Source organism: Chelonia mydas, chromosome 13 (genome assembly GCF_015237465.2).
Source record: "Chelonia mydas isolate rCheMyd1 chromosome 13, rCheMyd1.pri.v2, whole genome shotgun sequence".
Classification (NCBI taxonomy): domain Eukaryota; kingdom Metazoa; phylum Chordata; order Testudines; family Cheloniidae; genus Chelonia; species Chelonia mydas.
In genome coordinates this window covers 31,615,102-31,901,270 of record NC_051253.2, presented here as the reverse complement: position 1 = coordinate 31,901,270, position 286,169 = coordinate 31,615,102, and the positions used below count along the sequence as shown (strand labels likewise).

General features: G+C 49.1%; 4 protein-coding genes and 1 long non-coding RNA gene across 9 annotated transcripts; 3 read left to right on the top strand and 2 right to left on the bottom strand.

The window, feature by feature from the left end:
- The first annotated feature begins 14,211 nt into the window (after positions 1–14,211).
- On the top strand, positions 14,212–70,401 carry ERGIC3 (ERGIC and golgi 3). 2 transcript variants are annotated; one of them, XM_037915225.2, is made up of 14 exons: positions 14,235–14,389; positions 21,950–22,020; positions 23,684–23,771; positions 25,353–25,472; positions 26,822–26,915; positions 28,337–28,502; positions 29,764–29,821; positions 45,177–45,191; positions 55,554–55,585; positions 56,063–56,159; positions 58,412–58,476; positions 67,002–67,138; positions 68,434–68,489; positions 69,357–70,401. In XM_037915225.2, exons 1-14 carry the CDS (start codon positions 14,302–14,304, stop codon positions 69,434–69,436), a joined length of 1,167 nt encoding a protein of 388 aa, XP_037771153.1. In that variant the 5' UTR covers positions 14,235–14,301; the 3' UTR covers positions 69,437–70,401. The 2 variants fall into 2 exon arrangements, with proteins under 2 accessions (XP_037771154.1, XP_037771153.1); XM_037915226.2 differs by lacking the exon at positions 45,177–45,191 and having other exon boundaries at positions 14,212–14,389.
- A 13,089-nt stretch (positions 70,402–83,490) lies between these two features.
- On the bottom strand, positions 83,491–101,115 carry LOC102932185 (CMP-N-acetylneuraminate-beta-galactosamide-alpha-2,3-sialyltransferase 2). Its single transcript, XM_007053944.4, has 7 exons — positions 100,903–101,115; positions 95,276–95,868; positions 92,712–92,902; positions 90,443–90,622; positions 89,487–89,532; positions 88,397–88,516; positions 83,491–86,668 (listed from the first exon to the last, which is right to left on the bottom strand). Exons 2-7 carry the CDS (start codon positions 95,558–95,560, stop codon positions 86,501–86,503), a joined length of 990 nt encoding a protein of 329 aa, XP_007054006.2. The 5' UTR covers positions 95,561–95,868; positions 100,903–101,115; the 3' UTR covers positions 83,491–86,500.
- A 3,356-nt stretch (positions 101,116–104,471) lies between these two features.
- On the bottom strand, positions 104,472–205,493 carry LOC102931959 (arf-GAP with SH3 domain, ANK repeat and PH domain-containing protein 1). 3 transcript variants are annotated; one of them, XM_037915629.2, is made up of 28 exons: positions 205,246–205,489; positions 185,000–185,072; positions 183,311–183,456; positions 173,419–173,493; positions 168,108–168,157; positions 167,871–168,000; positions 161,490–161,575; positions 160,937–161,012; positions 159,338–159,424; positions 157,787–157,887; positions 152,344–152,413; positions 151,413–151,500; positions 150,505–150,553; positions 149,363–149,526; positions 143,507–143,640; positions 142,925–143,016; positions 138,832–139,018; positions 131,409–131,494; positions 129,424–129,539; positions 122,434–122,501; positions 121,162–121,269; positions 120,331–120,562; positions 119,529–119,693; positions 118,748–118,811; positions 117,573–117,628; positions 116,918–117,063; positions 115,180–115,302; positions 104,472–111,497 (listed from the first exon to the last, which is right to left on the bottom strand). In XM_037915629.2, the coding sequence occupies exons 1-28, from the start codon at positions 205,381–205,383 to the stop codon at positions 111,423–111,425; spliced, it is 2,985 nt and encodes a 994-aa protein (XP_037771557.1). In that variant the 5' UTR covers positions 205,384–205,489; the 3' UTR covers positions 104,472–111,422. The 3 variants fall into 3 exon arrangements, with proteins under 3 accessions (XP_037771557.1, XP_037771559.1, XP_037771558.1); XM_037915630.2 differs by lacking the exons at positions 104,472–111,497; positions 116,918–117,063 and having other exon boundaries at positions 205,246–205,493; XM_037915631.2 differs by lacking the exons at positions 168,108–168,157; positions 173,419–173,493; positions 183,311–183,456; positions 185,000–185,072; positions 205,246–205,489 and adding an exon at positions 163,307–163,412.
- Positions 205,494–223,148: 17,655 nt separating this feature from the next.
- Positions 223,149–227,578, top strand: GDF5 (growth differentiation factor 5). The gene is made up of 2 exons (XM_007053922.3): positions 223,149–224,087; positions 225,789–227,578. The coding sequence occupies exons 1-2, from the start codon at positions 223,454–223,456 to the stop codon at positions 226,655–226,657; spliced, it is 1,503 nt and encodes a 500-aa protein (XP_007053984.1). The 5' UTR covers positions 223,149–223,453; the 3' UTR covers positions 226,658–227,578.
- A 4,887-nt stretch (positions 227,579–232,465) lies between these two features.
- On the top strand, positions 232,466–275,899 carry LOC119567940. 2 transcript variants are annotated; one of them, XR_006285497.1, is made up of 4 exons: positions 232,521–233,104; positions 241,501–241,570; positions 255,225–255,368; positions 275,605–275,899. It is a non-coding gene; the product is annotated as an uncharacterized LOC119567940 (long non-coding RNA). The 2 variants fall into 2 exon arrangements; XR_005227881.2 differs by lacking the exon at positions 275,605–275,899 and having other exon boundaries at positions 232,466–233,104; positions 255,225–257,553.
- Positions 275,900–286,169: the final 10,270 nt, after the last annotated feature.

Genomic DNA, 286,169 nt, shown 5'->3' with positions numbered 1-286,169 from the left:
TTGGCTATGAAGTGGTGTCATATGTACACATAATATTATACATATGTACCCATATACAATACAAATACCATATCCATATGATCCATATCCATTCGTTATCTGGGATTGCCCCCAAGGCTCAATCACAAAACTACATTCCTCAGTCAAAGTCCCAGGCCTAACATCCCAGGCCCACCATAAGGGACTAGACCAGATGTCCCGATTTTATAGGGACAGTCCCGATTTTGGGGTCTTTTTCTTATATAGGCTCCTATTACCCTCCACCCCCCATCCTGATTTTTCACACTTGCTGTCTGGTCACCTTAGACTAGACATGCGATTGGAAAATAAAATCTGTCCATTGGTCGTGCGAGGGAATGTGCAGACTAAGGGACAGATGGGGCATGAATGTGTAAATGGCAAAGTAAGGTGACCACATAACAGTGTTTAACCCACTGGGTCATATTCAGTCCATGCATTAGCCTCTTCCAGGGTGACGGGTAAACATCCTCCCTATAAAAAGACATAAAGTGGGGTAATGTAGTAAGAAGAGGGCCTGAAACATAAGCCTATGTATCAGAGGCTTGGTCTGAGGTCTGCGCTAAAGTAGTCAAAACTTTGTAGATATAAAGCAAAGTTAAGTTGTGAGCAAGAGGCAAGTCCTGCTCACAGAATATGGCAAGAACAGGGCTGATATTTCAGACACACACATTTCTAAGTAGTGGTAGGCACAAGAATACACACGTAAACACATTCCAGAAAGGTGGTACCAGAACACCTTGATACCAAACTGTCACTGTGCCTCAGTGGGTCACAACTGAGAATACCAAATTCAGGACAAACTGCTGAGAAACGAAGCAGACACACCCCAGAACTGGTGGTTATTCTCCCACAAGATATACCAAATCAGCAACAAAATAAACTTCTGTTTCACCGCACTGGCTAACAAGAAGTCAGAAAAGCAGTTTCCTTAGGAATTCCTGTCCGTGTATCACCACCAAAAACACTAGACTTAAAGACGAGTAGTTCTTTAAAACCAATTTTATCAAATAAAAGGTTCTTCTGATCCTAAAGGGCCAGCCACACAAGTTAATATACAACTCAGATCTTACCCAATAAGCACACTGTTGCCAATCCTTTAGTATCTAACATCTAAAGGTTTATTTATAAAAAGAAAAGAAGAGGAAAGAAAGAGAAAGAAAGAAAGAAAAAGAATTGGTTAAAGGAATCAAATACATTCAATAAACGCAAAGTTCTTGGCTCAGGCTTGTAGCAGTGATGGAACAAACTGTTGGCTTGTTAAGGCTCTGGTTGCTCCCAAATCATTGGCAGATCCTCAGTCCTTTGGTTAGAATGCTCCCATTAGTATAAGTTCGTAGTCCAGAAGTTTGAGCAGGAAAGAGGCAAAATGGAAATGTATCCAGCGCCTTTTATAGCTTCTCTCAAGTGAAGGGAAAACCATTGTTCTCACTGAGGAAAATTACAGTAACAAGATGGTGTTTGGAGTCACATGGGCAAGTCACATGTCCATGCATAATTTCACTTAGCCATAGTATGAAAGTCCATTAAGTGTAGATAGGCATGTCCCATGGTCCATTATGAGTTAAGTGGTCCCTGATGAGCCACTTAATTTGAATAGTCTCTTCGAGATGTGCAGGCTAAATACCTTGTGGGCGTTATCACAGGAGCAAACATATTTGAAATGCAAGTACAGAGCCAATACTCATAACTTCAATACAAAAATGATACATGCATACAAATAGCATAATCACAGCAAATCATAACCTTTCCAAGGACACCTTACTTGACATACTTTGTACAAGATTTGTTGCAATTATATAATAGTGGTAGCAACTATGATCTACATGGTCATATTTTAAGCAGAAACACACATTCCTAAGTAGTGCTAGGCACAAGAATATATACGTAAACACATTCCAGAAAGGTGGTACCAGAACACCTCAATACCAAACACATCCCCCAAAGATAACAGGAACACGCTGACCCATCTTAAGGATAATGGGATGATTGCATGATGGGTAGAGATGTTTTGATCAAACCCACATGTACAAGGTAATGGGTGGCACCCTAATAGGTCAGGGGCAATACATAATTTGTTTGTATCGGTGTATAAAAATGTATCTTAGAGGGTGTGTCTTTGGCCACCCTGGGGGCATTGGAAAGTCCTGTCAGTGACTGAGCTGTGTCCATTGTCATGGGCATACATGTCTTAGTATCCTCGTAGAGTCTGCCAGGTGCTGTTACCGTGCTTCGCTGACAATAAACCTGACCGGGTGCCTTCACTGAAAACCGAGTCTGTGAATTTATTGGGCAGTTTAATTGAGGTCTGCTATCTCCGCTACCTGCGCAGAGCTGGGACAGCACACTGAATAAACACACACGCTGCCAACATCTGACCACAGATGCCTCCATTTTATTATTGGCCAGGTTCACTTCCAATATCAAGTGCTCCCCTTCGGCTTATCATCCGCCCTGAGGGTCTTTTAGAAGGTCATATTGGTGTTGGCAGCCCAACTCCACAAAAAAGGTATTTTAGTATTTCCTTAACTGGACAATTGGTTGCTAAAAGGTCACTCCCTGGAGCTGTAGGCCTCTTCCTCCAATTGGGCCTACAACTGAAAATACAAAAATCCACTTTGACTCTGGTACAGAGCCTAAAGTTCACATGGCCAGAGCTCAATTCAGTGACAGAAGAACCTACCTTCCTGGGCACAGGTTTGTGGTACTCTCCAACACAGCAAACACGATTCATCTCAGTCCACAAACCATGGTCAGGAACTTCACTCAATTACTGAGTCACATGACAGCCACCACCTTTGTGACAGAACATGCCAGACTTCAAAGTCGCTGCCTCCAAGGGTGACTCAGAACCATTTGTTCACCCACCAGACACAGTCTAGATATGCTTCTTTCCATACCTACCTTCATGAAACAATCCCTAGAATGGTGGAAGAACCATCACAATGTGTGCACAGGAGTTCTGTTCACATGTCCTTCCCCAAAGGTCATTATAACAATGGATACATCTCTGCTGGGGTGGGGCGCACATCTAGACACACAATCCAAGGTAAGTGGATATTATTTTCTTTGAACTGCAGGGGGGCATTGCCCAACCTCTTGGTCTGTGCTGTATCCGACTGGTGTGTCTAGCAAGAGGGGAGTGGAGGGAAGCCTTCTCTGGTAGGGGGGTTTGTTCTCAGTGGTATCTCAGCACATCTAGTGACAGTCTTGAGGGAGTTTCTGTGAGCTAACCTGTCACAGAGGCAAATGTGGTATAAAACTCAAACTCAAGTCACGTAGAGCCTGAATCCACAGGGAATGGGAGTTAGCCCTGAGCCCATGGAGGGGTAAAGTTCGGTCTCTTACGCCCTATGTACCCATGAGGACAGGTAGAGGGTAGTAGCCCTAAGTACTCACGAGGAAGGGTAGGGGTAGTAGCCTTAAACTGTGTAGGTAACTGTGGCATTATGCCCCATATTTATCGTAGTAATATTATGATATGATTATGGCATAACTATGATGTATTTTATGCAAGATAGGTCATGTAAGAGATCATTGAAAAGGTTATGAGTCACTGAATATGATTCTCCTATTTGTATGCATGTATCATTTTGGTATCTGCAGTTAGGAATATTGTCTATTGCATCTATTACAAATGTGTTTACACCTGGGGAACGCTATCTAGGCAGAATGCAATCAGTCTAGATGGCTGGCTGGGAAGAGCCATTAGGCAGAACAATAGGTCTTAGAAGATGCTAGTCTCCCACCAAGGAGCCTTGCTAAGGATGCTACAAACAACCTCTGAGTCATGCCTGCTGTGTCCCTACAGGGGCATGCGACCAAGTCACCTGGTACTGGACTCCATCTTGGAATACAAGTGTTTTTTCACTGACAGGGCATGGGACCCAAGAGGGGAGACAAAGGGTTCCCACTATATGCAAAAGCTATTTAAGGCAGGGGAGTGACATCATCGTGGTTCTTCACTGACGCCCTGTCCAAAGGAGACTCTTGGAAACACCTGAGAAACAAGGACTGAACTGGGGAGAAGGGCTGGACCCAGGCGATAGGGATTTCTAGCCTATGAAAGGAATACTTGGGGTTTTAAACTGCAAGCAAGTGCAGCTTTCCTTTAAGAGCCTGCAGCCAGCTTAAACATCATCTAGGGTGAGAATCTGCTACTCATATCCAATTTCTTTAGTATATTAAGCTTAGATTGCATTTTTGTTTTATTTGCTAGGTTATCTGCTTTGATCTGTTTGCTATCCCTTATAATCACTTAAAATCTGTCTTTTATAGTTAATAAATTTATTTTTGCTTTGTCTAAAGTCAGCGTGTGTGGAAGTCATTACTTGGGTCAGAGAGCTGTGTATATTCCTCTCCACATTGAGGGAAGAGGGCGAATTTCATGAACTTATGCTGTACAGTTCCCTGTGCAGCGCAAGATGGTATAATTTTGGGTTTACACTCCAGAGCGGGGTGTGAGCCTTAAGAACTGGGAGGTGCCTTAGCTTAGCCTTCCCATGCGGAGCTGATCTCAGCATCTGTGTGTAGCTGCAGCTGGATGTGTCCCTACCTGTATATTGGAGGGGGCTTGAGGGCCTGTCATAAAAGTACAGTTTAAAGGGAGCCCAGGCTGGTGGGTCAGGCGGGCTCAGTCGTACCCCAGTTCCAGGTGGCACCCCGGGGGGAACCCATCACAGTAACAACCCCTAAGTTTTGGGGAACTTAAAATGTGCAAGGGGGAATTCTGACCATAATGACACCTACCAACCACAGGAACATGAGTCAACACCCGCAGATGACTAACCACAAGAGTTCGGACAGAGACATCCCTTACGGGAGGATCTATTAATGGAGATTCTCTATGTCCTAGTAAGGAGGAGAGGATGGAAGATGCTAAAATACAGGTAGGATCTGATAAGAAAGAGTCAAATGAAAAAAAGTCCCATCCAATTACATCATGTAATGGCAAACAGCTAAAAAGTGACAAGTTTTTAAAGGGCTTATATACCAATGCTAGAAGTCTAAATAATAAGATGGGTGAACTAGAGTTGTAAGGATAAGGCCTTTTCCTGTAGCCATATTGTAAGGCCTAAAGCCTAAGGCCTTTGTCTGCAGCCATATTAAGAGAGCAGCAGCCATTAGCTAAGAAGCAGAAAGTCCCATCCTCACATTCCATCTAAATTACATTAAAGCAATGTAATATCAGGCTGTTAAGAAGGAGATCTGGTCCTAATGGCCTATCGCCAGAGGAAAAAACAGATCTTAAGATGGTTAAAGAAAACTTAGTTTGATAACATTCTGTCTGTCAAGAAATCACTTCTTAACAGTGGTGGTTGTGAAATCCTCACTTCTTTATTGTTTTGTCTTTATGGTCCCCACTTCCCTATTGTTTGTATGGTCTCTGGTTCTTTAATTGTTTCTATCTGTAACATAATTAATTTTGCTAGGTGTAAATTAATTAAGGTGGTGGTGTAGGACTGGTTAGATAATTTTGTTAAGTATGTTGGGATTGGTTAGTAAAATGTTAGTATAATGATTGGTTAAGGTACAGCTAAGCAGGACTCAAGTTTCACTATACGAACTGGAGTCCAAAAGGAAGTTCTTTGGGAACCAACTCCAGGACACAGCCCCATCAGAACTGCCAGACCTCAACACTCTGCCAATGACACTGTGTAGAACTGGAGTCCCGAGATGACCTGATCCTGACTGGTCATCAAGAAAAGTTCCTCTGTCTTATTGGGAGTGGTGAGCATCACATGTGACTTGCATTCTGTTTTGGTGATTGTTAATAAATAGAGGTTAAGTAGGATATTACTGTGTCAGGCTCTTTCACTGGTAAAAAACCCCACAAACCCATAGAGTATAAGGTTACGCCAGAGCCTTTTTAAAGACACCATAATAGAGGCTCAACTTAAATGTATACCCCAAATTAAAAAACATAGTAAGAGAACCAGAAAAGTGCCACCGTGGCTAAACAGCAAAGTAAAAGAAGCAGTGAGAGGCAAAAAGGCATCCTTTAAAAAGTGGAAGATAAATCCTAATGAGGAAAATAGAAAGGAGCATAAACTCTGGCAAGTGAAGTGTAAAAATATAATTAGAAAGGCCAAAAAAGAATTTGAACAGCTAGCCAAAGACTCAAAAAGTAATAGCAAAAGTTTTTTTAAGTACATCAGAAGCAGGAAGCCTGCTAAACAACCTGTGGGGCCACTGGACGATTGAGATGCTAAAGGAGCATTCAAGGATGATAAGGCCATGGCAGAGAAACTGAATGAATTCTTTGCATTGGTCTTCATGGCTGAGGATGTGAGGGAGATTCTCAAACCATTCTTTTTAGGTGACAAATCTGAGGAACTGTCCCAGATTGAGGTTTCTTTAGAGAAGGTTTTGGAACAAGTTGATAAATTAAACAGTAATAAGTCACCAGGACAAGATGGTATTCGCCCGAGAGTTCTGAAGGAACTCAAATGTGAAACTGCAGAACTACTAACTAGTCTGTAACCTATCATTTAAATCAGCTTCTGTACCAAATGACTGGAGAACAGCTAATGTGACCCAATTTTTAAAAAGGGCTCCAGAGGTGACCCCAGCAATTACAGGCTGATAAGCCTGACTTCAGTATCAGGCAAACTGGTTGAAACTATGGTAAAGAACAAAATTGTCAGATACATAGATGAACATAATTTGTTGGGGAAGAGTCAACATGGTTTTTGTAAAGGGAAATCATACCTCACCAATCTACTACAATTCTTTGAGGGGTCAACAGGCATGTGGACAAGGGGGATTCAGTGGATATAGTGTACTAAGATTTCCAGAAAGCCTTTGACAAGGTCCCTCACCAAAGGTTCTTAAGCAAAGTAAGCTGCCACGGGATAAGAGGGAAGGTCCTCTCATGGATTGGTAACTGGTTAAAAGATAGGAAACAAAAGTTAGGAATAAATGGTCAGCTTTCAGAATGGAGAGAGGTAAATAGTGGTGTCCCCCAGGGGTCTGTACTGGGACCAATCCTATTCAACATATTCATAAATGATCTGGAAAAAGGGGTAAACAGTGAAATCTTTGAATCAACTATGAAAGCCTGTTACCGGTCTTTCTGTACACACAGCTTTGTTGAAGTTTCCCCTCCATGTAGAAGTTTGGCACAGTAGCTGTTTCAGTCAGGATTACAGATCATAAAAAAACTCCTTCTGGAGAGGAAGGCAGCACCAAATTTTGCACAATTCTACGCAGAAATGTATAAAGAAACTTCTCTTCTGTGCAAAATGGGATCTTATCATTCAAATCCTTAGGAATGCTTAAATCTAGGTGTCACCAGTAATCACCTCGAACAGCAGCAGCAACAATTGCTCAATTAATTACAATATTTTATGATAATAAATAGCAAATTTACTTGTTTTACAGTTTCATAGTCAAAGTGAACAAATGCAAAGGATTACATCAATTGCATACCCATCATTGCATTAATGGTGAACCAGGCATCTTATTAATTTCACTTGCACTTAAGTCTGATCACAGAAAGATTAAAAAATGTGACCCTCAACTATCTACATTGCTGTTTACAGTTACAGTGTGTATGGTAACACCCATTGTTTCATGTTCTCTGTGTATATAAAATCTCCCCACTGTATTTTCCACTGAATGCATCCGATGAAGTGAGCTGTAGCTCATGAAAGCTTATGCTCAAGTAAATTTGTTAGTCTCTAAGATGCCACAAGTCCTCCTTTTCTTATTGCTGTTTACGAGGTTCTCAGCAACACTAAAGACACTAGCTGACTCAACTAATTGTAGCATACAGAAAAGGGTAATATTCATTTAAGCCGTTTGTGAGCATGTAGTAATGTTCACTATTTTCTATGTTTTAGAAGCCATCAGAAATCACTCAGAGCAGCAGTACACATTAAGCTAGGCCTGGTATGTTTGCATAGAGTTAATAAACATGATTATTTGGGAGACAACTGTGCCTAAGCAATGTATTATTACTTTTGTGATGTAATGAGCAAAAGACACAGCACTAATCATAAACCAATGCTTTACATCTGTACTAAATTAAACAAGTTTTCATAAATTTTGCCATTTGTCCTGTTCTTAATTCATCTAAAAACAAACCAAAATTCCACTAAACTTCTTAATTTGTAGCAATCATATAATGTCTGTTAAAACATTACAGATGGATTTGCAACAAATTGGTCAATTTTGGGGGGAGGGGGGTCAATTTTTGCATGCATATTGTATGTTTACTAAAACAGAAAATACAAAATAAAAATTGGGGTAATATATTTGTCAGACCAGAAATAAAGGTTTACCTCTGGGAGTGGCAGATCCTCATCTCTTCAAACTAGAATAAAGCCTGCAGGGGTGACCCAATATATATTTTGTCACTTACAACCAGTCAACCCCCAGCTCCTTATTCAAACTCCATGTACAAAATGGATGTGGGGTGAGGATGTGACATGTGGCAGCATAATGCCCAAGAACAAAGCTTTGGGTCAACAAGTGGCATGTCACAGCTCCTTCAGACCAGTCCGAGAGTTGTGGGGAATGTGTCATTTGTGGTGACTCAAAAAATATTTTCTCATGTACAACCAAGCAATCAACACCCAGCTCCATATTTAATTATTTAATTAGTAATTAAGGAATTCGTAATTTAAATGTTATCACATTACTGTTAATTTGATGACATTTCTAAAATTTAATCTTACAGCAATCTATTTTTAAATAATTTTGGCCTTTGAATAAGGAACTGAGAACCAGGAATAAGGAGCTGGTATCATGAATAAGGAACCAACTGACGCTTTCTAGTGATTGAAACCAATAACCTCCAGGGCTAAACATCTGAATCTTTACAGCTTATGCTAAAGAGCCAGGCTCTCGAGCTGAGAGTTGTCACAGACTCACATCCTCTGTGAACTGGGCACAGAGAAGGGACACAACACACTTGGACTGCTGGGTTACACAAGCGAAATCCATGACAAATGCCTGAAATGTGGACCATGTATTTTGGTGCTTCACACCGTAATTTATATATCATAGCTCATGGTAAAGCATGGGCCATGTAGTCCAAACAATGAGCTCGTGCCATAGAGGAGAATGGGAGCATTGAGGCACTGTGGTGGCCTTTCAGAATACAAGTATTTTGGTTTTCAGTTAAATTGTCAGTTTTTGGTCTAAGTATTTTGGAGTTTGATTTTTTTGCTGACAATATTCTGTAAAAAAATTTCAATGAAAAGTATTTTTTCTTTGTTTTCACGAGGATTTTCAGTGGACAAAAAAACCAAATACAAACCATTTTCTGACCAGCTCTACTGGAGACACACTTTCCCAGGGGGTTACACAACTGTTTACTAGCCACCAATAGAATATTGGTGATCAGTAATCCTGGATTCTAGCCCTGTCTCTGTAGAGAAGTGTGTTCTTTATAGTGCTTAGAGATATTGCCTAAATCAGGTTTGGTTTTTCTTTCTGAAAGGAAGTGTGGTGCAGTCGGTAAGTTTGGGGTTCATCATGTGAAAGACTGGCATTCTAGGCGTAAACTCTTGGCTAAGTTATTTAAACAATGTGGGGAGAGTATTCAGAGGCTCTTCACTGTCTGCTGGTGGGGTTCATGGCCTTAGCAAAAACAAGGGTAGTTAACTGCATAGAAATTTAAACGGCACTTAGCATAAGAGAAGAGTGAGGGGGGATTTGATAGCATCCTTCAACTACCTGAATGGGGGGTTCCAAAGAGGATGGAGCTAGGCTATTCTCAGTGGTGGCAGATATTAGAACAAGGAGTAATGGTCTCAAGTTGCAGTGGGGGAGGTTTAGGTTGGATATTAGGAAAAAAAATTTCACTAGGAGGGTGGTGAAGCACTGGAATGGGTTACCTAGGGAGGTGGTGGAATCTCCTTCCTTAGAGGTTTTTAAGGCCCAGCTTGACAAAGCCCTGGCTGGGATGATTTAATTGGGGTTGGTCCTGCTTTGAGCAGGGGGTTGGACTAGATGACCTCCTGAGGTCTCTTCCAACCCTAATCTTCTATGATAAAGGCAATTTGAACTCCTGGCCTCCAAGAGAGGGTGCTTTCCTGTACCAAAGGAGCATATAGCAAGGCTGTCCTTTTTAGCCCTGCAAAGTAACTGGTGACAATGTCAGCACCACATACTCTTTGTCATCAAATTCCAATTTGACAGCTTCAGCCTGGCACAATCAAGCCACCTGTTAGCACTTTAATATACTTTTCCAGAAAATATGCCATGCACGTACTCAAAAAGGGTCTTTGAGGAATCCGGGTTACAGGAAAATGAACTAGGAAAATCTGAATAAAAGTGGTAAAGGTGTAAAGTGAGACACTCCCCAGAAAAAAGCACCACATACTGATTAACAACAGCTTATTGTGAACTTCCCATTCATCAACCAATGACACCCCACAACATCCCAATGCCCACAATGTCACCCTCTGACACCCCAATGTCACCCTATGACACACCAGCACTGTCACTCCAGGACTTCCCCAATCTCACCCCAACACCTCCACATCCCTCTGTCACCCCATGTCACCCCCACCGACAATGTCACCAAACACTCCACGTCACCCCAACACCTCCACATCCCTCTGTCACCCCATGTCACCCCCACCGACAGTGTCACCAAACACCCCATGTCACCCCAACACCTCCACATCCCCGTCACCCCATGTCACCCCCACCGACAGTGTCACCAAACACCCAATGTCACACCAACACCTCCACATCCCCGTCACCACCACCGAGAGTGTCACCAAACACCCCATGTCACCCCAACACCTCCACAACCCTCTGTCACCCCATGTCACCCCCACCGAGAATGTCACCAAACACCCAATGTCATCCCAATACCTCCACATCCCCCTGTCACCCCATGTCACCCCCACCGACAGTGTCACCAAACACCCCATGTCACCCCAACACCTCCACATCCCCCTGTCACCCCATGTCACCCCCACCAACAGTGTCACCAAACACCCCACGTCACCCCAACACCTCCACATCCCCCTGTCACCCCATGTCACCCCCACCGACAGTGTCACCAAACACCCCATGTCACCCCAACACCTCCACATCCCCCTGTCACCCAATGTCACCCCCACCGACAGTGTCACCAAACACCCCACGTCACCCCAACACCTCCACATCCCTCTGTCACCCCATGTCACCCCCACCGACAGTGTCACCAAACACCCCATGTCACCCCAACACCTCCACATCCCCGTCACCCCATGTCACCCCCACCGACAGTGTCACCAAACACCCCATGTCACCCCAACACCTCCACATCCCCGTCACCCCATGTCACCCCCACCGACAGTGTCATCAAACACCCCATGTCACCCCAACACCTCCACATCCCCCTGTCACCCCATGTCACCCCCACCGACAGTGTCACCAAACACCCTATGTCACCCCAACACCTCCACATCCCCGTCACCCCATGTCACCCCCACCGACAGTGTCACCAAACACCCCACGTCACCCCAACACCTCCACATCCCTCTGTCACCCCATGTCACCCCCACCGAGAGTGTCACCGAACACCCCACGTCACCCCAACACCTCCACATCCCTCTGTCACCCCAGTCACCCCCACCGAGAGTGTCACCGAACACCCCATGTCACCCCAACACCTCCACATCCCTCTGTCACCCCATGTCACCCCCACCGACAGTGTCACCAAACACCCCATGTCACCCCAACACCTCCACATCCCCCTGTCACCCCATGTCACCCCCACCGACAGTGTCACCAAACACCCCACGTCACCCCAACACCTCCACATCCCCCTGTCACCCCGTGTCACCCCCACCGACAGTGTCACCAAACACCCCATGTCACCCCAACACCTCCACATCCCCGTCACCCCATGTCACCCCCACCAACAGTGTCACCAAACACCCCACATCACCCCAACACCTCCACATCCCCCTGTCACCCCATGTCACCCCTACCGACAGTGTCACCAAACACCCCATGTCACCCCAACACCTCCACATCCCCGTCACCCCATGTCACCCCCACCGACAGTGTCACCAAACACCCCATGTCACCCCAACACCTCCACATCCCCCTGTCACCCCATGTCACCCCCACCGACAGTGTCACCAAACACCCCATGTCACCCCAACACCTCCACATCCCCCTATCATCCCATGTCACCCCCACCGACAGTGTCACCAAACACCCCATGTCACCCCAGCACCTCCACATCCCTCTGTCACCCCAAGTCACCCCCACCGACAGTGTCACCAAACACCCCATGTCACCCCCACCGACAGTGTCACCAAACACCCCATGTCACCCCAGCACCTCCACATCCCCCTGTCACCCCCTGTCACCCCCACCGACAGTGTCACCAAACACCCCATGTCACCCCAGCACCTCCACATCCACCTGTCACCCCATGTCACCCCCACCGACAGTGTCACCAAACACCCCATGTCACCCCAACACCTCCACATCCCCGTCACCCCATGTCACCCCCACCAACAGTGTCACCAAACACCCCACGTCACCCCAACACCTCCACATCCCTCTGTCACCCCATGTCACCCCCACCGACAGTGTCACCAAACACCCCATGTCACCCCAACACCTCCACATCCCTCTGTCACCCCATGTCACCCCCACCGACAGTGTCACCGAACACCCCACGTCACCCCAACACCTCCACATCCCCCTGTCACCCCATGTCACCCCCACCGACAGTGTCACCAAACACCCCACGTCACCCCAACACCTCCACATCCCTCTGTCACCCCATGTCACCCCCACCGACAGTGTCACCAAACACCCCACGTCACCCCAACACCTCCACATCCCTCTGTCACCCCATGTCACCCCCACCGACAGTGTCACCAAACACCCCACGTCACCCCAACACCTCCACATCCCTCTGTCACCCCATGTCACCCCCACCGACAGTGTCACCAAACACCCCACGTCACCCCAACACCTCCACATCCCCGTCACCCCATGTCACCCCCACCGACAGTGTCACCAAACACCCCACGTCACCCCAACACCTCCACATCCCCCTGTCATCCCATGTCACCCCCACCGACAGTGTCACCAAACACCCCACGTCACCCCAACACCTCCACATCCCCCTGTCATCCCATGTCACCCCCACCGACAGTGTCACCAAACACCCCACGTCACCCCAACACCTCCACATCCCCCTGTCACCCCATGTCACCCCCACCGACAGTGTCACCAAACACCCCACGTCACCCCAACACCTCCACATCCCCCTGTCACCCCATGTCACCCCCACCGACAGTGTCACCAAACACCCCACGTCACCCCAGCACCTCCACATCCCCCTGTCACCCCATGTCACCCCCACCGACAGTGTCACCAAACACCCCACGTCACCCCAACACCTCCACATCCCCCTGTCACCCCATGTCACCCCCACCGACAGTGTCACCAAACACCCCACGTCACCCCAACACCTCCACATCCCCCTGTCACCCCATGTCACCCCCACCGACAGTGTCACCAAACACCCCATGTCACCCCAACACCTCCACATCCCTCTGTCACCCCATGTCACCCCCACCGACAGTGTCACCGAACACCCCATGTCACCCCAACACCTCCACATCCCTCTGTCACCCCATGTCACCCCCACCGACAGTGTCACCGAACACCCCACGTCACCCCAACACCTCCACATCCCTCTGTCACCCCATGTCACCCCCACCGACAGTGTCACCAAACACCCCACGTCACCCCAACACCTCCACATCCCCCTGTCATCCCATGTCACCCCCACCGACAGTGTCACCAAACACCCCACGTCACCCCAACACCTCCACATCCCCCTGTCACCCCATGTCACCCCCACCGACAGTGTCACCAAACACCCCACGTCACCCCAACACCTCCACATCCCCCTGTCACCCCATGTCACCCCCACCGACAGTGTCACCAAACACCCCATGTCACCCCAGCACCTCCACATCCCCCTGTCACCCCATGTCACCCCCACCGACAGTGTCACCAAACACCCCACGTCACCCCAACACCTCCACATCCCCCTGTCACCCCATGTCACCCCCACCGACAGTGTCACCAAACACCCCACGTCACTCCACGACCCCCCGACACCCGCATGCGCCCAACACCCTCAGGTCACCGCGCGCACGCGCGGCCCCGGCTCGCCACGTCACTCCGCCCCGCCCCAGCCCCGCGCGGGCTCCCAGGCCGCCCTGCGGCGGGGGCGGGGCACAGAGCCGAGTGCTCCGCCCCGCAGGCGGGGCCGGCGCCGGACGCGGGGTCGCCGCCGCCATGGACTCGCTGTGGAGGCTGAAGCGGTTCGATGCGTTTCCCAAGACACTGGAGGATTTTCGGGTCAAGACCTGCGGGGGCGCGCTCGGTGAGGGGCGGGGGCGCGCGCGGGGAGGGGCGGGGGCGGCCGCGACGCGTCGCCGTGCGGGGCTGGCGAGTGCCGGGGCGGCGGGGCCGGCGCCGAGACCAGCCCTCGCCGGGCGGCCGCCAGCTGCTGCCCGCCGCCGCCGCGCTCCCCGCCGCCTCTGCATCGATCCGCCTCCTCAGCGGGCTCTGCGGGGCTCTCACCTCCGCCGGCAGCCGGTGGGCTGGCTGCAAAAGCCGCCTGATTTCCCCCATTTCCCCCGCCGAGAGGCGCCCCCTTCCCTTCCCCCCACCCCGCGGCGGCCCAAGCTGAAAGCCCCTGGCAGCCCGATCGCTGCGGGAGAAAACACCCCCCCGCGAGGTTCTTGCCCTCCGCCGGGGGGCTGACAGCCCCAGCCTCTTCCTCTCCCGCTGAGGCTGAGGAATAGGTCGGTTCGAGTCCAGCTGCTTCCTTCTCTCTTCCTCCCTGAGAGTCCTTCACCTCCATAGTCACTAAGGTGAGCCTCCCCCTGCGCAGGGGAAGCTGTCACCCAACCCACTGCAGCCCCTCGCTGCCAGAGCTGGAATAAAGGGCCTGTGCTCCTGTAAAAAGAAGAGAAGAGCCACCTCCCTGCCTGCATGGTGACCATCAACACCACTCCAAACAAACGGTCCGAAGGCGCTGCTCCTCCTCTGTCCTAGAGCAGGACCCAGCCCTCCACCCAGAAACACAACAGTCCCAGCCTCCCCTCCTCCTCCTCCTCCATCCTAGAGCAGGACCCAGCCCTCCACCCAGAAACACAACAGTCCCAGCCTCCCCATCCTCCTCCTCCTCTGTCCTAGAGCAGGACCCAGCCCTCCACCCAGAAACACAACAGTCCCAGCCTCCCCATCCTCCTCCTCCTCCGTCCTAGAGCAGGACCCAGCCCTCCACCCAGAAACACAACAGTCCCAGCCTCCCCATCCTCCTCCTCCTCCGTCCTAGAGCAGGACCCAGCCCTCCACCCAGAAACACAACAGTCCCAGCCTCCCCTCCTCCTCCTCCTCCTCCGTCCTAGAGCAGGACCCAGCCCTCCACCCAGAAACACAACAGTCCCAGCCTCCCCTCCTCCTCCTCCTCCTCCGTCCTAGAACAGGACCCAGCCCTCCACCCAGAAACACAACAGTCCCAGCCTCCCCATCCTCCTCCTCCTCCGTCCTAGAACAGGACCCAGCCCTCCACCCAGAAACACAACAGTCCCAGCCTCCCCATCCTCCTCCTCCTCCGTCCTAGAGCAGGACCCAGCTCTCCACCCAGAAACACAACAGTCCCAGCCTCCCCATCCTCCTCCTCCGTCCTAGAGCAGGACCCAGCTCTCCACCCAGAAACACAACAGTCCCAGCCTCCCCGTCCCTGTCATCACTTACAAAGCAGAACATCCCTCCCTGACATAGGGCAGATAGTGTCTGATCATCCCAAAGCCAGACTGGTGTTTCCAGCTGGAGTTTGTGGGCCAGAGGTGGTAACAAATGGGCCAGGAGTGGCATATATTCCCTCACTCTATTGTTCACACACACCTTCCTTCTGATTGTCTCCCTGCTTCCTTTTCCCATTTTCTTCTATTCCTCTTGTTCTCTCTGTTCCTTCCTCCATCCCTGCTTTGAGGAGTAACCTGACCAGTACCAGCACAGCCAGCAACAGCAGTGAGGGATGGGGTAGGGTGGAGGCTGTACAGTCTCCATTCAGGCCCCAGAACCTGGCCTGGATCCTGTTTTAACTCTGAAGGTGGCCAGTGGGCATGTTGTTTGACTCCTCACCTCAGATTTAAAACTTCAAATAAAGCATTTGTCTCCCTTCTGTCTGTATCATCCTTCCAGGCAAGGCTCAGTAAGCTCTTGTTCTTTTGTTTGTTGTGTTATTTTGGGAGTTTTAGGCATAGTGAGATGCTGGGAGTCCCACAGGCCTGCTTAAACATCTTATCTATTTGAACTAAGTAAGTCATAAGAGACTGCATTTTGCTGTAAGAAAGACCTGTATAGGAGAGCCAAGTATTCATATGTAAGGTTTCTGTAGTGCAGAATTTTGGAGCAAACTAGTGATCCAGCCAATTGAGTAGCCTGTTCCTGCAGAGGCCGGTACAAACTAGTTCAGAGAAAAGAACAGGAAACCTCCCAATGGGCCATTATGGAATAACCGGCATATAGGGAAGCTACTGCCTACTTCTGCCAGTTGTTGGCTGGTGCGCTAAAGCAGGAGGGTTTGCTTATGCAAATATATATGTTTATATAATAGAGGTAAAACCGCCCCATTAAAAGAATATTAAAGTGGCAAAGTCAAGCCCTACAAAATTAGGAAATATCAGAATTAAGGTTACCCTGGAACCTTAATCCTCCTCCCTCTGCCAATGGTGTGTGTCGTGATACAGTCTTTAATTACATGATCCCATACTATTTTTTCCACAGGACCCTTGCCTCATTCAGGGAATAGATAGTGTCATGGAGCCACAAGATCAGTGCTACACCCCCAGGTTTGGAACAGTCTCTTGGAGGAACCCCTTTGATGTGCCAGACCCCCCAGGGGTCTCACTCTTCCCTCAGGGTAGGACACCTGGCCTCACTGCCTCCTAAGATTGAATCTATGTGAGCTCTGTTCAGCGAGTCCAACGGAGACGGACTCCTGGGAGAGACTTGTCCACTCTGCAGGGATTAATGCACCTCACCGAGTATTTAGAGGGACACTCAAACAGTGTTTCAAACCAGCTGGATTTATTAGTCCCCTGGCACATAGCATGGATTAGCACACAGAAGTGAAGATTAGCACAGTCCAGTCTGCTCAGCCCAGAGCCCCAGCCATGCTGTGGTGAACCCTATTTTCAGGCTCTGTCTCTCTCTCAGTTTGACCCTCTGTGTCAGTTCCCAGGTGAGAGAACTCCCAGCTTCCTCTAGAAGCCCCACTGCGCACCTTCCAGTCCTTTGTTCTTAAGTTGGGCTCTCTGCCCGACTTCCCTGCTGAGAGGCCTTACCTCCTGCTTCTCTTGCTTTCCTCAAGCAGGTCTTGCAGGAGGGTGCTCCTGACTCGCCTCTGGAACTCATCATTTTGCTCCTGCCCTGTGAACCTCCCTGGCTGCCCCTGACAAGCCAGCTGAGTTGCCTGAACAACATCCAGCCAATCCACCTCTGAACTGCACCCAGGGAACATGTGAAGCACAAGCATGTACACCATCCACTTCCTTGCCCTTATGTCCCACCCTAACACTAAATGGTGGGACCTGTTGCCACCTAAGGAGGGTGGGCCAGTCTGTACTCTACTCTGCTTCCTCAATCCACCAGCAATATTAGTTGGCAGCTCCTCCGTGGAGCTGTGAGCATGGGCGTGTACCTGTCCATTCTGTGGTGAAAGGGAGAACCTGGTCCACATCTGTGTAGAGTGCATCAGGTTGCAGCCCCTCTTCTAGCTTCCCCCAGAAACTTATTGAGGTTCTAGGTGCACTTTTCCCCATACTTCCTAATTCTTGCACACCCCATCCATGATCCTACAAAGTTTCAGGACCTCCTTGTCAACCTCCTCCTGGCACTGCGCAACATAGCCATCCATCACTCCAGGAGGAGGAAGCTGGATGGGGGTACTCTGTGACTGTGGGGCCTATTTCTGGTCCCTTGTCTGATCATGTCTCAAGGTAGAGTTCCTCCAGGCAATATCCACAGACTCTTTAGATGTCTTTGAGGAGGGTTCTCTGCTCAGTGTCCCCTTCCGGTTCCTTGATTATTAATCTTTGACCTCGCTCCCATTTTCTCCTTTGTTGTCCCCTATACTCGTGGCTTGGGCGTAGCGGTTCCTCCCCCTTTGCTGAGGAGGCTGACCTTTAGTTTTGTGTGGGCCTAGATCTGCCTGTCCCGATACCCGCAAACAGAACATGCCTTCCAGCAGGGGTCCTGTAGGCAACAGCATCCTTTGCTACACAACCCTGATTTGTCCCCAGAGCACCATCTCTCAGTTCTAGAATTAACTGCATCTCTGCCCCCTCTGTGGTCTCCTCAAGGGGTACCCCTTTAGGTCTCAGGCCTCCAGTCCTCACCTTTCTCTGGGCAGGGACCTGAATCCCTGTCCCTTTAGATCAAGGATTGCAGTCCTCCTTCAATTCGCTGTGATTATCACAGCGGATCTGACCTTTGTCCAACACCCCTCTGCCAGGGACTATGCCAGAGTTGTCAGTGACCAGACAGTTTCCACAAACCACAATACACTTATTTAGGACAAAAGCATTACAGAGAAAACATAATAAAGCAATAAACCGTCTCCATTGCATGCTAGTTTACTGGGCCTTCTTCTGACACAGAGACACTGGCAGGTTCCAGTCCTTCACACCCTTCCAGCTGGATTTTGTCCTCTTGGTTATAGTTTCATGTCAATTCTTGGATCAGAGGAACCTCAGCCAGTTCAGGCTGATCCTTCTTGCCGCAAGCTCTTTCTTTGTCTCATGGATCTCTTAAATCAGGGTTGAACCAGTCTGTGTACCTTCCAAAGGGTAGTACTTCTCTGGAGTTGTTTACCTGTCCCAGGATTTGCAGTAATTACCCTCATTGATTTAAGATGTTGGGGTAAACTAAGTAACCTTCTGCCATGGGTTGGAATAATGTCTGTAGCTCACAAAGTTACATATCACATTTGTAGATAGTTAAATCCACAGCTGACTGCAAAGAATTACAAAGGGATCTCACAAAACTGGGTGACTAGGCAACAAAATGGCAAATGAAATTCAATGTTGATAAATGCAAAGTTATGCACATTGGAAAACATAATTCCCAACTATACATACAAAATGGTGGGATCTAAATTAGCTGTTACCACTCAAGAAAGAGATCTTGGAGTCATTGTGGATAGTTCTCTGAAAATATGTGCTCAGTGTGCATTGACAGTCAAAAAAGCTAACAATGTTAGGAACCGTTAGGAAAGGGACAGAAAATATCATAATGGCACTATATAAATCCATGGTACGCCCACATCTTGAATACTGTGTGCAGTTCTGGTCACCCCATCTCAAAAAAGATACATTTGAATTTTAAGAATTATAGTGAAGGGCAACAAAATGACTAGGGGTATGGAACAGCTTCCATGTGAGGAGAGATTAAAAAGACTGGGACTGCTCATGTTAGAAAAGAGACATTTAAGGGGAATATGATAAATGTCTATAAAATCATGAATGGTGTGGAGAAAGTTAATAAGCAAATGTTATTTGCTCCCTTCACATAACGCAAGAACAAGGGGTCACCCTTTGAAATTAACAGGCAGCAGGTTTAAAACAAACAAAAAGAAGTATTTCTTCACATAAAGCACAAGTCAACCTGTGGAACTCGTTACCAGAGGATGTTGTGATGGCCAAGACTATAACAGGGTTAAAAAAAGAACTAGATAAATTCATGGAGGATAGGTCCATCAGTGGCTATTAGGGGACTGATTAGGGATGTAATCCCATGCTGTGGGTATCTCTAAACCTCTAACTGCCAGAAGCTGGGACTGGATGACACTGAATAATTGTCCTGTTCTGTTCTTTCCCTCTGAAGTACGTGGCCCTGGTCACTGTTGGAAGACAGGATGCTGGGCTATATGGATCATTAGTCAGATCCTGTACGGCCATTTTTATGTTAAAAGTTTGACTAATCCCATGGCATAGGATATCCATGATTCCAAAGTCTTGCATCTGTCACACCAACCATCTTGTGCAATGAATGAGGCAGGGTTTCTTTGGAAAGAATAGTATGTGATCATGTAACTAAAGACTGCATCATAATGCAGACACACTGGTGATGGGGGTGAATTAAGGTTGCTGCCCCCTTTTCGCTAGCTGGATTCGGTTCCAGGTTCTTGGATGGGAATGTGCTCTGCTGGTTATAGACTTCTCTGCCCCTGTGTGCCCAGCCTGTCCTCGTCCCCCTCTTCTTCTGACCTCCTCCCCTTTGGCACTTATCCATCCCCCCCCATCTTCCTGATCCTATCCAATCCCCTCAGAGGTTTCTGTCCCCTCCCCAGCTGCTGTCCAACCTCTCTCTACACACACGCACGTCCTGCACTATATATTCTCTCATATCCCTGTCCGTCTCTCCCCTGTGCTTCTACTCTGCTCCCTATCCTTCCAGTTTCTCAATCCTCAACATCCAAGGAGGCAGCTTCCTCTTTCTTCAGGCTGACTGGGCTTCAGGTGGGAGAGCATCAATTTGAGAGCACAGAAGAGGGTCTGTACTTGCTCTCACTTCTAGTGCCCTGTGCCACCGTGACCCCTGGCAGCCAGGAGTAAAAATTGCAGGGAAATCCCACTCCGCTGCTGTAGCATGGGACTGGAGCATGCTCAGTTGCTCTGTGGGAATGGCACATTCAGTGTGGTCAGCACATCAGAGCTGTGAGGGGATAGAGCACGCTCAGTGCAGATGGAATCTTTGGATAGTTTAGTTGTCAAACTCTAACAAGTCTCTACTGAGGATGCACAGACAGATTTTTCAGAGGCTTATAGCTTGGCCAAATTTGGCTGAATTTTCATGGGGATGTCAGAAGGCACCTCTCTGACCCAAGGGAGACCCCAAATTCCAAGTCTCTTTTCCAAAGCATAGAGACTCTACTGTGTCTCAACAAAATGGTTGTAAGATTTTTTTAGCTTGGGCGGAATAATATATTTTCCCTAATTTCATTCCAGAAAGGGCTGAACTCTTTTAGCTGAAACTTTCCAAAACAAATTCAGCCTAAGGCAGACACCAAGCATGGAAATTTTTTATCCTGAATGGTTAAAGTTATAAGCAACTGAAAACAGAGTCTTATAATGGGAAGTGTCAGTCAGCCTGAAATATAGGCAGTGCTACCAGCTCCACCTATATAATATTTATAATTTATTTTTAATATATTTTGAAGGCGAAGACCATAACAGGGTTCAAAAAAGAACTTGATACATTCATAGAGGATATGTCCATCAATGGCTATTAGCCAGGATGGGCAGGGATCATGTCCCGAGCCTCTGTTTGCCAGAAGTTGCTAATGGGTGACAGGAGATGGATCACTTGCTGATTACCTGTTTTGTTCATTCCCTCTGAGGCACCTGGCATTGGCCACTGTCAGAAGACAGGATACTGATGGACCTTTGGTCTGACCTAGTATGACTGTTCTTATGTTCTTTTTTAATCATAACTATGGTGACTGTGGATGCTCTCATTATCCAAATAAAGGTCTAATCGTGGTCTGGCTGGGGCTGCAGTCACACTAGAAAGCATCTCTTCTATGTGAAATGTTTCCTTTGGTGGCTGGGAGAGGAGGACTGTGCCCAAATGGATGAAAACAGCTCCTGTCTTGGTACTCAGTACTGGTTCACTCTCCTCTTTAATAACTTTGAAATGCAGGGATTTGCTTTGTGGCCTAGCCTTCCTGGTCTACTGTCTAACTGGCATTTGTGTTGGGCTATTAGCATGTGTTTTTTACAGAGCACGTGGGGGGAGGATAGCGATTTTCGTGAGGAGCCTGGTTTCTTCTCACCTACTGTAATGCCAGCTGCTTTCTTCACTGGAGTCGGGCAGCGAATTAGTGAGTCCACAGCCCATGGTCATGCTTGTCATTCTTCATTTGCAGTGACAGTAATCAGTGGACTTATCATGCTCCTGCTTTTCTTCTCGGAGCTGCAGTACTACCTCACAAAGGAAGTAAGTAGAGCTTTGCATTGCTGTCTTTTTTGGGTTTATGTTTTCCCTGTGCAGTCCTACTGGAGCCCTGGGAAGCAGATAGGGCCACATATTCAACCAAGGTCCACCGTTTGTCAACAGCTGAGCCAGGCTCCCGAGTTTTGCAAGGCACAGGACTATTCTGTAGCTACACATTATCTCGCCTTTTCCATGGTGTGACGGGGTGTTCATACTCCGCATTAGGCAGGAAAGGGTTAATCCCACACACTGAGCAGAGGAAGTCCTGCCCCTCAGACCATGCTCATCATACTCCAGCTGCTGTGCTAGTACAAAGGAGAGCAGCCCAGCTCAGTAAGGAGGAAGGACACTTGGTGGAGGCTCCAGCCCAGGAGCCGTTACAGCCCTTGTCTGTGGGAGCAGAGATCCTGCGGCCCAGACCGGAGGCTTGTGGCCTACAGCTGACTGGCTGGAGTTGAAATCCAAGGGAGTTACCTGTGACGAGGAGCCCAGAGACCCTGATGTCATATAGACCTCAGCTTCAGGAAGCCCAGTAGGAAGTGACCCAGGGAGGTGGGGTAAGTGGTATCTTCCACCCATGGAAAGTCAGCATGTTGCAGCTGGATTTCCCCGCTGACCCAGTGATGGACCACTCTGCCTGTTAGGGCTCTGAGTCAGGACCCAGTGGAGTCGGGTGAGCCTGGGTCCCCCCACCCTGGCTGCCCCTCCTTTGGTGATGGCCCCTGGATTTGGCCACTAGGCCACACTGCCCTGCACTCAAGGGCCGCTGTACTGACTCTGGCCACTAGGCCACGCCTCCCTGTGTTCATGGGTGGCCTTATTGTCTCAGGTCATTAGGCTGCGCAGCCCAGGTGGCTCAGAGGACCTGCCTTGTTGCTATGATGGTGGCTAGAATTTAATATTCATTCCTGCCCCATAGAGGCAGCGGTTTGCAGTGCTTGGTCTAGTTCTGTTGTGAAACAGGGAAGGAAGTAGGATCAGTGACTTGCACTAAGACTTTGCTTTCCTGAGTTTTGAGCTGGCACCGGCCCTGCTGGCAGCCCGTCTGGTGAGATGAGAGTGAATTGCTGTTCCTGCTCTCTTCCTCTTTCCTCCTGCGTATCTCAAAGAAGATGGGCACTGGCCCTGCAGGGAGCCTCTTTCCCCTCCTGGTCACCCTAGCATTGGCTTCCTGTGCCTCCGATTGGGCTTTCTGTACCTGTCAACTCCACTAAGGCCTGGATCCCCTTTCTGGAGAAGGCATCAGAAGTCATACTGGGCTGCTGGTTCCTCCAGCGTCTGCAGTGAACGGAGCACTCTCCTGTGTCACCAGTAGGAGATAGTCACCAGTTTCCCGCTTGCAGACTCAATAGTGGGGAAGAAATTGCAAAAAGAAAATATTTTAAATTGTTTTTATTTAATTTAAATCCCCAGATTATCACTTTGCTGGCTAGGAGCATCACACATCGTAAAAGCAGAGCCAGGTTTGGAAGCCGCTTCAACTGCTCTGTCACAGCATTCTGGAAGGTGCCAGCTTGTGTCACAGCATTCTTGAAGGTGCCAGGAGGCCTTTGGAAGCATGGTGGCATAGCACCTGTGGGGAGGCTACTGTGCTGGGGAGAAGGCAAGGGAAAAGGCCTTGCAATGTGCTTCCAGGTGGAATGAGACTTTTGTTTTTTGTTCCTAGGTTCATCCTGAACTGTACGTTGACAAATCGAGAGGAGACAAATTGAAGATTAATATAGATGTTGTCTTTCCGCATATGCCTTGTGCTTGTAAGTAAGTCTTCTAAAGAGTTGGGAAGAAGGCAGCTTTCACGCTCCGCTGGAGGTTGGGCACACTGGCCAGTCAGTGCACGCATTATTTCGATTTGCTATCAGCTGGTTGTCTTGTCAGCAGTAAGGAATTACATTCCCCTGTAGTTAGAACAGGGAATTCAGTCAGGACTCCTGGGTTCTGTTCCCAGCATTGTCATTTGACACAGTAGGACTCTGGTCCAGTTGCTTCATTTCTCTGAGTGTGTTTCCTAATTTGTGCAATGAGGATAAAGCTCTTTATCCACTTCTGTAAAGTACTTTGAGACCTGCGTGTGAAGAAGAAGAGCCTGTATGAAAGGAGTATAATACCAACCTGCTCCCATGGGCTTGTCCCAATTGCCGTTCATTTTTGTAATGTGCAGAGCCTATTATGGAAGACACTGTAGAGTAGCTCTTGGGACCAGCTACTGTTTTCTGACTCTTATGTTTAAATTCTGAACATGTACATTAATGTCATGTGGAACTAAATCAGTTATGTTACTGATGTCATGTGACACATTTTTCACTCTGTAATAACTTCTTCCAAAATATTTCTATTGATCTGAATACTTCTTAGCTGAATTGTGAGGTTTGTTGCAACTAAATCCATTCAGCTATTTGTGCTGTTTTTGAGGGGAGAATATTTTTATATTTAAAATTTTTCAGACTCTGGGTCACAGGTAGCTAAGGTATGAACACTGGAGCTTCACATTTCCTCTGAGGAATAGGGATTTGGTAATTTAACTGCAAAGTGAAAGTGATTAAAAATCCCACTACCCAAGTGTACACTGCAGTTTCTATTTTGTTTTTAGTCAGATGGGCAGTTCTGTGTGCTCTGTCTCAGATCACCCCATTGAAATGTAGTTGCGGAAGATACCATCACCCTAGGGAGGATTCTTCCCCTACTCCAATCTCAGACTCCCCCCCCCCCCCCCCACTATGTTTAAGATGGAGTGGAGAGTCCAGCAGGTCTGGCAGCTTCTTTCCCCTTTTCCTGGGAAGACATTGACATTGTGTCCCCAAGTAACAGGCAAGCCCCCCAAGTGACACACTAGGGCCCAGCAAAGACTATCTGAAACCCTTTGGTGAAAGGTAATGGGAAAGGGGCCACAGGAGAGAGTGGCTGGGATTGGAGTGGTGGGGGAGTTCTCCAAATGGATTCAAGCTTGACCAGCAGGTTGAGGTATCTGCAAAGGGTTGGGCAGGTTATTTAGCCTGAGTTTCTGCCCAGATGAAAATATGATTTATATTAGAGCTAGCTGAAGAGGATCCCTCTTGAACAGCAGCCCAAGAGCCTTGTTTGCAGGAGAGATTGAAATGCAGGGGTGCAGTTTTGAGTCAACTTGAGGTTCTCAGCCACCACAATGCAGCCTCTTATTCCAGTCCCCTTCCACTTCTTGATTTTTTCCTAATCTGCAGATTAACTCTTCCTCCTAGATTCCTGCCTTGGTGATCTCTCCCTTGTTAATAGGCTCATGGTTTCTCACTGGCTTGCTGCTTCCATAAGCCATCTCAGACCACAAAGAACCTTCCTTAATTCACCTTGTTTCCTGGTCTTAGATTTGAGCATTGATGCCATGGATGTGGCAGGAGAGCAGCAGCTAGATGTGGAGCACAATCTCTTTAAACAACGTTTGGATAAAGATGGCAATCCTGTGACCCCCGAGGCCGAGAGACACGGTAGTACAATGTCCTGCTGCCTTCCTCTGTTGGATGCTCTAATGGATGCCAATGGTCTTCCTCTGTTGCCTTTCATAGGGAATCCCTGGGACTGAAGTGGCAGCCGAAGGGTGTTTGAATTCTGAGCAGAGAGTTCACAGCAGTGTAATGCTGCTGTCTCAAGCGCAGTGGTGTCGGATGTGCATGAGGGTTCGCAGAGATGGGTGCTCTTCAAGGGTCTGCCTTGCCCTGAGGCTATGACTGAGCCTGGTTTAAGGGTGTCTGTCGCCCTATGCCATTTATTTTCTCCTTTTTTTGGTCTTTGGGATTTCATGGGGCCTGGTCCTTGCATTGCTGGAATACATTAGAGGCTGCCCTCAGCTCTGGAGCTGACACATCTGCACAGAAGCTGTGAGCTACTTAGACTGCCTACATTAGTCTCTTTCCTCAAAAATGTATTCCCTTTGCTAACATTAGTACAGGGAGCACTAGTGTGGACAGGATGCTGGTGGGCTTCGACCATCATGCCCCTACTCTGCTCAGAGCAAATCTAGATGACATGGTGGCATTCTGTCTGTACGGGAATTCACACTTTTGATACTGTCAGTGGAGCTGCACTGAAGTTAGCAGTGGTGGGGAATCTTAGGGATGAAAAGGCTAAAGTGGGTGTGGGCCCAGTGCTTTAAGGTAAATGCAGTGGGGAGGAGTGATGTCTGCATCTCTTGACCAGCACTAGAAGGGCACAGAGCTCATCCATGTTCATGATCCACACTGACTGTCACACTCCTGAGGGTTGGTATAACTTGTTACAACCTACTAGATGGTCACCAGTCTGCTGCATTGGATCCAACTTCTGGATCCCACATGCTTCCAAGACAACTTGATCCGAGCAGTGTCCACATCATGTTTCTAGTTCTGGTCTCCTGGGGACTCCCACAGTACAGACTTCCTGTCTGGTGCCCCTGTTTGGCATGACGGGACTCTGCAGTCCAACTGCCTTTGGCCCCGAGAGCTGTGCCAAACCTCACTCCCCAGCCTCCCCAGCAGCTTGTGTATACCAGAACTCCAACTCACTGTGGACTTCTCTAGTTTATTGTTTGACTCTTCAGGGGCACATAACAATTAAAGTAAGGGATATGCAGGAACTTCTTATCCGCCTCCAGAGTTTACTGTTACAAAGCACAAGAGAGTCAGATTAAAAGGTCTGGAGGGCCGGATGCAGCCCCCAGGCCGTAGTTTGCCCACCCCTGTTCTAATCCACAATGCAGAGTGTGATCATGAGTGATATAAACCACAGTTAAATTCATAAAATGACACAGAGACATATTCATAAAACTGTCACACTATTTGGAAATCTTATTTTGTTTCAGAGCTGGGCAAAGAGGAGGAGAAAGTGTTTGATCCAGATTCCTTAGATGCTGATCGCTGTGAGAGCTGTTATGGAGCAGAGTCGGAGGACATCCGGTAAATCAAGGCTTCCCTGATCTCCTTACTTAGGGACGGGGCTGTATGCTAATCCTGATCTGACGGGAATGGGGTGTGTGCACATTCATAATCTCCAAAATTGGAGGAGAGGGGTAGAATGATACATCTGTGGTGTTCTGATCTGGGTGGGGAAGTGGGGTGGGAGTGTGTGTTTCCCTAATACCCTGAGAGGTCGGGTAGGTGAGCCCACACTTCCATAACCTCCTGGTTTGTGACAGACCCCACATACTTCTCTATTCTCCTGATGGGAGGGTGGGGAAAAATGTGTGTGTCTGTGTATGCGTATGCGAGTGCACGATTCTCTGGTCTCCTGATCTCAGAGAGTGAAGTGGGGGACCTGTTCCATAACTTCTCAGCAGCATTTGCCCCAGATGTTGAATGAATCCATATTGTGTGTGAGTTTTCCTTCAAGAATTCCCATATGGATCTACAGTTTTGGGCTAAGCACTTCTGGGCATGTGAGCTTGGAGCATACTGGAAAGAAGTGTTCCTTGGGGCCTCTCCCCTTGGGTGGGGCTCTCAGGGTATAAAAGGAAGAGGGTCCCCCACTAGCTGTGAGCACACTCAGGGCTAGTTCATCATGTTTGCCTGCAGCTCTGTGTGTGGGGCAAACTGGTGCTACATTTCTCTCCCCATCTCCTTGCATGCTCCTGCAAGAACAGATCAGAATCTGGCCCACAGGGTCTTGGATTCTTTCTTTCTCCTCCCCTGCTTTTTCTTTTCTGGGTTTAGAATTATCCATCTGGTTGCAGCCCCTGCCTGGAGATGCTCTCTCCTGGGGGATGGGGAATTCAGCCCTCCAGACTCCCCTTCTCAGCTAACAAAAATGTCAAAAGAATAAAGAAACCACAGTCCTCTGTCCAGGGTCCACTCTGGTCTCCCGCCTTGATGCAGAGGAGTGAAGGGGGTTTCCTCCCCCCACCTTTGGAAGCCTTGGCCTGAGACCTGTGGACTAGTGTGGGTGCAGCTCAGGAGTGAATTGTTTCTTCATTGAGGGGAGACTCCAAGCCAGTAAGGTGAGAGGTGCATTAACAGACCTGTTTATGGGACTTCTCTGGCTGGTTAAAAAGTGATATAACCATGTTCTAAAGGGAGTCTGGTCCATTGGGAAGATCCTCAGAGATCTTTTGTGAATGCAGAGGTCCTCTGATGTCTGTCAGCTTCAGGAAGGTAGTGACTCAAAGCTGCGCAGCTAGGTGGATAGACAGCTTCAGTTCTGGGAATTTAGTCTTTCCTTGACCCAGAGATCATCCGCTGAGCAAGGCTAGTAGCCCCAGTATGAAGGAGAATTTGCTTCTGTGTCCTCTGCAGAGAGATTGGCCCACATTTTGTGGTCTCTCTTCTTGATTTATGTTTGTCCTCCATTCGGGGTGAGTGAGATGGTGCCTGTGCTTTTGCAGGTGCTGTAATTCCTGTGATGATGTGAGAGAAGCATACAGGCGGCGTGGCTGGGCCTTCAAGAACCCTGACACTATAGAACAATGCAAGAGAGAAGGGTTCAGCCAGAAAATGCAGGAGCAGAAGAATGAGGGCTGCCAAGTGTATGGATTCTTAGAGGTCAACAAGGTGAGAGAGAACTTCCCTTGAACTCTAAGCTGTGCCAGGCACCTGAAATCCCACCACTGTCAGTGACCAGGAAAGGGCAGAGGATAGGAATTCCCATCCTTCCCCAACTTTGCACGATGTCTCCACAGTTCTATGGTACTGGGACTTAGGCTCTTTGTGCATTGTTAGGTGCTCAGTGCTGAGTGCAGCATAAGAGCCTAAATAATACAGCAGTTAGTTTTGCAAATCGGAGAAAGACATGCACTAAAAAGGAATGGCCTAGTGTGTTTTGTTGGCTGGACCTTTCAGAAAGTCTGGGGAGAGAGAGGTGGATTTTTAACCCATGGCAACTAGCTCTATATGCTGTCTAAGCAATCGCGGAAAGGCCCGGTGCAGAACACACATGTCAGGGACTGGATGACTCTCCTTTTAGCTAGCCTTTGTCTACAAAGGAAGGTTAGGATGTTCAAAGGGCCCCAAGGGAATTAGGTGTCCAGTTGCTATAGAAAGTGTGTGGAACTGGTGCCTAACCCCCTGAAGCCCCTTTTTAACATCCCAGGCTGAACTTTTAGTTATCTTTATTGTTTGTTCAGTATTCCCAGAGCATCACTCTGGGAATATATGTTTCCCTTTAGGACCAACAGTGTTACTCCACTTTATTTTCCTTCCTCATCTTCCTTTTCTGTTTTTCTTCCCCCTTCCTAGGGGTCTCCTCTCATCTTCCCTGCAGCAACATTCAGTTCTACTCCTGTGGACTTCACTCTTACGCCCTCCCCATTACTGTATCTGCTAAAAATGATCAGCAATGAAATAGTTAATGTTGACATTAACATATGGTCTTTCCTGATTGCACCCCAGTGAGATTAAGGTGGATGGTGAAATTCACATCTCTGAGACATTGTTTCAGGCTGGCTGCATGTGGATTGGTTATATTTTGTTCCCATTTAAAAGATTATCTTCACAAGCAGGAAAAGTCTAAATATATATATTTTAAATGAGAACTTAGATTCTGCACAATCTGTGTAGGCCCCACACACACATCAGATCTGGTCTGTGAGCCAGGTGTCTGACATCTCTGCTCTACAAATTCCTGAAGAGTACTGATTGTTTTATTTGGAAAAAGGAGGTTCTTTGGGGAGTAGCTGGTTCACTTGTGACTGTGTCAACAGGTAAGTAACATAGGAGGGGAAAATCCACCTTTGAAAAGGGGGCAGCTAGTGTTAATGCTTCACTTTGTTATGTAGAATGGAGCCTTTTAATGAAAGATGACTGTTTCCTACAGGTAGCTGGAAACTTTCACTTTGCACCTGGAAAAAGCTTTCAGCAGTCTCATGTTCATGGTAAAGTATTTTGGTTTTTTTTTTCCTGTGGCCTTCTGACTTCCTGGCATGTCTGTGCTTTTCTCTTTGAACATTTCCCTCTGATTTCCATGTCATGAACCATGATGGATAAAGTTGTCTGAAGTAGCACTGCCAGAGTGGGAAGGAATTGGCAGAAGTGCCATGGTAGGAGAAGAGAACTATCAGGAGCAAGTGGAGAAATGTTGGGTTGAGGAAGAACTGGGAAGAAGTGGGGCCAAGGAGGAGCCATGACTATATATACAACCAGCCTGTCCCATCTCATTAAGCAACCCTGTTCTGCTATAAACAGCTCTCAGTCGACATGTTGAGTCCAAAAATGTTACATGGAGAATTTTAAAGCAATTCAAGTGATTTTTATACAGAAGTGAGGCAAGTTAGTATTTCTGGGGTAACAGAATGTTTTAATTTATGCCTTAATATATATTCTCAAGAACATTTTAAAATAGATTTAAGATTGGAAGTATTTATGTAACTTAATAGTATGTTGCAGTTCCAGAAACATAAAAGTTTGAAACTGTGGGTATTCAGAGTTAAGTTTTGACCATTATTTTTAACTCTACCTTTATAATCTGCTGCACCATGCAACAACCCATCATGTAACATATACAGACCCATATTTACAGCTTTACAATAGTTATATTATTGAGAAGTTCCTTAAATGCCTATTTCAACTCCTCTGTGCACTAGGTATATGAATGTAGACTAGCTACCCCACTTTCAAGAGGGAGGTACTCCTCCGGTCTGCGGCTCTGAACAATGGATGAGTTCAGCATAGCTCTCTGATTGTATGTGATTGGTGAGGTCTTGGACCTACATCAGGAGCATGAATATGATAAAAGTGGCCTAGTCTGTATAGAGAGGGTGGAAGGGATAGAACGGTCTTGTAGAAAGGTGGATAGGGCTGTGTAGTTACTATAGACTGTATGCGGAGGGTAAGTTTTATGAAAATATGCTTTTGACTGTAATAGGAAGGTCAGGGAGGAGTTATGCTATTCAGTTCCACATGATGCTGCATGCACGCATGCACATACCTTTCACTTTTGAGGAATTCCTTCAAATGAAAAATTGTTGAAGCAGAAGGGATTTGGTTGCAATAGAATAGAAAGACTTTCAACCTAAAGAATTAAAGAGGATTCTTCTTTTTTCTTGGTCCAAAAAAAGAAAGGGGAGCCTATTTGAAATCTGAAAAGACACGACTAGCCTATCAGAGCTCAAATTCCACATGGTGACTGCGTACAAGAATCCTTTTCCTGAAGTCTCAGGATTGGTTCAAACACTTGGCTTTTGAGATAAGTACTTCCATACCTCAATAATGCAGCTGCACTAGAGATACCTCAGGTTCAGACTGAGGGACAATCTTCAAAACAAGGTGCTAGCTGCAGCCCCCAGAGTTTTCCCCAGATTTCTGGCATTGGTGGCTGTATTCAAGACAATGTGCTTTTCAGCCTACCCGAGTTTTGACTGTCATAGGAGCCATGCTAGATATAAGTGCTGCTTCAGTTTTCCTCCACTCCACTTCATAGAGACACTCCACTTCATAGAGCTTCCTGGAGCTGATGGTCTTGTATAGATATTCATTGACAATTGCATGACTTCAAATGAGACTGGTCCAGACATGGTAAAACAGCCATTACTTGCCTGATCTTAGTGTGGTGGTCAGGCTTCCTCAGCCAGTTCAGGAGGCATTAGGTGGTGATCAGTTTCACAAAATGTCCTGCAGAATGTTACATGCTCTGCTTTCTCAGTCTTAGGGAGAGGTGCTTTTGTTTCAGGATAGGGAGCTGCCATAGGTCATCTCACTGCTTAAACCCTATGAAAGCCAAAAGGAGCTAGGTCGGTGTACTGGCACTTGGAGCAATTCATATACCACTAACAGCTTTCTCCCTGTGATCCTATACAGGCTATTGGAACTTGGAATCCAAGTTAAACAAATTCTTGATAGGTTCTATCAGAAAATTGACTTTTCTACATAAAAAGATCAAATTAATTTTTAGATTTTAAGGCCAGAAGGGACCATTAATGATCACCGAGATTTACCATCTGCATAACCCAGGCCGAAGAACTTCACCCAATCACTTCTGCATCAAGCCCATAACTTTTGTTTGAGCTACAGTATATATTTTAGAAAGACATCCAGTCTTGATTTAAAAACTTGATGAAGAATCCATGATACCCCTTGGTAAATTGTTCCAGTGTACCCTTGTGAAATATTTGAGCATTATTTCTAGTCGAATTCGTATAGCTTCAGCTCCCTGCCATTGGGTCTCTTTATGCCTTTTTCTGTTGGAATAAAGAGCTGGCTGCTATAAGAAATCTCCGCTCCATGTGGAGACTGATAGTCAGGCTGTGCTCAAGTCATGTCTTAACTTTCTGTTGGATAAACTAAATAGATTGAGCTTCTTCAGTCTCTCACTGCGAGATAGGGTTTCCCAGACCTCAGCTTATTTTTGTAGATCTTCTCTGAACCCCTTCCAGTCTGTCAACATCCTTTTGAAGTGTGGATGCCAGATCTGGACACAGTATCCAGTAATGGTTTCACTAATGCCATAAACTGAGGTAAAATCACTTCTTCTGCTTGATATTCCCCTGCTTAGACATCCAATAATGTTGTTTGCCCTCTTAGCTACAGCATTGCACTGGCAGCTAATGCTTGATTAGTTTTATACCGTGAACCCAAAGTCCTTTTCAGAATCACGGCTTTGCAGAGTACATTTCCCCATCTTGTAAGTGTCGCTTATGCTCTTTGTTCCTAGATCTTGCATTTGGCTGTGTTGAAATGCATGTTGTTCAAATGAGTCCACCTTACCAAATAATAGAGGTCAGTCTGTATAACTGACCTGCCCCCAACATTGTTTACGATTCCACCCATTTTTGTTCCTTCTGGAAATTTTACCAGCAATGATTTTATATTTTCTTCCTGATTGTTGATAAAGATATTGAATAGCATTGGGCAGAGAACAGATCCCTGTAGGACCCTACTAGAAACATCCCAATTGGATGATGATTCCCCATTTACAATTGCTTTTTGAAATCTTTCAGTTAAGCACTTTTTAATCCATTTAATGTAGGCTGTGTTAATTTTTTATAATCAGAATGTCATAAGGGCCTAAGTCAAATGCCTTACAGAAGTCTCGGTATATTATGTCAACACAGTTACCTTTATCAACCAAACTAGCAATCGAATCAAAACAAATATAGTATATTTTTACAAGACCCATTTTACATAAAATTATGTTGAATTGCGTTAATTATGCCACCATCTTTTATTCTTTATTGATTGCACCTCATATTAACTTTTTCACAATCCAGGTCAGGCTAACCAGCATATGCTTTCTGGGTCATCCTGTTACCCTTTTTAAAAGTTGGCATAACATTAACGCTTTTTCTTATCCTCTGGAACTTCTCAAGTGTTCCAGGCTTTGTTAAAACTCAACATTAATTACTCCTGAGGGAATTCTGCACCAAAAAATTAAAAATTATGCGCACAATATTTTAAAATTATGCAAATTTTATTTGTCAATAAATGTGGCTCCAGAATGGCAGTGGGGAGCACAGGCCACTGGCTGCGTTGAGGTGGGAGATCACCCTAAAGCCCTTACCTCCCCTAGTACAGGGACTTGGCAGTGAGGCTGCACCTGAATCTGACACAGTGCAAGGGCTGGGCCTGCCCCAGAAACAACCTGGGGCCCTGCCCCTCTGTGCTAGGTGCACCAGGTATGGCTGGGCAGGCTCAGCCCAGCAGGAACCTAGTGTGGGGGGATCCAGGTGTGAAAGGGTTCTGTGTGGGGCAGTGTGGGTGTGGGCAGCTCAGTGGGAGATCTGGATGCACAGGGGCTTGTTGGGGGGTTCTGGGTGCAGGGGCAATGGCATGTAACCCTGTGTGCCCTGCCCATGCCTTGCCTCTGTTTGGGGGGCAATCCCCCACAAAAAACTGCACACATGGTCACCACCCCCCCTTACCCCCCACCACCCCACGAGGCTTCCCTTTGCTTCCCTGCTGTTTTCTGCAGGGAATAGCAGGAAATCTGCGCTGGGAGTGGTTGTTTTCTGCGGGTGCTCAGTCCCGCGGAATCCCTCCAGGAGTAATTAATGGTTTCAGAGAGCTCTTTGGACAATTCTTTTAATCCTGCATCAAATTTATCCAGTCCTGTAGATTTTTTAAAGATACATAACAGTTGCTGTTTTAACAACCTTCGTAAGTACTGATTGAATGGAAAGTGTTTCATTTTAACTGTAAGATGTGAATACATCCTCCTGCTTTCTGAATACAGACAGAAGTATTTATTGAATACTTCTGCCTTTTTTTTTATCACAATTGATAATTTTACAATCCTGGTCTCATTTCAGATCTTTACCATTCTTAGGATATTGTTTATTCCCGATATATTTAAATAATTCCTTCTCATTGTCCTTAACCTCAGTGTCCATTGAGTTTTCATTGATACTTTTAGCTTCCCTTATCAATTGACTGCATTTTCTAACTGCTCATTTGTACTCACTACTATCGGCATTTTTCCACTGTTAGATATATTTTTTAATTTCTGCTTTCACCTCTCCTCTTGGCCAAGACGAGTTTTTAACCAAAGAAGCATTCTTTCATCACTATGGAATTCTGCATTTTGAGGAATCCATTAAAGCATTCCCAAACAATTCTAAATTGTTTACGCTTTTATGTGTAAATTTTTCTTAACATTCAGTTTGACTCACAATTGTTTAAAGTTTTGGGAATTTTACCTATTTAAAGCACCAAGTATATATTTATATATTATTGGACAGGGCTATATTCTGTTAGCAGATATCAAATGAAATTAGATAATGATCACTTGCATCCAGACAACCACTAATTTTTATTTTGGTCGTCCATCCATCTTATCCATCAGAATAAGAAAGAGAATTACCCTGCATTGGTTGAAATGCTTTTTGTGTTAGAAAGTTATCATCCGTAAATTTTAGGAACTTCAAAGATGTTTTACTGGTGGCAGCCTGAGATCTCAAGATTGACATCTCCCATGATCAGACAAATTTTATTTTTACACATTATAGACAGATGAGGGAACAGGGAGCAGCTCTTTAAACATATGATTTGGTGTCCTATAACAGACCTCCACCACTACCCTGTCTTGTGATTGATTGGTTAGAACATTAATCTGTAAGGATTCAAGGTCCTGTCCTTCTGAATTGTCAGTAATTCTAAAGCAGGTAATGGCATTTTTAACGTAGAGTGTCACCCCCCTCTTCTACACACTCTGCCTTTTCTATAATAGCCCAAGAGAGAGGACTCTACCCTTATAGGAAGCTAGTAAGCTAAATTCTACTTTTATCATTAACTGTTACAAACAAGAAATAAACAGTATATGTCCTATCACAACACAATGCTATTCTGTGGTCATGTGCAAGGCTGGAAGCAGGCTGATAGAGCACTTTAATCTTCTCCATATTGAGAGTCCGAGGCTTCAGTAAGCTTGTGCAAAAAAATCCAATGTGGACTTAAGGCCATTCTCAGTGTGTGTGAAGTGGCACAGTCATCAGCATACTGAAGATCAGTAATGGGTGCCCTGAGGACTTTAGACTTCGAGCGGAGACGTAGAAAATTAAAAAACCGCCTATCAGCCTGCTTCCAGCCTTGCACATGACCCATCACAAATCACCACGGAGGGACAGACTTTGGAGATAGTCAAGCATTTCTGCTATCTTGGTAGCCAACTTTCTCAAAACGCATAAATTGACAGTGAGATCCAGCACAGGATCCAGTGCCAAGTGCTTTCTTTGGGAAATTGCTCCTATGTGTTTTCACGGACCGTGACCTATGGCAGGACACCAAGATCCAGATCTATAAGACAATTGTTATTCCTACACTCCTTTATGGATGCGAAACCTGGGTGACTATCAACAGCATCTCAACAGTCTGGAGAGGTACCACCAATTATGCCTCCGGAAGATCCTTCGCATCAAGTGGGAAGATCACTGCACTAACGCCAGCAGCCTCACTGAAGTCAATGTCACCAGCATAGAAGCAATGAACCTCATGCACCAATTCCACTGAGCTGGACACTGTGTGCGGATGCCAGACTCTCACCTCCTAAAACAAGTCCTCTACTCTCAGCTCACCCATGGTCAGAGATCCCATGGTGGTCAGAGGAAAAGCTACAAAGATGCACTGAAAGTGTATTTTCTAGAAAACTGATGTGGACATCACAAGCTGGGTGGAGCAAGCCACCAACCGACCCCAATTAGCGCCACATCCTCCTTCAGGCAGTGGGCCACTTTGAGGAGAAGCGCCTTGCCCTCAAAGCTGAAAAGAGACAGAGAAGGAAGGAAAAAGAAAACTTTCTCCCAGCAGACAGCTGACCTACCAGGAAATGTGTGTACCTACTGCGGGCAGATCTGTGGTTCCAGGATCAGATTCCTGAGTCATCTCAGGACCCATATGTAAATCCGTGGTAGAGATCATCCTCAAATTGAATTATTGCCAATGATGCTATTCTGTGGTTCATATGTTCCACTGGGACACCACCCAGGATGCAGGTGATAGAACATTCCCTATTTTATTCAGTTAGCAGCACTCAAGGTCAGTTACAGAATAACAGGGTCAATTTAGGCAAAACTTAATTATGTTGTTCAAATGAGATGTTAAAATTTATATAATGGTTATTTTAGCAATCACTATTCTATAGAAGAATTAACTAATTATTTCATAGCATTTATCTTTTCTCCTACAGATAGGATAGGTACATGAGGATGGCCATATTGGGTCAGACCAATGGTTCATCTAGTCCAGTATCCTGTCTTCTGTCATTGGCCAGTGCCAGGTGCTTTAAAGGGAGTGAACAAAACAGAACAATTTATCAAGTGACCCATCCTCTGTTATCCAGTCCCAGCTTCCGGTACTCAGAGGATTATGGACACCCAGAGCATGGGGTTGCATCGCTGACCGTCTTGGCTAATAGCCATTGATGGATCTAACCCCCATAAACTTAACTCATTCTCTCCTGACCCCAGTTATACATTTGGCCTTCACAACATCCCCTGGCAGTGAGTTAGTTGACTGTGCATTGTGTGAACTACTTTCTTATGTTTGTTTTAAACCTGCTGCATATTAATTTCATTGGGTAACTCCTGGTTCTTCTGTTATGTGAAGGAATAACACTTCCTTATGCACTTTCTCTGCACCATTCATGATTTTATAGACCTAGATCCCTGTCATATTTTCCCTTATTCGTCACTTTTCTAAGATGAACAGTCCCAGTCTTTTTACTCTCTCCTCCTATTACTCCTGGGGGAATTCTGCACCACTGCGCAATGTAGAGTTTGCACAGAATTCCATGTTTCTCATGAAGAATTGGGGTTGCAGAGCTTCTGGCCGCTGCTAGGGCTGCTGGACTCTGCAGAGCCCAGCTCACAGTGAGCGGCGCGCCCAGCCTCATGGGGACAAGGCTCTGCATGCTCTGGTTGGCTTGCTTGATCATCATTCTCCCGGGGACGGGAGAGGGCCCAGGAGAACCAGCTCTAGCAAAGGGTGAGGAAGGACAGGGCCGCAACGCAACACACACCACGTCCCCTGGCAGGACAGTAAAGAAGCTGGGGGGGCGAGTGGGGGAGTAAAGGCTCTGGGGGTGCAGGTGTCTGGGTCAGGGGCTGCCCCATGGTTGGGTTCTGGGGGGCGAGGGGTGTGGGTTTCTGGGCTCTGGGGGTGCCCCGTGGCTGGGCTCTGGGGGTGCCCCACGGCTGGGCTCTGGCGGGGAGAGGAGTGCGAGTGTCTGGGCTTGGGGGTGCCCTGTGGTTGGGCTCTAGGAGGAGGAGGGTGCAGGTGTCTGGGCTCGGGGGCCCCACGCAGCTCTTTCCAGCACCTCCCAACTGGAACTGGGTTGTCGTAGGGGGTTTCTTTAACTTCTTTAATTCCTGGGGGAATCTTTTTTGTTGTTGTGTGTATTTTTGACATACTTGTTGACAGGTATTTTGAAATAAATACCCAAAATAAATGAAATGGGAGTAATTATATTGTGTTATGTTGACAAATAAAATATGCAGAATTTTGCAGAATTTTAAAATATTATGCACAGAATTTTTAATTTTTTAGTGCAGAATTCCCCCAGGAATATCATATAGAAACTGTTCCATACCCCTAATAATTTTTGTTGCCCGTCTCTGTACCTTTTCCAATTATACTATCTCTATTTGAGATAAGGCAAACAGAACTGTATGCAGTATTAAATGTGTGGGTGTACCATGGATTTATATAGTGGCATTCTAATATTTTCTATCATCTTATCTAACCCTTTCCTAATGGTTCTTAACATTCTGTTAGCTCTTTTGACTGCCATTGCACACTGAGCAGATATTTTCAGTGAATTATCCACGATGACTCCCAAGATCTCTCTCTTGAGTGGTAACAGATAATTTAGACCCCATCATTTTCTATATATAGGTGGGTTTATATTTTCCAATGTGCATTACTTTGCACTTATCAACATTGAATTTCATCTGCCATTTTGTTGCCCAGTCGTCTAGTTTTCTGAGATCCCTTTGTAACTCTTCGCAGTCAGCTTTGGACTTAACTATGTTGCATATTTTGTATCATCTGCAAACTTTGCCACCTTATTGTTTACCCCCTTTTCCAGATCATTTATGAATACATTGAACAGCACTGTTCTCCAGAGAGATCCTTGGGGGACTATGCTATATACCTATCTCCACTTCGAAAACTGACCATTTATTCCTACTCTTTGTTTCCTATCTTTTAACCAGTTTTACTGATCCATGAGAGGACCTTCTCTCTCATTGTAAGACTGCCTACTTTGCTGAAGAGCCTTTGATGAGGAACCTTGTTAAAAGCTTTCAGAAAAAGTCCAAGTACAGTATATCACCATTGTCCAAATGTTTCTTGACCCCCTCAAAGAATTCTAATAGATTGGTGAAGCATGATTTCTCTTTACAAAAGCTTTGTTGACTCTTCCCCAGCATACCGTGTTCATCTATGTGTCTGATAATTCTGTTCTTTACTATAGTTTCAGTCAATTTGCCTGGTACTGAAGTTAGGCTTACTGACCTGTAATTGCCAGGATTGGCTCTGGAGCCTTTTCTAAAAATCGGCATCACATTCACCACCCACCAATCGTCTGTTACGGAGGGTGTTTGAAGTGGTAGGTTGTGTACCACAGTTGGTCGATCTTAAAGAATTTTTAGCTGGACTTTAAGGTGGAAAGTCTGAGATGTTACTCCAGCTAGGCATTTAATACTTACAGAATGTTGATAGTGCTTAGTCTTTCCCAGGTATGGCCCCAGGTACAAGGTGAGGCAACTGGCAGGATATAGTGCAGGATACCTCACTTCCTACATTGGGGTGGAATCTGTTCTTCTCTCATGTACAAGTTTTCCCATCTGGATTCAGTCCATGGACTCTGCAAGAACTGGTGGACACCTTCAGATATTCTAAATAACCCTCTGAAGGTAAAGATGACTTTGTCTGACTGCAGGGGAATGATTCTGCCTCTCACTAAGCTATACTGAGCTATAAGTCTTCAGCTTCTGTTGAACAAGGTCTAGAGAGAACTGTTAACTTCCTGGTAGGACAATCTCATCAGGAAGTCATGTCAGCAACAGGATTTCCTCGGCATCTTCTTGCTACCTTAGGTGTTTGCACAAATGCAGAAAAGTCCATTTTGTCATCCACAAAGGCAATAAATTTTATAGGAGCACATCTGGACTCAGTCTGTGTGAGACCATTTCTCCCCACAGACAGGTTTTACTCAATGAGCAACTTGATCTCCCATATTACATGCAGACCATGAGCTACGGTGTCTTTCTCTGTTAGGCTACATGGTCTCATGCACCTACGTTACGCCATTTGCCAGACTCCACTTGAGGTGCCTGCAAGCTTGGCTCCCCTCGACCTACCAACCAAGCAGAGATCATATTGACTCTAATGTCACTGTCCCCACCAGAGTTCTCACCTCCCTCACTTAGGATATGTCTACTCTGGCAATTGAACGACAAAAGTTTGGTCTTTCAGAGGTGTTGGGGGTGGAAGTTTTTTGTGAGCAGGAGAGCCGACAAACAGCAGCTACACTGCACAACTTTTAGCGGCACGGCTCTAGCGACACAGCCATGTTGCTAAAGGCTGTGTAGTACAGACGTAGCCTTAGTGGTCCAACCCATGGTGGGGACGCCCTTCCGCCCTCCCATACTGAAGGCCACTGTCCTGACAGACGCCTCCCTTACAGGGAGGCGTGCTCATATTTCTCAGGGTACCTGGACCCCATGAGAGGCCAGGATATGCATGGACTTACTGGGGCTGAGAGCGGTCTGCCTTGCATGCACGGCCTTCCTACCCCTCATATGCTCACTCCATGTACAGATAATGTAAGACAATATCACCACAGTGGTCTATATAAACAAACAGGGAGGAGCATGATCTCATCTGCTCTGCCTGGAAGCAGTCAGACTTTGGAACTGGTGTCTCAGGAACCGCATTACAATACAGGCTGCATACCTCCAGGATCTTCACAATTCCCTAGCAGACAGGCTAAGCAGAAGTTTCTCTACAGACCACAAAAGAGAGAACCACAGCACAGTTCTAACCAACGTATTTGCACAGAGGGTTACTCCCCTATGAGACCTCTTTGCATCCCAGATGAACAGGAAGCTTCCCATGTATTGCTTCAGGGGAGATATAGGCAGTGATTCCCAGGGTGATGCTTTCCTGGATGGATGGCCTCTAAAACCTCTGCCATCCCATTCCCCTACTACCAAAAGCTATATAGAAGATTCATTGCAACAAAGCCACCATCCTCCTCTTAGCACCCTTCTGGCCCACACAATTCTGGTTCGCGGAACTCCTAACACTGTCCATGCACCCACCTATCAGAATCTGCCCATTTAATCAAACACCCCAACCCAGGCTCACTCCACCTCACGGCCTGATGTTCGAATGGGAATTGTAAATAGGATGCTCATGCTGCATCCCTGTCCAGGAAATCCTTAACCAAAGCAGAAAAGATTCTACTAGAGCCTGCTACTGGGGTAAATGATGGCACTTTTCACCCTGGGCTCAATGTCACCAACATGTGCTTGATATGGTGGGCATCCTAGACCAGATTTCCACTCCTTAAAGACTTCAGGTCTAGCCCTTAGTTTGCTGTAGGTAGACCTAGCAGTGATCAGTGCCTTCCTCCCTCCAGTGGAAGGACATTCTGTATACACACCCAGCTACTATGTGATTTATGAAGGACTTGATAAGGACCTTCCCACTGGTCATTAAACTTACGCCTCAGTGAGTCCTTAACCTTGTCCTGTCAATGCTCTCACCTCTGCCCTTCAAACATATGGCCACATGTGCCATGACCAACCTGTCTGTGAAGGTGATGTTCTTAATGATCATCACTTTGGCCTGGAGGGTCAATGAGCTAGGAGCCATGATGGCAGGCTCTCCATATACATTGTTCCACAAGGAGAATAGGTTACACCCCAGATTCCTCCCCAAGATTGTTTCTGAGTTCTATATCAATCAGTCGATTCAGTTACCTGTATTTTTCCAAAAACCCCAGGCTTCTTCCAGAGACAAAAGACTTCACTCCATATACATCAAATGTGCCATGGCATTCTACCTTCAGAGAACCAAACCCATTAGAAAAATCTCTGAGACTCTTTGTTGCCATAGTAGAAAGGTCGCATGGACAAACCATATCCTGATTGTGGATTTCTGAGTGGGTTTTGAGATGCATATTAGAATGCTACAAAATAGCAAAGCATCTCCCTCTTGGGGGTATTACCGCTCACTCCACGTGAGCACAAGCAGCCTCCATGACATTACAAATGTTCGATGGTAGGACATTTGCAGAGCAGCAGCTTCGAGCTATGTCTACACATTTGCATCACACTACACTCTAACTCAAGCTGAAACTGGATGCAGCTGTCGGATTGGCAGTACTACAAGCATCTCTGCTACCAACTTACTTGCACCCTCCTACACTCTGAACACTGCTTGCTAGTCATTTGTATGTAGAACCCACAGAGAGACCAGCACTCAAAGAAGAAATGGAGGTTATTTACTGTAACTGTTCAAGATGTGTGGTCCCTATCTGTATTCCATGACCTGCCTCCTTCCCTTCTGCTTCGGATCCTGTTGGATTGCGATAAGAAGAGGAACTGGACAGGTGATGACCTTTACCGCCTCTTATAGCTCGGTTGAGAGCATGAGGGAAGTTACTATGCATGTGCGGGTCAATGGACACTGCTTTGAAGAACTTCCAGACACGTGGAAAACAGATAGGGACCACACATCTCAAAAAACCTCCAGATACAGTAAGTAACTTCCATTTTTTTAAAGGAACACCTTTGGTTCAACCTTTGGTTCAACACCAAAGGCATAGTACATTGCTCAAGGGGTGAAGAGATTCAACTTTCCTAGCAGATGCTATTTCTATTAACAAGGGAGATGGTCTGTTTCTGCTGGTGTCTCAAAGTCTTCTCCCTGAGAGTGGATCAGATTTCCCATCCATAGTCAGTCTTGTTCTCTGATGACTTGGTTCCTCATGAGTGAGTGCAGCGAGTCCCAAAATAGACCCAGAAATTTTACACACTGAAGTGTGTCCACCATTAAAGTTTGTATTGCAGCCAGCCGTGTCTTGGCATGAGGAACTTCTGTTTTCACCCACTCTGCTGGGAAGTGATTTTCAGTTATTTCATCTGCACCCACCAACCAGTTAATTCTTGCTTCTTGGGACTTGAACTTCATAATGACGAAGGGTGGGATCCACACAGATACTTAGGCATCTAACTCACAGTTTTAGGCTCTGCTGTGATCAACAAAACTCCCACCCAACCCTGGGGGCATCTAGACTCAGCATCTAAGTTTTCAGGGTCAGAAGTTCCTGAGCACCTAACTTTCTGCCTCTGGACATGCACACTGCCACCTCCTTCTAGATAAATATTTATCCACCGTGGAATAGTCATTGGTCAGACAGAAGGAGAGAGAATGAGAGTGGCTCTGTAGTCCAGTCATTAGGGCATCCACCTGAAAGGTGGGAGACCTGGATCCAGGTCCCCTACTCCAATCACTCTTTACTTATCCACAGGAACAACTTCAGCAGGAGAGACTGAGGAAGACCCACATCAGAGTATCCCCTAGCTTAGTGGTTAGAGCATCCTCCTGCAAGGTGGGGACCCCTGTTCAAATCCTTTCTCTCTCTCCAGTCGAGGGGGACTTGGACCTGGGTCTCCCATGCCCAGGTAGTGCTCTAACCACTGGGCTAAAAGTTATCAGGTGGGCAGTGGCAGCCCCTCCTCCTTCCCCAGCTGTTTTGTGCCTAACTCATTCCCCCAAGTAGCTGCTTGACTCCAGGTGGCAGCTGGTTCCCATTCCTGGATTGCTGAGCAGAGAGAGTCACCATCCTGCAACTCAGACATAGGCACCACAAGAGAGGGGTGGGTCTTAGGGCACATCCCTCTGGTGGGCATCTGCCATCAGCTAGTTTAGACAGCTTCCTGCCTGTCATGCTGGCTGCTGTGAATCGCATTTGAAGGTGCCTGTCTCTCCCCATACGTTGTACAGGAAGCCTAGGTGCCTATCTCAGGCTTTGTGGATCACAGCGTGGTTCCTTTGATTTTTCTAGGCAGCTAAACATTAGGCACTGTGACTGTCAGCCCCAAATTAATAGCTCCTCCATGAGAACTGAGCAAGGTGGGTTGTCCTCATGGCAGCTGACAGAAAGTATATTTTTATACCCTCATCCAAAATTCTTGGCTGTTTCTGGCTTACTACCAAAGTGTCTATCAAATTTATAAAGCTGCCACTTGGAGTTGAGTCCACACTTTTACTCGTCAGAATCCTCTCAATATTCAAGCTAGATCAGATCCTTGTTTCAGAAGAGCAGATCTTCAGTACTTTAGTTAATACTCAGTCTTTGCCTTGAGGATATCTGCTGGTTACTAATCTCTGAAACCAGGTTTCTGAATGGGCATTTTCATGATGGAAGGAGAAAGGTTCAAATTAAGAAGTCTTTTTAAAATTTAATCCCAAATTTAGTTCTGATCTCAGCTGGCTGATTTTTCTTGTGTCATTTGGTTGCTGTTTATTGGCATAAGTCTCAGTGATTATCTTCAGAGCTGATATAACTTCTGTCCTTGTTGGAGTTTCTACTTCCAGGAAGTAAGGTGAGGGATAAGAGGAGGTTTAGGGCTTGTCCAGACGTAAAGTGGAACCGAAGTAACTAAAGGTGTGAAGTACAACTGGTATGATTTCAGTATAGACTGGCCTTTGGGCAGGCCCCTCATTTCATTCCCACAACTCCCCTCTGCCTGGGTTGATTCATTCCTTGGTTAGAGCCCCATGTTCATACACAGTGTGTTGTGCCTTTCCACATATACATTATGTTTTCACACACACACACCCTGCTCTCAAAACGCACTTCCAAACAAATTCTCTTCTAGACCATAGTACACACTATGTTAGCTGAGGTCTAGCAGCACAAGCCAGAGCTAGATGCATTACGTGAAAGGTATAGGTAAACGGCCTGAGCAGTCTTGCTCACATGAATTCATTCCATGCATTGCAGCCACAAAATTAATTGCTTTCTATCTGGCTTGCAGCACAATTCCCGACCTTTCCCTAAACCAAGGAACATCTGAGGTCTTGTCTGGACTAGGAAAAAGGTTTGAGTTTAGGTTAGGTTTAATCTTGATCTTAACTTAATAACTTTTCCTAGTCTGGAAAATGCCAAAAGGTAACTACTACACTCCCCGTCCCTTCTCTCCTCCTCCTCCCCCCCCTTCCCCCCCATGTAACAACATCTTCTCTTTAGGCTTTAGCATTTTTTCAAATCACATTTTAAATATTTCAACCTCTTTCGTGGGGCTGACTGAGCCTCAGAATTTTGCTTTCCAATCCGCATTTGGACATTTTGAATTGCCTATTGAAAAGATGACATGGCTTGTGTTTGTGTTTTAGCCCAGATTTCTCTGTGAGAAAGATCAAGAGAATCCAAGCTTTGGGACAGTTGGTTTTTAGGAGGAGGGCTAACTAATGCAGCTCACTCTTTCAAGCAAAGCTAGTCCAGGGGTTTTCAGAATAAATTTTTTGGTGGCCTCAGAGTGTGGCCACCAACTCTTGCTGGTGGCCACTCTGACAATTTTTCCGAAAATACTTAATTAACTTTAGGAAAAACAAATAAATATGCACATACACATACCCCTACTCTAGGGACTGGTTGGCAGAGTGATTATTCCTCCTCTTCTAGAAGGTGTCATTTTTAAATGCAGCCTTATCTGAATCTGTGCTTTTCAATGTAAAAATCTGAATGTTTCTCTTTTCTTTCCTTATTCCTGCCCTTATTTGCAGTGCACGCAGTTGAGCGTAAGTGATGCTTACTTCTTTCCTTTTCTTATACTGTTCACTATGGAATTAATCTAATTTCTGTTATGTCTTGTCTCCATAAATCCCCTTTGGGAGGGCACATAGAGCATTAGCGTAGGTTCTTAGCCTGGGATTTGTGAATAGGTTCAGGGGGCATGACCACTGACCCTTCCTTTGTCGCTAGAGTGGAGGGTGGATCTGTTCTAACTGGGGTCCCAGTATAGAAAAGGTTGAGAAGCTCTGGCCTGGATTATTTTAATAAGTCTGTAAGAGACAGTAGGTTGGTGGATGTGTTTAGTCTGGTGGACTAGCTGAGTGAGGCCTGGTAACAGTTTGGAGGGGTGGAGTTAATAGATTTAAAGACCAGAAGGGATGATCATCTAGCCTGACCTCCTTCATACCACAAAACAGAGAATGTGCCCCAGTGATTCCTGATTCCAGCCCACTAGCTTGTGACTGAGCTAGAGCAGATGAAGAGGGTTACAAATCATGGGATTCATTTTCAGGTGTTAAGTACAAATTGATTGATGTAGAAGTTGATTTCTTCAGAGCTAAAAATCCAAACGTTGTTGCCTGCTTGAATGATTTGGCATTCTTAGATTAGAAGCAGTGTGGGGTAGGGACTGCCTTTTTGTTCTGTGCTTGTACAGCGCCTAGCATAATGCGGGCCATGCCGAGTGCTCCGAGGTGCTACAGTAATACAAATAAGTAATAATAATAATAAATGTGCTCTACTTAGGTTCTACATTCGTTCTGAAATAATCTTATTTACGGGCAGCATCAGGAGGTCTCCTGCGGCATTTTGGTGGTTGTGGGGGTGGATCTTATTGCTCTTCATAGGTGGGGTGGCAAGAATGAACCCTGCACCCTGGTTGTGGCAGTGGCCAACTTTAGTCCATGGAAGGCTGCTCTCCCTGCTGGATCCCAGACATCCTGGAGGAACCAGCAGCAAGGATGATCCAGCCACCCTTTGTGCCTTCTAGTGAAGAAGTGAAGGGAGGCTGAAGTCGAGAGTAGCAAGGGGCTGAAGCCATGGGGATGGTTACAATTGTGAAGGCCAGCAGGGTGTAGAGGCAGAATGGGAGGGGCAGCCCCAGGCTCTCCCACCCCAAATAGCCCATAGACTGCCCATTGCCATCCCTTTGGTACCTTTGGCTAAAGTGTCTGCAGAATGTATAGATTCCCTCCATCACATCACATAAACTGCTAATCCTGCTGTACATTGCATTGATCTGCAATCTCCACTATAAATAATTTTCCTGTTCACCTTTTATATAGTGTTACGTGTTAGTCACCTACGACATTTCATGTTAGCCTCAAAGTGCATTTCAGTAGAATTCTAAATACGTGGTGAATAGGCTGTGTATTGGAAACACTTTAACGATAGCAGTTGGGCACGCATACGTAATATTGTTCAACAAGGAGAGGTATACTGTATGTATATATTATTTAGAAAGTAACATTACGATTGGTGAGGTTTTGGAAATGAAGGGGAGAAGGCAAGGGAGGGATCAAGGATGATACTAAGGTTACAAGTGTGGGTGATGGCAAGGAAGATGATATTGCTGACAGTGTAAGAAGGAAAGAACAAGTGTTCGTTCATAGCCATGTGGAGTTTAAGGTGGTAGGAAGACATCCAAGAGGATGGATTCAGAGGTCTGGGCTGGAGGTTAGAGGTCAAGGATGGCTGTGTCTGTGTTTGAGAAAGGGGAGGGTATGTGAATTTTTAAGTGCTGATCAGAGGAATGATAGTGGAACCCATGGGTTCTAATGATATGGAGGAACAAAAGGAGAGGGCCAAGGATACTGGGCACAAACCTCATCAATGAGAAATGGATTCTCATCCTCATGTTGACATCTATTTACTGTGACAGTGGATGGGTCACAGAACCTCTTTGTACCTCAGTTATTCCATCTGTAAAATGATTCTTCTCCGAGTAGATGAAGCTATGTATTCCACTTAAGTGTATGCATGCCCAGCGCACCAGAGCTGGAGAAATTTGCCTAGCAGTACCCATGGAGAGATGGTTCTCACACTTCGTGGTCATAGCCCCTCCGCTGGCTACATGAGGCAGCGCTGTTCTCATCCTCCCTCCGTTTCTTCTTACCACCCGTGGCTGGAGTCAAAGCTCTGCGTGGTTTTAACCTCACAACCTCTCAACTAGTTTAGTTTTTTCCCTTGTTGTATATAGTTAGTAGTACACTTAGTGTTTTAGAAAACTGCATTCCTAGTAGTGATAACATCTGCAAGGAGAGTCTACAAGTTGCAGGCTGTGATGGCAGAGCCTCCTTATACACAATTCTCCAAAGACAGTGACTTTATGACCGCATCCAAAATTGTTGTGTAAACTGGTTTCTCAGTTTCATTTGAACCAGGTGGTATATTTACCTGTGTTCTTTCCAAAACCACATTCATTTCCAAAGGAGCAACGTCTACATCCCTTAGATATCCGGCAACGTCTAGCCTTCTGTGTGGACAGGACTAAACTGTCTCGTGCTTCACCTCGTTTGTGTCATATGCAGATCACATGAAGGGTCAAGCAGTCTCTTCACAGACCATGTCCAAATGTATCGCATCCTGCATCATAGAATCATGGGCGGTTAGATTTGGAAGAGACCTCAGGAGGTCATCTAGTCCAACACCCTCCTCAAAGCAGGACCAACCCCAACTAAATCATCCCAGCCAGGGCTTTGTCAAGTCAGGCCTTAAAAACCTCTAAGGATGGAGATTCCACCACCTCTCTAGGTAACCCATTCCAGTGCTTCATCACCCTCCTAGTGAAATAGTTTTTCCTAATATCCAACCTAGATCTCCCCCACTGCAACTTGAGACCATTGCTCCTTGTTCTGTCATCTGCCACAACTGAGAACAGCCTAGCTCCATCCTCTTTGGAACCCCCTTCAGGTAGTTGAAAGCTGCTATCGAATCTTCCCTCACTCTTCTTTTCTGCAAACTAAATAAGCCCAGTTCCCTCAGTCTCTCCTCATAAGTCATGTGCCCCAGCCCCCTAATCATTTTTGTTCCCCTCCACTGGATTCTCTCCAATTTGTCCACATCCTTTCTGTAGTGGGGGGCCCAAAACTGGATGCAGTGCTCCAGATGTGGCCTCACCAGTACCGAATAGAGGGGAATAATCACTTCCCTCAATCTATTAGCAGTGCTCCTACTAATGCAGCCCAATGTGCTGTTAGCCTTCTTGGCAACAAGGGCATACTCTTGACTCATTTCCAACTTCTTGTCCACTGTAATCCCCAGGTCCTTTTCTGCAGAACTGCCGCTTAGCCAGTCAGTCCCCAGCCTGTAGAATACATGGGATTCTTCCGTCCTAAGCGCAGGACTCTTCACCTGTCCTTGTTGAACCTCATCAGATTTCTTTTGGCCTAATCCTCCAATTTGTCTAGGTCATTCTGGACCGCATATCTACCTCTGCCCCCAGCTTAGTGTCATCCGTGAACTTACTGAGAGTGCATTCCATTCCATAGTCCTGATCATTAATGAAGATGTGGAACAAAACCGGCCCCAAGACTGACCTCTGGGGCACTCTGCTTGATACCGGTTGCCAATTAGATGTTGAGCCATTGATCACTGTCCATTGAGCCCAACAATCTAGCCAGCTTTCTATCCACCTTATAGTCCATTCGTCCAATCCATACTTTTATAACTTGCTGGCAGGTATATTGTGGGAGACCGTAGCAAAAGCTTTGCTAAAGTCAAGATATATCACATTCACCACTTTCCCCATATCCACAGAGCCAGTTATCTCATTATGGAAGGCAATCAGGTTGGTCAGGCATGACTTGCCCATGGTGAATCCATGTTGACTGTTCCTGATCACCTCGCTCTCCTCCAAGTGCTTCAAAATGGATTCCTTGAGGACCTGCTCCATGATTTTTCCGGGGACTGAGGTGAGGTGATTTTTCCAGGGACTGAGGTCTATAGCTCCTCGGGTTCTCCTTCTTCTTTTTTTAAAGGTGGCACTATATTTGCCTGTTTCCAATCATCTGGGACCTCCACCGATTGCCACGAGTTTTCAGAGATAATGGCCAATGGCTCTGTAATCACATCAGCCAACTCCCTCAGCACCCTTGGATGCATTGCGTCCGGCCCCATGGACTTGTGCAGGTCCAGCTTTTCTAAATAGTCCTTAACCTGTTCTTTCACCACGGAGGGCTACTCACCTCCTCCCCATACTGCCCAGTGCAGCAGTCTGGGAGCTGACTTTGTCTGTGAAGACCAAGGCAAAAAAAGCATTGAGTACTTCAGCTTTTTCCACATCATCTGTTGCCTCCCCCATTCAGTAAGGGTCCCAAACTTTCCCTTACCACCTTCTTGTTGCTAACATACCTGAAGAAACCCTTCTTGTTACCCTTCACATCCCTTGCTAGTTGCAACTCCAGCTGTGCTTTGGCCTTCCTGATTACACCCCTGCATGCTCAAGCAATATCTTTATACTCTTCCCTAGTCATCAGTCCAAGTTTCTACTTCTTGTCAGCTTCCTTTCTGAGTTTAAGCTCACCGAAGATTTCTCTGTTAAACCAAGCTGGTTGCCTGCCATATTTGCTATTCTTTCTGCACATAGGGATGGTTTGTTCCTGTGCCCTAAATAAGGCTTCTTTAAAATACAGCCAGCTCTCCTGGACTCCTTTCCCCCTCATATTAGCCATCCAGGGGATCCCTGAGGGAATCAAAGTATGCTTTTCTGAAATCCAGGGTCTGTATTCTGCTGCTCTCCTTTCTTCCTTTTGTCAGGATCCTGAACTCGACAATCTCATGGTCACTGCTGCTCGGGTTGCCACCCACTTCTACTTCCCTTACCAATTGTTCCCTGTTTGTGAGCAGCAGGTCAAGAGGAGCACGTTGGTTCCTCCAGCACTTGTACCAGGAAGTTGTTCCCAACACTCTCCAAAAACTTCCTGGATTTTCTGTGCACTGTTGTATTGCTCTCGTGATTAAAGTCCCCCAGAAGAACCAGGGGCTGTGATCTGGAAACTTCTGTTAGTTGTCTGAAGAAAGCCTCGTCTACCTCATTCTCCTGGTCTGGTGATCTGTAGCAGATGCTCACCACGACACCATCTTTGTTGCTCTCACCTCTAAACAGGCTTTTCTCCAGTTTCATACTGGAGCTCTGAGCAATCATACGGCTCTCTTACATACAGTGCAACTCCTCCACCTTTTCTCCCCTGCCTGTCCTTCCTGAACAGTTTATTCCCATCCATGGCAGTGCTCCAGTCATGTGAGTTACCCCACCAAGTCTCTGTTATTCCAATCACATCATAGTTCCTTGACTGTGCCAGGACTTCCAATTCTTCCTGCTTGTTTCCCAGGCTTCTTGCGTTCGTGTACAAGCACCTAAGATAACTAGCCAATTGCTCTACTTTCTTAGTATGAATCAGGAGGCCTTCCCTGTTGCACCCTCCTCCTTATGTTTCCTCCTGGTATGCCATTTCCCCACTTAACTCAGGGCTTAGGTCTCCATCCCCCGGCGAGCCTAGTTTAAAGTCCTCCTCACTAGGTTAGCAAGTCTGCCTGCAAAGATGCTCTTCCCTCTCTTCGTTAGGTGGATCCCATCTCTTCCTAGCAATCCTTCTTCCTGGAACAATATCACATGGTCAAAGAATCAAAGCCCTCTCTTTGACACCACCTGCTCAACCACGCATTTATTTCCACAATTTGATGGTCCCTATCTGGACCTGTATTGGTCTAGCTTCATCTTCCAGCCATTACATCGTCTTATACCCTTCTCTGATCGATTGAAGAACACATTAGCAAATAATTGTTCCCCATGTAGGTACTTATAGACTCTAATCAAATCCCCCCCGTAACCTTCTCTTTGTTAAGCTGAATAGTTGGAGCTCCTTGAGTCTATCAGTATAAGGCAGGTTTTCTAATCCTTTCATCATTCTTGTGTCTCATTCTCTTTGAACATGCTCCAATTTATCAATATATTTTCTGAATTGTGGGCACCAGAATTGGACACAATATTCCAGTAGCACCAGTGCCAAATATAAAGATAAAATAATCTCTATACTCCTTCTGGAGGTTCCCCTGTTTATACATCACAGGATCACATTAACTCTTTTGACCAGAACATCACACTGGTAGTTCATGTTCAGCTGATTATCCACCATGATTCCCAATTTTTTTTCAGAGTCACTGCTTCCCAGGAGAGACACCCCGATCCTGCAAGTATGACCTACGTTCTTTGTTCCTAGATGTATACGTTTACATTTAGCCATATTAAAATGCAGAATGTTTGCTTGCTCCTAGTTTACCAAGTGATCCTGATCACTCTAAATCAGTGACCTGTCCTCTTCATTATTTACCACTCCCCCAATTTTTGTGTCATCTTCAAACTTTGTCAGTGATGATTTTGTTTTCCTACAGGTGGCTAATAAAAGTGTTAAATAGCATAGGGCCAACAACTGATCGTACAGAATAGAAGTATTTATTGAACCCTTTTGTCTTTTCCGCATTATTACTAATAATTTTACCATTTCCATCTAGTAATGGACCAATACCATTGCCAGGATTCTTTTTGTTTTTAATATATTTAAAAATCTCCTTGTTGTTGTCCTTAACTCTGCTGTCCATAGATTTCTCCTTGAGTGCCTTTGCTTCCCTCATCAGTTTTCTGCAATTCCTAACTTCTGAATTATATTCATTGCTATCAATTTCTCCTTTCTTCCATTTGTTATATATTATTTTTTAATTTTTATAGCTGCCTTTGTAAGCCCGGATGGACACATTTCATGAGAGGGATGCACGAATTTAGACATAAGCTGTACCCTCACTCTGCAACTGCAGCTTGTTAGCCTAAGAGGAGAAAGCTGAAGTGGGCAACTTTGATTCACTTTCATGTGGGCAAAGGCATAAACGAAGTGCATCATGCTGTTTCTGGTTGAGCAGTGCTCCCAGTAATGTGGTGTCAAAGCATGCTGGAACCCAGGAGAGAGAGAGAGCGAGAGCAGACTTGTACTCAAGGTCTGGCAATGATAAAATTATTTCAGATCAAGTCAGATGCTGGTGACCACCCAAAGTCAGAACACAGACAGTCTACACAGATATTTCTTCTTTGAGGGCTGTTCCCTATGTGTCTTCCACGCATGGGTACACATGTGCACCCTGGCTCCACTCAGTCTCCTCACCAGACAAGGATCACATCAACTCCAAGGTGGCCATTCCACCAGTGTTATCGCCTCCTTCTCCCAGTGGTTGATCCCAAAAAAGGTGAGAATGGGCATCCCTTCAGTACTTCAACCCCCCAGTGCCACCACTGTGACAGATGGCTCCCTCCTGGGGTAGGGTGCCCACCTGAACAATCACACTGCTCGGGGTACCTGGACTCCACGGAAGGCCAGACTACACAATCAACATACTAGAACTGAAAGCAGTCTGCCTTTTGTGGAAAGCCTTCCTCCAACTTAACTGCTCACTCCACATCCAAGTGATGTTGGACAATATCACCACCATGGCTTACATAAACAAACAGGGTAGAGCGACAACTCCTCCACTCTGCGTGGAAGCTGTCAGGCTCTGGAACTGGTGCATCAGAAACCGCATCACAATCCAGGCTGCTTACCTCCTAGATATTGAGAACTCCTTAGCAGACAAGCTAAGCAGGCCCTTCTCAGCAGACCACAAGGGGGAGATCCATGAGTCCATCCTGACTGAAATATTCACACAGTGGGCTACACCTCAGTAGGACCTCTTTGTGTCCCAAACGAACAGAAAACTTCCCCTGTATTGCTCCAGAGGTTCCATGGGCTGCTGCTCCCAAGGCAATGCTCTTGTTAGCCTGGACAAACAACCTCAGATATGCCTTTCCTCCCATTCCCCTGCTTCCACAGGTCATAAGAAAGGTACATCACAACAGTGCCATTGTCATTTTTCTAGCACCCAACTGCCCAGACAGTTTTGGTTAACAGCTCTCCTGACCGTGTCTGCCTCTCCCTCCTGCCCTTCCCCCCCTCCCACTCCCCCCAATCAAGATTTGCCCAAACCCAGACCTGCTAACTCAGGAGAGGGCAGAATCAAACACCCCAGTCTGGGCTCACTCCACCTCTCAGCCTGGTGTTTGGATGAGCATCAGAAATAGAACATTTACGCTCAGCTCCTGTTCAGGCTGTTCTTACCCAAAGTAGGAGTGATTCAACTGGAACCTGCTGCCTGGCCAAACAGGCTTTTCTCTGCCTGGGCACAGTGCAATCAACGTTCTCCAATTACTGCAAGTATTCCAGTCGTCTTAGATGATCTCTTGTCTTTAAAAGCCTTGGGTCTCTCCATTAGTTGGTTGTGGGTCCACCCTGCAGCAATTAGTGCCTGCCTCTCTCCGGTAGACAGATGTTCTGTTTTCAGACACCCAACTACAGTATGGTTTAGGAAGGGCCTAATCAGAACCTTCCCACTACTGATCAAACCTACATCTATATGGGACCTTAATTTCATTCTATTGACACTCACCAGACCACCATTTGAACCCTTAGTGACATACTGCATGTCCACCTGTCCATGAAGGTTGCATTTCTGGTGGCTGTCATTTTGGCCAGAAGGGTCAGTGAGCTAGGAGCCATCATGGCAGACCTTCCTTGTACGTTTTTTCACAAGGAGAAGGTTTCTCTTCACTTACATCCTAAATTTCTTCCCAAAGTTGTTTCTGAATTCCACATCAACCAAAGTATCCCCTTAATTGCCTTTTTTCTGAAGTCCCGTGCTTCTCCTGAAGAGATTTCACTCCCTTAATGTCTGGCTTGCCCTGGTGTTCTGTGTGGAGAGAATCAAACCAGTCAAAAAGTCACCAAGACTTTTTATCACCACAGCAGAAAGATCACACAAGCAAGCTATATCCTCTCAAAGGATTTCTAAGTGGGTTGTAGGATGCCTCCTAGAGTGCTACAGGTTATCACACATCCCTCCCCTTGGAGGTGTCATGGTTCACTCCACAAGAGCGGAAGCTGCCTCCACAGCATCCCTGCAGGAGGTCCTGATACAATGCATTTGCAGGTGGCCACCTGGAGCACCATCCATTCGCTATACACTACACGTTTGTTCGCTGCGCATGCAGCAGTGGGATTGGTATCTTTGCTGCCGGGTTCCTCACACCCAACTCCAGTGTGAGTGTTGCTTGTGAGTCACCCATGTGTGGAATATACATAGGGACCAGCACTTGAAGAAGTAGTGGAGGTTACTTACTGTACTGGAGGCTCTTTGCGATGCGTGGTCCCTATATGTATTTTACTACCCACCCTTTATCCTTTCTGCTTCGGATCCTGTTGGATTTGTGGTAAGAAGAGGAACTGGATAGGCATCGGCCCACACTGGTGCTTATACCCTCAATCAGGAGAATGATGAGACCCACTGGGCATGTGCAGGCCAATGGACACTGCTTGTAAGATTTTCCAGACTCGGGTTCATGGTGTGCATGCACATCCAAATGCAGAATACAGATAGGGACCACACATCTCAAAGAGCTTCCAGTTACAGTAAATAACCATCTAAATGGACCATCTTGATTATCACTACAGAAGTTTTTTTCTCCTGCTGATAATAGCTCATCTTAACTAATTAGTCTCTCACAGTTCGTATGGTAACTTCCAACTTATCTGTATGTATATATACATCTTCTTACTATATGTTCCATTCTATGCATCCGATGAAGGGGGCTGTAGCCCACGAAAGCTTATGCTGTAATAAATTTGTTAGTCTCTAAGGTGCCACAAGTACTGCTGTTCTTTTTGCGGATACAGACTAACACAGCTGCTACTCTGAAACCAGTAAATAACCTGCGTTTTTTTCCCTTTGTGGGCTCAGCGTTGCAGCGGGGAAGGACAGATGAGGGCTCCCTGCTACTTGGGAGGTAGACGATCTGTTTGGATGCTTCATCTGGTGGTTTTTACAGTTCTGTAGGCAAATGCTCTGTTCAGTCACTCATGTAGAATGCATATGAATGTTATTCTGCCTTCACATTCTACAACAGTCTGAGGAGCTAAGCAAGAACCAGAGCTGGAGCTCAGCAAGTGAGCATGAACACAAGTGGAGCTCTCCTAGCCAACCTACACACCCTGAATGTTTGCTTCCTAAAGGCCATGGGCAAATAGTCTGATGATGACTGACGTGTCATTTATAACCCCCCTAGTTCAACTAACTTTCCATCCCTTCTTCTGGAGATAATTAGTTAATGTTGGGAGGGGGAATTTCAATGTTGTTTTATCTGTCCGATGCCCTACTGCAGCAGGGGAGAAATCCAGTGTGTTTTCTTAATGCTTTAGATGGCAATAGATGTGATGGGATCTCCCTTCTGACACAAATAAATGTCCTTGGTTCCATGGTCTGGATTATTTTAACATGCTGTTTCTCTGTTGCAGTTCATGATTTACAGAGCTTTGGACTTGATAACGTAAGTGTTGCAAGAGCATGCGTGTAGACATGCTGGAAAACGTTCTTTAAAAAGACTGGATTTCTCCTTTCTTCTTAACTTCTAGCTCTTCTCTGGCATTCTTTTTCCCCTTGCCACGTGTCTAACAGCCATATAAGCGCTGTTTGAGAGGGGGCACAGAATCCCACTGTGCCCCCAGTTGCATCTGAGTTGGCTTTTCTTTGCCCTGCATCAGGATGGAAGAGACACCTGTGCCTCAGAGCCTCTCCCCAGAGGGAGGCTTCCATGGTGGGAAGGGTGCAGGGGAGTTGCCTGCACCTTGGAATCTCAGTGGGCAGGAATATTGAAATTTCCAATGGGAGGGAGAGAGGAGATGCCTGCCCCTTAGAGTCTCTCACCAATGGAAGTTGTCCATGCTCTGCAAACCCCAAGGGCCTCGTCCTGCCTCTGGTTAGATGCTGTGCCAGCTGTTTGAGTGTGTCAGTGTTTCTGTTTCAGATCAATATGACGCACTATATCAAACGTCTCTCATTTGGGAGGGATTATCCAGGCCTCGTCAACCCTCTGGATGGGACAGACATCACTGCACAGCAAGGTACAGCCTTGAGCAGGAGAATCTCTTTCTAAACTTTTGTATCAAATAAGTGTTTCAGAACAGCCTAAAGAGCAACAGCGCAGCCAGAGCAACTGGGACAGGCTGCAGGGAGAACCCTGGTGGTGCTGCCTAATGGGCAAGCCTTCATATCCTAGCAAAAATGACACTTGTGCTCTCCCCGACATTTGCTCACTCATTGCTCCTCTGCCACTTGGGGGTGGAGCAAATCGGCCTACATAAATGAGTGTCTTTTCTGGTATAGCATAGGCCACTTTAAAGCACGCCAGATTTCCTCTTGCTCCTATCCTCCAAATTTCTCCTGCCGTTTGAACCTCCTTACAGTCTTCTATGCTCTCAGACACACACACCAATTTCCTCTTCCCTCCAACAGCCCGTACAAACTCCCCTGCCTACACATGTGCACATGAATGCACACACATGCACGCGGACACACAGTTCCCCCTCCCTCTTGCCCTCTCTAGTGAGTAGATCTGGTGCAGTGAGTAGCTTTAGTAATTATTGCTATTATTTTTGATAAATGAAAGTTCTTCTCCTTCAGAGAAACACCCGAACAATTGTCTTCTTTCAAAATGACTGCCATCTCCCATTGTTCTCAATGGGCCTGAGGTTGTAGACTGACTTCATTTAAGATGCCTTCTTTCAAACTGGCCAGCACCTTTCATTGCTCCCAAAGTGAAACTAACAACGAAAGTAAACAGCTCTTAGGCCTTGTCTGCACAAGAGAGTTATCCAAGTTACACCATTATAGTTCTACTAGTATAACTCCTCAGTTGGACACTTGTATTCCGCCATAAAGGATACCTTTTTGATTTAGCATAAACCCCTTCCTGTGCAACATAAACTAACCTGAAAAAAGACACTTGTATACCGGAATCAGAGAGTGCACACAGCAGTTATACCTGTAAAGAGTATCAGTTTAAATTCTCATCTTGAATTATTCAAAATATATTTCTGGTATAAACAAGGCCTCAGATGGCTGCCTGTGTGTCAAAATGTGAAACGGAACACTCAGCCCCATTGAGCTGGAGGCAGATAAATTCCTTTCTTAAAATGGCTACCTGAGGGCCGTGTGTAGCTTCAGTCTTATTGAGAACAATGGGAAATGGCAGCCATTTTGAAAGAGGGTAGTTCGTCGTGGAATTCTCTCCAATAGACCATTATTAGTCAGCCCCTGCTGAAGGAGAAATTCTCAGTTACAATCCACCATGAGCCACAGGTAGCTTGATGGGGCATGTGACTAAAAGCTGTGGGGAGGACCAGAAGAGCCCCCTCCTCTTTCCATCTTCCTTGCAGAATAGCTGCCTTCTGTCCTCCTGATGCCTGAGAACTTTGCCATTCACTCTCTGAGACGAAGCGTGGAAAGTTTTGGCTCCAAAGGTGAATTTTCTAAACTATCTCTGGCCTCCCTCAAAGGGGAAGGTCCCTTGAGAATCCGTCTGTGGCAAAAGACCACAATCTATGGCCTGGTGGTAGGGATTTATTTATATTGTATTTCAAGCACCAATCCTTTGCTCTAGGTGCCTTTGACCAAAATTAAAAGATGCCCTGTACACATTTTAAAAAAAACATGTGCAATAGTCCATTCACCCTTTAGAGATTCATCTTATCTCACCATCGCCTCAGAGAGATCTATTCCCTTCCCTCCATCTAACCTTCATCCTAAATGCTTGGGGAAAAGAGTGAGCAGGGTATCCAGGAGGGTAGCAGATCTGTGCTGTTGCAAACCAAGTTCCATGGCCAGTAAGTATCCTCTGTGGAAAATGCCCTCCCAGCAGGCCCATCTGTCTAAACTAAAGGGCCTCTAAATTAAGCAGTGATGGCATGGGGAGAGAGGTCTCCTCTCAGGTAGACAAGTTCCTAACTATTTAGAGAAGATCAGCATATTTTAACTTAGCTGCAGGTTTCTACTACCATCCTCGACTGTAGCTATTCTGTGTGGCATGGCCATGGAGCATTGCTCTACAGCATGGTTTGGCAGTGTTTTTTTGTGTCTATTTTGTGTGCTGTGGTTATTCCACATTATGTATACTATGATTAGTCAGCATTCTCCCAGCCTGTAACACATCTAGGTAGTTCATAATGATGTGGCTGTCTTCTGCTGTCTGTAGTGGCTGTAGAAAATATCTGCATTAGCATTTAAAGATTTATTAATAAGAGTCAGTGAAGTTCAGAATGGGCACATCTCTGTCTTTTTTGGTTATTCACTGTGACTCTTTGTCTTCTGCTGCTAGCTTCCATGATGTTTCAGTACTTTGTCAAAGTGGTCCCTACAGTCTATATGAAAGTCGATGGTGAGGTAAGCACCAATTTTCTTCTATGTACATACACTGGGGACACTGGTCTCTTTCTGCAGGCCCAACCACAGAAACACTCCTATATTTATATGCTTCTGTGCTTTATTAATTTTCTTTTAAGGCATCTCTTATCTTTGAATGTGTAAAGCCTTCTCAAACTGTGATTGGTGGAGCGCTTGCTGGAGGGCACTTGTTTGCTCTTCCTTCTGACTATCCATTTATGTCCCACTCATCAATGGGGTATCTGCTTCCAGCTGCTTCTGTGGGTCTCCAGGCATCCATGGCTAAAAAGCTTGGATGCCCAAAAAAGCAGCTGGGAACAAGAAGGAGCTAGCCTAATCATTTCCATTATGTGGGGCTGCTGCTGCTACATAAAGGGAGGAGAGTGTGGGCATGGAAATGGGAGCTGCCCCCATGCTCCAGCTCCACCAGCAAGACTAGAGGTGCCAATGGCACTGAGCCATGAGTTGTAGCAGAATGACTGGAATGGGGAGTGGGAGGGGAGGGGAACCTGGCACCATGTCCAGTGGAAAAGAACATGACCTTGCAGGAAAATAGGTTCAGGTAGAGAGGTCTGAGAAGCGAGACAGCATGTGTAAGGGAGAACGGGACCAAGTGGCAGAGAATCATGTGAGGGAATAGGGGGAGAGAGAGGAGCAGGACACACAGGAGTGGGAGATGGAGTGATGAGCAGGAGGAGACAGTAGGAGTCACTCTTTTAAAGAAGGAACACAGTTAAAATGACCTGTATAATTTGCTGTCATCATATTTCCATGTAAGTGATTACATATTAGCTTTCATACACTACTCAGACAGATATTATTGCAGTAGTGTGTAAGTGCCACAAGAATATTGTGCAATAATGAATGGGATTGAGTTGGGGAGGGAGGGGAGGGAATCCATGAGATGAGGCCTGTTGAGTGAGATGTGATCCTCCTCCCTGTGAAAAGACTTTAAGAACCCTTGGCATACCTCTAAAGCACTCCATAGCCAGGTTACAAGGGAACCAAGTAAAATGCAATGTATTTTCACAGAAATGAAAGCTTACTGCAGAGGGGGTCATTTGAAGGCTGCAGACCTTGTCAGGCCTCAAGTGGCTTCTCTGGACACAGCCCTCTGCCCTTTAAAAGCAGTAGACCTTGCCAGATGCCAAACTGTGTATTGTGATTGTGGCAGGGAGTCCCAGATGTTTGTGGCCTGATTCTTAATTTAGATGTCTCCCTTACTCCAGGGCCTGCGGCCCTTTATTCAACAGGCCATTCTTCTCTGGTTGAATAAGCCTAATCTTGCTTTCCTGTCACTTTTGTTAAAGCAGGCCCCACCATCAACTTCTTCTTTCAGTGTTACACGCCTTCCTTCCAGCTCCACTTGTGTTCACGGGAGAAATGAAATGGCAGGGCCAAGGATTTGGAATTAGGGGGCAAGGAAGTCATGCAGAGAGTCAAGCCCAGGTCACATGACTGATCAGAAATGAAGTTCATATGGTAACTGCATCATTCGTTTTCACAACATCATCTAAAAAAATGGTGCAGCTTCACCTGGATACCCTGTGCAGTGCTGGTCACCCCATCTCACACAGAGTATTGCACCGTTAGATAAGAATTATTTGGAGCCTGGAAAAACTCGTCCTATGAAGAGAGATTGGAAAGAATGTTTCCCTGAGAAAGACGATATATAATAGGGGACAAGATACATGGTCTAGGAAAGTTGGCTCAGGAGCTTCTGTTCCCCATGACTGGTAACACAAGAACAAAGGGACATTCAATGAAATTTAAAAATGGGAAATTCAGAACCGATAAAAGGGAATAGATTTTCACACAATGAGTAATTAGACTGAGGAACACATTGCACAGGAAGTTGTTGAGGCCAAGAACGTGGCAAGATTCATAAAGGGATTGTGTCTACATTTATGAGGATAACAAGAATATCCAGGGTTAGAATAGTTAATGCTAACAAAAAGTTTGGAAGAGATACTGATGTTATGGGATTCACCCAGGCCACTAAGGTTTTGGTCATAGTCTGCCCTGTATCCTGGACTATGTTGTGGCTGTGAAGCTTTGGTCCAGAGCTCCGACCCAAACAGCCTGCCAGCAGTCCACAAAGCGCATCATGGCTTTGTCCACCCTGGTTACTCCTTGCAGGCTGACCTTGGCTGACCTTAATACCTTTTCAGCCCTGAATTTGCCCCCAAATAATCCTCCAGCAGAGTCCAGTCCACGGGATCCTCACGGAGATAGTAGTAGGTTTGCTGCCTTTACAGAGACAGTCAAACTTCAATCTGTCAGCTTTCTAGAAGCACACACTTACACAGCATTGATGATTTATAATAAAAGCAAAATAAGTTTATTAACAAAAGAAACTGGATTAAGTGATACCAAGTAAAGGATAATGGTAGAGATGGTTACAAGCAAATAAAAGTGAAAACAGACATCTAAAAGTCTAAAATTGATTCTAGCAAGTCTTTGTTCAAGATGTTTTTTTTCTCCCTTGGTCTTCTTTCCAGCTTTTACTGGCCAGCAAGGCCAGGACCCATCACAGAGATCAGATAGCTGGTTTCTTTGTCTCGTAAGGTGAAGGAACAAGATGGAGTCTCTCTCTGTTCCGTGTATCTCCAGTGGGACTGTCTTTATCTTACAAGTCAGGAAGGTCTCCTGGGGATTCAGTCTCCTGTGTCTGTCTGAGGCACCGGAGCCATGTTAGTTCTGTCTCTCTAAAGTTCAGAATCAGGATAATCCCCGCTGGGTTAGCTTGATGGCTTTGTTTGCAGCTAATGTGTAAATTGAGGTAAACCCATATTTCTGTGTCTAGGACAGACCTATCCATCACCTTTACCTAGGCTAGGCTGTCTTTTCTTAAACAAATTTTTGTAACATCATACAGAGGGAATTCAGAACTTCATAGATAGCGTTAACAGATCCATTTTACAATTATATTAATAACAAGTATGTTAAATTCAAAGAACAACAAACCAATCCCAAAAGCAAAATGATTGAAAGGTTACTGCTTCAAAGGTAGAACAATGAACACAAAGATGTAAATATGAAGAGCAACTCAGAAAACTTCCACTCCAAACTAAGAGGAGATATCTTCAGTAGGACTGTAACTTAACTGCAGTTAACTCATGCGATTAACTCAAAATTATCACGATTTTAAAAAATTAATCGCAATTAATTGCAGTTTTAATTGCACTGTTAAACAATAGAATACCAAATGAAATTTACTTAACATTAAATGTTTTTTGCATTTTCAAATATATTGACTTCAGTTACAACACAGAATACAAAATGTACAGTGCTCACTTCATATTATTTTTAATTCATAGAATCATAGAATATCAGGGTTGGAAGGGACCTCAGGAGGTCATCTAGTCCAACCCCCTGCTCAAAGCAGGACCAATCCCCAATTAAATCATCCCAGCCAGGGCTTTGTCAAGCCTGACCTTAAAAACTTCTAAGGAAGGAGATTCTACCACCTCCCTAGGTAACGCATTCCAGTGTTTCACCACCCTCCTAGTGAAAAAGTTTTTCCTAATATCCAACCTAAACCTCCCCCACTGCAACTTGAGACCATTACTCCTTGTCCTGTCCTCTTCTACCACTGAGAATAGTCTAGAACCATCCTCTCTGGAACCACCTCTCAGGTAGTTGAAAGCAGCTATCAAATCCCCCCTCATTCTTCTCTTCCGCAGACTAAACAATCCCAGTTCCCTCAGCCTCTTCTCATAAGTCATGTGTTCCAGACCCCTAATCATTTTTGTTGCCCTTCGCTGGACTCTCTCCAATTTATCCACATCCTTCTTGTAGTGTGGGGCCCAAAACTGGACACACTACTCCAGATGAGGCCTCCCCAATGTCGAATAGAGGGGAACGATCACGTCCCTCGATCTGCTGGCTATGCCCCTACTTATACATCCCAAAATGCCATTGGCCTTCTTGGCAACAAGGGCACACTGCTGACTCATATCCAGCTTCTCGTCCACTGTCACCCCTAGGTCCTTTTCCGCAGAACTGCTGCCTAGGCATTCGGTCCCTAGTCTGTAGCTGTGCATTGGGTTCTTCCGTCCTAAGTGCAGGACCCTGCACTTATCCTTGTTGAACCTCATCAGATTTCTTTTGGCCCAATCCTCCAATTTGTCTAGGTCCTTCTGTATCCTATCCCTGCCCTCCACCGTATCTACCACTCCTCCCAGTTTAGTATCATCCGCAAATTTGCTGAGAGTGCAATCCACACCATCCTCCAGATCATTTATGAAGATATTGAACAAAACCGGCCCCAGGACCGACCCCTGGGGCACTCCACTTGACACCGGCTGCCAACTAGACATGGAGCCATTGATCACTTCCCGTTGAGCCCGACAATGTAGCCAACTTTCTACCCACCTTATAGTGCATTCATCCAGCCCATACTTCTTTACAAATATTTGCACTGTAAAAATGATAAATAGTATTTTTCAGTTCACCTCATACAAGTACTGTAGTTCAATCTCTTTATCGTGAAAGTGCAACTTACAAATGTTGATTTTTTTTTTGTTACATATCTGCACTCAAAAACAAAACACTATAAAATTTTAGAGCCTACAAGTCCATTCGGTCCTACTTCTTGTTCAGCCAATCTGTAAGAGAAACAAATTTGTTTACATACATGGGAGATACTGCTGCATGCTTCTTATTTACAATGTCACGTGAAAGTGAGAACAGGTGATCACATGGCACTTTTGTAGCTGGCATTGCAAGGTATTTATGTGCCAGATATACTAAACATTCGTATGTCCTTTCATGTTTTGGCCACCATTCCAGAGGACATGCTTCTATGCTGATGATGCTTGTTAAAAAAATAATGCATTAATTAAAGTTGTGACTAAACTCCTTGGAGGAGAATTGTATGTCTCTTGCTCTGTTTTACCCACATTCTGCCATATATTTCAAGTTATAGCAATCTCGGTTGATAACCCATTATATGTTGTTCGTTTTAAGAACACTTTCACTGCAGATTTGACAAAACGCAAAGAAGGTACCAATGTGAGATTTCTAAAGATAGCTACAGCACTCGACCCAAGGTTTAAGAATCTGAAGTGCCTTCCAAAATCTGAGAGGGACGAGGTGTGGAGCGTGCTTTCAGAAGTCTTAAAAGAGCAACACTCTGATGCGGAAACAACAGAACCTAAACCACCAAAAAAGAAAATCAGCCTTCTGCTGGTGGCATCTGAGTCAGATGACGAAAATGAACTTACGTTGGTCCGCACTGCTTTGGATCATTATTGAGCAGAACCTGTCATGAGCATGACATCCTCTGGAACGTGAAGGGACATATGAATCCTTAGCTCATCTGGCACATAAATATCTTGCAGTGCCAGCTACAACCGTGCCATGGAAACACCCGTTCTCACGTTCAGGTGACATTTTTCAGAATAGCAGCCATGTTAGTCTGTATCCACAAAAAGAACAGGAGTACTTGTGGCACTCACGAAAGCTTATGCTCAGATAAATTTGTTAGTCTCTAAGGTGCCACAAGTACTCCTGTTCTTTTTTCAGGTGACATTATAAACAAGAAGCATGCAGCATTATCTCCTGCAAATGTAAACAAACTCGTTTGTCTGAGCAATTGCTAAACAAGAAGTAGGACTAGCAGGCTCTAAAGTTTTACATTGTTTTATTTTTGAATGCAGTTTTTTTTGTACATAATTCTAATTTGTAAATTCAATTTTCATGATAAAGAGATTGCACTTCAATACTTGTATTAGGTGAATTGAAAAATACTGTTTGTTTTTTTACAGTGCAAATATTTATAATAAAAAATAAACATAAAGTGAACACTGTTAAATTGAAGAGCCCTGTGCTATCAGAACTCTGCCTGTTTAGGTAGTTATAGGCCCATGATCAAGCCCCTCGTAACTTTACCCTTTATAAGCTAAATTTTGTATTCTGTGTTGTAGTTGAAATCAATATATTTGAAAATGTAGAAACCAGCCAAAAATATTTCAATAAATGATATTCTGTTATTGTTTAACAGTGCGATTAATTTCACAATTTAATTTTTTTTAATCTCCCAATTAGCCCTAATCTTCAGAGAACCAGAATTAGCAGGTGAGTAATTATCTCTTATCTAAAAATACCATACTCACTGCTGCTCAAAGGCACCATGCCTACAGAGCTCTACACGATCAGGAGCAAAGCAATCAGGGAGAGGGCTCCTCTGCTAGGATAAATAAATGTAAGGATCATAGATGTTTGAGCTTATGCTCAAATAAATTTGTTAGTCTCTAAGGTGCCACAAGTCCTCCTTTTCTTTTTGCGGATACAGACTAACACAGCTGCTACTCTGAAATCTGCTAGGATAGAGTCAGTTGCCCTGATTCTGATTGATCATCTGAGGCCAGATTCTTAGTTTCAGTGGATAAAAAAGACATAGAGAATTCTAGAACCATAGGCGTAGAAGGGACCGCAAGGGTCATCTAGTCTAATCCCTGCCAAGATGCAGGATTTGTTATGTCTAAACCATCCAAGAAACATGCTCTCCAGCCTCCTTTTGAAAACCTCCAGTGAAGGAGCTTCCACAACCTTCAAGTCTGTTCCATTGTCCTACTGTTATTACAGTTAGGAAGTTTTTCCTGAGACTTAATCTAAATCTGCAGTGCTATAGTTTGAACCCATTGCCTTTCATCTTGCCCTCTGTGGCAAGAAAGAACAATTTTTCCCCTTTTTTATGTCAGCCTTTCAAGTATTTGAAGACCACTATCATGTCTCCCCATAATCTTCTCTTTTCCAAACTAAACATACCCAGTTCCTTCAGCCTTTGCTCGTATTGCTTGCATTCCATCCCTTTGATCATCTTTGTCACTCATCTGTGGATCCTTTCCAGTTTTTCTACGTCCTTTCTATACAGGACACAGTATCCTGCAATGCCTAATCAGCACGGAGTAGAGCAATACTATCTCCTCCCATGACTTCCATGCTATGCCTCTGTTAATTCAACCCAAAATTGCATTTGCTTCTTTTGCAACAGCATCACATTGCTGACTCATCAGTGTGGTCTCGTCTCAGCACCATGAGCAGGAGTCTGGCAATTTGTTCAGCAAGTGGTGAAGAGTCTAATTCTGATGTTCTCAACTGGAAGTTCCAGAGACCACTCATCATAAGGATCAATCTCAGATCCACTCAGGCTGTCTGTAGTCCTGTTCTCTTCTGCCAGGTGACCGGAAATGTCTTGTAGGACATAGCCCACTCCCACATCCGTAGGCTTCCTGACACAGGAGGTGCCACCTCTTGCCTTCTTGCTTGGTTATGTAAAAACACAGTGGTTTGAATGTCTGTATGACTCAGGCTCAATTCCTGGGATACCAGGTCTCCAAAGGTCCCTCAAGCATACAGGGCTGTTCCCATCTTGTGCAACTGTTCCTGGAGAGTCCAAGTCCCCTGGTGAGGATTCCTCTGCATGAACTCCCTAGTCAGGTCGGACACATCTGTGATCCTTACAGTTTGAGTGGGAGAGACTTGGAAATCTCTTTCGATGTCACCTTGACACTGAACTGTCACCAAGCCAGAGAGAGAGTTCATTTCCCAGATGTGATGCAAGAGTCCCTGGGAGGCTTGCTTCTGCTGGGATCTCAGCGTCCACTATGATGTTGTGTCGATAGTGCATAGGTACTATGAATACAGGTGCAGCCATGAAACCAAATAATCGAAGCATGGTCCCAGCTGTTTCTTGCTGGCTGTCATATATCCTTTCTGCCAGACTAGCAATATCTTGGATCTTGTCATGGTGCGGATAAGCTTTGAGTTGAGCTGCATTGAGCAGGGCTCCTACATGACCCTGGTGTCTGCTGGGGAGAAGCTGGGAATTGGGTAGTTTATCATGAACGCTGGTGAATCCAGCACCCTGATGGTAAACACGAATTGATCTTTCAATTGCTTCCAGTGACCTGTCATTGATCAGTCAATCGTCCAAGTCGGGGAACATGTGCACTCCCAGCCTGTACTGGTACCGTCAAGCCTTTCATGAAAACACAAAGATCAGGACCGCAGAACCAAGGTTCCTCCACAGCCTCCGAATGCTGGAGGAACTATCAGTCAGGGAGGCAAAAGGTCACCAGAATAAAAATACCAAAGACTGGAAGGCAGGGAGGAGCGTTAGGGGAGGTTTTAGAAGTGCTGGAACAGTGGCTGCAGGCAGCTCTCAAGAAGGAACTGTCTGGAAGGTTCCAAAGATAATGTGGGGGGTGGGGAGGACTTGTGCTCCTACCCACTATCACCACCATTAGAGACCAAAAATCGTTCAGAGCTTGGGGACTTGTGTATGGCTCATTCTCACTCCTGGCTCTCAGTTCTCTAGAATCCTGCAGGATGTCATCTTTAGTGAAGGTAGGGTTAGGTCTGGGAGTGCCCATCCTAGCATGCTCTAGGGGGTACGGTGGCCTTCAGCAGAGGCTCCAAAGTGCAGTCTACGCCACTTAGTCTTTTAGTTACTTTATTAATGAAACAATATTTCCCATATTTATTTCATATTCAATATTTCCCATATTTCCTGCTAGGTGGTGAGGACTAACCAGTTTTCAGTTACCCGGCATGAGAAAATCGCCAACGGGCTAATAGGCGATCAGGGCCTCCCTGGTGTATTTGTGCTCTATGAGCTTTCTCCCATGATGGTGAAACTGACAGAGAAACACAGGTAAGGGGGTGTTTCTGTTCACTTCATTCACCCTGCTTGGAAGATGTCGGTGAGGCCAGTTCTTATATAACCTGAACCTCTCCAGATTTACCAAGGTTTTATAATATGGCCTGTAGTGACAGTAACACACAATGTGTGAAATCTGTGTTTTGTGATGTTTTCAGTGGTTTTTCCATGTATTTTATTGTAGGCAGCTATATTGGGGATGGCACAGATAGTGACACAGTGAAACACCAAGTATTCCTAACCAGTATTCAACAAATAAAACACAGTCAGAGGGTACAAAAGTGTATTGTTTAATGTAGCCAGGCTTTTAAATCAGTGTTCTGATGAAAGGAGAATTCACAGCATTTCTGTGACAATGGAAAGGTACTGATGGATGGATGATGGAGGGATTAAAATTGTCATCAAATAAACTTTTTGGCAAGACCCCCAGCAATTATTTCCTTTGTGTTAAGAATATTAACAAATGTGCTCACAGAATACAGCACGTTGCACTGGATGTTACCAGTTTTGGTAAGTGAGCTTTTGTCGTGCTGTTTCGCAGCAGAGTCCCATTTATCTTTGTGCAATGGTGGAAGTACAGCAGAAAAGAGTAAAGACGTTAATATTGGGGGGGGATTAATCTCAGACACAATCACATTAATGCTACATGAAGATTGTGAAGTTAATCAAATTGAATTCAGCAAACTGAAAAGCTGAGGTTCCTATTTTAGCTGCATTGCGCACACAGGATGTATAGTTTCTGTTCCTGTTTCTCTTATGTTGTACATTAATTACATGTATTACTCTTTGTTAAATATATACCCTTAAACGAGCAGACTATGCCATGTGGCTCAGTTCATGTTACTTAACTTAGTGATATCCTAACTTTTCCACGGTTCTCCATCTTAATCACATATTAACATGGGGTTTTTGTTTGGTTGGTTGGTTTGGTTTCGTGGTTTTGCATTGTCAGTGCAGATAGGCATTGATGGTAAATTATTTGGGATGAAGAATTCTGTATATTTTATTTCATAAAGTGAGTATATCACTTCATGAATAGTGCCATTGATATCAGTGGGCCTATTTGCAAAGTACGGCACCACTCAGCCTGAATGATGGTGGCAGACTCTGACCAGTAGCTGGACAGATTGAATTTTGGGATTTAATTTTCCTTCACCTTCAAACTCTTCCTTTTTGTTTGTTTAAGCTCTATAATTATAACTTGCAAGCGATCTGTCTAGGTATCCATCTGAATGTCATCATGGCGCCTGAGCTCATGGAGATTATTCAACCTGTTTTCTTCTCTCTAGGCCCTTTACACACTTCCTCACAGGAGTCTGTGCCATTGTTGGAGGAGTATTTACAGGTATCAGAGCTTTTAGTTTCATTTTTTCCTAAAATGTGCAGGCTTTTCACCCTGCTCATACTAGGACTGAAATATGGATTGAAGCTCCTTTGGGCAGAGATTAGGGCTTTCTTTGCCTTCCCTGAGGTGCCACACATCCTTTGGAGCTATAAATAATCAGTAGAATGAAAGTTCATTTATTTACAAAGATCCAGTTCACAATAGAAGTATAAATACAATAATGTCTAATTTCAGCATAAGTAGCAGTATGAAAAGAAGCTAACTTTACACTAAATTTCCATTTGAAACAGTAACAAAGTTGAAAAAATATTACAGACTCTCTGTTGTTACTATACATCTGAGTCATATTTGTCTAGAAAATGTGTCTGACCAGGGAAAAGCTTTCCAGAAGCAATTCTTTTTGGCAAATGGATCTGAGTCTTTTTCTAAGCATGGTGTTTGGGGTTTTCAGGATATACAGATAGGTTTGGAAATAAATATGCACAATGAAACACATAGGGGTAGGGGCCCATCTGTCGAAGGGAGAGGTCTTGTCCTTTTGCTTTGGAATCCTGGCCCTTTAAATTCTGTGAGAATGGGGTTTAATCTCTTGTATTTTGGGTACCATTCTGTTCTTCAGCGTATGCATCAGCTGCCTTGGTGAGAATCATCTTTGTCCTGAGAAGCATAATCACATCTGTGTCTCATCTCCATCGGAGGAGATCAGGGTCTCCACAATCTCCCGGGGAGCTGCGAGAGTTGTTCTCTGTGCTTAGAGCTGGAACTTTGCCCCTGGGGGAATGGTTCTGTGTTTGTCCCATGTGATAAAGCATTTTCTTCTCTGTTTTGTGGAATGTCTGGGTTGATCCTTCTCTTTTCTTCTTTCAGTGGCAGGACTCATTGATTCCTTGATCTATCACTCTGCTCGTGTCATTCAGAAGAAAATAGAGCTTGGGAAGACGACGTAGATATGAAATTGCTGCAGCCCATGAAGAATGCAGAGAGGAACTAAACAAATCCTTCAAGACACAAGTGACCCCCTGAGTGCGCAAAGAGAAGATACCTGGGATTACCAGACAGCCCCACCCCTCTTTCCATCACTGTCTCTTGTTTGGCATTGATTTATGGATAGGACAGCTCAATCCTTGTTCCTGTGAGGATTTTTCATTAGCCATCGTGTCAGGCTGTGCAGACCCTCCTATGGGCAGCCTTTCATGCCCATCACTGTTGAATTGCCCCTGAGGCTGTTGCAGGAGGAGCAGCATCCTGTCATGAGATGCTGAGTGGATTAAAGTTGCCATCAAATAAACTTTCTGGCAACGCCACCCAGCAGTTATTTCCTTTATGTTCAGAATATTTACAGATGTGCTCACAGGATACAGCTTCAGACATCTGTCAAAATGTGCTGGCCCCTCCTGCCTTGCCCTGCAGAATCTCTCAGGCAATAAGGTGCAAGACCTAGCACATCAGACATGGTTACAAGATGATAAATCTCTGCCTAGGGCACCTCAAAACTCCAGCAGTAGGGATGCTCAAAACTGCTCTTTCAATGCAAGATAAGTGATCTGTGCTAGTAAGAAACCAATCTTGGCTGTTTTTAAAAATGTTTTGTCAGCTTTTTAAATTGAATCGTATTTTCACTCCCCACATCCTTAACTTTTGTAATAAAATATATCATCTGTGGATTTCAGTAAAGCATTTGGTAGAAAGAAAAGGAGGACTTGTGGCACCTTAGAGACTAACAAATTTATTTGAGCATGAGCTTTCGTGAGCTACAGCTCACTTCATCATTTGTGAGTCTCTAAGGTGCCACAAGTCCTCCTTTTCTTTTTGCGAATACAGACGAACACGGCTGCTACTCTGAAACTTGTCATTTGGTAGAGTGACTCAATGTAACTCAACTAATTTATTAAAATTGGTTAATTAACTTTGATCCCATACTCTTACGTGAATTGAAAACTGTCTGAAGGACCACAAAGGTAATGATGAATGGCAAAGTATGCAGGCAGGATGGCGTGGTTGGATCTGTTTTTATCATTTACATTAGTGATTGGCCAAACTTCATGTTAACAAAACTAGCAGATGATATTAAATTGAGAACAGTTCCAAAGCAATATAAAAATAGGAATCCAGGCCTAACTCTGGACAAACTGGAATTATAACTGTGTACATCAAGATGGAGTAATGTTTGCGAGCGCATACAAGTGTAAAATTTAGTGTAAAATACATTACAGGAATGGTGCAATTATCCCCAAACCAAACGTTGTCAGCCCAAGAAATTCTGAGTTAAAAGAAGTTAAAAGAAGCCCAGGTTTGTTCAAGGTATGGAATTGCACCATTAAGGCACCTTGGCCCCAATGTGAGGGCACCCTTAATTCAGGCATTTCCTAACTTTTGAGGGCTTGACTTGGTCACCTTAATGTTCATGTATTGTAGGGGTTTTTAATGTAATTTTCTACCGTATAAAAAAGCAAACAAAAATGCCATATTGTGGAACAAAATGACTCCCCGGTACTTGATCAGCAGGGTTAGTACCTTTACATCCACAGCACAGAGTAACTTATAGCAGCAGTAGTAGGTTGTCATCCTCTGTGGTCCAGCTATTAGAAGGCAATGAGAGACTGACAGCAGAGGAATCCTGACATTCAGGAATCCTTGGTACTATTCCAGTTTCTAAGGAGCTTGCTTTCTTCTACCCCATCCCCTCCAGCCTGTTCTTGTCCCAGTCTCCATTTCTCTCTTTCCCCACCCATCCTTAGCCCCAGTCAGGTTGCTTCCTCCTATTCCAGGCTTCCCGAGCACCCGAGGGGGACCAATGAGAGCACAGGAGAGACAGTGTCTCTGCTCAGTTTCTGTGACCAGTACACAGCAGCTGGGAGCAGCAATTGCAGGGAAAGTATGATAACTTCCTGTTCTGCTCTGTCCCTCTGAAGCACTTGCCATTGGCCACTGTCCAAAAACAGGATACTGGGCTAGATGGACCTTTGCTCTGACCCAGTACGGCCGCTCTTATGTTCTTTAAAGTCCTGCTCAGTCTCTGCAGCCGTGGGTTGGAGCAGGATCCGTAAATTTTCGAAGAATTTAGTTGCCAAACTCTTAACAGGTCTCCACTGAGCATGTAAGATCTAATTCAGGGGTCGTAACTTGGTGGATTTTTATAGGGATCGCAAAAGACACATCTCTGACATCAGGGCAACCTTCCTGCCAAATTCCAAATCCTTTCTCCAAAGCATAGCAGTGCTAGAGTTTCGCAGCTAACAGCTGGAAGAATATTTTTAACATGGGAAGAACTGCTGTATTTTTCCCCAGCCTTGTTCTGAGAAATGGTTGGACTGTTGTGCTTAAACTTTTTTTAAAAGAAGCAAAAGCCTGAGGCAGACACATGGCATGGAAAATTTCAGCCCAAATGGCAAAAGTCTGGCAACATAGAAACAACTGAAAGCAAGGTCTTATAACGGGAAGTGTCATGCCACCTGAGCCATGGACAGTGCTACCAGCTCTGCCTGTAATCTCCCTGTGTGTCAGACCTGTCAAATGCATGTGCCCTGCAACATGTGACATTTGGCAAGTCTGCATGTGTAAGCGTGTTCTAAATCCCCAGGTCCCTGTTCCTGTCAGTTCCATCGGGAAGTACACTTACCATGGAGGTCACAGATTTGGGCCTGTTCCGTCTTGTTCCTTTGTGCCCCCTGCCATTTTTCCCTCTTGCTGAGGTCAACAGTCTATAGCATGAGGCTGTGCATGGCACCTTGTTTCCCACTGTTGTCAACCCCAAGAGCTCAAACACCATGAGTCAGACCTTAAAATCATGAATTTTAATAATAATAGATTGTGTTGTTTTTGCCTGTCTGTGGATTTTTTTCCCCTCATGGGGGAAGCCCCCAGGCAGTGTGGGATCATCTCAGGTTCAGATTCACCTTCAAATATACACACAGATGCAGATCGCTGTTCACCACTTACTCCATCCTATCCACTAGGGTCTGGGAAGTTGCCATTCAGTTGTCCCTAGCCCCCTCCCTACCTCGACAGGACAGACTGCTGCCCCACTCACATTCTTCTCCATGTCTCCTACCCCTCCTCTGCCCCCTCCTCCACTACAGCCCCATGTCCCTCTTGCCCCCCATATTCCCAGCCCCCTGTCTGCCACTTGCCCTCCACATCACCTGCACCCCTCTGACTGCTGACTGCACCCCACATCGCCTACACCTCTGTGACTGCTGCCTGCGTCCCACAATCCCTGCACCCTTCTGACTGCCACCTGCCCCCAAAATCTCGTGCACTCCTCTGTCTGCCGCCTCCTCCCCCCTTCAGACTGCCTCCACTGACTACTCATCGTTTCCTGTCCTGTTCCTAACACAATTTCCTCACCCTGCACACATCCCTCAGTCGCATTCCTGGCATTGTCACATTCTCATGCCCTCATCCAAGGCAAAGCTCCTATTGACTTCAATAAGGCCATGGTGATTAATGGGCTTCTATCTTCCCTGAGATCAGACCCATTGGAAACAGTGGGAGGTAATTACCATCTTCGATGGAGGCAGTTCCACCGGCAAACGTTGAAGGAACATGGCAAGCATCTTGCTAAGGGAATCCCCTGATTTCACACTTACTGACAGTGTGGGAGAAGAGCCATTTTGGGTCCTTACCCAAAGCTTGAAAGCAGAAATCTGGAACTGTGCTGTGGTGGTGGACTAGGTGATGCGAAGCCTCATGGGTTGAGAAATTTCGAAGTAGATTAAACAGAGCACTAGCAGCTGTACTGTAGCGAAGAGCCCACCCTGGTCCCTGGCTGGGGAGGTGGCTAGATGGGCGGTAATGGCCTTTTTCAGCTCTCGCTCCTGTTGGTGCACAGGAGTGAAGGAGATGATGATACTTTTACGTGCAGAACCTAGCAAAGATATCGCATGAGCCAATGACTGGAAGTTGAAGCTAGACAAATTCAGACTGAAATAAGGTGGACATTTTTAACCGAAGGTTAAATCAACCACCATTCTGACATGACCCTTACCCACACAGAACAAGTACCTCGTGTGGGGACCGTCCCTGCTGACACAACGGACAGTGTTTGAACCCCAGTGAGGGCATCACTGGACTAAGTCACACCAACACTAAGCAAAGTACTAACTTTACAACTATATACAAAGAGAACTCTCAGCAAGGGAGAAGGGATTGTGAAGTGAAAACCACACCAAGCTCTGACTCCAGCCACAGCCAGTGAGAAGGAACTTAGGGAGGCTGGGGCAGGGGTGGCCACAAGGCGCGAGCGCCACACCGTCAGTATTGCTAGGCAACGTTCTCAGACTCCGGTGCGCGGGCTGCGCACACACCTACGTGGAATACATAGCTGCATATACTCAAAGAAGAAGCCATTGGACCAACTTACTAGGGGTAGTGGTGGATTCCTCTTCGAGTGATTGCTCGTGTCCATTCAAAGTAGGGGTGTGCGCACCAGATGCACAGTTGTTAGAAAGCTTTTCCCCTGCTGGTGCCTGTCGGGGCGGCTGTGGAGGGTGTATATACAGGGTGTATCTAGGTCCCTGCCAACCTGCTCCCTCCTCAGTTCCTTCTTACCGCCAGTGACAGTTGTTGGAGCTTCTCTTTCTCTTGCCTTGGGCAAGCGATTTCCTAGCAGTCCCTTTTTTTGTATTGTAAATAATTTTATTAGCTTAGTATTGTTAGTTTTTAGTGTATTTAATTAATGATTAAGTTTTGTTGGGGGCTACCCACCCCCCGCCCCGCTCTCTCCTTTGGGGACCAGGGCACGCCTTGGTCTCAAGGCTTCAAACCCTGTGGGTCCTGCCAGAAGCCTATGCCCAGAGGAGATCCTCATGACTCCTGCTTAAAGTGCTTGGGGGAAGCCCATCAGACTGATAAGTGTAGGATCTGCAGGAGCTTCTGCCCAAGAAAGAAAAAGGAGAGGGACTTCAGACTTAAGGTTTCTCTTTAAGGAGTCGGCTGTTCCCCCCAGCTGGCACAGCCCGTGTCGGGGCCAAAACCCAGCACTTCGGTGCTGAGCACACCGGCCTCAGTAGGGGAGGCTGCAGCGTCAGCAAAGGACCCTGCATCCAGAGACTCGCGATGCCGCCATTCTCCAGCACCAAAGATGAGTTTAGCAGCCTCTTGGCACCAGTCACACTCGTCGATGCCTCATAAAAAGCAAAGAAGAATCGAGCGGGGGCATTCGCCAACAGTCAGAGAAGTTGAGTATGGTGGTGCCCTCAGAGTGCATCCCGTGGCGGGACACTCTGCTCCTGCTCAGGCAAAATGGTACTGTTGACTCCACAGGTAGAACCCTTGAGTCTGGTCCCATTGGAGTCCCCAGCACGGGAGAGCCACAAGGGGCAGCTGGACCTGCCATCTACCCCAGACACATCTGAGGCCGCAAGGGACCTCAGAGAGACGGCAGCCCAGCAGTCCCCAGCACTAGAACCGGCACCACACAGGGGGCCCGTTCTCTCCCAGGGCAAACCTGCCATGCTTCAGCACCGGTCCCCCTCACCTGGGCACCGCTCTCCTCGGCACTGTTCTCCAGCACCGCCCTGCACGGCCCCCCCCCCGTGGTCCCCAAGGTCGGACTCAAACTCGGAGTCAGAGCCGGAAGCTTATATCTCCAGGCGGAGCCAGCACCATTCTGTCATTCACGGCAAGAGGAGGCACACCAGGTCCCTGTGATGCCCTGGCCACCTCAATGGCAGGCTCTGGTGCAGTGGCCTTTCTGGACTCCCTGGGCGTACCATCAAGCCCAGGGGCTGAGCTCCAGGTCCCTGTCTGTAGCCTCAATCAAGCCCCGTCTTCCTCAATGGTGAGGGACCCTCCGAAGCGATCGGAGCCCGGCCCTGAGGCCGTCACCGAAGTCGGCACTGAGGTGACGGCTGGCACCGTACCTGCCACTGCGCAGGAGCATCACTGAGAGGAGGACCCCTGAGAACTAGAGGGTCTGGAGGAACCTGTGCCCATGGGGGCTTCTTCATCTTCCTCCCCAGACGAGGCAGTAGCAGGTTTCTCTGCCTCTTTGCCGGCCAGGGACAAAAGGGCCCATCAAGCGCTGCTTAGAAGAGTAGCTCAAAACCTAGGTCTTTAGGCAGAGGAGGTGTCTAAAAAGACAGATCCCATGGTGGATATTCTCCTGCCTCCATTCCTCCCGTGGGAAGGGGATGCTAGATTTCTTGGAACTCTCTGTTCAAGTTAAAGGAGCTCCTCCCAGCAGACTCCTCATGCGACTTTGGGGCTGTCCTCAAGGAGGGTAAGGCAATGGCAAGGACTTCCTTGCAGGCTGCACTGGATGCGGCAGACTCGGCCACCCATACAATGTCCACCGCCATTGTTATGCGCCGAAGCTCATGGCTGCAGGTCTCAGGACTCCCTCCAGAGACACAGCAGAACATTTGACAGCTCGGGTCTGTTCACAGAACAGACAGACTCTAGGCTCCATAGCCTAAAAGACTCGAGAGCAACCTTAAAGTCGTCGGGCCTCCACACTCCAGCCCCACAGAGGAAGCATTTTAAGCTTCAGCCCCCGTCTCGCTTCTACCCCTCTCAGCAAAGACAGGGCTATAGCAGAAAATGGGATAGGAGAAGGCCTTCAACCAGGGCCAAGGCTCGACGAGGCAGTCTCCAGCTTCCAAGAAGACTTTTGAAGGTGTGCTCAGGGGCAATGCACCAGTCCACATCCCGGATCGTTCCTCAGCCTTTGTGAACCATCTATCCCATTTCTACCATGCTTGGGCCCAAATAATGTCAGGCCGGTGGGTCTTGCGCATGGTAGAATTGGGATATTCTCTCCAATTCTGATTCCTCCTGCCTGCCCACCCACCTTCCCCGTCCATCTTCAGGGATGTTTTTCAAACTGGTCCCCAGGGACGCACAGACCCTGCTGATCAACTCCTCCCCCTCCCTCCCAGTGCCTCCTGCACACTAAAATTTCTGCGGTGCAGCGGGGCTAAGGTACCTGCCCTGGCTCCACGCCGCTCCTGGAAGCTGCCAGCATGTCCCTTCAGCCCCTGAGGGGGGAGGTCCAGGAGGTGTCCGTGCTCTGTCCCCACCCCAAGCATCAACTCCGCAGTTCCCCTGGCCCTCCCACCTAGGAACCACTGCCAGAGGGATGTGCTGGTCGCTCTCAGGAGCTGCCTGAGGTGAGCGCCTCTAGTTGGAGCCCGCACCTTTCACCCCCTCCTGCACCCAAACTTCCTCCCAGAGCCTACACTCCTCACTCCCTCCTGCACCCAAACTCCCTCTCAGAGCCTTGCACCCCTCACCCACTCCCGCACACCAGTCCCCTGCCTGAGGGTGGGGAAGAGCAAGCAATGGAGGGAGGGGGATGGAGTGAGTGGGGGTATGGTCTCAGGGAAGAGGGCGGGGCAAGGGCTGAGTTGGGGAGCTTGGAGGGTCCCTGAAAATTTTTACATCAAAATGGGGGTCCTCGTGTTGCTAAAGTTTGAGAACTGCTGATTTAGAGTTCAGGGGCAGAGGGTTCTACTCCTGCTATTTCCTAATCCCCAAGGCCAAGGGTGGGCTCAGGCCTATTTTAGACCTGCAAAACCTCAACAGATTCATGAAGAAGTTGAAATTCTGCATGGTCTCTCTGGCTTCCATCATTCCCTCCCTGGATCTGGGGGCTGGTACGCCGCCCTCTACTTGGAGGATGCGTGCTTTCATGTGTCCATAACTCTGTCCCACAGACGGTTCCTATGAGTCGTGGTCAGCAACATTCACTATCAGTTCACAATCCTTCCCTTTGGCCTCTTGGCGATCCCTTGGGTGTTCACCAAGTTCATGGCAGTCATGGCAGCCTCCCTATGGAAGCGGCAGGTGCAGGTATTCCTGTGCCTAGCCAATTGGCTAATCAAGGGCCGCTCCCAGGCCCAAGTGGAGGACCACGTGAGCCTAGTGTGGACAACGTTCCTCCGGCTCTGCCTCATCCTGAACGTGGCGAAGTCGACCATAACTCTCACTCAAGGGATAGAGTTCACTGCGGGGAAGGATAGCTCAGTGGTTTGAGCATTGGCCTACTAAACCCAGGGTTGTGAACTCAATCCTTGAGGGGGCCATTTAGGGATCTGGGGCAAAAATTGGGGATTGGTCCTGCTTTGAGCAGGGGGTTGGACTAGATGATCTCCTGAGGTCCCTTCCAACCCTGATAGTCTATGATCGGGACCTCCTGGACTCCACTCAGGCCAGAGCATTCCTCCCAGAATCCTAGTTCCTCGCCATGGGTGCCATCATAAAAGATCTCAGCAGATTCCCCACCACAATGGTACGGAATTGCCTAAAATTACTTGGACATATGGCTACTTGTACATACATGGTACAGCATGCCAGACTGCAGCTTCATCCCCTTCAGGCATGGCTGGCCCGAGTTTACAGGCCAAACCGAGACCACCTAGACAGACTGGTCACAATCACTTCTCAGGTTCTCGAGTCCCTTTGGTGGTGACTCGCCCCACAGACAGTCTGCGCGGGCATACCCTTCTCCAGACCTCAGCCCTCGCTGTCACTAGTCACAAATGCATCAGCGATGGGATGAGGAGCGCACCTAGGTGGACTCAGGTCTATGGTCCGAGGCAGAACTTTTGCTGCACGTCAATGTCAGGGAGCTGCATGCTGTGCGCCTCACTTGCCAGATGTTTCAAACCCATCTACAGGGCAGACGTGTATCGGTATTACAGACGATACCACAGCGATGTTCTATATGTAACCCTTCTGCCCATCAGAGTTGGCAGCAACAAGGGCCGGGTTCAGTATCTAGGGGTTCCATTCCAATAACACAATGCAAAACCGGCTCGAGCCCCCACCCAGTGACCTGGGACAAATATATACCACCCCCGCTGGGCGCCTCCAAGAGGCAATACTTCCCCTCTCGCAAGCACAGAGTCTGAGTGTAGCAAAAAGCCTTTTAATAACAGAGAGAAACAATGTGGCATTATGTTGGGGAAACACCACCAACAGGATTCATAACACAACCCATGAGCAAAAACCCACCCCAAGCAAATTGGGGCATGCCCTTTCCCTTTGGTTCTTGAGTCCAGCAACCCCAAATTACCCAAAGTCCCAAAAGTCCAATGACCCAAAAGTCTCTGTCCCTGGTCAGGGCAGCCCCAGAGTTCGAAAGTTTATCTGCAGAGCTTTACTTCCCAACCTGGGTGGAGATTGGGGGGGGGAGGGGGAAGAGAGAGGTAAGGGGCACCTTACATGATCTGAAGCTGACTGCCCCACAGCTCCATAGGGCTTTGCTTCGCTCCGCTCCGCTCCACCAGCCGCCCCACAAACTGCTTCGCTCAGCTCCGCTCCGCGGCCCACAAGCAGCTCCCGCCGTCCCATGAACTGATCTACCAGCCAATCCACAAGGCGCTCCAGCTATCCCACAAACTGCTCCACAATATATCTTCAGGCTCCCCCACTACTTAACACAACACTCAGTGATTTCAGCTCTTAGTCAGTTCAGCTCTTTTGTGAATTCAGCTTGTAGTAGGGGAGCCTCAGTGCTAGTGGACCATTAGCCCAAGGTGAGCTCAGCAGCCTTTAACTAGACTCCTAACAGAATTAAAATTAGTTCTGATATTTCACAGTGAAGAGAGGAGGAAGTGCAATTAACATGTAAGGCCCTTACCAGAGAGCCCATACTCCCCCGTATTAATACATGCTCCCAACTTTTCTCAATTCACAGAGTTTTGGAACCCATGACCCTTGCCTAGCGAGTGCTACTTAGTTGATGGCGAGTCCCTCCATCATAACAAAAGGCCAAGTACAGTTCCAAATACAGTTCCCATAATCAGGGTAATAACAATTTATTCTTCCTGCCCCAATAACAGAGATACTGGGGATCCCACAGCAGCCAAAGTGACCATTTGGGCAGCTAAGGCCTCATTCTAGGTGGGGTGGGTGTGCCTATGCAAATGAGATGGCCCCTGAAGTTCTTTTCCACAACTTGCCACACCTCACCACCAGGTGTCAGGGTGGAGCTCATCCTGACTCTGCTTACATCTATAAACAGGGTGGTGCTCACTCCTCTCCCCTGTGTCAGGAAGTCCTCGGGCTATGGGACTTCTGCATCCCCCACTCGATACAATTGGAGGCATCGTATCTTCCGGGCTCGCAGAACGAACTGGCCGATCACCTCAGCAGGTCTTTTCACGGCCATGAGTGGTCTCTTTGCCCGGACATCACCATCAGCATTTTCCAAAGGTGGGGCTCTCCCCAGATAGACCTGTTTGCGACACAACACATCAGGAAGTGTCAGCAGTTCTGCTCCTTCCTGAATCACAGCCTGGGCTTGCTTGCGGATGCCTTTTTCCTCCCTTGGAATGGGGGCCTGCTGTATGCTTTCCCACCTTTCCCGCTCATCCACAAGGTCTTCCTCAAGGTCTGACAGGAGAAAGCATCGTTAATCTTGATAGCACCAGCGTGGCTACATCAGTACTGGTTCATCACACTGCTAGACTTGTCCATGGACACACCTATAACTCTGCCCCTGGTTTTCGGACTTGATCACGCAGGATCACGGCCGCCTCCAGCACCCCAACCTGGAGTCTCTCCACCTCATGGCATCGAAACTCCACGGCTAAAGCTGTTGGAGCTCGCGTGCTCTGACCTGGTGTGACGATGTGACACAGCAGGGAGGGGGGAGTGTTGACCTGGGAATGTGCCCTGGGGACGGGAGACCTGAGAGCCTGCCACCTGAGCCAGGAGGGGGAGGGGGAGGTAACACCTCTGCCCAGGAATGTGGACGGAGGCTGCAGCAGGGAACCTGCTCCGTGGGTTTAGTTTTCAGGTTGGGGCTGGGTGGAGGAACACAGGGAACCCCAGGGCTGGGGTCTAAGCTCCCTGCTCCCCCAGAAGGACTTCACTGAGGGGTCCTGGGTGTACCCACAAGCTCTGTTTTGGACTGTGTTCCTGTTGTCCAATAAACCTTCTGTTTTACTGGCCGGCTGAGAGTCTCAGTGAATCCCAGGAAGAGGGGTGCAGGGCCTGGACTCCCCCACACTACGTGACAACTGGTTAGGGAGGTTCTCTTTGGCAGCAGAAAGCCTTCCACTCGTACCACTTATCTGGCTAAGTGGAAGAGGTTTTCAGTTTGATCTCTACAGAAGGGCACTCCTCCATTGCAGGCCTCAATTCCCTTCATCCTGGACTATTTACTTCACCTAAAACAGCAGGGTCTGCCGGTGTCATCAATCAAGGTTCACCTGGCTGCGATTTCGGCTTTCCATCCTGGCTCAGTGGGCCCCTCAGTATTTGCTAACCCCGTGGTTAGCCATTTTCTCAAGGGGCTGGACAGGCTGTACCCTCAGGTACGACAGCCAATTTCCCTGTGGGATCTCAACCTGGTGCTCTCCAGGCTGATGGGCCCTCCCTTCGAGCCCCTGGTGACTTGCTGTCTCCTTTACCTTTCTTGGAAGGTGGTGTTCCTAATGGCTATAACATCAGCCAGAAGTGTGTCTGAGCTCAAGGCCCTAATGTCTGAGCCGCCTTATGCCATGCTTTATACGGACAAAGTACAGTTGCGGCCGCACCCAGCGTTCCTACCGAAGGTAGTTTCGCAATTTCACATGAATCAGGACAACTTTCTGCCGGTGTTCTGCCCTAAGCTGCATGCTTATTACAGGGTACGTATGCTCCGTTCCCTGGATGTCAGACGGGCGTTAGCTCTTTACATTGAGTGGACAAAGCCATTTAGAAAGTCAACACAGCTCTTCATCACGATTGCTCAGTGAAAGAAAGGTCTCCCTGTCTCATCCCAAAGGATCTCTTCATGGATCCTGCCCTGTATCCGCCCATGGAGCCCGCCCTGCTATGACCTAGCAAAGATACCAGCCCCAGCGTTAACAGCGCACTCCACAAGAGCACAAGCTTCATCTGCAGCGTTCCTGGCGCAGGTCCCTATCCAGGACATCTGTAGGGCGGTGACATGGTTGTCTGTTCACATCTTTAGATTGCACTACACCATCTCTCAGCAGGCTAGAGACGCTGCCACGTTTGGTAGAGCCGTGCTACAGTCTGTAACTCGGTGAACTCTGACCCCTCCAGGGGACTGCTTTGGAGTCACCGACTTGGAATCGACATGAGCAAACACTCGAAGAAGAAAAAATGGTTACCTACCTTTCGTAACTGTTGTTCTTCGAGACGTGTTGCTCACGTCCTTTCCAAGCCCACACGCTTCACCTCTGTCAGAGTATCTGGTAAGAAGGAACTGAAGACGCAGCGGATCAGCAGGGACCTATATACACCGCCATGAAGGCGCCACTCCAGGGGGCTCCACAGCTGACCTGACAGATACTGCTCTAAGCGAAAAATCTTCCAACAAGTGTGCCCGTGGCATGCACACATCTAATTGGAATGGACATGAACAACACATCTCGAAGAACAACAGTTACGAAAGGTAGGTAACCGTTTTTTCTCCATCACTGGCCATTTTTAAATCAAAATCAGATGTTTTTTCTAAACTATCTGCTCCAGCTCAAACAGGAATTGTTTTGAGGCTGTTCTCTGGCCTGTGTAATGTGAGAGGTCAGACTAGATGATCAGTGTGACACTGCACCTCATATTCCTCATAGTGATATTATTATGATATTATTATAGCATAACTGTGATGCCTTTTGTACAAGATGGGTCATGTAAGGCGTCATTGGAAAAGTTGTGATTTGCTGATTATCCTATTTGTATGCATGTATCATTTTTATATCTGAAGTTAGGAATATTGACTATGTATCTGAATTTCAAATATAGTCACACCTGGGTGACGCTCACTAGGCAAGATGCTTTTAGTCTAGATAGCTGGTTGGGAAGGGCCTATATTGGGTAATGAGCCATTAGGGAAAACAATAGGCCTTAGGCGTAGCGTATACCCGACCTGATGAGCCTTCCTGAGAAAGCTGCTATGACTCTACAAGGGCATGTGATCAGCCACATGATTCTGGACTCCATCTTGTGAGGAACAAAGACTGAACTGGTGGGAAGTGCTGGAACCAGGCTAAAGGGATTGCTAGCCTGTGTATGAAAACCTGGGAAACCCATGCTGCCAGCCTGCTTGTACCATCACTCAGGGTGAGAAACTACTAATTCATATCCAATCTATCCAGTATGTTAAGCTTAGTTTGCGTTTTTGTTTATTTGCTAGGTAATCCGCTTTGATCTGTTTGTTATCAATTATAATCACTTAAAATCTATCTTTTGTAGTTAATAAACTTATTTTATGCTTTAATCTAAACCAGTGTGCGTTTGACTGAGGTGTCCGGGGAAAATCTCAGCTTGGTTACCACAAGTGTGCATCATCCTCTTCACATTGAGGGAGAGGTGGACCGTGTATTAAACCCATATACTGGCTAGATTTGACCAGGGCAGGACAGTACTGCTCTGGGGTCCTAGGCTGGGGAGCTGGTGATTATTTTGGCTGTAGGCTCTCTATTGTTGCTGCATGCAGTGGCTGGTCAGAGCCTGCATGTAACTGCACCAGGATGTGTCCCTATCTGTGTGATTGCTGGTGAAAGTGCGAGCTTGGAGGGCTTTGCAGCTTGTCACAGCAGCACAGTGTGAGAGGGAGCCCAGACTGGTGAGTCAGAGGGCTCAGTGATACCCCAGTTCCAGGTGGCACCCTGGGGGAAACCTGTCACAATCACAATGGTCCCTTTTGACTTTAAAATTGATGCCCCTGGGCAGTCCTATGGCCCTCATTAAACTAGCAACTCCAAGTGAAAGCTGCCTGCTGTGTGTGACCCTTTCTGGGGGTACCCAGGGCTGAGAGGCCCCTGGCTACCACCTGCCCTTAGTGGGAGGAAGCCTCGTCTGTGCCTGCCATGGGTCAGCTCCCGGGCTCCACTGGCCCCACTCTTCTCTAGGCCTCTGCAGGCCTCCTTTCTCGCTGCAGTTTAGCAACAGGCACACTGAACCCCCTGAGCTCTCTGCGCATCCCCCTGGAGTGGCCAGCCCCTTCCACTGGACACTGCATCTAAAGAAACAGCATCCCCCCCCCCACTTACCAGTTCCCCTCAGACGATGGCGCCACTTAACACACAGCACTTGGATGTGCTTATAGCATAAACAAGCAAAAGTTTATCTGACACACAGTAGAGATTCACCTGATAGCAAATAGACATGTAGGACCAAATGGTTGCATATAAAATCATAACCTGCAATCTAGAACTAGAGATGTCGGCTGAGTTAAAAAAAAATTAATTGTAAGAATAAAAAAAATAGTCGTGATTAATCGCTGTTATAATCACTCTGTTAAGAGAATACCAATTGAAATTTATTATAAATATTTGTGGATGTTTTCTACATTTTCAAATATATTGATTTCAGTTACAACACAGAATACAAAGTATATAGTGCTCACTTTATATTATTATTTTTATTACAAATATTTGCACTGTAAAAAGAAACAAAAGAAACAGTATTTTTCAATTCACCTCATACAAGTGCTGAAGTACAATTGCTTTATTGTGCAAGTGCAACTTACAAATGTAGAATTATTTTTTTTACATAAACTACTCTCAAAAACAAAACAATGTAAAACTTTAGGGCCTGCAAGTTGATGCATGAAGGGGCATATGAATGTTTAGCATATGTGGCACGTAAATACCGTGCGACGCTGGCTATAACAGTGCCATGCGAACGCCTGTTCTCACTTTCAGCTGACATTATAAATAAGAAGAGGGCAATATTATCTCCCATAAATGTAAACAAACTTGTTTGTCTGAGCGATTGGCTGAACAAGAAGTAGGACTGAGTGGTCTTGTAGGATCTAAAGTTTTACATTGTTTTGTTTTTGAGGGCAGTTATGTAAAAAAACGGCTACATTTGTAAGTTGCACTTTCACAACAAAGGGATTGCTCTATAGCACTTGTATGAGGTGAACTGAAAAATACCGTTTCTTTTGTTTATCTGGTTTACAGTGCAAATATTTTTAATAAAAATAACATAAAGTGAGCACTGTGCACTTGTATTCTGTTTTGTAAGTGAAATCAATATATTTGAAAATGTAGAAAAACATCCAAAAATATTTATAATAAATTTCAATTGGTATTCTATTATTGTTTAACGGTGCAATTCAAACTGCTATTAATCGCAACTGTTTTTTGAATGTAGTTAATTTGTTTTGTGTTCATCGCTTGAGTTAACTGCAATTAACTGACAGCCCTATTTGGACCTAGGGTTACTTAACTAGTTACAATCCTGTCTTATGGAGCGATGCTCACCCAAAGGCCTTCCTGTGTCGTTGATCTGGGCGTGGCTGAAAGACTTCTTCATGAGACACGTATCTGGTGAAGGATCATAGCCATGTATCAGAGGGGTAGCCGTGTTAGTCTGGATCTGTAAAAGCGGCAAAGAGTCCTGTGGCACTTTATAGACTAACAGACGTATTGGAGCATAAGCTTTCATGGGTGAATACCCACTTCCTCAGATGCATATAGTGGAAATTTCCAGAGGCAGGTATAAATATGCAAGAAAGAATCAGGCTAGGGATAACGAGGTTAGTTCAATCAGGGAGGATGAGGCCCTCTTCTAGCAGTGGAGGTGTGAACACCAAGGGAGGAGAAACTGCTTTTGTAGCTGGCGAGCCAGTCACAGTCTTTGTTTAATCCTGAGCTGATGGTGTCAAATTTGCAAATGAACTGAAGCTCAGCAGTTTCTCTTTGAAGTCTGGTCCTGAAGTTTTCTTGCTGCAGGATGGCTACCTTGAAATCTGCTATTGTGTGTCCAGGGAGGTTGAAGCGTTCTCCTACAGGTTTCTGTATATTGCCATTCCTAATATCTGATTTGTGTCCATTTATCCTTTTATGTAGGGACTGTCCAGTTTGGGATGTACATAGCAGGATGCTGATCAGGTGGTTCCTCAGTTTCTTTGACAGTGTGTGGCATAATCTCTCACTGTGGTCTGTGCAGTATGTAGATAGCAATGGATTTTTCACCTTCAGTCCATTTGGCATGATGTCCATCCATTTGCATTTGGAAAGAAAGATGATGTCTGTCTGTACTTGTGCAAGTTTCTTCATGAGGTTGATGGATTTCCACTCCACACGGCTCAATGCAGTGCCTTGCATGGTGTCAAGTATCAGATCGTAGCCATGTGTCTGCACCTCCCAATAGACCAAAAAATCCATTGGCCTAAAGCAGCTCCCCCAACCCCCGCCCCCATGCTGCTGCTGGTTTTACTCTGGATACTCTTGTAGATTTTGCAGTCTCTTAATTGGCATCTGGATTAGTAGGCAAATAGGCACCACTTTGTGAGACACACAGTACACAACAGACAAATGCTAGACAGGGAGCAGTCGATCACACCCCCCCACCCCCGCCTGAAAGGGCCCTCTCTGAGGTGTCACCTCCTGGAGTCCTGCTTTCACTTCAAGGCTTTAAGATGCTAATTTCCAGTATGGATACATAATGCCTTAAATATCACCCAGCCATACATGACACAGTGCTGATGCCCAGGGGGGTTACTGGCTCTTGGTATAGACTCGCATGCCTCCCTTTAGTGGATGACTATGCACACAGCTGACCCAGGGGCTCCCTGTAAAACCCTATGTCCCCCTGTGAATGGCTCTTCAGCTTCTCTTCTCGCATTCATATTCAGAGTAACCAGCGAGCAGGTCACAGGTGCCCCGAAAAGCTGCAGCAATATGCGGCCGCTCAGGGTTCGGCAACACCCCACACCTCAATGCCCCTGCTCCGCCGCAGCCGTCCTGGGCAACTCTGGGCAAGCCCCTGAGCCGCAGTTCCCCAGCTGGCCAATGGGAATCTTGTCCCTTCCCAACCTGCTGGGGTGTTGAGAGGGTAAAGCCATTGCTGAGTGACGACACAGCGGGGCCGGCGAGCGGGATAGCTAGACGCCCCCCTCCAGAGCGTCCCCTCGCAGGGAAGAAAAGCAAGAGGAATGGGGCAGCATGGTCCGTCTCTAGCTTTGAAGCGTAATTGGTTCTGCTGCAACCCCGAACAGTCCCTCCCCCCGAGGCAGTGGGGCTGGGCGTGGAGAGCGGCGCACCCGCGGGAGGAAGCGCCCCCTGGCTGGGGGTTGGCGTAGGGTAGCAGAGCCCCCTTAGCTAGTTATAAAAGGAGATTTTGCCTTCGGCTGCCAGTTTCTTGATGAGGGCAAGTTCAAAGTCCGCGTCGTGCACCCCAGTCCTGCGGAAGGCTCCAGGGTAACGGTTCTCTTCCCAGTAGTGGTGCCAGTTCCCACTGCTGTCCGCACCGTAACCAAACACTGACACCTGCATGCAAAGCAGGCGAGGTCAGCAAAGCCCCAGGGTTTTGCAGTTGCAAAATAACAGGAACCTCCCTCCCCCCTGACATAAAATGAAACATCCCCCCCCCCCCCCACACCATACAGCTGCAGCTCTTGGGGCTCCCATTCTGCCTGCCAGATGGCCAAGCCAAACCTGAGTGGCATTGCAACACTGGGCACCCAAGCACAATGCCTGGAGCAAGGCTCCACCCTGCAGGCTAGGAGTTGCCACTGGGGAGTGAGTGCAGGGCCGGCTCAGTCTGCAACCCCCACGTCTCTCACTCTGAGGGCAGGATCCCACCCACCCAAATGCCCTGGTGAGGGCGGGGGACTGAGAGAGGGGTAATTTGTGATATTTTATTATGTACATGTAATAAAAAGAAATAAACAACATTTTTAATGGCTAAAACGAAATAACAAGAAATGCCCCCCAAAATTAAAAAAGTTATTAAAAAAAAAGGCACAAGGCATTAGGTCGCAGTAAAGGGCATGCTGAGCTCCCCCGATACCACGCTGAGCTGCCCTGGGGCCATGCTGAGCTCCCCCCGATACCACGCTGAGCTGCCCTGGGGCCCGCTGAGCTCCCCCGATACCATGCTATGCTGCCCTGGGGCCCGCTGAGCTCCCCCGATACCATGCTGTGCTGCCCCGGGGCCACGCTGAGCTCCCCCCGATACCACGCTGAGCTGCCCTGGGGCCACGCTGCACTGCCCAGGTACCATGCTACACTGCTGATAAAAGGGAAGCTCCTCTTATGGATCAGTAACCAGTTAAAAGACAGGAAACAAAGGATAGGGCTAAATGGTCAAGTTTTCAGAATGGGGAGAGGTAAATAGCGGTGTCCCCCAGGGATCTGTACTGGGAGCTGGGCTGTTCAACATATTCATAAATGATCTGGAAAAAGGGGTAAACAGTGAGGTGACAAAATTTGCAGACAATACAAAATTACTAAATATTGTTAAGTCCAAAACTGACTGTGAAGAGTGAAAAAGGGACCTCACAAAACTGGGTGACTGGGAAACAAAATGGCAGATGAAATTCAGTGTTGATAAATGCAAAGTAATGCACATTGGAAAACATAATCCCAACTCTACATACAAAATGATGGAGTCTAAATTAGCTGTTACCACTCGAGAAAGAGATTTGGAGTCATGGTGGATAGTTCTCCGAAAACATCTGCTCAAAGTGCAGCGGCAGCAAAAAAGGGAATAGAATGTTGGGAGATCATTAGGAAAGTGATAGAAAATATCATAATGCTTCTACATGGACCAGGGTGGCGTCCCGAGCCTCTGTTTGCCAGAAGCTGGGAATGGGTGACAGGGGATGGATCACTTGATGATGACCTGCTCTGTTCATTCCCTCTGGAGCACCTGGCATCGGCCCCTGTTGGAAGACAGGATACTGGGCTAGATGGACCTTTGGTCTGACCCAGTATGGCTGTTCTTATGGTCTTATGCCCGGGTACCATGTTGAGCTGCCCAGGTACCACGCTGCAGTTTGTGGCAGAGGCGAGCAAGGGCACCAAGGGGGCCTACGGGCAGCCAGCTGCAGCAAGGGTGGTGTGTGAGCTGGCTACCTATGGTCTCAGCATGGAGGCTGAACCTGGCATCTGCTCCAGACTCCTCTGATCATAGCATCTGGACAATGTCTGTCTCCATCCTTTCCTGCCTCATCACAGGCCAAGGGCATTGGCCCCACCCACTCGGACACTTACCTGATCACAGGTGTGCAAGGCAAAAAGCAATGTGGTGAAGCCTGTGGATGGATACCTCCCATGGTGCTGTGTCCACTTGTCTTGGATGTATTTGAGAAAGGCAGGGTTCAAGATTAGCACCTGAGAGGAGAACAGAACAGGGCCAATGCTACGAGATTCTGTCATCATCCTACCCAGTACTAAGAGGCCATGCCCGGAAGGCGCAAACCCAGCCCCAGCTCACCGCTGACACTTCTGTGTGCGTCACTGTCCTGGAAGGGCTAGAGAATATCTCAGTGAGAGCCCATCTGGGATTGTGTGCACAGGTCTGGGCCTCGCTGATGGGGCAGAGATTAGTACCTAGAAAGGGTGAGCTTAATTCAATAGCGCTCCTGCCCTGATGGGAGCTAGTCTGCTCTGAGACGAATGGCCCATATTGCGTCTTGGCGCACTGTGGGCAGTGCTTACCACCTGGTGCACAGCAGGAGAACACACACCACAGGGGCAGCCCACTCCTGAGAGCCTTCGGGGACGCTGTAACCAGCTGCTGCCGGAAACGGCCAGGCCTGGGAATGCTACTCTTGGCTGGCCAGGAGGCTCTGGCAGAGCTCTCGTGCCCTTTGCTGTTTCCGAGCAGCGTCAGGAGCTTGGAGTTCTGCACTGGCTAGCCAGGAAAGATGGAGGGCTCCTGCAGCCGGTTCTGAGGAACACCCGCTCTGTGAGGCTGGACGGGTTTGTCGCCTCAGTGACTGGATTCCTGGTGTGTCTTAGGGATCCCAGAGCACAACTGGCCATCAGGCCTTTAACATGCTGGAAGCCACTTGACAAGCACCTGCGCCAGACTCTTAACGTACAGACTTTGTGGCCCAGCCTCCCATGCAAACGGGTTCCATGGTTAGTCCTTGGCCACTTGATCAAAGTTTATGGAAATTCTTAGACACCCCCCGCCATTAAGCAGTGTCAGGAAACTGTAAATGTCTGGCAATGTAACGGTAAGGGCCTCCGATAACCGTTCTCCCCACAGACCTGGCCATCCTCTACCCAGACTCAGGAAGCAAATGTCCAGAACATGAGGTGGCTGGTGCTGGCTGTGTCCCCAGCCAGCCCTTACCTTGCTTTTGTCAGCTTCAATGAACTGTTTGACTCTTGTGTACGTGCTACAAAGGAAGAGGAACTGTGGTCAGTGGAAAGTGGTGTCCTCAGTACCATATGCATGGCTTTCTTCTGGCCCTACCCATGACTTCTACAATCCACCAGGGATGAGGCTAATGCCTGAGCAGACCTTCTGAGGAGCTGAGTGGCTGCCTCCTCAATGGTGCGTCTGCTGGAGCTGCTGTCTCCTTGGCACCATGCACTGACCTCAGCTCAGGAGACAGGAAGCCTTTCAGCACAATGCCATTAAGCCACTGATCCAACCCCTGTGTGCTGTGGCGCGTGTCTGAACACCAGTGCTGGAGCCATCAGCCATGAGGTGTCCCTTCCCCGAGGTCTGTACAAATGTTCTCACCCTCTCTAACCAGCTTCAGGTCTGCCCTGTCCTTCGCCACCCTCTGGGGTTTAGTGAGCCAAGTCGAACGTCATGTCCGGCGTGTGCCCCAGCCTGAGGGGAGGAGCCCCTGAGCCCATCAACCTCCCAAGGGAGCCACTGAGCCCCCACAAGGGACGAGGCAGGAGCAATCTAGCTTCCCAGAGCAAAGCCCCCATCCTGGGGGGAGGGGCAGCGCCAGTGTCCTGGGGACCCCCCATCCCTCATCCTAGGGTGGGGTCATCCTTCTGGTGGGCCTCCTGAGTCTCCTCTCCTTGGACATAGGGGTGAATCAGCTTCCACAAGTCAATGGAGCCTGAGCACCACCTAAGTCCCATCTCGTGTGGAGATTTGTGCTGTGGGCACACTGGAGCCCACTGCCCCATGGGATGAGCCAGCACCCCCAGAGCCACCTCAGGCCTTGCATCTTGGGAGGACCCAAGAGACTACTCAGCCTCCACCAGGGGCAAATGAGCCTCCTGCCTAGGACGCTGCCCTCAGAGGATCCCCCTCCCCCTCGGCAGATCAGGCCCCATGCTCACTAGCGCAGTTTCCCTGTGGAGAAGGCACTGGTCACCCATTTCAGGTCCAGTGCTTTAAAGGGAACCAGCACCAGGTGGACACCAGGCTGGAGGTCCATAGCACTCTCTGGGTACATAAAGTGGTGCGTTGTCCTCGTGCCAACATCCTCCTCGAACCCAGCAGTCTGCGCCCTGTTCATCCTGGGGGCATGAGGAGAGAGCACAGCTGAGTCTGCTGTAACATGCATGCTGGGCACTCCCTGCCTCCCAGGGGAACTTTCCTGGCCAGCATGAGGGAATGGGGCTCAGGGCCCACCATGGCCAGCTGGGTGGGGGATGGGGATCGGGGCTTAAGTTCCCTCTAAGCTGCATGGCCATGCGACCATGCAAAAGCCTATTAGACACCGCACAGGTGCTCAAGGCTGCGACAGGGAAAGATTCCTCTCCCCCAATCCCGGACCCAACCCAGCCCAGCCACGGACGTGTCGCGGTCGGGGGAGACGTGCCCCTCCCCCAGCCCCAACCCAGCCTGGCCTGGACCTGCCTCGGCCGTGGGACAGGTGCCTCTCTCACGGTCCCAACCCAGCCGTGGCCAGAGCTGCTGTGGCGGGAAGAGGCGTGCCCCTCGCCCAGCCCAGGTGCTGCTGCAGGGAGTTCTCTCTCCCCATCGCAGCCCCGGGGCAGCCTCACCCCCCACCCCTCCCCACCCAACCGTCTGCCCCAGCCCTGAGCCCCTCATCCCTGGCCCCATCCCAGAGCTCGCACCCCTAGCCAAAGCCCTCGCCCCCCCCATACCCCAAGCCTCTGCCCCAGCCCTGAGCCCCCTCCCACACTCCGAAACCCTCGGCCCCCACCCCCACCACATGAATTTTGTTATGTGCACCAGTATGGAGGTGATGTGTCACACATCACCTCCATATTGGTGCACATAACAGAATTCATTCCGCACCTGGCTGGGAAAAATTAGAGGGAACCCTGAGGGGCCCTCCCTGGCCACCTGGGTGGGAGATGGGGCTGGAGGCCTGCCCTAGCCAGCCAGATGAGGGATGGGGCTCGGGGCCTGCCCTGGCCAGCTGGGTGGGAGATGGGGCTCGGGGCCCGCCCTGGCCAGCCGGATGAGGGATGGGGCTCGGGGCCCGCCCTGGCCACCTGGGTGGGAGATGGGGCTCGGGGCCCGCCCTGGCCAGCCGGATGAGGGATGGGGCTCGGGGCCCGCCCTGGCCAGCTGCGTGGGAGATGGGGCTCGGGGCCCGCCCTGGCCAGCTGCGTGGGGGATGGGGCTCGGGGCCCGCCCTGGCCAGCTGCATGGGGGATGGGGCTCGGGGCCCGCCCTGGCCACCTGGGTGGGAGATGGGGCTCAGGGCCCACCCTGGCCAGCTGCGTGGGAGATGGGGCGTGGGGCCTGCCCTGGCCACCTGGGTGGGAGATGGGGTTCGGGGCCCACCCTGGCCAGCTGCGTGGGAGATGGGGCGTGGGGCCTGCCCTGGCCACCTGGGTGGGAGATGGGGTTCGGGGCCCACCCTGGCCAGCTGCGTGGGAGATGGGGCTCGGGGCCCGCCCTGGCCAGCTGCGTGGGGGATGGGGCTCGGGGCCCGCCCTGGCTGGCAGGAGGGAATGGGGCTTGGGGCTCACCCTGGCTGGTTGGGTGTGGAATGGGGCTCAGGGCTCACTCTGTCCGGCTGGGGGCTCAGGGCCTGCCCTAGCTGGGAGGGAAGGATGGGGTATGCGTATTGCAATGGCTGGGAGGATGGGCTGGGGCAAGGGAGCCATCCTGGCCAGCAGGGAATTGGGGGGCTAAGTGGCTGGGAGCTGGAGCTGTCTGTCATCGTGGCTGGTGCTCACTGGGGCTGCTAGCCCAAGCTGGCTGGTTTTTTACTTTCAGATGTAGCCCCAGAGCTGTGCCCCGCTCTCCTCCAGCAGCTCCCAGGTGAGCTGAAACATGGTGCATGAGGGAAGACAGTGGGAGATGGTGATACAGATTCCAGAGAGTGCCACCTACACGGCCTGGGAACTCCTTCCCGCCCAATGACCCGGTGGCCCAAGGGCCGTTGGGCCCTCAGCAGCCTGGCTGCAGTGCCGGGTGCCTCCTCATGGCTTGTTGGGAGGGAACAGCACCGTGAGATGCCCCCGGGGCAGGACAAGGTCCCGGGTTCATCTACGCCTTTGCTGGGGCTCTACCCTAGGCCTGTGGGCAGAGATTTATTCTGCTCAACCAGAGCGGCTGCAGGGGGCTGGGCCCATTGGAGAGGCGGCAAAAGAACAGGGGGTGAGCCGGCTCTGTCCCACTCACCTCAGAACCCAGTGGTGGGAGTCAATCTCTCTCCCGTGGTGGGAGCCCCTCAGGTGCCCGGAGTTCCCCACCACCGCACACATCCTGCAGCGGGAGATGGGCCGAGCATCCATGGTTGGGGAAGGAAGAATGTCAAACATTTGCTGGATTATTTCCTGGAACTGGACACTGCTCTGCGAGCCCTGCAGCTTCTAAAGGAACAAGAACAAAGCTATGGCATGTCCGTGGTGCCACCGAGCCCAATGCCCAGCAGGGTGGCAGGGCCTGCGGGCTGGGCTAGGGCAGGCAATGCCTTCTCTGCAGGGGCCAGAAAGGCTGTGAGCCCAACCCAGCTGTGCTCAGGGGGCACACAGCATGCCCCAGCTCCTGCTCTGCTACACCCCCTTTTTTGCAGTGGAATGGCTGGGGCAGTCCTCCCCACTCTACCTGCGCAATTTTGCCCAGGGCTGCCCCAAGCTCCTTGCCAGTGGAGCTCTGCTGGCCACATGGGTGCATCTCCACTAGGTATGTTGGTGGAATGAAGTTGGGAATTTTTAAATAATATGTATGATGCTGGTGTGTGCCTCAGTTTCCCTGATACATTGCATGGCTACCCAGTAGGGGACAAGGATTAAGTTTGCTCTCAGGGCAGACTAAGGGACACAGGCACCGACTTTCCAAAGTGCTCGACTCCTGGGTCTGCCCTGGCCCTGCCCCCACTTTACCCCTTCCCCCAAGGCCCCACCTCTTTTCACCCACACTCCACCCCCACCCCACCTCTTCCTGCCCAGTTCCACCCCCTCCCCCTAGCTTGCCACATTCTCGCTCCTCCCCCTTCCAGCCTCCCTGAGAAACAGCTGATCATGGTGGGCGGGAGGCACGAGGAGGGAGCAGGAGGTGCTGATGTGCGGGGCCCGCCGGCAGGTGGGAAGTGCTGGGGCATGGGGAGGATCTGATAAGGGGGCTGCCAGTGCGTGCTCAGCAGCCACCCACCATTTTCCCCCGTGGTGCTCCAGCCGCAGAGCACCCCCAGAGTCAGCGCCTATGGGTCTGTGCGCCACCTCCCTGTCTGGGTGGACTGAAGAGTCATTGAGGAACCGGTTGAAATTCACCCCGTTCAACAATGGGGCCAGCAAAAACAATGCAAGCTCCAGTGCCTCATGGATTTTGCTGCCTCTCAGCAGGGAAGTCGGGCGGGGAGCCCAGTTTATGCACACAGGACTGGAAGGGGGGCCGTGGGGCTTCTGGAGGAAGCTGGGAGTTCTCTCACCTGGGAACGGACACAGAGGGTCAAACTGAGAGAGAGACAGAGCCTGAAAACAGGGTTCACTACAGCATGGCTGGGGCTCTGGGCTGAGCAGACTGGACTCTGCTAAGCTTCACTTCTCTGTGCTAACCTAAGGACCTCCCATGCTGTGTGCCAGGGGACTAATAAACCCAACGGGTTTGAAACTGGTTTGAAATGCATCCGATGAAGTGAGCTGTAGCTCACGAAAGCTTATGCTCAAATAAATTGTTTAGTCTCTAAGGTGCCACAAGTCCTCCTTTTCTTTTTACTGTTTGAGTGTCCCTCTAAATACTTGGTGAGGTGCATTAATCCCTGCAGAGCGGACAAGTCTCTCCCAGGAGTCCGTCTCGGTTGGACTCGCTGAACAGAGCTCACTGAGGTTCAATCTTACGAGGCAATGAGGTGTCCTACCCTGAGGGAAGAGTGAGACCCGGGGGCCTGGCACATCAAAGGGGTTCCTCCAAGAGACTGCTCCAAACCTGGGGGTGTAGCAGTAATCTTTTGGCACCACGAGGTAGCTGACACACAGCCCCATCCCAATGCAGAGCAGGCCAGCGGAGCTAACAGGCCAAGTTAAGGCCGAGGGGTTCCCTCGACCTGTGACCTTCTGGGAACGCTCCAAACAGCCTGGCCTTCCCTTGGGTGTGAGTGACTCTGGGTGAGCTAGCTCAGCTCATGGGCCCCTTGCTGCTCCCTGCAGCACCCACTCTCTGTGCGTGCACTGGGCCCCCAAAGTGGCTCCTGGCTGAGCTAAGCGCAGCTGTACAGGCAGCTGCAGGCGTCAGAGCAGGGAGCTGCATGCAGTGGACAGATGCAGCCACCAGGGACTTGGGAGGGGCCAGCTGAGCAGTTTGTCCTGCAGACCGGCTGGTAGGTGTGGCTGCGCTTTTCTACCCCAGCCTCCTCCTCCCAGAGGGATCCAGGTGGGGGCGGCAGGAGCACAGAACAGGCTTTCTGCATGGGCAGCTGCTTGGGGAATGTGAAAGCGCCCTGGCCCTGGCCCTACAGCCCCCAAACAGGGAGCATGGCAGCAGGGGCAGGCACCCACCCCCATGAGTCTCTGCTGGCCTCGTCAGCTGCTACAGCCTGTCTCCTGGGACCAGTCCTACAAAGGAGCCAGCCCTTGGCACTCAGAGCATCCCTATGTTTGATACCCACCCATGCCATGGTGCCATGCCCCAGGCCTCTGCTTTGCCCTTGCCACAAGGCTCTGAGGAGCCCAAGGATGGGCTCTGCCGCCAGCAGCCACAGCAGGAGGTGCCTGTATGGGTTTAATTGCTGTGACTCTGTAACTCACCAGCCACCACGACAGAACGTCTGGGGCGACCTTGGAGGTGTGCACCGTCAGCAGGGGATTTATCACTGAGTTGTACCGTTCTTTAAACCAGGCTGAGCTGCTGAGCTCCACAATACAGCTGGCACAGCCACAGGACTTGGCCTCTGAGACAGACGCAGGCCCTAGTATGTCTCCAAGGCTCCAGAAAGAGGCTGAATGCCCCAGGTACAAGGACTGATAAACCTGCCACAGGGCAGGCACCATGCACAGGGCTGTAGCAGCCCACAACTTCTTCCAGTGCAGCATCTTTCACTCCACCAGCTCCTCCCTGCAGAACTTCAGTGGGTCTGTGGGTGGTGTTCAGGGTCACTGCCTATGGGCATCTGGGCCCAGTCGCAGTTTTCCTGCTCTTACGGGAAGAACGGGACCCTTTTCTGGGTAGCTGTACATCCCCAAGAACAGAAGGAAGGGGTCAGCATGTCCAGCACACACAGGAGCCACTGGAGGTTTCCAAGCCCTGATCGCAAGTCAGCGTTAACCCAGCCTGGCACCAGTCCCCCACAGCTCTGTGCAGGGGGTAGCTTCTTCCGGGCTTTGGCTCTCTCTGTCCCAGCCTGAAACAGACCAGATAATGAGTATCAGTACAGACTACAGTGCCAGGGGAGAGTCTTGCTGTGACTTGCCGTCACTCAGGACAGTCTGACAACACTGACTAGGCTGAGGACAGGAGGAGGGGATACCTGTAGGGAAGAATTAAAGGGCTCACTGCATGGTCTGCAGTGGAGTCACACTGGAGCTGGACTGGATGGGAGGGTCACACCGCAACTGGCACTGATTCTGTGCCAAGGTAGTGCAGAACTGAGGCTGCAGTTTTCAAACTTTGGAACCAAAAGTTGTGCACCTACATCCAGATGAAATCTTCCAGCGCTGTGGGCAAGCGAGGTGGAGGCAGAGCCCACCCTGCTCCCTACAGTGCATGTGAGAGATTTACAAACCCTCCTGTTCATCTATGTCATAGCCACATCTGTGAGTAGGTCATCACTATGGGACCTAGATGAGCCACAGGGGCAGAGTTAAGGTGGTTTGAATGTTCTGGCTTTCATGTGTTTCTTTCTGTAATTAAATGCTCCAATATGTTTTTCTAAGTAATGTAAATGTATTAGTAATTTATTGTTATGGTATTTTTTTCCCTGAGAATATGAACCCCTCTGTCATGAATAGGGGGAAGGGTAGCAACTTTTATGTATGCGGTAGCATAAAATCCCTCCTTGGCAGCTGTACAGGATTGCCTGACCTCTAAGGGGTTAAGCAGTTCAAATAACCTAGTTGGCACCTGACCAGAAGGACCAATGAGGAAAGAAGACACTTTCAAATCTGGGGGGGGGGGGATTTGTTTGTGGTTCTCTTTTGTGGTTCCCTCTCTGGATGGAGAAAGAAGCCAAGCAGGTACAATATCTCCCAAAAATATACCTGGAATAATCCATCTAAAACCACAGAAATTGTAAGTAGGGCAAGGAAATGTGTTAGGTTATCTTTTGTTTTGACTTGTAAATTTTCCTACGCTACAGAGGTAGTTTTTTTCCTGCTTTTGTAACTGTGAAGCTGAGCCCAGAGGGGAATCCTCTGTGTTTAAAATCTTTTTATTATCCTGTACAGTTACCTTCCATCCTGATTTTGCAGATGTGATTCTTTTACTTTTTTCTTTATAAATATCTTTTTTTAAGAACCTGTTTGATTTCAGTGTCCTGAAGACAAAGGGTCTGGTCTGTGCTCACATTGCTAAGGCAACTGGTTGGTATATTATTCTCAAGCCTCCCCAGGAAAGGGGGTGAAGGGGCTTGGGTGGATATTTTGCGGGGGGATAGGGATTCCAGGTGATCCTTCCCTGAATTTTTGTGTAAATCACTTGGTGGTAGCAGCAATACCGTCCAAGGACAAGGAAAGAAATTTGTGCCTTGGGGAAGTTTTAACCTAAACTGGCAAAATATAAGCTTAGGGGGTCTTTCATGTGGGTGCCCACATCTGTACCCCAGAGTTCAGAGTAGGGGGGGAACCCTGACAGCCTCAAATCTACATTTAATGCAGAGTCCAAGCAGAGAATTTAAACACACGTAAGTCAAGAAATTCAAACGTTATGGTTCCAGAAGCATTAACAGCCCCATTTTCCAGATATGATATATAAAACAAGTGCAATGTGGGGGCATCAGCCTTGCTGGGGGAACCTCACCCCTTTGTTTAAATTCTCAGCCTTTGTGTTCCAGTGACATAGGCTTCCCATGCAATTTCCTTTGAAAAACAGTGTTGGTCCTTGCTCAGCTCTGGCTAAGTGAGGCCCAAAGACAATCCCCTCCACTGCCCCAAGAGGCAGTGGGCCAGGAACAAATAAACGACGTGCACTGCCAGCCCACATTTTCCCCTGGCTTTGGCACATGCACGGTGGGACCCTCACGCCACCATTCCCAACAGAGAAGAGTTCCGTGTGTCATGTGACAAACCCAGACCTTCAAAGCGTTGCAGTTTCAGGAACACTCAGCTATGCCAAAGGACTCCAGCCCCTGGTGAGGATCCAGAACCAGGGCGCAGCCATTCTTTTAAATTATTTCGCAGCCAAACCCTCTCCAGCAGATAAGATCAGAAAAGAAGGATTTCCCACCCACTGTGCCCTGACTCAGAGAAGCTAAAAGTCTTTTGAATTAAGTCCCCAAACAATAATCCCCCTTTGAGCTGAGCCCCAGAAGGGAAGGGTCCTCCCAAAAGGAAAGAGCAGGCCTCATCTTGCCAGGGGCAGTGTGATGCTGTATGGTTGAATAGTATCATTATATCAGTGATATTACCACTGTTAGACAATTGGAACAAATCATATACAAAGCATGTCATGTGAGGTGTCAATGGAAAAGTTAACCATTCACAACTCTCTTCTTTTCTTTTCTTATTAAACCTTTAGTTTTTAGTTACGAAAGGATTGGCATCAGCGTGATTATTAGGTAAGATCTGAGTTATATATTGACCTGGCTAAGTGGCTGACCCCTTAGGATTAGAAGGACCCTATATTTGATTAAATTGGTTTTCAGTAATCACTCATCATACAGTCCAGTGTCTGGGTGGTGAGCCAAGGGCTGGAATTCTTAAGGAGAATGCATTTTTGACTTCTTGTTAGCCAGTGTGGTGAGACAGACGTTCACTTTTGTTACTGGCTTAGTATAATCTAATGAAGGGCTAACCAGCAGTTTGGGGTGAGTCTGCCCTGTTTTTCAGCGGTCTGTCTGGAATCTGGTATTCTCAGCTCAACTGAGGCACCGTGACAGCTTGACTCCCACTTGAGTTCGGCAGGAGTTAGGCACACGTAGCACCTGTTAGTATTGGGCCATCCCCACTGAAGTGCTCCAGGCATGCTGCCAGGCAACTGCTGTCACCCTGAGGCTCACAAGAAACCCCGGGAAGAGTTTGAAGAGGATGAGGACCTCTGGGTCCAGATCCAAGGCTGCAGCCCTGTTATTCATAGGGTATTAGAGAGTACCCTGCAAGGCCCTGGGCTTTCCACCAGAAATAACCCAGCTGTATAGCCACCCTGTATAGCCTCAGGCCTATTCATGTGAGCAAGCGGGCAGATTGGTATTCAAGACCCCAGGAAAAATGAAGAAATCCCCCAGATGGTGCTGCCCCAGAGCAACTGACATGCTGCTCCAAGTCTACCCTGTTGTTGTGGTCCACTCTGGGTACCAAAAGAGAGAGCTGAATGTCCACAGAAGGTTGTACCTGGTTGTACCTGATGGGTCTGGGTCTGTGGTTGTTCTCCTGGGGAGAGGCGGACAGGGTAGAGCTATGCTGTAAGAAGTTTTGGGCCAGGTATGAAAAATCCTCAGTATCATACCTAGAAACTACTCATTTGAAACCCCAGGTATGTAAGTAGATCAGGAAATGTCTAGGAAGAAGTGATTAGGTTTCTCTCTCTTTATTTCTTTACGGCTTGTGGATTCCTCTGCGCTAAGCTCAGGTGCTTTTGTTTTGCTTGTAACCTTTAGGCTGGACCTCAAGAAAGCAATTCTTGGTACTAAATTGTTTGTTTTTTTTTTTTAAATCTAGCAAAAGCCTAAGTTCCCAGACGTATTTTCTTTCTTTTTTTTTATTAATAAAATTTACCCTTTTTAAGAACAGAATTAGATTTTTGTGTCTTAAAAGGTTTGTGCACATGTTTAATTAGCTGGTGGCAACAGCTAATTTCCTTTTTTTCTTTTTCTTCCTCAGCTTGTCTGTGTGTGTGTGAAGGGGCTTGAGGGTACCCCTCAGGAAGGAATTCCAAAATGTGCCTTCCTAGGTTCTCAAAGGGGTTCTGCACTTGGGTGCTGGCAGCATCTACCCATCCAAGGTCAGAGAAAAGCTGTGACCTTGGGAGTTTAATACAAGCCTGGAGTGGCCAGTGTTAATTTTTAGAATTCTTGCGGGCCCCCACCTTCTGCACTCTAAGTGCCCGAGTGGGGAATTAGCCTTGACAGATCCAATTAAATGTCCAGGCACATGGATCCCCAGTGCAGAAGTCTGGGGGGTTCCATAGTAGTTAAGGCCAGAAGCAACCTCCTGTATAATGCAGGTCACTAAATATCATCCACTACAGAAATGATGTGGACAAATTGGAGTCCAGCAGAGGACAATGAAAATGTTTAGGGGGCTGGGGCATATGATTTACAGGGAAAGAGGCTGAGGGAACTGGGATTGTTTAGTCTGCGGAAGAGAAGAATGAGGGGGGATTTAACAGCTGCTTTCAACTACCTGAAGGGGGGTTCCAAAGAGGATGGAACTCGGCTGTTCTCAATGGTAGCAGATGACAGAACAAGGAGTAGTGGTCTCAAGTTGCAGTGGGGGAGGTTTAGGTTGGATATTAGGAAAAACTATTTCACTAGGAGGGTGGTGAAGCACTGGAATGCGTTACCTAAGGAGGTGGTGGAATCTCCTTCCTTAGAAGTTTTTAAGGCCCGGCTTGACAAAGCCCTGGCTGGGGTGATTTAGTTGGGGATTGGTCCTGCTTTGAGCAGGGGGTTGAACTAGATGACCTCCTGAGGTCCCTTCCAACCCTGAGATTCTATGGTTCTATGATCCTGGTACCCCTGGTTTGAGCCCAAGACTTGAACTAGACCAAAGCATTTCAGTCCTCAGGAGACTAAGCTGTTCTGTGCAAAAGGCAGAGAATGGGAGCAGATGAGGGGGCGAGGCCTTGTTCCTAGAGAACTCTGGACTTTAAAGGCCTCCCCCTCCCCCCCCATCTGCCCAGTGCAATGGGAATTGACCCTTCCCCTCTGCACTTGGCCACGCCGTGGGCCTGAGTGAAGCCCAAGCAAACTCTGCTCCTCTGAGGAAAGGCACAATCAATGGAGAGCCAACATGGGGTGGCCGCCTCCCCTAGAACTGCAGCCCTGGTGGCTGGTTTAAAACAACAAAGAGACAACCCAGGCTGGAGGTGCCCCCGCATCCAGGAACCTGCTCCCCACCTGCGTGAGTAGGGCAGTCTCCCTGCCCCTCCCCGCAGCCTGCCAAGACGCTAGGCATGCAGGTAGGGCCCATGTGCTGGCACATGTCCCTGCAGACTGCATTACAAAGACACTGCTGTGCCAGGGCAGAATGTAGGCCCCGCTCTTGCGCGGCTGGACACTCACCTGGGCGGCACTGAGGCGTGAAGATGACAAGTGAGCGTCCCAGCCTCACAGGCTGGGGGCTTCAGCATGCGCCTTGCAGCTCCCAACTCTCTCTCCTCGCTCACTGCGCTGGGCAGGGCACGCACTTCCGTTTTCTGAACAGGAACTAGCTGTACAGAGCGCAGGGGAAGTCTGCAGCCCAAAACACTGATAACAACTGGAAACGGCCTGAGGAGCATGCGCATTGAGGGCTGACTGACGGCACTCCAGGGCCACCAGAGCAGGGCTCAGGAGAGCTTGTGCTGGGCTGGGTGACTCACAGAGAGCTGGGGGGTTTGGGGAGCCATTACTGTGGGTGCTTTCCTAGTCACCCCTCAGAGTGGGTTCTGGGACTGCCACACAGCTCCCATGGAGCAATCCTGCATGGGCCTGGCCTCCCCTGGCACCCTCGGGGAGGGAGAAGCCAGAAGACCCTGCAAAGCTACATGGATCTCAGCCCCTTGGCTGCATGTACCCATGCAGCAGGGCTCCCCAGACTGCCCCACAGGGCCCTCTGTGCCAGGGGGCAGGCACAAACCTGCTGCCCCTGCCAAGGGGATCTTGTGGCTGATGCCCGTCCCCCACTGATGATCCAGACCCCATAGGATCCCAGAGAGCAGCACATGCCGGGGAGGTGCTATCCCCTTCCCCCAACCCCCTGCAGGGGTGCCAGGGTGGTGGCCTCCCACAGCACAATGTCCAGGCCAGCATGTGCCTCCTAGGGCACTGCAGGCCACAGTCCCACAGGGATAAAGGTCAGTATGTTCAAAATCTAATGGCTGGGTGTCACGGAGTCCCCGGGCGATGCTCTGGATCTGCTCCCTACGAAGCCAGTCAGGACTCTGGGGGAGCCTCCTCTCTGTAAGCAGCCCGTCTGCAGGACACACAGCTCCCACAGCTTCCACCTTCCTGGGTCTGACCTCGGAGCATTCAGCATCCTCTGCCCCTCTGTGCACTTCCCGCAGTGAGTCCGCCCAGGCAGGATCCTGGGGAATCCAGAGGGTCCTGCCCCCCAACTCCGCAGTCAGACGTGACTTTTAGCCAGCCAGTAAAACAGAGGTTTATTAGATGACAGGAACACGGTCTACAACAGAGCTTGTAGGTACAGAGACCCCTCAGCCGGGTCCATTTTGGGGGGTCAGTGAACCAGACAACCAAGTCTGCCCTTCACTCCATGTCCCCAGCCAGCCCCAAACTGACTCACCCTCCAGCCTCCCCTCCTCTGGGCTTTGTCTCTTTCCCGGGCCAGGAGGTCACTAGATTCCTTTGTTCTACCCTTTAGCTCTCACCTTGCGGGGGGGAAGGGCCCATGCCATCAGTTGCCAGAAGAGAGAGTGTCAGACATTTGTGTACACTGGCCCTTTGCTCTGCAACAGTATATCCCCTTAGCCCACCACCTAGAGACTTAAGAAATGCATAGGGGAAACTGAGGCACCCCTACAGTATTCAGAGGAAGCATTAAGAAAGGTCCCACTTCGTCACACTGGGTTTGGCACGCGCACATGCACCCTTCTCCTTGGGATGCACACATGCACCCCTCCTCCAGCCCTTGTCTCTCCTGCCTCCACTCGCCCCCCCTCAACTTCAAGCAGCTGGTCCAGCATGGGGCTGCTCTGGGTGCTCCCCACCCCCACTGCTGACACGGCACATGCTCGCTGCTACGCAGCCTGAGGAAGTCGGGGAACGGGGTCCTGCCTGGCAGGTTCCCAGGCCAGGGAGGAGGCCCATGGGGCTGCTGATGGGGGAGGGGCTGCCTGCAGAGATGAGGCAGGGGGAAGGAATCCCATGCTGAGCAGCCTCCCAGTGAGTGCCTCTCCTCCAGCCCCTCACGGCGGCTCCCCTGGCCCTTGGGCATGGGTGGAGAGCAACTCCAGCAGTGGCTTAGACTGCAGCACACCAGGCCTGGCACACAGCTCTGCTCCCAGCCATTCTCACTCCCCCGGCAGGCAGGGCAGGGCCATTGCTGGCTCTGGAGGAAGAGATGGGGAAAGACCCTAGGGACAGCTCTTTCAAGCCACAAAATAGTTCCCGATGGGTGGCACAAGGATAATTGTCCCCAGTGGCTCCCTTGGCCTATTACCTAGCCAGCGGTTCTCAAGCTGTGAGTCGGGACCCCAAAAGTGGGTCACGACCCCTTTTTGATGGGCTCACCAGAGATGGCCTTAGACTTGCTGGGGCCCGGGGCTGAAGCCACCACATGGGGCCGAAACTTGAGTCCCACTTCCCGGGGCCAAAGCCAAAGCCTGAGCCCCATCGTTGGGGGCTGAAGCCTGAGCCCCACAGCCTGGCACCAAAGCCCCATCACCTGGGGTTGAAGCCTGAGCCCCACTGCCCAGGGCCAAAGCCAAAGCCCGAGCCACGCCACCTGGGGCTGAAGTGCAGGCTCGAGGGCTTCAGCCTTTGGCAGCGGGCAGGCTCAGGCTTTGGCTTCAGCCCTGCGTGGTGGGGCTCAGGTTACAGGCCCCCCTCTCTGGGGCTGAAAACCTTGGGCTTCATCGTTGGCTCCCCCACTTGGGGTGGCAGGGCTCAGGCAGACTCAGGCTTTGGTCCCCCCTCTTGGGGTCATGTCGTAATTTTTGTTGTCAGAAGCGGGTCATGGTGCAATGAAGTTTGAGAACCGCTGATAGGCTTCCCCCTCCCCCCCCCCGGGTGGGCAATGAAAAGCTGTTGTGAAGGTCCGACTGGCCAGAGTTCAGTCTTATCACCCGTGCTCACACTGGGGCCTGCACTGCTCTCCTGCCATCCAGCCAGAGCCATCACCCCGCTGAGCCACAGCCTGCACCCGGGCACTGTTCTCAGATTCTCCCCCAGCTCCTGGGAGGCTGCCTCTGGCCTGCTGCCCCTGCTCACACTTAGCCTCTGGCTTGCTCCTTGGGCCTGATCCTCATGCCTACCCCAGACTGAGCCCTGTCCCACAAAGGGCTGGGAGCCACATCAGCTTTCATGCTCTCGGGGACACCAGAAGAACGGCACAGCAGCCTTGGGCAAAGCCAAGGGGCATTGGAGGGTGCTGAGCAGTCCAAAAAGTCTCAACCCTTGCCCGTGCTTGGCCAGGTGGCTTGCTGCTCTGCTCTTACAAGCAGGGCAGCTGGTCTGATGGAAAACGAACCCCGAGGACGGAGCTGAGGGATTACAGGCATTTTAGGGCACCACCAGCAGCCCGGACCGCTGAGCTCACATTGTATCTGTCTCTCCATTACATGTGGAAGCAGGATCTGAGGTGTGACGCTGCACATAGGCAAAGTTCCTGGAGGATGGGTCATGTCCGTTCAGAGATCCCCTTGATTCCAAGGCCGGAAGGGACCACTGTGATCACGGGACTGCCTGTGTACAGAGCACGGCATTCTGAAATACACGCAGAGGAGTATAGTTCTAGACATTCAAGGAAACACACTGGAGGCCTTATTCCCCAGTGAAGTGCAGTGCTCCAGATGCTTACACACTGGTGAGGGCGCATATTTCCTGTAACTCAGCCTCAGGGGTCACATATGAAGGTATAGCGGTGACAGTGTAGGGCGTACTGGTATTATGGTGGCACACTAGCAAACCCATTGTGAAGCATTTCTTTTTAATAGGTGTGAATGTCACAATTTGTTTTTAGAAGTGTTCCAAAAATAGAAATAAACAAAATGTAATCATTAAAATAGTATATTTGACTTTTCTGTGGTGGACTGGTGCAGGCCAGATTGATACAGCCAGAATACTAAGATTTCAAAAGGGGCCATTTGCAAGCTATGTAAATGGGGCATCTCACCATTACTCAGATCCTTTTTGCAAAATCTGTAACGTTCCGGGGTGTGCTTGTGTCTCACTCAATATTCAGAGATGCTAGTTGGGACACTGCCATCAAGAAAGATGTCACATCCTGCCCTTTATGGGTTTTCACAGTTTTACGATGTCCTAACAACCACATGAAGCCAGAGTATTTATTGCTCTTTCCAGCAGCCCAGTAGAGGTGACACCATGTTGCAGGGACAGGACTTGCTCAAGTAGAAGATAAGATGCCCCGTGTTTCCAGCGTGGGCATTATTCTGCTCGGGGCTGGTAATGCAAAATAACCCTGAGCATGCTGATTGGATTTTCCAAGGCACAAGGGGTGTATATATATGAAGGGCCCCTGGGACCGGTGGAACATTTGCTGACAAAACTGTTTTCCACAGAATCTTGGATTTTCAACAAAACAATTTTTTTGAAAGAAAGTATCTGCATCCTCTGGAAAATGTAGCTATTTTAATTAACCCCCCCCCCTCCACCCACAAACTGAAAACTGGGAGATGCTGTTGCAGTGCCTCTTGGTTGTAATTTGGTGCCTCATCCCCGTTTTCCTCTATGGCCCAGGCTCACCCAGCCAAACGACATCTCCCATGCTGCACCTTGGCCAGGGACTACCATGATTCTCTGCCTGCCCTTCCCAAGAGGAAGACCACAGTGCGCCACGGGAGACACAGTCAAACCCAAGGGTGAGCAGGAGCACAAGCCACCTGAACGCCAGCTCCTGGGAGGCACCGCAGCAGCATCCCCAAGTCAAATATTGTGGTTTTTCAGCTGAATCCTTTCCATTTTTGGCCTTTTTTTTGGTAATTCCGTTTCCACTGAAAAAAATCAAAATTTTCCAAAGAACACCGAGACGAAAAGGAAGGCTCCCACCATGTGCATTACATTGCCCACGTCAAGGCCATTTTTCATCCGAGTGACAGCTCCAGCCTGAGTGCCCCTGTGCCATCCCTGCTGCCCTCCCGCGGGGGCTGACGTACCAGCTGCTCTCGAAGGCTCGGGCAGCTCAGCGGCGCCACTGCCTTCGGTCACTGTGCAGCAGAGCCAGTAACACAGGCGGGGAGAGCCAGAGGCACAGACCCACCCTTCCCAGGGCACTGACTGCTGGCCCCAGTCACACCCAGCCTTGGCTCACCCTGTCGGCGCTGGGAGCACTGTACGGGGATGCTGGGAACGTGTCAGGAACAGAGGAGGGCAGAGGAGAAGCAGAACTCCGAGGGAAGAAGGCTGTTATTGGAGATTCATAGATGGGGGGGGGGCATGGAAACCAGCTGCTTCCCAAAGCCTGGTCCTGCAACTGCAGTGCGAGAAAGGGTGGCAGCAGCCAGCGCTGGGTGAAACTGCCAGTTCCTGGCACACATCCCAGCTCAAGGGAGAGGAGCTTGGAGGCTGACTGTGGGTCTCACCCTACCCCCCTCAGACCAATGATGCAGCAGTGTGCACTTGTCTTTGGCAAGGGCCTACCCCTCTACCTTCCCCACCCAGCTCACAGCAGCATGTGTGCCCAGCCCACCTGCAGGGTGGCAGTTGCTAGCGAGTATGTGAATGGCTTTGGGGCTCATTAGATGGGGGTGGCTACAGGTCCCTTGGATGGCGCAAGCTGCTTTGGAGGCAGGGTTTCCCCAGCTGAGTCCTGGGATTGTGATAGTGGGAAGAGGCGGCATGTGACGCAGGTGTATCCAAGTGCCAGATAGCTAGGGGAGTGGCATAGCCACTTGGCCCTTGTGGCTTCGTCTGCTGTGGGAAAGGATGTAGTGCCGGCTTGCGCCTGCAAACCGGAGCAGGGTGGGGTGGGGGTGAGGGGGGTCTCTTTTCGTCCCTTTCTTCTCTCACGTTTTAGCAGTTAAATGAGGAGTGTGTGAGACAGAGCAGGTTGCAGCTTCTCTTGGAGGGCAGTGCCTCCCCTACAATCTGTCTGCAGCAGAGCCCACAGCTGCAGCAAGGACCCCAGCATCTTTTCTTCACACATGCACAGCTGAACTCAGCTGTCTACGGGTCTTTGACGGGTCCAAACACCAAGCTGGGAGGGGAGCTAGGAGCAGAACTAGGCATGGGGGGGGGGGGGATGCTAAGATAGGAAACTCTTAGGTTCAGACTCTGGTTATCTCCCTGGCAGTGAGATGTACTCAGCTGGGGAACGAGCTCTCTGGGAAATGGAGGAAGATGGAGCCACTTGTTCCCTGTGGCTCATTGTACCGGGACACTTCAACAGCTGTGCAGATAATTCCTCTGACACAATGGGCAAACCCGCCTCTCCACCCAGGTCCCACACCACTGGATTTTGGAACAGCAAACACAGTCATACCCTAGACTGGACCCTGGGCCTAGAAGTGGACATAGAAAACACGAGGAAAGTGCCATCACTTGGCACATTTAAGACTAGACTGAAAAAAGCCGGCAGTGACTCTTGTCCCCTAACCCTCAATGGCTGGACTAGATGGGATCCTAGGGGCCTTTTCCACACCAGGGTAGGGGTGGGCTTGGAAAGGAGGCTGGAGAGAGAAACTGGAACATTCCTTCCTTCTGTGAGACACAGTAGTGGACAGTCAGTATTTACTGGTGACTGGGTCACACCCCAGAAGCTCATGGCCTCAGCACTGTTCCAGAGCTTCTAGCAAAGAATGGAGCAATTCTCTGAATCTTCTCCAGTTCAGAGAGCACCAGCCCTGCAGGAGAGGCTTGCTCGTGGTGCCGGGTGAGTGCCGGCTAAACTCTTGGAGAGGAGGGAGCTGAACCCAGGACGATCCCCAGTTTAGATGCACTTGTTTCCAGGGATTCTGGGGTACCCACTTTAACTTCCAAACAGTAGAGTTGGAGTACAGGTAGTGAAGGGTTCGTGCTGTTCAGGAAAGACAGAACTAAAGGCAAAGGAGGTGGAGTAGCATTGTATGGTAATGGTGAGGTAGACTGTAAAGAAATTAGAAGTGATGGAATGGATGAGTCAGTTTGGGTCAAAATCACTTTGGGGGAATAAAGATAACACAGGCTCCACTGGGACAGTGCTTGGGGTCTGCTACAGACCCCAGGATACAATCTGAATATGGATAGAGACCTCTTTAATATTTTTAATGAAATAAATACCACTGGGAATTGTGTGATTATGGGAGACTTTAATTTTCCAGATATAGACTGGAGGATGAGTGGTAGGCCCAGATTTTCCTGGATGTGATAGATGAAAGATTTCTTCAGACTGAATCAACAAGCAATGATGCCATTTTAAATTTAGTATTGGTGAGTAGTGAGGACCTCGTAGAAGAACAGGCTGTAGAGGATAATCTCGGTTTGAGTCATAAGCTAATTCAGTTTAAACTGAATGGAAGGATCAACAAATATAGGTCTGCAACTAGGGTCTTTGATTTCAAAAGAACTAAATTTAAAAAATTAAGGGAAGTAGTTATGGAAGTGGACTGGAATGAAGAACTCAAGGATCTGAATGTGGAGGAAGCTTGGAATTAATTTAAGTTGAAGTTGCAGAACCTATCTGAAGCCTGAATCCCAAGCAAGGGGAAAAAATTTGTAGGGAAGGGTTGCCAACCAAATGGGATGAACAAGCATCTCAAACAGGTAAAAGAAAGCAGAAAGCCTACAAGGAATGGAAGATGGGATGGATCAGCAAGGAAAGCTACCTCCTGGAGATCAGAAAATGTAAGGAAAAAGTGATAACTGCAAAAAGCCAAGTAGAGCTGGACCTTGCAAAGGAAATTAACACCAATCGTAAAAGGTTCTATAGCCATATAAATAAAAGAAATTAAACAAGGAAAGAAGAAGTGGAACCGTTAAGTACTGAGGAAGGAATGGAGATTAAAGATAATCTAGGCATGGCCCAACACCTAAACAAATACTTTGCCTCAGTTTTTAATAAGGGTAATGAAGAGTTTAGGGGTAGTAGCAGGGTGGCTAATGGGAGTGGGGAGACAGAAGCAGAAATCACCACATCCAAGGTGTAAGTCAAATTCAAACAGTTTAATGGGACCAAATCATGGGGCCTGGACAATCTCCACCCAAGAATATTAAAGGAACTGGCACATGAATTTGCAAGCCCAATAATAACCATTTTAATTGATTCCATAAACTCAGGAGCAGTATCCTATGACTAGAAAATTGATAATATAGTACCTATTTTTTTAAAAGGGAAAAAAGTGATCCACGAAACTACAGTCCTGTTAGTTTGAAAGGTCTTGGAACAAACTTTGAAAGAGAAAGGAATTAAGGACATAGAGGTGAACCGTAATTGGAATGAAATAGAACCTGGTTTCACAAAAGGTAGATCGCATTTGACCAACCTGATCTTCTTTGAGAAGATAACTGATATTTTAGACAAAGGAAATGCAGATCTAATCTACCTGGATTTCAGTAAGGCATTTGATACAGTTTCACCTGGAAAATTATGAGTTATATTGGAGAAGATGGGATTAATATGAGAATTGAAAGGTAAGGAACTGGTTAAAGGGGAGGGTACAATGGGTCATGCTGAAAGGTGAACTGTCAGGCTCGAGGGAGGTCACTAATGGAGTTCCTCAGGGATCAGTCTTGGAACCAATCTTATTTAACATTTTCATTTATGACCATGGTACAGTGGGAGTGCACTAATAAAACTAGCAGATGACACAAAGTTGTGAGGTATTGCCAATATGGAGGAGGACCAGAATATCATACAAGAAGATCTGGAGGACCTTGAAAACTGGAGTAATAAAAATGGGATGAAATATGATAGTGCAAAGTCATGCATTTAGGGACTAACAAGAAGGATTTTTGCTTTAAGTTGAGGACATATCAGTTAGAAGTGACAGAGGAAGAGAAAGAGCTGGGTGTATTGGTTGATCACAGGATGACTATGAACTGCCAATGTGATGTGGCTGCATTAGCCTGTAAAAAAGGCTAATGCAGTCCCATAATGCATCAGGCGAGGTATTTCCAGTAGAGACAGGGAAATGTTAGTACCATTATACAAGGCATTGGTGAGAACTCCTCTGGAATAGTGTGTGCAATTCTGGTGTCCCATGTTTAAGAAAGATTAATTCAAATTGGGACAGGTGCAGAAAAGTGCTACTCGGAGGATCAGAGGATTGATGCCTTATGAGAGGAGACTCAAAGAGCTTGGCTTGTTTAGTCAAACCAAAAGAAGGCTGAGGGGAGATATGATTGTGCTCTCTAAATACATCAGAAGGACAAATACCAGGGAGGGAAAGGAGTTATTTAAGTTAAGGGCTAATGATGGCACCAGAACAAATGACTATAAACTGGCCATCAATAAGTTTAGGGTTCCAGTTAGACAAAGGTTTCTAATCAACAGGAGTGAAGTTCTGGAACAGCCTTCCAAGGGGAGCAGTGCGGACAAAAAACCTAACTGGTTTTAAGACTGAGCTTGATAAGTTTATGGAGGGGGTGGGATGATGGGACTTCCTACGATGGCATGTCGCCGATCTGCGACTGCTAGCAGCAAATATCTCCAGTGGCTGGTGATGGGACACTAGGTGGGGCGGGTTCTGAGTTACTTCGGAGAATTCTTTCCAAGGTGTCTGGCTGGTGCGTCTTGCCCACATGCTCAGGGTCTAACTGATCGCCACATTTGGGGGTTGGGAACGAATTTTCCCCCAGGTCAGATTGGCAGAGACCCTGGGGTTTTTTGCTTTCCTCTGTAATGGGGGGAACGGGTCACGTGCAGGTTTAAACGAGTGTAAATGGTGGATTCTCTGTACCTTTAAGTCTTTAAATCATGATTTGAGGATGCCAGTAACTCAGCCAGAGAGGTCTATTACTGGAGCGGGTGGGTGAGGGTCTGTGGCCTGTGATGTGCAGGAAGTCCAACTAGATGATCACAATGGTCCCTTCTGGTCTTAAGGTCTCTGAGCTCTCTCCTGTCACATGCCCCTGGCCACTGGGAACGTTGATCAGCGTTTTTCTGTCCCAACACAGCTCTGCCAGTCATTCCAGTGGTGGCAGCTTTAGTGGAAAGAGGGCTCTGAACAGGGCTGGTAAAAATGCCTTAGCTAGGCTCCAGCTCCCACTAGAAGTAGCACTGGAGCAGAAAAACAGAGACAGGAACTGGTGCAGTTTCTGTGGGTCTGGGTGTCAAAGTGGCTGCCCAGCTGAATGACTGGTTCAAATGGGAGAGTGGAAAGAAGCCTGTTTTGGGCAGCTCCCTGGCTGGCATAGTGGACGGGTTTGACTGGAATGGGGCTTGGGACTTGTTTGAACCTGAGTTAACTCACGTTAATTGGGAGGAGAGTGGATGTTAACCTGGACATTAGGGCTGAGTGTGGAACAGACATCTGTGGTGTGTCTAGAGTGGCATTTACTATCCAGTTAATCAGCAGTCAGTTGTCCCATGTTAAAACAGGCCCCAAACTCTGGTGTCCCTAAAGTGGCATTCTCCCGGCTTTGGCCACTCCCAGCCAGCACCATGCAGGAGTGAGTGCCTCACTGCTGTGCGGGAGCCAGCACACTGAACAGCTGGAGCTGAAAGCAGGATTCAAACACACCCAGTAGGATACTTGATTGCAATTCAGGAGAAAGGCAAAGACCTGACCCCTCCAAGCCCTGCTCTGGGCCCCGTGGGCAGAACCACATGCTGCGGGCCTGAAGCTGAGAGTCACAAGGCACAAGAGATGAAACAGCACAAGCTTGCCAAGTGTGTTCTCTGCAGGAAACCTGCTGAAAACAGGGAGTCTGGGGGATCTGCACTTCGAGCAGCTGAGATGCTCTTTCTTCTGTCAGCCATCCAGGTCCTATTCTCTCAGCACATGAACAAACGATGCTGGGAAGACACCTTTCCTGTAGGGCTGCCCTTCAATCCAGCCGCTCTGTGAAGAGAAAAGCCAGCAAAGGCTTAGTCAGCTGGGGCTCTTCCATGGGGTTGGGTAGCCAGTGGAAAGGAACTGACTAATGACTGCAAGCCATTCCTAAACCGGCCCAGGCAGGGCCCAGCCATTCCAATCTCCGCACTCGCCAACTCCCCGGAGAACAAAGGCAGGTTCTGGGCAGGTGACGAGGTTCCCAGCAAGCTTGCATTAGTTGCTCTATTCTTTCCTGCACCACTGAAGGCAGAATGGTCTTGTGCGCGGATCTCGAATCTGGGCCCCTGAGTCCCCAGGCAGTGCCCAGTCCACAGCCACTACCCAGCAGCTCACCTGAGCCACTGCAGAAGGCAACCAATGAAGCTCTGCTCACAAAGGGCTCTGCCTCCGAAGCTCCTGATTGGGGGAAATGCCCAGCCCCAGGGATGGCTGGGGAGCTCTGTTTAGACCAGAAAGGGACAGGACGCTGTCTGAGCAACTAGAAGAATCCCTGGCTGCTGCTACTACTAATATGGACCCTGCCTGCTTGCAGGACTCCTGGCTCCTGCCTGCCTCCCTGTGGCTGCCATCCTCATCCCAGACCCCCGTCTGTTCCCAGTACCTGCTTTCCGGCCTCACTCTGCATCCCTGCTCCTCTGCCCGTCCCTGATGCTGACTCCAGCTTCAACCCGTGGCATGGCGCCTGACTCTAGCCATGAGACTGACCACCCACGCCCCAGTCATTACAGGAACCAGGGCACGGCCATCCTGGGTTCCAGCTAGGGTTGCCAAATGTCTAATCACACAAACCCAAACACCCTTCCCTCGCCCCCTTCTCTGAGGTCCCACCCTTGCCCTGCCCCTTCACCGAGGCCCCGCCCCACGCACTCCATCCCCCATCCCTCCGTCGCTTGCTCTCCCCCACCCTCACTCACTTTCACCGGGCTGGGGCAGGGGATTGGATTGTGGGAGGGAGTGTGGGCTCTGGGTTGGGGCCAAAGGTTTTGGAGTGTGGGAGGGGGCTCCGGGCTGAGCCCGGGGCAGGGGCTGGGGCATGTTCCTGCAGCCCTGAACCCCGAGAACCAACTCTGAGCACCAACTCCACAGCTCCCATTGGCCGGGAACTGCGGCCAATGGGAGCTGTAGGGGTGGAGCCTGCCTTAGCCCCTCTGTGCCGTCAACCAGGAGCCATTGGCCACAGTTCCTGGCGGGTGCTGGGGAGGGGGGTGCAACCAGAGGAAGCATTGTGGGTACTGGGGACGGGGGTGCAGGTGCTCGGGGTGGGGAGTCTCGGCCCGGGGGGTAGGGGGGGCGTGGGTGCCGGTTGGGGGTTGGTGGGGCTCAAGCAGGCTCCCTACCCAGCTCCTGGGAAGTGGCGGCCCCAGCTCCACGTGCTGCCTCTGCTCTGCTCCAAGCCATGGTTCTGCAGCTCCCATTGGCTGGGAACCGTGGCCAATGAGAGCTGCCAGGGCGGTGCCTGCAGGCAGAGGCAGCAAGCGGAGCAAGCAGCTGAGGTTAGCTCTGGCCCCAATCCCAAGCCCTGAGCCCCCACACACCCAAACTCCTGCTGTGGGGGGCAGAGGGGCCCTGAGACTGCCCCAGTGGCAGCCAGTGCGAATGACCCGGCGGCTGCCCAAGCTGCTCAGGTGGCTCCTGGGCCAGCCGCAAGGGGATGCTGCAGAAGTCATGGAGGTCACGGAAAGCCACGGAACCCATGACTTCCGTGACCTCTGTGACAAACACAGAGCCTTAGTTATGATTTACTGAATATGATTATCCTATCTGTATGCATGTATTATTTTGGTATCTGAAGTTAGGAATATTGTCTATGCATCTATTAAAATGTGTTTACACCTGGGGAATGCAATCAGTCTAGATGGCCGGCTGGGAAGGGCCATTAGGGAGAACGATAGGTCTTAGAAGATGCTAATCTCCCACCGGGGAGCCTTCCTGGGAAGCCTTCCTGAGGACGCTGCAAACAGCCTCTGAGTCATGGTTGCGGTGGCCCTATAGGGACATGTGACCAAGTCACCTGGTACTGGACTCCATGATAAAACTAGTGTTTTTCCACTGACCAGGCATGGGAATCAAACTGGGAGACAAAGGATTCACGCCATATGCAAAAACCATTTAAGGTAGGGGAGTGACATAATCGTGGTTTGTTCTTCACTGATTCTCCGCCCAAGAAAGAGGACTGAACTAGGGGAGAAGGGCTGAACCCAGGCTAGAGGGTTGTCTAGCCTGTGAAAGGAATAACTGGAGTCTGAAACTGCAAGCAAGTGCAGCTTGCCTTGAAGAATCTCTACAATCTGCCTAAAACAACATTTATGGTGAGAATTTGTTACACATACCCAATTTCTTTAGAATATTAAGCTTAGATTGTATTTTTGTTTTATTTGCTAGGTCAGGGGTCGGCAACCTTTCAGAAGTGGTGTGCTGAGTCTTCCTTTATTCACTCTAATTTAAGGTTTTGCATGCCAGTAATACATTTTAACGTTTTTAGAAGGTCTCTTTCTATAAGTCTATAATATATAACTAAACTATTGTTGTATGTAAAGTAAATAAGGTTTTAAAAATGTTTCAGAAGCTTCATTTAAAATTAAATTAAAATGCAGAGCCCCCAGACCGGTGGCCAGGACCCGGGCAGCATGAGTGCCACTGGAAATCAGCTCGCGTGCCGCCTTCGGCACGCGTGCCATAGGTTGCCTACCCCTGTGCTAGGTAATCTGCTTTGATTTGTTTGCTATCCCTTATAATCACTTAAAATCTATCTTTTGTAGTTAATAAACTTGTTTTGTCTAAAGCCAGTGGGTGGAAATCATAACTGTGGGGCAGAAAGCTGTGTATATTCCTCTCCACATTGAGGGAGAATTTCGTGAGCTTATGTTGTACAGATCTCTGTGCAGTGGAAAACTGCATAATTTTGGGTTTACCCTCTAGAGGGGGGTGTGCACTTGAGTACTGGGCAGTACCTTAGCTGAGCCTTCCCATGCAGAGCTGATCTCAGCATCTGTGGGAATCTGCAGCTGGGTGTGTCCCTACCTGTATCTGTACTGGTAAACTGCAGTCTGAAGCCTGAGGGAGGGCTTGGCAGGCTGCAGAGCAGTACAGTGTTAAGGATACCCAGGCTGGTGGGTCAGGCGGGCTCAGTGGTACCCCCGTCCCAGGTGGCACCCCGGAGAGAGGGGAGTGGGGATTACACAATTATATATTTTTAAGAAAATGGTGACATTTCTATTGTTTGTCTTGGAAGAACCAGCCAGAAGTTAGATTTCTAGATGTTCAGTAGAGATGGGACACAACTGGTTTCCAATATGCTAACGTTTGCATTTCAAGTTTGCATAACGCAACAGTGGAACCAGAAGTGCTGAAGGAGAGTAGGGTGTGACAGGAGCAAGCGGATTAACAGGTATCAGTGCAAGAGGCAGAGGGGAAGAGAGAACAAATGGGCGAGCACATCAGAGTGGAGAGTCCAGAGGGCTGAGTGCAGAGCTCCAGAGATCAACAAGGCAGGAGTGGGGTTGCTCAGCTCTAACCAGGAGACCCTGAAAAAAACAGGACAGCACTCCAGGGGAGGCAAGGGAGGAAGGCAGCTTGGCTAAGATTCTGGGATCTGTGGCTAGGGAGGGGCTTGGCGCGCAGGTCAAGGGGACATCAGCATGTACACTGGAACCTGCAGTGCCGTACTACAGTGTAGGCTGATACTTACCCACCAATTGTAGTCCTCCTCTTCGGCCACGATGATGATCTCTCCCACATGGAAGGTCAGCTCGTCCTCACGGTCAGCCTGACAGTCAAACAGTGCTCGGACCCGGAAGAAGCGTGGTTTACTCTGAAAATCAGGAGGGGAGAACGTCATCAAGCCTGGATCCCTTTGTCCAATGCATCCTGCACCATGCTCTTTGGTAGACACAAACAAATGCAGTCTGAATGCGGGGGCATTTTGGTCCCCAAGCCCCCGTGCACTCAGGGCAGGAGAGAATCCCCTCCAGGCACATGGGTGAGGGCACCAACCAGCATGGGAGCCCTGCGCATGGCAGGTGAGTGAGGGGCATGCCATGGGGCCGCAGGGGATCAGGCTGGGAGAGTGCGGGGGCGGGGGAAGGGGAGGCGAGTGCTGGGTGGCTGTGGGTGCTTTGGGAGCTCTGGAGTGGGTGGTGAAGGGCTGCAGGGGTCCAGATGCTGGAGACTGTGTAGTGTGGCTCTGGCAGCTCCCTACCTGCAGTGTTCTTCCATATAGTTGACAACTTTCTAATTTATGAAAACTGGACCCCCTGCTCCGCCTCTTTCCCCCCAAGGCCCCAGCCCCTGCCCTGCCTCTTCCCTCGAGGCCCTGCCCCTGCTCCACCTCTTCCCTCGAGGCCCAGCCCCTGCTTGCTCCTCTTCCCCACCATGGCTCACTGCTCTACCCCCTCCCCCTTCCTCGTTGCTTGACCCTCTCCACCTCTCTCCCCTGCCCCCCACAGCTGGGCTCCCTGGCTGGGACAGGAGCTGCAGCCTGATGCCTGCCTGCCCACGAGATGCAGTGGGAGGCAGCCCCGGCTGAGCAGCGGCTGGCATGGGTTGATGGCCCAGCACCTCCTTCCCTCCTGAGGTAACTGGACTTTTGGTGTCTGGTCAGTAAATCTGACTGGACACTGCTAGGTCCCCTTTTCGACCGGACTTTACAGTCGAAAATCGGACACCTGGAAACCCTCTAATCTTCCTGGAGACAGCAAGCCCTGTGTCCTTGTTTATTTGCTTCCCTGCAGGCTTTTGGGGGGAGGGGGGCTTGTGTGGAGCTCTCCTGGGGGCAGGGAGCCTGGGGGAAGGGTTGGAGCTAGTCATGATGCCAAGGGAGAGCTGGGAGAGTGAGGCAGAGGCCCTGACCTCCACAGGGCCCCAGCGACAGGGCACCCCCAGGAGCCTGAGGGCCTGATCTGCAGCATGCAGTCTTCACCATGCACTGTGTGTGCCTCCCGCCCACGCCCACGCCTGCGTCTGCCCGGGCAGAGGAGCTGACACGTCCCCGGGAACGCACGCTCACCCACTCTGCATGTGCTCTCTGGGGAAGGGAGCCGGCCAGATGTACAGGGCCCCCAGTCCCTCCCTTCAGAAATCAGGCCCCGTGGAACTGCTGGCCGCAGGGCAGCCTGCTCCAGCTATGTGGGGATGAGAGGGACTGCGCACCTAGGGACTCGGGCTAGCCTCTGCTCCCCATGGTGTTCTGCGAATGCCTCCACAGGGGGAGGGCTCCATGCCTGCAATCAGCTCCTGCCACATCCATGTGATGCTCTGCTGCCCTCTGAGCCTGCCGCGAGGCCGAGCCCTGTCCGTGGCCGGGGTGCCAGCGTGCAGCACTGGAGTTTGAAGGGGGGCACTTTTGCCAACATTACAACCAAATATGGAAAGAAAAGGCCGGTGAGAAAGTGGGATCTGAGCGTGACATCCCAGACCAGAGCACCTACCAGGGTGTCCCTACTTGGGAGAGGGGGCAGCATGTCCTGTGCTGGGCCAGGGCCTCCACCTGGGTCTTGCGAGGTCCACGGCAGCCCGTGGTGTCTTCCTTTGCTGGAGCCAGCCTCAAAGAGCGTCTCCACTGTCTCCGGGGCAGCTAGGACACCAGCAGAACAGTCACCAACTCCCTCTCTTCACAGGCAATCAGCACCACCCCCAGGGCAGCACCACACTGTGCCAGCCAGGCCCCCTCACTACCCTGGGCAGCTGGCTGAGCAAAGGAGGGAGACAGAACAGCTGGGCTGGGGCAAGATGGCAGAGGGCAGTGGGGCTGGGGTTAGATGGCAGAAAGCTGGGCGAGGGGAGGGATGGCAGAGGGGCTGTGGGAGAGGTAAGGTGGCAGAGCGGTTTGGGGAGGGGTGGGGAAGTGGAGGGTGGCAGTGCTGGGCGAGGGGAGGGATGGTGGAGGGGCTGCGGGAGGAGGTTGGGGAGGGGTGAGATGGCAGAGGGTGAGGGAGGGGGTTGGAGAGGGGTGGGATGGAGGCAGGCAGCTGGGCTAGGCGGGCAGTGGCTCCAAAGTGAGTGGCGCAAGGGCAGGGAGCTGGGCCCGATGTGGCAGGCCGCGGGTAGGTTCTGGTAGCCAAGCAGGGCTCAAGTCATCCTTACCAGGCTGTGTCGTGTCCTTGGTGGAGGAGTGGCTGGTGACCTGGCGGGATCCGGTGCTAAGGGAAGCCACAGAGATGGGCTGGTCACTCAGACAGGATGAGGATGGGTGGGGTGCGGAATGGGGCCCCAGGTACCCTGCACTCCTGAGGCACGTATCGGTGGGCAGCAGATCTCAGGTGGGCCCCAGGGCTCCGTGGGATTCCCTTGCTGGCTGCTGACTGGCAGCCAGCCCCACGGGCAGGCAGAGCCGCAGAGGAGTATGACACTAGCTGGGTGATGGGCTTGGCCCGGGGTCTTTCTCCAGTGGTGGAGGCAGCCCCTCCAGGAGCCCCACTGCACCCAGCAGGCCATAAGGCACTCCAGAGAGCCAGCCATGCTGCTGCCTCCATGGACGGCAGCCTGGGGCTCCTGCCATGGGGAAGGGGAGAGGAGGTGAGAGGGCAAAGCCTCACCCACACCTCGCCGTAGTGCCACAGCCACCACCCCTCCCGCAGGAAGGGGCCATCGTACAGGGCAGCTGGCCAGACACGCCCATGCCAGGGCACTGAGATATGGTATTTAGTGACAGCACCCAGTGCCATTGCCAGGGGTCCCAGTCCTGGAACAGCAGCCCTGGGAGACAATGGCTGCAGACGGCAGCGTCCCCCTGCCCCCTACCCAACTCTTTCAGGGCCTCCCGTTGGGCACCAGGCATGATCAGGGCACTCACCTCCCCTGAACACTGCCAAGCCCCCAGCTGGGCAAGGAGCTCCCTCCAGAGAGCCCCAGACCCAGGAATCCTGCCCTACAGAGCCCCCCTGGCCCCTCTGCCTACATAACCCCACTGCACAGAGCCCCCCAGCCCCTCTGCCTAGGTAACTCTGGCCCACAGAGCTCCCTGGATCCTCTGCCCAGGTAACTCTGCCCCACAGAGCTCCCTGGCTCCTCTGCCCAGGTAAACCTGCCCCACAGAGCCCCCCCACAGCCTCCCTGCCCAGGTTACCCTGCCCCACAGAGAGGCCTTCTGCCCAGGGAGCTCTCCCCTGTGATCCCCAGAGGCCCTGCATAGCTCGTCCCAGGTTCACGGGGCTAGTGACATGACTAGGTCCCAGCTCTCTCAGCTTCATGTGAACTCAAGCCGAGGCTAAGGGGTGCCAGGGCCTTGCCCCTCAGTGAGCTCAGCCATGGGGAGTTACCTCAGTCTCCTGGGAGGGGCTCCTGCTGCAGAATGGTCTTTGGGAGGTGAGAAGGATCCAGAATCTGACCGGGAGAAGGGAAATGGCCTGAGCAATGGAGAAGCAGGTGGTGTGTTGCCCACGGGTGGTGCCTTCTCGGCAGCTGCTGACCCACTGCCAATGGACAATGTGCACAGCGAAGCCATGCCCTGTCGCGCCCTACCCCCGCTCAGCACCGGGGACACCCTCCCGGGCATGGGGCAAGCGTTCAGCTACTGCCGTAGCATCCCTAAGAGCAGAGCTGGGCTGGGGAACAGGCCTGGCCCAGAGCTGGGAGCTATGTACCCTTTGCCAGCCAGGACGGCCAGGGATTCCCAGGTGCAGACACTTTGCACTCGGATCACATGCGGCTCCGAGGCTCAGTACGTTCCCGCATGCCCCACAGGCCTGGCCAAGGAGCCTCAGAGCCCCAGGGAAGGGAACAATCCAGGGTGAAGGGCTGGCGCAGGGCTAGTCCCTGGCAGCTGCACAGTTCGGTCTCCTGCCATCTGGGGATCCTCTCCATCCCTGTGCTCTCTGGCCTTCGGGGTGGGGGCGGGGGGGGTACATCTCCCAGGATTCAACGGGAAGGGCCAGACCTTGCAATCCCAGGGAGCTTGACATGCCCACCAGGCCAGGACTGACAGGAACGGTGTCTACCTTGGGCAGGGCTGGATCCCAAGGGCAATGGAGACAGAACGAGTGTCCTCAGCTCCCCGAGCTGCCTCCCCACAGAGCCCCATCCTGCTGGCCAGTCCCTTACCTGGAGCCAGGCTGCTGTGGCTGGGTTGCATGAGGCTGAGCGGCACCCAGGGCACAGGATCCGATGAGGTTCGTTTGTGCCTCATGCTCAGAGGTAGCGACAGGATCTTCCTTACTCCAGAGTCCACAGCACTGGCAGGAGGAGCGGGCAGGGGCACGTGGGGAGCTACATAAAACCAACAGCAAGTCTGGCAGTGAGAGGAGAGGGAGGGGGACACGTACAGGGCGGGGGCTACTGACAGCTTCGGTGGACAGGGCCTCAGCTGGTGTACATCCGAGTAGCTACATGGACATTAACACAGCAAGGCTGATTTACACCTGCTGAGGATCTGGACTGAGGTGGGCAAAAAAATGTATTGCAGGGATAGCTACTCATGCTGCCCCTTGTACCTGGGGGGCTGCCCCACCTCAGCCCCTGAGACGTCACTGCGCCGTCCACATCCTGGAGGGCTGCCCCGCCTCAGCCCCTGAGACGTCACTGCGTCCCGTACACAGAGAATAACTGAAGACATTTCCTCACAGACATTTGCTGTAGGCAGATTGATCTGGGCCTGGCTGCTTTGACGCTTGCCCTAGGGCTTGGCCCAGTGGTGGTCAGGCCCCGGGGGGTGGGGTAGGGAGCTGCAGAGATGGGGCATTGTCAGTGGGGCCAACAGGACAATTAACTGCCCATTTTGCCTCGGATAAGAAGGAAGGGCATCACTATTGTTTGAAATCTATCCAGTCAGACTCCCCTGCTCTGGGGCTGGCCCCATCCCACAAACCCACTGCTGCAGCAGGGCTACCACGAAGGAAAGTCTCACCTCGGATTACACTGTGTGGTGGAAGAGGCGGCACACATGAAGCAGAGCCAGGGGCTGCTGGTATGTCACGGGTGTGGGAATGAGGGCGTGCATAGATGTCATGCAGTTTCCCCTGGGGGGCTGGAATTGCACCCTTTGAAAGCCCTGCTGCATTTCCCCATGGCTGGGAGGCAGTAGCAGGTGCACCATAGTAGCTCTGAGGGTAGGGAGTGCGCTCCTTCAGGGAACCCAACTGAAAAGAAGAGACAGGCATGTTGTTTATGTGGAGCTGTGAACTGCTGAAGACTTTTGGTCACAGCAACCTTGGGCTGGATTCAATCCAGCAAGCTTCAGCTGAAAAGCTCTTTCACCCTCAACTGCCGAGTTCCCTGAGCACATGATACATGCATGTATCATGCCAATTTCTAAGCAGGCAGAAGGCTGGACGAAAGAGTTCCATGCCCGGTAAATTACTGCAACAATAATAAGGCAGGTGATAAACAGCAAGCAGCATGGCTGCAGCAAATCCCATTCCAGCCCAGTTTCAGCTCCTGTGTTAATGGCACAACATGGATAGCTAAGATGAGAAAATGGGTGCTATATTTTTGCTCATCTTCAGTGAAGCATCCAATACAGTTTCACATGATAACCTCGAAGGGAAATGAGGCAGGATCAGAGGTACAGCTGCGATAAGGTAGAAGGGCAAGATAGGCACATGCAGCCGCGGTTAATGGCTCAGTGATGAGAAGAAGTGCTGAGCTAGGTCTGTGCTGGGTCCATACTAATCAATATATATGTGGGCAAGAACCTCTGTTTGTAGCTGAGGACCGCTGTAGTGTGCTGGGATCTCACCTTTTCATCCAGATCATCGTCGCTCTCATACATGTCATCCTGGCCCAGCTGCCACTCATATTCCACGTGAACACGCATGTTGAACTGATTGTTTTGAGCCTGCAGCAGCTGGAACACAGAGGAATCAGGCTCAGGTCAAACTCTCTCCTATACCCACCTACAGCGCTCTGCATCAAGGCTGAAAGTGGAGTGGGCAGCCCAGGGTCAGAGAGACAGGTCCTGGGGGAAAACACACCTCAGTCTGAAGCAGTGGTTTCCAGCTGGTAGGCATGGCACCCAGGCTGCCCCATCTCTACCTGGGGACTTTCCTGCAGCCTTCGTCCTTTTTCCAGGACACTGCTGTTTGCATTGGAGCCCTAACACATGGGCCTGGGCAGCACAAAAGCAAGATTTCTGGGTGTGGGATCCTGCCATATGCCAGAAGGAGATCATCCCACAGCAGACTGCTCTGAGCCCAGCAGCTATAGCCACAGAGACCTCTCAACCTGGCAAATCCAGACTATGTCCCAACAGTACTGACTCTGATTTTGCTAACTGAGAGAAGAAACATCTCTCTAACCCCAAAGTCTGCACTACCACTAGAAATGTTCCAAACTGGCTGTCCCATCCCTCCAGTGGGGTCTGAACGAATCCCATTCTCTGCCAGCAACAGCAGACCAGGCATCTACCTGAGGTCACTTTATGTCCTGCTCTGCATCCCTCATGGGTACCACCAGAGCCCTAGCAACTCAGACAAGGCCTTGCATCAGGGCACCACTGTCAGCCAGGACCAGCAGAAGCAGCATGCACTGCCTACAGCACTCCTAGGCCATCCTGGATGAGCCAGTGGGAGGGGCAACCCCAATCTCTCCCCCCACCCCTAAGCTCAGAACCCCCTACCAATCAGGCAAAGTTCAGACCAGATTCCAGACCAAGAAGAGACCAACCTCACAGAATTCAGCCAAGTTGTCACATGGAGCCCGGTGCAGCCTGGGCCAGAAGCTTAGGTGTCTTGTTGGCACCGTGCAAATATGGGCAATAAAGCTGAGTGCTATGGACCTCCACTAAACAAGAGGCCAGACCTTAGAATGGAGCTATTTGCCCAGCATACTGCTAGATCTATGCTGCAGGGAGTGCAATGTGAGCTTGGGGAAACACCATGCAGAAGCAGTGTGGTGGGGCTGACCCCCTCCCCTTCTAATGAGGTCCAATCCCTGGTTTGCTACTGAGCGCCCCACCTGCTGCATGGAGCTCACACCCCAAAGGTGGAGACTGTAAGGTGCCATTTCTTACCAGTTCTTCACACAGCGAGTGTCTCATGCACCTGGCCACATCCAGGGCCGTCTCTTCAGCTTCATTGGCTGTAGGGAAAAAGCAGCTGTCATGAGCCCTGTGAGCGCTAAGGCAGTCCCTGCTAGGGAGGCATGGAAGCGACTCTCGATAGGGCTGCCCTGTGAGTTCCACGTTAACCCCCGTCTCCTCTAGCTCCTGCTCTGAGTGAGCGAGTTGTTTGGATGCTTCCATATGGGATGCAGGATTCCAGCGCTCCTGGTGCAGCGCTGGCACAGGGGAGTTTAACATTTGGCTGCCAAGCCTTGGGAGTTTTGGCTTCCCTCAGGTCAGGACACACTTTTAGCCCCCTGATTGGCCCCTGCAGAATCTGCTCTGCACATGAGCACAGATATGTGTACAGCCAGGGACTGTAAAGAGGAGAGAACAACCAAAGAGCCATTGCTACTAAATGGCTCCTGTCACAGGAGGCAGCCTTTAAAAGTAAATGTGTGACGCCACTGACAAATGCGTGACAAAGATACAGACACTAATTAGTTGTCGTGATTGTACTGCTACCCCGAACTTTAAAGTGGAATTCTTTATAAATCTCAAAGGTCAAACACAGCGTACATTTTTCATACCCTCATGCATAGCAGATTATCAGATCTTTGGTCAGGGCTCAAAACCAGCCGGCATATGCCCATGCACCATACCAGTGCTGCTCCACGCTGCTCTTTTGTTCTCCAGAATCTCAGCCCTCATTTTTTAAAAAAAGGAAGTCTCTAGCTCTTGTGTGAAGAAAACCTCAGAAGTGTGAGCAAAGTATCACTTGTGCAGGCATGTCTGCCTGAGTCTGGAACAGCAGCTCTGAAAGGTGTGCCCTGCCTCATTCATCTCAGGGAGGTGATTGCTCAGAGGCCTAGGGAGGAACATTCAGGTGCAAGGCCGGCTCTAGGTTTTTTGCCGCCCCAAGCTCCGAGAGCGCAACTGCCCAAGCAAAAAAGAAAAAAGGGTGGCTGGAACGCCGCCCCCGGAATTGTGCCACCCCAAGCACGTGCTTGCTTTGCTGGTGCCTAGAGCCGGTCCCCTTCAGGTGTCACCACTGGGAACTATTTCCTCCCCCTGGAAGAGAGGAGAGGGAGGGCCACACACCTGCCGCTTATGGAGTAACGGCTCATGTTGGTGCTGCAGGTGGATGGCACTGGGCAGATGCCACCATTCATTTCTTCCCCAGTCTAAAAGGCGCTGAGCCCAGCAGAGCCCAAAGGCTTGTTCAGGCCTTGCTGCGGCAGAACCAAACTCAAGGAGCCCAGTCAGCACATGATCATATTCTGAACATAGACATAATCTACTGTGCGTGGTGTCTTGTGCTGGCAATGCACCAGGGTGGAGTTTATTTTGCAGGCAGAGCCCAGAAGAATAACACCCACCTCTCTCCCCAGTCTGACCTGTCTGTAGCTTGGAAAAAAAAGTTAGCAATCCTAGTCAGAACGGAGTTGAGCTCCCTCAGCCACTCAGGCCTGAATGCACGAAAGGACATAGGGTGGGGACACTGAGCGTTGCAACGCTGAACTCTTGGGCACCTAGAAAATCCTGGGAATAACCTGTGACTCTCAAAGCCTGAGGTAGGCGCCTAAGAGTGGGGCGAGAGTTGCACCTTTGAATGCAAATCACAAAAGCCAGCACGCTAGCCGCCTTGGAGATGCCAACCAGAGGGGTGTGCACTAAGCCCAGCTCTCTCTCAGAAGTAGGTGCCTTTCTCTGCAAGTGATTCTCAGCCAGAAATCCTCTTTGGAATTAGGCGCCTATGCCAGTTTGCAAGAAGCAAATGCGGGAGGGAAAGTGAGAGAGCACAAGCATGAGAATGACTCTGTAGCTGGTAGGCAGAGCACTCATCCAGGAGGTGGGAGATCCAGCGTCCAGGCCCCCTGCTTCAATGACTATTTACTTATTTATCTACAGTGGAAGAACTTCAACAGAAGAGACTGAGGGAGCCCCACCCATCACAATATCCCACAGCGCACTTGAACGTGGCAGCTCCCTGTTCAAACCCCTTCTCCCCCTGAGGCAGAGGGGGGACTTGAACCCACGGTCTCCCACATTCCAGTGAGTACCCTAACCACTGGGCTAATAGTTATGAGGGAGGGCCTGGTCCTCCTCCTCCCACTACACTGTTTTGTGTGAACTTGCCTGAGGGGCCTGAGACTGTAGGCGGCCTCTGAGCCCAGCTACTGGCTGGGGTCCAGCCCATGACTTGGCTGAATGCCTATCTTTCCCTGCCTTGTGCATGGTCTGGGGTTTAGACGTCCAGGTGCCGAGAGGGTGGCAGAGCGCACATGCCCAGAGGCAGTAACTTAGGCACCACGGGAACTTTCTACTGCAAAAATGTAGGCACCGAGTGAGTTCAGGAGCCTTCAGGGCTCAGCTGGAGTTCTGTGGATCTCAGTGGAGCCTAAAACTGGGCCTTGGGACCCTAATGACTTTTATGAACCTAGGCCCTGGGGATTAGTTCTTCATCCGATTCAATTACCTTTCTCACTGCTAAGCAATTAATCATAGGATCATAGAAGATTAGGGTTGGAAGAGACCTCAGGAGGTCATCTAGTCCAACCCCCTGCTCAAAGCAGGACCAACCCCAACTAAATCATCCCAGCCAGGGCTTTGTCAAGCCTGACCTTAAAAACCTCTAAGGGTGGAGATTCCACCACCTCCCTAGATAACCCATTCCAGTGCTTCACCACCCTCCTAGTGAAAAAGTTTTTCCTAATATCCAACCTACAGCTCCCCCACTGCAACTTGAGACCACTGCTCCTTGTTCTGTGATCTGCCACCTCTGAGAATAGCCTAACCCCATCCTCTTTGGAACCCCCCTTCAGGTAGTTGAAGGCTGCTATCAAATCCCGCCTCACTCTTCTTTTCTGAAGACTAAATAATCACAGTTCCCTCAGCCTCTCCTCGTAAGTCACGTGCCCCAAACCTCTAATAATTTTTGTTGCCCTCCGCTCAACTCTCTCCAATTTGTCCACATCCTTTCTGTAGTGGGGGGCCCAAAACTGAACGCAATACTCCAGATGTGGCCTCATCAGTGCTGAATAGAGGGGAATAATCACTTCCCTCGATCTGCTGGCAATGCTCCTACTAAGGCATCCCAATATGCCGTTAGCCTTCTTGGCAAAAAGGGTACACTATTTACTTATATCCAACTTCTTGTCCACTGTAATCCCCAGGTCCTTTTCTGCAGAACTGCCACTTAGCCAGTCGGTCCCCAGCCTGTAGCAGTGCATGGGATTCTTCCGTCCTAAGTGCAGGACTCTGCACTTGTCCTTGTTGAACCTCATCAGATTTCTTTTAGCCCAATCCTCCAATTTGTCTAGGTCACTCTGGACTCTATCCCTACCCTCCAGCATATCTACCTCTCCCCCCAGCTTAGTGTCATCTGCGAACTTGCCGAAGATGCAATCCATCCCATCATCCAGATCATTAATAAAGATGTTGAACAAATGTCCTGGGGCAGACCCTCAGCTGGAGTAAACTCTCATAGCTCTCTCCAAGTCAATGGTCCCCCTCATGGGGAGGACTGGAAGCACCATTGGAGGGAGCAGGCAGAGCTGAGAGATTGTAGGGAGGAAACTATTGGTGGGGCCCTGGAGGGGGCTGGAAAGAGACAGAAACGGGGAGGCTCTGATGTGCAGCCCGGGGTCTAATGGAGGGGAGCCCTGCTCTGGCAGACTTTATATAGGTCCAGCTGCATGGGGCTCCCCTTCTACAGACCTCAGTGGAGAGAGGAGAGTGCATGGTGGTGCAGCAGGAGCCAAAGGGAGGAGCTGGCTGCAGGACTGGAGACGAGGAGCCAGCACTGCCTGAGGTCTGGTGCTTGCAAACAGGGCTGGCTGGGGGAGCTGAGGTGATTCTGGTCCATGGAACAGGCCTGGGGATGGGGCTAGTGAGCAGAGCTGCAGCTAGAAAGCAAGGACTGATTGACTGGGAGTTGGAAGAGGACAGTGAGATCTGGCTGAGTGAGGATGACTGGCTGGTGACTGGGTGCTGGCCTAGCGGAAGGGCTGTGAACCATAGAGATGGTTAAACACCCATAGCTGCTCTGAGGAAACCTCTGCACATCTGGCTAAGAAAGCATTAACTAATATTACAGTGATGTGCACAGAGCTCTCCAGGGAGCAGTCTGGCCTTGGATTCCAGCTGAGACTTACCAAAACAGGGATTCCAACCCAAAGACTTTGTGAATTTGCAGTTAAAGTAGCACATGACAGTCCAGAGAAGAGACACATTGGACACGTAAAAGCAACCCCACTCAACATTAACAGGTATATATAGAAATTGATACTTAAACAAATTAGGCATCAGAGCAACTTTCTCAATGCCCAACACGCAAACAACTTTAACTGTTTGGGGGGCAACTTTAACTCTGCCCTGAGGAGAAAGCACACTCCATGAATGAAATGATCCATTCATCACAGAGCTTTCTCTCAGAACTGCACCTAAAAGCATGGAGAGATTACTCTTATTCATAGAAAGCTTGTGTCACTGTTCCAGGGTAACTGCACCTCTGACCCCCTCCATAGTCTGCTAAAGGGCACTCCTTTAGATCTCAGGCCTCCAGCCATCTCCCCTCTCTCTTCAGTCTGGGGGTTTACGCTGCAGTCTCCCTGCAATTCATGGTGATTATTCCAATAGATCTGACCTCGCTCAGCACATGCATTTTACTTTGATCCTCCAAGGTTCGTGGGTTACCTGGTACCAGACAGATTTCACAGAGCATAGAACATTGATTTTAGGAGAAAAGTATTACAGAGAAAATATATCATACAACAGAGAAAGGTCTAAACACATGCTAGCTTATCAGAGGTCACCTATCATCCACATGGGGGATCTGGTAGGTCACAGTCCTTCAACCCTTTGGGTCGGGTTTTCCCCCTTGGTCAAAGGACCATGTCAATTTGTTGGATCTAAAGCAGGACCTCAGGCAGTTCAGGCTGGGCCTTTACAAGCTCTTCTTTGTCTCCTGGGCTTCTTGAACGGTCTGAATTAGTCTGTGCAATTTCCCCTGGGGGTGGTACTTCTCTGGAGTTGTCTACCTGTCCCAGGGCTGCAGTAATTACCCTCACTGATTGTAGCTCCTGGAGTGATTGGAGCTCTTCACCGGCCAGCATACACTGCCTGGCTTACAGCGATAGAGATAACATTTATAAAATCGCAAGACTAGTCTCAAGATACGCCTGTGTTTATCACATCTGGTACCACTTGTCATCAGTCAGGCCTTTTGTAAAATCCCACTCTACAAAACTAAAGGCGCTTTATTAATTCAGGAATCCCTGAATTCATATGTGTAACAGAGTCATTGGTGGTTCCTCCCTTGGGGGGCGGGAGGAGGGCAGGAACCTGACAATGCCCAGTTATCTGCACTGGGGGTCCCAGCCCAGGTCCCACTTCCTTACTATTTGAGGGGGGGGCCTCTGCCCTTTGTGGGCCCTTTTAAGTCTCTCCAGAGGCGGGGATCAAAAATGAAAGTCACAAACCCCAAGGCATTCAGGGATACTCCCTCCCAGTGGCCCCAGCAAAAGGGGAGGGGTGCAGCAAGTCTACCGTGCACCAACGTACTGGGTTTTGGGGAAATTGGTCTGGCCAGGCCTCTGAGTCAGGCTCAGCCTGTCCATCTTACGCTGGGAATCTGTTGTTCAGGGTGAAGGTCTCCTGGCTAGGAATCACTCCTGCAGTCTGCAGCTTAGGGCAATCCTGCTCCTCTCCCACCCGTCCTCCCTTTTAAAGGCCTCCTCCCTATGATACATAATTCACAGGGCCAAAGGGGTGGGGCTAGCCCTTCCCTGTCTGCATGGGGTCTATACACCCCATCACAATATGTGTCTAAAGTTTGTTACAGGGCCCATCAGCATAGCATGCAAACCCATCCAAAGAGTGTTTTTTTCCTATTACTAATACCATGCATCCCCAATTAAAGACACATTGTTAAAGACAAAGCTACTGTATGAACTAACCAGAAATGCTACACCAGCTGAGAAAGATCCACACTGATTATATTAACACAGGAACTGTGCGCATCATCACAAATCAGACACAGAATTACACACTAGAGGATGGACACATATAAGGTTAGGTAACAGGAGCATAAGGGACCAAGGGAGCTCCCAATAAAGTAAAAGCAAAGACTGCTGTTGTCTCTAGCAGAGGTCAGGTCAGGGCCTAACATATTAACATAAATGCAGGGGCAGAGTTAAGGTTGTTTGGGCGGTGGTCATTGAGCATTTTTGTCTTTAATGGTAAGTGTGTTTGTGTCTGCAGATGCTTGAGTATAGGTTGTTGTCCAAACTGTTAATGTCTGAGGGGTTTAAGATGGGTTTATTGTAAGATGGCTCTTGACTTGCACTTAACCTTAACTGTAACAAGGTTTTTGTTTTGGGATTCTCTACATCTGCTTAATAGGCATTAGTGACACCTCAAACGTGCTCAGAGCTGCTTCAAAACAATCGGTCAGTAAAATACAAGTAACTCTGAGCCAATGGGTCAGCAATATCTGCCTTCCTGTGGCCTGGAATAGTCACTCCTGTATAAAGCTCATGGCTGTCACATTCACAGTCACAGCCTCTCCTGTCCAGGTATCTCCTGAAGGAATCAGGATTCTTACCATGCACTGACTCATCTAGGATCAGCACCTGACTTCTCTAACCAGAGCTAAGCCATAATCCCTGTTAGACACCATGTACTGCCGACCCTATCGGGGCACCTCAGCGCTGCTCCTGAGACACATTGTCCTGTGGATTTACAATGCTACACATTCTGTGTATAAAAGCCACTTGGTTCTGCATGCTTCTTCTGTTGCATTTGGCCTGGTGCAAAGGGCTCCTGTTCTGTTCCTACTAAAACATGCAAGGTGCAGAGAGCAGACACAGGCCCTGCGAGTGAGACAGTAAAAAATAAGGAACCCAACCCCGACATCTTCTTCCCTGTTTGGAGAACCGAGCCCGTGCAGTCACTTACTGATGGTAATGCTGGCTTTGGCTCTCACAAAGAGCTTGAGGCACTCGGGTTTATTGTGGAGGCAGCAGTAATGAAGCGGTGTGTTTCCCTTCACTGTCTGCTTCACAAGGCTCCCACTGGGGCAAAGGACAGTCAGTATCAGTATGCTTGAGAAAGAGCAGTTCTCGTCTATAATAATAACTGCATGACGTTCAACCCCAAACCCTTCTCCCTAGCTCACAGGAATGAAGACCAGAACGGATGCTGCCCAGCATTCAGGCTTTTAGCCAAGGCATGTGAACGTAGGGCTGCCAAATGTCTGGCATATTGTGCAGCTCTTGTGCACTGGGCAGCCCTGCCACGCCTGCTGACAGGTCACCTGGGACCTCGCGCATGGGACCTCGCACAGCTCACCTGGGACCTTACGCGAGCTGCGGGCAGCAACTGCAGTTCATCCCGTGGCCACAAGAGGCTGTTGTGGCACATGGCTTCAGGCAGGCGGGGACAGCTCGTTGTGTGGGGGGGGGGGACACACGCTGAATGGAAGGGACTGACTGGGGCCCAGATTAAGCCAGGGTCTGAAAGGGGTCAGGAGAGGCTGTCTCATCCCCAGCTGCCAGACGCTGCCTCCAGTAATAAATCACACAGGGTTTATTAAAATAATTAGGATTGTATGCAAATTATGTGAAAATATGCAAATCTTCTTACTGAATACTCTACCCATGGAATTTCCCCAACCTTGGCAGCTGTGTGCACGTCCCCCGGCAAAGGGCAGCGCTGTGAGGCTGGTACAATACCCACTCTACTGCAACAGCAGCCGAACTCAGAACACAATCCTGCACTTGCACACCAGATCACACAGGACTGCACATCCTTGAGGACGCAGCTATGCATCACTGAGTGATGTCAGCATGGAATTTTGTATGGAATGAGCATACACTTTTATCAGCTTTCAAGTTTTACAACCATATATGGTCGCGGGGGAAGTGGGGGATAGAGATAAAGAGAAGAGTTCACAGTACAGAAGGTGATGCAGAAGATAAGGGTTTAGAAGGATCGTCTAGAGGAAGGATGGTTTTGTATGGGCTGGAACCCAGGAGAGCTGAATTCCATTCCCAGCTCCAAGAACCTTCTTGTGTGACCTTGCACAAGTCACTTTCTCCCGCTGAGTCTCCATTCTCCCTTCTGTAAACCGGAGATCATAGAATCATAGAATATCAGGGTTGGAAGGGACCTCAGGAGGTCATCTAGTTCAACCCCCTGCTCAAAGCAGGGCCAATCCCCAATTTTTGCCCCAGATCCATAAGTGGCCCTCTCAGATGATGATAACGGAGCCTAAGCTCACAAGGGTGCTGGGAAGATAAATCCATAAACACTTGGGAGGTACCCAGGCACTGTGGGGCGGCCCTTAGGGAGACAGACTTTAACGCTGGTTCCACCCCAATCAATGGCGCACTGGGCTTGAATGCAGAAGGAACAAAAATGTACCTCCTCCTGTTTAGGAAGAACCAGACTCACTCAGAAAAGCAAGAGCCGGCCCTTGGGAAGCCCATCTTCGAGCTGGCTGGCCCGGAGTAGTCGCTAATGGGATGTAGAGCCTGTCACCCGTGGACTGCAGTCAGGGTGGGCGTGCCCATTGGAGAGCTGTTCAGTGGCGGGGCAGGAGGAGGGGCATGGGCTGAACCACCCAGGGGAACACATGTCCTAGTCGGAAAATCTCCGTCCCCATTGGCACTCGTTGCTCCGCTCAGCAGAGAGCCCAGGGAAGGGCCATGGCCATGAATTCCCCTCTAACCCTAAAGATGGTTTCTCCAAGTCAAAACCGAGGCACTTCCACAGGGAAATGCCCTGGTGCTGCCCCCGGGTGGTACTTCAGGGGATATTCAGAGGCACTTAGTCTACAAGGCTATCCAGCACCTTCCACCAGCACTAACTCTGCTGATGACATTATGTGTCTTAGCCTGAGCAGACAGTCCTACCCCTGCTAGTGCCTGCAGTCAGCTTACCTGTTCTGCACCAGAAAATCTACAATGTGTAGAGAGGTTCGGTCAGCTAACAACACTGCCAGGTGGAGAAAAGTTTCCCCGGGTTCCTGTAAATGGGAAACAAACAGCAAGTGATTGGATGCATCCGAGTTTCTCAGTATTTCCATGCAAAACAAGCAAGTTCTACCCCTCCTTAACTTCCAGGACTTGAAGAATTGCCACCATGGATCAGGGATGGGGCCTGTCTCAGACTGTGGCCAGTACAAGCTGCTTCCGAGGAAGGCACAAGAAACCCCAGAGTGGACAAATTTGGAATAACCCATCCATAGGGGAAGTGTCTTCCTCACACCCATCAGTTAGAGGCTTGCTCATGCCCTGAAGTGGGGGAGGGGAGGGTTCATATCCCCACTCTTTATGTAATATAACTGCAGATAAAGTCATCAGTAATTAAGAGCAGCAGTACTGCAGTGTTGCTTAGATCAGGGCCCCATTGTTCAATCACCAAACTGTAAGAGACAATGGTGACAGTTTCCTTACTAGGACACAGAACTGGAAGGGACCTCCTGGGACAATGGGTCCATCCCTCCTATCACCGGCAGCCCTATCAAATTATCATTATTACAATAATAGTAGTACAGTAACCCTCCCCCTGGCACTGGCCCCTGCTCCAGCTGCGATGCAGCAGAACACAATCCTGTCCTGGGGAGAGGACGGCCAAGGGAGGGCAGCTTGAACTGGGGAGGTGGCTCTGAATCCGCCCAGAGGGGCAGTTGGGAAAAGCTGTTAGAGAAGGAGAAGAATCGAGATGCTGAGCTAGGGTGAACCGGAGCCTGGGTAGGAGGGGAGGTGATAAAATAAAAGAAGAACAGGAGAATAAAAATAGGGGACTGGGAAGTGAGAAGGAAGAAAGAAGGAAAACAGCAAAGGTTTCAGGTCAGGAGAAGCAGAAAAATAACCAGACTTGGCAGGCGGGAGCAGGCACTAATAGAGAAGGGAAGTAGAGGGAAATGATATCTACAGACTTACCAGAGACAGAGCATCAAGGGAAAAAACTGAAAGGAAACAGAACTGGTGAAAAAGGGACTGGATCAAAAAGCTGAGTTAGATGAAAACAGAGCCTGAAAATGGTAAATGAGAAGGCCGCGCACAAAGGACCTAAAGCACGTGAGGAGAGAGAGTGACTGTGACCGTCTAGTGACGGGATACGGTTCAAAGGGGCCTGATGCACAAATGAGGGCCCACTAGGTGAAAAAACCGCACTTGTAGATAAATTCTGTGAAAAGACATACAGCCAGAGGAACAGCAAACCTCAGGAGCCCTTCAAGCCAAAGAGAAGCAACGAACAGGCCAGCAAGAGTGGAGCTGGACTTGCAGCCAAGGAGAAGAAAAGATGACTCTTCTGTGAAGTGACACAATCTATTGTTAAGGAATCTCTTTGTTCTTCTTAATAACAATCCATTTGGTACTAACTGCCCAGCGTGTACAAGCCCCAGAGGTTAACAAGTTGGTAACCTATAATTTAACTATGAACAGTAACTCTTTGGCAATGTTCTACATGATTTAAGCTCCTGGTACCAACTTGTTAACTTCTGGGGTTTTCCCTTATAAAGTCCTAAAAATTTCAAATGACCCATTTGTCTTGGTTTGCCGCTGCCTCTCCTCCCAATTTGCCTTGCCTGCCTGGCCGGGTCACCACACTATAATCATGCAGTATTAGTGGAGCACCCAGAGGCCCCAATCAGAATTAGGATCTCATTGTTTCAGAGACACCTGAGCTAAACCAACTGGTCCCTCTTCACCCATTTGTACTGACGTACAAAACATTGCAATGTATCAGCAAGGTGTGATTTTCCTTTGCAGAAGCCATGCTGGTTTCTCCCTTATATCCAGTTCATCATGGTGGTGTATAATTCTCATGATTACTTCAGTGAATTTTCCTAGTGCTGAAGACTCAGTGATCTGTAATTCCCCACATCACCCTGGGCATTGTTTTTACACTTGCTACCCACCAGCTGACCAGTACTGTAGCTGATTTTAACAAGTGACTACATATTGTATAAGCAGCTCAGCCCTTTCATTTCTCAATAATAAACAATACCTATCCCGCATATTGCACTTTTCAACTGTATATCTCAAGAAGCTTTATATTAAATACCCCATTTTTCAGATGAAGAAACTGAGGCACAGACTTGTCTAAGGTTACACTTCAAGTCAACAGCAGAACTGCCCTACTCTCCTGAGTTCATATCCAGTGCCCTATCCAAAGGGACTACTGGATTCCTTTTAGATGTGTACCATCTGATCCTGGAGACGCAATCTTTCAATGATCAGTTTGCTCTAGTACTTCCTGTTTTGACACCACAATTTCGGGCAGTGCCTCATCTTTATTACAAAAATCACTTCCTCATCCTCCTTAATTGTTCCCTTTATCCTGCAGCAGCCCACCAGACTCCCTAGTTCTCTCACAGGACAGGTGTCCTGCTTTTGATATACTTCAAACATGTCTTGTGATTTGTTTTTATGCCTTTTGCTGTTTTCTCTTTCGATTCCCTCTTATGCCTCCTGATTTCCTTCAGACATATTGCCTGACATAGTCTCTATGTTCTTTTACAGGCTTCACTAGCGTTGGCTTTCCAGTTTTGGAAGGATACCTGATAGCCCTTGAACCTCCCATTTAGCCAGGCAGGTTTACTTCCTGTCTTTCTGCTGCCCTTTCCGACTGAGGGGTACATATGTTCTGGGGACTGTTAGGGTTGCTTAAACAGTCTCCATGCTGAGTTCAAGGGTTTTAATTTCCTCATTTCTTACTTTAAGGTTTTTTACTTGTTTCCTCCTTTTCTTGAAGTTTAGTGTCACCATGCTCATTACTTGAATCTTTCCTCCTCTTGGCAGCATGCCACTAAGGGTATGTCCACACTGCAGTTAGACACCTGCAGCTGGCCTGTGCCAGCTGACTTGGGCTCGCAGGGCTGGTTAATTGCAATGTAGACTTCTGGGTTTGAGCAGCAGCCTGAAGTCTGGGACCCTCCCACCTTGCAGGGTTCTACTGCCTGGACTCCAGGCCAAGTGTGAACATCTACACTGCAACTGACCAGCCCCTTAGCCTGAGCGAAGTGAGCCTGAGTCAAGTGACACAGGCCAACGGTGGGTTTTTAATTGCACAGTGGACACACCCTTCGCGGCTCTGCTATTCTTACTTCTTGATTTAACTCCTAGTCGACCTATATTAGGTTGACTTACCACCACCGCAGTAATTAGTCCACACTACCTCCTTGAGTCGGTGATGCGCATCCTCATCAGCAGTGCTTCCACCGAGCTCAGAGGGGCAGTGTGTGGACCTGAGAGCCTGGTCTTGCACCTCTGCCGGAAGCCCAGCTGCCCCACAGGCTCCCGGCCTCCCTGCGGGCGGCTCCCCTTGGCTCCCTGTTGCCCACCAGGGGCAGGGGGCAAGCCGCCCGGGGCTTCTCGCCTCCCCGTTCCCTGCCCGGAGTGGGGTCCAGCTGCCCAGGGTTTTTGCCCTAGCTGCCAGCCAGGAACAGGGTCCAGCCACCCAGCCCTCCAGGGGCGGGGAGCAACTGGGTTCTAGCTGCCTGGCTTTCTTGTCAATTTCTCAGCTAAGAGAGCTACCAGCCGTTTTAAGTAAGGTCGTGTCTACACAAACAGTAGCCCTACCTACACCGACATAAGCCCTACACCTCTCGTGGAAGTAGAGTTATTATTTCAGCGTAGTAGGGCACTTACACGGGTGGGACAAGGCTGTTGTGTAGACACTGACATAATTTGGTTGATATAAATCAGCTAGCTGTGCAGTGCAGACCACGCCTTACTTAGGAAGTTGAGAACAGCCTCTTGTCTTGTGTGCGCTAGAGCTGGCTGTTCCGAGAAGCAACTGATGTGCCATTTGCCCAGCTGAAGTCACTCATTTCCTCATTTTGTTAGGCTGAGTTCCTTCTCTCATTTCTCTCTACAGGTGCACGCTACAGGTATCCCTGTCCTGAGGTAACCATACTCTTTATAGAGCAGTGGCAGTGACTTCTGAGTTAAGGTTGTGTTCTATTATTTCACTTAAAGCACCTATTATAGCTTTCAGACTTTGGTTTGAAAACCTAATGTATCTGTCCCAACTGTAATTTGAGTAATGTGTGAACTTTCTGAGGATTTCAATACATCTGTTAATTTCCGAGTTTTAATCAGTTAAAAATTGGCCTTAAAAGTTCTAACTCAAAAAGATTGAATTTTATGATTGTTCAAGCCTCTCTAGCTTAAAAGCTATGGCATATAGAAAGCAAGCAAGGTGCATGTCGGGCGAGTGTGGTGTCTCTCTTTGGATGTGACTAGTTTGCTAATTAACAAAAATAAGAGAATGTATTAGTGTTATTTACCATAATTAAATCTGTATGCACTGTGCCTAGCTGATGGAAAGCGTGATTTAAATGGGCAACCTCTGTTCTCTGATGCAGTGTGGGGAAGTCTTTCTGAAAAGTGTGAGAAAGGATTACAATACTGCCTTTTATCAGACGCCCCCAGGAACCTTCCCTGTGTCTGAAATTGGGGGCTACCATGGTGTATGGGGAGTGGGCAGTGCTTGTCCAGGGATACTGGTATTGCGCTGGAGAAGATCAGGGACAAAGGAATGGATGCTTTGCTGAAATCAGGATCTCACTGAAACTGAGATACTGAGACAGCTGGACAGTTTTACAAAGAGCAAGATCTTCAACACAGTAGCAGCTGCTTTGACCATGACCTGGACACAGGGTGGGTTGATATAAATCAAGGTGATTTAAATCACTAAGTGGGAAAACCTCAATTTAAATAATCAATTTTAATCAACTTTTCCATTTGTACTTATTATTTTCTAAAGAAGGGTGCATTCCCATTGGTTAATATAACTATTAAAACATGTTGATTTACAACTAAATAGAGCTTTTACACTAGATTTGGTACATCTTTTTGCTGCCTTGGAGGGTATATTATAACTATATACACTTATTTAATCAATTATGTAGCTTAATATTTTCACACTCTTATTAATTGTACATTTTAGTATGTTAGAAAATGGTGAATGATATACTGATTATTTACTAGATAATTAACTTTTTGCTCATGACTTGTATCAAGCTACATTAGGATGGTAACAGGAATTTAATTACACACCACCATATATATTTTATTTTTATTAAACAAAACAAACTTAAATATTTTGGATACATAACTTCTCTTACCAAAATGGGTTTTATATTTACCACAAACAATTTATTACAGGAACAGAGGGATTCGCTGTAGTCAGTGAATAAAATAGATTATTTCAGGTCAGCCTGGAAAAAATGTCAAATATACCTATCTGAAAGTGACTGGAGCTTAAGTCCCTACTCGCCTAAGTCTCCTGAAAATGAGACAACAGTCTCCTAAGTGACTTAGGCTGTCCTTCCCTTCTCGTTTTTATTCATAGATTGGAAGAGAAACAAGTTTTCCTGCTTTTTCAACTCCCAATTGTTTTCCTAACTTGGAATGAATTAGTCCAAATGAAGAAAATATTCTTTCTGTCCCTGCAGAAGAGGCTACTGCTGTCAAAAGCTCGTTTAGCATTTCAACAAACTCTGGTTCCAGGTGCTTAGTTAATGACTGCCGCCAGTTCAGTGGTATAACTTTCTTTAAAACATCATCAGCAAACATGTCCTGTGTGAACGATTCACCTCCAGCCCTGAAATTCATTATGGTTGGCATGATTAAGGTATGATTATTAAATGCCCATATCATAGCAGCATCTTCTTCAGCTGTTAGACATCTACCCTTGTACTTTGGGTTGAGGATATTAGCAAGAAAGTGAGGTGGAGTAAGTGCTTGATCCAGCTGCTTCTTTACTGCCTACACTTCTTTCTTTAATGCCTCTTGAAGTTCTTTCCAAATGTTAACAACATCAGCAATGCAACAGCAATTTTTCTGTGATTTGTGCAAGGCCATGGAAATCGGTTTCAGTATATCCAGCATCTTTTATGTTTCTCTTTAGTCCAATGGTGGCTACTTTGGCAGTGATAGTTCCATCTGTTTTGTCATGATTTTCTTCACATATTGTCATCAGACTAGGCCAGCTCTTAATAAATAGCTCTGTGACGGGATGTATAAATCCCACACTGGGACTGAAATGGTTAGAGAGCAGCTCTGGGCCCAGGTGACCCCACCCCGCTGCACCTACAGAGCATGTGCCAGCTGAAGGTGGAGCTTGAAAGGGAGCCAGACAGCTCAGAAGAGGCCTGATAGGGCAAGGAGAGAGTGCCTGGAGAAGGGTGCTGCAGAACCCTGTCCCTGGGAGACAGAGCCTGTCTGCTGTGCACAGAGGGGCTGGTGGTCAGTCACTCTCCTTTTCTTTACTGCTTTGTGTCACACTGTGAGACTTGGGCGGGGGCAAGGGTGGTAGGAAGTGGCCCAGGGACGCAGCCTCAAGGCACTCCCAGGTGCTGGACATTGTTGCCTCTTACAGGGTCCTGGGCTAGAGCCCAGTGGAGTGGGAAGGCCGGGGCTCTCCTACCAACCACCCTTCTAACAGAGAGCACAAGGCCCCTCACTTCCAGACTCCCCCTTGAGGAAGCCAGGGGAGGGTAAAGACTTTGAAAACTTAGTGGTTGGGACTGGACACCTGGAGGAGTCCATAAATGGATGAAGTCCTACCCCAGTCATGAGGGTGTGGGACCAGGGCCGGATTAAGACCTTTAAAGGCCCTAAGCACTGAAAAGATTATGATGCCCCCCCCCATATGTAATTCAAAATAAAAACACTACTATACCGTAAAATAAAATTATATTTTTTGAAATGACACAAAACTTACATGTATGCTGAAATTAAAATAGCTTCTTTCTAGATTTTCTCATTGCAAAATTCTAGATAAGTTAATCTGAGCTGACTCGACGAAGCATGTCTGCTTCCATACACAATAGGGAAAGTGAATCAAGTCTGTCCTGACACATTGTTGCTCTCTGAGGGTTTTTTATTCTTTTCAGCTGAGAAAAAGAGCGTTCTGCGGAGCAGTTAGTAATCATCAATGTTAGAAAAATACGTCGTGCGATCTCTACATTTGGAAATACACATTGTATTCCCTCTTTCAATATTGTGTCATGACGATCAATATGACTGAATTTCATTTTTCCTGTTTCATTACACTTTGCGCGCATATAACAGTGGAACTCCCGTACTTCTCCACAGAGATTCATGTTCAAGTCAACAGGGTATGAGTCAACTAGCTTTTGGGAACCTTGTGAATATTGGCCCCTTACCCCATGCCTGTGTGTCAGCCCCTTATCGCAGGCCTGGTGCCTCAGCACTGTGCCCCATGCCCGTCCCCTCCAGTCAGTGACATGGTCCCCCTGCCCCAGTCTGCACTGTCCCTGCCTGGGCTGCTCCTTTCCATCTACACTGTCTCTTGGGGCACCCAGTGCAGGGCCATCCTCACCTGTACAGGCTCCAGAACAGGCTCACTTAAATCCACCTTTTCGGCATAGGCCTGGAGCAATGTAAATAAGTCCCTCCACCTGATGGCTTCTTGTAGCTCCTGGCGCCGGGCAGCTGGGCTCCTAGACCTCTTCTTGGCGTATTTCCTCTCGACATACTTGGAGATGATGAAATCTTTCCGAAGGGCCCTGGGGTGGTGCCAGCATGGGAAGAGAGTTAGAATTCACACGGGAATGCGCAGGCCCTGGAGCACGATTGCTCCTGCTCCACTCCTGGGCAAGGCAGGCACAGGCTCGAGGCTGCCAAGGGAGGCAGCCATCAGAGAGGTGGTGCTTCCCCTCCTCTCCTGCTGCTGGTTCCTTCTTCCCTCTGCCCCTCCTTTCCTCTTGCCCGGCCTCCTACCCTCCTGCACCACTCCCCAGATCCTGCTCCAGAAGCACTGTCAACTCTCGAGATATTTGGTGCTGTCTTAAACTACAGCTGCTGGAGTCAGGTGATTATGTGAGAATCTCAGTTTCTATCCTTCAAAAGTCAGTTTCTGGCCACTGGAAGCCATGTCCCACATGTAAGCAAAAGGCCCACAAATCAGAAGGCAAAGGACATCATCATGATTGGTATGGAGAAAGTAAATAAGGCAGAGTTATTTACTCCTTCTCATAACAGAAGAACTAGGGATCACCCAATGAAACTAGTAGGCAGCAGGTTTAAAACAAACAAAAGGGAGTATTTCTTTACACAACGCAGTCAACCTGTGGAACTCTTTGCCAGCGGATGTTGTGAAGGCCAAGACTATAACAGCGTTCAAAAAAAGAACTAGATAAATTCATGGAGGATAGGTCCATCAATGGCTATCAGCCAGGATGGGCAGCGATGGTGTCCCTAGCCTCTGTTTGCCTGAAGCTGGGAATGGGCAACAGGGGATGGACCACTTGATGATTACCTATTGCGTTCATTCCCTCTGGGGCACCTGGCTTTGGCCACTGTCGGAAGACGGGATACTCGGCTTGATGGACCTTTGGTCTGACCCAATAGGGCTGCTCTTATGTTCTTATCAAATGTTATCATCTCATGATATCTGGGCTTGACACATGATTTTGATGTGTCAGGTTAGCAATGTCACCCCACCTCGGGAGCACTCTGTAGATTTCTCCATATGGATTGCAATGTGCTACACTAAGGCATGGTGCTGTGAGGTGAGGAATGGGCAGGGCAGGAGTTGAGGGGGGAGCAGAACACCAGCGTGGTGCACAAGAGCACATCAGCCCCTGCTGCTGCCCTCTGAACAGGTGGGTTTCAGGGGCTTTCCCCAGTGGCAAGCACTGCGGGTCACAGAATGGTGGAAGCTAGCAATGGAGACACCTGCTGGCCCTTCCAGCCTGTCCCTGGCCAGGGCAGGATTGTTCCTCAGGGTTTGTTTTCTAGCATTTTGTCCCATCTAATTTTAAATATCCAAGTCATGGGATTCCTGCCCTGTCCCCTAGGAGGCGCTTGCATCACCTCATATAGCTCACCACCAGGGGGCAGTTCCTGAGATGCAGCCTCACTTTTCTCTCTCTCAGTTTCCACCCATTTCCCCAGGTTCTAGCCCCACAGATCACACTTAGACCATCCCACGCCTAGTTGTGTGTGCCCCCCAGACAGTCTTGCTTTAGCCACATTCCGCAGACTGAGCTCTCTATTCTTTCCTTATAAAGCAGAGCCTCTCACCTCATGGCTGGTTCCATTGCTCTCAGGCTTTTGTCTATATCTTTCTGACAGGGCAATTCCCAGAACTGGATGCAGTGTTTAGGGATTCACAGATGTTAAGGCCAGAGGGCCCATTAGCATCATCTAGTCTGACCTCCTGCAAATACAGGCCAGAGAACCCATCCAGGGATTCCCAGATCCAGCCCAGAACTTCTGGTTGAGCTAGACTAGAGCTTGAAGGAGACCACCAGCCTTGACTTCAATGTCCAGAGGATCTCAAGAGGTGCCAGTGCAGTCGTCTCCCTGGTCTGTGATTGACACTATGACACTCTACACCCCAGGGGAGCACCCTGTAACCCCCATATTCGTCATTTATCTATGATTGTGATATTGCATGTAAAGCAGGCCATGTAAGGTATCATGGGAAAGGTTATGATCTGCTGAAACCCACTGTTCCATCTAAATATGAGTATCATTAATGCATATGAAGTTATGAGAATTGTGTTGCATGGCTGTCACTTAAATATACTGTGGGTTTGGGAAGTGCCCAGATACTAGCTTCCCAAAGATAATAACCCGGGGGATAACCAGTGCCCAGACGGGTGTCAAACAACCATCAACAGACATTGTCCAGCCAGGAAGCTACAATACAATGACTCACTTGCACAAGGCCACACCAGGGAAATTGCTCAACCTTGCCTGGTGACTCAGCAATGCCCACCGGACATGCCTGGACTTGTGCCCTCCAAGGACTAAGGGTATAAAACAGAACACAGTGGCCCCATGCTTGGCCTTTTCTCCTCCCCTCACCTATGCTGCAAGCAACAAGGATGCTCAGAAGACAGAAGATTTCAACAGAGGAGACTGGCCCAGGTTTAAGGGACAAACCTGTATATTAAGAACGGTGAGATCCAGTGGGGGTGAGAACATTGCTTGATCTAGTGTGATAAGAGTTAAGGTTGAGGCTGACTGTTTATATTTTATTTTCCTTTGGTAACCACTCTAACTTTTTGCCTATCACTTATAATCATTTACAATCTATCTTTTGTAGTCAATACATTTGTTTAACTGTTTATCTTTACCAGTGAGTTTGCCTGAAGTGTTTGGTAAATGTGCTCAAGTTTACAAAGGCTGGTGTATATCCACTTCCCACTGATGAAGTGGTGAACCAATTAATAAATTTCCATTGCTCAAGAAAGGGTCTCGAGCAGTGCAAGACGGTATATTCCTGAGGTACTAAGCTAGGAGCTGAGGGAATCTGGCTGCTGCCTTTGTCTGTGTGATTCGTGAGTGGCTCTGGACCATTCATGCAATCTAGCTGGCTGTGGGGCTCCACATGCAGTTGTACTGAGTCATAGCCCCTGGAGGGGTTTGCTGCTTGTCACCAGTAAAACACTGTGAGAGACAACCCAAATTAGTCAGTTAAGGGGGCACAGTGGTCCCACAGTCCCAGGTTGTACCCCGGGGTTCCTGTCACAGACATCTTTATCCAGGCAGCCCAGATTCCCTTGGGGCACCTCAGTGCGCTGGAAGCACAGTGGAATTTGTTGACTGCTCTCCCTGCTAGCTCTCCAGCAGCTGTTCCTGTTCCAACCTGCTGTGGGCTTATTTGGTGTTATTTCTCCCTAGAAGTACAGTCTTGTATTTTTCCAAAATGAATCTCACCTTGTTATTTCTACTGTGTGTTTCTACTCCCTTTGTTGGATTTCTGCCCTCACTCACACTGGACCTGATCCCCCTTTGGGCTGCACCTGTGCACAGTGGCTGTAAAATGCTGCCATTTCAACTCAGTAGCATCCACCGCTCACCATGCCCTGGGGCCCACGACCTACTGTGCCCTGGGGCAATGCGGGGCTGGGCCCCTAGTCTGATCTGAAATGTAATCGATGTGAAGAGCATTATTGAAGAGTTGGCACCAAAGGGTATGCCCCTCCCCATGACACCTTCCCATGTGGAGGAGTGTTTTCCAATGCACTCAGCATTGGTCTAACTGCTCTCATTGACACCCAGGGAAATCTACCAGTAACATTAAAGGGAACTGGGCACCCATGCCCCAGGCAGCTTTGGAAATCTCAGCCCTGAAGTCAGTCACATCCCGCCTGCTTGAACTGCCTCTCTGCTGCGTCTGTCCTTGTTAGATGCCCAGAGCAGTCTGGGGAATCCTCCAGAGAGAAATGCTGGCTGGCTCCCCCATTCCCATGACTGAGTGTTGCTGAGGAGAGGGCCATGGACAGGGTGCACTGTGACCCTCCCACCCCGGAGGAACCCAGGCATGTGTTCCAAGAAAATGGGGAGGGTGAAAACAGGTGCGGGAGATAGGCTAAGCACCCCAGAGCTCCACAGCTAATACCCCAAAGCCCTACCCGGAGACGTTTGTCCGGGCTCCGGGCTCCTGAGAAACGACTTACATATCACTGCCAGCTGTGGGTTTCAGCAAAGGGCTGGGGAGGTTGGCTTCCAGAATGTCATTAAAGCCAGAATTGCCAATGTTCTTAGCCAGCTGCAAAACAGATAAGCAAGAAACAAGTTGGCGCAACGTACAGCGCCGTGCTGAGAGCTGGGAGCGCACGCCAGCCAGTGTACCGGGGCAGGGGGGGGGCTGGACAGTAGAGCCCATGGGCAGGGGCCAGGTAGGCCTGGGCACAGAGAGCCCGCCTCTCACCGTAAGCTGGCCCATGTTGTAACTAGCTCCTGTCTGTGCAATGCCCTATCCAAGGTGCAGGCAACAGCAGAGCAGGGGGGTGCCCTAAGGGTGCGCCTGTGGGTGGCAGTGGAGCTGGCTTGTGCCCTAAGGGAACGCAGGCGGTGGCAGAGCGGGAGGCGGGGCGCTCTGAGGGAGCGCAGGAGGTGGCAGAGCGCGGGGGGGGGGGGGGGGGCGCCCTGAGGGAGCGCAGGCGGTGGCAGAGCGCGGGGGGGCGCCCTGAGGGAGCGCAGGCGGTGGCAGAGCGCGGGGGGGCGCCCTGAGGGAGCGCGCGCGGGCAGTTCCCTACCAAGAGCTCGGAGGTTGCAAGCTTGTCCAGAGACAGCGACTGGATGCGGGAGTGGTGCACACCCAACTCTCGGTGAATCCCGGAGCACTCGATGCAGATCAGGATGCCCAGGTTAATGGAGAGCCAGCTTGGGTCTGTTGGGGAGACAGCACATTGCTCTGATTAGCACCCCCATCCTGCCAGAGGTGCTGGGCAGTCAGGGGCACAGGGTGGGGTGAACAAGACACCTTGTCAACCACTCAGTCTCACCCCTCCCCCTCCCCCCGGCCTACAGTGGGGCATCTGAGCAGGTGGTGGAAATGGAGAAGAGAGAGGATGAAGGTGGGGGGATGGACTGGGACAGAGACAGGAAAGGAAGGAGAGTGGAAGCGAGACTACATTGGGAATGAAGGTACATGGACAGTGAGAGCCAGATTCCTCTCCCCAGACCAGGTGCACTTTACTGAGGGAGTCCTTGCTGGGCCTAGAGCTGTCAGAGCTCCTCTGCTTTCCTCCATGCAGCCTCCGGCACCCCGCAGGGGAATGGCTGGAGCACAATGCTCTCTGGCATCTCAAGCTGGTGGATAGTCCCTCAGGGACCACAGCTGGGTGGTGCAAGTCAGAGCAGCCCCCAGGATGCTTTAGTCTGTGCCGGGGGCCAAGCACAGAATCAGGGAGGCATAGCCGGACAGAATAGAGAATCTGGGCTGTAGAAAAAAATGTGAGAACAGGAAGGGGAAGTGCCATGGGGTCCAAGGAGCCGCTGGCCACTTGACTTTACACGATCGACTGAGTGGAGGATGGCAAAGGGGGCTGTTTATGGCAAACATGGAAAAATAATTTGAAAATGTCCCAGCTTTGGATAGGGGTGGGAGGAGAGTGGGGAGCCCCTTCCCCTCAACTGGCCCCTGTTGGGTCTGGGCAGGGAGCTCCTTCCCCCCCTTGGAGGCTGTCATCCCCCTGGGGTTTGTGGATGGGAGCTGACAGGTCTGCTGGCTGCTTTGCCGTGCCGTTGCTCTGGGTTGCGCATGCTGCGTGCAGTGGCACTCAGAGCAGGTCTACACTTAAAATGGCACATCCGCACGGGTGCAGCTGCACCGCTGTAGCTATTTGGTGAAGATGCTCTTTCCCCGACGACCCATGGAAATGCACTCTCCATAGCTGCTGGTAGTGATGGGGCTGCCCATGGGGGTCTGGGAATGGGGGGCGTAAATTCACTGATTTTAAAGGTACCCCTAGAAGGAGTTTCCAGGGCACTGCTCCTCCCCCCAGTTCCCTCTCTGGAGCAAGAGGTTGGTGCCTTGTCCTCGCAGGTCCGTGTCCCTGTGTGCTAGGGCTCCAGCTTAGGTGCAACTCACACAAACGCTTGGTCTGGACGTTGCTCTGGGCAGGGACCTGTCTTGCTATTGGCTCTGCCTGTAAAGGGCCATGCCCTCTCTGGAGCTAGCTCCCCAGCAATGAGACTCAAAGAAAGAACCTGACTTAGTCAGTCTCACACAACATGCCAGCCGCCAGTGCCTGGAAATGTCTGAGCTCAGGCCCCGGGGGGGTACAGAGAACTGTAGGCTAGTGGCTACAGCACGGGACTTGGCTTTATGCCAGACTCTGACACTAACTGGCTGGGTGACCTTGACCAAGTCATTCCCCTCCATGTTGTAGCCAGACAGCCAGCCCCCTCCTCTCAGACCAGCATTGCTGGGAACACACGGGAGCCAAAACAGGGCACTTAACATAAATTCCAGCACAGCCTTTAAAGCTGTGAAAAGCACAGGTGTGCTGCTACAATGTGCCTCTGGGAACATATACAACGATTAGGCTCACAGCAGGCAGAGGCGCTGTGACAGACATGGCTCTTAGCCCCTACTAAATAGCATGATGCACACACACCAACATCCTAGGTGGGAAAATATTTACCCTAATAAAAGGAATGTCCAGTAGTCGAAACTTATTGTTTCTCTCCCTTGCAAGTGTAAACTACTCTTGCGAGAGCTGGCATTGCCCAGACAGACCAGTCCCAATTTGGCATAAGAAAGGAGAAAGAGAATAAAGGAGTACAGAGGTATAAGTAGGGGACCTACAGCACCATGATTTTTGAGTGCTTTTCACTATCTATCTGCTGGTCAGATAAGTGACAGCCTCCCAAGGCTTCTGCAGCTAAGAGGGTCCCTAAGCCTTGTCCCTTATTCGTCTTTCCGCGGAATTGAGTGACCGATCCTGGCTTGGCACCGCTGGAATCGAGAGATGCAAGGAGGGTAAGAAGCACCCACTCCTGATCTCCTATCTTTAGTGTACACATATTTTGAAATAGAGCTCTATACTTTGTTTTCTTTCTTTGGGATTGTGGCTTCAGTTTTGTAACTTGTTTGTGTGTGTAACATCTCTACATTTAAATAAGTAGGCACTAGCAATTTTGTAACCACATGATTAGAATCTAGTTTAATAAATTTTGGTAACCATTGTGCATAAGCCTGACTTGTTTCTCTGATTTACTGTAAAGCAGCCAACACAATTAAAGAACCTCAGCCGTTTTGGCTATAAAGCCTGGCCATTAGGTGAGAGTACTAAGAGCCTAGCGTTGAGTTGTGCCGCCTCCACGGGGCAAACTCTTGGGGCGCCTGTCAGTCAATCCTGACTGCCCGCTGCGAAGGAGCTCTGAGCTCTAGCAGTTAAAGTCACGGGTGTGGAGAGGCTCTTAGTGCTGCCATTGGGGCACCTGTCAGTCAGTGTTGACTGCCCGCTGCGAAGGAGCTCTGAGCTCTAGCAGTTAAAGTCACGGGTGTTTAGGACCTTGGGGCATCCGTCAGCCTAGCCCGGGCTGCCCGCCGCGAAGGGACAGTGCGTCCTAGCGGTTAAAGTCACGGATGGTATAAACGGGCATAGCTGGCACCTCACCAAACATCCTTGGCCATCGGCTAACACATGTGCCTCCATTCCCCCTGGGAAAAGGGCAAATGCTGACGGGGTTTGTAGGCTGCTGCCAGAGCAGGGTGATCGCCTGCCAGTGCTCCAGTACAAGGCAGTTCCTGGAGTTTCTTGCCCGACATCCCACTTTTAATACTCTCAGATTCCAAGGCCTCATCTAATCTGTCCTCCTGCATACACAGGCCAGAGAACCCCAAATAATCCCTGTCTTCATTCAAAATTTGCCAGGGCTGGAGAAGTCACCACTCCCCAGCAAGATTGTCTGGCTATGTGGACTCTCTCCTCAGGCCCTACGCTACCAGCACTCCCAGCTATCTTCGAGACACCACTGACTTCCTGAGGAAACTACAATCCATCGGTGATCTTCCTGAAAACACCCTCCTGCCCACTATGGATGTAGAAGCCCTCTACACCAACATGCCACACAAAGATGGACTACAAGCCATCAGGAACAGTATCCCCGATAATGTCACTGCAAACCTGGTGGCTGACCTTTGTGACTTTGTCCTCACCCATAACTATTTCACATTTGGGGACAATGCATACCCGCATGGCCCCACAGTATGCCAACATTTTTATGGCTGACTTAGAACAAAGCTTCCTCAGCTCTTGTCCCCTAACACCCCTACTCTACTTGCGCTACATTGATGACATCTTCATCAGCTGGACCCATGGAAAAGAAGACCTTGAGGAATTCCACCATGATTTCAACAATTTCCATCCCACCATCAACCTCAGCCTAGACCAATCCACACAAGCGGTCCATTTCCTGGACACTACTGTGCTAATAAGCGATGGTCACATAAACACCACCCTATACTGGAAACCTACTGCCCGTTATACTTACCTACATGCCTCTAGCTTCCATCCAGGACACACCACACGATCCATTGTCTACAGCCAAGCTCTAAGATACAACCGCATTTGCTCCAATCCCTCAGACAGAGACAAACATCTACAAGATCTCTATCAAGCATTCTTAAAACTACAATACCCACCTGCTGAAGTGAAGAAACAGATTGACAGAGCCAGAAGAGTACCCAGAAGTCACCTACTACAGGACAGGCCCAACAAAGAAAATAACAGAACGCCACTAGCTGTCACCTTCAGCCCCCATCTAAAACCTCTCCAGCGCATCATCAAAGATTTACAACCTATCCTGAAAAATGATCCCTCACTCTCACAGATCTTGGGAGACAGACCAGTCCTCGCTTACAGACAGCCCCCCAACCTGAAGCAAATACTCACCAGCAACCACACACGACACAACAAAAACACTAATCCAGGAACCTATCCTTGCAACAAAGCCCGATGCCAACTCTGTCCACATATTTATTCAAGTGACACCATCATAGGACCTAAACACATTAGCCATGCCATCAGGGCTCGTTCACCTGCACATCTACCAATGTGATATATGCCATCATGTGCCAGCAATGCCCCTCTGCCATGTACATTGGCCAAACCGGACAGTCTCTACGCAAAAGAATAAATGGACACAAATCTGACATCAGGAATCATAACATTCAAAAACCGGTAGGAGAACGCTTCAACCTCTGTGGCCACTCAGTAAAAGATTTAAGGGTGGCAATTTTGCAACAGAAAAGCTTCAAAAACAGACTCCAATGAGAAACTGCAGTGCTTGAATTAATATGCAAACTAGATACCATTAACTTGGGTTTGAATAGAGACTGGGAGTGGCTGGGTCATTACACTTATTGAAACTATTTCCTTAAGTTAAGTATCCTCACACCTTCTTGTCAACTGTCTAAATGGGCCATCTTGATTATCACTACAATCCTTTTTTCTCCTGTTGATAATAGCTCATCTTAACTAATTAGCCTCTCACAGTTTGTATGGTAACTTCCAACTTATCTGTATGTGTGTGTATATATATATATATATATATATATATATCTTACTATATGTTCCCTTCAATGCATCCGATGAAGTGGGCAGTAGCCCACGAAAGCTTATGCTCTAATAAATCTGTTAGTCGCTAAGGTGCCACAAGTACTCCTGTTCTTTTCACTCCCCTTAGTAAACCCTTCCACTAAATGTACACCTCTGTACAGTCTGAATGTGTCTAGCTTCAACTTCCAGCCACTGGAGTGTTAGACCTTCTCTGGTAGACTGAGGAGCCCACCAGCAAATATTTGTTCCCCACGTAGGTATTTCTAGACTAATCACGTCCCCCCTTAACCTTCTCTTCGTTAAGCTAAATAGAGTGAGCTCCTTGAGTCTATATCACTATGAGGTAGGTTTCTAATCCTTCAATCATTTGCGTGGCCTCTTCTCTGAACCCTCACCAATTTATCAGCATCCTTCTTGAACTGTGGGCACCAGAACCGGACTTAGGATTCCAGCAACAGAGGGTAGGAGTGACTGAGTGGGAGGAGCCAAAGGGCGGGGTGGGAGCAGGAGGGACTGATTTCGGAGGTGCAAAGCGTTCAGCAAAGTGATGGCTGAGGGGACTCAGTCTCCTCTCACTGAGCAGTTTCACAGCAGGATCCTTCCATTGATTTGGGGGGGATGGGGGGGGGTCCAAGGAGTTTGAGGGCAGATCCATGGTCCCCTCCCTCAAGGCTGTAATTCAGGGAAAGCTCTATGTGGGGCTCCTGCCAAACTGGGTATTTCTGCAGGAGGGAGGAGTGCAGGGCATTTTCCCAAGGAGCTGTGGAAAGCCCCTGAATGGCGCTGGTGATGGGGGTGGGAGCAGTGGTGTGCTGGCTGGGGTGGGGGTAGGGTGCCCAGATGCTCCCTGCCACCCATGGCTCCAGCAGCCCCGTGCTGTGAGTGGAGTACAGGGCTACGGAGGGGCTAGCAGCTGCCTTCGAGATGGCTGCTGGCTTGGCTGGAGCAGGGTCATTGCATCACTGTGCTGGGTGCTGACTGCGCAGCAGCTGTATGATGCCTGTCCCTGTCCCTGTCCCATCCTCCCACGACTACGCTTACCTGGTGCTGAGCAGTCGCAGCACACACTGTTCCCTGGCATGCACTTGATCTCCTCGATGATGGCCCTGGTCAGCCCCTCCATGCTGCTCTCTCGACTGCCATGCTCCCGGCTGAAGGCCACATTCAGAGCCTCCTCCTTACTGTTGCTGAGAACAGAAATCCAGCTGCGAGGAGGAGGAAGCTGTTGTCAGAGGGGCCCCTGTTCCATGTCAGGAAGGGGTACGGGCTCTGTACTCTGGTGCACGGGGGAGCAGAGGCGAGGGCTAGGCATGAGCCATTGCTGCCCTGCTGCGCCATCGCCCCCTGCGTGCTCAGGGCTAACACGGGGAGGGTGCCTGGGGCAGTGGAGACCTCGAGTTCTGCACTGCACATTGCTCTGAGGAGGGACTCTGCCCCATGGCCTCACCCTGGCACTTGGCAGGAGCGCCGGAGTGGCTGCAGAGCAGCATCTCAGAGCTGCAGGGGTGGGGACTGTGCTTTCCGACCTGCCCAGCACCTTTAGCCTTGTACCAACACTTGTCTGGGGTGGGCCAAAGCTCGCTACAGGCCTGTGCAGGCTCAGAGAAGGAAGTAGCGTGGGCTCACAGCAGGCTCCTCCCCACACCTGATTACTGGCAGAAACTTGGTAGTGAGGGCCGATGAACTCAGACCGGCCATTGCTGCCCTCTGGCTGGTGCGTCTCCCTGCAGGGCAGACAGAGGCAGCCCAACAGAGAACACCACTTTTCAACCCCCACGTCCACAGCTGGGGATGGGCAAGAGAAGGAGGCTGGAGGCAGCAGACCTTTGCAGGCAAGTCCCACTGCTCCGGCCGGTGCTAGGGCCGGGCAACACGGAGGCTGCTGGCTCTTCTGCTCCACACGCAGGCCTGGGAGCCCGGGGCCATTGAATTCCAGCCATGGCCTTGGGCAAATCAGGCATCAGCAGCCTCTGCCTCAGCCTGGCTACCCTGCTGCCCTCCCTCCTGGAGGGGCGAGGAGGATGCAGGGCTCCAACCTGCGGCAGAGGAGTGAGATGACCCAAGGAGCTGCCTCCCATTCAGCAGCTCACAGGGCTGGTACTTGTCCCCCACAAGAGGCCTTATGCCACTTGGCCATTCTGCTCCCGACTCAGCGCAGTCCCTGCTCCCACCCCGGTACTTACGCGGTGCATTCCTGCTCGTCCTCCGCCAGGAAGTGGTACGTGCGGTTATCTGAGATACACAGAACCATTTGTGTTTAGACCTGAGACAAACCGGCAGCCAGAGGGCACCAACGCCGCCCAGAGGCAGCTCTCTGCACTCCCCAGGTGAGGGGTGTGTGGCACAGTCCAGCACACAGAGGGGGGCATTCACTCCGCCATTCACTCGCTCAGCCTCTGCGGCCAATGTGCATGGGGTTAGCACCCTGCTTGCCCCACCCGAAGGTGGTGCCGGGGGGCCAGGTGCAAGAGCTCTGGCCCACATGCCCGTAGGCTGCAAGCATCTGAGGCTGTGAAGGTGCTGCACCACTGAGCTCTACCCCTCTTTCTCTGTCAATCTTTCCTCAGCCCCAAGTCCTTTCAGGAAGCCAGCCAGGGTGTTGTGTTTTACTGAGCTGCACGTACAGCACCAGGCAGAATGGGACCCTGACTCGGAGCACTGCTGCAATATCAATACCTAGGAACGCCTGCAGTGGGCTAAGCTGCCTGCATCACAATGTGATTGTTACCAAACCTCCGCTTTCCCCTGCTAGTGCCACCAAGCCAGCCAGACGTCCAGCATGGGCATACGCTGGCGAAACCCGCTGTGGAGATTCCCTTTCATCACAACACCCAGGCTCTGTGTTTGCCAAGCAGCTTGAAAGCTCAGAACTGCAAACGGCCTCGCAAACCTGGTCCGTATCCCCATGCCCTGGGCCTGGCCTAGAGCTCCCGATTGGAACCACACAAGTAGTGCCCCTGCCCTGCACCTTGCTGCCTGCTTGCATTGGTTCCCTGACCTGCCGCCTTCTTGGGGCCCTGAGTCAGAAATTCAGCATGCGGCTGCCCATTGGGCCTTCCCCAGGCATTACGAAACAAACAATGGGACTCACGTGAAACGAGGTCGAAGCACTTCCTATCATCCGGGTTCGGCTTCACTTGGCAAATCAGCAGATTCAGCTTGGCTGGTGAGCGGTTTAGCTAGTGGATGGAAGATGGAGTACTTGCAGCATTGCTAGAATAGCAACCCCTGGGGGCAGGTCCCGGCAATGCTCCCAAGCGATTAGGGTCACTGAGGCAGGGAAGAGGGAGGAAGAACTTCCCAGCGGTTAGGGACAAACCTGAACTTGGGAGACTCAGGTTCAAGGCCCTGCTCTGTCAGAGCCTGCCGGTGTGAGCCTGGGGAAGTCACTTAGTCTCTCTGGCCTCAGTTCCCCTTTGTCCACGGGGATAACAGCCCTGCCCTGCCTCCCATTGAAGCCTGTGAGCGCTCAGCTAGGCCAGTGACAGGGGCCAGATAGAATGCAGTCGGCCTTCCCAGTAACCCATGCACTTTGTTCTTGCCGGTGCTGTCATCAATAATAATAAACTAAATCACAGCAATGACCTTTCCCCGCTCCTGGATGCTGGGTGCGCTCTCCGTGCAGGCTCTCAGGCTGGGCAAGACCCTAGTGATTTGCCTGTGGTCCACTGAGGGCACAGGGACTCCAGCCTGAAAGGAAAGACTCCAGTGGGCATTGGGTCAGGCCAGCAGCATGGGGCTGGAGAAGATCATAGAATCATAGAACCATAGAATATCAGGGTTGGAAGGGACCTCAGGAGGTCATCTAGTCCAACCCCCTGCTCAAAGCAGGACCGATCCCCAACTAAATCATCATACTCCAGGGACTCCAGTCAGGCTCAGGGAAAGCCACTAGACACATTGTGGGTAACAAAGTGTTAATCATCTGCACAACTCTCCTGGAAGGGACTGAATCCCACAGGCCTTTTCAGCCCACCACTTCTGAGCATGGGCCATGAAGGTGATGGAGGCACCGGCCCTACCGTGCTGTGAAAGATGGTCAGGTAGCCATTCTGGATCGTGCACTTCCTCTTCTGCCAGACCTTCCTCAACCTGAAAATGAACCGGGAATTCTCTCATTTCAAAGGAGATGCTCAAAGTCCTTCTGCCCAGGGGGCTGGAGACCCCTTCAGCCAGGGACCAGCCTGTCAAAGGAGCGTGCAGAGCAGCACCACTGCAGGCAGCAATGCAGAGAGGAGAGGAGGGCACAGCTAAGGCCACAGCTCCTGCTCCTGACAAAGTGCCTGGCTCATGCAGGTGGGAGGTAGTAGCAAGAGCAGGGCGGGGGAGCCCTTGGCCTGCCCTGAGCTGAGAGAGGTGGCCTGCGGCACGCCGCAAGAGGCGTGATGGACGGGCAGCACAGCCTCTTCCTGGAGACGATATATATAGCATTTTCCCCAAGCCATGGGCTGGCCCTGCTGCCAGTCCCAGCCTGGCAGAGCTCACTGCGAGGATGTGCTCCAGGCCTCTCAGTTCATGCACTTCCTTCCACTTCTAGCTGTAGCCCTTGCCATGCCCTAGATTCCTCTCCCGCCTTGATATTTACGCCTCCCATGGGTTTGTAAACTGCCTTGTCCCCTCCCCACCTGCAGGCACTGCTCAGCCAAGCCAAACATGTTACACCCTTCCAGTCTCCTTCGCACATCGATCCCTTCAGCCCCTGATCATTTCCATGGTTTACCTGGCCTCTGTGCTGCCATATTGCCCTGAAAACTCATGACAGATTTGGAATTGTCTGTAATAAGGTGGGCAAGGTAATATCTTTTACTGGCCCAGCTTTTGTTGCTGGAAGAGATAACCTTTCAAGCTTATACAGAGCTCTTCCTCAGGTCTGGAGAAGGTAACCAGAGTGTCCAAGCTGGAGGTTTTTAAGAACAGGTTAGATAAACACCTGTCAGGGACTCCTGTTCCACGGGACAGACTGGGCTCACCTCCCTGCTCCAGGCACTGCAACTTCTGAGGTCCCTGGGCCACTCGCTTTGGCCCAGCTGTCATCACGACAGGCGTCCCAGTACGCCAAATATGAGTGAGTGGCAATGCCACCCCCGGAGCCAGGTCACAACTCCACTCTCACAAATTCAGGGGAGCAGTCGGGAGCAGGGCCAAACCTGAGCTGTGCTGCAACCCCTGAGATTGCAACGCCCAGAGTGGAGAGCCACGTCCAGCCAGCCCCACAGCACTGGAGCTGCGGGAGCCACTGCTCTGGGGTGAGTGCTGGGCAGGACCCAAGCCCCCTGGGGGCAGGATCCAATCGAAACCACCCGAGGGCCTCTACCCCCAGACTATTTATTGGGTTGCAACAGGCCACAAACATTTACAAATGGGCCCTGAGCCCACAAAGGTTGAGAACCACTGGTCTAGATAATACTTAGTCCTGCCTCAGTGCAGGGGGCTGGACTTGATGACCTCGTGAGGTCCCTTCCAGTCCTAAATTTCTACGATTCTAAGGTGGAACAGATTGTTAAGCAAAAGGGGTTCACATGTTGTAGGAGACCACTTAAAATGAAGTGGGCAATTAGTATCTTTGCAGTGGATGACAATGGAGGGTTTCAGAGTAGCAGCCGTGTTAGTCCGTATTCACAAAAAGAAAAGGAGGACTTGTGGCACCTTAGAGACTAACCAATTTATTTGAGCATAAGCTTTCGTGAGCTACAGCTCACTTCATCGGATGCATACTGAGGGTTAGTAGGCAGCAGGGTATGTTACAAATGGTTGTAATGGACCATAAATCCAGGGTCTCTGTTAAGTCCATGGTTTTTAATGTCAAGCAGAGAGTTATGAATTTAAGGCCATGTCTACACATATATCGCTGCAGCGACGCACTGATACAGCTGCGCCACTGCCGTGCATGCGGGGAAGACGCTCTATGCCAATGGGAGAGAGCTCCCCTGTCGGCATAATAAAACCATCTCTGCAAACGGCAGATGCTGTATCAGCGGGAGAAGCTCTCCTGCCGACATAGCACTTTGCACACCAGTGCTTATGTCAGTGTAACGTACGTTGCTCAGTGGGATGGTTTATTCACACCCCTGAGCGACATACATTTTGCCAACATAGGCGGTAGCGTAGATATAGCCTAAGTTCCTAGGCTCATCTTTTGAAGCTGTTGTCCAGGTTTCCTTTGAGTGCGAGGACTGAGAGGTCAGATGTTGAGTGAGCCTTTTGTGAAAAGTGTTTGCCTACATGTGATCTGGTGTTTTTGTCTTTTTTCATTTTTCTGTGAGAGTTAATTCGAGAGCATAGTGATTGTCTGGCTTCAGCCACATACTTGGGGGATTTGATACAGTGGATGAGGTACACCTCATGTTGGGATAGGCATGTGTAGGACCCATGGATCTTGAAAAGTATGTTGTGGGGAGTATTGATCATCATAGCAATGGAGATATGTCTGCAGGTTTTGCATCTGTTGTTCTGGCAGGGTTTGCTGCCGCTTTGAGTTGTTGTGTCCTGGTCTGTGGGGAACCTGCTTCTGATGATGAGCTTAGTGAGGTTGGGAGGTTGTTTGAAGGCCAGAAAAGGGGTTCAAGAAAGATTTCTTTCAGGATGTAGTCCCCATCAAATATGGATTGTATCTGTTTGATGATACCCCATATGGATTCCAGTGTGGGGTGATAGATGACAGCTAGGGGTACACAGTCAGAGGCTCTCTCTTTTTCTGTTTTGAAGCAGGTTCTCCCCAGGTATTTGGGTGGCCCATTCCATGATGCAATCTGCTTCTCTGGTGGATTGTCCTTGCTGCATCAAGGCAGTTTTAAGTGTGTTAGGGTGTGTATCCCTGAGTTTCTCCTCAGAGCATAGTCTGTGATATCTGCGTGCCTGCCTGTAGATAACAGATTTCTTGGTGTGTTTGGGGTGGTTACAGGATCTGTGAAGGTAGGTGTGGTGCTCCATGGATTTCTCGTATATGGTTGTCTGTGGTGTTCGTCTTCATGGACTATTCTGGAAAAATGCCCCACAAGACCAATGATATACTTGAGCTACATTGATGATATTTCCATCCTCTGGACAGATGACTTAAACTCCCTCATAGATTTCCAACACAACTTTAACAACCACCACCCATCCATTAAACTCACTCTAGAACACTCCCACACCAGCATCAACTTCCTGGACACCACAATCAGCTTCAGCAGTGGAACCCTACAGATAGTTATGCACAACAAACACATGGATCACCACATCCACTTTCAGAGATCCAGTAACAGTCCCAGACATGCCAAGAAATCTGTTACCTCCAGCCAGGCATCAGATACCACAGCATATGTTCCCGAGACAAAGTCCGGGATATACACCTAAACACACTTTAAAACGCCTTCACTAAACAAGGACAATCCATCAGAGAAGCATATTGCGTCATTGAATGGGCCATCCAAATACCCCAGAAGAATCTATTTCAGTAGAGGGGAAAAAAACCCCACTGACTGCACACCCCTAGTTGTCATCTACCATCCCACACTAGATACAGCGTATCATCAAACAGTAAGAACCCACACCTGGTGCAGACTACATCCTGAAAGAAATCGGTTCCAGGCGGCTGGGTCGGTGGGGGACTGCCCATGGCAGACTGGAGGATCCCGCCGGTGCAAGCTGCTGGAGCGGTGATTGCAGTTGGTGGCGGTACCGGTGAATCTCAGCAGTGTTTCTCTTTGTTCTCTGTCCTGGACTCCTTGGGAGCTGCAGCAGCCAGGCTGACATGTGACTTCTCACCCAACTGGGCCTGGCTCAGGGAGGCGGTGCTGCATTTAGGGGCAGTCCCAGACTGGGATCTGCCCGTATGCCTGTGGCTGTGCTTCTTGTGGTCAGAGTGGGGCTCCTCAGGCGGCGGCGGTATTGACAGATACATGGGCACACGAGGAACTTACAGAGACAAAGTTCCCTGGCCTCCCGTGGTCGGGCTGGGAACAAATGTCAAATGGTGCAGTGGGTGACAACATGGGCTTCACCGAGGCAGTAGAGGCACCGCTGGTGCTTGTCACTCACGGAGAAGGAGTGTGGGCACAAAGCACAGGTTTTGAAGCCAACTTGCCAGGGCATAGTCCCCAGGTGGGGAAGTTTCCCCAATGGGAGAAGAAGTCCTAAAGGGAACCTAACTAATTACAATACATTATAAAAACAAGCAAATACTATCTATAACTATGTACACAAAGGCAGACCAGACTATCAACTCTCTGAGCTAGGCTAAGAACGCGGAGGAACAGGGGTTCTGACTCTGGCCATGCAGTGATAAGAGGGAATCGGAGCGGAGTCGATGCACACAACCTCTTATAACCTTGGCTGTGGACACAAGGACAACGCACGATGCAGATGCAGGTCAACAGACACTGCTACAGAATTGTTCCCGCACGTGTGCACCCACGTTTGGAATCCATATAGGGGCCATCACTTGAAGAAGAAAGAGGACTCCTGCTACGATAGAGACGTGTGTAGGCCTGCTGTTGTTTTAAAATCCTTCTCTCTCATGAAGCTGCGTTACTGCTGTTCACAATAGACAACAGGAGCAATCTGGGTCACTGTATTCATCACAGCTCCCCAAGGGAAGAACCACAGGTTCGTAGTCCAGTCAGACCTGCTGGTCAAACGTGGTTGGAAAACAAGGACCTGGTCTGAGTGGGGGGGAAATCACAGGACTCCACCCACAGAAGTGAAAGCTAGAGACCTCGGATCTGGAGGGGACGCATTCAGAGAGACCCAAGGTGGGGACAGGTGCAGCCAGCCCTGATCTGGGACACCATCGTAGTATCTTAGTATCCCAGCTGCCCTGTGCTCCCTCCCATTGCGTATAAGGCAGTGGCGCAGAGATCTGGCTTCTATTCCTAGTTCTGCCATCCACCAGCTGTGGCCCCTTCACTGCCCTATGTCTCCCCTGGCCCCTCTGCCACAGAGGGATCATGGTACTGAGCTCCTGTGAATGGCTTTGAGGTCTGCAGGAAGATCACTGTTCCATCATTTAATATCTTCCTTAATGAGCGACATTAGTGAAGTGTGCAAGGGAGGCTAACCCGGGCAGAGTGTCATGCCAATGAGCGTGGGGAGAATAGGAAAGGGACCTGGAAAGACTTGGAACTGGTAGAAAAACCCCAAAGGAGGTTCAGCTCTGGAGTCTGCAGTGAATGCTCCTGGGGATGATCCTGGGAACACAGTGTTGCCATCCCTCAGCCCAGCCCCCACGCAGATTGTCACTAGAAACCCACCCCCCATGTTATTTCTCATTCCCCTTTGTTTATGCTGCTGCCCCTAGTTTTCATTGCACAAAGCAGGGTTCCCGTCTGATCCAAAATGAACGCATTCTGATGGAGACACAGGGTCATGGGCAGCTCAGCAACTCAGCTGAGGGGGCAGGGGGGCTGCACTCTAGAGATCCTTACTGTCTACGCTGCAGACGAGTGATGCTGCACTTACCCATCACCGTACAGACTCTGCACTTACCCATCACTTTTCTTAAAGAGGTTCCCCGATTTCTTGGTCCCATACTGCTTGTTCCCCTGCAGCTGGTGCATGTTGTACCGTAGCTGCTTGCTAGCAGAGTCCTAGCAGACACAAAGAGGTAGCTGTTAGCCCATGCCCATCTCTCCCTGGGGTGACTCCTCCTGACGGCATATTCCAGACCGGCATCTTAGAAAGGTCCCACCCAGGGAGCAGATGTGATGTTAATACACAGTGCAGCGAATGTGGCAAGAACCAAACTCGGAGAGCAGTGCCCAGGGAGCAAACACAGACAGAACCGAGTGGTATGAAAGCCACAGATCCCTCAGTCCGCTCCTCAGCACTGCCCCATTCCCAAGCTGGGCATGGGAAGGGAGAGGGAGCCCGGCCCTGGTTCCAAACCGCTGCAGGGCAGTAGTGACTAAAGCCATTCCTGCCTAGCCGCTCTCCGTGGCCTGGCTGAAAGGAGGTGTGTGTGGGAGGGGACGTGGCCACCTCCAGAACAGGCCCCTTGTGGCAGCGGCAGCAGAGAGGCCAGTGACAGAGTAAGCCCTGGGGAGGCTGCCAGCGTGCTGGGTCCACGAGCGGTCAGGTTTGGCGCTCCTGTCATTCCGGGGGGTGCTTACTGCTGAGGGGAGTAGGTGGGGGTCTTTCCAGAGGAGTGTTGGAGGGTTCCTCCCCCCATTCCAATCTCCCTGGGCCCCCTCATCTCCTTGTCTTCCCACAGCCTCTGGCAGGTACCAGGGGGGATCCTGCTGCTCCCTCTGGGCTCGTCCCCTCTCTCTGGAGTCCCCACTCCTCACAGCTAGGGCAGTCTGGCATGGCCCAGCCTGGGGATGCTGCATGCCCCAGACTGCACTGCCCGTTGGCAGATGCACAATCCCTAGGGAGCCTGCAAAGGGGGCACTGCCAGGGCTGTAGGTGAGGCAGTCAGGATGGGCTGCACTGGGTGAGGCGGTCAGGAAGGGCTGCCTCAGAGAGGGAGGCAGTCAGCAAGCTCAATAGGCAGAAACCACAACAACACCTCAGCCTCAACCTACTCCACTGGGACAGCCAGGCATCTCCAGCAGCTGGGTCCCTTTGGAACAGGAGGAGCGTGTTGCCGGGACAGGAGGAGGGGTGAGGAAGACATGCCCTCCACTTCCCTTTCCCCAGCTGCTCTGGGAAGAGTGGGCTCCAGTCCCCTGGGCTGCAACTCCAGCACCTTCCAGGCACAGGAAATTCACTCACAGCATCCAATCCACAGCCCCCAAAGGAGAACTTTGCAGAGCCATGGATAGAGCAGAGCCCTCACCATCCCCCCGGCCCCTCCGGATTTGAGCAAGGAGAGCTGCTTCCCTTTGTCCCCTTAGCTCCCTGGGTGGGGGGGCACAGCCCACCTCACAGGGCACAGCCCATAGCCAGGAACGAGATGCACTTGCAACTCTGCATATGCATGGTTCCCTACATGACCTCCGGGGATGCAATGCACAGACTGCTCTGATTGGCTGCTCCCCGTGAATACTCCACCAGGCAGCCATAATGGCAGTGCCTAGGAAGGGGGACCCGCTTTACCTCTTTCTGCTCCAGCTGTAATGCTGTTTTCAGGTGATCCCGGAGGGAGCACAGCTGCTGCTTCTCCTCGTCCTGCCTGACCTTCATCTGAAAGGCATCACACCACAGTGATTTGCTGAAGCAGGGGAGCTGGATTGCGCTTTGCCTCTGTCTGTACATCCCACTCATTCTCTTGGGCAAGACAGGCATTTCTCATCCCACTCATTCTCTTAGGTAAGACAGGCATTTCTCTCCCATAACACATGCGTTCCCATTCCTGTGGGAAGCACCATACTGAAAACACAGGCCAGGCTGAGGTTCTCCCCCCGTGCAGCTCCACGGCACAGGGCATGTACTACTGTAATACAAGCTTCTCCAAAAGCCCATCTCCACGAGAACAGCTCTATCTACAGGTGCGGGGAACAGCAGTATTTCCTCAGTGCTCCTCAACTAGGACAAATGGAGCCTGGTGGGTGCCCAATGCTTTGAATGCATTATATAAACAATGTGCGCTCAGGACATGCCATCATTACAACAGCTGTTCATGTTTCTGAACCAGGCACTGACTATCCAAAAGTCTGAAGCTTAATATGGTCCCCTCTTGAGATGAGTCAGGAATGAAAACAGTCAACAGGATCAAAAGTTCAGTTTGCCAGAAAACGACAGTTAATTTTCAACGTGCCTGTGGGGCAGACGCATAGCTGAAGGGTTTGCGTGTTTTAGCATTAAGGGACACTGCAAGTGCTGCATATTATGCCTTGTTCTCCATTCCTCAAGTTACGGATTGTGAACAGATTGTATTGAGACAACGTATTGGAGGGGTTTTTTAAACGTTGTTTGTATTAATGTGCTACACATGTAAAGAGACCAAGAGTGTTAAAAGAACTGGCACTGAGCCTTTTCTGGAGAACCCACCTTGGGCTGGTGAAGTCAGTCTCCATGCAAAATATCAAAACCAGCCAGCTGTACATCTATTAAACTCCAAGTTACTGTGGGGAAAGCATGTAAAGAAGGCTCCAAAATTACCTGCAGTATTACTGAGGGTTCAGCACTAAAGATGAATATTTCACCCAAATGAGGATTGCATCCTAATCCTCATCAGAGAGTTATAACAAAAGAAACGCTTTAAAAAGATGATAGGACTATGGAGTGTATAGTAGCATCCTCAAATCTTTTCATGAGCTATATCTACTTATCCTAGCTTTCAAGCCCTGGGAACTTTCCACTTAGCCTTTAAACCTTCTCTGCTTCCTATGGGGTAGGACTAACATGTTTCAGGTTCCCAAAAAGAGGATACTGCTGGAGAGGGGAAGAGGGGGTACTGGGGGGAGAGGGAGGAGTTGAAGAATTTGGCGGGGAGGCTGCGGTTCCAGCTGTCAGCCCCCCACGTGGGGTTGGGGGGCAGGGGGAGAGAAATCCTGGACAATTGCTAATATTTTAAAAATCCACCTGGACAGAGATTGGCAGACCAAAACCGAGGTCATGACCCAGAAAATTGGACATATGAGAAACCTCCTTAGGGGTAAAAAGAGACTTTAGGGGGTAGACATTCTTGCTCCAGGGCCCATGCCCGCCTCTTGCCTTGGTCCCCGGTGAGCTGGCGTTATGATGCATACTCACTCTCTGTAGCTCAGGGGTGAGCTTCTCTATAAACTGCTTAAGCGTCTCTGTTGCCTTTAAACATTCCTGGAAAAAACTAACAGGAGAAGCGAATGTGAGAGAACGGTTTGAACTAAACCTCCTGGCATTGACAGTGCTGCATGTACAAAACATGCCACTGTGCATTGCAGTCCTTAGAGCCTTTGCTTTGCAGTGTCATTATTAACCCTTTTGGGCCAACAGTCCTGGCCTCACACCTTATTATCAGGAACCCCAGATTCTCATCATAACCAGTGACAACAAACCGAGGAGTGGGAAGTCAGCACTCTAATTGCTTTTGTATTGTACTGTCAAAACGCAAGTACCAAGTACTGTAACTTGCAGGACAAACACTATCATAGAGTTCTATGGCTACACCATCTCCAGAGGGAGAGGAAGCTGAGCATGTTGCCACATAGGTGGAGGGTGACTGCAGGATATTTGTTCACTGCAAAATAAATCAATGCCTAGGTCTCCTCAGTTAAACTGGCAAAGAAAGGGAGGATAAGGAATAAAGATAACCGATCACTCTTACTTGAACTGAGCATTGCAATGCTTGATGTGGTTCTGCAGCAAGTCCACTCCTTTCTTGGTTTGAATCTCATTCACTTTGATCAGATACTGAGGGGAAAACACACCCAGGAGTTGGTTCTTGTTACCTGCTGGGTTCTGCATTGTTTACTTATCACCCTCCGTGTTGCCATCCCTTGTGAATAACGTGATTTTGGCCCCCACTACTGCAGTCTTGCAATTTTGTGCTAGCTACAGACTTCTTGAGAAGCAAGCCAGAGACCAGCAAAGACTGCCTAACACAGTGTTGTGTAGCCCAGTAGGTGGTGCACTGATCTGTAAGCCTGGAGACTAGCCCCAGCTATTCAAGTAGCTCCTATTAACACTTCCGTGCTCTTCACAGCTCTTATTGTGAGCCAAGCTTTCATACAAATTCACTGATGACTGAGAGTCAGGTCATTTAATGCTAACTCAGGGTTCATACTAGAAGGCCAAGTCTCATTTACTTTGCCACACACCTCAGAATATGCATGTCAGACTAGGTTATTGTGTATCCCATGCTAACACACTGTGGCTCGGTTACTCTCTAGAAGCTAGACCACATATAGAATGTTATGACTCTGCTACACTTCCATACTGAACAGGTCTGGTTCTTAAGGTCAAGTGTCAGTGACTCAGGTGTTTACATCCAGAGGTCTTGGGTTCAAACCCCAGAGATGACCCAAACAGGTGGTATTACATTTAGCTACCCAGTCTGTAACCAGTACACCACAATCTATTTTCAGAGCCAGAAATAGAAACCAAGAATCCTGATGTCCAGTGTCCCACTGTCTCACAAATATTTGTGTAACCCACTACCTCTGGGTGTGTTGTGGCTCCCTATCGGATGGTCCAACATAGAAAACATCATCATACAGGCCCTGGTTACTCCTGTAGTTAATGTGGAAGTGGTCTGCGTTGAAGGCTCAAATATGTATGTATAACAATTAGTGGAAGGACCCTGAAGTAACTACTGGAATGACTTTACATTGCAGAACCTTGTAATTAGAAGTGAATGTGGATGTTCTGCTAGTTTCTTTTACTGTTGCATTTTCAGGGCATGCATTTGGCTAATGGGAGCCGGCCCTTTAAGAATAGAGTGTGGCTGACAGTGCGTTTGAGATTAGGAGTGCGTGGGAGATTTTTCCTGTGTGCAGAGAGGGAAGACCCAGCCTGCGTGAGCTCCAAAGTGGCTGGAACGTGAGTTAATAAACTCATCTTTCCAGAAAGCAGCCTCCCCCTTCCTTTCCCGGTCACTCCTATGAGGGAATGGATGATTGAGAGTGTTGCTACAGACCTGTTTGCCTCTGTGTGGCTGGTTTGAATCCCACCCAGTCCAGCAGGGATACAAACTTCTTCCTTTCTAATGGTAGCAACTACTGTATGGAAGTTACCTAACACGTCCTGGGTTTAGTTGCTTATAACGATGCCAAACTTTAACAAGTTGGGCTGAACTTGTTCATGCCGAACATATGCCTCAAACTCAATAATTTTGGAAAGTTTCAGCGGAAACGGTGTTTCCAGAGATGAGGTCAATGACAGCTAAGTAATTTTAACAATACTGAATAACTTTCCAGTCTTTGTAATGTATTGTATTTCTTATTATGTGCACTGTGGCAGCAGGAGACAGGCCCAGCCCTGAGGAGCATACAGCCCACACAAAAAAAGGAGTCACTGAGTTTAAGGCCAGAAGGAATTACTAGACCATCAAGTCTGACCTCCAGTATTGCCCAGGTCACCACCTCCACCCAGCCCCCGCACATGAATCCAACAATTGAAATGAGACCAGGAAGAGAGACAGACCAACTCCAGGAGAGGCAGGGCAGAGTGCTGGGCAGCAAACAGCATGGTAGGGCTGGGGTTTCTCTTCCCTTCTGGGTGGCGGGTTGTTTTTCAATTCAGTTCTTTCCTTTTTCAGTTTTTTTGTGGGGGAAGCGGAGAAAGGGTTGGCTTAGTTTATTCCTGTTTCTCTTACAAATATTATAGGGGAGGGGAAGGGAGAGAAGGAGAGGACCCTGGGGGATACTTGGGAGTCAGACTGTGTGAGGAGAGGGTAGGAGGGAGCTGGAGTTGGCAGCCAATTCAGCACAGGAGAAGTGTGCTCATGGCAATGCTGCAGATAGCCATCTGGGGTCCTGGGACATCATCAGTGTCTGAGGGCCCCAGTAGGGTTGCCAGATGTCCGTTTTTTGACCAGAACACCCAGTCGAAAAGGGACCCTGGCGGCTCCGGTCAGCACTGCTGACCAGGACATTAAAAGTCCGGTTGGCGGTACAGCAGGGCTGGCAGGGTCCTTGCCTGGCTCCGGAGCGTGGCTACCAGGAAGCAGCTGGCATGTCCCTCCAGCTTGGGGGCGGCCACAGCGGCTCCATGTGCTGCCGCCGCCTCAAGCACCAGCTCCGCAGTGCCCATTGGCCGGGAACCACAGCCAATGGGAGCTGTGGGGGTGGTGCCTGCCGGCGGGGGTGGCACATGGAGTCACTTTTCCGCCCCCAAGCTGGAGGAACATGCCAGCCGCTTCCCAGGAGCCGCCTGAGGTAAGCATCGCCCAGAGCCTGCACCCCAACCCCCTACCCCAGCCCTGAGCCCCTCCTGCACCCAAACTCCCACCCGGAACCTGCACCCACACGCTGTCCCAGACCCCAATGCCCTGCTCCAGCCCTGATCCCCCTCCCACACCCAATCTCCCTCCCAGAGCCTGCACTTCCTCCCGCTCCCACGTCCCAACCCCCTGCCCCAGCCCTGAGCTCCCTCACGCACCCAAACTCCCTCCCAGAGACTGCATTGCACACCCCAAATCCCTCATTCCTGGCCCCACCCCAGAGCCCATACACCCAGCCAGAGCCCTCACCCCTTCCGCTCCCACACCCCAACTCCTTGCCCCAGCCCAGAGTCCCCTCCTGCACCCTAAGCCCCTCATCCCCAGCCCCACCCCGGAGCCCTCACCCCCTCCCGCACCCAACCCCCCTGCCTCAGCCCAGTGAAAATGAGTGAGGGTGTGGAGAGCACAAGTGACGGAGGGAGGGAGGATGGAGTGAGCTGGGGGGGGGCCCTCAGAGAAGGGGTGGGGCAAGGGTATTTTCTGCAATTAGAAAGTTGGCAACCCTGGGCCTCAGAGAGGCCATGTCCTGTGCCTGTTCCTGTTGATGGAGTTTCTCTGAGCCTGGGGCTGGCTCCTCCCTGGGATTTCTTTCTTTCTCAAGGGAGTGGGGGCACCACATGATCCTTGGTACCCTGGCTGGCGGTCCCTGCATAGTTCTGGATCCAGGAGTGTTGGGTGAGGAGTAGTCCTAACTGTGCCCCATCCAGTGGCGCCGGAATAGTGGGCCACTTTTTGGCAGGGGCCCCTCCTATTCCCCCCCAATCCCCGTCCCCCCAGCCAGGCCAGCAACTGAAGCCTACCCAGGGAGCCTGGGCAGCTGTGGGGAGCTGTGCTGCGGACCCTCCACTTGCCAGGGGTGGGGGTGGGGTTGAGAACAGCCTCTGGCCTGTTTCCTCACCCTGTGGGCCCCCTGCCCAGGGCAAGAGGATCCTTGGCTCCCCACAGCAGCCCACGCATGGCCCTTACCTAGACACGGCTCCAGCTGGGGGGCAGAAGGTAAGAGCCACACGGACAGCTGCCCTGGCCCCTGACACATGGGTCAGATTTGGTTGGCTGAGTTATAAGGGGCAGAAAATTGCCATTTGCACATGCTCAGCATAGAGTCTTAAGAAGATAAGAGCGGCCATATTGAGTCAGACCAAAGGTCCATCTAGCCCCGTATCCTGTCGTCCGACAGTGACCAATGCCAGGTGTCCCAGAGGGAATGAACAGCACAGGTCATCATAAAGTGATCCATCCCCTGTCGCCCATTCCCAGCTTCTGGCAAACGGAGTTTAGGGACACCATCCCTGCCCATCATGGCTAATAGCCATTGATGGACCTATCCTCCATGAATGTATCTAGTTCTTTTTTGAACCCTGTTATACTCTTGGCCGTCACAACATCCTCCGGCAAAGAGTTCCACCGGTTGACTGTGTGTTGTGTGTGAAGAAGTACGTCCTTTTGTTTGTTTTAAACCTGCTGCCTATTAATTTTATTTGGTGACCCCTAGTTCTTGTGTTATGAGAAGGAGTAAGTAACACTTCCTTATTTACTTTCTCTGCACTTGTCATGATTTTATAGACCTCTGTCATATCCCCCCTTAGTCATCTCTTTTCCAAGCTGAAAAGTCCCAGTCTTATTAATCTCTCCTCATATGGAAACTGTTCCATACCCCTAATCATTTTTGTTGCCCTTTTCTGAACCTTTTCCAATCCAATATATCTCACACAGCATTCAAGATGTGGGCACACCATGGATTTATATAGAGGCAATATGATATTTTCTGTCTTTTTATCTATCCCTTTCTTAATGATTCCCAACATTCTGTTAGCTTTTTTGACTGACACTTTGAGCGGATGTGTTCAGAGAACTATCCACAATGACTCCACGATCTCTTTCGTGAGTGGCAACAGCTCATTTAGACCTCGGCATTTTGTGTGAATAGTTGGGATTATGTTTTCCAGTGTGCATTAGTTTGCACTTATCAACACTGAATTTCATCCGCCATTTTGTTGCCCAGTCACTCAGTTTTGTGAGATCCCTTTGTAGCTCTGTGCAGTCTGCTTTGGGCTTAACAATCTCGAGTAGTTTTGTATCATCTACAAATTTTGCCACCTCTCTGTTTACCCCTTTTTCCAGATCATTTATGAATACGTTGAACAGCCCTGGCCCCAATACACACCCCTGGGGCACACCGCTATTTACCTCTCTCCATTCTGAAAACTGACCCTTTATTCCTGCCCTTTGTTTCCTATTTTTAACCAGTTACCGATCCATGAGAGGAACTTCTCTACTTGCTTGTAAATTCACTGAATGTTCCATTGCACCGAGCGTGCTCCCTGACCCCTCCAAGGAGGAGGGAGTTTGTGCAAGCTACATTTAGATGGCTAGGATGAAGGCTACACCCAGGGCCCCATGGGAGCTTTCTCTGGATGCTTCCAGTTCTCCATGCAGGGCCAGCTAGGCTGGGGACTCCGGGGACTCCAGGGACTCAGTGGGGGAGGAGGAGACCGTTTAACAAGGAGGGGGTTACGTTTATGAGGCAGCAGGGAGCATTATGGGGAAGGGACAGGCTGTAGATCAGTTACAGTGGAACCTGGCTGCTGCTCAGAAAGGACAAGAGGCTTGGGGGCGTTTCATGAGGCGCTGGGCGAAGCTGACGAGACCTGAGGAGCACACGAGTCAGACAAAGCAGCTGTCTGGATGTCAGGAATAGCAAGGGCTCTGTACCCAGTGAAGGGCAGGACACAAATACAGTTGGCCTGGGCATGGGCAGCGCATGACTCCCACATTTGGGGAGGCTGGGCATGAGTGCTGGAAGCTCCTGAGAAGTGGGGGGGGCACTGATGCCCAGACTGTGGCCCTGCCCCCTGCTCCGCCTCGAGGCTTGGCCCCTTTCCCCCGAGGCCACCCCACCCCTCTCTGCCCTGAGGCCCCTCTGCTTGCCCCTCTCTGCCCCCTCCCACCACTCGTGCCTCTCTGCCCCTCCCCCAAGCCCCGCCGCTCGCGCTTCTTTGCCCCCTCCCCTAAGACCCTGCACCAACCACTCGCACCTCTCCGCCCCGCTACCTGCCCACCACTCGGCGGGTGGAGAGGCATGAGCGGCAGGCGGGGCAGGGCTTGGGGGAAGAGGCAGAGTGGGGACAGGAAGAGGAGCAGAGCAGGCGGGGCCAGGGGGAACAGGATGAGCACCACGGGGCCTTGGGGCAAAGCAAGGGCCAGACTATGGCCCAGGCACCCTTTTGGAGGCAGGGCTCCAAAGGCACGGGCCGGTGGCATGCCTCCCAAGGGAGGTGCGCCGCATCCTGTTTGGGGAGGCTTAGCATCCCCTAGCCTCTTCTGCCTGCTGCTCACGGGCCTGGGGAAGGGAGAGGGGATGGGCACAGTTGAAATTTCTGTAAATTCAACAAGGTATCAGACTACAGGAAACAAGACATCTGGTCAAAAATGAACAGTAGGAACATCTCTGTGCCACACAAGAAGCTGAAAAGCAGCCACCAGGAGCTAGGCTGGCTGGCAGTGGAAGAGGCCTTGATATAATCCCCACAAATACATTGAATTGGAGTTAAAAAAAACCCATAACAATGTGAGAATTAGGAGTCTTCCTCTTCAAGAGTTTCCCTTCCCCATCCCCGAGCCACTCTGCACCTTTCCTCCCACAGCCCACGGCTGAGACTTCCAAGTTCACATCAGGTGGGAGTTGCAGAGAAGAGGCCAGTGCTGCTCAGTGGAGAGGGTCATTGCTCTAGGTGCTTGTGATGCTGCTGCTCCCCCACCCCTTACCTCACACATGTTTAACTGGAACATCCTGCGCTCCTTCTCCATCTCCTCAGCGATCTCCCCTCCCACCACCTCGCTCCGCACCAGCCCGTGCTGCTTCGCCAGCTCCCGCTTCTCCTTCTCAATCTTTGTGCTTAAAGAAAGGGAAAAAACACCCTGAAAGGCTCCCTTGGGCCAGGCTTTATTAGAATCGGCTCCCGGTGAGCCTGAGTAAAGAGGACAGGGGGCATGTCAACTTACAGTTTATTCTCATAGTCTTTCCAGGCTTTGTCAAAAGGCTTTTTGAAGTCCTGGTAAGAGACGGGTAAGTGATTAGTGACAATGGCCCTGTATAATACGCCCCCTGTTCCTTACCCCTGGCATGGCAGAGCTTTCTACGCACACCACACCGCGCTGCTAGCCTGCCTAGTCAGGGCCCAAATGTGCGCTCTAGCCTGTTTGTTATGGCCACGTCTGCTGCCCGGCTAGTAAGTCAGCTTGGTCTGTGTGTCCCATGTCGTGGTATCCTTTGGACATGTCATTCCGAACCTGCAGGGGCTGGAAGCTGTGCAGGGGACACCAGAGTGCTCTCTACAGCTACCCCCTGCCCCCCACCCCCATGCTGCTGGACTGAAACTGTCGCACTCACCTGCTGGAGAATCTGCACCACCTCACTCTGCACATCGCTGAGAGTGAGTTCCCCTGTTGCTCATGCAGTGTGCATGAAAGCTAAAACAGGAACACTCCCCAAACACGTGCACACACACAGACCACACGTGTATACACAGACCCAGAGCCACACAGACATATGTTCACACACGTGTGCACACAAGGATATACAGGCACGTAGATTTTATAGCCAGACGGGACCATTAGATCATCTAAGCTGACCTCCTGGCTAGCATGGGATATTCAGTTTCATCCCATTACCTCTGCATTGAGCCAAGTAATTTGTGTTTGGTTAAAGCATGTTCCAGAAAGGCAGCCAGTCTGGATCTGAAGACACCAAGAGATGGAGAATCCACCTCTTCCCTTTGGAGTTTGTTCCAATGGTTAATCACTCTCATGGTTACAAGCTGGGCCTTATTTCTCATTTTAATTTGTTTGGCTTCAGTGTGTAGCTGTTGGTTCTTGTTCTGCCTTTCTTCCATATGTTAAAGAGCCCTTTAATACATGGTATTTTCTCACCAGGAAGGTGTCACAGATCCTTCCTGGCTGCCCAATAGGATTGCTGCGAGGGGAATCATAGATTCATAGATATTAAGGTCAGAAGGGACCATTATGATCATCTAGTCTGACCTCCTGCACAACGCAGGCCACAGAATCTCACCCACCCACTCCTGCAAAAACCTCTCACCTATGTCTGAGCTATTGAAGTCCTCAAATCGTGGTTTAAAGACTTAAAGGAGCAGAGAATCCTCCACCAAGTGACCTGTGCCCCATGCTACAGACGAAGGCGAAAAACCTCCAGGGCCTCTTCCAATCTGCCCTGGAGGAAAATTCCTTCCCGACCCCAGATATGGCGATCAGCTGAACTCTGAGCATATGGGCAAGATTCACCAGCCAGATACCCAGGAAAGAATTCTCTGTAGTAACTCAGATCCCACCCCATCTAACATCCCATCACAGGCCATTGGGCCTATTTACCATGAATATTTAAAGATCAATTAATTGCCAAAATCATGTTATCCCATCATACCATCTCCTCCATAAACTTATCGAGTTTAATCTTAAAGCCAGATAGGTCTTTTGCCCCCAAGCTGTGCTGTGGATTTCCAGGGGGTTTCAAGCTCCTGGAGTCTGAATAGAGCCCAACCACTGCCCGAATCTCGGGGCCCTTAAGCACATTCTCAGGCTGCAGACCTTCTAGCTGGTAACCCCCAACTGTTGGAACCTGCTGTCCAGCCACCTAGCCCCTCTGGGCGCAGCGCTGACCCTTCAGACCCTCTGCCAGAACTCCACCCAACAGCAGGAAGCTTCTGGTTTACACTTCAACTCTTTCAGGGGCAGACAGCAGTTGTGAAGCAATCAACACACACGCATGCACACACACATTTTATTCAATATATCAACTCTTTATACTTAGGCCTGGTCTACACTACAGAGTTAGGTCAACGTAAGGCAGCATCCACACTGCAGTGGTGCTCCCACCGATGTAAGTCACCCACTACATCGACTTAACTCCACCTCCGCGAAAGGCACAGTGCTTAGGTCGATGTATTTAGGGTGACACAGTGTCTACGTAGACACTGCGTTACTTACATCGCCTGTTGGCAATCAGCTGGGCATGGGACTGACATCTGGAGTCTCCCTCATACCCCAGCAGAGCCGTCAGCTCCAGGACAGCGCCTGCAGTTCATCACTTTTCTCCCCCTTTCAAAAAAGAACAGAGCAGGGGTACATGACAAGTACTCCAAGGGTGTTCTGCCCACCCTCCCCCTTTCAACAGCACATCTGCTTTACTTCTAATTAATTTAAACTTCATACAGTCAGTCAACAAACAAATAAACAGTTCCAATCACCACCCCAAAACACAATTTCATGACAACATTCTAGATCAGTTCCCAATGTCACACCCCCTTGGGGCAAGGTGAACTGTGTTTGCTTCCCCCATCCCCCTCAGGTTTAATTACACCTCCACTGACCAACATGAAACCATAGATTAAGGGGCAATTTTCTCCCTCCTTAACCTCAAGACTCCACCCAGCGGTTGCTTCACACCTCTCTAGGGCTTTTCCCACATTCTACCAAGCATCATTAATTGACAGCACTCTTTACTACCCAGAGTCACCCTCATGCCAGGGGAGCTCTGACACTTCATGTTTCAGCTGTGCCTCAGTTTCCCTTCCCCTGCAGAGTTTTGAAACCTACCACCTATTAGCAGTGCCTAGTTTCCTTGCTCTCTGTGGAGTCCTGGGCCACAATGTTGCTTAACTGTCCCAGTATCCCACAGCTATTAACATTCTGTCCTAGATTCTAGCAAGTGCCTCTTCCTGGCCTCCCCCTGGGATTGCTGTGAGGGCAATCTCAGCCTCTGTGCTCGGGATTCCCAGAGGTGTATCAAGATCCTGGAGCCTGAACAACATTCAGCCACGGCCCCTGTCAGAGAAGGTATTTATATACTCAAAATTTATTAAAAATTAACATCAATGAGCCAGAGAGCTCCTCAGCCAACATTTTTAGAACTTTTGGGTTTAATATTTATCCCTAGCAGCTGGTGTTAACATCCTCAGTTACTAATGGACTTGGAAGGTATTTCTTCATCCTCATGTGACACATGCACATCATCCTGCTTCTTTCCAAATCCAGAACAGAAATATTTATTGAACACTTCTACCTCTTCTGCATCATTAACAATTTTACCATCTTCATCGAATAATGGGCACGTGCGCACACAGCTATCAATACCGAGAAGCACACTTGAAAGCAACACACACTTACACACACACATGTACGAAGGGTCATGGTGGATTCTCCACCACTGGCAATTTTTAAACCAAAATTGGATGTTTTTCTAAAAGTTCAGCTCTAGTTCAAAGAGGAAATGTTCCAGGGGGGTTCTCTAGCCTGTGCTATACAGGAGGTCAGACTAGATGATCACAATGCGTCCTTCTGGCCTTGGAATCTATGAAGGTAGGAGAGGCATGCACACCCAGCAACACACATGTACAGATATACCCATAGCCACCATGTGCACACACAAACATATAGTGGGGCGAGCTCCCTGGGAGAGCGTATGTTAGAGACCACGGGGGGTGGGCAGGAAACACCGGGGGGGGGGGGGCGAGGAGCCCACAGAGGCCACACGCTCCCATCAAAGGGGCCTCCACTGAGAGGTCACAAAGGGTGTACCTTTGCCTGGGGAAGGCCACAGAGGGCATGATTTGATTGGGGCGGGGGCAAGGGTTTACTGGGAGGCCATGGGAGGTGCACACTCACACCAGGGGAGACCCCGCTGGGAGGTCACAGGAGGTGCATACTCACCCAGGGATGCCCCACTGAGAGACCAGGGGTGCCATGAACTCACAGGGGGGCTCGCTGGGTGGCTATGGGGGACATGCACTCACCTGGGGGCTTCCTGGAGGGCCATGGGGACACTAGGGTTGCCAACTGCTAATCACACAAACCCAAACACCTATGCCCCGCCCCTGCATCGCCCCTTCCACAAGGCCGTGACCCGCTCTTTATCCCCCCTGCCTCTATCGCTCGCTCTCTCCCACCCTCACTCACTTTCAGTGGGGTGGGGCGGGGGGTTGGGGTGGAGGGGGTTTGGGGTGCAGGCTCTGGGAGGGAGTTTGGGTATGGGAGGGGGCTCAGGACTGGGACATGGGGCTGGAGTGTGGGAGGGGGTTTGGGGTGCTGGCTCCAGGAGGGGGCTCAGGGTTGGGACAGGTGTGTGGGAGGAGGTGAGGGGTGTGGGCTCTGGGAGGGAGTTTGGGTTCTGGACGGGGCTCAGGGCTGGGGCAGAGGGTTGCAGTGCGGGAGGGGGTGAGGTGTGCAGGTTCCAGCTGGGCAACACTTACCTCAGGCAGCTCCCAGGTGGCAGCGCAGCAGAGCTAAGGCAGTCTCCCTGCCTGCCCTGGCCCCATGCCGCTCCTGAAAGCAGCCGGCATGTCCCTGCGGCCCCTGGGGGGGCAGAGGGCTCCACGCGCTGCCCCTGTCTGCAGGCACCACCCCCGCAGTTCCCGGCCAATGAGAGCTGCAGAGTCGGCGCTCGGGCCGGAAGCAGTGTGTGGAGACTCCCTGCCCCCTCCCAGGGACTGCAGGGACATGCTGGCCGCTTTCAGGAGCAGCATGGGGCCAGGGCACACAAGGAGCCTGCCTTAGCCCCGCTGCGCTGCTGGACTAAAATCTCCTGGTTTGGCTTCAGTAGCCTCTGGGAGATGGAGCCTGATTCCAGGAGACTGCCAGCAAAACCAGGAGGGCTGGCAACCCTGGGGACACGCACTCAACAGGGTCTCCCTGGGGGGTCCTGGGGACATGCACTCGCCAGGGGGTCCCTGGGAAGCCATGGGGACACGCAGTCACTGGGGGCGGCCGGTAAGGGATTTCTGGGATGCCATGCACACTCAGTGCAGGGGGGTGCATGCTCATCCGGTGAGGGAGCTGATTGGGAGGCCATGGGGGATGCTCACGCGGTGATGTAATGGGAAGCTATGAAGTATTTAGGGGTAAACAGGTTCTTTTGTTCCCTGGGAACTCCCATGACACCCCTTGGTTCAGCCAAAGGGCTGCAGGCAAATTGGGTCAGAGAAGTGGGAGGAGTGAAGAGGTGGGCGGGGACTTTGCCCTGCTGTCAATCGCATCTATGCCTGCGTCCTGCTCAGAGGCTGGGGCAGGCTGGAGAGCAGCAGCAGCAGGTGGCTGCGTGCCAGGGCCCTGGAGACAGAGATGGAGTTTTCCCAAGGGCTCCAGAGCACTGCTGGCCCAGCTGCTCCCACAGAGCTCACAACCCAGCTCTTAGCACCTCTCCTGCCTGCTGCTAGTGAAACCGGGGGGCAGGGAACATCCTTCAACTGTGCAACCCCTCTCCCAGGGGCCATCCTGGCAGGCCCACTCAGCATCGACTCACCCCTTTGAGCTCCTTTAAATCTCTCTTTACCAGCGAGTCCAGGGCAAAGTTAATGTTGTGAGACAAGCTCTGCAACTGGAAAGAAAGGAGAGAGACTCTGAAGCCTGCATTGTGAATCCGCCCAGCACAAAGCCAGGCAGCGGTTCACACCCACTTTGCAGCCTGCAGGAGGATCCCCCTCAGCGCTCTCATCCTGGAGAATGGCTCCTTGGGGAAGCACTTTTCTTACGGATTCTGTTGATTGTCCTCCAGCTACAGAATCAGGGCCCAAGGGAAAAGAAGGCAAACACAGCAACCTCCGCCCCACCTGGAGCAGGCAGGGTGTGGAGGTGTCAGAAGGAGCCCTGTCTCATCCCACACACCCTCAGGCATGTGGGGCAGGGGCTGAGACTCCCTTGCTGGTTCCTCACATCGTGTGGGTAGCTGGGAGGTTGTGAGGAAAAGGCTGGTGTGCATGGGCAAAGGGCAGGGTGGAAAATATTCTCCCACAACCAAATCCAAGGGGATTTTCACCAGCCTTCTGGAACGCACATGTCTGTCCCACTCCAAACACAGAGCTTCCAGAGCAGTTCAGAGAGAGAAAGAGAGTTTGATATGGGTAAAAAACGTTGGCTACTTTTCCTTTTCTTAATTCTCAAAAAACAATTCTGCTCATATTTTAAAGAGAAAAAAGCCCTCAGACAGAAACCAGAGCTGGAAAATTCCAGGCTGAAAGATGAAACTTGACCAAGTTATAAGCAACTAAACCAGGGCCTCTAAAATGGATACATTTAGCCAACCATAACTGGAGAGGTCAGGTGCCCGCTCTAATTCCCAGACAGGAAACCTCATTGGCTTTCAGTTATCACTATACAAGGGATTTTTGAAACAAGACAAACACTGCAAGGAAACGAGATTAAGTCATTTCACCATCTGTCCTACTCTCTGAATATATCAGACACCCCAATAACTTCAAACCACAACCAAAGTCTAACTCAAAATGCAATTAAAGCCTTAACTCCAACCCTGACAAGAGTGTTCCCAGCAGGGAGCGGATTCGGAGCGGTGTCATTCAGGAGCTGACAGAGCTACACAGGTGAGGAGGATCAGGCCCTGTATCATTTGTATTTCAGAAGAATCTGGAGGCTACAGCTATGATCAGAGTCTGATTGTGCTAGGTGCTGTACAAAGACATAATAAGAGCCAGCACCTGCCCAAAGGGCTACATTCACAAGGGGATTTCGATGCCTACCTGCTCTTTAGGGGCCCACATCCAACATGCAGGCACCACTGGCATTCACACAACCCCTACTCAGTTGCCACATATATTCCCTACATTCCCAAGAAGCGTGCGCACAATTGCCTATGTCCTGAGGACAGGGCTGAGCAGCTCGGCACCCTCACTCATGCCTAGCCCTAGCGGGAGTCTCAAACGAGACATTCTCTATGTAACTGCCCGCAGGGGCCAATCCAATAGGCATACGCAGAGCCTTCCTCCCACAATAACCCAGGGGCAGGGCATGCACTGGGGTGTAGGAGACCCAGGTTCAAATCTGCCTGATCTGGAGCAGGGATTTGAACCCAGAGCTCCCCCATCCCAGGTGAGTGGTCTGGGCACCGCACCACCTCTGTCATTTTTTGTGAGCAAAGGCCTAATTCTTTTTGGGGCTCCTTGGCATTTCCCACTGGCTGGCCCAAGTGGCTCCCTGCTCAGCAGGCTGGCACCTGAGCAACCCTTTCTTAGGGTCCCCACTTCTCCAGGCATGGCATGGGGAGTAGGGAGCCTAACTGGGGATGAGGAATCCACAAGGTGGCAGGGTCCCTAGGAGTTGGCGTTGAAATGCCCAGGTCCCCCTTGTGAATGTAGCCCAAAGCACTTAGCTCCATACAAACCATTCCCCACACAGCACTGCAGCTCTCATGTCTCTTCCAATCTTTGGTAGTTTTCTTAAAGCCCCAGCTCCTCGAGTCATGTGAATAGGTGAGACGATCAGCTTCCATTAAAAAAAGGAAGTTTCTAGTCCTCCTTGTTGTCGAGAAAAGCATGGAAACACGACCTGAGTGCAGCCTACAGGCTCAAAAGCAGAAGGCAAAGTGAAAGAACCTGTTTATGTTTTAAAATCTCATGACTGTTGGAAGACCTAACTCAGGCTTTTTGAATACTTGGGAGAAAGGACACTGGCTTCACTTTGCCGATGGACTTGGAAAAATCAAATCCTGGGGGAGGAGCCTGTCACAGTTCAGGGCAGGTCAGCTGTATCCCGCAGTAAGGGCAGCCACTCCGGGCATTCAGCTCCTCAGTTATTGCCTTTTCCAGCACAGACCAGCTGCCCTAGGACACCTGTTTGCTTTCTCTTCAGAGACAGAGAACAGTGCAATTGCTACAGAGACAAGTTACCACCAAAAAGAAATAAAAAAGTAAAGATTTGATCAATTATAGACCAGTGTGAGTTTCAGAAGTATTAATTTTCAGTTCAAAAACAGTACAAATGGAAGCAGCAAAAATAAAACGTCACACACATTTTAGGAAACATGACACCAAACAATGGTGTATTAATTCAGTATAATTTCCATCAGTCCTGTCTTGTCAGTGGGAGGACTGTGTGTGTTTCCTCACTATACAAAGTACTGGAATTTGGGGTTGCCGTGCAGGAAGGAAAAGACGTAAGTCATCTTCAACAGAAAGCCAGGAGCAATACTTGGAATTGTGGTTAAAGATGACTCGCATAGTTAGGTAGCTGAAAAAGGAACAAGGGCTTTAAGATCCCCATGTGTTAACTCACAAAACTCAGATCCCACTGATACCCAAAAGTCTGCATCTCACATTTGTGCTGCAGGTCCTTGTCACTTGACAGGGCAATAAGGCTTTCCTCTCCTTTTGAAGACAGCATAGCTGTGGGGTTCGGCTTAAACCTGATGGGTTCCTGCTCCATTGATTTCATTGGTCTGTACCCACTTCAGGAAAGTATTCAGAAAACTGCTCCTGCCGACCCCCTAGGTGCTGAAGACTTACATCCTGGATGCTGTCAACAGACAGATCACTGCACTGTTGCACAACATCCTCCAGCGTTGAAAACATGGAGAGAGATCCCTGCTGCACACATGAAGACCACAGTTCAAGTTTGTTAATGAATGCTGCTATCCGATCATTAGCAATGAGAACATTCACATCTCGTCCCTGAAGTGCCACATTCAGAGAATTCAGTCGCTCGAATATATCAGCCAGATATGACAACAAGTATATCCGGTGAATGTCACTGAAATGCTGTTCAGGCGGAGAGGTATCAGCAAGAAGAATACGGACGTCCTCACGCAGCTCACATAGCCTTGTCACCACTTTGCCCTGGGACAGCCAACAAACTTTTGCATGTAACAACTGTGTGAAGCTTGCCCTCATCTCTGCATAAAATGGCAAAAATCCTTGAATTAACCGGACGCGACTTTATAAAGTTTATAATTTTTACTGCAACTGAAAGAACATTGCTGAGCTCCTCTGGCGTCATCTTCACAGCCAATGCCTTTCTGTGAACCATAGAATGATTCCAGGTAGCTGTAGGGGCCACTTCTTGTACTTTTCTCACAATCCCGCTATGCCATCCTGTCATAGACCATGCTCCATGGCTGCATTCCAAAACAACATCCCCAAACAAGACCAGTGTCTTGGACAAAATTATTTAATAGTTGAAAAAGTTCTATATGAGTTGCTTGTGTTGGAAGTGGATGGCAAAACAGAAATCCCTCTTTTAATTCTGTTGCTATAGCAATTCAAATATACACCAGTAGCTGTATCTATCTGAACTGAATAATATGGGCTCTGATGAACACTTTCTCGGAGCAGCTCTTTTACATCAGGGGCCATCTCCACAACATGGCGTGAAACTGTGTCATTGGAAAGTGTCTAGCTGTGATGCTGCTTCTGCAGAAAAGGACCTAGGGGTTACAGTGGACGAGAAGCTGGATATGAATCAACAGTGTGCCCTTGTTGCCAAGAAGGCCAATGACATTTTGGGATATACAAGTAGGGGCATTGCCAGCAGATGGAGGGACGTGATCATTCCCCTCTATTCGACATTGGTGAGGCCTCATCTGGAGTACTGTGTCCAGTTTTTGGCCCCATACTACAAGAAGAATGTGGAAAAATTGGAAAACGTCCAGCGGAGGGTAACAAAAATGATTAGGGGATTGGAACACATGGCTTATGAGGAGAGGCTGAGGGAACTGGGATTGTTTAGTCTGCGGAAGAGAAGAATGAGGGGGGATTTGATAGCTGCTTTCAACTACCTGAAAGGGGGTTCCAAAGAGGATGGCTCTAGACTGTTCTCAGTGGTAGCAGATGACAGAACGAGGACTAATGGTCTCAAGTTGCAGTGGGGGAGGTTTAGGTTGGATATTAGGAAAAACTTTTTCACTAGGAGGGTGGTGAAACACTGGAATGCATTACCTAGGGAGGTGGTGGAATCTCCTTCCTTAAAAGTTTTTAAGGTCAGGCTTGACAAAGCCCTGGCTGGGATGATTTAACTGGGGATTGGTCCCGCTTTGAGCAGGGGTTGGACTAGATGACCTCCTGAGGTCCCTTCCAACCCTGATATTCTATGATTCTATGATTCTTCTATCACCACTGTGCACGTATCCTTTGCAGCTGGAAGTAGACTGTACAACATAGGTGAGAAACTGCTACCAGCTTTGGCACTGCACAAAGCCATGCAGTAAGAAGCCTCAGTAGCGTTTATATTAACACTGTACACTTCAACAACTTTTGTCCTATTAACTCACTGAGCTTCCTCTGAAAAAACTCTACAGGTTTAGATACTCAGGTAGCACGTCTTGTTCTGAGATGCTGGCATAGCTTGCAGGGCCACATACTGTCGTTTGCCAGTTCTTCGCCACATACAACACATTGAAGCCTCGGTGCATTGCTGGACCCGCTCCGTGTAAAGCCCAGTTTGAAATAAGCTTAGTCATATTTTCGGCTTTTGCATTTTGCTGGAACGTTTGCTGCTGCCCTCACTTCGGCTTGTGTTGTACACTGTACTCCCTTTGTCACAAAACCATCCATTTCTCGGGTAAGCTCTTTCTCACTGTAAGCGTGTCGCTGCTAATGGTTTTAAGTTCTTGTGGGGAAAACCACACGAAGGACCTGTCTCAGTTGCTAAGAGAGTCCTGTGTGGGACTAGTGAAGAGCCCTGCAGTGCCCAGTGTGGCTGTGGCTCCCCCTGTCATCCCAGGCTCCCGCTGTCACCGTGGAGCAGGCTGCGGCTCTGGTAGCGGGAGCCAGGACTGAGAGCCAGAGTCACAGCCTGCCCCGCTGTGACAGTGGGAGCCTGGGCTGATTGCTGGAGCTATTAAAAAACACACACATGTGCACACAGAGAGCTTGCGCCTCCCTTTACACATTCCCGTGCCTCCCTTGAGAGGCGTGCCCCGCACTTTAAGAACTGCTGTTCTATACCCATTAACTCAGAGGCCTCATGAACTGTGGTAACCAGTTCCACACCGAGCTGATGCCTCAATATAGGTTATGTCCTCTTTCTTCTGAGCTGCCCGAAACCTTCTCCAATATGCTTCAGGGGTCAGTTTAAACTTCAGTCACAAAACTTGTTTTCAATTATCAGAATCGTTACAGTCTTCCCATAAGGGTAAAGATGTCCAAGGCCTTTGCCCAGCAAGCAGTGGACCCAGGTCCCTTACTATGTCCCCTTGTCTGAGCTTATTTAATTCGCATAGCGAGGAAGCCATTTGGAGTCTATGCCACCCACGGGCACAGGTCCCTGGCGTCTGGCTCCACCTGCTGGACAATGGTTCTGCTGCAACAGTTTCGCCATCTTGATCTGATATTGATGCTCCCTGTCCTTTTCTCTCTTCTAGCGCTGGTGCTGGCGTTCGGTCTTACTGGCACTGCTGCGGGTCCCAGACTGCTCTCTCTTGCTAGAGCAAGGTCTGCAAGCTGCGAGGTTTCCAGATGCACTCTGTCCCTCTCCAGCTGAAGCCTCTCCTGCTCCAGCTGTTGAGTGTCCAGCACCCCTCTTGCAGCGGTGGCCTTGGTCTGGACGGAACACAGTAGCTGACTGCCAGCCTCTTCCCTGTTTCTCTCCAGGGCGTTGGCTCCAAAATTCTCCGTCTGCTGGGCCCTCTGTCAGTCGACTGGAGGTTCTCTGTGAACGTGGACCATCATTCCTTGACTGGTCATACGAATACAGCAAATCACTAAATATGATTTTGCTCTATCTTCAGGGCTAATCTCCCTTTCCCTGCATAGCTCAACCAACAGATTTGTCTTCAGTTGTTCATAATTCATTTTCCACATCTCCCTTTTCACTGTGCCTTACCCCAGAAAGACTACTGAGGCTTTGTTCTCTGTGCTGTTCCTGTCTAAGTAACTTGCTTTTGCTGCTGTTGGCACTTATGCAATTGACATTGTTAGAGAGCCCACCAATGCTGCCACCATAGAGATCGCCGTTCAAGGTGGCTGCACCTGGATTTCCCCTCTGTGGTTCAGCAAAGGCACTCACTCTCAGGCTGGCAGCTCCCCAGCCATTGCCCTTTTGGGTGGAGACCCGCAGCTCTCTCCCCTCTGAGCAGGGCACTCCCAGGGTGTACAGCACCCTGCCTTCACTGTGTCATTCCCAGCGCAGACCGGCTGCCCGAGGACACCTGTTTGCTTTCTCTTCGGAGACAGAGAACAGTGCAATTGCTACAGAGACAAGTTACCACAAAGCTCTTCCTAAGCAAGCCAAGTTTATTCCTAGGGTACAAAGCATTACTGGGAAAACAGTGAAAGAGCAAAAGAACCTACCCGCATGCTAATAAGCTCACCAGAGTTACCCCAACTCCCTCCTGGGCTCTGGCAAGTGCAGGCTTTTAATACCACACCCTAGGAGCCTCCTTGTGGTACACGGTCATCAGAGCTTCAGCTCAGAACAAGCACCCAGTAGGCCAAGTCCTTCCAACCCTCCCCTAAGAACTGGGGCCCTCTGGGCTCCAGGGGTCCTGCCCATTTGCTGGAGCAGGGAGAAGCCCTAAGGCAGGTTAAACCCCAGGCTTTTATGCAAAAGTCTGTTCTTTGTCTGGTGGGCTCTGGAGAATCCAGTCTGCACAAGCATATGCGGCTCTCCCCAGGGGGTGACTTCAAAGGGCTGGCAATGGAGGAGGTACATTAGTATCCCCCTCCCTGCTAGAGAAGAGGCACACAATGCCACAACAACACAGCCACAACTGCCTTTTTCACACTGTGCCCAAAGGTGCTAATCCCAATTCCATACCGTTTAACTTAACTCAATAAAGCTTATCCTCATTCCATCAGGATATTGCAGGATATTGTCCATCTGTCACAGAGCCTCCTCTGGGGCAGAACATATTGAAATGAAAGTCATTAGTAGGCTCAAACCAGAGGGCTCAACCTGCAAACACATGCTACTAGGACTGCCTCTTACTCCCATCCAGGAACTACTCCCAGCAGGAACTGCAGGCTCAGCGCTTATCTTTCTTTTTGTAGGTGCTGGTGTGGTGGGGGCCCTGTACTTCACAAGACCATAGTCATCGACTTTGCTGAAGAAGTCACCATTTGTGCAGAGCTGCGCTCCAAAACCTGAGTTTTCACTTTTTTTAAATGAACATTGTTAACCTTGAGAATGTTAACTGAGTATGACTGATGTAGTGTGCACGCCTGAGTCTGCAGACAGCCTGAAACAGTAACTCTGAAAGGTATGAACTGCCCCATTCATCTCAGTCTGGGCTCCAGGGACTCTGATTCTGTGGCCAAGTAATCTGGCCATGGAATTCATCATTTCTGCCCCAGAATTCACCATTTGGCTGCAGCCAGATGCCTGACATTTATTTTTGTCTCCCTGCCCTGCTTTGACCTGCCTGTAGCTGCCACTTTCTCTTCAGCTCCTCGCACAAGGGGTCTTAACTAGACACCCGTGTATGCTCCTGCATTGCTCCACGGAGACAGGCAACAGGGACTGGGAACCAGAGCAGGAGTCCTGCCTGTGGCGAGGGGATAAGGAGAGCAAGAGGTGTAGGCTGGGTGGCTGGGCTGCCTGAAGAATAGTACAGGAGCCACGGCCCAGTGAATGGCGCTGGGCCCCTGGAGAGCAGAGCTAAAAGCCCTTCCTTGAAGGGACTCAGGGCGTGTCTACACTTACAGTACTGCAGCGGCACAGCTGCACCGCAGTAGGGCTCGGCGAAGATGCTGCCGACGCCAACAGGAGAGCTTCTCCTGCCGGCCTAGGTCCGGCACCGCCCCGAGAGGCGGGAGCTATGGAGCTATTGTCCCTCTCTGCTGTCGCAGGGCAGAGCAATGGCACTTGTGGTTCAGTTGCCTAACGCTTTCCATTGTAAACCGCTCTTGCAGCTGTGGCGAAGCGCTCTAACGCCCCCATGGCTTGCGCTGACCCTTCGGAAATTGGCAGGAGGGTGGGCCTGGGCCCCAGGAGGGACCTTTTGGGGACCTCAGGAAGTCTGTTCATATTTGGTTGAATTACATACTGTTAAAAGTCACCATTGCCTGCCAATGATTCACACAGCCAGCTTGGCTTGGGCTTCCTCCCAAGCTCCCGCAGCGTTCCCTTCGCATTGCACATGCTCTGTCCCCCACCTCGCTTCAGAAGCCCTCATGGCATGGAACCCGCAGCCGGGGCACAGGCAAAATGGATCCACCTCCTGCGGCTGCCCATCGAAACACCCTCAGTCTCAACTGAACCCTGACAAATACAGAGCTGAAATCAGGCTGGCTCCCCTGCGATGTTGTAACAGGTATTAGAATGATAAGAATCACAAGAATGTGTTTAATGCTCAGACTTTATTGAATGCTCCTGCGTAGCTGCCTGCACCAATCTCACCTATACCATTGTACCCCAGATTGGATGGTGATATTTGAGCACTTTGTCTTGTGAGTCTCTATGACTGTGTAAATGACCAAACAGGGATAGCCACTGACTAGTATGAAGGGCTGACCTCTAACAAGTGTTTCTCCCTTCCCAAAAGGAAGGGGCCATCCATACCAGATGGACTGTTGGGGACGTTGCAAAAAGAAGACAAAAGATTTTGTTGTTGTTCTGCCTTCTCCCCATGAAGATGAGCCAGGCAAGTGGACTCCTCCCATCAACTGAACTGAGGTTGCAGCTCACAGCACATGGCAGAAGGGAGATAAAAATGCCAAACAAAAGGAACCCGAGATCTCTATGCTGCTTGGACTCTGGGGGACAAAATTTTCAAGGCATAAGCAAAGGATCCCCAGCTGCTTAGCCTGGGTTAGCCCTAAGGAACATATAGAGCTGATTATAGAAGCTTTTATTACCTTTTGTTACTTAAGATTGGAACTCATTTGTGTATCTATGTTTACCTGCTTTCACCTTGTAAATAACTCATTTCTTTTTCCTAGTAAATATATTGGTATAAAGCTTGTTATAGGCCTGGCTACAAGCATTGTCTTTGGTGTGAGATCTAAGGTGCAGCAGACTTGGGGTAAGCGACTGGCTCTTTGGGACTAGGAGTAGCCTGAATATTGCTGTGATTCTTACTGTAAGGGGCCAGCTGTCACAAAGGCAGGCTCACCTAGATGACAAGACAGATGGGAGTAGCCAAGGGGACTGTATCGGACTTCATGATTAGGCTGCTGTAGTGCCTGAGGATTACACCTGATCCTTGGTTGGTGATATCCGAGTATAGAATTCCCCACCAACGTGGGGCTTAGGCCCTGCGTCCTAACAGCCCGCCTTGAGGCGGGACTCACGCTCTGAGCACTACAGCGGTACAACAACCCAGTCCACAATTACACCACCAGATGCTGTTTTGTCCATATGACAGTGGCTTCATTTCTCGGTGAGGAAACCAACTGGGCCCTCTACCCCTGACACACGCCTTGTGGCTGGGAGAGCACCCAGGCCTGGGGCACTTGGGCAGCGATTCTTACCAGACCCTTGACTGGGACCAGCAGCTTCTGGGAGAACTCGGCAAAGGAGGTGAAGGCACTGGCCAGTTGCTCGTCACCATCACTCTGGTAGTTTGCGGAGAATTTTTCCTGGGCTGCAATATGAGCTTCTATGTGGCAAGCGAGATCTAGGCACACAAACACCAAACCCCCAATCAACATGGATAAGGAGAGCAGAGAAGGAAGCTACCATCAGCTGTCCAGTGATCCACACCTCAGCCCGCTCCCCAGACAGCTGTCAGTGTCTAGGCCAGAGTAGGACAGGGCTGGAAGGGGGAGTCAAGTGGGGGAGAGGAGCACTGGGTCTGGGGGGGATGGATGGGTGAGTGCAGGGGGAAGGTGGGGATTGGGGGTGAGGGGAGCAGGGGCAGGGCTCGGGGCCTGGGGCAGAGCAGCAATGGGGGATGGGACAGGTGAGTGGGGCAAACCAGGGGAAGTGTTGGGAGATGCGCAGGTGAGTGGGACAGAGCAGGGTTGGGGGTGTGGGGAGGGACAAGGCAGGGCTGAGGGGTGGGGCAGAACAGTGGCAGGGCTGGGGGATGGGGCAAGGTAGGGGTGGGAGATGGGGAGAGTGAGTGGGGCAGAGCAGGGGTCGGGGAGGGGCAAGGCAGTGGGCAGGTGAGTGGGGCAGAGCAGGAGGTGATGGGGTGTGTGTGTCTCCTACAGCCCCTGCCCCGTGATGTGGGAAGACCTGGCACCAGGGCGGTTGGAGCCGGTGGGCTCCCGCTCTGGGCACTGGGCACACAGACACTGTGGGGCAGGTATTGCAGGAGGCAGCACGGGTCCCAGAAGGCGCCCTTGAGAAACAGCCTCTGGCAAGGGTCCCCCCCCTGCCCCCAGCCCTGGCTGTGCCCCTCAGCAGCAGCAGCACTGCCTCCTCCTGCTCCTGGCGCACTGCAGGGTCCCCGGGCTAGCGCTCCGGTCAGTGCTGGGGTGGCAGGGGAGGAGGACGAAGCTCCAGCGCAGAGCTCGCTCCCATCCAGCCCCATCAGCGGTATGGGGGAGCCGAGCTGGGGCAGGGGAACAGCCATTTCTTTCAGCTTGGCACTCGCTCTCTGTCAGCTCCCCGCTGGGCAGGGAGCGCCAGGGCCTGTTGGCTCCAGTGAGCACGAGTGACCCCAGGCCCGTCTGGCCTGGGAGATGTGGCAGGAGCTGGGTGGCACAAGCAGAGGTGTGTAAGCCGACCTGGGCGGCAAAGTGGGGTTTGGTGATGCCATGGCTAGTACTTGTGCAATGCCACCCTTATTGCTAGGGGTGGTCTCTGCCCCTCAGCTGCTCGCCAAGCAGAGGGCATTGCTGTGGGGCCGTGGCTGGGGTGCATGCTGCTCACAAGGGCACAGCCTGGCCTGGCCTGCCCCATTTCCCACTCATGCCCAGGGCTCAGTGCAGGGTTTCTGTGAGGAGGGCAGAAAGGGTCTGAGGCCAGCCCTGATGTCCACTGCAAAGCTGGGAGGAGGGCTCAGGGCTGGATAGCAGATGGCAGTGAGGAGCGTGGAGAGAGCGGCAGGACTGGGGGACTCCCCTGCAATTGGAGGGGTTCCAACACACCCAGAAACAGGCACAAACGTGGGGGCATGTCTCCAAAACTCCAGCTCCCCCTGCCCACTCTCCAGCCCAACAGACAAGCCTCCCTCCCCCTAGCCCACTCTGGGTCTCCGGCTCTGCTCTGACCTTGTCCAGAAGCATGCTCTGCTTTGGTGGCTTTCCTCATTTTCTGCAGTACAGCTCGATCAGAATCCAAGGCCTAGGAACAACAAAAGAGGTTTTGTAGGTTTCTACCTGCCAAACCCTCTAAACATGAGACTAGACGCAGCCATGTTGCAGATGGGCTACACAGCCAGGAAGTGGGTTGGTTTATACAGCCTATCGGCACCAGCCAGCACACCCCAGGGTGCAAGCACCACACACTGCCCTGCCCAGCCTCTGCTCATTTGTCTCTCCTGCTCGGTTTGAGGGAAGCTGCTACAAGGAGCCCTTATAACCAACAGCCCAGTTGTTGCTCATACCCTGCTCTTTCCCCTCTTTACACACAATACACTGCTGCTGGGGCTTTCAACAATCATGACTAGATCCACAAAAGGCCTTACCTGTGGCCTGTGGGTATTCTGGGACACCCACACCAGCCAGCCCACCCCCAAAACTCCTGACCCGCTAACCCACAGCTGTCTTTTGTGAGGGTTTAGGCTTGCTCAGAGCACACCAGCATCCGGATGTGGCAGCTTCCACTTGCCCAGCTGCAAAAACTTAGGGGCCTAGGGAATTTAGGTGGCAGCTGAGTGAGGGTTTGGACGATCTCAGCAGTGCCTAAGTGTTGGATCTAGCCCTCAGTGCCCAAAGCTCACTGCACTGGGAGTTGGGCTGAGCACCCAACTCCTGCAGGCACTTTTGGCCCTCTCAGCCCATGATCCAACTACGTTATTAAGGTAGCAAAGTACCGCACTCCAGTGCCAGATTACAATTGCCTGGGTAACGTATGACAAAACGATGGTTAAGACACTGTAAATAGGTCTAAACCAAGTATTGCAAACCCAAGCAATTCAGAGTTAAGGTTACACTTCCCAGAAATGGGGGGGAGGGATAGCTCAGTGGTTTGAGCATTGGCCTGCTAAACCCAGGGTTGTGAGTTCAATCCTTGAGGGGCCATTTAGGGATCTGGGGCAAAAATTGGGGATTGGTCCTGCTTTGAGCAGGGGGTTGGACTAGATGACCTCCTGAGGTCCCTTCCAACCCTGAGATTCTATGATTCTAAATCCCAATCTGTTAAGGTAAGAAAGGGTAGGGCACCCACAGACCCTAATTCTGCCATGTCACAGCCAGGGCATGGGTGGCCAGACCTAGAAATCAGAGCCAGAGTCCGCTGCAGGAGACAAACTGGAGATTCGAACCATGAGTCAGGCCAGGTTAGGATACCAGAGGGTCAGAGGCAAACTGGACTCAGAAACCACAGGTCAGATGCCAGGAATGAAGCTGCGGGAGCAGGGACCACAAGGCACACAGTCCAGAGCAGGGTGGATCCCAGTGGCTCAGACAGCTCCCTGCCAGCTTCAGCAGGGCCAGTGGCTAATCAGCCACCATGGGACTCTACCAATTGGACCTCAGGGGTGGAGCCTCACACTGGGGTTGGGCTTCATGGGTCCCAGGTAAGTGCTAGCCAGCTCCATTGCCGAGTGGAGGGTTGGGGCCTCCCCTACAGACCTGGGTTCAAGACATGAGGGTCAGGATACACCCTGAGAGGAAAAATGATGGTGTCTTTAAATCAGTGTAATCTAAACTAGGCCCACAAAACCCACACTGCCTTAATGATAATTGTATGACTATTGCAGGGCAGCATTAAGGTGCCTTGTTCCACCCCAGCCTTCCTGGGTGACTTGGACAAGTCACCCATCTCTCTGTGCCTCTGCTCCCTGATGGTACCATGGGGAGGGGGCACTGCCCCACAGGGGTGGGTGAGGACACATTAGATTAATGGATTTTAAGGCCATTGAGTCTGACTTCCTGCACACCACATGGCGTCCCTGCATTAATTACTCCTGTTCTAAATCCTATGGCTGAGGTTGAACTCAGCAGATCTTATAGAAAAACATCCAATCACTATTTAGAGATTGCCAGTAATGGCAAATACACCACAGCCCTTAGGAAGCTGTTCCGCTGGTTAATTATTCTAACAAATTTACACCTTAGTTCTGGTCTGAATGTGATTAGCTTCAACTTCCAGCCATTGGATTGTGTCAGACCTCTCTCTGCTAGACTGAAGAGCCCATTATCAAATACTTGTTCCCCATGTAGCTATTTACAGACTGTATCGTCACCCCTAAACCTTCTCTTTGTTAAACGAACTAGTTTGAGCTCCTTGAGTCAGTCACCGTAAGACCTGTTTTCTAATTTCCGAAGGCTCTGAGGTGCTCAGATATTACACCCATGGGGGCCAGAAAAGTACCTAAGAGAGAGCTGGTGAGTTCGAGGCCACCAGAGAAGAAGGGAAAGGGCACAAACCCCTTTCTATTTTAATTCCTAGGGCTGCCTGAAGCAAACTGAAGTGGCACAGGAATTGACCCAACTGTGGTGAGTGCCTGTGACCAAGATGCACAATGGAGGGAGGTTTCCCACAGACCCAGTGCCCCAGGGGTAAGGCCAGCCATAAGGGTGGCTTTCCAGACCCAGACCAGCCAGTGTCCATCACCAGCGGGGCTGGCGCATGCTATGCAAGCACCAGGATAGCTGTTCCCAGAGACTACAGGCACAGCCAGGGTCAGCAAGTCCACTGGCAAGTCCAGCCTCTTTTCATTGTTGGCAGGTCCCTGACCCGCCACCAATCTAGGCCCTTCCAGCCTAGGCCCCACCACAGCTCAGCCAGCCCAGGACCCACCCCCAGCCCAGGCCCCACGGTTTTTAAGGCCTGGCTTGACAAAGCCCTGGCTGGGATGATTTAGTTGGGGTTGGTCCTGCTTTGAGCAGGGGGTTGGACTAGATGACCTCCTGAGGTCCCTTCCAACCCTCATCGTCTATGATTCTATGACAATGAATGCAGCTCAGTGAATGGCGGGACTTTCCAGTCCCCCCTTGGCAGGACAAAGATACTCACTCTGAGATACATCTTTATACCCTGATACAAACAAATTACGCACTGCCTCTGACATAGTTACTGCTCCCTGATGGGGCTAGTTATCACCTTGTACATATTGGTTCAATTAAAACATATTTATTACGTACTGTTATCCTGACTTTATCTTTTAGAAGGGGTCAGTGTGTTCCTGTTGTCCTTGGGGAATGTTTCTGTATCATCCCTGATATTGGGATGTTCTGGTACCACTTGATATCAGGATGTATTTGTGAGAGCACTCTGTGCTTAGAACTACTTAGGAATGCGTAATATCAGCCCTGTTCTTGCCAGATTCTGTGAGCAGGTCCTGCCTCATAGCAGGCCTCTGATATAAGGGCTCATGTCTCAGGCTCTCTTCCTACTACACCTACCTGCCCTGGCTTTGTGCAGCTCCCCGGAAGTGGCTGGCATGCCCCTGTGGCCCCTAGGGGCAGGGGCAATCAGGGAAGCCCTGCGTGCTGCTCCCGCCCCCCTGTGCTGGCTCTGCAGCTCCCCCTGGCCATGGTGCAGGCCGCGTAAACTGTGCAGAGCCGCCTGGCTGTGCCTCCGCATAGGGACCAGAGGTAGTGGCTGCTTCCGGGAGCAGCACAGAGCCAGGCAGGCAGGGAGCCTGCCTTAGCCCTGCTACACCGCCGACCGGGAGCTGCCTGAGGTAAGCGCCGCCCAGCTTGATCCCGCACCCTGAACTCCCTGCCCCAGGTCTGAACCCCCTCCCAAACCCTAACTCCCTCCCAGACCCCACACCCCCACCCAAACCCTCACCCCCGCCCTAGGTCGGAACCCCCTCTCGCACTCCAAACCCCTTGTCCCCCCAGGGGCCCCTCCTGCACCCCAAACTCCTCATCCCCAGCTCCACCCCAGAGCCTGCACCCCCAGCTGGAGCCTGGAGCCCCTTACCACACCCTGAACCCCTCATTTCTGGCCCCACCCTGGAGCCCACACCCCCAGCTGGAGCCCTCACCTCCTCCCACACCCCAACCCCCTGCCCAGCTCTGTGAAAGTGAATGAGAATGGGGGAGAACAAGCAGGGGGGGGTGGAGTGAGTGGAGGCGGGGCCTCAGAGAATAGGTGGGGTGGGGACTCGGGGTAGGGGTGGGGAGGGGGTGGGGCAAGAGTGTTCAGTTTTGTGCAGTTAGAAAGTTGGTAACAGTAGGGAGTTCACACCCTGTGATCGTCTCTTTCTCACGCACACACGGGAGCGGAGAGTTCATGCCCTGTGATCGTCTCATACCTATGAGGGAGTGGGGGAGTGGTGCACACCTGTGATCATCTTACACACACACAGGGGCATTCACACCTGTGATCATCTCACACGCATGGTGGGGATGGGTCACACCCGTGAGCATCTCACACACACATGGTGGGGATGGGTCACACCCGTGACCATCTCACACACACATGGTGGAGGCGGGTCACTCCTGTGACCATCTCTCACACACATGGTGGGGGCGGGTCACACCTGTGACCATCTCTCACACACATGGTGGGGGCGGGTCACACCTGTGACCGTCTCACACACACATGGTGGGGGTGGGTCACACCTGTGACCGTCTCACACACACATGGTGGGGGTGGGTCACACCTGTGACCGTCTCACACACACATGGTGGGGGTGGGTCACACCTGTGACCGTCTCACACACACATGGTGGGGGTGGGTCACACCTGTGACCGTCTCACACACACATGGTGGGGGCGGGTCACACCTGTGACCGTCTCACACACACATGGTGGGGGCGGGTCACACCTGTGACCGTCTCACACACACATGGTGGGGGTGGGTCACACCTGTGACCGTCTCACACAGACGCAAGGGGGAAGGCAGTTCACAAAGCAGAAATCACGTGAAAAAACCAATGATTTGGGACCAGTCTCATGATTTTTACACTAATGGGTTGGCTGCAGTGCAGCTGACAAGTGGAGGACCTGTGGCAGGCAAGAGGGCTGGAAAGAGACTCCTCTGTTTCCTGGCCCCCTATCTGCTTCTCAGGGTCCGCTTCCCATCTCTCATGGGTATCTTAGGGCCAGACTGAGATCTTTTATTCTTTATGATACTTGTAACGAACTACTCCCTTGAGAGAGCTCTGAGAGTCCAGCCTGGCCAGGGCCCCACTGCACTAAGGACAGGCCTGAAGAGCTCACCCATGCGGGGTCTGGGCCCTGAGGCAGGCCAACTGCCTTTGGAGGAAGCAATAAGGCACCGTTCGCCATCACAGACTAGCCCTAAGAAAGAAAAGGCGAATGCTTCCGCTGTTTGAGACCAAGGTGCTCCAGCTGCACACACACTGTAATTGAAGGCTATCTACAAAATCTATAGCACAGGTCCCCAAATTGTGGGGCACACCCCCAAAGGGTGTGTGGAGGACCATCTAGGGGGGTGTGGTGGGCCCCAGGCCAGTCCCCACAGAGGGCAGGGAGTAGGGTTGCCAACTTTCTAATAGCAGGAAACTGAACACCCTTGCCCCACCCCTTCCCTGAGGCCCTGCCCCTGTTCACTCCATCCCTCCTCCATCCTGTTGCTCGCTCTCCCCACCCTTCGCTCACTTGCTCATTTTCATTGCAAGGCCCAAGCAGGCACCAGGAGAAGGCCAGGAGGTGCAACAGTTTGAATGTGGGGGATGGAATGTGTGATTCAAATACCCTTCACCTCACCAGGGAGAGATTCTAAACACAATTGTAAAACTAATTCCCCCCCCCAGGAGAGTCCCACTCACTCGCAATGCGCGAGACTAAAGAGACTATTGCAGGAGCTTGATTTTTCTTGCCTTCACCCAACTGTCCTGGTAGGGGATCCAATAGTGCTGTAGCCACCATCTGATGCCTTTCCTACCTGACACTGAACTGTATAGCACGGGGGGAAAGTTATGCTGTTCCATGTTTAATGACTAATTAATAGGGCTATAGAACACAGGCCAGAGACCCACCCAAAATAATTCCTTGAGCAGATCTGTTAGAAAACCATTAAGTCTTGATTTAAAAATGGTCAGTGATGGAGAATCCACCAGGATCCTTGGTAAATGGACTCAATGGCTAATTACCCTTACTGTTAAAAATTTACACCTTCTGTCTGTAGTAGGAAGATGTAAGGTGGCCACATAACAGTGTTTAGCCCACTGGGCCATCTTCAGTCCATGCATTATGCTTTTCCAGGACAATGGGTAAACATCCTCCCCATAAAAAGACAAAAAGCAGGGGAATGTAGGAAGAAAGCCTGAGACATAAGCCCTTGTATCAGAGACCTGGTATGAGGCAGGACCTGCTCATAGAATCTGGCAAGAACAGAGCTGATATTACAGAAATACACATTCCTAAGAAGTGCTAGGCACAGAGTACTCACGCAAACACATCCCGATATCAGGGATGGTACAAAAACATTCCCCCGGGATAACAGGAACACACCGACCCCTCCTAAAAGATAAGGTCAGGATGACAGTACCTAAGAAAAATATCACGTGTGGTGTCATTGTAAAAGTTAGGATTTGCCGACTACGATTATCTTATTGTGTGTATGTATCATTTTTATATCTAAAGTTATGAATATTGACTGTGTAGTTGTATTGCAAATGTAGTTACACCTGAGTGACATCATCTGTAGGTAAGATGCTTCCAGTCTAGATAGCTGTTTGGGAAGGGTCTGTTCAAGGTAATGGGCCATCAGCGGAAACAACAGGCCTTAGGAGAAGCTTATCCCCCATCTGGTGAGCCTTCCTGAGAACACTGGAGGCAGCCTATGAGTAACAGCTGCTATGACTGTCTGTTAGTCTGTTAGCCTGGGATAGAATTTTGGGTTTGACTTTTTGATACTCTTATATCTTATACTAATATGTGTAAACAAAGAACAAAAGACTATGTATATTGCTTCTGCCTAGTCAGATGGGTTTGTTAGTACAATGGGAACAGATAAGAGCGGTTAAAGTGTTACTTGAATGCCTCAACCACTATCTCAAGGCAAAGTTAAGCAACCATAGGGAGGGGCAAAGGGCAATTGGGGGGAAGGTATAAAACACTAAAAGACCAAAGAAATGCCTGTCCCTGACTGTAGGACAACCTCACTCCTTACCCCTCCCATGGGTTACAAAAGAGTTGAGATGAAGACCCCAGACCCAAAACGGAACAGGATGCTAAGTTATAAGGGGTGGGACTGTGGATGTGCATTTCAGATATAATTATGCCTGCTGAGGAGGGGGAGAGGGAACACTGGGAAACAAGGCTCTGCGGCATCAGAGCTATGGGACACAGGCTTGCTGGAAAATAATCCCAATAAACATTGCATTGCCTGCACTTCGGACTTCTGGTCTTCTGCTTTCTGTCTGCGTGACAAGAATCAGGGGAGAGGGTGAAGGGAAAGCCCTCTAACACAATGTATACAAGGGCATGTGACCAGATCACATACACTGATCTCCATTTTGGGTACCTGTATTTTTTCACAAACTGGTCTAGGAACCAAGTTTGAAACAAAGGGTTCTCGCCATATGGAAAAGCTATATAAAGCCAGGAGTGACATCATCTGTTGTTTTTCACTCCCCCACATCTCAACACCTGAGAGAAGCTCTGAAAGACAAGGACTTGGAATGGGGTGGGGAGCCCAAGCTGCAAAGCAAGTGCAGCTTGTTCCTTGAGAATCTGCCAGCCTGCTTGTATCTTCAGCCATGGGGAGAGATTGCTAATTCATATCCAATCTTTCTAGTATTTTAGGCTTAGTTTGCGGTTTTGTTTATTTACTAAGTAATCTACTTTAATCTGTTTGCTATCACTTATAATAACTTAAAACTATCTTTCGGTAGTTAATAAACTTGTTTTATGTTTTAATCTAAACCAGTGTGCCTTTAAGTGAAGTGTCAAGGGAAAATCTCAGCTTGGTTAACACAAGTGTGTATTCTCCTCTCCACATTGAGGGAGGGGTGAACTATTTATGAGCTTACATTGTACAGACCCCTGTGCAATGCAAAATGATATAATTTTGGATTTATACTCCAGTGCGGGGTGCGAGCCTGGGAAGCTGGGAAATTGGCTGTTGTCTCTTTCCTGTCTGTGAGTGGCTTAGGTAAGCACTCAGGTAGCTTACTTGGGTGTGTGGCGCCACCTGCTGTTGTGTTGGTTGGTAACAGGGCCTGGAGATGCTAAATCACCAACAAAGTAGGGTGAGAAGGGATGACCCAGCAGGCTGGTTAGAGGGGCGCAGCGGTTCCCCTAGCTCTCAGACTGCATCCCGGGGGTGACACCTCGTCACAATAGTTCTGACCCATTCTCATGCAGTGACAGTCACTCCCTCTGGGAAAGGCACACAAATTTACTCCTCATTCCTTGGGCTCATGCTGAAGCCTGAGAGTCTTCCTTAGGGAAGAGGCCAAATTTACCATTCTTGGGGTGAAACAGCTTGAAGCCAGGCAGCACAGAGATTCCCCATGGACACTTGTGCCATCACCAACTTCCTTGGCATCAAGGAAGGCCCACAAAAAAAAGTAATTTTCAGAGAATTCTATTTAAATTTATTTGAGTGGACTAGGGTGATCCAGTGGATATAGTGTACGTGGACTGTCAGAAGCCTTAGACAAGATCCCTCACTAAAGGCTTTTAAGTTAAATAAGCAGTCATGGGATAAGAGGGAAGGCCCTCTCCTGGATAAGTAACTGGTTAAAAGACAGGAAACAAAAGGTAGGGATAAATGTCCAGTTTTCACAGTGTAGAGAGGTAAATAGAAGGGTCCCTCAGGGTTCTGTACTGGTACCAGTGCTGTTCAACATATTCATAAATGATCTGGAAAAAGGGGTAAACAGTGAGGTGGCAAAGTTTGCAGACTATACAATATTACTCAAAAGAGTTAAGTCCAAATCTGACTGTGAAGAATTACAAAAGGATCTCACGAAACTGGGTGACTGGGCAACAAAATGGCAGATGAAATTTAATGTTGATAAGTGCAAAGTAATGCACATTGGAAAACATGATCCCAACTATTCACACAAAATGAGGGGATCTAAATTAGCTGTTACCACTCAAGAAAGAGATCTTGGAGTCATGGTTCATAGTTCTCTGAAAACATCTGCTCAATGTGCAGCGGCAGTCAAAAAAGCTAACCAGATGTTAGGAATCATTAGGAAAGGGATAGATAAGAAAACAGAACATATCATAATGCCATGATATGAATCCATGGTACACACACACCTTGAATACTGGGTGCAGATGCGGTCGCCCCATCTCAAAAGAGATATATTAGAATTGAAAAAAGTACAGAGAAGGGCTACAAAAATTATTATGAGTACAAAACAGCTTCCATATGAGGAGAAATTAGAAAGTCTGGGGCTGTTCATCTTAGAAAAGAAACAACTGAGGAGGGATTTGACAGAGGTCTATAAAATCAGGAATGGTGTGGAGAAAGTGTTATTTACCCCTTCACATAACACACAAACTGGGGAGGGTGTCACCCAATGAAATTAATAGGCAGCAAGTTTAAACTAACATAAAGAAAGTACTTCATATGAAACAATCAACCTGTGGAACTTGTTGCCAGGGATGTTGTGAAGGCCAAAAGTATAACTGGGTTAAAAAGAAAGACTGAGATATGTCTATCAGGGGCTATTAGCCAAGCTGGTCAGAGACACAACCCTATGCTCTGGGTGTCTCTAAACCTCTGAGTGCCAGAAGCTGGGACTGGATCACTTGAGAACTATGCTGTTCTGTTTTGTTCATGCCCTCTGAAGCATCTGGCACCAGCCACTGTCAGAAGACAGGATACTAGGCAGTGTGGACCATTGGTCTGACCCAATATGGCCATTCTTGTGTTCTTATGAGATGCAGTATTCTCACAGGGCGGGGTCCTGCACTGTGAAGCCACGAGACCCGAGCCACAACACTGGCATCATCTCACAGACCCACCCCCTCCAATGCCCTTGTTTGTACCAACAACTCCTGGGGCTACTTGTTATCACCCTTGGTTCCAGAGAAGTTGTCTCCCTTGATACTTTGGAGAACATACTCCCAATGCCAAGGTAGAAAGGGTGGGGAGGCTCTGGCTGTTTCTCAGATCACTTATGCCTGGCTCAGACTCTGCCTTCAGATTCCTAGATATTAAGGCCAGAAGGGACCATTGTGATCATCTAATCTGACCTCCTCCAGAGCACAGGCCAGAGAACTTTCCCCTAGTGCATACATTGTAGAGAGCCATCCCATGGTAGATTGCTCCAGCGGTTAATCACCTCTCTGTTCAAAATGTGCATCTTATTTTCAATTTTAAATGGTCAAACTTCACTTTCCAGCCACTGGATTTTTTTCTGCTTTGTCTGCCGGATTAAAGAGCAATCAGACTTGTGCTTGGGTAGGTACTGATGGACCCTGGTCAGGTTTCCGCTTAACTTTCTCTTCAAGAAGCTAGACAGACTGAGCTCCTTACATATCTCACTGTAAGCCAGCGTTTCCAGCCCCTGAATCATTCTTGTAGCTCTTCTCCACAACTGTTCCCATTTTTCAATATCCTGTTTAAACTGCAGGCACCAGAACTGGATGCTGTATCCACGAACTGTCTGACCATCACTCTGTAGAGAGATAACATCACCTCCCAACTCCCACTCAATATTCCTACATCTATACAGCCAAGGATCACATTTGCCTTCTGGTACAAAGTGTCGCACAGGGAGCTCCTGTCTGGTTGTTTTTTGCCATGACTGCAAATCCTATTCAGAATACAGTCTCCAGCTTGTATGTGCAGCCAGCATTCTTTGTTCCTAGATATACCTGCAGCTAAATGCAAGTTCGTAACACACGTTGTTTGAAGTTCTATACACAGATGCCCAGTGTGACCTTGGGCAAGCCACTTCCCGCTGTCTGCCTCAGTTTCCCCCCACTTGTAAAACAGGGACTATGATACTGACCTAAGGGTTGTGCTTGTAAAGCGCTCAGCTGGATGATGTTTTTTGTACAGCTAAGTGTGAATGTATACATCTGGGAACAAAGAACATAGGCCACACTTATAGGATGGGGGACTCTTTCAGAGTCACTGCTTCCCAGGATAGAGATTTGGGGGTTGTGGTGGATAATCAGCTGACCATGCATTCCCAGTGAGACACTGTGGCCAAAAGGGCTAATGACGTCCTGGGATGTATAAAGAGGGGAATCTCAAGTAGTAGTGTAGTGAGGTTATTTTACTTCTGTATTTGGCACCGCTGCAGCTGTTGCTAGAATATTGGGTCCAGTTCTGGTGCCCACAGTTCAAGAAGGATGTTGAAAAATTGGAGGGGGTTCACAGAAGAGCCATGAAAATGAGTAAAGAATTAGAAAACCTGCCTTACGGTGATAGACTAAATAGATTGAGCTCTTTGAGTCTAACAAAGAGAAGGTTAAGGAGTGACTTGATTACATTCTATCAGTACCTAGATGGAGAACAAATATTTAATAATGGGCTCTTCAATCTAGCAGAGAAAGGTGTAACACCATCCAATGGCTGGAAGTTGAAGCTAATCACATTCAGACTGGAAATAAGATGTACTTTTTTGACAGTGAGAGTAATTAACCACTGGACTAATTTACCAAGGACTGTGGTAGATTCTCCATCACTGACCATTTTTAATTCCAGATTGGATGTTTTTCTACAAGATGTACTCTAGGAATTATTCTGGGGCTGTTCTCTGGCCTGTGTTATATACGAAGTCGGACTAGATGATCACAGTGGTCCCTTCGGGCTTTGGAATCTATGAATCTGGAGAGTGGATGTTATTTTAATAACTTATGCTTCATGTCAAGCACCATCTCTGCAACTCCCCTCTCCCCCCTCCCGCCCCAGCTCCAACCTTCTTACCATTGTATTTCAATTTTTAAATGTGCTCTAGAGTGCAAGATGCATATATTAAAAAATGCACATTTCCATTAAGCCCAATGGCCACATTACTGAGCCTTCCCACCCTACCACCCTGGCACTGAGAAGCCCCCAGCAAAACCAGGAGAGACTAGCTAGTGGTCGCCTTCCTGACCTTTCTAAGGTAAAAACAAGCTGTAAAAATCATGTTAAAGCAAAAACCAGCACTTCCAGGCCCTCCTCCTGATGTACCATAAAGCAGCACAGAGGGGCATAACCCCACTGGTTTTCTAGTTACCTTTTTTCCCTTAATGACTGCAGAGACCTAGGCCTGGGCTCAGCAGTAAACAACATTTTCCATAACCACAATTTCCTGACCTAGCAGCTCTGTTTTAAATGAGAGATTCTGGCTTTGGACGGAGCTACAAGGAGTGACAGTTGAGAATGAAGCAACACAAGGAAATTGCACCATGTCCCGTGCTAGTAAGCAAGGTCAGTACCACTGGAAAAGGGCAAGGGGACTGATGTGAGAATGAGCTCAAGGGAGACCGTAGTGATGCAGGTGGCCCACTCCAGCAGGGTTTGGGGCAGAAGCAGTCAGGGAGGCTGTGGAAACCTGCCGCTAATTAGGGCGAGGCTTGTTAGGAGCCAGACAGGAGGCAGCTGCTGGGGCAGTCCAGATCTAAGGAGTTGCCCTGCAGAGCAGGGGAGAGTCTCTCTCTGACAAGCAGGGAGGAGGACTGGCTCCTAGGGATAGCACCTGTGCTAGAGTAGTGCTGGGCAGGTTCAGGGGAGCGGAGGGTGAGCTCTGGCCTGTTACCGGCTAGGCCGCAGGCCCCTGCCAGAAAGGGCCAAGAAGGTGTAAGGGCCAAGGGGAAGTGGCCCAGGGATGATAGGCAGACAAGGGGAGAGAAGGAGGGCAGAGAGGTTGCTTCTAGAGGGTCCCTGGGTCAGGACCCAGAGTAGCTGGCTGGCCTGGGTCCCCCCCTTGCACTGCACCTGGCCATGGAGGAGCATGGCCAATACAGACTGCAAATTGCCCCTGAAGTGAGGGGCTAGACTTCAGGTTGTGGTTAGCCCCTGTGGCGGGTGCAAGCCAAAGGACTGCCGTGACCCCTGGAAGGGGGGTGAGAAATAAGTAGCGGACACTGCCAAGGGCAGTGTCCTGAAGAGGACGCCGCTGAGTGGGGAGCAACGCGGGTCCCAAACCAGCAGAGCAGACAATGGGTGAGACACCGGGTGCAGAGGGTGCTCCGCAGCTGAAAAGAGGTAATTCCTGGAGCAACCGGTGGGAGGTGCCGTTACAGAGACCATAAGACAGAATGATGCCCATACAGGAACACAGGGCTGCAGACCTCCACTCAAAGCATGCACAGCAAGTGGGAGTGCTGGTCAGTATTTCAGTGCCAAGCTCAGCGTCTTAAAGGGCACTATTTAAATCCTATAGGGATTCACATGCGAAAAACTACCTCTGCCCTCTCTGATCCCTGCCCTGCGGAGTCCCCCAGTGAGATCCCTGTCCCTTACCCCTCTGTCAGCCTCTGTATTCCTTGATTCAGTGGTGCTGCCCAAAGCATTGTGGGGGCCACCGGACAGGATGATGAGAAGTGCTATTTGGAGCTGTGCTGGGCACAGACATTGGTAGATTTGATTAATAGACTCCAAGGCCAGATCACTGTGATCATCTAGTCTGACTTTTGTATAACACAGGCCAAGGCTCTTCCCCACAATAATTCCTAGAGCAGATCTTGTAGAAAAACATCCAATCTTGACTGAAAATTTGTCATTGCTGGAGAATCCACCGTGACCCTTTGTAAATAGTTCCAATGGTTAATTACTCCTCTTTAAAAATGTATGCCTTTGTGACAACGTGGGGATTTTCTTAACGTTTTGTATGAATACTGTGTTCTCCTCAGTTTTCTGCATGTGCTGCATGTTTACCTAGGTGGAGGGAAAGGTGGCTTAATATTTGTAGAGACACAGAGGACCAGGTATGATTATCGCCTGGCTGCCTGGACCCAGACAATGGCCAGATGCTTTGTAACCTAGGCAACTGATGGCCGGGGGGGGGGGGGGGGCACCTCTGTAAGAAGCCAGCCAGTTGCAATGTGTTAGAGAACAAAGAGTTGAGGTGGAGTTCAGGTTTTTGCCCGGGAAAGACAACAATGGCAGAGGAGGAGCAAATGGACGTGACTGAGGATGGGCTGCTGGAAGCGGGATCCTCTCCTGGTTTGTGTCTCCGGGGGAGAAAGCCAGGGCTCTGGGCCTGACCAAGATGTACTTAGCACAGAAACCAGAAAGTTACAGCTAACAAAGAACTGTTCTATCCTGTGTTCCAGGTGATTAAAAACCCTTCTGTTTTACAACGCTGGCTGAGAGTCACTGCTGACTACAGAAGTTGGGGTCCCAGGAAGCACTGAAGCCAAAGAGGCTTACTCTGGGGGGAAGGTCATGGGAACTACAGCACTTTGATGGTGAAATAGAGAAGTATGATTCCTGGGTTTGTGTCAGTGAATTGTTGTAGAAAGCTGAAATTTGTTTTCTGTGTTTGTTTTTCATGAAAAATATAAGTTATGGTTTTGACTGATGGCACTATCCTGGCACAGTATTTGACCTTACACCAGTCCTTAGAATACAGCTGTCTATTATGGGTTCATTTCCCGTTGCTCAGCAACACCCCCTTGATTCTGCTGACATTGATCAGAGTTGCAGCTGCTTGCTTTTCTTTGGTTATAATCAGCCCCCTTAGTCAGGAAATTATTGGGAAGGATGTGGTGTGATTATATTACATAATACGGTTTCGTCTTCCTTCTGTTTAATTAATGCTACTTTCCTTGACAGTTCTTCTAAAGGAGCATCTGAATCTGTTCAGAGAACTTTGAAATATCCGCTCTTAAACCAGGAAGAGAACAAGCCTTCCAGAAGGAATACAGGCAAGAGCAACTAATGTGCCCAAGGCAGGACTCAAACTCGCAACACATGGGGGATGTTCAGGGTCAACAGCCAGAGCATGGCACCTTGAGCCACCCGCTCACTCTAATATTAGGCTGTCAAACATGCTGGCTTGCAGCACCGGCTCAGTCCTGCTGCACGTGTCAATGTTTGAGTCACGTTGTAGAGCCAACTTTTACGGTGAATAGCGTCTGTTTCGCCAAAGGGCCAGTGGGTACCTCTGAGATCAAACCCCAGTGGGTGATGTGAGTCTGAGGAGGATCAGAGCTATCCTCTGAGTGCCAAGTGTGCACAAAAAAGTAATAAAAACAGTAAAATATTGATGACACATTATTTTGGGGGGAGTATCTGGAGAACCCCTGCCTCAAACAACGTCCAATCCCAGATTCCACCCCCAGGGCACAGCAAATTTCAAGCCAAACCATCTAAGCATATGGGTTTCTGAGCACCAAGGCTATGTCTTTACTGTAGTGTTAACTCACATAAGTGATTTCCTCTTGAGTTAGCCGAGCTCGAGTGAGAGCAGCCTCACTGCCAAATACCACGGGAGCTGTACAGAATGGTTGTATTAGCTGCTGCTGCATTGTGTGTAAACCCTAGTCTATGCTACAAACGTACATCATTATAACTACGTTGCTCAGGGGGGTGCAAAACGCCCCTGACTGACACAGTTATACTGTCTGAACTCCCGATGTGAACAGCACTGTGTCTGTGGGAGGGCTTCGCCTGTCAACACATCTCCCTCCTCTGAGAGGTGGAGTACCTGTGCCAATGGGCAAAGCCCTCCCGTCTCGGCATAGGCAGCAACTTCACTAAGCGCTGAGTCGCTGCAGTGCTGTAAGTGTAGTCAAGGCCCAACTTGGACTGTAGTCTATGGCCCTGGACAGGCCAGCCAAGTCCAGTTACCAGCACCACCATGCTCAAGTGTTTTGCATATGTGTGAACAGGACTCAAGCTTGGGGCACCACTTGATTTGCAGTGAAAAGAGGAGAAGCAAACAGAGGGAGTTTGCCTAGGGGGAAAGCCCACACACAGCTTTGCCTTTCAGGCTTCTGCAGGCAGCAATTACAGCATCTGAAGAGACTCTTGATACCTCACACTACAAGGTAGGAAATATGGATAGTATCAGCTGTTGTGACTTGCATGGGACGTGCCATGTTTGTCTTTGTCCTGGAGCTTAGAAGTGACTTTGTCTGTACAAAGTGCAAGCTGGTCCCCATACTGAAGAAAAGGTTAAAGGAGTAGAGATCCAAGTAATGACCCTGCGTGCACATTGCATCAGAGAAAATGTAGACTTCCTGGACAGAAGTCAGGATTTGGTACTGCGGGCATAGCATGCTGAAGAATCGGACAGGGCAGTGTAGGGGGGACTGAAGAACAAGGAAGAAAGTTATCAGCATGTGACTTCCAGAAGGAGGAGGAGAACCAATATACCCCAGCACAGATCAAGGTAAGCGACTGCTTTTAGGCCCTCTGTACAGGTACTACTGTTGAGAATGCCTTGGAAACGTCATCTGAGGAAGGAGTCAGAAGGAGACCTCGTTGACCTGAAGCCATGGGATACATTGTCCTAGGCATGGGATTTCCATGACCACCACTCCCAAGAGGAGGAGGAGGGTGGTGGTGGTCGGGGACTCCCTCCTAAGGGAGACAGAGTTATCTATCTACCACCCAGATTGGGAATCCCCAAAAGTGTGTGCTGCTTGCCTGGAGCTAGAGTTCAGGATGTGACAGAGTCTGTCGAGACTCCTCAAGTCCTTGGACCACTGCTCCTTCCTACCTATCCACATAGGCACCAGCAATACTGCCAAGAATGACCTTGAGTAGATCACTGCAGATTACGTACCTCTAGGGTTGCCAGGCGTCTGGTTCTTGACTGGAACGCCTGCTCAAAAAGGGACCCTGGCAGCTCCAGACGGTACCGCTGACTGGGCTCTAAAAGTCCGGTCAGCGGTGCAGCGGGCCTAAGGCAGGCTCCCTGCCTGCCCTGGCTCCATGTGGATCCTGGAAGTGGCCAGCGTGTCCCTGCAGCCACTAGGTGCAGGGGCAATCAGGGAAGCTTTACACACTGCCCCTGCACTGAGCGTGGTCTCCACAGCTCTCATAGGCTGGGATCTGTGGCCAATGGGAGCTGGGGGGGGGGGTACCTACAGGCACAGGTGCGGGCACCGCCAGAGCCACCTGGCCACCCCTGTGCCTAGAAGCTGGACATGCCGGCTGCTTCTGGGACCCACGCAGAGCCAGGGCAGGCAGGGAGCCTGCCTTAGCCCCGCTGCACTGTGGACTGGGAGCCACCTGAGGTAAGCACCGCCTGGCTGGAGCCTGCACCCTGAACCTCCTCCCAACCCCCTGCCCCAGGTCGGAACCGCTTCTGCATCCAGACTCCCTCCCAGTGCCCATACCACACACCCCCTCCTGAACCCCAGCCCTGAGCCCCCTTCTGCACCCAAACTCCCTCCTGAAGCCCTTACCCCAACACCCTGTCCCAGCCCCTGAGCCCCATCCTGCACCCCAAACCCTTCATCCTCCAGCTGCACCCCAGAGCCGACACCCCCTCCTGCACCCAACCCCCCTGCCCCAGCCCGGAGCCCGCTCCTGCAGTCTAAACCCCTCAGCTCCAGCCGAGACCCCCTTCCTGCACCCCAAACCCCTCATTCCTGGCTCCACCCCCGAGCCTCCACCCCCAGCCACACCTCACGCTCCCTCCCGCACCCCAACACCCTGTCCCAGCCCTGAGCCCCATCCTGCACCCAAACATCCTCCCAAAGCCCGTACCCCCTTCCCACACCTGAACTGCCTGCCCCAGCCCTAAGCCCCCTCCTGCACCCCAGAGCCCCCAGCTGCAGCCCAAACCCCACATCCCTGACTCCACTCCAGAGCCCATGTCCCCAGCTGGAGCCCTCATCCCCTCCCACACCCCAGCCCAGTGAAAGTGAGTGAGGGTGGTGGAGAGTGAGCCATGGCGGGAGGGGTAGGGTGACCAGAGAGCAAGTGTGAAAAATCGATACTGGGGTGGGGGGTAATAGGCACCCATAGAAGACAAAGCCTCAAATATTGGGACTGTCTCTATAAAATCGGGATATCTGGTCACCCTAGGGAGGGGGAATGGAGTGAGTGGGGGCAGGGCCTCAGAGGAGAGGTGGGGCCTCAGGAAGGGGTAGGGCAAGGGTGTTTGGTTTTGTGCAATTCGAAAGTTGGCAACCCTACATGGCTCTGGGAGGAAGGATAAAAGAGCTTGGGGTGAAAGTGGTGGTCTCGTCCATCCTCCCTTTTGAAGGAAAAGGCCAGGGTAGGGAGTGTCAAAGTGGGGAAGTAAATACATGGCTACGCAGGTGGTGTCAATGAGAGGACTAGAGAGCCCCCTGCTCAAATCTGCAGGCACCACAACACGGGGGGGTTGCCAACGCTTTGGAGGATAGAGCTAAGATTCAGAGGGATCTTGATAATTGGAGAACTGGGCTATAGACAACAAAAGTGAAATTCAGCAAAGATAAATGTAAGGTGTCAAGTATCAGAGGGGTAGCCGTGTTAGTCTGGATCTGTAAAAGCGGCAAAGAGTCCTGTGGCACCTTATAGACTAACAGACTTATTGGAGCATAAGCTTTTGTGGGTGAACACCCACGTAGGGAAGAAAAACCAAATGCACAAATACAGAATGGGGGGAAAACTGGCTTGGCAGCAGCATGGCTGAGAAGGATCTGGGAGTTGTGGTGGCTCACAACTTCAACCTGAGTCCACAAATACAATTTTGGGTTCCATTAACAGAGGCATAGCATGCAAATCATGGGAGGTGATGATACTGTTCTGCTCAGCGCTGATTGGCCTCAGCTGGAGCACTATGTCCAGTTTTGGTCACTAATGTATAAAAAGGATGAAGAGGAACTAGAAAGAATCCAGAGGAGAGCGCCAAAGATGATCAAAGGGGTGGAATGCAGCCATATGAGCAAAGGCTGACAGCTAGTTTGGAAAAGAGGAGATTAAAGGGGGATATGACAGCGGTCTTCAAATACTTGAAAGGCTGTCATAAAAAGATGGAGAAAAGTTGTTCTCCCTTGCCACAGAGGGCAGGACAAGAGACAATGGGTTCAAACTACAGCTCAGCAGATTTAGACTGAATCTCAGGAAAAACTTCCTACCTGTAAGAACAGTCGGACAATGGAACAGACACCTGGAGAGGTTGTGGAATCTCCTTCGCTGGAGGTTTACAAAAGGAGGCTTACATCTGTGATTCTGTGTTGGATGGTGTAGACACAACAGATCCTGAATCTTTGCAGGAGGTTAGACTAGAATTCAACATTTCTCAAATGCGGCTACCATGGCTGCATGCGGTCACCAGGGGCTTTTCTTGGGGCTACAGCCTCCTGGGCTGTGATTGGGCAGGGGGGAGCAGTGGCCTCTCTCCCAGGGGGACCAGTGGTGATGGGCCCTGCCCCCCTCCAGCAACACAAACGCTGGAGGTGCAGGCAGCTGATGAATTCCCCACTTTCCCGGGGCGGGGTAGAGGAGGCTTTGGCCACAGGGCTTTGGGCTCCATCCACGCAGTAGCCGGCTCTGGTCCCAGGCTCACCACCTACGCCATTGTCCCTGGGCCCCGCGGCTTTCCTGCCTACCTCCCCATCCAGGGCTTGCCGGGGCTGAGTAAATCTGCTGTGAAAAGTGATATTAACAAACATACAAATATCACTTTTCACAGCAGCAGACTTACCATCTAGCAAGTTTTAAAAAAGCAAAAGAAGCAACACCAACAAAAAGACAAGAACATGCAAAGCACCTTATTTGTGTTTCTATTCTGTTTAGGTCCAGTAAAGAATAGAGACAACTGTATGTTATTTTCATTACTGAGTCTGAAAAAAATCCTATATAAATAAATGACAATGGTTTGGACATGTATATGCACATATTTATTTGTTTTTCTGAAAGTTAATTAAGTATTTTAGGAAAAATTGTCAGCGCAGCCACTAGCAAGAGTTGGTGGCCACACTCTGAGGTCACTAAAAAATTTGTTGTGTGAACCCTTGGTCTAGATGACCCTTGCAATCCATTTTAACCCTATAATTCTAAGGTTCTATATCTGTGGTGAAGAAAAGCTCTTAAAAAACTTGTCTGTTAAATAGTAAGTTACAGCCTTTACTACAGTGGTGCAAATACCTCCCTGTAATGACTCTGGTCTAATCTTCCTTCAAATTACTGCTTCCCTGTATCCAACTTTAATTGTATCCATTAGTCTGGGCAGAGTTGGACCCAGGGCAGGCTGCTAAACCTTATTCCACAGCAACTTTCTCAGTGACTCCGTGGGGCCAGGACATTTGGTTCAGGCCTCACAATGGAAAAACTGAATGGGGAAGCAGCAGGCAGGCGCAAGCAGATTGTAGAAGAGGAAGTCAAGGTCTGAAGGGTGGGGAGGTGAGAGATGGCTGGAGACAGCAGCAGGTAAAGTGCAGAAATCAGCCGAGCCCTGGCAAACCCCACCAGCTGTTTGTGCTCCAAGGCAGGAGAGGGGAGGGAAGCGGGACTTTGTCCACCGTTGCACCCCCTCCCCGGCTCCAGCCTGTGGGCTGCAGAGCCTCCCCAGCCCCCTCACCTCCTCCAGGCTGCAGACGGTGCCTCGGCACTTGCCCATGTGGCTGGTGAAGGAGGAGGTGGTTGGGGAGCTCAGATCCTCCAGAGTCTGGGAGATGAAGTCTTGGACGGAGATGAGCTCCGGCATCCTGAAGGGCATATGCAGGGTGCTGCGGGTGGGTGATAAGGACTGGCCAGCAGGAGCGGAACGTCCGGCTCCAGGAAGGGGAACTGCTGAGAACACCGCAAGCCTGGAAGGAAGTGGTCAAGGCAGCTGCTTCATGCAGGGAGAGCAACAAACACACAAGAGCAGATATCCTAGCCCAGCCCCACCCAGGAGCTATCCCCTTGCCCAGCCTAGCCTCACCCCAAAGCTGCCACCCTGCGTGCGTGCACACATACTCTCTCTCTCTCTCTCATATCCTGGAGCTGCTTCCCAGCCCATCTCAGACACACGCCCCCCCCTCAGAGCTGCCCCCCATCCCATCAGACACACAGACACAACCCAGAGCTTTCCCTTCCCAGTACCCCCATCCACCCCCCCCCCCACACACACACCCAGGAGCTGCCCACACCAGCCACCCATCTCAGACACACACACACACACACACAACCCCAGGCTGCCCCCACATCCCATCCCTTCCCAGACACATCCCCCACACACAGAGCTACCCCTGACACCTCCCATCGCACTCCGAAGCTGCCCCATTCCGGCAGCTTTCTGGGAGCCGTGCAGAGCCGCGTAGGGAGCCTGCCTGCGCCACCAACCAGACTTTTAATGGCCCAGTCAGTGGTGCTTATTGGAGCCGCCAGGGTCCCTTTTTGACCAGGCGTTCCAGTCAAAAACCAGACATCTGGCAACCCTAACCCTGCCCAGACCTGCCCTTCATCCCAGAAACCCCCCCCCCCCCCCCGCCCCCATCCCAGACACACTCATCCCCACACACTGTGGCATTGCCCCCTCCAACCCAGACACCCTGTGATGGGTGGACTAGGCCCTGAAGCCCCCTTCTGGAGGCCTGGTGGCTCTGCCACACCCCGCCCCAGAAAAGGGAAGTAGAGAGCTCCTCTGTGCTGCCTAGACCAGCTGTGCGGGAAGCAGCCAATCAGGGCCCAGCAGGCTAGTATAAGTAGCGCTGCCGTGCCAGAGGTGAGGAGTGTGGATGGCTCTGGGCTGGCTGCTGGGACTCCACCCAGACAGAGCCCGGAGGTAAGGGTGAAGACTGTGCTGGAGCCATGGGGGTGGCCCAGGGGATTGTAGCAGCAATGCAGTGTATTTAAAGGGACATGGTGGATGGCTGCTATGTATAGGGTCCCTGGGCTGGGACTGGAGTAGAGGGCAGGCCTGGGTCCCTGCCACCAGCCAGTGGGAAAGTGGCCTGGACTTTGTTACACCCTAGAAGGGGAACTGATCTCTTTTAGGGGTCCAGCTGAAGAGCTGGGACTAGAAAGGCCCAGAGAGGTGAAGAGCCTCTAAGGAGAGAGCCCTGGGGGACATGGCCCACACCAGGGCTGGGACTGCTTAAAGAGCAGAAACAACTTGAGAGAGCCCAGAAGGGGCTGAGAGACAGTTTGGATCAGGGTACTGTGATAGGCCCTGCTGGACTGATTGAAAAGTGATCTCCAGGACAGGGCTGCAGATCGAAGCACCTTAGAGAGTGCTGAAATAGGCCCCCTGTGGGACTTATACCCCGGAAGGGGTTTGGTTTGCTTTTATCACACACACAGAGTGTGTGAACCTTGGCTGGAGGGCTGAGTCACTGAAGACACACCACAAACAGGTAGAGAGAGAGTGCAGGCACGTGCACTTAGCCAGTGGGGTGCTCGTGGGAGGTGAGTGTGACTCTGTTACACCCCTGCACCCCCATGGGTGGTGAGTGAACCCCCCTTTGGGAGGCTAGTCTGCTGGCCCTCCCTCCCACCCTGTGACTAGAGGAGCCCCAAGGCCACCAGCCTGGAGCTGAGCCCATGTTGGGCTGGCTTCAGGGTAGAGTACTCAGTCTTGCCATGCGTGCAGGGGACTGGACTAGATGACCTCCCAAGATCCCTTCTAGCTCTATGATTTTAGAGCCGGGAGGAGGGCAGGGCAGGGCCGGGCCTCCTGGGGGAACATGAGCGGTGGGGCCACGGCCTGTGTCAAGGGAGGCTTAGCCTGCACTGGCCTTCAATAACTGCTGCCCATGCCCACCTCCACAGAGCTGCCCCACCATCGCAGACACCATCCTCCAAGCTGCCCCACCATTGCAGACATATACCCAGATACCACCCATGCCCCTTGGCACTGCCCCCTGACTCCAGACACCCACACACTACCCTTCCCAGAGCTGCTCCCCTGTATAACAAACTCCCGGACATTCTCCACTCTACAGCTCCAGAGAGATTGGCTACACCAGTCAGGGATGGGCTGCTGAAACCCACCAAATCAATCTGGCACACACCAGTTTCTGTCTCTGACACCGCCAAGAAAGCAGACAGAAGATAACAGGTTTCCACAAGGGAGCTGAATATTTTTACCAGCATCCTACTCCTCACACTGATATTCAATAAGAAAACATCAAAGAGTGCTATCAAGAAAGTGCAAAGGCAGTTCTAATAACAAAATCTAAAAGGGAAGAATGGATTAGCGAAGCTACTTGGGCATCAATGGAAAGGAGAAGTGTAAAGCAGTGATACTCAGACCTCAGTGGTTCAGGAGCCAAATTAGCGATCAACATTACCCAAAAGAGCCACAGTCGTGTCGAAATCCCATTGTGATCCCGGGAGACCCTGCCTAACCCCTGAATGCTGTGGCTTATGAAGCCATACACGGGCTACCTTGACAGCAGCAAGGAGCGGTTCAACAAGCTGAGCAAGTGCAGAAGAACTGTTGAGTGTGCTTTTGGCCACTTAAAAGCCTGCTGGCACTGCCTTTTTGAGAGGCTGGCCCTGGCTGATGACAATATTCCTATGCTTATAGCAGCGTGCTGTACGCTCCATAATATTTATGAAGGGAAGGGTGAAAGCTTCACTTAGGGCTGGAATGCTGAAGCTCAGCGCCTGGAGGCTGAATTTGAACAGCCAGAGACCAGGGCTATTAGAGGGGTGCAGCGTGGGGCCATAAGGATCAGGGATGCCTTGAGGCAGCAATGTGAAGCTGAAAGCCACTAATATGTGTTGCTATGCTCCGGAGTGCAGTGCTTGTAATGCTCGGAGACGATGCACTATAAAGGTTTAAGAAAATTGCCGGTTGCTTTGCAGGGCTCTGTTTACTTTCAATTCCTGGAATAACGATGGCTTTCAAACCAAAACGATTCTTTTATTAAAAAACAACAACTGGAGGAGAGAGACAAACAAAAAAACACATCAGCCCTGTGGAGGATGGGGGAAGGGAGGGTCCCAGGAGGAGGCGGGGTCCCGGGTTGGTTAAAGATTTGTGTATGTCCAGGTGTCATATACAACCTTGTCCTCTGGAGTGCAGTGCAGCGGTACTGTACTTCAGCAGGGCTACACTGCAGAGGGCCGGGTGTTGCGTGCAGTGGGTCCTGGGAGTCCGCAGGGCTGGACTGTGACGGGGAGGAGTGGAATGCCGCGGTACAGACTGGAGCCAGGAAGCTGATGAGAGTGTGTTGGTGGCGTCTAGGGGGCGAATGGGAATGAATTTTGCGACAGCGGCTGCAGGGGAGGGCAGGCACGTTGCTGCTCAGTTTGCAGTGCTAGTAGTTCTGGAGCGTGTCCGCTTGGCGCGCCATAACTTTCAAGAGCCGCTCTGTGGCTTTGTTCCGGCGCGCTGCATTCTCCTTTCGGTCCCTCTTCTCGCCGTCCCACCACTCCTTCAGTTCTTGCTTTTCGGCCATGAAGTGCATCGTGACCTCACACAGAAAGTCCTCTTCAGTTCTTCATGACTGCTTTCTAATTCTGTTCAGCCAGCGCTAACAAAGAGGGAGTCTGGGCTCCCAAGCTCGTATCTGTGAAGCCAAAATGCACATTTTACAGAAGCAGTATTGTTTGCAACACAGAGACACCGATTCAGTGATTTAAAACACAGCCACTATTCACATACCTGTCACTAACTGGCTGACCCCAGGCAAGCGCACATGAGCCGCAAGACCTCCAAAATGGTGAGTAACCGCAGGGGCAGGGGAATCAGTGTTTCAGGACTGTACTGGGCACTTGGCTCTTGGGGAGAGCCAGCACTATAGGGGGGGGCCTGATAATCATTATCGTCCCCACATTTTCCACAGGCTGTCCCCATTATGGAAGGTATCTCACGGCTGAAAGTGAGCAGGGAATCAAGGGAGGGTCTTCTCCAAGACTGTGGCTTCCGCCCTGGCCCTTATGCAGCTCATCTGTGTGCAACAATGGTTTCCCCTACCCCGCTTCAGTGATGGCAGAGTGGTGTGGGAAAGTTACCTTTAATGGGGCAAGAAACAAAGCAGCTTGCCAAAGAACCTGCAGCAGCAGATTGCCCAGTATCTCCATGAGAGTTTTGTGGAGATCTGAGGCATATTTCCATGAAGTGAGGGAATCGATCAACACCCTGTTCCGCCGCTCAGACTAGGCATGTGGTGGTATGCGCATCATACAGACGCAAGCCTGTTTCAACTCGCTTCAGTGATTTCCAAAATCAAAGCCACTTACCAGGGGCCTCCTCTCCTGTTTGCGCTTCGCCAAGCTCCAACAGCTGTGACTGGCTAGCCTCTTCTGGGGTAAAGAAGAGCTCCTGGGTGCATGCATCTCTGACCTCCAAGTTGTCCTGTGCCTCTGGGTCGCCCTCACCCTCCACATCCTCATCCGAGATTTCCTCCTCTTGGCTCGGTCCACTCTCGACTGGCATGTGAGCCACCAAAGTAACCACAGTGGCCTTCGCAGTGGAGGTGGCCAATGGCCAGGCTGTCAGTGGTACCAGACACCGAGTATCGCGTCCAGCTCTTTGTAGAACCGTCAGCTCATGGGCACAGCACCTGAGTGATGGTTTGCCTCCCGCGCCTTGTGGTAGGCGTTCTGCAGCTCCGTTACTTTGACCCTGCACTGCAGAGGGGCCATGACCAGGACACATTCTGTCATGCATCATGAAATCTGTCCATAGGTATCATAATTGCTATGGCTGGAATGCAGCCGGGACGGCACAGCCTCCTCTCCCCAAATGCTGATGAGGTCCAGCAGCTCGGCATTGCTCCAAATGGGGGATCGCCTGATGTGTGGAGCAGGCATGGTCACTTGGAAAGATGCGCTGAGACCACTGCACGCATCTCTGAGCAAACTGGAAGGGGACTTTCAAAATTCCCAAGGAATTTAAGGGGTGCGGCTCACGGTTGGTCACCAGAGGGCAGGACAGTAGAGTTCAAACTGATGACCAGAGAGGTGAGAACAGGCATTGTGGGACACCTCCCGGAGGCCAGTCACAGCCCTGTAATCGACCAGGGTGCCTACACTGGCACTGTGGCACTCTAGCCCCGTCTCAGAAAGCTGCATGCCTCTCATCGGGGTGTGTGGGTTTTGTTGTTGTTGTTTTTTAAACAGCGCTGCAACTGTGCAGTTTCTGCGCACTACGTGGCTTGTCAGTGTGTACACCGCGGGAGAAAAGAAAAGGGCATATATTGATCGAAAATGTGAAGAGCCTGAAGCTGCTAGTCAGAGAAGTGACCTTGCAGCCTTGTGGAAGACATTCAAAGTACTAGAACAGGAAACTTTAGCAGTACTGGAGGCCCTATTAAAAGGCAAATGGCAAGCCCCTCAGGTAGACTTGGCAGAAGTCAATTTTTATGTTTTAAGTAATTTCAACAGCTAATATTGACGTTTATTTTTAAGCATTTTTAAAGATTTTTATCAATTTACATTTTTGTAGTTGTGGGCACTGCTTTTATAAGCTGTTGTGACAATTTGTGTTAACACTGTAGCCAGTGGCCTTGGAACAATTTGTAGAGCGGGGGTGCTGAGCCATTGAACCAAACTGTAAACGCTGTATATAATGGAAACCACTTCAAGCCCAGGGGTGTGGCAGCACCCCCAGCACCTGTTTCTTCTGCACACGGGTTATATTGGATTTGTGGCTGCTAACTGGGACAGATTAAGGAAGATGAAGGGACATTTCCATTGGCTAACAACAGCCGCTCAGGAGCAGCACTGACCGCAACCAGGTAGCCTGCGGCCCCCAGCCCAAGATAACTGTGTCCGCCCTGAGCTGTGTCAGGGTGACTAGTTCTTTCTTTAAAGGGAAGGGGGAGGAACTTGTGGGACTGCTGCAGCCAATGGGTAGGTGGCATCAGGGGCAGGGCGCTCGGGTCTGTGTGTCTCGGGACCGGGGGGAGGCACAAGGCTGAATCTCAGCATGAGTGGGCAGTGCCATGGATCTAACAGCCCCGCCGCAGCCCTGGGCCTTCCTCTCAGCACTGCTGCTCCCCGGGGCGGCGGGTGAATAGCGGGCCAGGGAGGCGGCTCCGTGGGTCCCCACCAGCTCCTTTCAACAACATGGTGTAAGGGCCAATCAGGCAGAGCCGGTTCCCAGCAGGGTAATTCTTCCCCCCCCCGCCCCCCCCGCCCCGATACCACTGAGCCACTGGTGGGGACGGGTCTGACGGAAGTGCTCTGATCTTTCATTCTCCATTGCAGTTCTCTGCGATTCACCCTGGATCATCCTGGGGCTCTCTTCTCTTCTCTTCTCCCTTGCCCTCCCACCTTGAGTTACTGCCTGCTGTGCCCATCACTTAATTAATTCACTAACTAATAAATTAGGTCAAGCCATTAAAAAAGGAGGAGGAATTAGCACTTTAACCATCCAGCAAAAGGCATTATTAGTAATATGCACTCCATTGCACAAGTTTTAAAATTAATGATATATTTGTAAATACTGTAATTCATGAAATAATAATGTTTCTCAGGCAACTGAGTGCAGCATATATACTAGACCGTTTGTTATGCATCTAATGCAGGAAATCAAAAATATTGTGCGACTTGGTGGGCCTAACTAGTCATTTAAAAAAAAATTAAGAAGGTGGCATGGCTCAGAAACACAGTGCGTGCGCTGGGTTACCACAGCTTCTTGGTGGGGACAACGCTATGCCAGGGAACCCTGAATGAGTTTTGTCTGAACCTTACCTCTCTCAGACTTGTACTCCTGCCCTATGGCCAAATGTGCAATGAAGAAAAATGTGACAGACGCTGCAACAAACAACACCAAATAAAAATCACCCATACCTCCCTTGTCCATTAACACCACCTAGTTTGGTACAATGAAAAATAAAGCAATTGGTGCCCGTTGCCCAACTCATAGCTAAGCAACAGAAAAGGGAGAACAATAGTGTTGCAGGCAGTGAAAATACCCTGGTGGGCTGTACCAGAGAAGGTGAGCTCAGGGGCGCTGGAGCAGTTTTTACAGTGGGGGTGCTGAGAGCCACTGAATCAAACTGTAAACCCTGTATATCATAGAATCCACTTCAAGCCAGGGGGTGCAGCAGCCTATGCGTGAACTTGCACCCCAGTTCGTACTTTAAGCCAGTGGTTCTCAACCAGGGGTATGCAGAAGTCTTCCAGGGGTACGTCAACCCATCTAGATATTTGTCTAGTTTTACAACTGGCTACGTAAAAAGCACTAGCAAAGTCTGTACAAACTAAAATTTTATATAGACAGTGACTTGTTTATGCTGCTCTACATACCATATCAGTGTTTCTCAACCTTGGGGTGGTGGGATGGGTTTGCGGGTTGCAAGTGCAGGGTTGGCATTAAGGGATGGCAAGATACATGCTGAAGTCAAAGTCTGAGCCCCACCATTCAGGGTTAAAATCAGACTCCTGAAAGGGGTACAGTAGTCTGGAAGCATTGAGAACCACTGCTTTAACCCTAATATTAATGGTGGTTCCACTAATTACTACCACTGTTACCTTGAAACTGTGCTGCTGGGTAATAACCTTTAAAAATCAAAAATACAATGCAAATAAAACACATGCTACTATAAAAACAAAAACCAAAAGCAGAAAAAAGCTGAGGCCTGGCCTTACATAAGTAATTAACATGTGAATGGAGGCCTCGTTTTTTCAAAAAACAGAATTAGAAAAAAATTATTAGGTTAAAAACAAAATGTTTGTGCTAAAGATGATAAGTAACTAGGTCAGTAGGCTAAAAAGCAAAATGCCTAAGCCAACTAAAAGAAAAGAAAAAACACCCCAAAATTATTTACTATAAACTAAATAACAAAAAATAAAATAAAAAACCCCTTTAGATATTAGAGACTAAAGGATTGGCAACAGTGTGATTATTGGGTAAGATCTGAGTTATATATTGACCTGGCTATATGGCTGATCTCTTGGGATTAGAAGGACCCTTTGTTTGATGAAATTGGTTTTAAATAACCACTCATCATTAAGTCTGTTGTCTGGGTGGTGAAAGAAGGGCTGGGATGGCTAAGGAGACTGTTCTTTGGACTTCTTGTTAATCAGTGTGTTGAGACCGAAGTTTACTTTTGTTACTGGCATAGTGTACCTGATGGTAGAATAACCACCAGTCTGGAAGGTGTCTGCCCTATTTCTCAGCAGCATGTCCTGAGTTTGGCATCCTCAGCTGTGACCCACTGAGGCATGGTGCCAGTCAGTGACACTGCATCCTAACTAAGGCACATGTTATTCAAAACAATTTTGTTCAGTCAGATTACCAATATTGACTTCTGACGGCAATATTTGATAACCTACTGACTGGACCGTAACCAATTTATCTAAGAAACAGAATTTACAAAAAACAACTCAATCAGCGTCAACTACTGGCATATCCCAAATGGTGACAACCAGCAGTAAGGGTAACCTATAATATGAATGGACAGTACTGTGTAGTAATTAATTACAAAAGATTTATACATAAAGGTCTTATTTGTAATGTCACTACTCCAAATTTCTGTTTTACGCCTCATATACATAGCACTGTGAAACACGCTGTCATAATGCCTATCCCCGTATTTCAAAACACCTCTTAAACGACACCTATCAACTAAAGCCCGAAATCTAACATCCCCCAGGCCCACTATATATAAACACAATTGGGAAAAAAAACTGTTCACACGTTATCTGAGGGAATGTGCAAACCATTGAACATATGGAGCATGAATGTCTGGATGGTTAAAGCAAAATGGCCAAGAAACAGTGTTTAGGCCCCTGAGGCATCTTCAGGCCATATATTGTGCTTTTCTGAGATGATGGGTAAACATCCTCCCCATAAAAAGACAAAAAGCAGGGGAATGTAGTAGTGAGAGAGAGAGGCTGGAGCCCTGGGCCTTGTGCAAGGTCTGAGGCCTGAATGTATTGGGCCTTCCCCAGTTCATCTAGCACAGCAGTTCTCAACCAGGTGTCTGAGGCCCCTGGGGGGCCCTTGAGCAGGTTTCAGGGGGTCTGCCAAGCAGGTCTGGCATTAGAGTCACTAGAGCCCAGGTCAGAAAGCCGAAGCCCCGCCGCCCCTAGCCCTGCCACCTGAGACTGAAGCCGAAGGCTAAGCAACTTAGCTTCGTGTGACCACTGTAGCGTGGGACCCGAGGCAATTGCCCGGCTTTCTACCCCCAGTGCTGGCCCTGGATGTTATACAGGGGTGCTGGAACTATTTGTATAGTGGGGGTGCTGAGAGCCATTGAACCAAACTGTCAAACCCTGTATATGATGGAAAAAACTAGAAGCCAGGGGGTGAAGCTGCATCCCCAGTTCACCTAGTTCCAGCACTTATGCTTTCATATGCAGAAAAACAGTTGTGGCACCGGTGGGCCATGGAGTTTTTATAGCACGTTGGGGGGGCCTCAAAAAGGAAAAGGTTGAGAACCCCTCATCTAGCATCTCATCAATCCTAGCATAGGGTACATATCGAATTCAGATACTCTGTTTTCTTTGCGGAATACAAAACGGAATACTGTAGTCTGGTTTTGGGACCAGCAGGATTGGACCAGACCATTCGCTATGGGATTCCCAGTTGGAGCATGCTCTATAGTTCTTTTTTTACAGTGTCCCTTAGCCACTGTTATCCAGAAGTGGCCCTTCTGGGTTTAAGATGAATGTGGTATTCAATCAAATGGATTCTCCCAGGTCTGGTAGTGAAAATGTCCACAAAGTCCCTAACCAACTCACTGGCTTCCTCCTGCTGTACCTGGGACAGATTTTTCCCCTGTGGGTACCTCTCTGGGTCAGTCTGGAACAACTAGTTGGGGTCCTCCTCATCTAATTCTTGTGTCGGGGGTGAGTAAAGGGACTTCCATGGTTTTAACAAGTTAACATGGTATATTTCTCACCAAACAGATCTCATAGCCCACCTTTTCAATGTGCCTCAGGATCTCAAAAGGGCCTTGCCATTTGGCCTGCAGTTTGCTTTTGGAGGAGGGAAGCAGCAAAAACACTCAGTCCCCTGGCTTGCCTTTCTATTATGGTATTGTTCTTGGGAGCGCTGTACCACCTGGAAGTTCTCCTTGGCAAAGGTTCCTACTAGATCTAAACTTTCCTTAACTTAAGGACATACTGAATTATGTGAAGGGTTATGGTACTCTGTTCCTGCCATGACTCCCATAGGAGGTCTAGAATCCCCTGGGGTTGCCTCCCACATAGTCATTCAAAAGGTGAGAAGCCTGTAGAAGACTGTGGGACCTCTCTGATCACAAAAATCAGGTAGGGCAACATCTTGTCCCCATTCTGCGATTCAACAGTTATGAATTTTCAAAGCATTTCTTTTAATGTGAGGTTAAACCTATCTACCAACCCATCCATTTGTAAAAAGAAAAGGAGTACTTGTGGCACCTTAGGGTATGTCTACACTACGAAATTAGGTCGAATTTATAGAAGTCGGTTTTTTAGAAATAGGTTTTATATATTCGAGTGTGTGTGTCCCCACAGAAAATGCTCTAAGTGCATTAACTCGGCGGAGTGCTTCCACAGTACCGAGGCAAGCGTCGACTTCCGGAGTGTTGCACTGTGGGTAGCTATCCCACAGTTCCCGCAGTCTCCGCTGCCCATTGGAATTCTGGGTTGAGATCCCAATGCCTGATGGGGCTAAAACATTGTCGCGGGTGGTTCTGGGTACATATCGTCAGGCCCCCTTTCCCTCCCTCCCTCCGTGAAAGCAAGGGCAGACAATCGTTTCACGCCTTTTTTCCTGAGTTACCTGTGCAGACGCCATACCACGGCAAGCATGGAGCTCGCTCAGCTCACTGTCACCGTATGTCTCCTGGGTGCTGGCAGACGCGGTACTGCATTGCTACACAGCAGCAGCAACCCATTGCCTTGTGGCAGCAGATGGTGCAATAGGACTGGTAGCCGTCATCGTCATGTCCGAGGTGCTCCTGGTCGCCTGTGGGAGGTCGATCAGGAGCACCTGGGCAGACATGGGCGCAGGGACTAAATTTGGAGTGACTTGATCAAGTCATTCTCTTTAGTCCTGCAGTCAGTCTATTGAACCATCTTATGGTGAGCAGGCAGGCGATACGGATTGCTAGCAGTCCTATTGCATCATCTTCTGTCGGGCAGGCAAGAGATGAGGATGGCTAGCAGTCCTATTGTACCATCTTCTGCCGAGCAGCCATGAGGTGTGGATGGCATGCAGTCCTTCTGCACCATCTGCTGCCAGCCAAAGATGTAAGAGATAGATGGAGTGTATCAAAACGAGAAATAGACCAGATTTGTTTTGTATTCATCTGCAACTCCCCTCCCACCGCCCCCCGTCTAGGGGACTCATTCCTCTAGGTCTCACTGCAGTCACTCACAGAGAAGGTGCAGCGAGGTAAATCTAGCCATGTATCAATCAGAGGCCAGACTAACCTCCTTGTTCCAATAAGAACAATAACTTAGGTGCACCATTTCTTATTGGAACCCTCCGTGAAGTCCTGCCTGAAATACTCCTTGATGTAAAGCCACCCCCTTTGCCGATTTTAGCTCCCTGTAAGCCAACCCTGTAAGCCGTGTCGTCAGTCGCCCCTCCCTGCGTCAAAGCAATGGCAAACAATCGTGCATCTGAGTTGAGAGTGCTGTGCAGAGCAGTCACAATGGAGCACTCTGGGATAGCTCCCGGAGGCCAATACCGTCTAATTGTGTCCACAGTACCCCAAATTCAACCCAGCAAGGCCGATTTAAGCGCTAATCCACTTGTCAGGGGTGGAGTAAGGAAATCGATTTTAAGAGCCCTTTAAGTCGAAATAAAGGTCTTCATCGTGTGGACAGGTGCAGGTTTACATCGATTTAACGCTGCTAAATTCAACCTAAAGTCCTAGTGTAGACCAGGGCTGAGAGACTAACCAATTTATTTGAGCATAAGCTTTCGTGAGCTACAGCTCACTTCATCGGATGCATCCGATGAAGTGAGCTCATGAAAGCTTATGCTCAAATAAATTGGTTAGTCTCAAGGTGCCGCAAGTACTCTTTTTCTTTTTGCGAATACAGACTAACACGGCTGCTACTCTGAAACCATCCATTTGTGTTTTTTACTGAATGGACCCTCGAGACCACATCTCTTACATTAGCTGTGACATGAAGGCCGTACCCTGATCTGACAAGATGACTCTTGGGATCTCTACATGGGAGAACGCTTTCAGTCATCCAGTAACTATTGCCTGTGTGGTACAGAGTGCATGGCCACAGCTTCTGGGTACTGGGTGGTGTAGTCTACAATTACTAAAATAAATCAACATCCCCTTGATTCTATGGATCTGTCTAGTTCTAGGGATCTGTCATGGAGTAGGTACACCCCGTCATGGGGTGTCAGGTCATGTATGGTTAAAAGAAAGAGAGAGGCTATACCACAGCCAGTTAGGTCCTATGCTGGTGACCCAGATTATAACACATGGTAGTATGGCCTGTATGGCCGGAGTCAATAAAGCTGCCCATCTCCATGGGGCTGTGTGGCCTACTGGCTGGAGTCAATAAAGTCATCCACCTCCATGGGGCTGTGTTGGTCTGTTGGGGAAGTGGGGTGCCACCTAGTGTGGCACCTGGGGTAGGAGGACTTGGGCCCTTTCTGCTCCTTTGAGTCCTAGCCCAGGGCCCTGGCAGTGGCGAGGGTGCTCACCACTAAGTCAGTGGGGATCCCCCCGAAACACACTGACCTGTTCCCTGGTTCTCCACCTAGAGCAATGTCAGAGGCCTTGTCTGTACTAAAGGGAAAAGTCGATCTAAGCTACGCAATTTGAGTTATGTGAATAGCCTAACTCAAATCGATGTAGCTTAGAGCTACTTACTGTGGGGTCCACACTATGCAATGTCGATAGGAGACGCTCTCCCGTCGACTCCCCTTATTCTTCTCGATCAGGTGGAATACAGGAGTCGACGGGAGAGCGATCGGCGGTCGATTTAGCGGGTCTTCACTAGACCCGCTAAATTGACCGCTGATGCATCGATCACCACAGCGTCGATCCTCCAGTAAGTGTAGACAAAGCCCTAAGTCCCCTGGACTGCTTCCTACCCTGTCTTCCACAGCGGTGGCCCACAATTCCCCTGGGTCTCTGGGGTCCTCAGCCGGTGCAGCTCCTGATGGCTCAGTCCCCTCTCTGGGTTCCACAGGCAGCCTGGATTCTGTCTGGGGCTCGGCGCATCTTGGCTCTGTGGTTGGGGCCTGTAGCCACTCCCGGGAGAGAGCTTGCAACCTGCGTCCTTCCCCCTTCAGCAGCCTGCCAGACTGAGCTGGACTGCTTCCTTTTATATCCTGTCTCCAGGCTGAGTGTGCCCAGCAGAGGCGGAAGGATGTGGCCTCCTCGGCCTGCAGTGCACAGTTAACCCTTTCCGGGCTAGGGCAGAGTAGGTACACCCCATCACAGCGTCCAGCAAGGCCTACCCTGATCCACACAAATGGGATGTCCACTAGTGGGACTGGGAGCAGGACCAAGGGGCCCATTAATTGGCATTCTGGGCAGGACAAACAATAATCCTTGTTGTTGGGACCGATGTGGGAGATGCATGTTTGAATCCCTACTCTGCCTGATTTGGAGCAAGGAGTTAAACCCAGGTCTTCTGCTTCCCAGGAGAATGCCCTAACCACTGGCCTGTGGGATCCTTTGGGGTGGGCCCTCTCAACCTCTCCTATTGAAGTTGTTCCATTTTATATAAATAATTAAATCTTCATTGGGCCACAGAGAAAGTCAGAATGGTCAGAGCTGAAGAGCTGTGAGGATCTACGCTAATGGCTTTGTGGCCAAGGTACCCATCCAAGGCCCATTAGACACAGTGCCATAGAGTCTTATTCAGGGGACCATCAGACACAATGTGCCATGGGGCAGGAGTTCTATCCAGGGACCTCTAAGACATAGGGGCCTAGGGGGCCCATTCATGAGGTGATAGTGTACTCTCCAAGTTGGCCAAATGGAAGCACCCCTCGAGAAGCTGCCTGTGTGCTTTTTCTCTCCGTTGGCCCCTGGATGTTTCTCCTTAGCATCCTTTGCCTCCTTTCTCTGGTTTGTCCCATATAACCCCTCAATTGGTAAACACCTCCATGGTAGGCCAAGCCTGTTTGGGGGCAGAAAGGCCTAATTTGGCTTGTTACCAGTTGTTGGCAATTTTAGTTTTCTCTCAAAGTTTGTATAATATGCCCAGGTATCAAGGTGATAATGTCAAATTAATGAAATATATAAATATAAATATTGTCTTTACAATTTTAGCAGCATACCCAGCCAATGTATAGCTCCTGAGTGAAGAATCTTCTCTGAGCCCTTTTTATCTGAAATCTTGCAAAATAGCGTTTCTGCTCTGACTTCCAGTGCTTTCTACTTTTGGCGGAGTGGCCATGCCCCATGCATTTGGCTGCTGGCATTGTCCTCCTGGGCTCTACTTCAGGCTCTTCCACTAACTTTGAGTGATATTTTTAAATACTCAGAAGTGGCATAATTCTTCTTCTATTGAAATCAATAGTAAAACTGCATTGGCTCCAGTGAGAGCAGAGTTAGTCCAATGCCAACGCTTTTTGAAATTCTCCCCTGGCTGTGTGACCTCGGGCAAGGCACTGAACCTTTCTGTGCCTCAGTTTCCCCATCTCTACAATGGAGATAATGGCACTTACCCATCTTTGTAAAGTGTTCTGAGACCCTCGACTGGAAAGAGCTATATGATTCCATTTCAGGGGTATTATTTGCTATAATAATTTGATATTTCTGCTTCTGGGCCTGGTCCAAAGCATGAAGTGCAGGGATGTTGAAAATGAGAACAAAGAAGCATACCAAAAAAATACGGTAGCACTTCTGAGCCTCAGAAATAATTGAAATTCAGGTTGCTGGGACTGAGTTCAGCTTCAGTCTGGGGCAAGGGATCGAGTTCATTCTTATTTAATCTGAGCCAGTTCCTCCATCCCAGGGTCTCATTTAGAAAAACAATAGCCCATTTTCGTAATATACAGCAGAGATTTGTTTGTTTTATATTATCCTTTAAATCAGAATGCAGATGAGTTTAGTTTAACACATAGGACAGTTCTCATTTCTAAGTACCAACACCTTGATTATGTGTTATTTCTGTGGGGTTTTAAGGATGGGTCTTTAAAGGTATGCATTTCACTATTTAGTAAAAGATCACATTTACATGAAGCCATTTAAAGAACGAGGCCTTGTCTACACTTAAACAGTGCTGCAGCTGCGCTACCGTAGTGCTCAGTGAAGATGCTACTGTGATGTTCACCTGGTGTTATCTGGACCGGTGATCTGCCAGATCACTCCAATCCTCGACTCTGGGAGCCAGCCTTACCCTGCTCTGCTGTGAGAACCCCCACTCCTAGGCTGTTCACACACAGCCTCTGGCATGTCAGCTGCTTGGATTGTGCAACCAAATGACACTAGCCAATATCTCCAGTCCCAGACACAACCCTAGGAACCTCCGTCTTGCAGTGTCCAGTTATGCCTGCTGGACACTGCAAGCTTATATGCGTTCATCAATTTAACAAAGAAATGGATATGTAGCAGGCTTGTTATCCCAAGGGGAGTCTCTGACATGCTTCAAACCAAATGCACTGCTTCAGGTAGAATAAATAAGCAAATGTATTAACTACAAAAGCTAGATTTTAAGTGATTATAAGTCAAAGCACAAGTCAGATTTGGTCAAATGAAATAAAAGCAAAATGCATTCTAAGCTGATCTTAACACTTTCAGTGCCCTTACAAACTAAGATGCTTCTCACCACAGGCTGGATGGTTGCCCTTCAGCCAGGCTCTCCCCTTTGATCAGTGCTTCAGTCGCTTGGTGGTGGTGTCTGTAGATGGAGGTGGAAGAGAGAGGAAGAGCATGGCAAACATCTCTCCTTTTTATCATGTTCTTTCTTTCCTCTTGGCTTTGCCCCTCCACCCTTCAGGGTCATATGAGCATTACCTCATCGTAGTCCCTGACTGGCCAAGGGAAGGGGGGTGACTCACTCGAGAGTCCAACAGATCCTTTGTTGCTGCTTAGGCCAGTGTCCTTTGTTCCTGTGAGGTTGGGCTGGGTTTGTCCCATACATGCCCCAATGAGGTGTGAACTGCCCCTCTGTTCCTGGAGAGATTTGTCTGGGCTTGTTTTAAGCCAGGAGGATACGTTTTCAACCTCATAACTATATACGTGAAATTACAACCTATAACATTACTATAACATTACTGTAACAACAATGCTCAGTGCATCATTGAAGGTGGGAGGGATAGCTCAGTGGTTTGAGCATTGGCCTGCTGAACCCAGAGTTGTGAGTTCAATCCTTGAGGGGGCCATTGTAGGGATCTGGGCCAAAAATTGGGGTGATTGATCCTGCTTTGAGCAGGGGGTTGGACTAGATGACCTCCTGAGGTCCCTTCCAACCCTGATATTCTATGATTCTATAAGCCTTCTAAAGACACCCAGTATGACAAACTTTGCATTGGATACCATACAATCATATTATAAGGATGAACATGGGGGTGCAGGGTGTTCCCCAGAGATACAGGGTGTCACAGCTACCTACGCCAACAGGAGGCCTTCTTCCATCGACATAACGCTGTCTACACTGGAGGTTAAGTCAGTATAACTGTGTGGCTCAGGGGGTTTTCCACACCCCTGAGTGATTTAGTTATACCAGCATAACTTGCTAGTGTAAACCAAGCCTGTGACTGGGAGTTTTAGAATCCTGTCTCTCTGGCTCCCTCCATGCCTTAGGTTGACAGAAACTCTATTTTCCTGCAGGGGACACTGCTGCTTAATTCTGGACATAATCAGAACTGATAGGTAAGTTCTACAGTCAGGAACAGATTACAGAAATGGGGAAATCTGGAGAGGCATGAAAATGCTGTCTACAAAACAGGGACACAGTCCTTCTGTATTTCATGAGGCTTCAGTTCATTTGTTCAAGTGTTTGCATCAAACTGAAATTAACTTTATTTTCTAAAAGTGTAACGATAAATGCCTTCAAAATATGTTCTTTGTGTGAATGGATGTGTATGACTTTATTAGCAAAGTCCTTCAGTTAGCCAAACAAAAAAGCAACTTCACTGTTGCAATTATCAGGAAAAGATTCCAAGTCCAGAACTGTTTGAAATTTGTCTTATGAATCATAAGATATTTGAATGTATTTATTCCAACAGCTTCTGTACAAGATTCATACCGTTAGTTTTGTACTTTGTTCTGTTTGAATGTGAAGTTCATCTAAGGCTAATGTAAAGGTCGTATTGCCACTTTAAAAGGCATCCTCTGGAGTTTTGATCCTACAGAGTTGTTTCACATGAAGCAGAGTATGACTCATGCTAATGGAAAGGGTAAAGAAGATTTTTTTAAAAGAAATATATCGCAGTTAAATTAGTTTAGACAGCATGACATCAGAGAGTAATTAAATAGGTTTTTGTTGGAATTCCGTTTCCAATTCCTGAGTTCAGGTTTGTAAAAAATTTCTAAGCACCTGCAGGTCTCTGTGTGTGAAATATTTTCACTGGAAAGGATTCAAAACTTAAAAAAAAAAAAAAGAAAAAGAAACTTGTAACACAGAGGCAGCATTACGCCATTCTTCCTTCTTGGAAAAAAAACCCCTCAGATTTAAACAAGACTCCTTCAAGCTTTCAGTCAGTTTTACAGAAGAAAAAGGGGTGGTAAACCTTCTCTTTTCAAGAACAAGTTCTTTTTAGCTGCTAACTGAGGCCAGGAGAAGATTAGATCTGAATAAATGAGCATTTCCACTATGGGACTGGATACAAATGTTAAACAAACAGATTTAAAGTGTTTTAAACTTAAAAGAAAACTATTCCTGCTGACTTCAGTTTTTAATTTCTTTCATGTTTTCTTATGCCAAACTGGAGGAACCTTTTCTGATTTTTTCTTTAGTGGCATTCAAAGGAAGACCAGAGGATGAAAATCTTGCACTTTCTCACTTTATTGCTTTGGCACTTGACTTGGTTTTACCTGGTTTTAGTTTCTGTAGTGTTGAGTAATTCCGAAGCAGGTCAGAGTAATCCAGGATCCAAGTTAGGATTGTTAAAAGCAGAAGGAAAAGAGACAAATCCCTCGCCAAGGGCAGGTACCTTTAGGACTGGAAACCATGGATATAGTACTGGGACCTTAAAGGCTAGAGCTAAAAGCAATACTGTTCAAGCTGGAGCTCTCTTGGCAAAGAATAATGAATCAAAGAAGAGTCTCTCTAGAGAAGGGACCACAGACACAAAGGTAGGGCAGTCCCCAAACAGACAATCTGGAGTAAGGACAGTGACCCCAAAGGTGCAGAACCTTGGCAGCAAAGCCTCGCTCAGAAAAACTGGCACAGGCAATACTGATGCCAGTTCTTACAAAACCAAAAAGACTAAAGAGCCTGTAACACAAAGGGAACCTAAAGAGACTTTCAAACATCCCCCTATAACGCCACATGAATACATGCTCTCCCTCTACAGGACTCTCTCGGATGCAGAAAGAAAAGGCATTAATGGAAGTGTAAAACTGGAGACTGGACTTGCCAATACAATAACAAGCTTTATAGATAAAGGACAAGGTAAGAAAGGAGCTACTGCATTTATGAGTGTGTGTGTGTGTGTGATGCATGTCTGCATATATTGTTAATTGAAAAATAATGATCATTATCGAAAGAAAATAGCTTGACTGATTCGAATGTAATCAGAATCATGTAACTTATAGGCAGTTTTTGTCTTTTCCGTTTAAGCTTCGAAGATTCTTCTGGCAGCAGGGCATAATATTTGTATGCTAGCTAAGCAAAACATTTAGGGACAGATTTTCAAAGGCTTTTTGATGCCTAAAGATGCAGATAGGTGCCTAGTGGGATTTTCAAAAGCACTGGGGCACCTAACTCCTATTGAAATAAATGGCTGTTAGATGCCTAGGTGGTTTTGAAAACCCACTGGCTGCCTATCTGCATGTTTAGGTGCCTAAACACCTTTGAAAATATGACTCGGGGGCTTTTTTCATACTTAAACTACAGTAGTTGGTAAAATACCATTTTATTTCTTGTTAGCCATATGTCTACCGGCATATGGCGCTGTAAAGACAGTGCTATTTCTGTGCTTTTCCAGGAGCAAAACAAAGAGCTTCTTTGTGAAAATGCTGGCCTCTTCAAGGAGAGACCTGAGACTCTGTGGCACAAGTTTCTGATTGTGGAAAATTTTGAGAAAATTGAGCTAGCCTAGTGCACCCCTTCCTCCAATAAATGAAGAGGCTTCATTTCCTGTTCATCACGTAGCTTCTTATTGGTGAGATGGGCAGTGTCACAGATCAGGTGTTCACCTGACTGCTGAAGTAGGGCAATTCGAGCCCAATGCTGCTCTCCATAACATTAGGGTGTGTTTTTTCAGGGGTTTCAGTGAGCATGGATGGTGCCCATGGAGAGCAGCTCCTGGGACTGCTATGGATGAGAGAGCAATGGTGAGGCTGGCACCTGACAATCCAGTCCAGAACGGGGACACCGAGGGCAGTTAATGATCACAATTTGGCTGCTGTAGAGAAATGGGATGCTGTTCAGCAGAGCTGCATTCCAGATGAAATTCTTGATTTTCCTTTGGAAGGCAACATCAATGTAACATGCTGAATTTAAATAGCCATGTTTCTTAACAATGCTTCTTATCAACCTTACCAGGCAAATGAAACAGTGGTTCTGGGGTTATATTTTTTTGCTCCATCAGAATAAGTTGAGCCTTGTGTAGTTAATAAAGCAGTTGTCCTGGTGCCTGGCAGTTCCTGGAGGATTTGGGTTTTAAAGGACAAATTCACCATTGTACTGTCTATTGGTGAAATTCACCCCTGTACAGGGGGCCAGTATGAGGTCCAGGCACCACTTAAGCCCCACTTCAGTCCTATGTCAAGAATGTAAGTGGTGGCTATGCACTGCGATGGCTCACACTTGAAGGAGAAATCTCTGCCAGTTGGCTAATTGATACTTTGGGGCCAGAAAACACACACAGGTGAGATGACATTTCTTTGGCTGAAACAAGAAGAGTTCAGAATGCCATTTCACTACTGAGTCATTAAGCTCCTCTGAGTCTCAGCTCAGAGCAGGTTTTTATGACTGTCTCCGTGTTGGTTAAAAGGCTCTTTATTATGACTTCCAAGACTGTGGGCTAATAGCGAGTGATCTTGTGAGTTTGTGAGCAAACTTCAGAAGTAACAGGAGGAATTTTAGAGCTAATACTCATTCTTGTTTACAATGAACTTAAAAGTGTCTGCGGTTTTTGTTTTGTTTTAGATGACCGAGCTCCAGCCATAAGAAAACAAAAATATATTTTTGACATCAGTGCATTAGAAAAAGATGGTTTGTTGGGGGCAGAGCTGCGGATATTAAGGAAAAAGCCCTCTGAGACCTGGAAGCCTCATTCTCTTGGGAAAACTTCCCAAGTGAAATTGTTCAGTTGCCCCACAAACAGACAAGCAGCAACTCTCCTGGACTCTCGCACTGTCAGCACTGCAGATACACCAAAATGGGAAGTATTTGACATTTGGAAACTTTTTAGGAATTTTAAAAACTCAGTTAACTTGTGTTTCGAACTCGAAGCTTTTGATAGGGGGAGAGCTATTGATCTGAGGAGTATGGGATTAAATAGAACAGGGAGGCAGGTCAATGAAAAGGCTCTCTTCTTGGTATTTGGGAGGACAAAAAAAAGGGACCTGTTTTTTAATGAAATCAAGGCGAGATCAGGCCAAGATGACAAAACTGTTTATGAATACTTGTTCAATCAGCGGAGGAAGAGAAGAGCTCCTCTAGCAACGAGGCAAGGGAAGAGGCCCAACAAGAACCTGAAGGCAAGGTGTAGTAAAAAAGCTCTCCATGTGAATTTTAAGGACATGGGCTGGGACGACTGGATAATAGCCCCTCTGGAATATGAAGCTTATCACTGTGAAGGGCTTTGTGAATTTCCTCTTCGATCTCATTTGGAACCCACCAATCACGCAGTTATCCAAACGCTAATGAACTCAATGGACCCAGAATCTACTCCTCCGACTTGCTGTGTTCCGACCAGACTGAGTCCGATTAGCATTCTCTTTATAGACTCTGCAAATAACGTGGTCTACAAACAATATGAAGACATGGTAGTGGAGTCATGTGGTTGTAGGTAGCAGCACAATCCCTCCCATTAACACATTAACAAAGATAATTGACAAGAACCTCTTCTCAAACAAGAGTAACTAATCCTCTTATCCCTAGCACACTTATGGTTTAACAATGGTAATAAGAAACAATCTGCTAAACTCTCACCGTGTCTGTATGTCTCTTAGTGGTAGACACATTTTAGCAGTAGTTCAATGCTGTCACCCTCCAAACTTAGCCCAGAATGGGGCTTTGAGTAAAGAATTCCGTAATCACAAGAGAATTGTTCTCACTAAAGATCACTTCCAAGGAAATTAAATTCCATACCACAAAAAGCTCTGCTGTTTTAATCCCTAAGGATATTGTTAAATGTAAAGTTAATAAGCTGCATATACACCTCTAAAAAAACATTACTGTTCCTTTAAATGTTGTTCTTAAGACAAGTCTGAGTCCCACTTCCAATATCTTCCTCACCATGTCCATTAGGAAACGTTTGAAGAGAATACTAATGTCTGTAAGAGAAAGCAATGTCCCTAAACACTCAGAGTTTGGTGTAAATAGTTACACTGTAAGATGAACTTTTCCAATTAGCTCTTAAAATTATGTGTATATGAAAAAAAATCATTAAATATAATGTGTTGATTTAGTATTTGATTGTACATGGAGCTAGATAAATGCAGAAGCATATTTGTTTCAATGTATGTTTTGTTCCAAGCTTCACCTCTTTCTTAACTATTCACTCTATCCACTGGTATGTTGCAAGTTGTATTACTCTGTATAAGGTTCAAGCTGTTCTCAAGTGCTCGTAGTAAAATTACTCAATAACAGCATAAAATGTAATAAATTATTGACACAGTGCTGTGGTGTAGCCAGCTCTCTTCATCTGCACAATTATAATGTTACTAACATCCTTTGTTTTGAATCCTGTACAATAAATACAATGGAAAGGGAGCTGTCAGTAAGGGTGCTACTCGTATCGATACCATCTTTGTGTGCCTACCTTTGATCGCCTCCAGTTGCACTTGTTCACCGTGGAAGTATCAGAAGAAATATTTACTACGAGAATGCATGATAGTAGAGTAAAGGGTTTAGTAGCTGAGTCTGGGATGAGAGTGGTGATTGCAAATGAGTGCCATTAACCTTTACTGCACTGTATTTTGTGCATGCTGCATCTGTTGTAGAAATATTTTAAGGTATGAATTTGTCTTGGGACTATTTTTTTTAATGCCTCCACTGTGGGTCAACGGAGTGGAGAAGAGCCCCACTCTGTCCACCTCGCCCCATGCTCTGCAGTGGGACGGGGCACTTGGCACAGAAGCTGACTTCTGCTGGCTTTATGGCAGAGGGGTGCCGCCCCTCTGGCGAGACACAGCGAGAGTCCAGCTCCGTTGTGCTGACTGTGCAACTCAAAGGTGCCTGATCATAATGGAGAATCTGGCAATTATATTTTTAGATCTAGAAGAACTATTGTAGGTAACTTCCCAATGTACGATCCCTTTCCAATGGTATAAAGCTTCTACCTGCAGGACTGAATATGACCCATCCTGGGCCTTGTGCCAGTGTGATTTTTTTTTTTTTTTACAGGGCTGGGGGAGATGAGACTTCCACATTTGGGGACTAAAGGGGGAAGCATCACTCGACAGCAGGTTGATATACATTTTAAAGTGATGGCTGCCTGAAGCTGCTCAGGGCTTTGTAATACTGTATTAGAATAAATCCTGGGAAGATAGATCAGTGAGCAGGTGAGATAGTTAAACATGCATAGCTCTGCAGTTTATCCCATAGTTCTGAAATCTGCCTCATGGCTATCGCCAACACACAAGTGCTATATATTCAAGTAGCTATTAGAAAAGGAAAAATGCCATTGTTCTGTGTATGCTGTGTAAACAGACTCGCTGAACGTACATAAGGATTTTTTGTACTGATGCGTACTTTGGTTTGTCTAAAAAAACTCCAAACATTCCCCATCCCTTGGACTGAAACCAGCACAACCTTTCCTAAAGTTAGAAAAATTCAGTGAAGTTTCTTATTCTGTTTGATTGAGGTTGTTGGTAGCTCTTGAAGCCTGGGACAGGGCAGGAGGCAGAAGGAACTCAGTACCACAGCAAAAACCACCCTGAGGAGATTTGCAGCCCAATTATGTAGCTCTAAGAACCACAGAGGCATGTACTTCAGACATGAGCAAGACCAGCTTGTCTTCCCAGTCAGTGGAAGACTGCTCTCTGCAGCCATTTGTAGGGAAAATACGGCTTAATTTCCCCCTTTCTTAATTTCATCTCACAGATTCTAATGCAGATAATTTGGATAAACAACTGCTGGGAACCTCTTCAGAATAAACCTCTGAGCTTCACTCATCACTACGGGCTTGTCTACACTACCGCGCGGAGTCGATCTAAGATACGCAACTTCAGCTACGTGAATAGCCTAGCTGAAGTCAATGTACTTAGATCTACTTACCGCGGTGTCTTCACTGCGGTAAGTCAACAGCTGGCGCTCTCCCGTCGACTCCGCTTGCACTTCTCGTTCTGGAGGAGTACCGGCAGGTAGTGTAGACAAGCCCTACCTTTCACTACAAAGCTGGAACTTTTAGGTGAAATTACAAAGAGATTTGCCAAGAATTCCAAGGATCATAGATTTCAGGCTCCTGCTCACATGTCCAGTTATTACCGACTTTCACTGCCTGATCCCACACTGCCACACGCTTTGTGAAAAGTGTCTGCCCCGCATGTACTTTTGTCACAAATGCTGCATCAGAAGAAGGCAAGAAGAAGGAACATTATACCCGGGAGCATGGCAGCAGAAGACATGATGGCTGGAAGCATGACAACAGGAGAGAGACATGGATGATCTCTTTGTTATGCTATAGCCCTACTACAATTCTTCCTGATTCCATCTCTTTCCGCCAAGCCTGCTGCTGTCATTCTTACCGCCATACTTCTTAATGCTGTGCCTCCTACGGCAGCATTCTCCTGTCATGCCTCCTGCCACCATTCTGCATACTGCCCCATACCTCTGCGCACGACAGATAATGGCATAGAGAGTACATTTATAAAGTTTGCAGGCGACTCTAAGCTGGGAGGGGTTGCAAAGCCTCTGGAGGGTAGGATTAAAATTCAAAATGATCTCGACAAACTGGAGAAATGATCTGAAGTAAATAGGACGAAATTCAATCAGGACAAATGCAAACTACTCCACTCAGGAAGGAATAATCAGTTGCACACATACAAAATGGGAAACGACTACCTAGGAAGGAGTACTGCAGAAAGGGATCTGGGGGGTCATCGTGAATCACAAGCTAAATATAAGTCAACAGTGTAACACGATTGCAAAAAAAGCAAACATCGTTCTGGGATGTATTTGCAGGAGTGTTGTAAGCAAGACACAAGAAGTAATTCTTCCGTTCTACTCCATGCTGATAAGGCCTCAGCTGGAGTATTGTGTCCAGTTCTGGGTGTCGCATTTCAGGAAAGTTGAGGGCAAATTGGAGAAAGTCCAGAGAAGAGCAACAAAAATAATTGAAGGTCTAGAAAACATGACCTGTGGGGGAAGATTGAAAAAAGTGGTTTTGTTTAGTCTGGAGAAGAGAAGACTGAGAAGGGACCTGGTAACAGTTTTCAAGTACATAAAAGGTTGTTACAAGGAGGATAGAACCAGAAACAATGGGCTTACATTGCAGCAAGGGAAGTTTAGGTTGGACGTTAGGAAAAACTTCCTGTCAGGGTGGTTAAGCACAGAAACAAATTGCCTAGGAAGGTTGTGGAATCTCCATTACTGGAGGTTTTTAAGAATAGGTTAGACAAACACCTGTCAGGAATGGTCTAGTTATTACTTAGTCCTGCCTTGAGTGCAGGTGACTGGACTAGATGACCTCTCGAGGTCCCTTCCAGTCCTACACTTCTATGATTCTATGATTTCTTGCTGCCACACCTCCTGTTACCATATCTCTCTTCTACTGTCGTGCTGTTGAGAAGTCTGTAAGCTCGCGAACAGTATCTACTGGACTCAGCTGGCATTAAGGAAGCATCAGGTGAGGTTCCATAGTTAAGATTGAGATGAATTTTACAATTAAAGCAACTCTCCCCAAATTTACAACAATTTCTCTTGGGGAACAGAGTGAGTTTTCTGAGAATTTACAAGTAAATCCATGAGTTATTTTACAAGTTAAAGTTAATTAACAATGAGCTCTTTGAGAAATTTAGCACCCTCCATTCAACATTTTCTCTGTCCCAAATGATATCAGTAATTTAATTACAGACTTCCCATACAGTTAAAATTCAGAGAAATCTTGTGGGGAGGCTACTTTTGAAGAAATATTGTTATGAGCTGGATGGAACCTTGTTATGGATTGAGTTAAAATCCCCACCTAAGACAAAAGGAGTGTGTGAACCTGCCCTGGATCTTTTGGCTCAGTATTGTTTTGGTAGTTGTGCGTGTAGGGGAGAAGGCAGAACAGGAAAACTGAGAAAGACAAAGGGCTTGTCTACACTACCACGTGGGGTCGATCTAAGATATGCAACTTCAGCTACGTGAATAGCGTAGCTGAAGTCAATGTACTTAGATCTACTTACCACGTTGTCTTCACTGCGGTAAGTCGACAGCTGACACTCTCCCGTCGACTCCGCTTGTGCTCCTCCTTCTGGTGGAGTACCGGAGTCTACAGGAGAGTGCTCAGCAGTTGATTTATCATGTCTATACCAGACGCGATAAATCGAAACCCCCCCACCCCGGATCGATCGCTGTCCGCCAATCCGGCGGGTAGTGTAGACAAGCCCAAAGAGAGAGAGAGACAGCTGAGCCTAAAGGAGCAGCTGAAAGCACAGAGGATGACCCTCGAAACAACCTGAGGAGAGGTTATTGCACGAGACGAGCACACTGAAAAGAGATCTCTTCGTGCTGTTGAACAAAAGAAGCTGTTTCTGCTCTTTGATTCCTTCTGCATTCAGTGACACGGGACTTTGTACATTCATTGTAAATAAACAAAACTACATGAAAGAAAATACCAGACTTGATCAATTTCTACTTTCAGCTGGAACGTACCCAGAGCCCCAAAACTTTGACAAGCTGCTGGGGTCAGAGAGGATCAACATTGGTGCTTTGAGGGTTGAAATCCAGTTTACAAGGAGAGAAATGGGGAGCTGGTACTCCTGCTGAATCAAGATGGAACAAATGATGGAATGCTTGTAGAAATCAAAGATGGCCAAAAGGGATTAAAGCAAGACTTAAAACAGGACTCAAAGGCTTCATAAAGGAACTAAAGCAGCATCTGGAGGATTCTCAGAAAGGGCTGAGGATTGACTTGCAAGTGGAGGTCAAATCTCTTTTGGAGCAACTACTGCAAAGTGTCCAGACAGGTTGGGAAGCCAAGCTGCAAAGCTTTCAGGCTGGAATGGCAAGACAGATCAAAGAACTAACCAACAACCTGACTGCCATAGACCAGAGGTTCTTCGATGAAATAGCTTGGAATATTCTAACAGAGATGAGCTGCGCCATGGACTTAAGGTGCTGAAAATTCAACTCCAGAAGGAAATCAAAAGGTCACAGATCACAGTGGAAAGCAGCCACCTGGATGAGGAATTGAATCAGACACAGGCCTGGGTCAGACCAGACATTTACAATAGTTTTCTACCCTGTTTGTAACGCATAGAGGCCAAGAGGGGAGAGGTCAAGCTCTCTGAGCTCCAGTGATGCAAATCTTTGAGGGAAAATTCCCTGGGAGGCTTATTTGGCTCAGTTAAACATTACAGCTCAAATCAATGGCTGGGAAGATGGGCAGAAAGGGAGGTTACTAGTGGTCAGAGGGGTGACTCAGCTCTGACGGTGCTGCAGAACTTACCACCAGAAAAGAGACTAAAATATTCAGACCTGGTACTAGCCCTGAACAGGGCTGGCTCCAGCTTTTTTGCCACCCTAATCGGCAAAGAAAAAAAAAGAAGCAGGACCCGCAGCTGAATTGCCGCAGAAGAGGGAGAGAGGGAGTGAAGGACCCGCCACCGAATTGCCGCCGAAGACTCGGACATGCCACCCCAATCACGGACAGAGAGCCGCCCCAATCACGGACAGAGAGCTGCCCCTTTCTATTGGCCGCCCCAGGCACCTACTTCCTTCGCTGGTGCCTGGAGCCGGCCCTGGCCCTGAACATGTGGTTTGGAGCTAGCCATCAATCTGAACTGGCCTGGGCACAGTCAAGTGCTAGAAGGAGAAGGAAAGAAGAAGCCTCACTTGAACTAGCAGAGGACCTCTGGAGACTTGTGTTCCTAGCGTCTCCAGATACCACCAAGGCCTTTCAGGAGAGATGGGCAATGGACTAATTTATAGATCCTCAGCTGGACTTGGGCTTTCAGATCAAGAACAGTAAAAGGAGGCCAAAGACATTCTGAGAGGCTGTGCAATTTGCTACAGAACTTGAGTCTTTTCTTGCAGCCGTTCATAAGAGGAAGCAGCTGCTAGTGATGGAGAAGCTGATCACCACGAGCCCTGTAAGTACAACTCTATTTCTAATGCGCATGATGAAAGGGGGGATTCTAATCTTGTTCACAGCCCTACTGCGTGATTGGAACAATGATAAAGTTGGTTTGTAAAACAAAGGAAAGTGGCAAGAATGCAAAAATGAAAGGAAAGCAAAGTGCTGGTACTGTGACAACATTCACCACAAAAAGAAGGATTGTTATAAATTTGAGGCAGGCCAAGATGTACTGTAGCAAGTACCTAGTGAAAGCCTCTCTCCCAGTTTGGGAAATGGAGGGACATCAGACTCAAGGGGCAAAACTTCGGGGTACAAAGATGAGCCCCACAGCTTATGTTTAAATATGGGCAGTTCAACAACAATCATGGGAGTTTGGCTATTATGTGTGTAATAGGACCTGTGCTATGTATAGGGATAATTGACATCAACTCATACATAACAGTTATTAGACCAGACTTGCTAAAAAGGCTAGGGAATAGGGGATCCCAAACTGACCTGCCTAATTGGTCTGAAACAGAGGTAATGAATAGGGCAAGGCCACATATCCGAAAATTGGACCTCCAAAATTCGAGCAAGAGGTCTGGGTGGATGAAGTAGTGGATAAGCGAATAATTGGCTTAGATTTCATTATGGCTAATAACTGTGTAATCAATGCCAGGAAAGGTGTCTTACAAATTCAGTCTGGAAATTGCCTTTAAGGATATGGCCCAGGTGAGACAAATGGTTTATAGGCAATTGGTTTACAGTGAACGAACTGCCCTTCCTCTGGAGGCAGAAATCATTATAACAGCTACATGCTATGGAAGGTTTCCAGCAACAGAAAGATGGGGAGTATTTAGAATCTCTGCTGAGACCCAGGGTCTTGGGGGAATCTGAGAATATGTCTACACTGCAGTTAAAAATCTGCAGCTGGCCCGTGCCAGCTCACTCGGGCTTGTGGGGCTTGGGCTAAGGGGCTGTTTAACTGTGGTGTAGATGTTCGGGCTTGGGCTAGAGCCTAGGCTCTAGGATCTGAGAGGTGGGAGGGTGCCAGAGCTCAGGCGGCCTCCCAAGCTGGAATGTCTACATCTCGATTAAATGGCCCCTTAGCGCGAGTCACGTGAGCCCAAGTTAGCTAACACAGGCCAACTGTGGGTCTTTAGTTGCAGTGTAGACATAACTTTAGTTGCTAAAGCTCTTGTGGAGCTGAAACAAGAACTGATCCCTGCTTGTTTGCTGAATGTTTCTGATAAAGAGCAAACAGTGAAAAAAGGGTCTGCAGAGTTGCGAAGCCAGCCAGTGGTTCTGGTAAATGCTGAGATAGAAGAAAACAACAAGAGTTTCTATGGGACTTGTTCCAGCGCAGTGCTGTACACTTAAAATGGGGAACAGCAGCACTAAGTCGAAGAGACTTTCTGGTTAGGAATCAGGAGTTGTTCTCCTAGTCCAACAAAGATATAGATTGTACTCCCCTGGTTGAACAAAAGTTGATACTGCAGGAACTGACCCATTAAACAGCCACCCCATTAGCTACCCATAGGAAAAAGGAAAGAAGCATGATAAATCCTCGAAGAAATGTATCCGGAAGGCATAACTGAGCCTTCAAACCGCCCTTGGGCCTTACCCAAAGTTCTGGTTAAGAAAAAGGACAGCAGCACCAGAGACAGCAGCACCAGGACTATAGAAAATCAGATGAAGTCAGTTTAAAGGACTCTTATCTGGTTTCACAAATAGATGGTAGCCTAGCAGCTGTAGCAGGTTCAGTCTGGTTTTCCACACTGGATCTTAGAAGTGGGCATTGGCAAGTGGAAGTGGATCCAAAAGACAGAGAAAAACTGCTGTTACAGCAGGACAAGGCCTGTGGTAATTTAAAGTGCTGGCTTTTGGCTTGCGCAATGCACAAGATGCATTTGAGAGAGTAATGGAGAGGGTATTACACGGCATATCCCGCTCAACCTGGCAGTTATGCCTACAGGATATCCTGGTACATGCTAAAACATTTGAGCAGGAAGTAACACATTTACGAATGGTCTGTGATAAGCTCAAGCTGGCCAATTTGAAACTGCCACAGGGTGGCTGGCCCCTGTAAATGAAGCAGGTCCAGCTCCTCTGTGCCAGAACTGGTGGCCAATTAAGAGGGCGAATCAGCTCCCAGGGGCTATAAAGGCATGTCTACACAGCATTTTGGAGTGAGTCGCCCAGCCTGGATCAACAAATTCAGGCTAGTGGGGTTCACGCTCACACCTCATGCTCCAAAAATAGCTGTACAGACAGTGCTCTGAAATTGCAGCTCAGGCTGGAGCTGGGGCTCGGAAGCCTAGGGAGGGAGGTGGGCTTCAGAGCCTGAGCTGCAGCTTCAAAGCACTGCATATAATACTACTTTTAGAGAGCCAGCACAAGTCCTGCTAGCCTGATCTTTTCATACATACAAAAGAATGGGGTCTAAATTAGCTGTCACCACTGATGAAAGATCTTGGAGACATGGTGGATAGTTCTCTGAAAACATCTGCTCAACGTGCAGCGGCCGTCAAAAACGCTAACCGGATGTTAGGAACCATTAGGAAAAGGATAGATAACAAGACAGAAAATATCATAATGCCTCTAGATAAACCCATGGTAGGCCCACACCCTGAATGCTGCATACAGATCTGGTCCCCCATCTGAAAATAGATATATTAGAATTGGGAAAGGTACAGAAAAGGGCAAAAAAAATTATTAAAGGTCTGGAGCAGCTTCCATGTGAGGAGAGTTTTAAAAGACTGGGACTGTTCAGCTTGGAAAAGAGATGACTAAGGGGGGCTATGAGAGAGGTCTATAAAATCGTGACGGGTTTGGAGACAGTGAATAAGGACATGTAATTTACCTTCACCTAACATAAGAACCAGGGATCACCCAATGAAATGAATAGGCAGCAGGTTTAAAACAAACAAAAGGAAGTTCTTCTTCACACAATGCGCAGCCAACCTGTGGAACTCTTTGCCAGGGAGGTTGTGAAGGCCAAAACTATAATTGGGTTCGAAAAAGAATTAGATAAGTTCATGGAGGATAGACCTATCTAGCCAAGATGGTCAGGGATGCAACTCCCTGCTCTGGGTGTCCCTAAACTTTTGAGTGCCAGAAGCTGGGACTGGACGACAGGGGGTGGGTCACTCAATGATTGCCTGTTCTGTTCATTTGAAGCACCTGCCATTGGCGACTGTCAGAAGACAGGATACTGGGCTAGATGGACCATTGCTCTGACCCCGTATGGCCACTCTTATGATGCTTGCTCCAAAGTGCTGTGTAGACATACCCAAAAGATCAAGGCACCTGGGTTCTATAGAGAAGAGGGACCGAGTAAGAGGGAGACTCAGAGAGTCCCGGTGAGAATCAATCAGGAGATTGGTGAGGGTCTCTGGGGAAAGCTGTAGAGAGCAGATAACTCTGTGCAGGCCCTCCTTGGAAAGAGGGAGGAATTGGCCATGAGACTGTATGTATGGGATCTGGAAGAAGGCTGAAGGCAGAGAGCATCTAGAGAGAGCTGCCTGCTGGCACTAAGCTGGAGAGCTGGCACCAAAGGCTGAAGGCCGGGGAGCAGTGGAGGAGCTTACCTATTGACATCTCCAGGGCCGGAGAGCTGGATCTAGAGGAGTTGTGAGAGGGCCAGAGGGAGTGAAGGATGCTCCCCTAGCAAGGATAGCCCCAGCAGAGAGGCTGTGGAGGTTCCCCCTAGGAAGAGCTGGGTTGTATTCCAGCTGGAAGAGCTGCAGAGGCTATGCTGGTAAAAGGACAGGAGAGGACTGTGCTGGAGAGCCAGAGCATAGTGAGGGAAGCCAGGACTGTGCTGGAGGATTGGGCCATGGGGAGGGATGGCAGGGATGCATGTTACATGTACTTGTGGGACTATGCTTGGGGATTTTTTACTCCTAGGGGAACTCTGCGCCCCTGTGGGGGCGCAGAATTCATACCTTCCACAGATTTCTTGGCTCCCCCACAGAAAAATGGGGGAGCCAAGAAATCTGTGGGGAACACACACCCCAGGCCCGGGCATGTCTGCTGGGAGCAGCCAGCAGCAGAGAGCAAATCACCGTCGGGGGGATGAGGGAGGCTGGGTATGCGTGTGTGCGTCCCTGGAGAGACGTTAAGGGGCTGTGGCTGGGCGGGTGCCTGCGTGCGAACGGGTGAGAGAGACTCACTCCGTCCCTCTCGCTCGCTGTTGCTGCATCCCGGAGTTGGAGGGGTAGGACTTTGTGAAGCAGGCTCTGTCCCTGAGGCAGAGCAGAAATGTATCAGCTAAGCAGGCAGGCTGCTAATGTTCCCATTAAAACAACAAGGAGTCTGGTGGCACCTTAAAGACTAACAGATTTATTAGGGCATAAGCTTTTGTGGGTAAAACACCACTTCTTCAGATGTTCACATTGTTAATTAATTGTTCCCATTCTTAGTCATTTAAGGCTCTTTTACCTTGCCAGAGTGCTGGTGTAAAGGGCCTTATTGTAAATGACAGTAACGGACTCCTCAGCTAGGAAGGGCTGTGTGCTTTCTCGCTTTTTTTCCTGTGCCAGAGAGGCTCCATGGGGTTAGATGACAGCTCAAGATCTATTTTACTTATCCATTTAAAAGAAATGCAGGAAATGATTAGCAAAACTGTCTGACTTTCATGTGTGAAAGTCTGAGCAATTTAAAGCGACCTTCTACTTTACAGAACACCAAACACCAAAATAAAAGTGATGTAATTTAAATGAAAATCCAGGATTACAACTGGTATGCAGGGTATTGGTTACCAAGTATTTGTCACTTAACTTTCATGTATTTAGGACATGCTGAACAGTTATTGTGATTATTTTTTTCTTTATGGTAGTTTAAATAAATTACCAAAATAAGTGAAACCGGTGTGATTATATTGCATTATTTTGACAAAATATGCAGAATTTTAGATTTTTTGGTGCCAAATTCTCCCAGGAGTAGATTTTAGACAAAAGTTGTGGGACTTTTGTGATATTTATGTGCATGGGACTCTTGTAATAAATGAACCCCACCAGGGCTGTTTGCCCTCAGAAAGGCTCTGTGAACTATTCCTGGGGATTCTGAAGGAGGGAAGCTGAGGCAGTTGTGTGTCATGCTGTGGCCTGCAGCAGGAGAGCTCTCATGTGGGGTCGCCAATGGCAGAAACTGAACCAAAAGAAATGCTAGGGAAAATTTGAGGCCAGCCTCTGACAAAATGAAAAGTCTGGATAGTCATATGGGGGAACTTTTAAAAGAGGGCACCTGGACTGGTCTCACAGTCTTAGATGAAAGAGGATAGGAGCCCTAAACTGCATAAACCTTGGGAGGGACCCTATACAGTACGGACACAAAGAAATGAAGGATAGGATACAGTGGGATCCCAGGGTTAAACCCAACATTATCCATAAGGACCATTTGTAAAGATATCAGGGGGACAGAATTTCAGTTTGACTGCCCCTGAATCTGAGGTTATGTCTACACTACCGCCTATCTCGGCAAAATGAATAAACCACCCCCCTGAGCGACATCAGTTACACCGATATAAGCACTAGTGTGCACAGCGCTGTCAGCGGGAGAGCTTCTCGCACTGACATAGCTTCTGCGGCTCGCAGGGCTGGGTTTTTTACGCCAGCGGGGGAGTTCTCTCCTGTCAGCATAAAGCGTCTTCACCAGACGTGCTGCAGTGGCGCAGCTGTATCGGGGCAGCTGCAGCACTGTATATGTAGACATGGCCTGAGAAAGTATCTGTGGAAGTTGAGGCTGCAAAAGTTGGTCCAGAGGTGTTTTCCCCATTAGAACAAAATGGGCAGGGTCTGAGCCAGCCAGCAATTTCCTCAGAAATAATAGATGCACCTCAGGAGCACACTGGATGGAAATCCAGTGAGAGAAAAGCCCCAACGAGATTTGGGTAGAAATAAAGTTCTTTTGGGTTGGTGATATGAAAACATCTTAACAGAAAGACCCTGTATATATGTCAATAGTTAACCTTGTATCCCTTTACATTTGTGAAACTATTTCTTTTCCTTTCTGTCTGGGTTGGGTTAGTGGTTGTCACCATTTTAGGCCTCATCAGGACCATGAGTAAAGCTGAGGTGTTGCTATGAGTTGGGGGGAACCTTGTTATGGGCTGAGTTAAGCCCCCACCTAAAACAAAAGTGTGTGAACCTGCCCTGGAGCTTTTGGCTGAGCATTGTTTAGGGTAGGTGTCAAGGGACGGAGAGGCAGAACAGAAAAGTGGGAAACAGACTAAAGCAGCAGCTGAAAGCACAGAGGCTGACCCTGGAAGAAACCTGAGGAGAGGTTTTTGCATGAAAGGAGGAGGCTGAAAAGACTGCTCTTGGTGCTGAGAACAAAAGAAGCTGTTTCCTACTATTTGATTCCTTCTGTATTCAGTGACACGGGGCTTTGTACATTCTGTGTAAAGAAACAAAACTGCATCAAATTAAGTACCAGACTCCATCAATTCCTGCTTCCAGCTGGAACATCACCAGGGCCCCAAAACTTTCAGTAGCTGCTTGGGTCAAAAAGGGTCAACGATATGTTAGGATTAATGGTCATTTTTGCCACTATTCTTCACAAATGAAAGTTTCTTTTTCTGAAGAATGGTGTTCTACAGAAAATTCCATGAAGAACTATCCTCTTGCAAAATGGCTGCCATCTCCCATTATTCTCAATATGAATGAAACTGCCCTTAGCAAGGATGCCTTCTTCAAAATGGCCACTGTTTCCAATTTATTTGCAAATGGGAATGAAGTCAAGCTGCTCTCAGGAAAGATGGTAGCCCCTGACAGCATAGTCAACCTCTTTCTTCCCTGAGGGCAGATTGGTTTCACTCCCACAGTGAGGTGGTGGCTATTTTGGAAGAGGGCACCTTAGCTATTAGTAGACTGTAGCCTTACTCCCATTTATTGAGAGCTCTAGAATCTGGAAATCTGGCCAGAACCTCTGACTGCTTTGTGCTGTTCCAGAAAGGTGTAAAATGGCCAGAATGTACCGGTGTATCTGGCTGTAAAAGTTAATATAAAAGTATTTAAGGTTGCTACTTCATAGGTAACTTATTGGATTTTTCATTTCATATATGAAATTTTCAATCATTAAAAAAATGTACAAGGAACATAATTTAAAAACATACAGATAAAATCTATGCTAAACAGGACTTAAGCTTGAGAATACATATCAGTATTTTAAGGGTAAAATCATTACAGGAATGTTATAATTATCCCAAAACCAAGCATTACAAACCTAGGGAATTCAGAGTTAAGGTTAAAGATAAAAGACATACAAATATGTTAAGGTATGGAAAAGTCATTTTAGGCACCCAAACAATCTTAACTCAGCCATAGAATGAGACCATAAAGAAAGAAAAACCCTACTATGTCTTTAAAAATAAGCTTAATCTAATCTGGGACTACAAATGCTAAAATGCATTTATTATCTTTGTATGTTAATTGCATGGCATCACTAAAGGGCAGAGTAAAGGTTTTATTTTAAGTCTAACTTCAACTCTGCACTTCCTTGATTTGCAATGCTGTTTTGGGGAATAAGGAGAACATCCTTATGATGATTTTTCCCTTAAATGACTCATCCTTAATTTTTATTTGGGAACACGCTTTGGACTGTTGAATGGCCTCAGTGGTGGTGGTGTAGAATATATACTATCATATAGACTTTTTACTGATGTATTGTATCTGCCATAAAGGGGTATCTGGAGCAGGTCTAAGTCTCCATAATTGATTATCAGATATTTTCTGAATGGTTATGGATCATTGAAGTCTGCAGTATTATCTGCTTTTCTGAAGGTAATTCCTGTATTCCTTATATGTCTAAAGTTTTGGGAGCAAAGTAGAACCACTTCCAAAGTGAGTTGTCCATTAAATCTTTTTTGAATTTCATAACATTTTTAGTATATTTCTGTTCACAATTGTAAATCTTGCCAGGGTTTCTCATAAAAATGTGCAGTTTGAGATATTTGGAGCTAGAACAGAAACAGACATATTCCAGGCTCAAAAGTACCATTAACAGTGGCCCTCTCTCTAACTACTACAAATAATAATTATCACAGAAAAACTCAAAAATACAGTCCAGGTGGACTTCATTCAGCCAACTTCCTTTCTGAATGCAGAGGGTCAGCTCTAGGGCACCAATGTGGGAATGACGCACATGGAGAAAGACAGAAAAAAAGCAGAGGCCCTTGGAATCACAAAAACTCCACACTGTTTCTTCTACTGGTAATTCTAATACAGTGTGCAAGGCCGCTGGCACCCCTAATTATTGGTACTGTCAACGGCCCCACTTTCTGTGGGTGAACTGGCACTCGCAGCCCAACGGTAAAAGCATGCAGAAACATGAGTGATAAAATAATACAGGTTAAAAATTCAACTTTCCATGTTTATGACAGCAGGTTTCACTTTCACTGAGAATGCCTCATTTGTATTTTCTTTTTAGGGTCATTATCTATCCCTGGAGAGTCTTTGTAAAGGTCCAAATTTCAAATAAACAGAACACTATAAGACAGGTATGTAAAGCTGAATTTTGTTGTATTTGGCTAAAATATGGGTACTAAGCTAATAGGTAAACATAAAAGTATGCCATTTAAAACAATGCATTCCCATTAGTGTTTGAATATGTGCCTATACTCCATGTACACTTTTACATGGTTATGTCATTTCCTGTGTAAAACGTGCTTGTTTATACAGCAGCCATATGAAAGATGCAGTAACCTGCTATGTAGGCTATTTGAAGCTGTCTTTAAGAAACATAAAAACCCCTTGACCCTTGTATAATAAAAGGTGTTAAAAGATACTGCTTTTACAACATCTTAGCCAAGCCTAATAAGAATGTACAAACCAAACAAAAAATCCGTAGTCATGGTCAATCACATGTTATTTTATGAATTACTGTTGCTGTTGGGTAGTAAAATGGTATTTTTAAAAGACAGACACAAAATTACACCAGATTTCACTGCTTCTCAACAACTTCTAATAAAGAGGGAAATCTGAATTTATTTTTGGAAGACAATTATCTACAGTAAATGCCCTTTGCTAGGTGCTTACAAGAGCCTATTTATTTTAGAAATTATCTAAAGTTCATTTATGCATTTATCATTTTGTCTGGTGGAATTGTCCCCTTGTCCCCTGAAACCCTATATAAGAATCATACTAACTGCAGTGATAAGGGGTGAGCTGATCAAGGGCAAAGCTCCCAGACACTGGGCTCAGACAGAACCTATACCTTGACCAAAGAGCTATCCGAAAAGGAGGAGGAGGAGACTGGATAAGCAGCATCAACTGACAGACTGTGTTAGGAGAGCAACTATTTGCTGAAATCTATTACTGCAAAGTACTAATGGAAAAGATTCACCTTCCTGTGACTCAGCTGTCCAGCAAAATGATCAACAATAATAATGGGGTGACCTTCTGTCTCTAGGAACCTGAAAATGTCCTAGTTTGTCAGGCCTGTGCAGATGTCCCTTTTGGTACGACACAAAATGTCATGTCCCAGATTTTGAAAGGCCTGCAGACTCTGGTGCCCTGGGTGAAGCTGCTGTCTACAGGAGCTGGTGACATTGACAACAGGGAGTTGCCAACTTTCCAAGTTCTGAAAACTGGACACCCCTGCTCTGCCCCCTCCCCCTGAGACCCCTCCCCCCGGGTGCTACCCTCCATTCACTCCCCCGGCTCCCTGCACCCAGTCCAGGGATGACAGCACTCTCCCCACCCCACCAGTTACCTGTGGGTAGGGGGAGGCTCTCTCCATAAGCCACTCACTCAAGTCACACAAGTCTGTGGAGGAGCTGGGAATAGAACCCAAGAGTCCTGGCTTCCAGCCCTTACTGCTCTAAGCTTTAGCCCCCACTCCCCTCCCAGAGCCAGGGCCCAGGGATAGAACCCAGGAGTCCTGGCTCCCAGGCACCCCACTCTAACCACAAAACACCATTCTCCTCTCTGAGCCACGAATAGAGCTCAGGAGCCCTGAGTTCCAGCCCCGTGTTCTAACCCATTAGCCCCCACTCCCCTCCCAGAGCAGAAAATGGAACCCAGGAGTCCTGGCTACCAGCCCCCCCTGCTGTAACCCCTACCACCCACACCCCTCCCAGAGCCAGGGAGAGAACTCAGGAGTCCTGACTCTCAGCTCCCCTCCCCCAGCTCCTCCAGGCCCTCAACACTGAGGCCAGAGATGGTCCCAAACATGCCCAGGTGTCCCCTGCCCATCTGAGTCCGTGAAACTGGGGCAGAGGGCTGCTTGCTTCCATCTGAGGAACTTGCCCCATTGTTTGTAGCCACCCCCCCGCCCCTGGCAGCTGTGACCCGCTCATGCTGGCTGGCTCCAGAAAACTTACATGGAAATATTGGATCCGGGGTCTCCCTGCTTCTCCCGAAGAGTTTAATGAGACTTTGCTCTTGGTTCCTCTGCACCCCACAGTGAGGGGCTCTTGGAGACCCCATTCCCAGGCTATCTCTGCTCCGGCTAGGGCGAGCTGTCTGGAAAGCACCGGAGCCTGACAACTTCTGCTGCCCAGAGCGAGCGGGTGCCCGAGTTCCCAGGGAGTGGCGCCGGGGAGCAGCTGGGCTCCTACCTGAGCAGTGATTGCGCCATGCATGGAGCCGGGATTGGCAGCCCAGCCCAGCCCTTCAGGGGAAGCGGCCCCGCTTGGTGCATCGAGCCCAGGCCCCTCTGCAGCCAGCGGGGGGCAAACGGAGCAGTACTGGGGCTGCTCTCCGAATGGCCCCTCTCCTGACATCCGCACCCCGCAGGTAGCGGGCTGCCCCCTTCCTTTCCATGGCCTCTCTGGCGTGCTCAGAGCTTGCCCTCCCCTCACCCACTCTGCTTGCAGTGCTAGTGTGAACCTGCAAGCGCTCCCCTCCCCAGCCCCGGGCCTGCCCCCTCCTCAACCAGAGCCACCACCCCAGGCTGCAAGAGGCCCAGATCTCTGAGGCTCTCTGTCCGCAGCTGAACAGCTGCTGGTCTTCCCGCCCTCTTGGCGGGGAGGCTGATTGCGGTTACTCTGGTAAATGGACTTTTAGTGTCTTTCCAGACTTTCTGGTCGAAAACCAGACACCTGGCAACCCTACAACAGGCTGACAAGCACATGTGCATCTAAAAGCCATCCTACCACCAGGCCCGTCCACATGTTGACAATCTGCCATCCCTCCTCCAGACCTTATGAATCCAGCACATGAGTCCCTGAATCACCCTGTTCCCACATTAAGAGTCAAATCCACAGGGTGGCAAGGAAAGAGACAGGGTGCCTGGCTAAGAACTGCCCACCTTCCATTCTCTCTCCCCCTCTGGAATTATACGTTTACTTTCAATGTATTATTCAACTGCTAGATCTCTCTGGGCTTTATAGAGTTTCAGACAAGGGCTGGTTCCTGATAAATGAATGAGACAAAGATGGTGCTAGAGCTTTGTGGAAGCCTGTTGGTGTCATACCCAGGGCGTGGGCAGTTTGACCCGGTGGTTAGAGCAGGAGCTGGGAATCAGGCTGGGTCAGATACTGGGAGATCAGAGTCTAAGGCAGGGCAGAGGGCAAACCAGGAGTCTGAAGACAGGAAGGGTCAGGTTACCAGATCAGAAGCAGCCTAAAGCAGGGAAATCCCAGTTGCATAGACAACTTCCTGTTCCTGTACTGGGTTTTTATAGAAGTTATGAACCAGTCAGGACCCCCAGCATTTTGCCAATCAGAGTCCAAGACTGGAGTCCTCTCTCAGGGTTCAGCTTCTATTCTGGCAACTATTAACAGGACACTGGGTAGCAGGTTAGACCTATGCTTCCTGTAGAACAGTGTTCAAGACCTGTGGCCTCTGATAGTTGCTTTGCATCTGCAGACATAGCTATTTTCTATAACAAATGCATCTTGTTCACGAAGATTTCTGATTCAAAAGACTGGTTGTTGTGACTACAAAAAGAACCGTTTCATATTGTTGCTCCAGAGTGTATCAAATTCAACAGACCCACAGACCTATGAAGAAGCTGAAAAGATTGGGATTGTTTACTGTACAAAGAGATGACTGAGAGAACATAAAATCTATATAATACTGGATGGTCTTGAGAAGGTAGATCAGGAGCTTCTGTTCTTCCTGTCTCAAAACAATCATAGAATCATAGCAGATTAGGGTTGGAAGAGACCTCAGGAGGTCATCTAGTCCAACACCCTGCTCAAAGCATCACCAACCCCAACTAAATCATCACAGCCAGGGCTTTGTCAAGCCGGGCCTTAAAAACCTCCAAGGATGGAGATTCCACCACCTCCCTAGGTAACCCATTCCAGTGCTTCACCACCCTCCTAGTGAAATAGTTTTTCCTAATATCCAACCTAGACCTCCCCCACTGCAACTTGAGACCATTGCTCCTTCTTCTGTCATCTGCCACCACTGAGAACAGTCTAGCTCCATCCTCTTTGGAACCCCTGTTCAGGTAGTTGAAGGCTGCTATCAAATCCCCCCTCACTCTTCTCTTCTGTATTCTAAATAAGTCCAGTTCCCTCAGCCTCTCCTCATAAGTTATGTGCCCCAGCCCCCTAATCATTTTCATTGCCCTCTGCTGGACTCTCTCCTGTTTGTCCGCATCCTTTCTGTAGCGGGGGGCCCAAAACAGGACACAATACTCCAGATGTGGCCTCACCAGTGCCGAATAGAAGGGAATAATCACTTCCCTCCATCTGCTGGCAATACTCTTACTGATGCAACCCAATATGCCCTTAGCCTTCTTGGCAACAAGGGCACACTGTTGACTCATATCCAGCTTCTCATCCACTGTAATCCCCAGATCCTTTTCTGCAGAACTGCCACTTAGCCAGTCGGTCCCCAGCCTGTAGCAGTGCAGGACTCTGCACTTGTCCTTGTTGAACCTCATCGGATTTCTTTTGGCCCAATCCTCCACTTTGTATAGGTCACTCTGGACTCTCTCCCTACCCTCCAGCATATGTACCTCTTCCCCCAGCTTAGTGTCATCCGCAAACTTGCTGAGGGTGCAATCCATCCCATCATGCAGGTCATTAATGAAAATGTTGAACAAAACCAGCCCCAGGACTGACCCCTGGGGCACTCCACTTGACACTGGCTGCCAACTGGACATTGAGCCATTGATCACTACACATTGAGCCTGATGATCTAGCCAGCTTTCTATCCACCGTATAGTCTATTCATCCAATCCATACTTTAACTTGCTGTCAAGAATACTGTGGGAGACTGTATCAAAAGCTTTGCTAAAGTCAAGGCATATCACGTCCACCACTATCCACAGAGCCAGAGCCAGTTATCTTATCACAGAAGGCAATCAGGTTGGTTAGGCATGACTAGCCCTTGGTGAATCCATGTTGACTGTTCCTGATCACCTTCCTCTCCTCCTAGTGCTTCAAAATGGATTCCTTGAGGACCTGCTCTATTATTTTTCCAGGGACTGAGGTGAGGCTGACCGGTCTGTAGTTCCCCAGATTCTCCTTCTTCCTTTTTTTAAAGATGGGCACTATATTTGCCTTTTTCCAATCGTCCAGGACCTCCCCCGATCACCATGAGTTTTCAAAGATAATGGCCAATGGCTCTGCAATCACATCCGCCAACTCCCTCAGCACCCTCTGATGCATTGCATCCGGCCTCATGGACTTGTGCTCTTCCAGCTTTTCTAAATAGTCCTTAACCTGTTCTCTCACCACTGAGGGCTGCTTACTTCCTCCCCATGCTGTGCTGGCCAGTGCAGCAGTCTGGGAGCTGACCTGGTCTGTGAAGACCGAGGCAAAAAAAGCATCAAGTATCTCAGCATTTTCCACATCATCTGTCACTAGGTTGCCTCCCCCATTCAGTAAGGGGCCCACACTTTCCCTGACCTTCCTCTTGTTGCTAACATACCTGTAGAAACCCCTCTTGTTACCTTTCACGTCCCTTGCTAGCTGCAACTCCAATTGTGCTTTAACCTTCCTGATTACACCCCTGCATGTTCAAGCAATATTTTTATACTCCTCCCTAGTCATCTGTCCAAGTTTCCACTTCTTGTAAGCTTCCTTTTTGTGTTTAAGCCCACCAAAAATTTCTCTGTTAAGCCAAGCTCGTCTCCTGCCATGTTTGCTATTCTTTCTGCACATTGGGATGGTTTGTTCCTGCACTCTCAATAAGGCTTCTTTAAAATACAGCCAGCTCTCCTTGAGTCCTTTTCCCCTCATATTAGCCTCCCAGAGGATCCTGCCCATCAGTTCCCTGAGGGAGTCAAAGTCTACTTTTCTGAAGTCCAGGGTCCATATTCTGCTGCTCTCCTTTCTTCCTTTTGTCAGGATCCTGAACTCAACCATCTCGTGGTCACTGCTGCCCAGGTTGCCACCTACTTCTACTTCCCCTACCAATTCTTCCCTGTTTGTGAGCAGCAGGTCAAGAGGAACACAGCCCCTAGTTGGTTCCTCCAGCACTTGCACTAGGAAGTTGTCGCCAACACCCTCCAAAAACTTCCTGGGTTGTCTGTGCACTGCTGTATTGCTCTCCCAGCAGATGTCATGGTGATTGAAGTCCCCCAGGAGAACCAGAGCCTGTGATCTGGAAACTTCTGTTAGTTGTCCAAAGAAAGCCTTGTCTACTTCATCCTCCTGGTCTGGTGGTCTATAGCAGATGCCCACCCCGACATCACCCTTGTTGCTGTCATCTCTTAACTTAACCCAAAGACACTCAACAGTGTTTCATACTGGAGCTCTGAGCAGTCATACCGCTCTCTTACATACAGTGCAATTCCTCCACCTTTTCTCCCCCGCCTGTCCTTCCTGAACAGTTTATACCCATCCATGACAGTGGTCCAGTCATGTGAGTTACCCCACCAAGTCTCTGTTATTCCAATCACATCATAGGTCCTTGACTGTGCCAGGACTTCCAATTCTTCCTGCTTGTTTCCCAGGCTTCTTGTGTTTGTGTACAGGCACCTAAGATATAGCTGATAGCCCTACTTTCTCAGTATGAATCAGGAGCCCACCCCACCCCCGTTGCACACTCCTCCTTGTGTTTCCTCCCTGTATCCCACTTCCTCACTTACTTCAGGGCTTAGGTCTCCATCCCCCAGTGAGCCTAGTTTAAAGCCCTCACTAGGTTAGCAAGCCTGCCTGCAAAGATGCTCTTCCCTCCCTTCGTTAGGTGGATCCCATCTCTTCCTAGCACTCCTTCTTCCAGGAACATCCCATGGTCAAAGAATCCAAAGCCCTCTCTCCAACACCACCTGTGCAACCACAAATTTACCTCCACAATTCGATGGTCCCTACCTGGGCCTTTTCCTTCAACAGGGAGGAAGGACGAGAACACGACTTGCACCTCAAACTCCTTTATCCTTCTTCCCAGAGCCACATAGTCTGCAGTGACCCACTCAAGGTCATTCTTGGCAGTATCATTGGTGCCTACATGGAGAAGTAAGAAGGGATAGCGGTCCGAGGGCTTGATCAGTCTCGGCAGACACTCCATCACATCTTGAATTCTAGCTCTAGGCAAACAGCACACTTCTCAAGGTCCCCCTTAGGAGGGAGTCCCCGACCACCACCACCCGTCTTCTCCTCTTGGGAGTGGTGGTCGTGGAACTCCCATCCCTAGGACAATGCATCTCATGTCTTTCGGTTGATGCAGTCTCCTTCTGATCCCTTACTTCAGATGACTCTTCCAAACCATTCTCACAATGGGTGAGACAGGCTCAGGTGATGAGTCTCAGAGCCCTGTCTTGGGGGGAATGGGTGTGTAGTGGGGCAGATAATCCCCCACCAGTCAAGAAGGGGTTAAAGAACCAATCAGACCAAGGCACCACACCTGTATAGCTTGTTAGGCCTGGGGACAGGCCCTTAAAAGGAACTCAGCCCAAATGGGAGCTACTCTAAAACCAGCAGAGTGAGAGCCCACATCTTCCGGACTGGAGCACTGGATTATGTGATGAAAAATGGATTGAGAGCTCTGCCAGCCTAAACCCTCTGAGAAGACAAGATGTCCCAGCTTATTTCTTTTGCTGAAACACCCAAGACTAGCTCTTGGCCTATAGCTGCACAGGAGGGTGGGAGCTGAGACATCCTGTGGAACCTGAAAGACTGCTTTCCCTCCTTGGCAAGAGGGACAGCCTGGCCCTTCACAGGCCCTGGAACTATTTTCCTTTTTGTTTGGGCTGTTTTATACCCCCAGAAGGAGGCAGACTTGGTAACGGGCAGTCAGAGGGCTATATTCCATAGCCTGGGATTGGACCACAGTAGGGTTGCCAACTTTCTAAATCACACAAAACCGAACACCCGTGCCCCACCCCTTCTCTGACACCACCCCCCGCTCACTCCATCCCCCTCCCTCCGTCGCTTACTCTTCCCCACCCTCACTCACTTTCACTGGGCTGGGGCAGGGGGTTAGAGTGCGGGAGAGGCATGGGCTGGGGCTGCAGGCTCTGGCGTGGGGCTGGAGATGAGGGGTTTGGAGTGCAGGAAGGGGTGTGGAGTATTTGAGGGGGGTGGGGGCTCCAGCTGGGGATGTGCACTCTGGGGTGGGGTGGGGGATGAGGGGTTGGGGGGCAGGAGGGGATTCCAGGCTGGCTGGGGCAGGGGGTTGGGGTGCGGGAGAGCATTCGAGGTCCCGGTGGTGCTTACCATGGCTCTGAGGAAGCAGCCGCCAGGTCCCTGTGGCCTCTAGGCACATGGGTGGCCAGGCAGCTTTGCGTGGTGCACGCTGCCTTCGTACCTGCAGGCACCAACCCCCACAGCTCCCATTGGTCATGGTTCCCGGCCAATGGGAGCTGTGGAGCCGGTGCTGGGGGTGGAGGCAGCGCCGGAGTCTCCCAGTCCCTGGCCGCCCCAGTGCCTAGAGGCCGCAGAGACTTGGCAGACGCTTCTTGGACCCACGCGGAGCCAGGGCAGGTAAGGAGCCTGCCTTAGCCCCGGGCCCCCGCTACACCGCTGACTGGAGCTGCCAGGGTCCCTTTCAGCCGGGCGTTCCGGTCGAAAACTGGAGGCCTGACAACCCTAGACCACAGGACTGCGATCACCCAGGGAATGAAGTATGAGGTAAGTGAAGCTGTGTTCACCCTAAGGGGATAACCTCAACACATAAACTTCAACAGGGCCATTCAACGAAATTAAATGGTGGTAAATTCAAAACTGACAAAAGGAAATACTTTTTCACACAATGGATAATTACACCGTAGACCTTGTTGTCACCTGATGTCATTGAGGCCAAGAATTTTAACAAGATTCAAAAAGGGATTGAAACATTGATTAATGTTATCAATTAATAACATTAATTTGGAATATGAACTGAAACATAAGAATAGCCAGATTTATCATAATTAATAGTAACAAAAATTTTGGAAGGAATATTAAACCTCCTGCTTCAGGGTTTAAACAGTTTCTATCCATTAGAGACCATGACAAGACCTTCCTGAGGGCAGATCATCCCACATCTGCTACTGTGGAGTTCTTACACCTTTCTCTGAAGCAGCAGGTGCTTGCAAAAGTCCAAGACAGGATACTGAACCAGATGGACCTCAGGTCTGATCTGATCTGGCAATTTCTGTGTTTTGATTTTCGTATGAAGAGCTTTGAAGGTACAACAATAAGTTGATGTAGTGGAAGATAGGAAGCCAATGGAGTGAACTTAAAGTAGAGGTGTAACAGTCTAAGTGACAGCCCAAGAAGATTATCTCACCCACAATGTTTTGAATAACAAACTGTATCAAGGTATAAAAAGACAAAAGCATAGTGCGAGCCAATGGCTGGAAGCTGAAGCTAGACAATTCAGACTGGAAACAAGATATAATATTTTAACAATTTAGGGTAATTAATAGTAGCACAATTTGCCCACAGATGTGGTAGATTCTCCATCACTTGAAGACCTTGAATGCATTTTCTTTCAAAGCTCTCTTGTAGTTCAACCAGTAATAGTGGGCTTGATGCAGGAATCACTGGGTGAGGTTCTCTGGCCTAAATTATGCAGCTCAGACTAGATGATCATAACCCTAGTCCTTTCATAGATTCCAAGGCCAGAAGGGACCATTGTGATCATCTAGTCTGACCTCCCCTATAACACAGGCCAGAGAACGGCCCCAAAATAATTCCCAGAGCAGGGGTTCTCAACCTTTTTCTTTCTGAGACACCCCCCACCCCCATCCCAGCATGCTATAAAACCTCCACGGCCCACCTGTGCCACAACTGTTTTTTGCATATAAAAGCCAGAGCCAGGGTTAGTGGGTAGCAACCAGGGCAATTGCTCAGGGCCCCTCACCACAGGGGGCCCTGCAAAGCTATCTTGCTCCGGCTTTGGCTTCAGCTCCGGGTGGCAGAGCTTGGAGCCCCAGGCTTCAGCCCCAGGTGGTGGGGCTTCGGCTTTCTGCCCTGGGCCCCAGCAAGTCTAATGCCAGCCCTGCTTCCGGGATCAGCGCAGAGCCATGGCAGGCAGGGAACCTGCCTTAGCACCACTGACCAGGAGCCGCTTGAGGTAAGTGCCACCCAGCTGGAGCCCGCAACCCGAATCTCCCTGCCCTGGGTCAGAACCTCCTCCTGCACCCTAACTCCCTCCCAGGCCCTGCACCCCCACCTGCACCCCAACCCTCTGCCCCAGATTGGAACCCCCTCCTGCATCCTAACTCCCTCCCAGGCCCCACACCCCCACTTGCACCCCAACCCCCTGCCCCAGGTCAGAACCCCCTCCTGTACCCAAACATGCTCCCAGAGCCTGCACCTCAACCCCCTGCCCCAGCTCAGAACCCCCTCCTGCACCCTAACTCCATCCCTGACCCCACACTCCCACCCGCACCCCAACACACGGCCTCAGCCCTGAGCCCTCTCCTACACCCAAACTCCCTCCTGGAGCCCGCACCCCCAGCTAGAGCCCTAACCCTCTCCCACACTCTAACCCCTGCCCCAGCCCAGTGAAAGTGAGTGAGGGTAGGGGAGAGTGAGCGACTAAGGGAGGGGGGCTGGAGTGAGTGTAGGATGGGGCCTCAGAGAAGGGACAGGGCCTCAGGGAAGGGGCAGGGCAGTGGGTGGGGCAGGGGTGTTTAGTTTTGTGAAATTAGAAAATTGGCAACCCTAGGGGAAGCCCCAAGCTTCTTCCCCCCCCCCCCCCCCCCCCCCCCCAACGCCCCGCACAGGGCTGTGTGTAGCCTGCGATTCATTTTTTTCTGTGTGTCAATGGCCCCTGATAGGAAAAAGGTTCCCCACCCTTGATTTAAGAGTAGACGTTCCATTAGAAACAAGAGAGACTGATAGAAACAAACAGTTACCATACCAAACAAAATAATAAAATGTGAACTATCTAATAATGTAGTGCCCCCCCGCTCCCAAAACTTCAGTCCATTGCAGATCTGGCTGGCTTCTCAGCAACCAGGATCCAATTTTTCATGAAATGGTCCCGCTTAACAGGATATTTCCTCAGTGAATGAATCCAGAGGGCCTTTCCCCACTCCATGTTGTATTGAAACAGCCTTTTGTCTCTATTCCTAGACAGAGCAATCCCCTCCCTGTTGTAATGTTCCCTTTTTACCTCCAAGTGGTTTTGATTGTTTGCAGTTGTCTCTGGCACTTTGCCATTGATAGTCTTGGGATGGAGCAAAGCTAGACAATTGCATTACATCAGCGGCTAACCAGGAGGGCTGACAACTCCCTCTTGCCTGAATGAGCCATCACTGAGACATATAATCCCCTGGTGACTAACTTGTACTCCAGACCATAAAGCATAATTTCAATATAGTTTCATTATTCCTTAAAATATTACTCGTCCATACATCTCTCAATGATTGAGTTTTGAAAAGTTATGAGCTTTCTGTAGATACCCTACATGTTGCCTCGTGTGGATAAATACCATGAAAGACGTGTTTGACATAGTAAGTTTGTCAGGCCTGTGATGAGGGTTGTTTGCAAAGAACAGGGGACCCTTTGCCAAGAGGCCTCTGTGTCACACCTGCCCCCTGACTTTGATGCAGTAGGGGGCTAGCCACTGGCTATTCTTCAGGTGTCAGTTCTGGGTTCTCTTTTCTGGACAGGGCATCTGCGACCACATTTTCTTTCCCCTCGATGTGCACACTCCCGATTTCATGTTCCTGTCGCAGTGCAACAGCCTGGAGTTGGTACCTTCGGTTCTGTGTAAGCACACCAATGTTCTGGAGCCCCTAAATTTTCTGTTGAACAGATCTGTTTTAACTGTTTGATGGCCCATATGATTGTATAGCTTTCTTGCTTTGAGAAAGTAGTTTTGTTTATTGGGAGTCAGTTTTTTTACTTAAGAATGCAATGGCGTTGCTCTCCCTGCCTGCACGAGAACTGCTCCCAGCCTGGTATTGGCTGCTTCTGTGCACAGCTTGAGCACTTTATTAAAATCAGAACATGCCAGAACTAGCTTTTCTGACAGAACCTTTTTTTACTTTATCAAAGCCTTTTTGACAAGCTTCAGTCCAGAGTAGTCTGATTTATTCTTTTTACACAGGTCGGTGACTGCGGATACAATATCCCGACAATCCTCTACAAACCTACAATAATTTCCCAAGCCTATGAAGGATTCTACTTGCTTTTTAGTTTGGGGTACAGGCCAGTGGACAACAGATTCCACCTTTAGGGGATCAGGATGAATTTGGCCTTCCCTCACCCAGTGACATAGATAAAGGACTTTAGCTTCTTCTTGTCTGGAGTGGGGGTGTTTGGTGTCTGAGCCCAGCAGTACTGCCTACTGGTAATACTGTGGGCTGCGTTGCCCAGTGGTGAGAGTCAAAGTGGCCAGAGGTAGAGGAACCCAGGCCCTCCCTGTTCTACCAGATTTCAACTCAGGGTCCAAAGAAATAATAATTCAAAAATGTCTGGCCTTGGGGGTGGGTACCCCAGGCCTGCTCCCTGGGCCACTTCCTACCCCAGCTTCTGTTCCTCTGGTGGCATCCCTGGTTCACCTTTGAGTCCCTCCTGATTTTTGTGGTCTTACCAAGTGCTTCTAAAAATGGCAATATCGTCTATATAAGCATGTGCAAAGACCAGTAGTCTGTGTAACACCTGGTTAACAAGCCTCTGAAACGTGCCTTAATTAGTGCAAACAGTAATACATTGAATTCCTAGAGACCCGAATCAATTACGAAGACAGATTTTTTGATGAAAATTTTGTGCAGTACCAAGATAAATGTCTTCCTGAAGTGTAAGTATGTTACATCAACACTATTACCTTTATAAATCAAACTTGTTATCTCATAAAAAAGATCAAATTAGTTTAACAAGATCTATTCTCCATGAACCCATGTTGATTTGCATTAATTACAGTACCCTTTGCTTAGTCTCTAAGGTGCCACAAGTACTCCTTTTCTTTTTACACAAAGTAAAACTATTTCCCCTTGTTTATTTACAGTTCTTGTCAACTGCTGGAAATGGCCCACCTTGATTATCACTACAAAAGGTCTCTCTCTCCCCCCTGCCCCCCGCTCTCCTGCTGGTAATAGCTCACCTTTCCTGATCACTCTTGTTACAGTGTGTACGGTAAAACCCATTGTTTCATGTTCTCTGTGTATATAAAATCTCCCCACTGTATTTTCCACTGAATGCATCCGATGAAGTGAGCTGTAGCTCACGAAAGCTTATGCTCAAATAAATTTGTTAGTCTCTAAGATGTTAGCTTGCTTCTAGTCTTCTGGAACTTTGCCAGTGCTCCAAGAATTATTGAAAATCAACATTAATGGTCCAGCAAGCTCCTCTTCCAGCTCTTTTAAAACTCTTGGATGCAAGTTATCTGGATCTGCAAGTTATCTTCTGATTTTAAAATGTCTAACTGGCCTTAACATCTATGAATCAATGAATGAATAGCATTTGTGATGATAACACTCATGAATCAAGGACAGTAAATTTGTAATCTATGGCTGTGATGGAGTATACAAACCCCATACTTGACAACAAGAGGTTAAGAAGCTGTTCCGGGCTCAAACAGCTCCGCCTACCACACCTGCAAGATGTACACAGGCTGGAGGAGGAGTTTAAAAGAGGAACAGAGTAGTTCACTGGTGGGCTGACCAGGGAAGAGAACAGGCCTTGAATCCTCAGCTCCAGAGGAAAGGGCTGACAGAAGGCAAAAGCTTCCCTGATAACCACTGCCTGAAGATCCCTCCTGGAGGAATGGGAGGGCCCAGATCCTGATACACCCTGAGAGGAGGCATTCTGCTCTCTCTCGCTCTTACTAACTCAGTTTATTTGTGTTAATTCCCTTGTTTTTTGTTTATAGACTGCCCCAGAAGGGGAGAGACGTGGCTGGAGGACCAAGGCACAGGACGAGGCAGGCTACTGCAAAGGCAGAGCAGCCAGTGGTCACAGGCCCCACGGGAGACAGAGCTGCCATGCCACGCCTGGCCACAAGGAGGCACGAGCAGTGAGTCAACCCTTTCGCAACTGGTGGAGAACGTGGGAGAGGGGGAAGAGGGGGAGGGCGACTGACCCAGATGGTCTAATACCCGCGACCTATAGACATGGGTTGGTAAGTCAGATAGCATGGACTTAGAGCGTCTTCTCAAGCGGATGACTGAGAACCAGCAGCAGGCAGCCCAGCAGCAGCAAAGCTCCTGCAGCAAACAGCTGGTCTGGCACCTAGGGGCACAACAGCAGCAAAGGTTGGTCCAGCAGGTGATAGCACTGGTGCAGGGTCTCCCTGGGTCTGCTACTCCAGGGGCTGTAGGCCCCGGCCCAGCGGCCCCCCCTGTGCCAGTGAAATTCGCAAAGATAGGTCCTGAGGATGGCCTGGAGGCCTTCCTGATAATGTGAGCGAGAGGCAACAGCAGCCCAGTGGCCACCTGACCTGTGGGCCACCCTGTTGGCACCTTATCTGACAGGACCAGCATAGGCTGCATATTGGGGGCTGGATGCGGCATCTGTCCAAGACTATGGGAAGGTGAAAGCAGCCATACTCCACAACCTTGATATCATGGAGGGGACCTTCTGACAGCGGTCCCGTGGCGAGAAATAACCCTGGGAGCTGAGCCCTGCTTGGTCACCCAGAAATTAAGAGGCCTATGCTGGAGGTGGTTAAAGCCAGAGACTCGGACTGGAGTTGAGGTGGCTGAGCTCATCATGGTAAAGCAGTTCTCTCACATGCTTCCGGACGGGGGTAGGGACTAGATGCTCAACCACTGGCCAGAGTCCCTAGTCGGTGCTGTCCGGCCGACAAAAACGTGTTTAGCTGCAGAAGCAGCTCTGGCAGCTTCATGTAAGCAACTCCTGAGACCAAGGGAAGGCCCAACCATGGGAACTGGCAATCAGACAGGGCAGTCTCAGAAGCACCAGGCTGCAAAGGGCCCAGCAGGCCGCTGTGCCCTGGACTGGCTTCCATTGTGAAATCCCAGCCCCTCGGGCCCCAGCCCAGACAAAAGCCCTTGAGACCCGCATGGGCTCCTCTGTTGGAAAGTCAGGGTGTGGGAGCAGACAAGCCACATAGGGAAGGGCTGCCTCAGACATAAAGCACAGGGCCAGTAGCCACGCAGCCAGCAGTGGAGACTTGCTTTTCATGTGGGCGCCTGGGTGACTGGTATCACAAGTGCCCCTTTATGGATTGTAGTTATGGACAAATGTGGCTGGCAGAAAGCCATGCCTGTAAATGAACCCCAGCGAAAGTAACAGTCCCTGTTCAGATAAATGGAACTGATGTAATGGGCCCGGTGGATTCCAGGTGTGGGCAGACCCTAGTCCAGGATGATTTTATCCCAAACCCTGAAGCCCCTGGGTAGACTATTTTTCTACAGTATATCCCTGGAGAGGTTAGACCCTATCCCATTGCATGTGAGGCTGACTGTAGGGGAAAACACAAAGTCCCTTGCAGTGGGGCTGGCCTCCATACTAGCCTGTGACGTTATTGACAGAATCTGTAACCATATAGATCATTGTTGCAACCAAAGTCCTGTAGTGGCACCAAATCTTGTATAAAGGGGGTCAAATAAGGTGTCTAAGACACGGTTATGGTTTTCTCGTTATGCTATCTGTATATGTGTATCATTTTTGTAGTTGAAGTTATGAACATTGGCTCTATCCAGTCTGTATTTCAAACTTATGCTATGCTTCTGGGTGACACCTCAGATAAGTTGGTGTCAGCTCTGCCTAGCCTGCTTGATGGCCCATTAAGGACCATCAGCTATACAACTGACCCACTGAAAGAAGGCAGACACGCCTTGTGACTCAGCAAGGTATGCAGGGACATATCTATGGACAGAACTCTGAGGTTTCTCCATGCCATGTGTTGGGCAGCTTGTCCTTGGGACAAAGAAAGCAGAGACCACATGGCAAGAGACTATAAAAAGCACCTGCAGCTCCTCCATCTGGTCTTCAATCCTGCTTCTTACCTCTGGAGGGACTTTGCTACAAATGGAAGCTCTACCCAGAGTACTGATGACCCATCCCATCTGTGGATGTACTCCAGAGACTTGATTTGAACCTGCAGTTTATTCCATCACTGCTACAAGCCTGAACCAAGAACTTTGCCATTACTGTATGTAATTGATTCCATATAACCATCTTGCTCTCATCTATATCTTTTTCCTTTTATGAATAAACCTCTAGATTTTAGATTCTAAAGGATTGGCAACAGTGTGATTTGTGGGTGAGATCTGATTTGTGTATTGACCTGGGTCTGGGGCTTGGTCCTTTGGGATTGAGAGAACCATTTTTCTTTTACTGGGGTATTGGTTTTCATAACCATTTGTCCCCATAACGAGTGGCACTGGTGGTGATACTGGGGAACTGGAGTGTCTAAGGGAATTGCTTGTGTGACTTGTGGTTAGCCAATGGGGCAAAACCAAAGTCTTCTCTGTTTGGCTGGTTTGGTTTGCCTTGGTGTGCATAGAAACCCCAGCCTTGGGCTGTAACTGTCCTGCATTAAGCAATTTGTCCTGAATTGGCACTCTCAGTTGGGTCCAACCAGAACCAGCATAATTACATAGCGTACCCCATTATCTTGGGTTGGGTTTGAGAGTATTTCTGAGGTACTGAGGGGGTTTAAACCACATCCAGCGCGGGTAACTGAGGTGGCTCTGGGAGACAGAGTCTCAAAACCTATGATGTTAGCAGGTGTAGGTGAGGCACTGGACCCTGGAGAGCGGGGATCTAGCTAAGGGGAAGCTCCTCCACCTAACAACAAAGCAACGCTGAGCCTCCCTGCAGGAGAGGGACACCCTAACTAGAGAGTTGGACTTCATAAAGGATCAGAGGAAGGACAAAACTGAGCCAGGCTTATGATAAACTTCTGGTGGTTAACGGAGAGGTGACAGACCCACAATGAGTAAAATGGCACCCCCCTCCAGTTTGAGCTTCATGCAGAATGACTGTACCACCTGGAGAAAGACTGACTGACGGGGGAAATTTGGTCACAACTCCTCGTTCCATGGCCTCATAGGCGCAAAATCATCCTTTGGTCAGGATTTTGGATCACTTCTTTTGGCCCAGGATTCACAAAAAAGTTAAAGATTCTTATGGCTCCTTCCCCGGATGCCAACTCGTAGGACCTAATGCAGTGTCAAAAGCCCCTCTGGTCCCATTCCCCATAGTTGACATCCCATTTGAAAGGATCGGGATGGACCTTATCGGCCCCTTGGAAAAAAAGTACAGCTGGATACAAACTTGTATTAGTTAGAGCTGATTACACTACCTGCTATCCTTAGGCAAACCCAATGTGCTACACCAGTGCAAAAATTATTGCAGCAGAAGTGCTAAATGTTTTTGCCAGAGTTGGGGTACCTAAGGAGATCATCACTGATCAAGGCACCAACTTTGCATCTTCTGAGGGAGCATGCAACCTACCAAAAATGAAAACTATGTATGTCTGTCAATCATCCACAAATGAATGGTCTGTCTATCATCCACAAATGGATGGTCTAGTTGAAGATTCAACCAGACCATGAAAAGAATGTTAAAAAAGTTTAGGGCTGAGGACCCCGGTATTGGGATCAGCTGATCCCTCCCGTTACTTGCTGTTTGAGAAGTCCCCCAATCATCTACTGGATTCTCCCCATTTGAACTCTTATATGGGAGACAACCCTGCAGAATTCTTGACCTGGTCCGAGAGATGTTATATAGTATGTACTGAAGCTTCAGGAGAGATCTTTGCCAAAGAAAACCCACTCAGTGCTCGACAGGCCCAGGAGCAATCCCATAACAAAGGGACACATACACATATGGTTAAGCGGGGCAATTTTGTGGTACTTCTACAGCTGCGTGCAGAGTCCAAGTTTATTCACTAAATGGAAAGGACCATACAAAGTAGTAGGCCAAGTCAGGCCAGTTAACCGTGAAATCAGGCAGTCTGAGGAGAAGAAGAAACTAACTCAAGTCTACCCTGTTAACCTTCTGAAGCCATGGAAGAAGTGAGAGAGTTTACTTTTTGCTCCTTATCCCCCTGAACCAGAACTGGGGCCCCAACTTCCCACTTCACCAGGCCCAGACCCTCTACAGATGGGAGAACATGCATCTGGAACAGAGGGCCCAGGTGAGAAGCCTCGTAAAAACCTTCTCAGTGGTGTTTGTCTCCTAGCTGGGGCCAACTCATCTCGTACAACACCATACCTAACGGGAACCTGGGCAACGCATCTGGAAAAATCCCTGGTCACTCCCCCCAAAAATGTGAGAGGCTGTGAGGCAAGAGGTCCGAGCAATGCTGGAACTTGTGGTTGTGGAAGAACCCTGCAGCGAATAGTGAGTCTGATCATATTGGTCCCAAAGCCAAACAGCACTATTTGGTTTGACATAGTCTTCAGAAAGGTCAGTGTTATCTCCATATTTGATGCCTAGCCCTTGCCTTGAGTAGATGACCTGTCAAGCTGTCTCGGTGAGGTCTGATATAACACCATGTTAGACCTAATGAAGGGAGACTGGCAGATCCCACTCTCACCAGAATCCCAGTATGCTGGTACATGCCTTCCTCCACCATCTCCAAGGGCTCCGATATGACTGGCAGCTCTTCTACCTCCATATGAGAGGTCTCCCGTGAAACCTCTCCAAGCTGCTGGTCTTTTATCAGGACCTCCTCAGGACCTGGAAGCTGGTCTCAGGGGCAGCAGGTTTGTATAATTTTTGGTGGTGTCCAGAACGGGTCCAGGTCGTGCGCCCCCCATTTCCCCCAACGCACACACCTCCCTAAAGGTCTGGGAGGAAGTTTGGGTGTGGGCTCTAGGCTGGGGCAGGGAGTAGGCTCTGGGAAGGTGTTTGCATGCGGGGGGTAGGCTCTAGGAAGGAGTTGGGGTGTGGGATCTGGGCTGGGGCAGGAGGAGTGGGGGATGTGCTCTGGGAGGGAGTTTGGGTGCGGGGTCTGGGCTGTGGCAGGGGTGCAGGAGGAGGCTCAGGGCTGGGGCTGAGGGTTGGGGTGCAGGGGGTGAGGGCTCTGGCTGGGGGCACAGGCTCTAGGGTGGGTCAGGGCTGGGGATGAGGAGCTTGGGGGCAGACAGGCTGCCCCGGGATTAGGGCCAGAGAGGAGGACTCCCACCCAACCCTCTCCTGCACTGCTGCTGCCCCTCACCATAGCCTCACTGGGGGTGGGGGATGGGGCTGCCCCTTACCCAGCGTGGGACAGAAGCAGTGACTGTGGGCGGGGGGTGCAGGGTGTCTCTATACTCACCCAAGCCCCAGCTGCTCAGGTCCAGGGAGCCCCCTCACCTCACCCGTGGTGGGTGGGTGCTGGAGCGGGAGGGGGCTGCCATCACATGTGGCTTCCTCCCCTGCTGCAGCCTGCTGCCCCACACCGTAGCCTCATGGGGGCGGGGGAGGGCTGCCCCTTGCCCCATGGCTGCAGGCTGGGGGGGCAGGATCACAGAGTCAGGCACTCAAGGTGAGTGAGGTCCAGAGGTCTCTTCCGGTGTCTCCTCCCGGTGGGTGCTGCGGGAGGGGAGGGCTGCCAGTCACGTGTGCCCCTCCTCCGGTGCAGCAGCAGCCCGCTGCCTCAGCCTGCCCCGGTGCTGTGGCCTAGCCTTCGGCGGCAGCGGAGCGGCAGGGCAGCCACCCACTTTTAATCAGGCAGGGACGCCGGGGGAGGTGCGTGGGGGGGCGGTGTCAAGGGATGCTCCAGGTTGGGCCGGGGGAGAGATCCGGCTTCAAACATTGGTGGAGCTGGGCCCCCGGCCCTGAATATTGCTGGAGTCCGGGCACCACGGGCCCATGTAACTCTCCGCCCCGGCTGGTCTCAGTGACCAGGTCCACTGCAGCCACTGAGGAGGGGGACCTCCTCGCAGAGCCCCTGCTACACAACCCCCACTTCCGTGTGCCGTGGCGGAGTCCCCTTTGTGCACCGCCAGGATTGGAGACTGGGTGGACCCCCTTGTGCACAGCTGGCGCATGGGTCACTCCACCCCTTGTGTCCCGTGGCATATACTCCAGGAGGTAAGGGCGGCCTTACTGCCTGCCTCTCGGGCTTTCCTCGAGCAGGTCCTACAGGAGGGTGCTCCCTGCCTGCCCTTCATCCCTGGCCCTCCAGACCTCACCATCATGCCCCTGACCCCAAGCCTCCCCAGCTGCTCCCTCCGCACCATCTGAGTCGTCTGCACAACATGCAGCTGGCTCACCTCCGAACCACGCCTAGGAAACAGCTATATGCACTCGTGCTCCACACCCTTCACTTCCTCCCCCTCGTGTCCCACCCTGACACCAAGTGGCGGGACCTGCTACCACCCACAAAGGGTGAAGAGCCCTGGTGGACCAGTCTGTATTCCACCCTGGTCCCACGGCCCGCCAGGGATATTAGTTGGTGGCTCTTTCACAGAGCTGTGAGCATAGGCATGTACCTGGTGCCGTTCACCACCTCCCCCTTCTGCGGTGAGAGAGACCCTGGTGCAGATCTATCTTGAGTGCGCCAGTTTGCAGTCCCTTTTCTGGCTCCTCAAGTTCTGGCTGCACTTTTCCCCACACCTCCTGCTGTATGCGCACCCTGTCCACGGCCCCATGAAGTTGTGAGACCTCCTGACCAAGGTGGCCATCCACCATACCAGCAGGAGGAAGCTGGACGGGGATGTGCTCTGCAACTGTGGTGCCTATTTCCGCTCCTTTCTTCGGTCACATCTCCAGGCACAGTCTCTCTGGGTCATGTCCACTGGCTCCCTGGATGCCTTTGAGGAGCAGTGGGTGCTGTCTGGGGTTCTCTGCTTGGTGTCCCCCCTCTGGATCCCTAGTTTTGACCCTGTGACCCTCACTCCCATCCCTGTTTTGTCATTTGTTGTGCCCCAAAATTATTTGAGTCCTGGGTCCAGTAGCTCCTCCCCTTAGGCTTTAGATGTGCTAGAGCCTCAAGATGTGCTGCAGTGAGTCAGCCCTCAGGCATGCAGCAGCAGGCGAACATCAGCAGAGTCTGACCACTCAGATGACTCAGGTATTTCCACAACCCCAGCAGAGCTGCAAATCAGTCTGAGCAACAGCACTATCCGGCCAGGAACCCTCCTGCTGCCTCACAATGCAGCAGACTCTAGAGACTCTCAGCCTGCTCCTGCCCTAGCCTTGCCTGAGCCCTGTCCTTGCCCTGCACTAGCCTCACTCCAGCCTCGTCACCAACCCATTCCAGCCTTGTCTCTACCTCCTGATCCCTTCCAAACCCTGAGACACTGACTATCTGGTTTCGACCTTCAGCCCCTATCTGGACACTGACTGTGGTATTGACTTGACTTGTCTTTGGACTCCGATCACCCAGCTTTGACCTCTGGCCTGCACCTGGACTCTGACTATGGTTCTGATCCAGGTTAAGCTATGGACTGTGATCTTAGTTTTGACCCCAGCCTATCCCTGGATCTCAGTTTCAGAACCACTCTTGGCCCAGGCCCCACCCTAGGCCTAATTATGCCCATGCTCCAACCACTAGGCCTGATTATTGGATGCAGTGCCTGACAGCCTGGACTTTGCCCACAAGGGGCTGGGCTAGGCCCTTCCCCAAAGAATACCCAGGTAGGTGGTCTTTTCCCCAATCTTACACCTTTCTGGGTTTGTAGTTAGTCCAGCCCCTCATAGGAACCAAAGTATGGTGGTGATTTATGGTAGATGTTCCTCCCAATCTTGGCTGTAGATGACCACATCATCTAAATAGACTGCTGCATATAAGCCACAGAGGTGAAGAACTTGATCCATGAACCACTGGAATGTTGTTGGGGCACCGTGGAGGACAAAGGGCATAGGCTTAAATTGATAGAGGCCAAACAACTTGGCAAAGGTGCTTTTCTCTACTACCCCGCCAGACTACCTGCACCATAAACAAGTCTATGCAGGGCCTGGAGGTGGAAAGTGTGGACCGAGCTGCAGAGGCAGAGCAGGCCCTGTCCACCCTCCTCCAGGGAGAGGCTCAGGACACCCACAAAGACCCAGTGTATCCCCGGCCAGAAGAACTCCAGGATTTTCTTCTGGAGATGGGCCAGGCTACCCATGGCTGGGCTCAGGGTGTTGATCAGGTGCTAGAGCACGGACAGGACTAGCTGGCTGAGCACGAGTGCCCTTCCCCGCAGGGAAAGGCACCGGAGCAGCCCTGTCCATCTCTGTAGCTGCTCAGCCACCATGCCCTCCAAATCATGCCAGTTCTCCAGCAGGGAGGGACGGGCGGTGGAAAGGTAAATGCTCACATAGAGAAGCGGACCCCGCTCCACCGGATGGCCTGGAGGGTGGGTGGGAGGAGCTTGCTTGCCACCTGTCCCTGACCATCAGGCAGAGCTCTTGACCCAGTTGACCCAAGCAGAGGAAGCTTCCAAATAGATGGCTTGGCAAGCCTCCACCTGCACCAGGTCACCTGGATCCTGGACCATGAGGAGCTCGTTGCTGGCATATGCTGACAGGACAACCCGCAATTCCGGCTCGTGGAGCATGAACCCCCCCTTCCTGTGGAGGAATGGTTTAATGGCAAGGGTGTAAAGTTTGCCGGACAGCAGGCAGCCCAGATGCACCCCTTGTCTGAAGATGATGGGTTCAGTCAGGGTCCAGTTGGGCTTGACCAAACACTCTGCAGAGGTGTAGAGCACCTGGAGAAAGCGCACAAAGAGAGGCCCGAAGCCGAACGCCCGCAGAGTGCCCAGGAGACCTGTGGTCCACCCTTTTGAACACATTCTCCTGGTCCAGAGACAGGAGGGGGAATGACAGGGGCCACCCTACACCCGAGCTGGAGGAGGTCTGACAGGGGCCACCTTTAAAAATCTACTAATATTCTTACTAAGCAGCAGCTGACCAACAGAGAGCCACAAGCCCGCTCATACACACACTTCCTGATCCTGCTCACACTAAAGTCAATGGTAAAATATACTATTGATATCAGTGAAAACAGGATCGGGCCCATAACTAATCTTAACCAAAATAGCTAACACGTTTGCTTAACTATTTTCTTCAAGCAGCGCTCTCCTTTCAAGGAGACTGAATCCATCTCTCCCTGGAGTTTTATAAGGCAGCCTATCACTGAAGTGTCTGGGAGGAAGATTTTCAAAGGTATTACAGGTACCTACAGATGCAGTTAGGTGCCTAATAGGACTTTCAAAGTGCCTGACCAGGTTTAGTATCTAAATCCAATTGATTCTGAATGGGAGTGAGGTGCTTTGGAAGATCCCAAATTTCTTCACGCTTAGCAGAAACATTCTCTTTGGCCTGCAGAGTAAACTTGGCAACGTTCATGTCAAACCAGTTTTTTAAGGCAGAGTTCTAGGAGGGCTAAACTAGGACTTTTAATGGAAGTTTGCTGCATTATTAACTATTGAAAGAAGCTCCTCTCTCTCCATAATGTTGTATAATCAACGTACAGGGCCGGTGTGAGTACTGTACTTAATACTGCCAGCTTCCTAAGCTGGAAGTTTATATTAAAAAACAACAACAAATGGAGCATTATTTACAAGGACTTAGAGACTGTGCTTGCTTTCAAAAACCTACAAATGGTGCTATTAATTCTATAAACTGGAATCACTTAGCTAGAAACCACTTGACTCCCTGATCTGCTTCTCTCTTGCATCCCTTACAAGCTCTGCAGTTGGGGATGAAGCAAAGCTGGATTTTATTCTATTTAGATGCTTATACCATGCGCATTACCATAGGATCTGATCAGAGCAGGGTTCCGTCTGGCACACCTTACCAAGTCATTTGAGGCTAAGCCTTCAAAACTTTACCCCCTCAAAATGAATGCTTCAGGAAAGTAGGAGGAAGTGAAAAACATAAGGTTAGAATGGAAATTGGGACCCACCATTACATCTCTTGGCAGTTTCTGCTGCTGTCCAATGAAATGGTAAACAACCACATTTGTTTACCTTAGCTGATCATCTGTAGTTGTTCCATTTGCTACTGCCTGCTCCCCATGTTGCCCTGGCATCCTCTCCCCACATGCCCACTTCTGAATGTACTTTGGCACTATGCCCAGTTGGGAGCCTTGAAGGCTGGAGCAGACAGCTCCAGGAACAAGACACCACAGTAGTTCAGCTGCCTTTACTTCATGAGTTTTTCTTCTCATCTGTGTGCTTTTTGAAGAAGAAAATGTTTGCTGGTCAGAGAGGTTTTCCATTTGTGCCTCTTGCAGCTTTCCATTCCCAGTAAGAGGTTAGACTGGGCACAGTGCTTCACACTGAAAAGCACTATATGCACAGGAGGTGTTTAGACTTAATTTATTCCCTGCTCCTGGATAAAGATTATTGCAGCTGTGTGTTTTGGAAAACTATCAATGAAGGGAGTTCAGCTCCTACAACACACTTTGAATGGAGTACTGTACTCTGTATTTCCAGGTTCTGTTTTAATTACACTTGCATATTACCTTGGAGGAAGCTGAAATCTGGAAAATGTTTTCTCATATATGGTGCTTCAACCTTCCTGACCTTCTATTTTATACCAAGTACATTCATGTGTGCAAACGAGATCATCTAGTGTGGGGGCAGGGTCTGACTATCAGAAGCAGATGTGTTGCTGAGAGCTACCCAAGAAAGTGCACATTTGCCCTTGTGGGGTTCCACAGAGAGGTGACCTTCACCCCTCCTGCTGTGTGTGAGGAAGTTACAGGAGATAGTGAGAGGAGGTAGACTCTGGTGTCATCACTGTGTGAATGACACAGCTCTATAGCACTGTTATGAACTGGGTAAAACCTTGTTATGGGTTGAGTTAAAACCTTGCCGAGAGTGAGGTATGTGAATGCACCCTTTAACTTATCCTTACAGTTGTATTAATTTATCACAAGCCCTCACCTAAGATAAAAAGAGGTTGTGAACCCACCCAAGAGTTCTAGACTGTGGGGATAGAGGGCTTTTTGCTGAGTGGTATGTGGGTGAGAGAGAGAGAAAGATACAGGAAGGAAGGCAGGATGCAGAACCAGACAGACAGCAAGAAAATTAAGGAGCTGCCTATAAGTACTGGGAGAAGCCTAGAGAAACATGGGGTAGCAGTACAGTTTGCTTGCGGTGAGCCCAGGAGCTATGGTGTCTGCTCTTCCAGTGCCTGGCCAATAGCGAGACTGGACTGAGTGTGAATTGGTTGTGAGAGAAACACATGTAGGTTCCACTTGCTCTTCAGGAGCAGACTACAGCACCCCACAGCGCTGAAATAGAGAGGACACAGCAGAGATATCAGCAGGGGGCACAGTATGGGCTCTGTTCCCATCTAAATCAGCCCCAAAGAACAATACTTAGGCCCATACTGCACCACCACCCGGCAGTCATCCCCTGTTCCTCCCAGCCTTCAGGTGGCTCCATGTGGGGGATGGGGAACTGGCTGGGCACCATGGAGGAGGCAGTCCAGTAGCCTATTCTCCTGGCAGAGACAGGCGCTGACAGCTCCAAACAATCCTAGAATGAGAAACAGAGATAGAACAGCGCAGAACACCACGGAGTTTCACACAGGTGACTGAGAACACAACATTCAACAGCAAGGATGGCAAGACTGGAAGAACATGCTCTTCCGACCTCCTTGAGCACTAGCACCCTAAGGTGCTGTTTGTCATTGCACCCCCTCTCTCACCAGGCTGAAGCAGTCAAGCAGAGGCTCTGTGGGGACTTCTGGCTCTTTGCTGCAGTGTCCTGGCCTGTGAGGGTGAAGCAGAGTGGAGCAGGGCAGTGGCAGTGCCTCCAATTGTAAGCATGTAGCACATCGGGCAGGACTGTTTCATTAGAAGCTGACGGTGGGACAAAACAAACTGATGAACACCAGCTGATATCTTCTACAGACCCTGGCTACAACTGTACCAAGAGCAGAGCAGGCCAGCGATGGGAGTGGACAATAAGCCACGGACTTTGCCCATGATTATGTGGAGAAAAGCTGGGGAGGGGGGCAAAATGGAGAATGGGGAGTAACAGGAGGTGCAGGAAGGTGGACTGGACTGGCAGGACAGCAAGCCCCACCATCAGGCACCTGCTGCAGCAGTGACCTTCCACAAGCAGCCTTCCATGTTTTCCTTAAATCCGTGCCACAGCAGATGCCTAGCAGAATCCCCAACAGCAATGGCCTCGTCAAGGATACAGATCCACTGTCTCTGTATGCGATCACCAAGCACGCTTCCAGTTCTTTCCCCAAACAGTGTATCCAGGATGAGCACATCACTGTCACTCTTCCTGAGGCTGCCCTGCTTTTGTCCTTTGGTGAAGGTCTCAGCCCCAGTGACAATGCAATCAAAGACAGCATGGTACAGTGGCTGGGGCACTGGACTGGCAATCAGGGACTGGGTTCTATTCCGACCTCTACACTGACCTGATGTGTGACCTAGTGCATTCACTTCTGCTCTCTGTGCTTCAGCTTCCCAAAACCTGTGGAAGGGGGATAATGATGTGTACTCCATGTGGATTTAAGGAGTGACACGCCACGTGGATTTAAGGAGATCAGGTCTCCTTACATTTTTTAAGAGATTAAGATGCATTTCAATGCGGCCACATGCAAGGTCATATATCTAGGAAAAGAATGTTGGTTATACTTTTAAGATGAGGGACTGTCATCATGAATAGGTCAGAATATGAACAAGAGGCTGCTAGGCAGCTCTCCAACACCACATTCTACAAGCCATTACCCTCTGATCCCACTGAGGGTTACCAAAAGAAACTACATCATCTGCTCAAGAAACTCCCTGAAAAAGCACAAGAACAAATCTGCACAGACACACCCCTGGAACCCTGACCTGGGGTATTCTATCTGCTATCCAAGATCCATAAACCTGGAAATCCTGGACGCCCCATCATCCCAGGCATTGGCACCCTGACAGCAGGATTGTCTGGCTATGTAGACTCCCTCCTCAGGCCCTACGCTACCAGCACTCCTAGCTATCTTCAAGACACCACTGACTTCCTGGGGAAACTACAATCTATCGGTGATCTTCCTGAAAACACCATCTTAGCCACTATGGATGTAGAAGCCCTCTACACCAACATTCCACACAAAGATGGACTACAAGCCATCAGGAACAGTATCCCTGATAATGTCACGGCAAACCTGGTGGCTGAACTTTGTGACTTTGTCCTCACCCATAACTATTTCACATTTGGGGACAATGCATACCTTCAAATCAGCGGCACTGCTATGGGCCCACAGTATGCCAACATTTTTATGGCTGACTTAGAACAACACTTCCTCAGCTCTTGTCCCCTAATGCCCCTACTCTACTTGATGACATCTTCATCATCTGGCCCCATGGAAAAGAAGCCCTTGAGGAATTCCACCATGATTTCAACAATTTCCATGCCACCATCAACCTCAGCCTGGACCAGTCCACACAAGAGATCCACTTCCTGGACACTACAGTGCTAATAAGCGATGGTCACATAAACACCACCCTATACTGGAAACCTACTGACTGCTATACTTACCTACATGCCTCCAGCTTTCATCCAGACCACACCACACGATCCATTGTCTACAGCCAATCTCTACGATACAACTGCATTTGCTCCAACCCCTTAGACAGAGACAAACACCTACAAGATCTCTATCAAGCGTTCTTACAACTACAATACCCACCTGCTGAAGTGAAGAAACAGGCCTGTCTTTTATACTTCCTATTCCACCCACTGACTTCTTTTGGGAGGGGTGATTGCAGCCTGGCTTTGCCCACCAGGGTTCACGGAGTGGTCCCTTCCCCTCTGGCTCAGTGGGAGGCCACTCCACCTCACTACAGTGGGGAAAAAAGCAGGATGATATATTTAAAGCAGCTAAATGTAAATGTATACATCTAGGAACAAAGAATGTAGTCCACGATTACATGATGGGGGATTTTATCCTGGGAAGTCGTGACTCTGAAAAAGATTTGGGGGTCATTGTGGATAATCAGCTGAACATGTGCTCCCAATGCAACATTGTGGCTAAAAGTGCTAATGTGATCCTTGGAGGCGTAAACTGGGGAATCTCAAGTAGGAGTAGTGAGGTTATTTTACCTCTGCATTTGGCACTGGTATGACTGCTGCTGGAATACTGTGTCCAGCTCTGGTGCCCAGTATTCAAGAAGGATGTTGATAAATTGGAGAGGGCTCAGAGAAGAGCCACAAGAATGATTAAAGGATTAGAAAACCTGCCTTATCGACTCAAGGAGTGAATTTATTTAGTGTAACAAAGAGAAGAGATGGCTTGATTACAGTCTATAAGTACATACATGGGGGGACAGTTATTTAATAATGGGCTCTTTAACCTAGCAGAGAGAGGTATAACACAATTCAATGGCTGGAAATTTACATTAGACAAATTCAGACTGGAAATAAGGCACAAATCCTGCATCTTGGCAGGGGATTAGACTAGATGACCCTTGCAGTACCCTCTAACCCTCTGGTTCTATGATTCTATACATTTTTAAGAATGAGAGTAATTAACCATGGGAACAAATTGGCAAGGGTCATGGTGGATTCTCCATCACTGGCCATTTTTAAGTTAAGATTAGATGTTTTTCTAAGAGATCGGTGCTAGAAATCATTTTGGGGCAGTTCTCTGGCCTGTGTGATTCAGGTCAGACCCAATAATCAGAATGGTCCTTTCTGGCCTTGGGATATGGATCCATATATATCATACAGTGATAATGGAATACGTCTCATTCCAAGTATGGAGGGAGGATGTTGAACAGCATCTATTATAGTTAGATTTCAGAGTAGCAGCCGTGTTAGTCTGTATTAGCAAAAAGAAAAGGAGGACTTGTGGCACCTTAGAGACTAACAAATTTATTTGAACATAAGCTTTTGTGAGCTACACCTCACTTCATCGGATTCATGCAGTGGAAAATAGAGTGGGGAGATTTTATATACACAGAGAACATGAAACAATGGGTGTTACCATACAGACTGTAACAAGAGTGATCAGGTAAGGTGAGCTATTACCAGCAGGAGAAAAAAAAAACCTTTAGTAGTGATAATCAAGGTGGGCCATTTCCCGCAGTTGACAAGAACGTGTGAGGAACAGTAGGGGGCAAAATTAACATGGGGAAATAGTTTTACTTTGTGTAATGACCCATCCACTCCCAGTCTTTATTCAAGCCTAAGTTAACTGTATCCAGTTTGCAAATTAATTCCAATTCAGCAGTCTCTCATTGGAGTCTGTTTTTGAAGGTTTTTTGTTGAAGAATTGCCACTTTTAGGTCTGTAATCGAGTGACCAGAGAGATTAAAGTGTTCTCCGACTGGTTTTTGAATGTTATAATTCTTGACGTCTGACTTGTGTCCATTTATTCTTTTACGTAGAGACTGTCCGGTTTGGCCAATGTACATGGCAGAGGGGCATTGCTGGCACATGATGGCATATATCACATTGGTAGATGTGCAGGTGAACGAGCCTCTGATAGTGCGGCTGATGTGATTAGGTCCTAACAGCTGTTTTGCGGCGCTTAGGACTTTCTGGGAGGGGGGGGCAGAGTGGAGGTGCAGCGCTTCCTCGCTTCTCCCCCTCCTTCCCAGAAAGTCCTAAGCACCGCCGAACAGCTATTTAGCAGTAGGGGAAGTGCTGGGGTGGGGGAGGAGGCAGAGAACAGGAACTTCTGCAATGCTCCCTTATAAAGTCTCTGCTCTTCCACAAAATCTTACATGCAGTGGACAGAGCAGGCAGCCATACGACGTTATAAGGGAGCATTGCACAACTTTAAACGAGCATGTTCCCTAATTGAGCAGCAACGTAACTTTGAAACATTAAGCGGGAGGAAGTTAAGTGAGGAGTTACTATATGACATAACTGGAATATGTTTTATGCTACATATGCCATGTAACATATCTATGTAAAGGTTATAATCTACTGAATCTATTCATCCTATTTGTATGCATGTATCATTTTTGTATTCGAAGTTATGAATAGTGGCTGTGTGCTTGCTTGATTTTTAAGTAGCCTTAGTAAAGCATTTGGTCAGCTTCTTGAGAAAGGAATGTGAAAATTAAGTGTCCAGTCAAGAAGCACTTAACGGACAATGGATCTTGGAAGGCTCCAATCCACATAAGAAGTCTACATGAGGACGTTCAAAGTAGCATGTAAACCATGGCTACTACCTGTAAGTTCTGAGTCATGCATGGACATATGACTTGCCCATGTGACTCCAAAACTCCATCTTGTAGCTGGAATTCCACACAGGGGGAGGGAGAGGTATCCACCTACAAGAGAAAGTCTATTTAACCCCCTGGGAGACCCCTCCATTTTGTCTTCAGCTGGCTCAAGAGATAGCCTCTCCACCCCCAAGGATACCTGAAAGAAACTGGAACAAAGGACAGTAACTACAGGGGGTGTGAGTGATTGCTGGACCCAGACTAGAAGGAGACTAGACTGTAAAAGGAAGCTTACTGGAACTCCTCTGAGGGTAAGGTTATCTGTATTCAGTTTTCTTACTCTATTAGGCATAGACTTGCGGGTTTATTTTATTTTACTTGGTAATTCACTTTGTTCTGTCTGTTACTACTTGGAACCACTTAAATCCTACTTTCAGTATTCAATAAAATCACTTTTTACTTATTAATTAACCCAGAGTATGTATTAATACCTGGTGTTGGGAGGGAACAGCTGTGCATACCTCTCTATCAGTGTTATAGAGGGCGAACAATTTATGAGTTTACCCTGTATAAGCTTTATACAGGGTAAAATGGATTTATTTGGGGTTTGGACCCCATTGGGAGTTGGGCATCTGAGTGTTAAAGACAGGAACACTTCCCAAGCTGTTTTCAATTAAGCCTACAGCTGTTAGGGGACGTGGTTCAGACTTGGGTCTGAGTTTGCAGCAGGCTAGTGGGTCTGGTTCAAACCAGGCAGGGCCCTGAAGTCCCAAGCTGCCAGGGCAGGAAAGCAGGAGCAGAAGTAGTCTTGGCACATCAGTTGGCAGGCCCAAAGAGGTTTCTGTGATCCAACCCGTCACAAATATCTCCACACTGCTGGCTGTGGGACACGGAGACCAAACCCAACCGACGCAACCTGATTTATCCGCAACTAAAATCTGTCATATTCTGTTGTGTTGTGTCCAGTACAATTCTGTATCAACATTCCTCTCCATACACTGTTACTGATCACTGTGATAGATATAGGTGTCATGATGTAGGAGTTAGCTGCAGCAAGTTATCAGATCTTCCACGGCGATCTGAGGACGGGTGCAACTGCAGCTAGAGGGAGCTGGGAGCAGGTCTGAGCGGATGATCCGAAGGGCCTGTCTTGGCTCTAAAATAGAGGAATGTTTGAATGAGTTGTAAAAACTACTGCAGAGTCTCAGGGCCATTAGAACATCTGCAACCACCCTCTGTGGCAGCTGATACTCCACTAGGTACGTCAGGAAACAGGAATAGAAGAGTGCTTCCCTCCATTCTGACGCTCTGCTGCATGCTGTCGGTGCCCACCTGAACTCCCCTTCTGCCCTGGCATTCACACTCTGCCATGCAGCCTCTCTGCTCTGTGTGCTGCACCGCTGCCCTGGGAAGTTCTAGCAGGCTGTTGGCATACACCACACTGCATCACCAGGCTCAGTCGGAGCAGCCGAAGGGGGTGTCCTAGAGGGAATGCACAGGATAAGGATGAGCAGGTGCCAACAGCTGGAATGTCTGGAAAAGGTGACATAGTTAAGTGTATGTTAGGCTTAAATAGCTTGTGTTTGCTAAGCCCAGGCTAATGTTGTCTTTTATTGTAATTGAGAGAAGGCCTAAGGAATTCTCTCACACACTGTTCTTGTGTACTTTCCTCACTTCCTCCACTTGTCCACGAAAGACATAGTCCTGTGGTTTCTGACAGGGATATGGCTCAAAGGGAGCAGAGTTAAGACTGTGTAGGGGCAGTTAACAGACACCAAGGTCAAAAGGGACCATTGTGATAATCTAATCCGACCTCTTGTTTAACACAGGCCGTAGATCTTCCCCAAAATACTTTTTTTGGGGGGGACTAAATGTGGTGTGGGAGGCATTACCTTAAAACTAGGCATTACCTGGTTTTCAGAGGTTTAATGTAATCACCCTCCATGATCTGGAAGGGAACAAGGCATAAGATAATCTTAACTCTCCATTAACAAAGTGAATATTTATTGAACACGTCAGCATTTTCTTCATTGTTATTGACAACTATACTATCTCTTTCTGGTAATGGACCTATACCATCACTAGGATTTTTTGTTGTTGTTCCTGATATACTTTAAAATTCCCTCTTATATCTGTTAACCCCATTGACAATAGATTTTTTATTGATACCTTTAGCTTCCCTTACCAATTATCTGCACATCCTAACATCTCTATCTAATGCCCTTTATTTTCCCATTTATTATTACTTTTTTTGCTACTTTCATTTCCCTTCTTCTTAACCAGTATGGGTTTTTAGCTGAAGAAACTTTTTATGGCCATGGAGATGCAGTGGTGGTTTTGTTTTTTGTTTTTTATCTTGGCATCTAGTAAAATGTTTCTAAATAATTCCCTATTATCATTGAAATTTTTCTGTTTATTCCCCCTGCCCCAATCAATTTTGTTCATAATTGTTTTTAGCTTTGAAAAATTGACTCTTTAAAATGCCTAGTATATAGATACAAGTTGGGGCAGTATTTTGTTTGCACATAATGAATGCTATTAGGTTGTTTCAGATGAAGCATTTCATCCATTTCTGAGAACAGGATTAAGGGAAAATATGTTGTTCTGCCCATATTAAACATTCTTACCACCATTTCATTGATCCACTCCAATGCCTTCAGAGCAGAGATCTGAAATTTGACAATGGGGAAATGTCACATTGGGCCAGGCATGGGCCTTTTGTAATTCCTGTGAAAATCTGACCAAATTTGGCCAAATTATAAGTGTGTGAAAAATCTCAGTTTAACACATGTTCAGAAGAGGTTTGTTATTTTCTTATGAGTCCATCTGCACTGAGCACACATGCTCCACCCCCACTCATATCCTACATGCCAACCAGACTCCACATGCACCATTCCTATAGAGTAACTGAGCATGCTCCATCCTTTGGCCGAGTTAAACTCCCTGTAATTGCTCCTCACTGGAACTGAGAGTATGGAGACGGTCTCTCCTATGCTCTCAACACCCTCTGCCTCCCGCTAGTGCCCAGGAAACATGGAGAATGAGGAGGAAGCAGTCTGACCCAAATGGAAAGGGATGAAGAGCAGAGGGTGGGAGGAACAACAGTAGACTGGAATCAATAGGAGCAGAGAGAAACAGGGACAGAGGGACAAAAGACTGACTGGGGAGACAGAGGCATAATCATTAACTCATATTTCCACCCAGAATCTGAAAATGAACCCAGGATTCCTGGGTCTCACCCTTCCTCTCCTGTCTGTGAAACCACTGGCAAAATATGTGCTCCTTCCCCTTGTCGTGGTTGGTCTACAAGAGGATAACAGCCTACTACTGTTGTTAGTGCAATGGAGTGTTGTGAAGGCTGCTGAGTTGTTAATGCTGCTAGTGCTGTCCGGCGTTAGCTGCACCAGCAGAGAGTGCAGCTTGCTGAGTCAGCAGACCTCGCTGTTTTTCATAAAGAAAGACCACAGGCTCAGTTCAGTGGTGAAGGCGCTTGGCCAGGTTTATTGTCAACAAAGCATGGCACTATTGCCCGATAGGAGCTACAGGTACACTAACACATGCATGTCTACGACAATGGTGATGGTTCAATCAACACACCAGGATTCTGCCCCCTAGACCAGCACAAAGATATCCCTCCTATGACTTCTCCTTTTATACACTGATACAAACAAGTTATGGATCACACTCCAGATGATGTTAGTTACTACCCTTATCCTCGTACCTGCTAGTTTATCCATTATCATGTCATCCCCTCCTCATCTTTTGAGGGGTTGGTGTTGTGACACTGCACCCCATATTCTTCATAATTGTATGATTATATGATTACATAATTATGATGCATCTGGTACAAGATATGTCTTGTGAGGTGTCATTGGAAAAGTTTGATTTGCTGAATATGATTATCCTATTTGTAGGAATATATCATTTTTGTATCTGAAGTTAGGAATATTGACTATGTACCTGCATTTCAAATGTGGTTACACTGGGGTAACATCCACTAGGCAAAAAGCTTCCAGTCTAGACCGCTGGTTGTGAAGGGCCTATTCGGGGTAATGGGCCATTAGGGGCAACAACAGGCCTTAGGAGAAGCTTATCCCCCACCTGGTGAGCCTTCCTGAGAACACTCCAGACAGCCTATGAGTAATGGCTGCTATGACTCAGCAGGGCATGCTAGGGCATGTGACCAGACCATATGACACTGAACTCCATTTTGTTACCTGTATTTTTCCAGAGGCTGGCCTGGGAACTGAGTTTGGAACAAAGGGTTCCCATCCTATGGAAAAGCTACATAAGGTGGAGTGTGACATCATCTTGTGGCCTCACTCTCCACACAAGAGAACTCCTGGAACCACCTGAAGAACAAAGACTGAACTGGGGGAAGTGCTGGTCCCAGGCTAAAGGGATTTCTAGCCTGTGTATGGAAACTTGGTGGACTGCTTATATCTTCAGTCACAGTGAGAAATTGCTAATTCAAATCCCATTCATCTAGTATGTTAGACTTAGTTTGCGTTTTTGTTTATTTGCTAGGTAATCTGCTTTGATCTGTTTGCTATCACTTATAATCACTTAAAATCTATCTTTCTGTAGTTAATAAACTTATTTTATGCTTTATCTAAACCTGTGTGCCTTTAAGTGAAGTGTCTGAGGGAAAATCTCAGCTCAGTTAACATAGACATTGTGCTTATTCCTCTCCACATCGAGGGAGGGACAAACTGCGTAATAAATTCATACAGGGCAGGTTTTTGACCAGGACAGAATGGTACAACTCTGGGGTCCTAGGCTGGGGAGCTGGGGGTGCTTTGGCTGTAGCCTCTATATTGTGGTTCATGCAGTGGCTGGCCAGAGCCTGCAAGTAACTGCAGCTGGGTGTGTCCTTGCCTGTGTGAATGCTGGTGGGAGTGTAGGACTGGGAGTGGTCTGCAGCTTGTCACAGCAGCACAGTGTGAGAGGGTGCCCAAGCTGGTGAGTCAGGAGGCTCTGTGGTACTCCAGTTCCAGGTGGCACCCCAGGGGGCAGGGAAACTCATCACAGGTGTGTTCTTGTACCATCTCTTAGGAATATGTATTTACTTGAGATCTGTGTTTTTTTGTACAATCCTCTCTGGTCAGGAATGTGCTTACTTGGTTAGCGGATACCTAATGTGTTACTATTCTGCCAAGACCAGGCCTACTCTGTTCACACTGCTAGTTATGCTTAGGGTTCCAACAAGACCTACAACTACCTCTAGCAATTATCTCAAGTGGCAGAAGTCTGTGGTGTGGATCTAAAGGCCACAACCCTGCTGTATGTCTAATATAGGAGTTAATATGGTTCCAAATTCTGTATTTCAGGATAGATGCTAAATTACATACAAAACTACATTAAAATATAATTAAGGTTGCAAAGTAAAGCACTCAAAAGTCAGGAAACACCAGACTTTAGACTGACTGGGCAACCTTACTTTGCCCCCCTTGTGCACGTGCATTTTGATACAATCTTTCATTACAAGCTCACACCCTATCTTTTTCCCACAGGACCCCAGCATCAGTCAGTGCACAGGATGGACATTACTTAGAGAACGAATCAAGATAGTGCCCTCCCTCATCTCACAGGAGTGTTGTGAGAATACGTTCATTAATATTTGTGAAGCACCCAAAGCATAGCAATGACCGGCACAGAGAATTCCATGAAAAAATTAATACTCCTTTAGTCAGAGCATGGTTTGAGGAGCATGCAGTAAATAAGATCTAGAGCCAGACGCTGACCAATGAATAGCAAGAGAAATATTGAATAGCTGCTCATTCAGTGAGCACCGTCCACCCTTCTTTAGAGAGATGGTTGGCCTGTTAGAGCTAAAATTAGTCTTTAGGAATTCTTATGCTAATTTTGTCTTTATGATGGATTGCATTTTTAAAACAACTGCGAAGGGCACCTGGAGATTAGGGATTGTCACTTCTCTCTTTTTTGGCTGCACTTAGAAACCTAAATAAAAAGAAATATATACAAATATTCCAGGGCTTCCAGACTCCCAAGCTAGCTGGCTCCCTGGGATGCCAACCCAGGCTACTAGCACTGGTAAAACTGACAAGAATGTCAATTTCACTTAGCTGCTGTTGGGGTCCCAGAGAGCAGATTTAATTTTGGAAACACCAGGTTTTGGTGTTTCTGAAAACAAAACTATTTGGGGATTTCTCATTTGCAATTTTTCCCATGAAGCAGAAATCCCATGTTTTGGTGAGTTCTAACTGTAACCTCTGAGTCTGCTGTTGGCATAAGATACAAGGCTCTGAATTCCTATGTGAAGGGGGATGCTTACCACCTGTGCTGCCTAGTGGTTGGATAGGGGTGTAGCAGGTTGTCTTGCTCCTGGGCATCCCCGTTTCTTACTGCCACTCCTCAGTGGTCTGTCCTTCCAATGACAGTCCAGGTCATGTGTTCAAGTCTGTCCTTCTCAGGGTATAAATAGAGGAAGAGCCTTCAAGATTAAGCAGGGGACTCAAGGCTCCCCTGCGCTTGGGTCAAGTCTGCACCCATTTATATTCTGGGTTTTCTCCCCCAACTAGGGTCCCTGCATCAGGGACAAGGCCACTGTAGTTGTCCTCCTTTCAGGGTTGATAGTGGAGCCCAGGCCTACCCTCTCCATTGGGCTCTGATCCAGGGCCCAACAGTAGGCAGCCAAGTCCTGCACCCTGAGGTGCTATGCAGCTGCCTCCCCAGACCACATCCTACCAGTCCCCTCTCTTCCCACATGGTAAAGTAAGGAACTAAAACATAAAGATAAGTCTCTAATCCCCAGAGGGTCACAGGTGCCTTCTCAATAGACTTGGTCAGATTACAATAGCCAAGTCCCAGGAGCTCAGAATCTGCATCAGCTCATCTCCACTGTCTACCCAGCAGTAAGCCACTCTGCTTCCCTTTTTAAGTTTCTCCTCCAGCCTATCCAGGCTTTGTAGGTGCCAGAGGCGCCAACTTCACCAGTTCGTGGGGGGTGCTTGACCCCTGCTCCACCCCAGGCCCCATCCTGCCCCTTCCCCAAAGTCCCCCCCACCCCTTCCTGCCCTCTCCCCACCTCAGCCCCTCCTGCACGCTACTGAACAGCTGATCACGGCTGGCAGAAGGCACTGGGACAGAGGAGGAGGAGCTGATCTGCAGGACTGCTGGTGGGTGCTGAGTATCCACTATTTTTTTTTCCATGGGTGCGCCAGACCCCATGGAGTCAGCGCCTATGTTAGGTGCCATGGAATGGGGCCTTCTGGGCCCAGAGCAGTTCTTCAACCCCTTCTTTTCCAGTGTGGGGTTTATGCATCCCATCACAGCCTCCCAAAGATTACTCCATCTAGGTATTCCTTATTTAGGAGTGCCTTAAATCCAAAATTTCTGCACTAGAATAATGGTATCCCCTCACTTTAAGTTTTCTGGGGGGAAAACCTCAAACTTTAATCAATATTCCACTATTTTTAACGTAACATACTTACATGCCCCATTATCATAGACCTGAACCCTTCACACTCTTTAATGTATTGACTCTCACAACGCCCCTGTAAGGTAGGATAGTTCTATCATTCCCATTTTACAGATAGGAAACTGAGGCACGGAGACTATATGACTTGCCCAAGGTCAAAAAAAATTGTGCACAGCAGAGACTTGAACTGGGGCCTCAAGTTGCTGGCAAATGCCCCAACCACTGGACCATCCTTCCTCTAAATTAGCAATTTTATTTGCATTTCTCTTCTGTTTGCTGCTTTTTAATTTTGCTCTGCTAGTGAATGGCAGCTTCATCCGTTTCTTTGAAACTTATCTCTGACAGGACCACTCGTTCACCAATTTCTGCAATTACAAAGTTTTCATCAGTGATAGTTTTGCACATATATCTTGTCTGTTTGAGACACCTGGATCCTCCCCTCTTACCCTGGCTTCTGCTATGGTCTCTTACAGCAGCTTCTCCTCACTCACTCCCCACCTCAAAGCCCACACAGCAAGGGATGATCATCCTCTCCTGCTAGTTCCAAACACTGTCTACTGTCCTTTCTCCTACTTTGAACAGCATTTCATGCAACTCTTCTGTCCTCCATGTAGTCACCTATCTGATTCCTCCTCAGCCACCTTCCTTGCTGATTTTGACTCTTAGCTCTCCTTATTTTCAACTCCCATATATAGATGACCCATCTGATCCTTTAGCTTCCTACTTTCTTCTCCTCACCTCATTTGACCTGCAATGCTCAGTCAAGTCTCCCACACACCCGAATGGTGACTCACTCTTTACCAAGCACGTGTACCTCTCTAATCTTTCCAATAACCAAATTTCGTGTCTCCAACCACCGACTCACTTCCTCCAACTTGTCTCCCTCACACCACTCTGCCTTCCAATCCATCAGGGTGGATAAAAATCAAGGATTTAAAAAAAATTTTTTTTAAATCCGACTTTTTTGATTTAAAGTGGATTTTTGAGGAAAAAACCTATCTAAAGATAGTTTTAATTAAGATACATTATAGCGCAAAGATATCTCATAATGGAATATGGATTATAAATTCTAATTCTATAGTATGAGACAATATATTTATGTAATGTTTAAGAAAAGTTTTGTAAATGAATTCCAATAGTTCATGGATTAGGGACCCAATCTTATGGGGTTCCAGGGGCTTCTGTATAGCTTGTTTCGGTTAATCTTTCTATCTACCCAATGGACTCAGAGCTCAGTCTAGAAGATACCATCAGAGATGCTTAGTTTAGCAGTTCTCAAACTGTGGATTTGTGTCTCCAGAGATAACATGCTTGTTAACACCAAAAATGTTTTAAATAAGTAAATATATAGAGGTGAGAAATAATAGACCTCAACCCTTAATAATATCTATGAATATCTATTGTCCCTCTGCAAATTTGTGTACACAGAGTCAATCCCTTACCTCTCTAAAAGTGCAAAGTTTCAAAAAGTTCAGTGAATAGAAGATTGTTGGGGGCGGAATAGATCTGGACAAGGAGAAGACATCTGGAGATAAATGTGAGAAGGGAGGGACAGGCAGTAGAAACAAAAGTGAAACTATTTGAGCAGCATATTCCAGAAGTCTTGAGGTCTTTCTGAGTGTAGCCTTCATTGATTTGAGATCTACCATACCATTCTCTCACTAGAAGGGAAAACCTATAATTGCAGCAGGCCATAAAAGAGACCCAGTTTGGGAATATTTTAATGAAGTTCCTCTACCTGTGGGTAAGACAGGCATGCATGCAAAATGCAAACAGTGCAACAAAGAAATGCAAGGCCTGGTTGCCGGAATGAAACCATATCATGAGAAGTGTTCCTTCTCAGGAGGAAGCCGCGTTGAAGATGATGAAAGGAACAAGTCTGAACATGCAGGATCTTCAGGTTGGTAACAACCAACAAGAATGCACTTTTATGTAGAAATCCATGATTAAATCGAGTCTTCCTGACTAGTGATTTAAATCAAATCCACCCTGCAATCCATCAACATGCCCAACTCTTCAGGCCCCTTATCTACCTCCTTCTTCACTGTCTTCCTTTGATTCATTTATGTCGTCCACAACATGATTTTCTCCATCATCAATTCATTTCCTCATCTCTTTCTCCACAAGATACTTTCCACCAATCCCCAGCTCTGGTTTATTTAACATTCACGTCTTCCATTCTTGCTGTCGTGTAGCTAAGTGTCTCTGGGGAAAATCCTGCAATTTTACAGAATTACTCCATCACACATTTGTTCTTTCCTCTTTCAGCTCTGCCATTTTCCAGGTCAAGCAGCACAACTTTCCACCCTCATTGATTTCACACCTATTCCTCGCCTCTTGCCACCTGTAACTCATTTCTAACCCCTCCCTCCCAACATCTTGCAGGATATTTCCATATTTTTCAAAGATGAATAAAATCTGATTATCTTCATGCTCCTTCTTAAACCCAGTCACCAACACTTAAGTGTGTCACCACTCTCCACCTCTAATTCTTCCACTTGCTCCAGTGACTGTCCTTTGCCACCACTCTCACTTTCTCCCTTATCTTTTTCAACTTCCCACACTTCTCAGGTTCCTTTCCCTTACAAGTAAGCTCTGGTCAATTCCATCATAAAAAACCCGACCAACCAACCAAAAACATGTTTCAACTTCTATCTCTATCACCCTCTTTCCCTTCTCCCCTTGCATCCAAATTCATTGATCTTGCTGTCTACAACCAGTGTTGAAAGTTCCTCTCCTCCAACTCCAGTCTGGCTTCTGCCCTCTCCATTTCACTAACTCAGCTCTCAGAATCTCTATTGACCTCTAACCAACCAAAACTCAGAACCCCTGGGGCACTCCACTTGACACCGGCTGCCAACTAGACATGGAGCCATTGATCACTACCCGTTGAGCCCGACAATCTAGCCAGCTTTCTACCCACCTTATAGTGCATTCATCCAGCCCATACTTCCTTAACTTGCTGACAAGAATGCTGTGGGAGACCGTGTCAAAAGCTTTGCTAAAGTCAAGAAACAATACATCCACTGCTTTCCCTTCATCCACAGAACCAGTAATCTCATCATAAAAGGCGATTAGATTAGTCAGGCATGACCTTCCCTTGGTGAATCCATGCTGACTGTTCCTGATCACTTTCCTCTCCTCTAAGTGCTTCAGGATTGATTCTTTGAGGACCTGCTCCATGATTTTTCCAGGGACTGAGGTGAGGCTGACTGGCCTGTAGTTCCCAGGATCCTCCTTCTTCCCTTTTTTAAAGATGGGCACTACATTAGCCTTTTTCCAGTCATCCGGGACTTCCCCCGTTCGCCACGAGTTTTCAAAGATAATGGCCAAGGGCTCTGCAATCACAGCCGCCAATTCCTTCAGCACTCTCGGATGCAATTCGTCCGGCCCCATGGACTTGTGCACGTCCAGCTTTTCTAAATAGTCCCTAACCACCTCTATCTCTACAGAGGGCTGGCCATCTCTTCCCCATTTTGTGATGCCCAGCACAGCAGTCTGGGAGCTGACCTTGTTAGTGAAAACAGAGGCAAAAAAAGCATTGAGTACATTAGCTTTTTCCACATCCTCTGTCACTAGGTTGCATCCCTCATTCAGTAGGGGGCCCACACTTTCCTTGGCTTTCTTCTTGTTGCCAACATACCTGAAGAAACCCTTCTTGTTACTCTTGACATCTCTTGCTAGCTGCAGCTCCAGGTGCGATTTGGCCCTCCTGATATCTTTCCTACATGCCCGAGCAATATTTTTATACTCTTCCCTGGTCATATGTCCAACCTTCCACTTCTTGTAAGCTTCTTTTTTATGTTTAAGATCCGCTAGGATTTCACCATTAAGCCAAGCTGGTCGCCTGCCATATTTACTATTCTTTCGACTCATCGGGATGGTTTGTCCCTGTAACCTCAACAGGGATTCCTTGAAATACAGCCAGCTCTCCTGGACTCCCTTCCCCTTCATGTTAGTCCCCCAGGGGATCCTGGCCATCTGTTCCCTGAGGGAGTCAAAGTCTGCTTTCCTGAAGTCCAGGGTCCGTATCCTGCTGCTTACCTTTCTTCCCTGCGTCAGGAGCCTGAACTCAACCAACTCATGGTCACTGCCTCCCAGATTCCCATCCACTTTTGCTTCCCCCACTAATTCTACCCGGTTTGTGAGCAGCAGGTCAAGAAAAGCGCCCCCCCTAGTTGGCTCCCCTAGCACTTGCGCCAGGAAATTGTCCCCTACGCTTTCCAAAAACTTCCTGGATTGTCTATGCACCGCTGTATTGCTCTCCCAGCAGATATCAGGAAAATTAAAGTCACCCATGAGAATCAGGGCATGCGATCTTGGAAGTCCTGGCACAGTCAAGGAATGATGTGATTGGAATAACAGAGACTTGGTGGGTTAACTCACATGACTGGAGTACTGTCATGGATGGATATAAACTGTTCAGGAAGGACAGGCAGGGCAGAAAAGGTGGGGGAGTTGCAGTATGACTGCTCAGAGCTCCAGTATGAAACTGCAAAAAAACCTGAGAGTCTCTGGATTAAGTTTAGAAGTGTGAGCAACAAGGGTGATTTCATGGTGGGAGTCTGCTATAGACCACCAGACCAGGGGGATGAGGTGGATGAGGCTTTCTTATGGCAACTAATGGAAGTTACTAGATCGCAGGCCCTGGTTCTCATGGGAGACTGCAATCACCCTGATATCTGCTGGGAGAACAATACAGCGGTGCACAGACAACCCAAGAAGTTTTTGGAAAGTGTAGGGGACCATTTCCTGGTGCAAGTGCTGGAGGAACCAACTAGGGCAGAGCTCTTCTTGACCTGCTGCTCACAAACCGGGAAGAATTAGGAGGGGAATCAAAAGTGGATGGGAACCTGGGAGGCAGTGACCATGAGACAGTTGAGTTCAGGATCCTGACACAAGGAAGAAAGGAGAGCAGCGGAATACGGACCCTGGACTTCAGAAAAGCAGACTTTCACTCCCTCGGGGAAATGATGGGCAGGATTCCCTGGGAGAATAATATGAGGGGGAAAGGAGTCCAGGAGAGCTGGCTGTATTTTAAGGAATCCTTATTGAGGTTACGAACAAACCATCCTGATGTGTAGAAAGAATAGTAAATATGGCAGGCGACCAGCTTGGCTTAACAGTGAAATCCTTGCTGATCTTAAACACAAAAAAGAAGCTTACAAGAAGTGGAAGATTGGACAAATGACCAGGGAGGAGTATAAAAATATTGCTCAGGCATGCAGGAGTGAAATCAGGAAGGCCAAATAACACTTGGGAGTTGCAGCTAGCAAGAGATGTTAAGAGTAACAAGAAGGGTTTCTTCAGGTATGTTAGCAACAAGAAGAAAGTCAAGGAAAGTGTGGGCCCCTTACTGAATGAGGGAGGCAATCTAGTGACAGAGGATGTGGAAAAAGCTAATGTACTCAATGCTTTTTTTGCCTTTCTTCATGAAAAAGGTCAGCTCCCAGACTGCTGCACTGGGCAGCACAGCATGGGGAGGCGGTGACCAGCCCTCCGTGGAGAAAGAAGTGGTTCGGGACTATTTAGAAAAGCTGGACAAGCAAAAGTCAATGGGGCCGGATGCACTGCATCCGAGACAGCTAAAGGAGTTGGTGGATGTGGTTGCAGAACCATTGGCCATTATTTTTGAAAACTTGTGGCGATCGGGGGAGGTCCCGGACGACTGGAAAAAGGCTAACGTAGTGCCCATCTTTAAAAAAGGGAAGAAGGAGGATCCGGGGAACTACAGGCCAGTCAACCTCACCTCAGTCCCAGGACAAATCATGGAGCAGGTCCTCAAGGAATGAATTCTGAGGCACTTAGAGGAGAGGAAAGTGATCAGGAACAGTCAGCATGGATTTACCAAGGGCAAGTCATGCCTGACTAATCTAATTGCCGTCAATGATGAGATAACTGGCTCTGTGGATGAGGGGAAAGCAGTGGGCGTTATTCCTTGACTTTAGCAAAGCTTTTGATACGATCTCCCACAGTATTCTTGCCAGCAAGTTAAAGAGGTATGGGCTGGATGGACTGTACGGTGGATAGCAAGCTGGCTAGATCATCAGGCTCAATGGGTAGTGATCAATGGCTCCATATCTAGTTGGCAGCCGGTATCAAGTGGAGTGCCCCAGGGGTCGGTCCTGGGGCCGGTTTTGTTCAATATCTTCATTAATGATCTGGAGGATGGCGTGGATTGCACCCTCAGCAAGTTTGCAGATGACACGAACCTGAGAGGAGTGGTAGATACGCTGGGTGGTAGGGATAGGATACAGAGGGACCTAGACAAATTAGAGGATTGGGCCGAAAGAAATCTGATGAGGTTCAGCAAGGACAAGTGCAGAGTCCTGCACTTAGAACAGAAGAATCCCATGCACCACTACAGACTAGGGACCGAATGGCTAGGCAGCAGTTCTGCAGAAAAGGACCTTTTCAGAGTAGCAGCCATGTTAGTCTGTATTCGCAAAAAGAAAAGGAGTACTTGTGGCACCTTAGAGACTAACAAATTTATGTGAGCATAAGCTTTTGTGAGCTACAGCTCACTTCATCAGATGGATGAAGTGAGCTGTAGCTCACGAAAGCTTATTCTCAAATAAATTTGTTAGTCTCTAAGGTGCCACAAGTACTCCTTTTCTTTCTAGGGGTTACAGTGGACGAGAAGCTGGATATGAGTCAACAGTGTGCCCTTGTTGCCAAGAAGGCCAATGGCATTTTGGGATGTATAAGTAAGAGCATGGCCAGCAGATCGAGGGACATGATTGTTCCCCTCTGCTCAACATTGATGAGGCCTCATCTGGAGTACTGTGTCCAGTTTTGGGCCTCACACCAGAAGAAGGATGTGGAAAAATTGGAAAGAGTCCAACGGAGGGCAACAAAAATGATGAGGGGACTGGAACACATGACTTATGAGGAGAGGCTGAGGGAACTGGGCTTATTTAGTCTGCAGAAGAGAAGAGTGAGGGGGGATTTGATAGCTGCTTTCAACTACCTGAAAGGGGGTTCCAAAGAGGATGGATCTAGACTGTTCTCAATGGTAGCTGATGACAGAACAAGGAGCAATCGTCTCAAGCTGCAGTGGGGGAGGTTTAGGTTGGATATTAGGAAAAACTTTTTCACTAGGAGGTGGTGAAGCCCTGGAATGCGTTACCTAGGGAGGTGGGGGGCTCTCCTTCCTTAGAGGTTTTTAAGGTCAGGCTTGACAAAGCCCTGACTGGGATGATTTAGTTGGGGATTGGTCCTGCTTTGAGCAGGGGGTTGGACTAGGTGACTGCCTCAGGTCCCTTCCGACCCCGATAGTCTATGACTGAGTCTACGCTGCCCCTTACTCCTGGGCTTTCCCAGGGAGCCCCCCCGCCACGCGGCTCAGAGAGCGA

Bases quoted from the DNA above. Each gene is read 5' to 3' on its own strand.
- ERGIC3 (XM_037915225.2), top strand. From the start codon at position 14,302: ATGGACTCGCTGTGGAGGCTGAAGCGGTTCGATGCGTTTCCCAAGACA. The intron at 58,477-67,001 runs GTAAGCACCAAT...ATTTCCTGCTAG, and splicing joins ATATGAAAGTCGATGGTGAG to GTGGTGAGGACTAACCAGTT. The intron at 68,490-69,356 runs GTATCAGAGCTT...TTCTTCTTTCAG, and splicing joins TGTTGGAGGAGTATTTACAG to TGGCAGGACTCATTGATTCC.
- LOC102932185 (XM_007053944.4), bottom strand. From the start codon at position 95,560: ATGCTGCACTGGAAGAAGTTGTGGGCTGCTACAGCCCTGTGCATGGTG. The intron at 92,903-95,275 runs GTGAGTTACAGA...TTGTTCCTTTAG, and splicing joins ACGTTCTGTCGTGGTGGCTG to AAGCTGCAGGGCTCGCAGAG. The intron at 89,533-90,442 runs GTGAGCATGGGG...CTTCCTTTGTAG, and splicing joins TCCACAGGGAAACTGCGCTA to CACGTACACAAGAGTCAAAC.
- LOC102931959 (XM_037915629.2), bottom strand. From the start codon at position 205,383: ATGCCCTTCAGGATGCCGGAGCTCATCTCCGTCCAAGACTTCATCTCC. The intron at 129,540-131,408 runs GTAAGCTGACTG...CCTTTGCCCCAG, and splicing joins GATTTTCTGGTGCAGAACAG to TGGGAGCCTTGTGAAGCAGA. The intron at 121,270-122,433 runs GTAAGAAATGGC...TCTGTGTTCCAG, and splicing joins ACTCGCTGTGTGAAGAACTG to CTGCTGCAGGCTCAAAACAA.
- GDF5 (XM_007053922.3), top strand. From the start codon at position 223,454: ATGAAAATCTTGCACTTTCTCACTTTATTGCTTTGGCACTTGACTTGG. The intron at 224,088-225,788 runs GTAAGAAAGGAG...GTTTTGTTTTAG, and splicing joins CTTTATAGATAAAGGACAAG to ATGACCGAGCTCCAGCCATA.